Below are 248,313 nucleotides of genomic sequence, written 5' to 3' on the forward strand. Positions count from 1 at the left end.
AACTCTATAAATGTGAGCAATACTAACTACTATTTCCCACTAGACACAACTTGTTCTGTGTAACCCTTTATGACTGGGCCAGACCTGCGTTTGTGTCTTTACACTTACTTCCTTAAATACTGTTATTTCAAATTTACCTATATAGCAACAAATGTATACGATTTCACACAGATCTATAATGACTGCAATAAACTTTAATTTAAATGATATGATTCAGATTGGATAGCTATCTTGCAGAACATACACTGGATCACAAGCAAACTCTGGCCAGATGGATTAGAATGGTGATTGCACATGCTTATGTGAAGGCTGGTCTCTCTGCTCCTGATCACATTAAGGCCCATTCTACTCGGTCTGTTGGACCTTGTTGGGCGGCCCAACGTGGTGTGACCCTTGAACAATTGTGCAAGGCGGCTACGTGGTCCTCTGTGAACACGTTCATAAGGTTCTATTCCTTCGATACTGCCGCTTCCCAGGATGCTTCCTTTGGACACAGGGTTCTTGTGCCCGCTACAGTGCGTCCCCTCCCATAAGGAACTGCTTTAGGACATCCCCTATGTCTATCCTTTTGGAGCCCAGTGTACCCCGCAGCAGAAAACAAGTTTTATGGTAAGAACTTACCTTTGTTAAAACTCTTTCTGCGAGGTACACTGGGCTCCACAAGGCGCCCACCCTGACGCACTTAGCTTCTTTGGGTTGGTATGGCATTTGCCGCTGACACTTCTCCTGTCGGGAGAGTGTGGTGTTTGTGGCAACTGGCAGTTGTCGTCTCTTTTACTTGCTACTGCATTGTGCTGGTTAACAAAATTGAGCTCCTGTGCACGGAGGCGGGGTGATATAGGAAGCGGCGCTATGCATCTTGGGAAGAAGGTCAAAGCTTTTGAGCCTGTTGGTGCTTCGGATCAAGATCCTACTCTACACCCCTATGTCTATCCTTGTGGAGCCCAGTGTACCCCGCAGCAGAATAGAAAAGAAACAAAAAAACAAAAACAAAACTCTTTCTTTCCTTTTTCCACCTGTGTGCAACCCCCCACTTGATGTAAGGTAATTACGCACAGACAAGACGGAAAAAAAAACACTTATCTCACCATTTACTCTCACTAGGCACAATTGAAACTATTTGTAATTGACTATGGCATGGGTTAAATAAATTCATTGGTAACTCATAAATGGTGCTATGATTGTGACAAAGGAAACTGATTGTTCTGAGCAGACTGAAAATCATCTTTTTTAGAAAGTGACCTTCCTAAAATGGCCACTGCTCCTCCCCCTTCCACATCCATGAGGTTTACACAAGATGGTGGACATGCCATGTGGTTTGGCCAAAATGGAGGACAAACCATGCGGCTCCTTTGTCACAATGAAATCACAAATTATACAAGCACCAGAAGTTACTTTAGGCCTGAGTTTAAAAAAAAACTATATCAAGGCTATGCAGCAACTCTTAAATGTACTTTTAAATCTACTTAACAGATAAACAATCCAATCTGAATTAAACACAATATGACTTATTTGAACTTTGTTTTGCAACAATAAAAATACATTTTAGCATTTTAAATATTATGAGAAACACATTGTCCCTTGAATTTCATATCAGTGGCTCACTGATAACACAGTACCTATGTACAGCGCAATTTTATCATATATGATAATAAGATGCGCCTGGCGTTTGCAGTATATATTAGAGCGGGCATTTTAAATATTTGTTAGAAAGCAATTTGGTATTTACAGATGAGGGCAGCGTCCGGGATATCACGGTCTTAATGATGCACTGTACATTACAAACGCGACGCTGTGGTCGATCAGTGTATGGTGGACGCATCGTGACGCTGAGAAATCATATCCGTGATTAACTGACGACGAATATTACGCTCATGTTGATTTATTAGGCGATGGAGAATTTTATGCTTTTATATGTGTGTGTATGCAAAAAAAAAAATTAGTATGCGCAAGATAATTTGTTGTTACCAGCATATTGGAGGGGTTTTAGTGTTTTTATCTTAGTGTTAGAATACATTTGTAGCAAATGACAAGTAGATACCAACTCAAGGTTCCAGAGACTTCCACTTTCATGTGTAATAAGTTTTTGATTAGAAAATAAAGCAAACTTACCTCTTTCCAGCATGACACCATTTTCTACCAGGCCGGAATGGAGATTGCGGCTTTGCAGGCACGCATCGCTTCTCTCAGAGGTACAGCAATGCTTCTGCTTACGGATCTGTTAAGAAGAAACGTAAATATGTCAGTCAATGCAATCAATTTACAATGAATACACAATCAGAATGTATTTGAAATAGAACTAGCCAAACATGCACTTACTATGGTTTGGGGTTTCATAATAGAAATTAGATATGCGACTTACCTTTATTGGAAGGTAATATTTGTTAGCTTCTTTCTTCCATTTCTGTGGCTCTGCAAAAGGTCCACATGATCCGTGATGTTTCATCTCGTAATATATATTACTAAGATTGATCAATGATTTTGTTAGCAGTAAAAAATTGCAATCTCAATGAATAAGATCCTGGACGGTCTCTGTCATGATGATTGCAAACTCTACATTTAAAGGACTAGAATAGAGGAGGGGTATATGCAATCTCTGGCCTTGCTATTGAACACTTACCCCTGCAACAGTTCATAATGTATGTCTTCATCTCCATAAAACCTGGGCCCTTCTGCAGACTGGTATCATAAACCTTCATCCTGAAATATGGCTACAATCATGTTACTTTAAATATCAATACAGCAAGATGAATACAGTTTCAAATATTTCAATTTAGTAAATACTGCGGTATATGTAAACTTACAATGGCTTGACGTTTTCAACAATCTAGATCAACGTTGGCTTTTCTGTTCACTGTGCTATGTATCTTGTTGTTTGTGACAGAAACGGTTTCTGCTCTTGCAAAAACTTCCAAAATCTCTTCTGGTTGTTGTATTTTGCAGGCATTTTGGAGCAGTCGTGGAGTGAGCACTACACTAGTTTTCATAGTGTAAGTTGCCGGACTTCACTTTGTGCATGGCCAGAAAAGTGGGCACATACAGTTCTCTTCTTTGACCTTCTTGTATCGGGATGATAGGACGAAGGGTGTTTTAAGGCTGGCTGACTACTGTATGGGCGTGTTTGCACTTTTGTAAATATGCGCTGACTGGGACACAAAGTAATACTCATCTGGGAAATAAGGTATTACTTTGTGGCTGGTCAAGGCCAAGTTGAAGTATCAGAAAAAGAAGACTATAGGCTTCTCCACCAGTGATACGTTTGTGATTAACTGACGACGAATATTACGCGCATGTTGATTTATTAGTCGATGGAGAATTTTATGCTTTTATATGTGTGTGAATGCAAAAAAAAAAAAATTAGTATGCCCAAGATAATTTGTTGTTACCGGCATATTGGAGGGGTTTTAGTGTTTTTATCTTAGTGTCAGAATACATTTATAGCAAATGACAAGTAGATACCAACTGTATAACCCTCAAGGTTTAAGAGACATCCACTTTCATGTGTAATAAGTTTTTGATTAGAAAATAAAGCAAACTTACCTCTTTCCAGCATGACACCATTTTCTACCAGGCCGGAATGGAGATTGCGGCTTTGCAGGCACGTATCTCTTCTCTCAGAGGTACAGCAATGCTTCTGCTTACGGATCTGTTAAGAAGAAACGTAAATATGTCAGTCAATGCAATCAATTTACAATGAATACACAATCAGAATGCATTTGAAATAGAACTAGCCAAACATGCACTTACTGTGGTTTGGGGTTTCATAATAGAAATTAGATATGCGACTTACCTTTATTGGAAGGTAATATTTGTTAGCTTCTTTCTTCCATTTCTGTGGCTCTGCAAAAGGTCCACATGATCCGTGATGTTTCATCTCGTAATATATATTACTAAGATTGATCAATGATTTTGTTAGCAGTAAAAAATTGCAATCTCAATGAATAAGATCCTGGACGGTCTCTGTCATGATGATTGCAAACTCTACATTTAAAGGACTAGAATAGAGGAGGGGTATATGCAATCTCTGGCCTTGCTATTGAACACTTACCCCTGCAACAGTTCATAATGTATGTCTTCATCTCCATAAAACCTGGGCCCTTCTGCAGACTGGTATCATAAACCTTCATCCTGAAATATGGCTACAATCATGTTACTTTAAATATCAATACAGCAAGATGAATACAGTTTCAAATATTTCAATTTAGTAAATACTGCGGTATATGTAAACTTACAATGGCTTGACGTTTTCAACAATCTAGATCAACGTTGGCTTTTCTGTTCACTGTGCTATGTATCTTGTTGTTTGTGACAGAAACGGTTTCTGCTCTTGCAAAAACTTCCAAAATCTCTTCTGGTTGTTGTATTTTGCCGGCATTTTGGAGCAGTCGTGGAGTGAGCACTACACTAGTTTTCATAGTGTAAGTTGCCGGACTTCACTTTGTGCATGGCCAGAAAAGTGGGCACATACAGTTCTCTTCTTTGACCTTCTTGTATCGGGATGATAGGACGAAGGGTGTTTTAAGGCTGGCTGACTACTGTATGGGCGTGTTTGCACTTTTGTAAATATGCGCTGACTGGGACACAAAGTAATACTCATCTGGGAAATAAGGTATTACTTTGTGGCTGGTCAAGGCCAAGTTGAAGTATCAGAAAAAGAAGACTATAGGCTTCTCCACCAGTGATACGTTTGTGATTAACTGACGACGAATATTACGCGGATGTTGATTTATTAGTCGATGGAGAATTTTATGCTTTTATATGTGTGTGAATGCAAAAAAAAAAATTAGTATGCCCAAGATAATTTGTTGTTACCGGCATATTGGAGGGGTTTTAGTGTTTTTATCTTAGTGTTAGAATACATTTATAGCAAATGACAAGTAGATACCAACTGTATAACCCTCAAGGTTCAAGAGACATCCACTTTCATGTGTAATAAGTTTTTGATTAGAAAATAAAGCAAACTTACCTCTTTCCAGCATGACACCATTTTCTACCAGGCCGGAATGGAGATTGCGGCTTTGCAGGCACGTATCTCTTCTCTCAGAGGTACAGCAATGCTTCTGCTTACGGATCTGTTAAGAAGAAACATAAATATGTCAGTCAATGCAATCAATTTACAATGAATACACAATCAGAATGCATTTGAAATAGAACTAGCCAAACATGCACTTACTGTTGTTTGGGGTTTCATAATAGAAATTAGATATGCGACTTACCTTTATTGGAAGGTAATATTTGTTAGCTTCTTTCTTCCATTTCTGTGGCTCTGCAAAAGGTCCACATGATCCGTGATGTTTCATCTGGTAATATATATTACTAAGATTGATCAAAGATTTTGTTAGTAGTAAAAGATTGCAATCTCAAAGAATAAGATCCTGGACGGTCTCTGTCATGATGATTGCAAACTCTCTACATTTAAAGGACTAGAATAGAGGAGGGGTATATGCAATCTCTGGCCTTGCTATTGAACACTTACCCCTGCAACAGTTCATAATGTATGTCTTCATCTCCATAAAACCTGGGCCCTTCTGCAAACTGGTACCATAAACCTTCATCCTGAAATATGGCTACAATCATGTTACTTCAAATATCAATACAGCAACATGAATACAGTTTCAAATATCTAAATTTAGTAAATACTGCGGTATATGTAAACTTAAAATGGCTTGACGTTTTCAACAATCTAGATCAACGTTGGCTTTTCTATTCACTGGGCTGTGTATCTTGTTGTTTGTGACAGAAACGGTTTCTGCTCTTGCAAAAAATTCTAAAAGCTCTTCTGGTTGTTGTAATTTGCAGGCATTTTGGAGCAGTCGTAGACTGAGCACTATACTAGTTTTCATAGTGTAAGTTGCCGGACTTCACTTTGTGCATGGCCAGAAAAGTGGGCACATACAGTTCTCTTCTTTGACCTTCTTGTATCGGGATGATAGGACGAAGGGTGTTTTAAGGCAGGCTGACTACTGTACGGGCGTGTTTGCACTTTTGTAAATATGCGCTGACTGGGACACAAAGTAATACTCATCTGGGAAATAAGGTATTACTTTGTGGCTGGTCAAGGCCAAGTTGAAGTATCAGAAAAAGATGACTATAGGCTTCTCCACCAGCGATCCGTTTGTGATTATCTGATGACGAATATTATGCGGATGTTGGTTTATTAGTCGATGGGCAAATTTTATGCTTTTACTGTATATGTGTGAATATGCAAAAAAAATAAATTAGTATGCGCAAGATAATTTGTTGTTACCGGCATAATGGAGGGGTTTTAGTGTTTTTATCTTAGCGTTAGAATACATTTGTAGCAAATGACAAGTAGATACCAACTGTATAACCCTCAAGGTTCCAGAGACATCCACTTTCATGTGTAATAAGTTCTTGATTAAAAAGTAAAGCAAACATACCTCTTTCCAGCATGACACCATTTTCTACCAGGCCGGAATGGAGATCCCTGCTTCACAGGTACAAAACTTTCATGCAGAAGAAATCGAAATTGGATAAATAGTTTGGTAGTATTCATTTTAAGATATTACTCCCAATTATTTTATTTTAGACTTTTGTGTACAGTAGTGTATATGTCATGATTTAGGTGTTACCTATCTGTAGACGCTGTCCCTCAAAAGCATATTAAGTGTTAAATGGGTTCTGCATATAAAAGGTCCAGGCATGGAGGCTGAAGCCAATGCTGCATTATATCAGGGGAGTTAAGCTGAGTGTAATGCCTTGTGGGCAGTTTGGTTGAAGTAAGTTAATGTTTACCTAGGGGTATTTGTATTTTAGTTAAAGTTAGTTATATTTTTTTTAAAGATAATTGGGTTAGTTATAGGGGAGTGAAAGGGTTAATGCTTTTTGTGCTGTTTATGAGTGATGGAATAAGGGGTTAATGAATTTAAATATATTAGATGGTTTTGTAAGTATTATTAATAATGTGGATAATGGAGTTCATTACATTGATTGTTGTTGCTGTAATGAAACTGCAAAAGTAAAAAATTATTAATTAAGGCGTTAACTATTTATGAGGGGATGATATTGCAATGAGTTTGGTGCTTATTTTGCGTGTCTGGGGATGAGATGGTACTTTCTAAATTGCATCATCAAGCCTCCAGACTGCCCACATCTTTAGGTAATTCCTGGGGACTGGTCTATTGTCTTGGGCAGTTTGGTTGAGCTTCCCAAAATTTGTGTCTCCCAAAATTTCCAGGGGAGTAGGATTATTGCGTTATGCAAACACAAGATATCTCTCTGCTGAGCTACTTCTATTTGTATATCAATCCCTTTCTTGACAAAATAATAGCAAATGTATCCAACTGTAATACTCTTTAAAGCCCCTTTCGCATCTCCAATGCCGGATCCCACACGGGAATTGGAAACGGGTCCTTCCCAGGTGGGATCCGGCATTGGAGCCTAAGCTCTGGTTTCCCGATCCGGCGATATGCCGTCACGGTTGCCATAGCGCTGGGGGACAGAGTGGCAGCGGGGGCGGATCCGGTAGCGAGAGATGAAATCATCTCCGCGCAGCCTCTGCCTATGTGGTGAACGGGTCCCGGGCCTCATCAACTGCCACTGACCCGGTATTCATAAGCCTTCTTATAACCCGGGTTGAATTACTGTGTCAGACGACCTGAGACTTCTCCATGGCCCCTTTCACATCGCACAGTGACCCGTGTCAACCCGGCAATATGCCGGGTCGATACCGGGTTATTTTTGCGATGTGAAAGGGGTTTAAGAGTCTGTGTAAGTCAAAGTTTTGTACCAATTTTTTTTTTAAATTCAATATTTTTTATTGATTGATTTTTATTTATTGTATTCATATTACATCAAAAGACAAAACAAAAAAAACAGTTAATTCATGTATAGTTAATTCATGTTACATATATATATATATATATATATATATATATACACACAGTGGGGCAAAAAAGTATTTGGACAGCCACCGATTGTGCAAGTTGACCCACTTAAAAAGATGAGAGAGGTCTGTAATTTCCATCATAGGTACACTTCAACTGTGAGAGACTGAATCTGTAAAGAAAAATCAGGAAATCATATTGTATGATTTTTAAAGAATTTATTTGTATATTCCTGTGGAAAATAAATATTTGGACACCTACCAAGCAGCAAGATTTCTGGCTCTCACAGACCTGTTACTTCTTTAAGAAGCTCTTCCATCCTCCACTCGTTACCTGTATTAATGGCACCTGTTTGAACTGGTTATCTGTATAAAAGACACCTGTCCACACCCTCAAACAGTCTGACTGCTACCTCTTCACCATGGTCAAGACCAGAGAACTGTCTAAGGACAACACCAGGGACAAAATTGTAGAGCTGCACAAGGCTGGGATGAGCTACTTGACAATAGGCAAGCAGCTTGGTGAGAAGAGATCAACTGTTGGCGCAATTATTAAAAAATGGAAGAAATACAAGATCACTGACAATCTCCCTTGACCTGGGGCTCCATGCAAGATTTCACCTCATGAGGTATCAATGATCTTGAGAATGGTGAGGAATCAGCCCAGAACTACAGTCAATGGTCAATGACCTCAAGAGAGCTGGGACCACAGTCACAAAGGTTACCATTCATAACACACTATGTCGTCGTGGATTGAAATCTTACAGCGCCCGAAAGGTCCCCCTGCTTAAGCCAGCACATATCCAGGCCAGTCTAAAGTTTGACAGTGACCATCTGGATGATCCAGTGGAGGATTGGGAGAATGTAATGTGGTCAGATGAGAGCAAAATCAAACTTTTTGGTATAAACTCCACTCGCCGTGTTTGGAGGGAGAAGAATGATGAATGGCATCCCAAGAACACCATACCCACTATGAAGCAGGGGGGTGGAAACATCATGCTTTGGGGCTACTTTTCTGCAAAGGGGACAGGACGACTGAACCGTATTAAGGAGAGGATGAATGAGGCAAGATTTTGGGCAAAAACCTCCTTCCCTCAGTAAGAGCATTGAAGATGGAACATGGCTGGGTCTTCAAGCATGACAATGACCCCCAAACACCCCGCCCGGGCAACTAAGGAGTAGCTCCGTAAGAAGCATTTCAAGGTCCTGGAGTGGCCTAGCCAGTCTCCAGACCTCAACCCAATAGAAAATCTGTGGAGGGAGTTGAAAGTCCTTGTTGCCCGGTGACAGCCCCAAAACATGACAGATCTAGAGAAGATCTGCATGGAAGAGTGGGCCAAAATACCTGCTACAGTGTATGCAAATCTGGTCAAGAACTACAGGAAACGTTTGACCTCTGTAATGGCCAACCGAGGTTATATTGCAAAGTATTCAGTTAAACTTTTTGATTGTCCAAATATTTATTTTCCGCAAGAATATACAAATAAATTGTTTAAAAATCATACACTGTGATTTCCTAGTTTGTTTTTTTCAGATTGTGTCTCTCACAGTTGAAGTGTACCTATGATGGAAATTACATACCTCTCTCATCTTTTTAAGTGGGTCAACTTGCACAATCGGTGGCTGTCCAAATACTTTTTTGCCCCACTGTATATATATACCCAAGCATGGCCCTATATTGAGCTTACGCAACTTACAGGCATCGTAAAATATTGTAATGAATAATATCTCATAACAATATCAAAAGTTCATGAAATTTGTTATTGAGCGTATTCATAATAGTCATAGTGCAGATTTTCTATAACTCATATTCCCTTTCAGGAAACAGAGTAATACAGGTTGAGTATCCCATATCCAAATATTCCGAAATACGGAATATTCCGAAATACGGACTTTTTTGAGTGAGAGTGAGATAGTGAAACCTTTGTTTTCTGATGGCTCAATGTACACAAACTTTGTTTAATACACAAAGTTATTAAAAATATTGTATTAAATGACCTTCAGGCTGTGTGTATAAGGTGTATATGAAACATAAATGAATTGTGTGACTGTAGACACACTTTGTTTAATGCACAAAGTTATAAAAAATATTGGCTAAAATGACCTTCAGGCTGTGTGTATAAGGTGTATATGTAACATAAATGCATTCTGTGCTTAGACTTAGGTCCCATCACCATGATATCTCATTATGGTATGCAATTATTCCGAAATACGGAAAAATCCGTTATCCAAAATACCTCTGGTCCCAAGCATTTTGGATAAGGGATACTCAACCTGTATATAGCTTATCACAAAGACTGATAAGACTGCTAATATCTAGTGCTGATGTCATCATACAATATAACAACTGCTATTCCCTTGGTATGTATAAATCACACCTGTTTCTTGAGATTATACATTTATCCTATAATAAATTGAACTTCTTGACATTTCTAGCTACAGTATGTATGCAAATTTTTATATGCTTTGGTCTCATTTACCAATTTTAATCATGGCTTAAAAACTGGGATATCAGCAGCTAGGATCATGCTATGGGGTATATGCAATTGCGGTTGAATTCCGGATGGAATTCGACCGTTTTTAAATTCGACAGTCAGACACCCTCCCGCCGGGACCTGAATTCGACATATTTAATAAAAAACGGATTCGACAGTCCCGCTGTCGAAAAACGGACCAATTGACGATAGTGTGCATCCTGGATTCGACTTCATGGACGGCACAAAAGTGTGGAAAAAAATCCTGAAAAAAATGCTTTGCGGTCAGCGGTTGACCGCGAGTAACCTCACCGCTGACCGCAAAGTTCCCACCATTGAATATAATGGAGCGACATAGTGCTATACGCCGTTTGACAGCTCAGACGCGCACAGCCAATCAGGAGAGTGCCACGACGTGGCGCTCCCTGATTGGCTGAAGGGACCCTCTGTGACAGGAGTCACGCGGGGTCCCGGCATTCGGGGAAAGGGGTCCCATGTGTAAACATGGGACCCCTTTCAGTGCGTGGTCCGAGATTTTCGTTTTGTTTTTTTGCCAAGTACGTGGATTACAAGTAGAAGAGAACAGATCTACACTGGATTTTGGTGAGTATAATTTTATTTTCAGGTACACCGTGGATTCTACTTGGAGAAGGGGACCGAGTCGGCGTGTCAACATAGGTAAGTATGTGTGTGTCGGCGTGCATGTATGTAATAAAGTTTTACTATCACGGTGTCTGTGTACTGTTTTTATTTGTTTTTTTTGCAGTAGAACTACAGGTACCAGCGGGCCCGTTTTCCCCCGCATGCTGATACTTGTGGTTCTCCAAGTACCAGCTTGCTGGGACTTGTAGTTCTGCTACAAAACACAATATTCTTTATTTTGTCACTTGGCTATCAGCCTCCCATCCGCAGCCCTTGGATGGGGGGGGGGCAGCCTCGGGCTTCACCCCTGGCCCTTGGGTGGCTGGAGGGGGGGATCCCTTGATTTAAGGGGTCCCCACTCCTCCAGGGTACCCCGGCGAGTGGTGACTAGTTGGGGATTTAATGCCACGGCCGCAGGGACCGATATAAAAGTGTCCCCCGGCTGTGGCATTATCTCTCCAGCTAGTGGAGCCCGGTGCTGGTGTGAAAAATACGGGGGACCCCGACATTTTTTGTCCCCCGTATTTTGGGCACCAGGACCGGACGCAGAGCCCGGTGCTGGTTGTGAAAATACGGGGGATCCCCTGTCATTTTTTTCCCGTATTTTTACAACCAGGACTGGCTCAAAGAGCCCGAGGCTGGTTATGCTTAGGGGTGTAGTACTGGTGACCGGCGGTCTCCTTACCGCCAGTCAGCTTACCGACGCCGGGATCCCGGCAGCATACCGACGCCGGGATCCCGGCGGGGAGGGGCGAGTGCAGCAAGCCCCTTGCGGGCTCGCTGCGCTCGCCACGCTGCGGGCTCGGTGGCGACCTGCGGTCGCCACGGGTTCTATTCCCACTCTATGGGTGTCGTGGACACCCACGAGTGAAATAGTCCCTGTTGGTCGGCATGCCGACCATCGGGATAGTGAGCCGTCGGGCTCGTGGAGGAGGTCATGTGACTGTCGGTCAGCTGACCGGCGGTCACATGAATATCACCCATGCTTAGGAGGGGGTCCCCACGCATTTTTTTTCAGGATTTTTAACCCATTCCCACCCCTTACCACTGAAAAACATGCTCTGATTATTTGTCAGTAAAAAAAAAAATATATTCTTTTAAAAAATATATTAAATAATACTTGTGGCTCCTAATACACAAACCCAAGTAGATAATCCCTTCTAATATAAATAGATATGCTATTAGCAATCAAAAAACACAAAAAAACATGTTTTTAAAAAATGTTATTAGATCCCGCCAGCAAAATGAGGCGGACTGAAATTGATGAAATTACTGTCGAAAAGCACTGTTGTCAAATCGTCATTCTACAGTTGAATATACTTTTGTCGAAAAGCCGCATTTTTACCATTGCAGACATGTCGAATTTGACAACTGTCGAATTGCAAAAAGTCGAATTTGAAACGGCCGTTTTTTTGTTGAAAAGTACTGTATTGCATTGTCGAATCATTTTTTTGTGTCGAAAATGCCCCGTTTTTCGACATTTGCAGCAATTCGACCGCAATTGCATATGGCCCTATACATACTTTATCTAATGCACAAAGGTTGACAACATATTGTCGACGGTCAGCGCTAATATATCCAGTGAAATCCCACTAAAATCAACATAATAGTTTTGTACCTTTTTAACATGAAGCAGAATCCGATTATCATCTTTCCAGTAGGCTTTCCTGTAACTCTTTTTTCCATTCATAAAATTGCTCTGTGGAAGGGACAGCTGTATGTTTGGCAGGCAATATGAAAAGAAAAACATGTCTGCTAAAAAAAATAAAAACATAAAACCTTTGGTTCTGCTACTTCCCAGGAGAGTGTAACTGACAGTTTGCACCTGACAGTTACACGGCAGCTCAGTTGGCCGTTATGGCATAGGGGGCGGGGCCATGTATGAGGGGGCGGGGCTGTGTGTTCAAATGGCTTATGACTGCGGTTGCCATGGTAATCATATTGTAGGAAACAACAATGTGTTCCCTAATGCACACTGAGTGAAAAATATTACAACATAATAGTCAGATAATACGGAGATCTTAGTTGCGTATATCTGCAGATATAGGGTTCAGCCCCCAGGCCGATCGACAAGGCTTCTCCGTCACTGGGGGTCCCTAATACTAGGTATGGGTCCGGGGTGCAGGACCCCATAACGTCGGCACAGGTCGGCTACCCCAGGTCAGCACACAGGTGAGAATTAATAAGGGTTAATAAGAGGCACAGAAGTGCTATGTAAGTGGTGTGATTAAAATAATACAAAAATATATATAAAGTGATAGGGAAAATCATAAGTGTTAATAAAGTGTTAGGGTGTGCCGACCTGAAGCAGCCCAGCCATACCGACACAGGGGCCACCGCACCCCCCACCCACCCCATAAATAATTACAAATATGTCTGGGTTAAATTCCCAGTGTAAGGCCACATGGTAATGGCTCCTACAGCATCTGAGAGCCAGCTTACCTGGAGATACCCCTAGCTTCTCCTATGGCACTCTGGAGTCAGCAATCCCTCCTAATGCTGACCCATCCATGCCTCTCTAAATACAATGCACAAAATGGTAAGCTGCTCAATCAGATTGTAATGTCACTCAGGTGCTAAAAGGGAGGGGTAATTCTGTGTAGGAAAAAACAATGTGTTCCCTAATGCACACCGAGTGAAAAATATTACAACATAATAGTCAGATAATACGGAGATCTTAGTTGCGTATATCTGCAGATATAGGGTTAAGCCCCCAGGCCGATCGACAAGGCTTCTCCGTCACTGGGGGTCCCTAATACTAGGTATGGGTCCGGGGTGCAGGACCCCATAACGTCGGCACAGGTCGGCTACCCCAGGTCAGCACACAGGTGAGAATTAATAAGGGTTAATAAGAAGCACAGAAGTGCTATGTAAGTGGTGTGATTAAAATAATACAAAAATATATATAAAGTGATAGGGAAAATCATAAGTGTTAATAAAGTGTTAGGGTGTGCCGACCTGAAGCAGCCCAGCCATACCGACACAGGGGCCACCGCACCCCACACCCAGAATTTTCCTACACAGAATTACCCCTCCCTTTTAGCACCTGAGTGACATTACAATCTGATTGAGCAGCTTACCATTTTGTGCATTGTATTTAGAGAGGCATGGATGGGTCAGCATTAGGAGGGATTGCTGACTCCAGAGTGCCATAGGAGAAGCTAGGGGTATCTCCAGGTAAGCTGGCTCTCAGATGCTGTATAATCTGATTGGCAGCTTACCATTTTGTGCATGGTAATCATATTGTAAGCAAACTAAATTATGAATGAGAGACAAAATTGAACAGCTCCATGTTGGAAATGTATTAGTGTATTTGTAAAACCATCAGATTTGTGGGTCAGGTTTAGTGTTCCTTCTAAGATGTGGACAGGGCGCTGAGGTGAAGGCGCAGTATCGCCACACACACCGAAGACGTGCATCCAGGGAGGGGTGTGTGACCTCGCCAGCATCACTATTGGTGCAGGGCGGCCCCATTTAGGTCACATGTTGGGGGCGTGCACAGCACTTCCATAAGTCTTTGGCTTCTCCAAGCTCTCCTCTTAATGTGAATAGATGCCGTGCACCTACATTGCTTTCATAAATATTTATATAATAACAGGTATACAAACTGCATTACGAATCTGTAGTTTGCAAAAAAAATAATGTGAACAAAATATCTTTTGCCTCTCTGAAGGTGCGATATATCGGCCATTTGCGGGTCCATCGGCAAGTGTGTACGAGCGATAGGCCTGTGAACTCCATTGTTCAGACCTATCACGTTAGATATACTGGGCGGGATGTACTAATGTACGTCGCCGCCCATCGCCTCCCTGAGCCACGATGCTGATCGCATATGTACTAACATATGCGATCAGCATTGCGGAGGACAGCTATTCCGATAAGAGCTGTCCACCGCGATGCGCAGCGGCAGCCTGACTTCCGGGATTCGGCCCCAGAAGTCAGTCTGCGCATGCGCGGAGTGACAGGGGCGGCCGCAGGGCATGCTGGGAGGGATCCGATCGGATCCCTCACACAGCGCCGCGGAGAGAAGCCCATAGGCTTCTATGGACGTACGCCAGCTAAAGCTGGCGTACCCCGACGCGGCGCTGTCCTGCCGGCCGGGGGTTAGTACATCAGGAAAATGCGGTAAACAGGGAGTTTACCGCATTTTCCACTTAGTACATCCCGCCTACTGGCAGGTTGGTGTGTGTCTGTACGGATGGTCAGCCGCCCGCCCGTACACAGGAAGCAGCAGCCGGCGGTGACTGACAGCTGAACTGGGCAGTCGTGTGTAAATGCCCGCCCAGTTCCTGACATCAGTCCCCTGCGGATCGGGCAGTGTGTATGCACAGCACACTGCCCAATCCGGCTTTAGATATATCTGCAGATCAATTGATCTGCAGCTATATCTGCAGGTGTGTACCCAGCATTACAGTCAGTACTGTTCAGCATTGGATGTAGAGGATGCTGAGCAAACAGTCACCTAGAGATTAGGGATGAGCGGGTTCGGTTCCTCGGAATCCGAACCCGCCCGAACTTCATGTTTTTTTACACGGGGCCGAGCGACTCGGATATTCCCGCCTTGCTCGGTTAACCCGAGCGCGCCCGAACGTCATCATCCCGCTGTCGGATTCTCGCGAGGCTCGGATTCTATTGCGAGACTCGGATTCTATATAAGGAGCCGCGCGTCGCCGCCATTTTCACACGTGCATTGAGATTCATAGGGAGAGGACGTGGCTGGCGTCCTCTCCGTTTATAGAGAAGAGAGTGAGACAGTAGAGAGAGACACAGTAGTAATTTTGGGGAGCATTAGGAGGAGTACTAGTTACTTGCTGAAGTGATAGATAGTGTGACTGTATATTATCTGACTTGTGGGGGAGACACTGACAGTGGGGAGCAGTTAGAGTCTGAGAGCAGGACTCAGGAGTACATATAACGTACAGTGCACACTTTTGCTGCCAGAGTGCCACACTGCCATTGTGACCACACTGACCACCAGTATAATATATATTGTGATTGTCTGCTTAGGAGTACTACTTGCAAGTTGCTGATAGTGTGACCAGTGACCTGACCACCAGTCACCACCAGTTTAATATATATATATATATTACATACTACTATAGTAGCTTACTGTAGCAGTCTGCGGTGCTGCTGAGCTGACTGTGTCCAGCAGGTCCGTCATCAGTCATTACATAATAAATATATATACCTGTCCCGGCTGCAGTACTAGTGATATTATATATATTGATTTCATCTCATTATCATCCAGTCTATATTAGCAGCAGACACAGTACGGTAGTCCACGGCTGTAGCTACCTCTGTGTCGGCAGTCGCTCGTCCATCCATAATTGTATACCACCTACCCGTGGTTTTTTTTTTTTTTTCTTCTTTATACATACTACTATAGTAGCTTACTGTAGCAGTCTGCGGTGCTGCTGAGCTGACAGTGTCCAGCAGGTCCGTCATCAGTCATTACATAATAAATATATCTACCTGTCCGGCTGCAGTACTAGTGTGATATAATATATATTGATTTCATCTCATTATCATCCAGTCTATATTAGCAGCAGACACAGTACGGTAGTCCACGGCTGTAGCTACCTCTGTGTCGGCAGTCGCTCGTCCATCCATAATTGTATACCACCTACCCGTGGTTTTTTTTTTCTTTCTTCTTTATACATACTACTATAGTAGCTTACTGTAGCAGTCTGCGGTGCTGCTGAGCTGACAGTGTCCAGCAGGTCCGTCATCAGTCATTACATAATAAATATATATACCTGTCCCGGCTGCAGTACTAGTGATATTATATATATATATATATTGATTTCATTTCATTATTATCCAGTCTATATTAGCAGCAGACACAGTACGGTAGTCCACGGCTGTAGCTACCTCTGTGTCGGCAGTCGCTCGTCCATCCATAATTGTATACCACCTACCCGTGGTTTTTTTTTTTCTTTCTTCTTTATACATACTACTATAGTAGCTTACTGTAGCAGTCTGCGGTGCTGCTGAGCTGACAGTGTCCAGCAGGTCCGTCATCAGTCATTACATAATAAATATATATACCTGTCCCGGCTGCAGTACTAGTGATATTATATATATATATATATTGATTTCATTTCATTATTATCCAGTCTATATTAGCAGCAGACACAGTACGGTAGTCCACGGCTGTAGCTACCTCTGTGTCGGCAGTCGCTCGTCCATCCATAATTGTATACCACCTACCCGTGGTTTTTTTTTTTCTTTCTTCTTTATACATACTACTATAGTAGCTTACTGTAGCAGTCTGCGGTGCTGCTGAGCTGACAGTGTCCAGCAGGTCCGTCATCAGTCATTACATAATAAATATATATACCTATCCGGCTGCAGTACTAGTGATATTATATATATATATATATATTAATTTCATCTCCTTATCATCCAGTCTATATTAGCAGCAGACACAGTACGGTAGTCCACGGCTGTAGCTACCTCTGTGTCGGCAGTCGCTCGTCCATCCATAAGTATACTAGTATCCATCCATCGCCATTGTTTACCTGAGGTGCCTTTTAGTTGTGCCTATTAAAATATGGAGAACAAAAATGTTGAGGTTCCAAAATTAGGGAAAGATCAAGATCCACTTCCACCTCGTGCTGAAGCTGCTGCCACTAGTCATGGCCGAGACGATGAAATGCCAGCAACGTCGTCTGCCAAGGCCGATGCCCAATGTCATAGTACAGAGCATGTAAAATCCAAAACACCAAATATCAGTAAAAAAAGGACTCCAAAATCTAAAATAAAATTGTCGGAGGAGAAGCGTAAACTTGCCAATATGCCATTTACCACACGGAGTGGCAAGGAACGGCTGAGGCCCTGGCCTATGTTCATGGCTAGTGGTTCAGCTTCACATGAGGATGGAAGCACTCAGCCTCTCGCTAGAAAACTGAAAAGACTCAAGCTGGCAAAAGCACCGCAAAGAACTGTGCGTTCTTCGAAATCCCAAATCCACAAGGAGAGTCCAATTGTGTCGGTTGCGATGCCTGACCTTCCCAACACTGGACGTGAAGAGCATGCGCCTTCCACCATTTGCACGCCCCCTGCAAGTGCTGGAAGGAGCACCCGCAGTCCAGTTCCTGATAGTCAGATTGAAGATGTCAGTGTTGAAGTACACCAGGATGAGGAGGATATGGGTGTTGCTGGCGCTGGGGAGGAAATTGACAAGGAGGATTCTGATGGTGAGGTGGTTTGTTTAAGTCAGGCACCCGGGGAGACACCTGTTGTCCGTGGGAGGAATAGGGCCGTTGACATGCCTGGTGAAAATACCAAAAAAATCAGCTCTTCGGTGTGGAAGTATTTCACCAGAAATGCGGACAACATTTGTCAAGCCGTGTGTTGCCTTTGTCAAGCTGTAATAAGTAGGGGTAAGGACGTTAACCACCTCGGAACATCCTCCCTTATACGTCACCTGCAGCGCATTCATAATAAGTCAGTGACAAGTTCAAAAACTTTGGGCGACAGCGGAAGCAGTCCACTGACCAGTAAATCCCTTCCTCTTGTAACCAAGCTCACGCAAACCACCCCACCAACTCCCTCAGTGTCAATTTCCTCCTTCCCCAGGAATGCCAATAGTCCTGCATGCCATGTCACTGGCAATTCTGACGAGTCCTCTCCTGCCTGGGATTCCTCCGATGCATCCTTGCGTGTAACGCCTACTGCTGCTGGCGCTGCTGTTGTTGCTGCTGGGAGTCGATGGTCATCCCAGAGGGGAAGTCGTAAGCCCACTTTTACTACTTCCACCAAGCAATTGACTGTCCAACAGTCCTTTGCGAGGAAGATGAAATATCACAGCAGTCATCCTGTTGCAAAGCGGATAACTGAGGCCTTGACAACTATGTTGGTGTTAGACGTGCGTCCGGTATCCGCCGTTAGTTCACAGGGAACTAGACAATTTCTTGAGGCAGTGTGCCCCCGTTACCAAATACCATCTAGGTTCCACTTCTCTAGGCAGGCGATACCGAGAATGTACACGGACGTCAGAAAAAGACTCACCAGTGTCCTAAAAAATGCAGTTGTACCCAATGTCCACTTAACCACGGACATGTGGACAAGTGGAGCAGGGCAGGGTCAGGACTATATGACTGTGACAGCCCACTGGGTAGATGTATGGACTCCCGCCGCAAGAACAGCAGCGGCGGCACCAGTAGCAGCATCTCGCAAACGCCAACTCTTTCCTAGGCAGGCTACGCTTTGTATCACCGGTTTCCAGAATACGCACACAGCTGAAAACCTCTTACGGCAACTGAGGAAGATCATCGCGGAATGGCTTACCCCAATTGGACTCTCCTGTGGATTTGTGGCATCGGACAACGCCAGCAATATTGTGTGTGCATTAAATATGGGCAAATTCCAGCACGTCCCATGTTTTGCACATACCTTGAATTTGGTGGTGCAGAATTTTTTTAAAAACGACAGGGGCGTGCAAGAGATGCTGTCGGTGGCCAGAAGAATTGCGGGACACTTTCGGCGTACAGGCACCACGTACAGAAGACTGGAGCACCACCAAAAACGCCTGAACCTGCCCTGCCATCATCTGAAGCAAGAAGTGGTAACGAGGTAGAATTCAACCCTCTATATGCTTCAGAGGTTGGAGGAGCAGCAAAAGGCCATTCAAGCCTATACATCTGCCCACGATATAGGCAAAGGAGGGGGAATGCACCTGACTCAAGCGCAGTGGAGAATGATTTCAACGTTGTGCAAGGTTCTGCAACCCTTTGAACTTGCCACACGTGAAGTCAGTTCAGACACTGCCAGCCTGAGTCAGGTCATTCCCCTCATCAGGCTTTTGCAGAAGAAGCTGGAGGCATTGAAGGAGGAGCTAAAAGGGAGCGATTCCGCTAGGCATGTGGGACTTGTGGATGGAGCCCTTAATTCGCTTAACAAGGATTCACGGGTGGTCAATCTGTTGAAATCAGAGCACTACATTTTGGCCACCGTGCTCGATCCTAGATTTAAAACCTACCTTGGATCTCTCTTTCCGGCAGACACAAGTCTGCTGGGGTTCAAAGACCTGCTGGTGACAAAATTGTCAAGTCAAGCGGAACGCGACCTGTCAACATCTCCTCCTTCACATTCTCCCGCAACTGGGGGTGCGAGGAAAAGGCTCAGAATTCCGAGCCCACCCGCTGGCGGTGATGCAGGGCAGTCTGGAGCGACTGCTGATGCTGACATCTGGTCCGGACTGAAGGACCTGACAACGATTACGGACATGTCGTCTACTGTCACTGCATATGATTCTCTCACCATTGAAAGAATGGTGGAGGATTATATGAGTGACCGCATCCAAGTAGGCACGTCAGACAGTCCGTACTTATACTGGCAGGAAAAAGAGGCAATTTGGAGGCCCTTGCACAAACTGGCTTTATTCTACCTAAGTTGCCCTCCCACAAGTGTGTACTCCGAAAGAGTGTTTAGTGCCGCCGCTCACCTTGTCAGCAATCTGCGTACGAGGTTACTTCCAGAAAATGTGGAGAAGATGATGTTCATTAAAATGAATTATAATCAATTCCTCCGTGGAGACATTGACCAGCAGCAATTGCCTCCACAAAGTACACAGGGAGCTGAGATGGTGGATTCCAGTGGGGACGAATTGATAATCTGTGAGGAGCGGGATGTACACGGTGATATATCGGAGGATGATGATGAGGTGGACATCTTGCCTCTGTAGAGCCAGTTTGTGCAAGGAGAGATTAATTGCTTCTTTTTCGGTGGGGGTCCAAACCAACCCGTCATTTCAGTCACAGTCGTGTGGCAGACCCTGTCACTGAAATGATGGGTTGGTTAAAGTGTGCATGTCCTGTTTATACAACATAAGGGTGGGTGGGAGGGCCCAAGGACAATTCCATCTTGCACCTCTTTTTTCTTTCATTTTTCTTTGCGTCATGTGCTGTTTGGGGAGTGTTTTTTGGAAGGGCCATCCTGCGTGACACTGCAGTGCCACTCCTAGATGGGCCAGGTGTTTGTGTCGGCCACTAGGGTCGCTTATCTTACTCACACAGCTACCTCATTGCGCCTCTTTTTTTCTTCTTTGCGTCATGTGCTGTTTGGGGAGTGTTTTTTGGAAGGGCCATCCTGCGTGACACTGCAGTGCCACTCCTAGATTGGCCAGGTGTTTGTGTCGGCCACTAGGGTCGCTTATCTTACTCACACAGCTACCTCATTGCGCCTCTTTTTTTCTTCTTTGCGTCATGTGCTGTTTGGGGAGTGTTTTTTGGAAGGGCCATCCTGCGTGACACTGCAGTGCCACTCCTAGATGGGCCAGGTGTTTGTGTCGGCCACTAGGGTCGCTTAGCTTAGTCATCCAGCGACCTCGGTGCAAATTTTAGGACTAAAAATAATATTGTGAGGTGTGAGGTATTCAGAATAGACTGAAAATGAGTGGAAATTTTGGTTTTTGAGGTTAATAATACTTTGGGATCAAAATGACCCCCAAATTCTATGATTTAAGCTGTTTTTTAGGGTTTTTTGAAAAAAACACCCGAATCCAAAACACACCCGAATCCGACAAAAAAAATTCGGTGAGGTTTTGCCAAAACGCGGTCGAACCCAAAACACGGCCGCGGAACCGAACCCAAAACCAAAACACAAAACCCGAAAAATTTCTAGTGCACATCCCTACTAGAGATGCCCAGTTCAGCATATCTGCTAAGTAGCCCTGGCCACCTCCTGATTATGTTGCCAATCAGAGGTGCCCCACATGAATAGAAGATAGTTTCTGATTGCCTGTCAGACTGATAATTAGATGGGTTACCACAGGACAACACGAGACATCGGGAGCAGCTCATGAGCAGTGCATCAAATACAGAAGTTACTTGTTAGTTTTTTGTATGGAGTACGTTGGATTAAGAAAAGAGGATAATCTTGGGTAAGTACATATTAGGGACACTGCACAACATACAGTATCATGGGGGAAATAACATGACAAATAATAATGAAAATAAAAACCGTATTCTCATTCTAAGGGCCCAGATTTATTTATGGTAATAAGGGGGCACTATAATTTATTATACAGTGGGCCCACAATGATTTACTTATATTAAGGGAGTACTATTACTTATTTCTTATGCAAAAGGGGCAGTACTACTTATTTTTTATACTTTTGGCCCACATTCGTTTATTTATTATATTAAGGAAATACTTTATTTTATTTTTTTTATCCTGTAGGTCACAATTTTTTATTTATTATAAGGTGTTACTATTAATTATTTGTTATACTAAGAGCCAACACTTATGAGGCACACATTTGGCACTACAAGCATCCATGATCACGCTGTACATGCTGGTGCTTGTAGCTCTACAACTGCTAGCATGCAATAACAGTCAAGGGCTTTCAGTACACGAGCTTCACCTTATGCAGACCAGCCAGGGATATTAGGAAGGGCCAAGTGCTGGTTATAGCTAGGTGCAAGGACATGAACACTTGTTCAAACTACCCCCCCCCCCCCCACACACACACACACACACGCACACACACACACATACACGACAGTCCGATTGCTGAACCGTGATGTGTTGATGGCTAAATTAAACTGAAACCGCTTCCAGCTTTTCAAGTAGATTATCCCAAATCACGGGGCTTTTAGGCGTTTTAAAACCACCAAATATCTCCGGAAGTTTGTGTTTTCACCCACTAATTTCTAGTAAATTGTATAGTTTGGGACTGAAGCCTATTGCTGGTGTGTTCTGCCCCTTCCTCCCTCCTGTCTTCTTAGATTTATGTTACAGAAAACTCTGATTTTCATAGAGTATTGTACCATTATGGACTCTGTCATGGAGTGCTACATCAACTTCTTTACTTTTCTTCAAGATCAACAAGTAATTAACTGTCTCTTACGTCAGAAATATATTAGAGTATAATGGGGAATACATTAGCAACTCTAGGTGAAATTAAATTAAAATATGTATGATCCTTCTGTTTTAAGTGTAACTTTAGAATTAACACAATATTGAGATTGCTGTTTTATGAGAGCGATTTAATGTCTCTTCAGACAAAAATGATCACAAAATAAAGGACTTTCCCTACATTATTTTGTTTAGCAAACAAATAGATTTTATCTATGTTTCAATCAATGGGGCAAAACCCTCAAAGTGTACAGTGGTTGGCAACTTTATTATAGTCACATCATTTCTTCTCCTTTTCAGTAATTGTGTGGCTCACAAGCTGACGTCACCTAATAGTATTCTCTCATTGTTGGCATGGGGAGAGGTGCTAATCTGTAACTGGACTTCTGACTAAGGTAAGGCAGTTTTTCAGTAAGCAGAAACCACAAAACTAGGCACAATGGCTACATTTCTGTAATGCAGAATGGCCAAGACGCAGCACAAAATCCTGTTTGTCAGTGTTGTATCCAAAGGTACCTAGACGTCTGGGGAGGTTTATAGGCTTGTGTTGGCGTTTACACTAGGGAATTCAGTTTTGGCCTTGTGTCGGGGCCCAGCATGAGCATACATTGCACAGAACAATTGTCATACTTCTATAGAGCAATTCTGATTTACACTGATATTTACACTTTGCACATTGCCATATTCAAATATACCCACCTCTGCACACACCTAGTTCCACTTCTAGTTTGTGGAGTGGCCAGCTGGTGCTCTTATGTGCACTGGGCACAGCTCTATGCAAACAGGTGCCAAACAAAGACATTAACCGCTATCCTTTTACATGCGATAATTTACCGCTTAGTAAAAACTGCCATTTAGGGAAATAACAGGAGGAAATCACGAGACCGCCTGTCGAGATCCTGGCGGCCACAATGCCAATGCTGGAATCCCGACAGACGGTGAAATGCTGACGCCAGAATACCGGCACCACAGGCTTTTCTCCCTCTGTGGGTGGAGACAGGCGGCACTCAGAGACTCATTATATGTGAATAAACCAATTGTGGTCAAAGGTTTAGGGATACTCTGCCCGAAATGTTGACCACAATTAAAAGCAACAGAGTAAAAGGTACAATCTCACTTGCGCTTCAAATTGTCCATCTGTGATGATCCTCTGTGTAGTAATTACACAATGGAGTCAAATAGTGTGTTGACCGATACATATCATCGGTCATTATAGGTTTGGTGACCTATTGTGTATTATCTTGTGCTGCTTCATTGTGCAGCGGCATAGGAGGAATTGTTTTTTTCTGTTGTTCTATATAATCAAAAGCACCCTTTTGGGGTTCATTCACGTATAATGAGTCTCTGAGTGCCGCCTGTTACCCGGAACCCCTGAGGGTTCTGGAGTGCCGGGGAGATGTGCCGGACTTATATATATATGTTCCTGCAAGAATGGGACTTTTTTTTTTCTCTGACCACTGTGTGTTGGGCAGGATTCAATTCTATGCCCGATACATAGATGAATTTATTATGATTTGGACAGGTGTTAAAGATGACTTAGTTTCTTTTCTTGAAGCTCATAATGCCTCCACTAGCCATTTAAAATGATCTTATGTAATCAATCCACAGGCTGTCAATTTTTTGGATGTTCAGATCTCATTGCATAATGGCGTTATTAGCACCTCATTATATCAAAAGGCTTCTGATAGGAATTCTGTACCTTATTACATGCGGGAAGCTTTCATCCCATATCTTTGAAATACAGATGACCAAATTCACAGTTAATCCGCGGCCACTACACTTGCAGTGTTCTCCTTGATGCTGTTGTACATATCAATAAGATGATATCACATTTTTTGGAACATGGGTATGATTAGATACATCTATTACTTGTCAAGGACAGGGCTCTGAAACAACCTAGAAAGGGACTTTTATGTTCAAAAGTGAAATCTAAGGTAGCACTAAGATGCCGTGGGTTAACCATTACAATGTAGCAAGCGGTGTGATTAAGGAGATCTGTAATTGGCCTATTGTAAAATCTGACAGTGATGTAAATTTGAAGAATACTGATGTGACGCCTAGCTATACGAAGAGGACGCAATCTACGGGACTTGGTGATGGGAACAGGTGACACCCGTCGGTCCACCAGTGCCTCAGTCCTTACCTTGTAAAAATGGTAGCTTCAGATGTTTAAATTGCACTGTTTGCTGGAAATTAGTGATTGGTGCCAGTTTCTGCCATCCTTGTAGTGGAAAGATATTACATTAGACATCGAGTCACATGTACTACACGCTATGTTGTGCATTTACCTGTACATGTTGCCTCAGCTATGCAGAAAAAAACTGATTGAAATCTGAGGAAGTAGATGGCTACTCATAGCTATGCTGTTCACCATACCATTGCTGCAGGAAATATCAATCAACCGGTGGCACAGCACTTTGCCGTGGCCGGAAATAGTATTGCTATGTTTAGGTATATTATAATTGATCATATTCCAGTTTCTATCAGGGGTGAAGATCGATCTTTAAAATTGATGAAATGTGAGTCTAAATGGATTCATCGGCTCGTAAGGGAGGTGTACCTGTGTTTATTTGATCTGCTTTGGTTATACGATTATACACGGTTTCTTTGCATATATATTGATATTTTTTTTATTACAGGTGAAATAATTGTTTCTGTTTATTGATATTCAACTTCAGTGTATTGCTTTACATTGTGACACTCTGGTAGCCTGTACTTGGAGCCTAATTCAGACCTGATCGCAGCAGCAAATTTGTTCTCTAATGGGCAAAACCATGAGGGTCATTCCGACCTTTTCGCACGCTGCCATTTTTCACAGCACAGCGATCAGGTCACTACTGCGCATGCGTATGCACCGCAATGCGCAGGCGTGTTGTACGGGTACAAAGCGCATCATTGCTGAGCGATGGATTTAACGAAGAATCCATTCGCACAGCCGATCGCAAGGAGATTGACAGGAAAAAGGCATTTATGGGTAACTGACCGTTTTCTGGGAGTGTTTTGGAAAACGCAGGCGTGCCCAAGCGTTTGCAGGGCGGGTGTCTGACGACCAGACAGGCTGAAGTGATCGCAAGGGCTGAGTAAGTTCAGACCTAAACAGAAACTGCACAAAATGTTTTTGCAGAGCTCGGCTGTACAGGCGTTCGCACACTTGTAAAGCAAAATACACTCCCCTATAGGCGGCGACTATATGATCGCAGGGCTGCAAAAAGTAGCTAGCGAGCGATCAACTCGGAATGACCCCCCATGTGCACTGCAGAGGGGCGCAGATATAACATGGGCAGAGTGAGTTGGATTTGGATGGGTTATTTTGTTTCTGTGCAGGGTAAATACTGGCTGCTTTATTGTTACACTGCAATTTAGATTTTAGTTTGAACACACCTCACCCAAATCTAACTCTCTCTGCACATGTTACATCTGCCCTCCCCCCTGCAGTGCACATGGGGGGGTCGTTCCGAGTTGATCACACACTGCAACTTTTGCAGCCTATGCGATCAACTAGATGCCGCCTATGGGGGGAGTGTATTTTTGCATAGCAAGGCTGCGATCGCTTGTGCAGCCCTGCTATGCAAAAAAAGTTTTGTGTAGAACAAGACCAAGGTAACAGTTACTTACCCAGTGCAATCAATCCAGTGTTGCAGGTCCCGGAACTGACGTCAGACATCCGCCCTCCAAATGCCTCAACATGCCTGCGTTTGGATCTCCACGCCCAGAAAACAGTGAGTTGACGCCTGGTTCCGCCTTCCTCCTGTCAATCTTCTTGTGGTCGCCGCTGCGACCGCTTTGTTAGTGGTCGCCGCGCATGCGCAGTTCTGACCCGATCGCACGGCTGCGAAGAAATGTAGCGTGTGATCGGGTCGGAATGACCCTCATGGTTTTGCCAATTAGAGATCAAATTTGCTGCTGCGATCAGGTCTGAACTAGGCCCTTGGTTTTAATGGGTGTTTATTGATTTTAATACTGTGGGCGTTTTGGCTACGAGCAGAATCGGATGATGCCATGTGTGTGCATTATTCTCCCACTTCCAGATGCTGTCGCCTGCACATCGGTGATTTGGATATAAGGTGAGCTGTGTTTTATTGTATGTTATATGCCTGATGGCGATGTATTAATCATTAGCAGTGGTTGACTCATTGATTTTTAAATATTTAGAGAAAACAGATTGAGGGCGTACGCAATGAGTAATTGATGAGCAACATTTTTACGAAAAAATTATATGCTCACACACATCGAAATAAACTTCAAACGGCCTCACAGTCCAGCTCCCGTGCCTTCGGATGGTATAGGTTTAATTTGCCGGCTGTCGGGATCCCGATGGTCAGGATACTGATGCCGGAATATCGGCGTAACAGGACTATTCCCACTCGTGGGTGTCCACAACACCCATAGAGTGGGAATAGAACCTGTGGCGAGCCTCCCAGCCTGCAAGGGGACTCTTTGTGCTCACCCCGCTGCCGGCATACTGGCTTCTGGAATTCCGCTGTCGGTATATTGATGGTCAGCATTCCGGTCACTGGTAACTCATACTGAATCCCTTCAGATAGCAGCAAGTCCCTTACCACAACAGAAGCAAATAGTGTGTACAGGCTCGAATCTTCCACACTCTGGAACACGGGTGACTTCACCACGTCCACCATCTGCCAAACCACGACCAATGCGTTCCATTGTGTTTGCTGGCAAAACGCGTTGGATGTGGTTTGGCAGATGCTGGACGCAGTGACATCAACATCCGGGTTCCAGAGTGAGGGAGATTTGAGCCTTTACACACTATTTTCGGCCGTGGTGGTCCAGAGCTTGGTGCTATCCGGAGGCACGGGAGCCAGACTGTGAGGCCGTTTGAAGTTTATTTTGATGTATGTGAGCATATATTGTTTAGTAAAATTGCTGCTTATCAATTACTGACTGTGTGCACCCTCCATCTGTTTTCTTTGTATGTTGGAGCATTGAGCCCATGGTTTTGGCTTATTGGAGGCTGCTGCATACACATCTATTGTGCTGGAAATCAGATTCAATAGGGACAATAAGGGACTCTTTGCACAATTCATTTGCCCCAAACATACAGCCAATGTCATTAAGAACTATCTTCATTCCTGGAAGTGATGATATGGCCCCTAGAGCCCTGATCTCAACATCTTCGAGTTTGTATGGGTTTACATGAAGAGAGCAAAGGATTTGAGCAAGCCTTCATCCACAGAAGGTGTTAGTTCTCCAAATGTTTGGAACAACCTCCCTGCCAAGTTCCTTCAAAAACTGTGTGAAAGTATACCTAGAAGAATTGATGCTGTTTTCAAGGCAAAGGGTGGTTACACCAAATATTGATTTGATTTAGATTTCTCGTCTCTTCATTCACAGTGCCTTTTTTGGGGTTATTCAGGTTTGTAAGCATACCAAAAAAGTTAGCAATTGGGCAAAACCATGTTGCACTGCAGGTGTGGCAAATATAACATGTGCAGAGAGATTTAGATTTGGGTGGGTTATATTGTTTCTGTGCATAATAAATACTGGCTGCTTTATTTCTATACTACAATTTAGATTTCAGTTTGAACACACCCCACCCAAATCTAAATATCTCTGCACATTTTACATCTGCCCCACCTGCATTGCAGCATGGTTTTGGCCAATTGCCAACTTTTATGGTTTGCTAAAAAACCTGAATAACCCCCACAGTATTTGTTTCCAGATTGTAAATCATATGTGTACCAAGTTTGGTGTAAATTGCTCTAGGCATTCCAGAGTTATGCTGGAATATATACACACACATTCGTCCATTTTTAGATAGATAGATAGATAGATAGATAGATAGATAGATAGATAGATAGATAGATAGATAGATTGATTGATTGATTGTAGATAGATAGATTGAATGTAGATAGATAGAATGTAGATTGTAGATAGATAGATAGATAGATAGATAGATAGATAGATAGATAGATAGATAGATAGATAGATAGATTGTAGATAGATAGATAGATAGATAGATAGATTGTAGATAGATAGATAGATAGATAGATAGATAGATTGTAGATAGACAGATAGATAGATTGTAGATAGATATATTGTAGATAGATATATAGATATTTATTTTTCACAGCACTCTGCTTTGGGGAGGGGGGCGTGGCATGGTGACTTCTCTTTGGGTGAATTTGCAGATCCAGTATTAAATTTTCTGCAGCAGGGTACATTGTATTCCGCAGGGAAACATCGGGGTGTAGAGGGGATCTTGATCCAGAGGCAGCAACAGGCTAAACCTTTAGGCTGTCCCAGAATGCATTGGGGCCTCCTCTATAAACCCCGCCTCCAGGCACTGGATCTCAGTTTCGAGTTGGTGCCTGCAGCAGCAGGTCACTAAACAGGGGGGCTGCACTGGGCAGCCCTGAAAAGCTTTCTAAGAAGACTTCAAGGGCCACAGCACTGATATGTCAGTGTGACATTCTGTGCTGCGGCTCCATCACCTCCCAAGTGGCGTTGCATACTCCGGCGGCCTGTTCCCGAGTACTTGCGGCGGAGACACTCCAGCTTTAGGCACACGGTCGCAGACGCTTTCATGATTCACGTGGCTGCTACGGGGAGGAGGTAAGAGGGTCCCCCAGGCGGGACGCGACATTAAATCATGTTCCTGTTGCGGTCTAGGGAGACTGACTGCAACGCTGGCGTGGACACTGTCACCAAGCAGGGACCCCACTAGACCGCCAGGGCATAACAGTACAGGTCTGGTGTACTAACGCCCATTTTAATAAGACTCCGTAGTACCGACGGTGAAGACCAGCATAGGGGAGCCGGCGCTTGACCTGTAGCCCCTGCCTCGGCCCAGGGCGCCATCTACTGCAGATTTTCCCACCCTGGAGCTGCCTCACACTCTCCCTCACTCCCTGACTGAGACACTGGGTGCTATCTTCTAAGCATAGCTGCGGCTGGTCTCCGGGACTGCAGGGCAAGGTCTCCCTTGTAAAGCGACCTGTATACAGCGGGGAACTCTTCCTTCTTTATTATGTGGTGCCATGAGACAATTATAGCCTCAATTAATTCTCTTTTATTGGATGGACGCCTCAGATGAACCAGTTTTTTCAAACGAAACCACAAATGTTCTGTGGGGTTCAGGTCTGGGCTGTTTCCTGGCCATCCCAGCACCTGTATGTCATTCTCCGTGAATTATTATTATAATTATGCTTATTATGTATTATGTTGTTATATTGTACAGTTATGTTTTATCTCTTATATTAGGAATATGCAGTTTATTTGGTTACCCTGTGTTCAATGTATGTGATTGTATGCCAGAGTGTTAGTAATACCCCTTTTCCACTAGCTTTAAAACACGGGTAAATGTGCGGGGCGTGCATTTACCCATGTTTTTTTCTAGTGGAAACGGTCCCCCCTGCAAATTCCCGGATCAAGTGATCCTGGAATCTTACGCGGGTAGCTTGCCGGGTTGATCACGTGTTCAACCCGGTAAGCTGTGTAGTGTGAACGGAAGCTGTGTCAATGCAACACGGCTTCTGTTCACAGTGTATGGAAGGGCGGCACTGGGAGATCATGTGATCTCCCAGTGCCACCCCTGCCGCGTCAGCAGCAGCGTCACCAACCCCACAATATGCCAGGTTGGTGGAGCTGGTGTATAAGGGGGTCGCAGCTGTGTCAGGTTCCCGTCTGCGACCCGTGCTACAAGTGGAAAAGGGGTATAACATAGTTAAATCAGTTCATTGTAATGTAAGTCCCCTAGCTGTACAATCAGATGTGATTAGAATGAGTAGGTTCAGTAGTAAACAGGTTATGTATGGAGCTGCAGGTAATCTGATCCCATACACCCCATTGTGTACAGGAGCCCAGACACCTCGTCTCCACTCCTCTGTGACCTCCTCACTGACCAGCTTGTGTGATGAATAGACAGGGGAGGGTATAACAAGAGAAGTGAGCTCTACTGGTGAGGGAGAGATCTGCACAGAAGGGCAGGGAGTGGATACACCTCTGAAGTGCAGACACTGACTAGGCATTGCGGTGCCGTCAGTGGCGAGAATCCATGGCGCAGGACGCTGTGTGAGCTGGTATCCTAGACCAGGGGACACAGAACCAAGGCCAGTGTGTAACAGCAGGAGATCGCAGGCATCTGTAATCCTATACTACTGTGGGGACTTATACCCCTTTTCCACTAGCTCAAAAACATGCTTAAATGCATGGGGGCGCGCATTTACCCGTGTTTTTTGCTAGTGGAAAAGGGTCCCCCAGCAAAAACCCGGATCAAGTGACCCGTGAATCCTACCCAGGTAACTACCTGGGTAGGACACGGGAATGATCCGGGTAGAGTTGTAGTGTAAACGGAAGCGGCTCCCGTTTACACTGTATGGAAGGGCGGCACTGGGAGATCATGTGATCTCCCAGCGCCGCCCCTGCCGCGTCACTAGCAGCGTCACCAACTCGGCAATATGCCAAGTTGGTGAGCGCAGTGGGAAAGGGGGCTGAGCACGGGCCGCAGCCGGGTAGCACCCGTGCCAGGCTCCCAGCTGCGACCCGTGCTCAGTAGTGGAAAAGGGGTATTAGTAAGTAAGATACCATCCTGGCTTGCAATTGTTAATGTTATTGTGTACTGTGTGTGTATATTTACAATAAAGTACATTTGCCACTTTACTAAACTGTTTACCTGAGTGATCAGAGAACCCGTATCTTCACAAATGGCCCCCAGCATGCAATCGCAGCCATTTGCAGTTTTGCTAAATTGGCAAAACTGAAGCTGAATAAGGTCCTGAGATCAATCCCTGTTAATAGACAGAAATTGGCATCCTCTGTATTTAACACAAGGGAGAATGAAGTGCTAGCTCCACAGGTTGTATATGAAATCCCGGCGGACGGGATGCCGGGTGTCCATATCCCAACAGTGGCAGAATGCCGGCAGCAGGGCGAGCGCTAAGAGTCACCTTGCGGGCTCTCCGCACTGCAGGCACGGTGGCTCGCTGCGCTCACTACAGGTTTTATTCCCACTCTATGGGTGTCGTGGACACCCAGAAGTGGGAATAGCCCTGGCCATGCTGTCGGCATTCTCAGCTGTGGGGATTCCGATGTCGGTATCCTGAACGCCAGGATCCCGACAGCCGGGATATTAACTATATCCCATCTCCACCACTGGTGTACTGTTTGGCTGCTGACGCCTTGTCATTTATTGAAGATACATTGCTGCTTTGGACATTTGGCTTTATTCCCATTCAAGCATGAAATTATTCAAGAGCCTAAACTTTGCTATTTTTTCCAATAAGATACTTGCCTTGTAAGAAGGCTGCATAAGAATTTAATATTAGTAATTGCCACTATGACTGAACTAATCTTGCAAAGAAAACTTTCACTTCCATAAGGAATACAAAGATAAGGATATGCTTCTGATAGAAGACAGAGATCATTTTTTCAGATCTACAGTAATTATACATTTCTCAAACGTCCTAGTGGATACTGGGGAATGTACTTGAGTACCGTGGGGTATAGATCGGGTCCATTGGAGCCTGGTACTTTAAGAATTAATTAGTGTGGGCTGGCTCCTCCCCTCTATGCCCCTCCTAGCAGACTCAGTTTAGAAAAATGTGCCCAAGGAGCCGGGTGCATTCTCTGGAGCTCCAGAGAGTTTTTCTTCAGACTTTGGGGGGTAATCAATTGTTTGAAAAGTCAGTTGGGAGTCTGTTTTTTTCTATCTAATAGACAGGGGAAAAAAGACACCCAACCGACTTTTCAAACAATTAAATTCCACCCTCTATGTTAGTTTGTTTTTTTCAGGCAGCACTGGTTGGCAACCAGTCTGCCTGCATCGTGGGACTTAGGGAGCGGACCGAACCAACTTAATATAGACTTAATGGTTCGTATCCCCAGCTACAATCTTCTTCCCTGACATGCGGGGGGATGCCCAACATAGGGCTAGCCCGCCCTGCATGTCAGTCCGCCCCCCCTCACAGAAGTGCAAAGGCATTGCACAGCGGCGATGCCTTTGCACTTCAACAGAAGCTCCCGGCCAGCGCAGCTTTAGCGTGCTGGCCGGGAGCTACTCATCGCGGCCCGCAGCTGCTATGTGTGATGTCACGCAGCCGCTGCGGCCCGCCCCCCGTTTGATCCGGTCACGCCTGCGTTGGCCGGACCAAACCTACGAAACGGCGGCCAAACACTGCCATTCTGCCCCCTCCCGCCCAGCAATCGCCTCTGCCTGTCAATCGGCGCCAGCGCATGCGCAGTAGGGACCCGCTCGCTCTGCTGTGTTAAAATGCAGCGAGCGTACGGGTCAGAATGAACCCCTAAGCTCCTGAGGTGCCGTTTCTCACACTCCCAGAATGTGAACCCACGCCGGCAGCATGCCGCCACCCCTAACAGATGCTAAAGATAGACGCGGTGCGGTGAGTTACACCAGGGTCCCGGTTAGTGGGTCCCCGGTGACTGACGGTGTAAGGGCACGGCGGTCACAGGCCTCGGGCTGCGGTACCTGCCGCGAACCCACACTGGTTCATGACAAACGGGGATTATTATTCTCTGTTTTACACATTTTGCACAGTAGAAGCCAGTATAATCTTATAGTGACCATGTGCCATTGAGGAGGCAGGGTTTCCTGGAGAGCGGGACCAGAGGCTGGAAGGCGCCATTTCCTGCTGCTGCTGCTGACTACAGGCTTCACGCTGACATTGCTCCTCCAGAGGCCACTGAACCACACTGTACTGGTACCAGGGGGTCTGATAGGAAGGGAGGGGGACGTTTATTCAGCGGTTACACCACTATGCACATTGTAATCAGATAAATATACCCAGCGGAGCTTTACTTTGAGCTGTGGCATTAGGTGCTGTCCCAATCCTCTCTGTGTCACTCCATACAGGACTGTCTGGGGTTGCTGTCTATCTACACTAACTGTGTTGTTATTACACTGTGTTGCTTATTAAATCTGTGTTTTCTGCTGTAAGAATATCTGGAAAAAAATCTGTGTGTCCCTCATGTAACTCTAAGTTTACACCTTCCTCACAGGGATCTTTACTGTGTGTACCCAGTGTTCTCCGCCTTCACAAGGCAGTGCTATGCAGGAACCTGGATGGTTAGAATCATTCAAACCAACGATTACCAATATTAATCCTGAGTTAGCTACAGCTAAGCATGAAAGGCAGACCCTAAAACAGTGTATAGACGATTTCCTAGTTAAGGCTGCTGACCACAGACAGGCTCCTCAGCCCCCTCTGGTGGTTTCTCATAAACGCACGCTTCCTCAGGAACTCCAGTCTGACTCTGAGACTGACCTGCTGGAGTTGGATGAGGCAGAGCTGGAGATGGATGAGGATAATTCTCTGTTCCCTGGAGTTGAGGCCCTAATTTATGCCATTAGGGAGGTCCTCAATATACAAGATAAGGAGGCAGAGCCAGAAGAGGAATTGTATTTTAATGTAAAGCCAAAATCCTCTGTCATCTTTCCTGTTTCAAAGGAGCTAAATTCCCTGTCTGAGGAGGCGTGGGTAAACCCTGACAAGAAATTCATTACTCCTAAACGGTTACTGAATTCCTTTCCCTCTGCTGTAGAGGACAGAAAAGTTTTGGAAAATCCCCCATCAGTGGATACTTCAGTGTCCAGGCTGTCACGTAAGATTGTACTGCCTGTACCTGGGCCTATCTCCCTCAAAGACCCAGCTGACCGTAAAATTGAGACTACACTCAAATCAATTTATACTACAATGGGCGTAGCTCAACGGCCCACTATTGCTTGCGGCGGGATTTCTAGAGCCATGGTAAAATGGTCTGAAAATATAGCGAGTGGGTTTGACTCCCTGCCCCAGATGGAGATCATTACCCTACTGCACCATATCCAGGATGCGGCTAACTTTATGAGTGAAGCCGTTAAGGAATTATGTCTCATCAATGTCCGTACTACGGCTATGGCGATCTCGGCCTGCAGTGCTCTTTGGCTGCGTTAATGGTCAGCGGATGCTGATTCCAAAAAAGATGTAGAAAACCTTCCTTTTACAGGAGATGGTGCCCTGTTTGGGGAGGAGCTGAACAAGTGGATCTCTCAGACAACGGCGGGTAAGTCTACCTATCTGCCGTCTGCGGCACCTCCTGCTAGATGTCCCTACCCTCGGCTCTCTTTGCAGTCCTTTTGTGCGGCAAGATTCAGAGGCAGAGCCACAGGTGCCTCCAATGCTGTAGAGGAACTCGCGGTAAGAGATCCAGCGGCCGCTGGATCTCTGGATCTGTCCTCCGGATCCTCATCCACAAAGCCCTCCACGTGACGGTTGACCCCAGCAGCAAGGCGAGTTCCAGGTAGGTACTCGACTTCAGCATTTTGCCCAGGTCTGGGCACTGTCCTGCCGGGATCCTTGGGTGAGGGACCTCATATCCCAAGGATACTGGTTGGAGTTTCAAGCACTACCTCTTCTCAGATTCTTCAAGTCAAGCTTGCCAGCTTCACCCGTAAGTGGGATTGTATCTGCACACACACAATTGCATTATATCAAATTTGGAACTGTATACAGCTCCAAAATAACCCCTATTATATTCAAGTAATCACAATTGTTTGTGGGGGTGCTATCGACTACAGCTAAGGTTAGTCAGCAGAAGAAAAAGAAAAAAGGACTGTATTTGTCGATGCACAAGGAGAAGGGTGACCTGATTGTCACAACTTTCTGAAAAATTGCTAAGATTTAACTTTTATTTGTGTCAAATTAAAATAGTGTGACAATAACTAACACACAAACTACGAGTATAGACGAAACATAGAGGTTAAAATCAAGACATATACAACATATACCACAAGTGCAATGAAATAATAAATGTGATTAAAGATTAAAATAAGAATTTACTTACCGATAATTCTATTTCTCGTAGTCCGTAGTGGATGCTGGGGACTCCGTAAGGACCATGGGGAATAGCGGCTCCGCAGGAGACTGGGCACATCCAAAGAAAGCTTTAGGACTATCTGGTGTGCACTGGCTCCTCCCCCCATGACCCTCCTCCAAGCCTCAGTTAGGATACTGTGCCCGGACGAGCGTACACAATAAGGAAGGATTTTGAATCCCGGGTAAGACTCATACCAGCCACACCAATCACACCGTACAACTTGTGATCTGAACCCAGTTAACAGCATGATAACAGAGGAGCCTCTAGAAAAGATGGCTCACTACAGCAATAACCCGATTTTTTGGTAACAATAACTATGTACCAGTATTGCAGACAATCCGCACTTGGGATGGGCGCCCAGCATCCACTACGGACTACGAGAAATAGAATTATCGGTAAGTAAATTCTTATTTTCTCTAACGTCCTAAGTGGATGCTGGGGACTCCGTAAGGACCATGGGGATTATACCAAAGCTCCCAAACGGGCGGGAGAGTGCGGATGACTCTGCAGCACCAATTGAGAGAACTCCAGGTCCTCCTCAGCCAGGGTATCAATTTTGTAGAATTTTACAAACGTATCTGCTCCTGACCAAGTAGCTGCTCGGCAAAGTTGTAAAGCCAAGACCCCTCGGGCAGCCGCCCAAGATGAGCCCACCTTCCTTGTGGAGTGGGCATTTACAGATTTTTGGCTGTGGCAGGCCTGCCACAGAATGTGCAAGCTGAATTGTACTACAAATCCAACGAGCAATAGTCTGCTTAGAAGCAGGAGCACCCAGCTTGTTGGGTGCATACAGGATAAACAGCGAGTCAGATTTTCTGACTCCAGCCGTCCTGGAAACATATATTTTCAGGGCCCTGACAACGTCTAGCAACTTGGAGTCCTCCAAGTCCCTAGTAGCCGCAGGCACCACAATAGGTTGGTTCAGGTGAAACGCTGAAACCACCTTAGGGAGAAACTGAGGACGAGTCCTCAATTCCGCCCTGTCCGAATGGAAAATCAGATAAGGGCTTTTACAGGATAAAGCCGCCAATTCTGACACGCGCTTGGCCCAGGCCAGGGCCAACAGCGTGACCACTTTCCATGTGAGATATTTTAACTCCACAGATTTAAGTGGTTCAAACCAATGTGACTTTTGGAACCCAAAAAACTACATTGAGATCCCAAAGTGCCACTGGAGGCACAAAAGGAGGCTGTATATGCAGTACCCCTTTTACAAACGTCTGAACTTCAGGGACTGAAGCTAGTTCTTTTAGGAAGAAAATTGACAGGGCCGAAATTTGAACCTTAATGGACCCCAATTTCAGGCCCATAGACACTCCTGTTTGCAGGAAATGTAGGAATCGACCCAGTTGAATTTCCTCCGTCGGGCCTTACTGGCCTCGCACCACGCAACATATTTTCGCCGAATGCGGTGATAATGTTTTGCGGTTACATCCTTCCTGGCTTTGATCAGGATAGGGATGACTTCATCCGGAATGCCTTTTTTCCTTCAGGATCCGGCGTTCAACCGCCATGCCGTCAAACGCAGCCGCGGTAAGTCTTGGAACAGACAGGGTCCTTGTTGGAGCAGGTCCCTTCTTAGAGGTAGAGGCCACGGATACTCCGTGAGCATCTCTTGAAGTTCCGGTTACCAAGTCCTTCTTGGCCAATCCGGAGCCACGAATATAGTGCTTATTCCTCTCCATCTTATCAATCTCAGTACCTTGGGTATGAGAGGCAGAGGAGGGAACACATACACTGACTGGTACACCCACGGTGTTACCAGAGCGTCTACAGCTATTGCCTGAGGGTCCCTTGACCTGGCGCAATACCTGTCGAGTTTTTCCCAACTGTTTATAATCATGTGGAAGACTTCTGGGTGAAGTCCCCACTCTCCCGGGTGGAGGTCGTGCTGAGGAAGTCTGCTTCCCGGTTGTCCACTCCCGGAATGAATACTGCTGACAGTGCTATCACATGATTTTCCGCCCAGCGAAGAATCCTTGCAGCTTCTGCCATTGCCCTCCTGCTTCTTGTGCCACCCTGTCTGTTTACGTGGGTGACTGCCGTGATGTTGTCCGACTGGATCAACACCGGCTGACCTTGAAGCAGAGGTCTTGCTAAGCTTAGAGCATTGTAAATGGCCCTTAGCTTCAGGATATTTATGTGAAGTGATGTCTCCAGGCTTGACCATAAGCCCTGGATATTCCTTCCCTGTGTGACTGCTCCCCAGCCTCGCAGGCTGGCATCCGTGGTCACCAGGACCCAGTCCTGAATGCCGAATCTGCGGCCCTCTAGAAGATGAGCACTCTGCAACCCCCACAGGAGGGACACCCTTGTCCTTGGTGACAGGGTTATCCGCTGATGCATCTGAAGATGCGACCCGGACCATTTGTCCAGCAGGTCCCACTGGAAAGTTCTTGCGTGGAATCTGCCGAATGGGATTGCTTCGTAGGAAGCCACCATTTTACCCAGAACCCTTGTGCATTGATGCACTGAGACTTGGCTCGGTTTTAGGAGGTTCCTGACTAGCTCGGATAACTCCCTGGCTTTCCCCTCCGGGAGAAACACCTTTTTCTGGACTGTGTCCAGGATCATCCCTAGGAACAGAAGACAAGTCGTCGGAACCAGCTGCAATTTTGGAATATTGAGAATCCAATCGTGCTGCCGCAACACTACCTGAGATAGTGCTACACCGACCTCCAACTGTTCCCTGGATCTTACCCTTATCAGGGAATCGTCCAAGTAAGGGATAACTAAAATTCCCTTCCTTCGAAGGAATATCATCATTTCGGCCATTACCTTGGTAAAGACCCGGGGTGCCGTGTACCATCCATACGGCAGCGTCTGAACTGATAGTGACAGTTCTGTACCATAAACCTGAGGTACCCTTGGTGAGAAGGGTAAATTTTGACATGAAGGTAAGCATCCTTGATGTCCCGAGACATCATGTAGTCCCCTTCTTCCAGGTTCGCAATCACTGCTCTGAGTGACTCAATCTTGAATTTGAACCTCTGTATGTAAGTGTTCAAAGATTTTAGATTTAGAATCTGTCTCACCGAGCCGTCCGGCTTCGGTACCACAACAGTGTGGAATAATACCCCGTTCCCTGTTGCAGGAGGGGTACCTTGATTATCACCTGCTGGGAATACAGCTTGTGAATGGCTTCCAAAACTGTCTCCCTGTCAGAAGGAGACATCGGTAAAGCCGACTTTAGGAAAACGGCGAGGGGGAGACGTCTCGAATTCTAATTTGTACCCCTGAGATATCACCTGAAGGATCCAGGGGTCTACTTGCGAGTGAGCCCACTGCGCGCTGAAATTCATTGAGACGGGCCCCCCACTGTGCCTGATTCTGCTTGTAAAGCCCCAGCATCATACTGAGGGCTTGGCAGAGGCGGGAGAGGGTTTCTGTTCCTGGGAACTGGCTGATTTCTGCAGCCTTTTTCCTCTCCCTCTGTCACGGGGCAGAAATGAGGAACATTTTGCCCGCTTGTCACGAAAAGACTGCGCCTGATAATACGGCGTCTTCTCATGTTGAGAGGCGACCTGGGGTACAAACGTGGATTTCCCAGCTGTTGTCGTGGCCACCAGGTCTGAAAGACGACCCCAAATAACTCCTCCCCTTATTAAGGCAATACTTCCAAATGCCGTTTGGAATACGCATCACCTGACCACTGACGTGTCCATAACCCTCTACTGGTAGAAATGGACAACGCACTTAGACTTGATGCCAGTCGGCATATATTCCGCTGTGCATCACGCATATATAGAAATGCATCTTTTAAATGCTCTATAGGCAAAAATATACTGTCCCTATCTAGGGTATCAATATTTTCAGTCAGGGAATCCGACCACGCCAACCCAGCACTGCACATCCAGGCTGAGGCGATTGCTGGTCGCAGTATAACACCAGTATGTGTGTAAATACATTTTAGGATACCCTCCTGCTTTCTATCAGCAGGATCCTTAAGGGCGGCCATCTCAGGAGAGGGTAGAGCCCTTACAAGCGTGTGAGCGCTTTATCCACCCTAGGGGGTGTTTCCCAACGCACCCTAACCTCTGGCGGGAAAGGATATAATGCCAATAACATTTTAGAAATTATCAGTTGTTATCGGGGGAAAACCACGCATCATCACACACCTCATTTAATTTCTCAGATTCAGGAAAACTACAGGTAGTTTTTCCTCACCGAACATAATACCCCTTTTTGGTGGTGCTCGTATTATCAGAAATGTGTAAAACATTTTTCATTGCCTCCATCATGTAACGTGTGGCCCTACTGGAAGTCACATTTGTCTCTTCACCGTCGACACTGGAGTCAGTATCCGTGTCGGCGTCTATATCTGCCATCTGAGGTAACGGGCGCTTTAGAGCCCCTGACGGCCTATGAGACGTCTGGACAGGCACAAGCTGAGTAGCCGGCTGTCTCATGTCAACCACTGTCTTTTATACAGAGCTGACACTGTCACGTAATTCCTTCCAACAGTTCATCCACTCAGGTGTCGACCCCCTAGGGGGTGACATCACTATTACAGGCAATCTGCTCCGTCTCCACATCATTTTTCTCCTCATACATGTCGACACAAACGTACCGACATATAGCACACACACAGGGAATGCTCTGATAGAGGACAGGACCCCACTAGCCCTTTGGGGAGACAGAGGGAGAGTTTGCCAGCACACACCAAAGCGCTATATATATATACAGGGATAACCTTATATAAGTGTTTTTCCCCTTATAGCTGCAGTACTGTTAATACTGCGCCTAATTAGTGCCCCCCTCTCTTTTTTAACCCTTTCTGTAGTGTAGTGACTGCAGGGGAGAGCCAGGGGAGCTTCCCTCCAACGGAGCTGTGAGGGAAAATGGCGCCAGTGTGCTGAGGAGATAGGCTCCGCCCCTTTTTCGCGGACTTTTCTCCTGCTTTTTTATGGATTCTGGCAGGGGTTAAAATTCATCCATATAGCCCTGGGGGCTATATGTGATGTATTTTCGCCAGCCAAGGTGTTTTTATTGCTGCTCAGGGCGCCCCCCCCCCCTAGCGCCCTGCACCCTCAGTGACCGAAGTGTGAAGTGTGCTGAGGAGCAATGGCGCACAGCTGCAGTGCTTTGCGCTACCTTGGTGAAGACAGGATGTCTTCTGCCGCCGATTTTCCGGACCTCTTCTGTCTTCTGGCTCTGTAAGGGGGCCGGCGGCGCGGCTCTGGGACCCATCCATGGCTGGGCCTGTGATCGTCCCTCTGGAGCTAATGTCCAGTAGCCTAAGAAGCCCAATCCACTCAGCACGCAGTTGAGTTCGCTTCTTCTCCCCTTAGTCCCTCGATGCAGTGAGCCTGTTGCCAGCAGGTCTCACTGAAAATAAAAAACCTAAACTAAAACTTTCACTAAGAAGCTCAGGAGAGCCCCTAGTGTGCACCCTTCTCGTTCGGGCACAAAGATCTAACTGAGGCTTGGAGGAGGGTCATGGGGGGAGGAGCCAGTGCACACCAGATAGTCCTAAAGCTTTCTTTAGATGTGCCCAGTCTCCTGCGGAGCCGCTATTCCCCATGGTCCTTACGGAGTCCCCAGCATCCACTTAGGACGTTAGAGAAAATATGTATCCGCGTGTCTGTTATTCTATCCAGTTATGTGATATTGCTCACAATTTTTACTCAGTCTGATGATCGTTGTCAGCAATTGGTCTTCATATATTCATATGACTATTTATCAGTATTTATAATGTCTGGAGTGTCCCACTCCTATGTTTATAATTGTAGCTGACACTATGATTCCAATGGTGTCTATAATATTCACACTGTGTACATCTTATATTCTAGGCTTGATGGTCTATCTTATTCCCCACTTCCAATAAAGTGCTTTTAATCACACTTAAGTGGGTCACACTCAGTCTGTATACTTTTATATACTGATATGCAGCTTTGTCAGGATGGACTATCATTTATCATTTATGTATATATCATTTATTCAATATTAAATGCATCTTTCCTGAGCCTTCTCAAGGGCATTCATTAAGAATACAGGTTGACTTCTTCTGCTTAAGAGTTGACACATTCAATATATTAGTTGGTACTTGTGTGTAAATTATTATTATAGGCAGTACAAATAGGTTACAATGTACCAATATCTCTATGTAGTTATGTTACGTGCACCCTTAATTTAAGTAAGACTCTCTGTAGTTATGTAGGATAATTATATCAGGAGACATGCCATTCCTATAGTGAGAGTGAATATTTACCTCACACTTCAATATCGATATTATGAATGTGCAGCAGTATACCGTGCTACAATACCCCTCTTAAAGGTGACACCTCCTATATTAACAGACTAAATATATCTGATTTGGATAGGGCTAGTTGTGTGCCCTGTCAGTTATAGAGGGCCAGCTGGTTATTGATAGTAAGTTATATAATGGTGGTTTATATTCCCACCACACAAGATGTATCAATGTTGAATTAGATAGGTTAATTGTTAAATAAACAGTGCGGGCTCTGAGGTATTTGTTATAGTATCAATATACCTACTACATAAATTGATATTGCTGCACTTTATTCATTGGCATTGATTAAATTGTATCGTATGTGTTTCCACATGCCTTTTAAATTATAGATGACCAAACAGTTATAATTGGAACCTTGCTGGCTTAATTATTCCTTCTAAAGACAAAAATATGCTGTATTGTATGTGCTGATAATTTTCAAACAGCACAGATTTGGGGGATGTTTCTTATAATGTTTCTGTATCTGCTGCACAGATTGAAACTGTAGTGTTTATTCTATTGGCATTGGTTAGATTGTATCATACATATCTCCTCCTGACTAACAGTTTCTATATCTGCTGCACAGATTGAAACTGTAACGTTTGTACTATTGGCATTGGTTAAATTGTATCATGCATGTCTCCTCCTGACTCACAGGTGGCTTAAAGAGTCAGCTGTGAAACACTGTAGCCTTTCTATCTGTATAAGCCACAACACTGTCAATTACTGCTTTCTCACTGACATCGATAGACTGACTGTGTCTGCTAGCTTAGCACCATTTATCCATCTGCCTGCTATTCAATGCTGTGGATACCATTGGAATCTAACTAATCACATAATCAGAACTGGTTATACATTGAATTGATTTATGAGCAAGGACATAAACTGACACGCGGACACACGCTGCCCACACGCGTGTTCCGCCGTTACTCTGACTCTGGTCAGAGTAACGGCGGAACACGCGTGTGGGCAGCGTGTGTCCGCGTGTCAGTTTATGTCCTTGCTCATAAATCAATTCAATGTATAACCAGTTCTGATTATGTGCTTAGTTAGATTCCAATGGTATCCACAGCATTGAATAGCAGGCAGATGGATAAATGGTGCTAAGCTAGCAGACACAGTCAGTCTATCGATGTCAGTGAGAAAGCAGTAATTGACAGTGTTGTGGCTTATACAGATAGAAAGGCTACAGTGTTTCACAGCTGACTCTTTAAGCCACCTGTGAGTCAGGAGGAGACATGCATGATACAATTTAACCAATGCCAATAGTACAAACGTTACAGTTTCAATCTGTGCAGCAGATATAGAAACTGTTAGTCAGGAGGAGATATGTATGATACAATCTAACCAATGCCAATAGAATAAACACTACAGTTTCAATCTGTGCAGCAGATACAGAAACATTATAAGAAACATCCCCCAAATCTGTGCTGTTTGAAAATTATCAGCACATACAATACAGCATATTTTTGTCTTTAGAAGGAATAATTAAGCCAGCAAGGTTCCAATTATAACTGTTTGGTCATCTATAATTTAAAAGGCATGTGGAAACACATACGATACAATTTAATCAATGCCAATTAATAAAGTGCAGCAATATCAATTTATGTAGTAGGTATATTGATACTATAACAAATACCTCAGAGCCTGCACTGTTTATTTAACAATTAACCTATCTAATTCAACATTGATACATCTTGTGTGGTGGGAATATAAACCACCATTATATAACTTACTATCAATAACCAGCTGGCCCTCTATAACTGACAGGGGACACAACTAGCCCTATCCAAATCAGATATATTTAGTCTGTTAATATAGGAGGTGTCACCTTTAAGAGGGGTATTGTAGCACGGTATACTGCTGCACATTCATAATATCGATATTGAAGTGTGAGGTAAATATTCACTCTCACTATAGGAATGGCATGTCTCCTGATATAATTATCCTACATGACTACAGAGAGTCTTACTTAAATTAAGGGTGCACGTAACATAACTACATAGAGATATTGGTACATTGTAACCTATTTGTACTGCCTATAATAATAATTTACACACAAGTACCAACTAATATATTGAATGTGTCAACTCTTAAGCAGAAGAAGTCAACCTGTATTCTTAATGAATGCCCTTGAGAAGGCTCAGGAAAGATGCATTTAATATTGAATAAATGATATATACATAAATGATAAATGATAGTCCATCCTGACAAAGCTGCATATCAGTATATAAAAGTATACAGACTGAGTGTGACCCACTTAAGTGTGATTAAAAGCACTTTATTGGAAGTGGGGAATAAGATAGACCATCAAGCCTAGAATATAAGATGTACACAGTGTGAATATTATAGACACCATTGGAATCATAGTGTCAGCTACAATTATAAACATAGGAGTGGGACACTCCAGACATTATAAATACTGATAAATAGTCATATGAATATATGAAGACCAATTGCTGACAACGATCATCAGACTGAGTAAAAATTGTGAGCAATATCACATAACTGGATAGAATAACAGACACGCGGATACATATTTTAATCTTTAATCACATTTATTATTTCATTGCACTTGTGGTATATGTTGTATATGTCTTGATTTTAACCTCTATGTTTCGTCTATACTCGTAGTTTGTGTGTTAGTTATTGTCACACTATTTTAATTTGACACAAATAAAAGTTAAATCTTAGCAATTTTTCAGAAAGTTGTGACAATCAGGTCACCCTTCTCCTTGTGCATCGACAAATACAGTCCTTTTTTCTTTTTCTTCTGCAGCTTCACCCGTAGCAAGGGTTACCTTGCAAGACGCCATTCAAAAACTACTACAAACAGGTTGTTGTCCCAATACCTGCTCCATTACACAAACAGGGGTTTTACTCCAGTCTGTTTGTTGTTCCGAAACCGGACGGTTTGGTTCAGCCCATCTTGAACCTCAAATATCTGAACCCATACCTACGTGTGTTGAAATTCAAAATGGAATCACTGCATGCAGTAGTTCACAGTTTGGAGGAAGGGGAATTCCTAGTGTGCTTACCTGCATATTCCCATATGGCCTTCCCATCAGGCTTACATTCGGTTTGCTCTCCTGGACTTCCAGTTTCAGGAATTACCATTCGGTCTCTCCACAGCTCCAAGGGTATTCACGAAAGTCATGGCGGAGATGATGCTGCAATTGCGCAGAATGGGAGTCAACGTAGTCCCCTACTTGGACGATCTCCTGATAAAGGCGATGTCCAGGGAATGTCTGCTTCACAGTATCGACCTGACGACTTGCCTGCTTACGGACCATGGGTGGATCCTACATTTCCAGAAATCTCACCTGGAACCATCACAAAGGCTTCAGTTCCTGGGAATGATGCTGGACACAGTGTCTCAGAAGGTGTTTCTTCAATTAGACAAGGCTTTGACTATACAGGCTATGGTCTGCTCAGTGCTCAGGCCCCGCAAGATTTCGATTCATCTTTGCATTCGCTTACTGGGCAAAATGGTGGTCTTATACAAGGCCATCCAGTACGGCAGGTTTCATGCCTGTCTGTTCCAGCTGGATCTGCTGAACAAATGGTCAGGGTCTTACCTACACCTGCACCAGATGGTAACTCTGTCGCCAAAAGCACGGATGTCCCTGTTATGTTGGCTGCACATCCCTCACCTTGTGGAGGGTCGGAGTTTCGGTATCCAGTCATGGATACTACTGACAACGGGTGCCAGCCTCCGAGGATGGGGGGCTGTGACACAAGGGGCCCAATTCCAAGGGAAGTGGTCGAGTCACGAATCTGCACTCCCGATAAATGTATTGGAACTCAGGGCAGTTTACAATGCTTTCCTGCAGGCCTCCTCTCTTCTCCTAAATCAAGCCATTCAGGTGCAGTAGTACAACGCCACGGTGGTGGCGTACATAAATCAACACGGAGGAACAAGAAGCAGGGCCGCAATGCGAGAGGTGTCCAGGATACTCCTCTGGGCAGAGACCCATGCAAAGGCCATCTCAGCCATCTTCATTCCAGGCGTGGACAATTGGGAAGCGACTTCCTCAGCAGGCACAACCTCCATTCAGGAGAATGGGGCCTTCACCCTCAGGTGTTTCAACAAATGATTCAGCGATGCGGCTGTCCACAGATAGACCTGATGGCTTCTCGTCTCAACAAAAAGCTCCGTTGTTACTGTCCCAGGACAAGGAATCCGCAGGCCGCGGCAGTCGACAATCTGACAGCACCGTGCACTTACCAGTTTGTATACCTGTTTCCACCAATCCCTCTCATTCCCAGAGTTCTAAATTGACTAAAAAGGGAAAGAGTTCAGGCAATTCTGATTGCCCCGGATTGGCCCATATGGGCCTGGTATGCAGACCTCCTGACAATGTCTCTGGAGGACCTGTGGCCCCTGCCGCTTCTCAAGGACCTCCTTCGGCAAGGACCGTTCATCTATCCAGACTTACAGTGGCTATGTTTGACGGCTTGGAGGTTGAGAGGGAAATTCTAGCCAGAAAAGGTCTCCCCTCCAAGGTTATTTCTACTATGGTCCAGGCCAGGAAGGTGGTTACGTCAAAACATTACCACCATATATGGAAAAGATATGTTTCTTGGTGTGAGAGTAGAAAATATTCTCCTGTGGAGTTTCGACTGGGTTGTTTCCTACTCTTCCTGCAAGCAGGTGTGGGCATGGGCCTACGATTGGGCTCTCTCCAAGTCCAGATTTTGTCTCTCTCATCTTCTTCCAGAACAGCTTGCGGTTATGCCAGAAGTGCAGACATTCCTGAAGGGGGTTCTTCACATTCAACCACCCTTTGTCCCTCCCTCGGCTCCGTGGGATGTCAATGTGGTCTAGACCTTTTTCCAGTCAGACTGGTTTGAACCCTTGCAAAGGGTGAAATTTAAATATCTCACTTGGAAGACTGTCATGTTGCTGGCATTAGCTGCATGTCAGGGGGCCTTATCCTGTAAGAGCCTGTATTTTATATTTCACAAGGATAGGGCTGAGCTCAGGACTCGCCCGCAGTTTTTGCCGAAAGTGGTGTCTGCCTTTTACGTGAATCAACCTATAGTGGTTCCAGTACTGGCTGACACATCCATTGCTCCATAGTCCTTGGACGTGGTGAGTGTTTTGAAACTTTATGTGAAGAGGACAGCTCGTCACAGGAAATCTGACAAGCCTTTTGTCCTTTATGATGCTACCAAGATTGATCGTCCTGCTTCTAAGCAATCAGTTGCTTGTTGGCTCAGGTTGACCATTCAACAAGTCTATTCTTTGGCAGCATTGCCGCTGCCGAGTTCTATCCAGGCCCACTCCACTAGGTCTGTGGGTTCTTCCTGGGTGGCTGCCCAGGGTGTCTCGGCATTACAGTTGTGCCGTGCAGCTACTTGGTCTGGTTCGAACATGTTTGTGAAGTTCTACAGGTTCAACACCTTGGCCTCAGATGACCTTCAGTTTGGTCAGGTGGTTTTGCAGGGGTCTCAGCACTCTCCCACCAGTTCTGGGAGCTTTGGGACTTCCCCACGGTACTCAAGTACATTCCCCAGTATCCACTAGGATGTTAGTGAAAATAGGAATTTAATACCTACTGGTAACTCCTTTTCTGTAGTCCGTAGTGGATACTGGGCGCCTACCTCAGTGCTTCGAATTCCAGCTTACAGGGTTGTAAGTGTTCTTGATTGGGTCTGCTGTTGCTGTCCCTGTTCCATGTTGGGTTAGCGTTGCTATCCTTTGTTGTTGGTAGCGTTGCTATCCTCTGTTCTGGTTAGCTCTGCTGTCCGTTACTGTTGTGTGTTGGTTCGTTACCTCACCGCTATGTTATGTATATATCCATCTCCTCGGGCACAGTTTCCTAGTCTGCTAGGAGGGGCATAGAGGGGAGGAGCCAGCACACACTAATTCATTCTTAAAGTGCCACGCTCCAATGGACTCAATCTATACCCCACGGTACTCAAGTCATACTTGCCTACCTGACCCTCTCCATGAGGGAGAAAATGCTCTGTTCCTGGACTTTCCTGGTAATGTATGATTGCCATCACCTGTGGTGAAACGCCTTTCTTATCAATTAACTAGCTCACCACAGGTGATGGCAATTATACATTACCAGGAAAGTCCAGGAACAGAGCATTTTCTCCCTCATGGAGAGGGTCAGGTAGGCAAGTATGACTCAAGTACATTCCCCAGTATCCACTACGGACTACGAGAAAAGGAATTACCGGTAGGTATTAAATTCCTATTATTTATGTTACAGGTAGATATTGTCTTAATTTTTGTATACCGGCATTGGGTGTTTTTACACTAAAATATTGTCATATGTTGTATAATGAATTTATTAAATAACATTGTAGATCTTAATAGATTATTGCCTATATCCTTTATGTATCTATATTGCTCTCTGTGTAATTGTCTTGCACTAGGTGCTTTGACTTATTTTCTACCCCCTCATAAAGTAATATAGCCCCCTACAAATGCATTTGCCCTTGGCTGTGTCTCTCTCACACTTACGGACTGAGTAGAACATGTCCATGAGTTACAAAGTTGGATTTGTTAAATGGACAGGAAGCATAATTAACTCCTGCTGTACTGTGTGTAACAATTATATTTTAAGGGCTGTGAAAACCTAGGTAAAAATTGATTGTAAAGGGCTGTGTGAGCTCAGGTAAAGGATGTATTGTATACCTACTGAAATTATAGAGAACATCTTCCTTATAGTGTGTGTATTCTTGAAACATTTAACTCATACTTGCCTAGCTGACCCTCTCCATGAGGGAGAAAATGCTCTGTTCCTGGACTTTCCTGGTAATGTATGATTGCCATCACCTTTTGCGAAACACCTTTCTTATCAATTAACTAGCTCACCACAGGTGATGGCAATCATACATTACCAGGAAAGTCCAGGAACAGAGCCTTTTCTCCCTCATGAAGAGGGTCAGGAAGACAAGAGGACAGGAATGCACAGAGCATGAGGAGAGAGGGCGGCACAAAATCATCACTAGAGCAACCTTTAAGTCATGTCACAAGTTGTTTTTTTTACATTTCTTTGTGTGTACAGATTAACGTTTCTCTGCAATGCCATCCCATCAGATGTACTGTAGTAGCTGTGACCTGATTATTATTAACACTTTAGGGCTGGTGTTAAAATCTGGCATTTCCTCTGTGAATTTATTTTCAAATGGTAAAATATCCAAAGCTCACTAGTCTCCACCACTTTTACTCTATAATAATAATAATAATAATAATAATTTTATTTATATAGCGCTCTTTCTCCAACAGGACTCAAGGCGCTTTACCGATATCAAAAACAATGCACATGATACAGAGGATTTGAGTAATACAACAATAGATAAGCCACACAGACATAAAAGAAAACCTTAAGCACACAGAAAGCATAATGCAGGATTGGTGTAGGCATTTTGGGTAATAACTTCCAAGGGTTGTGTATTCCACCCTCACAAGGTACCAGGTGTGGCAGCCATCTTGGGCGCTCAGCGTAGGATTACCCAGGGTGGAATAGTCCACCCCTAGAAGAGATGACACAAAATGGGGGTGATTTCAGAGTCCTACAGTTCAGAGTAGGGTTCCATCAAAACCATCAGGCCTATGTATTTTTCATCCCATCCACAAGTGTACCATATGGGGCAGCCATGTTGGGCGCACTTTGAAGGTTACACTGTGGGAGGTGAGCCATACAAAGGCCAAGTTCATATATGGGAAAACTGATGCTTATGTAGTAGTATGATGTACCCTGCATGTAGGGCACAATGGAAAGGTGTGCAATCAGTGGAGGTAAACATTACAGGAAAAATACATGGTGGGGTGGAAGCGAGCAATGGAAAAAAAAAAAACACAATAGCAGGCAACTAGTGGCAGAAGTAGGATTGGGATAACATTTTGATCAGATCATTCTTAAAACAATATAAAACAAACTGCTGTTTGTACAGTATTATGTAGAAACACCCACTTTACTGCTATTCTAAAGTCTACTTTGCACACCCTGGTATGCCCATAACCTGGACAATCTGCCCATCATAAGAAACACAAATGTGCTGCTTCAGCAATCAAAGACCACTTTCTGTGCTAAACTATTACGTCTGGTTTAAGCAAATCCCTACACATGCCCCTTATGTGCCGTTTGATTCCTCCATATGCCACTTAAATGCCCCCCAGACCTACCCATGTACAAATTTTATTCATACATGCCCCTCAGATCTCAACATGTGCCATTTCATTGCCATCAGACCTCTACATGGCGCTTACGTCAGTGGGGCTCTCTCTCTCACCCTGTTATATGTGTGACATAATACACTTACTGTAGTACACTTCATTACACATACTTTTTCCAGGCAACCAGTGCTTCATAGACAGAGTAAACAGTCATACTTATTTTCACATAGAAAGTCAAATTACCAGGTGAATAAGTTCTACCCGGTAATTTGACGATCAATACGGGTACTTATTCTGTGTGAAAGGGTCAACCCGGGTTGAAATTGACATCCTGGGTCAGAGACCTGGGAATATCGACCTGGGTTGACCCCTTCACACATACGAAATACCCGTGTTGAGCCGCAAATTACCGGGCAGAAATTATTGACCCAGTAATTTACTTGTCTGTGTGAAAGGGGGTCAGGCAGGGACCGGCAAAACGACCTGGCACTCGAAGGCCGAGATTTTCGGACATTTCTGTCTGAAAAGGGGTGTCAGCAGAGGAGAAATGGGGAGGGTATTTGGGGGGAGAAACAAATTACTGCAGCTGCTGCCTGATTAGCATATTAGTTGCTTAGGCGCTGTTTGCGGCCACAGTACACAACCTGTGCGGCGTCAATACTATTACTACTTATCCAGCAAATATGAGGTAGTTATCTCATCTTAGCCATTAAACTATTAAAATAAAAAACTAATTATGGAGCTGGGGCCATAGACACCAGCCTTAGCAGATTGTCAGCTGGAGGGAACAGTCGATTCCCCTGGCTACGCCACTGGATAGCAGGCCTGCTTCCACCTACTGGGGTGAATCTTTTGAGAGAGTTAAGCAGCTACATCTGTGGGTATATTAATTTAAGGCATGTTGGCGCTGATTTTGATCTGTTGTGCACAGCAGTAAGATTTCCCATATTGCCACTCTAGGGGCCAGATTCAGAAATGCATGTAAAGCTTTCCATGTTCAGAAATAAATGCAGATTTCCGCCTGTATGCTGAGATGGCTGCATCTCAGCGATCGCCCAGCCCCGAACCATCCACTGGTGAAAGTAGTCTTCATCACTGCATTACACTCTCCCCTGAATAACATGCCACGGCAAACTTATCCTACATGTGCTGCCAAATAGAGATACTCAACACCCAGAATGGCTCCTAGATGCCTATGCAGACCCCAGTGTGTGTGAGATCCATATGCAGGAAGAATTATATGCAACACTCTAAATATTTATACTTTTATTGTTTACATACCGGGAACGTTAAGAATTTACTATGTACGCCATTTATTTTTACCACGCCAGATATCAGGTATGCGTTATTCACCGCACGTTGTGCAATCATCATGGTTGCCTTCATTTTAAAATATTTCACAGGGACAGTTTGCTAACAAAAATGGTGCACACAAGCATGGCAGCAGCGATAGCATCCTGGTGGGCCCTGCAGGACTACAATCCCCATCATGTCATGTGTGCTCTATTTCACTTTAACATCATATTAGCAGGTGATTGGAATCAACTTACTACAGTGTATTAGTGAGTAGTGGGCCTGGTTCAGAGATAGACACTATTACGCATCTGCTGTGACGTTGTATGCACCGCTATGCAATAATATGCTAATGCTGCAGGAGGCGTCTTGTGGAAATAGACACCTGCTGGCTTCTCTGATCTGCTGCTGCATCTGAAGACGCAGTATTGGGTCATCTGCCTGAACTCTGGCCTTCAGGTTACTGAGGATGGTGGTGTTTTCACTCTGCAGGGGCCAGTGAAACTGTGTCCAAGGATGCAGCCACTGGCCTCAGCATGGCCAGAAAATGCAGCTGACATGCACCTGTTTTCTGTAACATGGCCATCACCACCCCTTCCCTACTCCAAATGGCTACAGCATGATAATCATGCTGCGTATAGTGGGCACTGTGACTGTTGTTGCAGAGGGTCGCCTACCATTAGAGATGTACATAACTGATTTAGGTCCAGGGACCCCATGATTCTGCCTAACTTTCCCACCGTGGTGGGTCATATGTGTCCACAGATAGCCATACCAGGGCTCTGAGGGATAGCTGGGAAGGGGTAGGGTACGGGTGACCGGCAGTCAGCATACCGACGCTGGGATCCCTGTCGCTAGAATGCCGACGGACCGAGCGCAACAAAGCCACTTGCGGACTCACTGCGCTCGCCACAAGTTCTATTCCCACTCTAGGGGTGTCATGGACACCCACAAGGGGGAATAGTCCTGGGTCCCCTGCCTGTATTCTGGAGGCCGGGATCCCAGCTTAGGTATGCTGACCGCCAGGATCCTGACTACATACCCAGGGAAGTATGTGTAATAAGAGGCATCACAGAGGAATTTTATTGTGTAGTCAATATTGAAAATTAGGGACAAGTTTCTCTTGAAAACAGTAATTATTGTTAAAGTAAAATGTTGCTGTATTCTATCACTGGTAAGGGGGTTACACACGGAGAGATCCGTTCTTAAAATCTAAGCAATCTGACTAGATTGCTTAGATTTTAAGCATGGATCTCATGCGTGTATGCCCCCCAGCGATCGCTAACGCTGGTGCTAGATTGGCCTGCATGCGGGCACAATCTAGTACATCGCTCACTTCAGATATGTGCTGAGCGGGGAGAGAGATTGTGCTGAGCGGGGGGTGAGATGTGTGCTGAGCGGGGATAGAGATATGTGTGCTGAGCGGGGAGAGAGATGTGTGCTGAGCGGGGGGAGAGATGTGTGCTGAGCGGGGAGAGAGATGTGTGCTGAGCGGGGAGAGAGATGTGTGCTGAGCGGGGGGAGAGATGTGTGCTGAGCGGGGGGAGAGATGTGTGCTGAGCGGGGGCGTGCATTTACCCGTGTTTTTACCTAGTGGAAAAGGGTCCCCTGCAAATTCCCGGATCAAGTGATTCGGGAAACCTAGCCGGGTTGCTAGCTGTCTAATGTGAACGACAGTGTATGGGAGGGCGATCTCCCAGCGCAGCGTCACTAGCAGCGTCACCAACTCGGCAATATGCAGATACCACGGACCTACAGTTACTCACTGTACATTGTAGACCTATCTACCATCAGCCAATCAGCGGTGTCTCTGCGCCAGCCTCTTACATACACAAGCCCACTCCGGGATGGTACCTCTGTAGGGTGACCTTAATATCCCTTTAATCTGGGACACGTATGATTTACACAGGTTCTGTGGCTGGCTAAACTCTAGCCTGAATTTCTTCTGGTTTTAGCCAGCCACAGAACCTGTGTAAATCATATGTGTGACTGTCCCAGATTAAAGGGATATTATGGTCACCCTAACCTCTGTAACCGGCTTAGTACGTGTGTGGGAGCACAGGAAACACATGACAGTGGGCAGTGTAAATGACGGTGTTATGCCAGAGAACTAGTAAAACGCAGTCTGTCAGACCCAAACTAATAGCGCAAGATAATTAACTCTACGCGCAGCAAAAGGGGTAATTTTATCGACCAATCAGCAGCCGCCTAGCTGGCGCTATAGCCAATAGCGAAGCAGGATGATGAGAAGTTGAGAGGTCAGTGTGTAGGAAGCCGGTCGGGTTGGATCAACCTGGCTGCTGCTAGTGAGGCTGTGAGACATGCTGAGAGTAGGCAGAGCGGGGCTCCTGCTGAGCCGGTGAGATACGGCGGGGCAGCGCTGTGTATGTGACTATAGCATGTGCTGTGTGTGACTGTGTGCTGTGGTGTGTATGACTATAGCATGTGCTGTCTGTGTGTGAGGAAAAGGTCCCTTAGCCCACTTGATTCTAGCATCTACCGTGTGACTATGGGCTGTTAGCGTGCCATGATGTGTATGTTCCCATTGCTTTCATCACAGTTTTGGTGACGTCATTTGTCAGCTGTTGTGGAACTAAAAGTCCCAGCATGTGCTGCTGCTCTTTGATGGGGATTATACAGTGTGCTGCTGTAGATGGCAGAGCCATTTGTTATTTATTTATTGCTGTTGTGATTCCTTTTAATATTACTGCGCAGTGTAATATGTCATTGTGTTTATTTTAAAAAAAAGGGAAAGAAAGTGTAATGATTAATGTGACTACTAGGGCATGATTATTTCTATGTGTATGTATTGTCCAGTTGTAAAGTGCTATGAGCTATGCTGGCACTATATAAATGGTAATAACAGATTCAGAGTCTATAGGTGCCGGATTATTTGTGTGTTTATATCATTGGTATTCCTTTTGAAAGTCACATTTATCTTATGTAAATGTTTACAATGAAGATGCAGTGGGGAGGAGGGGGAATGCTTTATCCTTACACCATTTGTATATTGTTGGCACACTTCTGTACAAGGTCAGCATGAGAAGGCATATATTTCCCCCATCTTATCTGAAGTCTTTGGTGCATCTGTCATTTGGATAGGTGCTAATCTTCTGGACATACTGTTACTGTTTCTTCTGTCTTCATATTAATAATGTTATTTTGTATAACATATTTATTGTACAGGATAGATGGAAATGAAAGTTAAAGTATGTACTTGTTGGGTTATTTTTATTGGATAGTCTCTAATGTCATTTTGAAGCTCAGTCGCACATCATAACCCTATCATGGACATCATATACTGTACAAAGCAGCACTAAAAGTGCCAAACACCTAAAACTTTGCGTTTAATATTAATGTTGTTTTATGTTTTGTGGTCAAAACCACTAAGAAAGTCTGCCACTTATTAAATATAACCCCTTGTCATCTGTGACTGTAAGGTTCTAACCCCACTTCACCTTTATGACCATAGCACAGGTCAATATATTTCACTTTTATTATTTGATGAACAGATAATCTGTCCTGTGGCTGCATGCTTACTGATTCCCAGCAATCTCATCTTCTCCCCTGCTGTGGGCTGTCCCATCGGGTCCCATCTCGCTAGTAGGGGGATCGTTGAAGGTGCACTGCTCATGCATGTGGGTGACAAGACAGACCATAGCTGTTTACATAGATCTGATACCTTTTATAGGGTTCTTTGATAACCCCCCCCCCCAAAAAAAAAAACGAAAAAAAAACCCAGCATTTTAGTTTTAAACAACAAAACAAATATAAAATATATCCTTGACAAATCCCAGGTCTCCAATACCCCTTTCACACAGAAAATTTAATTCCCAAGTGAAGAAGTTCTACCCGGTAACTTGTTGAAAAACGGGTGCTTTTTCTCTAACGTCCTAGTGGATGCTGGGGACTCCGTCAGGACCATGGGGATTAGCGGCTCCGCAGGAGACAGGGCACAAAAATAAAGCTTTAGGATCAGGTGGTGTGCACTGGCTCCTCCCCCTATGACCCTCCTCCAAGCCTCAGTTAGGTTTTTGTGCCCGTCCGAGCAGGGTGCAATCTAGGTGGCTCTCCTAAAGAGCTGCTTAGAAAAAGTTTTTAGGTTTTTTATTTTCAGTGAGTCCTGCTGGCAACAGGCTCACTGCAACGAGGGACTTAGGGGAGAAGAAGTGAACTCACCTGCGTGCAGGATGGATTGGCTTCTTAGGCTACTGGACACCATTAGCTCCAGAGGGATCGAACACAGGCCCAGCCATGGAGTCCGGTCCCGGAGCCGCGCCGCCGACCCCCTTACAGATGCCGAAAAGCGAAGAGGTCCAGAAACCGGCGGCAGAAGACTTTTCAGTCTTCATGAGGTAGCGCACAGCACTGCAGCTGTGCGCCATTGTTGTCACACACTTCACACCAGCGGTCACGGAGGGTGCAGGGCGCTGCAGGGGGCGCCCTGGGCAGCAATGAGAATACCTTGTTCTGGCTAAAAAATACATCACATATAGCCCTTGGGGCTATATGGATGTATTTAACCCCTGCCAGGTCTCACAAACTCCGGAGAAGAGCCCGCCGAAATAGGGGGCGGGGCCTATCTCCTCAGCACACAGCGCCATTTTCCTGCTCAGCTCCGCTGCGAGGAAGGCTCCCAGGACTCTCCCCTGCACTGCACTACAGAAACAGGGTAAAAAAGAGAGGGGGGGGGGCACTTTTTTTTGGCGTTTTTGATATATATTAAGCTGCTATAAGGGAGACAACACTTCTATAGGGTTGTTCCTATATATTTATAGCGCTTCGGTGTGTGCTGGCAAACTCTCCCTCTGTCTCCCCAAAGGGCTAGTGGGGTCCTGTCTTCGATAAGAGCATTCCCTGTGTGTGTGCTGTGTGTCGGTACGTGTGTGTCGACATGTATGAGGACGATGTTGGTGTGGAGGCGGAACAATTGCCGGTAATGGTGATGTCACCCCCTAGGGAGTCGACACCGGAATGGATGGCTTTATTTATGGAATTACGTGATAATGTCAGCACATTACAAAAATCAGTTGACGACATGAGACGGCCGGAAAACCAGTTAGTACCTGTACAGGCGTCTCAGACACCGTCAGGGGCTGTAAAACGCCCTTTACCTCAGTCGGTCGACACAGACCCAGACACCGAATCTAGTGTCGACGGTGAAGAAACAAACGTATTTTCCAGTAGGGCCACACGTTATATGATCACGGCAATGAAGGAGGCTTTACATATCTCTGATACTGCATGTACCACAAAAAGGGGTATTATGTGGGGTCTGAAAAAACTACCTGTAGTTTTTCCTGAATCAGACGAATCGAATGAAGTGTGTGATGAAGCGTGGGTTAACCCCGATAGAAAACTGCTAATTTCAAAGAAGTTATTGGCATTATATCCTTTCCCGCCAGAGGTTAGGGCGCGCTGGGAAACACCCCCTAGGGTGGATAAGGCGCTCACACGCTTATCAAAACAAGTGGCGTTACCGTCTCCTGAAACGGCCGCCCTCAAGGATCCAGCAGATAGGAGGCTGGAAACTACCCTGAAAAGTATATACACTCATACTGGTGTTATACTGCGACCAGCCATCGCCTCTGCATGGATGTGCAGTGCTGTGGTGGTTTGGTCGGATTCCCTGACTGAAAATATTGATACCCTGGATAGGGACAGTATTTTACTGACTATAGAGCATTTAAAGGATGCATTTCTATATATGCGAGATGCACAGAGGGATATTTGCACTCTGGCATCGAGAGTAAGTGCGATGTCCATATCTGCCAGAAGAAGTTTATGGACGCGACAAGGGTCAGGTGATGCGGATTCCAAACGGCATATGGAAGTATTGCTGTATAAGGGGGAGGAATTATTTGGGGTCGGTCTATCGGATTTGGTGGCCACGGCAACAGCCGGGAAATCCACCTTTTTACCTCAGGTCCCCTCCCAACAGAAAAAGACACCGTCTTTTCAGCCGCAGTCCTTTCGTTCCTATAGGAACAAGCGGGCGAAAGGACAGTCATATTTGCCCCGAGGCAAAGGAAAGGGTAAGAGAGTGCACCAAGCAGCTTCTTCCCAGGAGCAGAAGCCCCCCCGGCTTCTGCAAAGCCCTCAGCATGACGTTGGGGCTTTACAAGCGGACTCAGGGGCGGTGGGGGGTCGACTCAAGAATTTCAGCGCACAGTGGGCTCACTCACAGGTGGACCCCTGGATCCTGCAGATAATATCTCAGGGTTACAGGTTGGAATTCGAGAAGTCTCCCCCTCGCCGGTTCCTAAAGTCTGCTCTGCCAACGTCTCCCTCAGACAGGGCGACGGTATTGGAAGCCATTCACAAGCTGTATTCTCAGCAGGTGATAGTCAAGGTACCCCTCCTACAACAGGGAAAGGGGTATTATTCCACACTATTTGTGGTACCGAAGCCGGACGGCTCGGTAAGACCTATTCTAAATCTGAAATCTTTGAACCTGTACATACAAAAATTCAAGTTCAAGATGGAGTCACTCAGAGCAGTGATAGCGAATCTGGAAGAAGGGGACTTTATGGTGTCCCTGGACATCAAGGATGCTTACCTGCATGTCCCAATTTGCCCTTCACATCAAGGGTACCTCAGGTTCGTGGTGCAAAACTGTCATTATCAGTTTCAGACGCTGCCGTTTGGATTGTCCACGGCACCTCGGGTCTTTACCAAGGTAATGGCCGAAATGATGTTTCTTCTACGAAAAAAAGGCGTATTAATTATCCCTTACTTGGACGATCTCCTGATAAGGGCAAGGTCCAGGGAACAGCTGGGGGACGTAGTAGCACTAACCCAAATAGTGCTGCAACAGCACGGGTGGATTCTGGATTTTCCAAAATCTCAATTGACCCCGACGACACGTCTGCTGTTCCTGGGAATGATTCTGGACACGGTTCAGAAAAAGGTGTTTCTTCCGGAGGAGAAAGCCAAGGAGTTATCCGAACTTGTCAGGAACCTCCTAAAACCAGGGAAAGTGTCTGTGCATCAATGCACAAGAGTCCTGGGAAAGATGGTGGCTTCTTACGAAGCGATTCCATTCGGCAGAATCCACGCACGAACTTTTCAGTGGGATCTGCTGGACAAATGGTCCGGATCGCATCTGCAGATGCATCAGCGGATAACCTTGTCGCCACGGACAAGGGTGTCTCTTCTGTGGTGGTTGCAGAGTGCTCATCTGTTAGAGGGCCGCAGATTCGGCATACAGGACTGGGTCCTGGTGACCACGGATGCCAGTCTGAGAGGCTGGGGAGCGGTCACACAGGGAAGAAACTTCCAGGGAGTATGGTCAAACCTGGAGATGTCTCTTCACATAAATATACTGGAGCTAAGAGCGATTTACAATGCTCTAAGCCTGGCAAAACCCCTGCTTCAGGGTCAGCCGGTGTTGATCCAGTCGGACAACATCACGGCAGTCGTCCACGTAAACAGACAGGGCGGCACAAGAAGCAGGAGAGCAATGGCAGAAGCTGCAAGGATTCTTCGCTGGGCGGAAGATCATGTGATAGCACTGTCAGCAGTGTTCATTCCGGGAGTGGACAACTGGGAAGCAGACTTCCTCAGCAGACACGATCTACACCCGGGAGAGTGGGGACTTCATCCAGAAGTCTTCCGCATGATTGTGAACCGTTGGGAAAAACCAAAGGTGGACATGATGGCGTCTCGCCTCAACAAAAAACTGGACAGGTATTGCGCCAGGTCAAGAGACCCTCAGGCAATAGCTGTGGACGCTCTGGTAACGCCGTGGGTGTTCCAGTCAGTGTATGTGTTTCCTCCTCTGCCTCTCATACCAAAAGTACTGAGAATTATACGGCAAAGGGGAGTAAGAACGATACTCGTGGCTCCGGATTGGCCAAGAAGAACTTGGTACCCGGAACTTCAGGAGATGCTCACGGAAGATCCGTGGCCTCTACCTCTAAGACGGGACCTGCTTCAGCAGGGACCGTGTCTATTCCAAGACTTACCGCGGCTGCGTTTGACGGCATGGCGGTTGAACGCCGAATTCTAAGGGAAAAAGGCATTCCGGAAGAGGTCATTCCTACACTGGTAAAAGCCAGGAAGGAGGTGACTGCACAACATTATCACCGCATTTGGAGAAAATATGTTGCGTGGTGTGAGGCCAGGAAGGCCCCCACGGAGGAATTTCAATTGGGTCGATTCCTACATTTCCTGCAAACAGGATTGTCTATGGGCCTGAAGTTGGGGTCCATTAAGGTTCAAATTTCGGCCCTGTCGATTTTCTTCCAGAAAGAATTGGCTTCAGTTCCTGAAGTCCAGACTTTTGTAAAAGGAGTACTACATATACAGCCCCCGGTTGTGCCCCCAGTGGCTCCGTGGGACCTTAATGTAGTTTTGGATTTTCTCAAATCCCATTGGTTTGAGCCACTCAAATCGGCGGATTTGAAATATCTTACATGGAAAGTAACCATGCTACTGGCCCTGGCTTCAGCCAGGAGAGAGTCAGAATTGGCGGCTTTATCGTATAAAAGCCCATATCTGATTTTCCATTCGGACAGGGCAGAACTGCGGACGCGTCCTCATTTTCTGCCTAAGGTGGTGTCATCGTTCACCTGAACCAGCCTATTGTGGTGCCTGCGGCTACTAGCGATTTGGAGGATTCCAAGTTGCTGGACGTTGTCAGGGCATTGAAAATATATATTTCAAGGACGGCTGGAGTCAGAAAATCTGACTCGCTGTTTATACTGTATGCACCCAACAAGCTGGGTGCTCCTGCTTCTAAGCAGACGATTGCTCGTTGGATTTGTAGTACAATTCAACTTGCACATTCTGTGGCAGGCCTGCCACAGCCTAAATCTGTCAAGGCCCATTCCACAAGGAAGGTGGGCTCATCCTGGGCGGCTGCCCGAGGGGTCTCGGCATTACAACTCTGCCGAGCAGCTACGTGGTCGGGGGAGAACACGTTTGTAAAATTCTACAAATTTGATACCCTGGCTAAAGAGGACCTGGAGTTCTCTCATTCGGTGCTGCAGAGTCATCCGCACTCTCCCGCCCGTTTGGGAGCTTTGGTATAATCCCCATGGTCCTGACGGAGTCCCCAGCATCCACTAGGACGTTAGAGAAAATAAGATTTTACTTACCGATAAATCTATTTCTCGTAGTCCGTAGTGGATGCTGGGCGCCCATCCCAAGTGCGGATTGTCTGCAATACTTGTACATAGTTATTGTTACAAAGAAATCGGGTTGTTATTGTTGTGAGCCGTCTGTTCAGAGGCTCCTACGTTGTCATACTGTTAACTGGGTTCAGATCACAAGTTGTACGGTGTGATTGGTGTGGCTGGTATGAGTCTTACCCGGGATTCAAAATCCTTCCTTATTGTGTACGCTCGTCCGGGCACAGTATCCTAACTGAGGCTTGGAGGAGGGTCATAGGGGGAGGAGCCAGTGCACACCACCTGATCCTAAAGCTTTATTTTTGTGCCCTGTCTCCTGCGGAGCCGCTAATCCCCATGGTCCTGACGGAGTCCCCAGCATCCACTACGGACTACGAGAAATAGATTTATCGGTAAGTAAAATCTTATTTTCTGTGTGATAATGTCAACTGAGACCCAGGAATTTCGACCCAGGTTGACCCCTTCGCACAGACGAAATACCCGTTTTGATCCGCAAATTACCGGGTAGAAATTGTTGACCTGGTAATTTGCTTTTCTGTATAAAAAGCAGGCTAAATGACCTGGCACTGAAATGCCTGGATTTCTGTCTGAAAAGGGTACAAGGCACCTAAAAGTTCAGTTTACTGTAATTTCTAGTATTGTACAGGTATTATTGTCCATCCCTATAAGCAAGAGCAATCCTGAAAAGAGCGATTTTCTTTTACAGAACATTTGGCATTCAGTCAGCCACTCTCACCAGCTTTTTATCCTGTATGCTGGAGTGTTTGTTTTTATCTGATATGGCTACAGTCCCTTTTAATATATGGTATTAATAACATGCACATTAATACCAATTGACAGAATTTGTAAATGTCTATTTTTAATATAAATAACTACAGATATATATATATACACACACACACACACACACACACACACACACACACACACACACACACACACACACACACACACACACACACACACGTACACGTGTGCGGCACTCCAGACGACTAAATGACGAGACTCAGGCAGGTAGATGAAAGCAATGTTTAACACATCGTCTTCAGGCTTAACAAACACATATACAACGACACTCACCTAAATAGTGATCTCACCCCTGTGACTGGCGCCAATGATCCGGAAACGGGATTGCAGTCCGCTCAGGTGCGCTAACGCAAGCGTCACTGACATCATCATAGTGCTCCCATCACCAAGGCAACATAACAACAAGCATAAGCTACATAGAAAAGCATGTATCGTAACTGGAGCCTACCTACAATTGGCAATTTACACAAGTACAGGCCTATCATGTCTAATCATCATACTAATGGCCCAAATCCTAAATTCATATATTAAAACCTATCTAGGTACATATAATACATATCTATAACTTCATTATGCATAATGCTAAATGACAGACTCGTACTAAATACCCCCGGGGCCTAGACCAAGCAGCTCAAACCCAGATGTTCATTTAAACCACGAGGTGCCATAGTATCTAACCGCTGGATCCATTGGACCTCTAATTGCAATAATTTCTCTATCGTCCTAGTGGATGCTGGGGTTCCTGAAAGGACCATGGGGAATAGCGGCTCCGCAGGAGACAGGGCACAAAAGGAAAGCTTTCCGATCAGGTGGTGTGCACTGGCTCCTCCCCCTATGACCCTCCTCCAGACTCCAGTTAGATTTTTGTGCCCGGCCGAGAAGGGTGCAATCTAGGTGGCTCTCCTAAAGAGCTGCTTAGAAAAAGTTTAGCTTAGGTTTTTTATTTTACAGTGAGTCCTGCTGGCAACATGATCACTGCAACGAGGGACTGAGGGGAGAAGAAGTGAACTCACCTGCGTGCAGGATGGATTGGCTTCTTGGCTACTGGACATCAGCTCCAGAGGGACGATCACAGGTACAGCCTGGATGGTCACCGGAGCCGCGCCGCCGGCCCCCTTGCAGATGCTGAAGTAAGAAGAGGTCCAGAATCGGCGGCAGAAGACTCTTGCAGTATTCTAAAGGTAGCGCACAGCACTGCAGCTGTGCGCCATTTTCCTCTCAGCACACTTCACACGCAGTCACTGAGGGTGCAGGGCGCTGGGGGGGGGCGCCCTGGGAGGCAAATGAAAACCTATATATTGGCTAAAAATACCTCACATATAGCCCCCAGAGGCTATATGGAGATATTTAACCCCTGCCATAATCCGTTGAAGAGCGGGAGACGAGCCCGCCGGAAAAGGGGCGGGGCCTATCTCCTCAGCACACAGCGCCATTTTCTCTCACAGAAAGGCTGGAGAGAAGGCTCCCAGGCTCTCCCCTGCACTGCACTACAGAAACAGGGTTAAAACAGAGAGGGGGGGCATAAATTGGCGATATTAATATATATATAAAGATGCTATAAGGGAGAAACACTTATATAAGGTTGTCCCTATATATATTATAGCGTTTTTGGTGTGTGCTGGCAAACTCTCCCTCTGTCTCTCCAAAGGGCTAGTGGGTCCTGTCCTCTGTCAGAGCATTCCCGGTGTGTGTGCTGTGTGTCGGTACGTGTGTGTCGACATGTATGAGGACGATGTTGGTGAGGAGGCGGAGCAATTGCCTGTAATGGGGATGTCACTCTCTAGGGAGTCGACACCGAAATGGGTGGCTTATTGAGAGAATTACGTGAGAAGGTCAACACGCTGCAAGGTCGGTTGACGACATGAGACGGCCGACAAACAATTAGTACCGGTCCAGGCGTCTCAGAAACACCGTCGGGGGCTTTAAAAACGCCCATTTACCTCAGTCGGTCGACACAGACACGGACACTGAATCCAGTGTCGACGGTGAATAAACAAACGTATTTCTCATTAGGGCCACACGTTAAGGGCAATGAAGGAGGTGTTACATATTTCTGATACTACAAGTACCACAAAAAAGGGTATTATGTGGGAGTGAAAAAACTACCTGTAGTTTTTCCTGAATCAGATAAAATAAAATGAAGTGTGTGATGAAGCGTGGGGTTACCCCGATAGCAAATATTGGCGTTATACCCTTTCCCGCCAGAAGTTAGGGCGCGTTGGGAAACACCCCTTAGGGTGGATAAGGCGCTCACACGCTTATCAAGTGGCGTTACCGTCTCCAGATACGGCCGCCCTCAAGGAGCCAGCTGATAGGAAGCTGGAAAAATATCCTAAAAAGTATATACACACATACGGTGGTTATACTGCGACCAGCGATCGCCATCAGCCTGGAGATGCAGTGCTGGGTTGGCTTGGTCGGATTCCCTGACTGAAAATATATTATTGATATAGAGCATTTAATAGGATGCATTCTATATATATGTACGCGAGATGCACAGAGGGATATTTGCACTCTGGCATCAAGATAAGTGCGTTGTCCATATCTCCCAGAAGATGTCATGGACACGACAGTGGTCAGGTGATACAGATCCCATACGGCACATGGAAGTATTGCCGTATAAAGGGAAGGAGTTAGTTGGGGTCGGTCCATCGGACCTGGGGACCACGGCAACAGCTGGGAAATCCAACCTTTTTACCCCAAGTTACATCTCAGCAGAAAAAGACACCGTCTTTTCAGCCTCAATCCTTCCGTTTCCATGAGGCAAACGGGCAAAAGGCCAGTCATATCTGCCCAGACATAGAGGTAAGGGAAGTAGACTGCAGCGGGCAGCCCCTTCCCAGGAAAGGAAGCCCTCCACCACGTCTGCCAAGTCCTCAGCATGACGCTGGGGCCGTGCAAGCGGACTCAGGTGAGGTGGGGGGGGTAGTCTCAAGAGTCTCAGCGCGCAGTGGGATCACTCGAAAGTTGACCCCTAGATCGTACAAGTATTATCCCAGGGGTACAGATTGGAGAGTCGAGACATCTTTTCCTCGCAGGTTCCTGAAGTCTGCTTTACCAACGGCTTCCTCCGACAGGGAGGCAGTATTGGAAAAGATTCACAAGCTGTATTTCCAGCAGGTGATAATCAAAGTACCCCTCCTACAACAAGGAAAAGGGTATTAGTCTTCCACACTATATTGTGGTACTGAAGCCAGACGGCTTGGTGAGACGTAGTCTAAATCTGAAATCTTTGAACACTTACATAAAAAGGTTCAAATCAAGATGGAGTCACTCAGAGCAGTGATAGCGAACCAAAAAGGGGACTATATGGTGTCCCTGGACATCAAGGATTACCTCCATGTCCAGATTTGTCCTTCTCAACAAGGATACCTCTGGTTCGTGGTACAGAACTGTCAATATCAGTTTCAGGCGCTGCCGTTGAAGTATCCACGGCACCCCGGGCCTTTACCAGGGTAATGGCCGAAAAGATGATTCTTCAAAGAAAAAAGGCATCTTAATTTTCTCTATCGTCCTTGTGGATGCTGGGGTTCCTGAAAGGACCATGGGGAATAGCGGCTCCGCAGGAGACAGGGCACAAAAAGTAAAGCTTTCCGATCAGGTGGTGTGCACTGGCTCCTCCCCCTATGACCCTCCTCCAGACTCCAGTTAGATTTTTGTGCCCGGACGAGAAGGGTGCAATCTAGGTGGCTCTCCTAAAGAGCTGCTTAGAGAAAGTTTAGCTTAGGTTTTTTATTTTACAGTGAGTCCTGCTGGCAACAGGATCACTGCAACGAGGGACTTAGGGGAGAAGGAGTGAACTCACCTGCGTGCAGGATGGATTGGCTTCTTGGCTACTGGACATCAGCTCCAGAGGGACGATCACAGGTACAGCCTGGATGGTCACCGGAGCCGCGCCGCCGGCCCCCTTGCAGATGCTGAAGTAAGAAGAGGTCCAGAATCGGCGGCTGAAGACTCCTGCAGTCTTCTAAAGGTAGCGCACAGCACTGCAGCTGTGCGCCATTTTCCTCTCAGCACACTTCACACGGCAGTCACTGAGGGTGCAGGGCGCTGGGAGGGGGGCGCCCTGGGAGGCAAATGAAAACCTTTTTTGGCGAAAAATACCTCACATATAGCCCCCAGAGGCTATATGGAGATATTTAACCCCTGCCAAGATTCACTAAATAGCGGGAGACGAGCCCGCCGAAAAAGGGGCGGGGCCTATCTCCTCAGCACACAGCGCCATTTTCTCTCACAGAAAGCCTGGAGAGAAGGCTCCCAGGCTCTCCCCTGCACTGCACTACAGAAACAGGGTTAAAACAGAGAGGGGGGGGCACTGATTTTGGCGATATTGAGATATATATAAAGATGCTATAAGGGAAAACACTTATATAAGGTTGTCCCTATATAATTATAGCGTTTTGGTGTGTGCTGGCAAACTCTCCCTCTGTCTCCCCAAAGGGCTAGTGTGGGTCCTGTCCTCTGTCAGAGCATTCCCGGTGTGTGTGCTGTGTGTCGGTACGTGTGTGTCGACATGTATGAGGACGATGTTGGTGAGGAGGCGGAGAAATTGCCTGTAATGGTGATGTCACTCTCTAGGGAGTCGACACCGGAATGGATGGCTTATTTAGGGAATTACGTGAGAATGTCAACACGCTGCAAGGTCGGTTGACGACGTGAGACGGCCGACAAACTATTAGTACCGGTCCAGGCGTCTCAGAAACACCGTCAGGGGCGTTAAAAACGCCCATTTACCTCAGTCGGTCGACACAGACACAGACACGGACACTGAATCCAGTGTCGACGGTGAATAAACAAACGTATTTCTCATTAGGGCCACACGTTAAGGGCAATGAAGGAGGTGTTGCATATTTCTGATACTACAAGTACCACAAAAAAGGGTATTATGTGGGAGTGAAAAAACTACCTGTAGTTTTTCCTGAATCAGATAAAATAAAATGAAGTGTGTGATGATGCGTGGGGTTACCCCGATAGCAAATATTGGCGTTATACCCTTTCCCGCCAGAAATTAGGGCGCGTTGGGAAACACCCCTTAGGGTGATAAGGCGCTCACACACTTATCAAGTGGCGTTACCGTCTCCAGATACGGCCGCCCTCAAGGAGCCAGCTGATAGGAAGCTGGAAAGATATCCTAAAAAGTATATACACACATACGGTGGTTATACTGCGACCAGCGATCGCCATCAGCCTGGAGATGCAGTGCTGGGTTGGCTTGGTCGGATTCCCTGACTGAAAATATTTTATTCATATAGAGCATTTAATAGGATGCATTCTATATATATGTACGTGAGATGCACAGAGGGATATTTGCTCTCTGGCATCAAGATAAGTACGTTGTCCATATCACCCAGAAGATGTCATGGACACGACAGTGGTCAGGTGATACAGATCCCATACGGCACATGGAAGTATTGCCGTATAAAGGGAAGGAGTTAGTTGGGGTCGGTCCATCGGACCTGGGGACCACGGCAACAGCTGGGAAATCCAACCTTTTTACACCAAGTTACATCTCAGCTGAAAAAGACACCGTCTTTTCAGCCTCAATCCTTCCTTTCCCATGAGGGCATGCAGGCAAAAGGCCAGTCATATCTGCCCAGACATAGAGGTAAGGGAAGTAGACTGCAGCAGGCAGCCCCTTCCCAGGAAAAGAAGCCCTCCACCGCGTCTGCCAAGTCCTCAGCATGACGCTGGGGCCATGCAAGCGGACTCAAGGTGGGGGGGTAGTCTCAAGAGTCTCAGCGCGCAGTGGGATCACTCGCAGGTTGACCCCTAGATAGTACAAGTATTATCCCAGGGGTACAGATTGGAGAGTCGAGACATCTTCTCCTCGCAGGTTTCTGAAGTCTGCTTTACCAACGGCTCCCTCCGACAGGGAGGCAGCATTGGAAACAATTCACAAGCTGTATATCCAGCAGGTGATAATCAAAGTACCCCTCCTACAACAAGGAAAAGGGTATTATTTTTCCACACTATATTGTGGTACTGAAGCCAGACGGCTTGGTGAGACATAGTCTAAACTGAAATCTTTGAACACTTACATAAAAGGTTCAAATCGAGATGGAGTCACTCAGAGCAGTGATAGCGAACCGGAAAAAAGGGGACTATATGGTGTCCCTGGACATCAAGGATTACCTCCAGTTTCAAATTTGCCCTTCTCAACAAGGGTACCTCTGGTTCGTGGTACAGAACTGTCAATATCAGTTTCAGACGATGCCGTTTGAATTATCCACGGCACCCCGGGCCTTTTACCAAGGTAATGGCCGAAAAGATGTTTCTTCAAAGAAAAAAGGCATCTAAATTATCCCTTACTTGGACGATATCCTGAAAAGGGCAAGTTCCAGAGAACAGTTGGAGGTCGGAAGAGCACTATCTAAAGTAGTTCTACGACAGCACGACTGGATTCTAAATATTCCAAGAATCGCAGCTGTTTTCCGACGATACGTCTGCTGTTCCTAGGAATGATTCTGGGCATAGTCCAGAAAAAGGTGTTCCTCCGGGAGGAAAAAGCCAAGGAGTTATTCGACCTAGTCAGAAACCTCCTAAAACCAGGCCAAGTATCAGTGCATCAATGCACAGGAGTCCTGGGAAAAATGGTGGCTTCTTACGAAGCGATTCCATTCGGCAGATCTCAGGGGATTTGCTGGACGAATGGTCCGGATCGCATTTTCAGATGCATCAGCGGATAATCCTGTCTCCAAGGACAAGGGTGTCTCTTCTGTGGGGGCTGCAGAGTGCTCATCTTTTAGAGGGCAGCACACTCAGCATTCAGGACTGTGTTCTGGGGACCACGGATACCAGCCTAAGAGGCTGGGGAGTAGTCACACAGGGAAAAAATTTCCAAGGAAGTGTGGTCAAGTCTGGAGACTTCTCTCCACATGAATATACTGGAGCTAAGGGCAATTTACAATGCTCTGAGCCTAGGAAGACTCCTGCTTCAAAGTCAACCGGTGCTGATCCAGTAGGACATCATCATGGCGGTCGCCCACGTTATCAGACGGGGCGACACAAGAAGCAGGAGGGCAATGACAGCAAGGATTCTTCGCTGGGCGGAAAATCATGTGATAACACTGTCAGCAGTGTTCATTCCGGGAGTGGGCAACTGGGAAGATTTCCTCAGCATAAATGAATTCCACCCGGAAAAGTGGAAACTTAATCTGGAAGTTTCCACATGATTGTAAACCGTTGGGAAAGACCAAAGGTGGTTATGATGGCGTCCCACCTGAAGCGCCAGGTCAAGAGACACTCAGGCAATAGCTGGGACGCTCTGGTAACACCGTCGGTGTACCAGTCGGTGTATGTGTTCCATCCTCTGCTTTTCATACCCAATGTATTGAAAATGATAGGAAGGAGAGGAGTAAGAACTATACTCGTGGCTCCGGTTTGGCCAAGAAGGACTTGGTTCCCGGAACTTCAAGAGATACTAAGAAGGGTCTTGATTCGGCAAGAACCGTGTCTGTTCCGGGACTTACCGCAGCTGCGTTGACGCCAAGGCGGGTGAACGCCGGATCCTAAGGGAAAGAGGCATTCCGGAAGAGGTCATCCCTACCCTGGTCAGAGCCAGGAAGGAGGTGACCGCACAACATTATCACCACTTAGGTGAAAATATGTGCCAGGGTGTGAGTCCAGGAAGGCTCCACGGAAGAATTTCAACTAGGTTAATTTCTACATTTCCTGCAAACAGGAGTGTCTATGGGTCTCAAATTGGGTCCATTAAGGTTCAAATTTCGGCCTGTTGATTTTCTTCCAGAAAGAAATTGGCTTCAGTTCCTGAAGTCCAGAAGTTGTTAAGGGAGTACTGCATATACAGCCCCTTTGATGTCTCCAGTGGCACTGGGCGATCTCAACGTAGTTTTGGGATTCCTAAAAAATCACATTGGTTTAAACAACTCAAATCTGTGGATTTGATATATCTCACATGGAAAATGACCATGCTGTTGGTCCTGGCCTCGGCCAGGCGAGTGTCAGAATTGGCGGCTTTATCTCACAAAGCCATATCTGATTGTCCATTCGGACAGAGCAAAGCTGCGGACTCGTCCCCAGTTTCTCCTTAAGGTGGTGTCAGCGTTTCACCTGAACCAGCTTATTGTGGTACCTGCGGCTACTAGGGACTTGGAGGACTCCAAGTTGCTGGATGTTATCAGGGCCCTGAAAATATAGTTTCCAGGTTGGCTGGAGTCAGGAAATCTGACTTGCTGTTTATCCTGTATGCACCCAACAATGCTGGGTGCTTCTGCTTCTAAGCAGTCGATTGCTCGTGGGATTGGTAGCACAATTCAACTTGCACATTCTGTGGCAGGCCTGCCACAGTCTAAATCTGTTAAGGCCCATTCCACAAGGAAGGTGGGCTCATCTTGGGCGGCTGCCCGAGGGGTCTCGGCATTACAACTTTGCCGAGCAGCTACGTGGTCGGGGAAGAAAACGTTTGTAAAATTCTACAAATTTGATACCCTGGCAAAAGAGGACCTGGAGTTCTCTCATTCGGTGCTGCAGAGTCATCCGCACTCTCCCGCCCGTTTGGGAGCTTTGGTATAATCCCCATGGTCCTTTCAGGAACCCCAGCATCCACAAGGACGATAGAGAAAATAAGAATTTACTTACCGATAATTCTATTTCTCGGAGTCCGTAGTGGATGCTGGGCGCCCATCCCAAGTGCGGATTATCTGCAATACTTGTACATAGTTATTGCTAACTAAATCGGGTTATTGTTGTTGTGAGCCATCTTTTCAGAGGCTCCGCTGTTATCATACTGTTAACTGGGTTCAGATCACAGGTTGTACAGTGTGATTGGTGTGGCTGGTATGAGTCTTACCCGGGATTCAAAATTCCTCCCTTATTGTGTACGCTCGTCCGGGCACAGTACCTAACTGGAGTCTGGAGGAGGGTCATAGGGGGAGGAGCCAGTGCACACCACCTGATCGGAAAGCTTTACTTTTTGTGCCCTGTCTCCTGCGGAGCCGCTATTCCCCATGGTCCTTTCAGGAACCCCAGCATCCACTACGGACTCCGAGAAATAGAATTATCGGTAAGTAAATTCTTATTATCCCTTACTTGGACGATATCCTCAAAAGGGCAAGTTCAAGAGAACAGTTGGACGTCGGAAGAGCACTATCTAAAGTAGTTCTACGACAGCACGAGTGGATTTTAAATATTCCAAATATCGCAGCCGTTTTCCGACGATACGTCTGCTGTTCCTAGGAATAATTCTGGGCATAGTCCAGAAAAAGGTTTTCTCCTGGAGGAGAAAGCCAGGGAGTTATCCGAACTAGTCAGAAACCTCCTAAAACCAGACCAGGTATCAGTGCATCAATGCACAGGAGTCCTGGGAAAAATGGTGGCTTCTTACGAAGCGATTCCATTCGGCAGATCTCACGCAAAAAATTTTTTCAGGGGGATTTGCGGGACGAATGGTCCAGGATCGCATCTTCAGATGCATCAGCGGATAATCCTGTCTCCAAGGACAAGGGTGTCTCTTCGGTGGGGGCTGCAGAGTGCTCATCTTCTAGAGGGCAGCACGTTCAGCATTCAGGACTGTGTTCTGGTGACCACGGATGCCAGCCTGAGAGGCTGGGGAGCAGTCACACAGGGAAGAAATTTCCAAGGAAGTGTGGTAAAGTCTGGAGATTTCTCTCCACATGAATATACTGGAGCGAAGGGCAATTTACAATGCTCTGAGCCTAGGAAGACCTCTGCTTCAAAGTCAACCGGTGCTGATCCAGTAGGACATCATCATACCAGTCGCCCACGTTAACAGACGGGGCGACACAAGAAGCAGGAGGGCAATGATAGCAGGAATTTTTCGCTGGGCGAAAAATCATGTGATAACACTGTCAGCAGTGTTCATTCCGGGAGTGGACAACTGGGAAGATTTCCTCAGCATGTATGAATTCCACCCGGAAAAGTGGGAACTTAATCTGGAAGTTTCCACATGATTGTAAACCGTTGGGAAAGACCAAAGGTGGTCATGATGGCGTCCCACATGAAGCGCCAGGTCAAGAGACACTCAGGCAATAGCTGGGACGCTCTGGTAACACCGTGGGTGTACCAGTCGGTGTATGTGTTCCATCCTCTGCCTTTCATACCCAGTGTATTGAGAATGATAGGAAGGAGAGGAGTAAGAACTATACTCGTGGCTCCGGTTTGGCCAAGAAGGACTTGGTACCCGGAACTTCAAGAGATACTAAGAAGGGTCTTGATTCAGCAAGAATCATGTCTGTTCCAAGATTTACTGCAGCTGCGTTGACGCCAGGGCGGGTGAACGCCGGATCCTAAGGGAAAAAGGCATTCCGGAAGAGGTCATCCCTACCCTGGTCAGAGCCAGGAAGGAGGTGACCGCACAACATTATCACCGCTTAGGTGAAAATATGTTCCATGGTGTGAGGCCAGGAAGGCTCCACGGAAGAATTTCAACTAGGTTAATTCCTACATTTCCTGCAAACAGGAGTGTCTATGGGTCTCAAATTGGGGTCCATTAAGGTTCAAATTTCGACTTGTCGATTTTCTTCCAGAAAAGAAATTGGCTTCAGTTCCTGAAGTCCAGAAGTTTGTTAAGGGAGTACTGCATATACAACCCCCTTTTGATGTCTCCAGTGGCACTGGGAGATCTCAACGTAGTTTTGGGATTCCTAAAGTCACATTGGTTTAAAACAACTCAAATCTGTGGATTTGATATATCTCACATGGAAAGTGGCCATGCTGTTGGTCCTGGCCGCGGCCAGGCGAGTGTCAGATTTGACGGCTTTGACTCACATAGCCATATCTGATTGTCCATTCGGACAGAGCAAAGCTGCGGACTCGTCCCCAGTTTCTCCTTAAGGTGGTGTCAGCGTTTCACCTGAACCAGCTTATTGTGGTACCTGCGGCTACTAGGGACTTGGAGGACTCCAAGTTGCTGGATGTTGTCAGGGCCCTGAAAATATAGTTTCCAGGTCGGCTGGAGTCAGGAAATCTGACTTGCTGTTTATCCTGTATGCACCCAACAAGCTGGGTGCTCCTGCTTTTAAGCAGTCGATTGCTCGTTGGATTGGTAGCACAATTCAACTTGCACATTCTGTGGCAGGCCTGCCACAGCCTAAATCTGTTAAAGCCCATTCCACAAGGACGGTGGGCTCATCTTGGGCGGCTGCCCGAGGGGTCTCGGCATTACAACTCTGCCGAGCAGCTACGTGGTCGGGGGAGAACACATTTGTAAAATTCTACAAATTTGATACCCTGGCAAAAGAGGACCTGGAGTTCTCTCATTCGGTGCTGCAGAGTCATCCGCACTCTCCCGCCCGTTTGGGAGCTTTGGTATAATCCCCATGGTCCTTTCAGGAACCCCAGCATCCACTAGGACGATAGAGAAAATAAGAATTTACTTACCGATAATTCTATTTCTCGGAGTCCGTAGTGGATGCTGGGCGCCCATCCCAAGTGCGGATTATCTGCAATACTTGTACATAGTTATTGCTAACTAAATCGGGTTATTGTTATTGTGGGCCATCTTTTCAGAGGCTCCCCTGTTATCATACTGTTAACTGGGTTCAGATCACAGGTTGTACAGTGTGATTGGTGTGGCTGGTATGAGTCTTACCCGGGATTCAAAATTCCTCCCTTATTGTGTACGCTCGTCCGGGCACAGTATCTAACTGGAGTCTGGAGGAGGGTCATAGGGGGAGGAGCCAGTGCACACCACCTGATCGGAAAGCTTTACTTTTGTGCCCTGTCTCCTGCGGAGCCGCTATTCCCCATGGTCCTTTCAGGAACCCCAGCATCCACTACGGACTCCGAGAAATAGAATTATCGGTAAGTAAATTCTTATTTTTAGCCCCCTATTCCCCCCTCGGAGAGAGGGCTGAACCTGATCAATCAACCTATATTTCAGGGAGGTCAATGTATGTCGGGCTTTGGCAAAATGCCGAGCCACAGGCTGATCGCTTTTGCCAGATGAAATGGCAGCTTTAATGGCTGACCTGTGGGCTGTCATACGCTCCTTGAATGCCCTCTCGGTTTTGCCTATATATGACAGGCCACAGGGGCACAAAAGTTGATAAACGACAAATCTGGAGCTACATGTCAAACGGTATCTGATCTGGTACGTCTTACCAGTATGCGGATGCTGGAAGGTACTACCAGAAATCAGATACTGGCAAGTGGTACAGGTACACTTATAACCAGGGGTGTATCTAGGGGTCCAAGCGCCCCTGGCAAAGTAAGGGTCTGGCGCCCCCCACCCCCATATTCTACCTTGCCTGTTTTTTCCCGTTAACACGCATAAAAACACAAAAAACTTACGAGATTAATTTAATATATATATTTTTTTAAAGTATTTTATGATGGATATATTATAATGATATAAACACTAACCCTTTCCTGCTTCTCCCGTTTGGATTCCCCAGGGGCTTTCTTTCAATTCTAAGTTTCTTCTGCTGCTGTCGCCCCTCAGACTCCTCTTCTCTCTAGATTCCAGGTCATCTCCACTATGATAGGGCGGTGCAGCCTGTGCCACAGCACAGAGCACAAGATGCTCTAGGGCGGAACTGGGTGCAGCTGCAAACTCCGTTTGCCAGGCACACACTGCCATGTATGTCACTTGCGGTGTGCCCGGCTCCTTCTATTCAGTTGCTATTCATAAGCCCTGACAGTCAGGTCCCTGGGCCTATGGCATCTAGACCTTCATGGTGGCTAGTCAGTTCCGTATAAAAAAAATGATCTATAGAAAAGTGACCGAGAGGGCTTCAGAGCCTTCCTGGTCACTGTATCTCTACTCTTTCTTGCTTTCTGCTGGCACCATCTGGATTCCGGAGCCCTCTACGCAGCGGCTTCACTCTGCCCAATGCTCTCCTGCAGCTCATACCTGATGAGTCAGTGATGTCTTACAGCTCCCTCTGTCCTGATCTATGGCTGCACCATCACTTGACCCCTGGTCAGGGCCATATTAAGGCTAGAGGGGGCCCCCACCAATAAAATTGAGTATTCCCTCACCACCGCCACTGTCACTACTATGCCCCTTATAGGAGCAGGAGAGAGTGAGGGGAATGAGAGTGAGACAAATAAGGTGTCAGGGAGAGAGAGAGGGAAAGAAAAGGAAAGAATGAGAGGATATCAGGGAGAAAGAGAGGAGCGAGAGAAAATGGTGTCAGGGTGAGAGAGAGAGAGAGAATGAGAGAATATCAGGGAGAAAGAAGAGCAAGAGAAAAGGATGTCGGGGTGCGAAAGAGAAAGGAGTAAAAAAAAAGAGAGTGAGGGAGACAGATGGGTCAGGGAGAGAGAGAGAGAGAGAGGGTTTAATGGAAAGAGGGAATGAGAGAAAGAGAGAGGGACAGAGATGATCGGGAAAGAGGGTGTCAGGGAGAAAGAGAGAAACAAATGAGAGAGGGCAGCAGGAAGAAAGAAAGAAAGTGGGTGTCAGAGGGAGGGAGAGCGAGTGGGAGGGAGAGAGAGAGAGAAAGTGTCAGGGAAGGAGAGTGAGAGAGAGACACTGTCACAGAGAGAGATAGAGTGTCAGGTAGAGAAAGGGAGAGAAAGACAGTGTCGGAGAGGGAGATATAGTGTCAGGGAGATGGACATTGTCAGGGAGAGAGAGAGAGGGAGGGAAAGAGCGACTGTGTCAGGGAGAGAGAGGGGGAGAGAGGGGGATAGAGACAGTGACAGGGAGGTAGAGAAAGTCAGGGAGATAGGAAGAGAGAGACACAGTGTCAGGAAGAAAGAGAGGGGGAGAGAGATAGTTAAGGAGATAGAGAGGGAGAGAGATACAGTAGACAGTGTCAGCTAGAGATTTCAGGGAGAGAGAGCGAGACCATGTCAGGGAGAGAGGGAGAGAGTGTAATGGATAAAGACAGAGTCAGTTTGGACCTGATCACACCGCTGCAAAATACCTGCAGCGTGCGATCGGACCGGAATGACCCCCAGTGTCGGAGAGAGATAGTGAGAGTGTGAGGGAGAGACAGAGAAAGTGTCAAGGAGAGGGAGAGGGCCAGGCAGAGAGAAAGAGATGGGGGAGAGACACTACCTGACTACACACAGAGCTCTGTGATGGGGGCGGGCACTCGCGGATTTAGGCCCCGCCCCCTAAACACCTGCGATTTGCGGCTCTGTGCTACCAGTAGGCTTGGCTGGATAGGTAGGGACAGAGTGGGCCAGTCTGGGGAAATCATGTTGATGCAGTTTGAGGGTCCCTGGCGCCGCCCTGCCTCTGGCCCTCCAGGTACTCACCAGTCACCACGGCAGACGCTGACCTGCCCCTGTCCAGCTTGCTAGCTCCTCCTCATCAGCCACAGCAGCTCCGGAAACAACAGGGGATGAACTGATGGGTCCTCTTGTTGTGCACACTGTCTGCACCTGCCGCTGAAATGACGGGTGCACTACACCACTGTGCAGGCGCCTATTCTCCTGACTTCTGCTGCTCTGTGAGGCAGCCAGGCACTACTATAAATCTACCCCTTGGCCGTGGGAGGCACCTCCAGGCAGCGCCCCCCCATTGGCCAGCGCCCCTGGCGAGTGCCATCCTGGCCAATGGGTAGATACGCCCCTGCTTATAACAACCTTTTCTACCCGCAAATGCCATGGTCTGTTGTACAGGGTCATAAATATCTGATTTTACTAATATATCCCGTAGGTTTCTAGGTCGTTGATAACATGGCATAAGTCTAGTATGTGCAAGCGGCAAATCTGGATCTGATTGGATCAAGTGCCAATGTTTTTTAGCTGACCTCTTAATGGAATTGCTGACTGAATGAAAACCATTAACCCAGGGTAAAATGCTGTCATTATCCTTATCTTTATGATGGTTTAATAGCTGTTGGCGATCTAATGCCATAACTTTGGTTTTAGCCTGATTTAACAACAGGGGGTCATATCCTCGCTCCAGAAATTTTTGGAACATAATGTCAATGTGATGTACAGCTAATTCAGGATCAGAAGTGATCCGTTTAGCCCGCAAAAATTGGGAATAGGGTAGCCCCCTTTTTAGAGGTAATGGATGGCTACTTGAAAAGTGAAGGTAATTATTACGGTCAGTGGGCTTAGAATACAATGATGTAATAATTTTGCCTTTATCTATAGTCAACTGGACATCCAAATATTGAATGGTTTTAAAATCAATAGAATATGTAAATTTAATGGGGTGCTCTTTAGAGTTTTGGTCATCTATAATGGCAATCAAAGATTCTTTAGAGCCCTGCCAGATGACCAACAGGTCATCTATATACCTGCAAAAAAATAGGATCTTATTGGATATTTCTCTGACGTCCTAGTGGATGCTGGGAACTCCGTAAGGACCATGGGGAACAGCGGCTCCGCAGGAGACAGGGCACATCTAAAGAAAGCTTTAGGATCACCTGGTGTGCACTGGCTCCTCCCCCCATGACCCCCCTCCAAGCCTCAGTTAGATTTTCTGTGCCCGACGAGAAGGGTGCACACTAGGGGCTCTCCTGAGCTCTTTGTGAAAGTTTTAGTTTAGGTTTATTATTTTCAGTGAGACCTGCTGGCAACAGGCTCACTGCATCGAGGGACTAAGGGGAGAAGAAGCGAACTCACCTGCGTGCAGAGTGGATTGGGCTTCTTAGGCTACTGGACATTAGCTCCAGAGGGACGATCACAGGTTCAGCCTGGATGGGTCACCGGAGCCGCGCCGCCGGCCCCCTTACAGAGCCAGAAGAGCGAAGAGGTCCGGAAAAATCGGCGGCAGAAGACTTTCCTGTCTTCAGATAAAGGTAGGCGCACAGCACCGCAGCTGTGCGCCATTGCTCTCAGCACACTTCACACTCCGGTCACTGAGGGTGCAGGGCGCTGGGGGGGCAGCGCCCTGAGACGCAATAAATCGATAGAAAACCTTTTATGGCTAAAATAAATGCATCACATATAACTCCTGGGCTATATGGATGCATTTAACCCCTGCCAAAACATACAAGAAAACGGATGATAAGGACGCCGAGAAAGGGGCGGAGCCTATCTCCTCAGCACACTGGCGCCATTTTCCCTCACAGCTCAGTTGGAGGGAAGCTCCCTGGCTCTCCCCTGCAGTCACTACACTACAGAAAGGGGTTAAAAAAGAGAGGGGGGCACAAATTAGGCGCAGTATAAACAATACAGCAGCTATAAAGGGAAAAACACTTATATAAGGTTATCCCTGTATATATATAGCGCTCTGGTGTGTGCTGGCAAACTCCCCCTCTGTCTCCCCAAAGGGCTAGTGGGGTCCTGTCCTCTATCAGAGCATTCCCTGTGTGTGTGCTGTGTGTCGGTACGTTTGTGTCGACATGTATGAGGAGAAAAATGATGAGGAGACGGAGTAGAGTGTCTGTAATAGTGTTGTCACCCCCTGGGGGGTCGACACCTGAGTGGATGTACTGTTGAAATTGCGTGACAGTGTCAGCTTTGTATAAAAGACAGTGGTTGACATGAGACAGCCGGCTACTCAGCTTGTGCATGTCCAGACGTCTCATACAGGGGCTCTAAAGCGCCCGTTACCTCAGATACAGACGCCGACACGGATACTGACTCCTGTGTCGACGGTGAAGAGACAACCGTGATTTCCAATAGGGCCACACATTGCATGATTGAGGCAATGGAAAAAGTTTACACTCTTCTGATAATATAAATACCACCAAAAAAAGGGGTATTATGTTTGGTGAGGAAAAACTTCCTGTAGTTTTCCTGAATCTGAGAAATAAAATGAAGTGTGTGATGATGCGTGGGTTTCCCCCCGATAACAATTGATAATTTCTAAAAAGTTATTGGCAGTATACCTTTTCCCGCCAGAGGTTAGGGTGCGTTGGGAAACACCCCCTAGGGGGGATAAGGCGCTCACACGCTTGTAAGAACAAGGGCTCTACCCTCTCTGGAGATGGCCGCCCTTAGGGATCCTGCTGATAGAAAGCAGGAGGGTATCCTAAAATGTATTTACACACATACTGGTGTTATACTGCGACCAGCAATCGCCTCAGCCTGGATGTGCAGTGCTGGGTTGGCGTTAGGGAGGCCAATCCCGGGATCGGCGGGATCCCGGGATTTGGGCCCAAAAATGCCGGGATTTGAATCCCGGGATTGGAGCATCCAATCCCGGGATTCACAGGATTATACTGCGCATGCGCGGCGGCGGGAGGGTGGGTGTGTAAGTAATAGTACTTACTCATTTAGGCGGGCAGCAGCCATGAACAAGTTGAACGCGCGCGGCACTTCACATGTAGCGCCGGCCGCCAGCCAATCAGAGCTGGCGGACCGGCAGCCAATCAGGGAAGCTGCAGCGGCAGCCAATCAGGAGCGACTGCTGTGGCCGCTTCCCTGATTGGCTGCCGGTCCGCCAGCTCTGGTTGGCTGGCGGCCGGCGCTTCATTTGAAATGCCGCCGTGTTCAGTGTGTTAATGGTTGCAGCCCGTCTAATAGTAAGTACTAGTACTTACACACATGATCCTCTCTCCCTCTCCTTCCTCCCTCCCTGCCGCGACCTACACCCTCTGTCCTGAGTCCCGCACCGCTACCTACACCCTCCCTACCTCCCGCACCACTACCTACACACTCCCAACCTCCCGCACCGCTACCTACACCCTCCCTCCAGCGCTGCTCCCTACAATTTTCTCTAATCCCTACTGCAATCCCGGGATCCCGGGAATCCCGGGATTGACCGTTTTTCAATCCCGAATCCCGGGATTGAAAAAACGGCCCGGGATTGGCCTCCCTAGTTGGCGTGGTCGGATTCCCTGACTGGAAATTTGATATCCTAGATAAGGACAGTATATTATTGCCTATAGAGCAATTAAAAGATGCATTTCTATATATGCATGATGCACAGCGGAATATTTGCCGACTGGCATCAAGTATAAGTGCGTTGTCCAATTATACCAGTAAAGTGGTCAGGTGATGCGGATTCCAAACGGCATTTGGAAGTATTGCCTTAACAAAAAAGGGGATGTACCCCAGGTCGCCTCTCAAAATAAGACGCCGTATTATCAGGCGCAGTCCTGGTTGGCAAGCGGACAAAAGGGTTCCTCTTTTCTGCTCGTGACAGAGGGAGAGGAAAATGGCTGCAGAGATCAGCCAGTTCCAAGGAACAGAAACTCTTTTCCGCCTCTGCCAAGCCCTCAGTATGACGCTAGGGCTTTACAAGTTCAGGCACGGTGGGGTCCCGTTCTCAATGAATTTCAGTGCGCAGTGGGCTCACTCGCAAGTAGACCCCTGGATCCTTCAGGTAATATTTCAGGGGTACAAATTGGAATTCGAGACGTATCCCCCTCGCCGTTTCCAAAGGTCTGTTTTACCGACGTCTCCCGCTGACAGGGAGGCAGTTTTGGAAACCATTCACAAGCTGTATTCCCAGCAGGTGATAATCAAGATACCCCTCCTGCAACAGGGAACGGGGTATTATTCCACACTATTGTGGTACCGAAGCCAGACGGCTCGGTGAGACCGATTTTTAAAATCTAAAATCTAAAATCTTTGAACACTTGCATACAGAGGTTCAAATTCAAAATTGAGTCACTCAGAGCAGTGATTGCAAACCTGGAAGAAGGGGACTACATGATGTCTCGGGACATCAAGGATGCTTACCTTCATGTCAAAATTTACCCTTCTCACCAAGGGTATTTCAGGTTATGGTACAGAACTGTCACTATCAGTTCGGACGCTGCCGTAGGGATGGTCCACGGCACCCCGGGTCTTTACCAAGGTAATGGCCGAAATGATATCCCTTCGAAGGAAGGAAATTTTAGTTATCCCTTACTTGGACGATTCCCTGATAAGGGTAAGATCCAGGGAACACTTGGAAGTCGGTGTAGCACTATCTCAGGTAGTGTTGCGGCAGCACGATTGGATTCTCAATATTCCAAAATCGCAGCTGGTTCCGACGACTTGTCTTCTGTTCCTAGGGATGATCCTGGACACAGTCCAGAAAGAAGGTGTTTCTCCCGGAGGAGAAAGCCAGGGAGTTATCCGAGCTAGTCAGGAACCTCCTAAAACCGAACCAAGTCTCAGTGCATCAATGCTCAAGGGTTCTGGGTAAAAATGGTGGCTTCCTACGAAGCAATCCCATTCGGCAGATTCCACGCAAGACTTTCCAGTGGAACCTACTGGACAAATGGTCCGGGTCGCATCTTCAGATGCTTCAGCGGATAACCCTGTCACCGGGGACAAGGGTATCCCTCCTGTGGTGGTTGCAGAGTGCTCATCTTCTAGAGGGCCGCAGATTCGGCATTCGGGACTGGGTCCTGGTGGCCACGGATGCCAGCCTGCGAGGCTGGGGAGCAGTCACACAGGGAAGGAATTTCCAGGGCTTATGGTCAAGCCTGGAGACATCTCTTCATATAAACATTCTGGAACTAAGGGCCATTTACAATGCCCTAAGTCAAGCGAAACCCCTGCTTCAGGGTCAGGCGGTATTGATCCAATCGGACAACATCACGTCAGTCGCCCACGTAAACAGACAGGGCGGCACGGGAAGCAGGGGGGCAATGGCAGAAGCTGCAAGGATTCTTCGCTGGGCGGAAGATCATGTGATAGCACTGTCAGCAGTGTTCATTCCGGGAGTGGACAACTGGGAAGCAGACTTCCTCAGCAGACACGATCTACACCCGGGAGAGTGGGGACTTCATCCAGAAGTCTTCCACATGATTGTGAACCGTTGGGAAAAACCAAAGGTGGATATGATTGCGTCCCGCCTCAACAAAAAACTGGACAGGTATTGCGCCAGATCAAGAGACCCTCAGGCAATAGCTGTGGACGCTCTGGTAACACCGTGGGTGTTCCAGTCAGTGTATGTGTTCCCTCCTCTGCCTCTCATACCAAAAGTACTGAGAATTATACGGCAAAGGGGAGTAAGAACGATACTCGTGGCTCCGGATTGGCCAAGAAGAACTTGGTATCCGGAACTTCAAGAGATGCTCACGGACGAACCGTGGCTTCTACCTCTAAGAAAGGACCTGCTCCAGCAGGGGCCTTGTTTGTTCCAAGACTTACCGCGGCTGCGTTTGACGGCTTGGTGGTTGAACGCCGGATCCTGAAGGAAAAAGGCATTCCAGATGAAGTCATCCCTACCCTGGTCAAGGCCAGGAAGGACGTAACCGCAAAACATTATCACCGCATTTGGCGAAAATATGTTGCGTGGTGGGAGGCCAAGAAGGCCCCTACAGAGGAATTTCAACTGGGTCGTTTCCTCCATTTCCTGCAAACAGGACTGTCTATGGGCCTAAAATTGGGGTCCATTAAGGTTCAATTTTCGGCCCTGTCGATTTTCTTCCAAAAGGAACTGGCTTCAGTGCCTGAAGTTCAGACATTTGTAAAAGGGGTACTGCATATACAGCCTCCTTTTGTGCCTCCAGTGGCACCTTGGGATCTCAATGTTGTGTTGAGTTTCCTAAAGTCACATTGGTTTGAACCACTCACCACTGTGGACTTAAAATATCTCACATGGAAGGTGACGATGCTGTTAGCCCTGGCTTCAGCCAGGCGTGTGTCAGAATTGGCGGCTTTATCATATAAAAGCCTTTATTTAATATTTCATTCTGACAGGGCAGAATTGAGGACTTGTCCTCAATTTCTACCTAAGGTGGTTTCTGCATTTCACATGAAGCAACCTATTGTGGTACCTGCGGCTACTAAGGACTTGGAGGATTCCAAGTTGCTTGACGTGGTCAGGGCCCTGTAAATATATGTTTCCAGGACGGCTGGAGTCAGAAAATCTGACTCGCTGTTTATCCTGTATGCACCCAACAAACTGGGTGCTCCTGCTTCTAAGCAGACGATTGCTCGTTGGATTTGTAGTTCAATTCAGCTTGCACATTCTGTGGCAGGCCTGCCACAGCCAAAAATCTTAAAATGCCCACTCCACAAGGAAGGTGGGCTCATCTTGGGCAGCTGCCCGAGGGGTCTCGGCTTTACAACTTTGCCGAGCAGTTACTTGGTCAGGAGCAAATACGTTTGTAAAATTCTAGAAATTTGATACCCTGGCTGAGGAGGACCTGGAGTTCTCTCATTCGGTGCTGCAGAGTCATCCGCACTCTCCCGCCCGTTTGGGAGCTTTGGTATAATCCCCATGGTCCTTACGGAGTTCCCAGCATCCACTAGGACGTCAGAGAAAATAAGAATTTACTTACCGATAATTCTATTTCTCGTAGTCCGTAGTGGATGCTGGGCGCCCATCCCAAGTGCGGATTGTCTGCAATACTGGTACATAATTATTGTTACCAAAAAATTTGGGTTATTGTTGTAGTGAGCCATCTTTTATAGAGGCTTCTCTATTATCATGCTGTTAACTGGGTTCAGATCACAAGTTGTACAGTGTGATTGGTGTGGCTGGTATGAGTCTTACCCGGGATTCAAAATCCTTCCTTATTGTGTACGCTCGTCCGGGCACAGTATCCTGACTGAGGCTTGGAGGGGGGTCATAGGGGGAGGAGCCAGTGCACACCAGGTGATCCTAAAGCTTTCTTTAGATGTGCCCTGTCTCCTGCGGAGCCGCTGTTCCCCATGGTCCTTACGGAGTTCCCAGCATCCACTACGGACTACGAGAAATAGAATTATCGGTAAGTAAATTCTTATTTTCTTCATTAATAAAAAATATTTCCTCCTCAATTCCAAACATATAAATATTGGAGTACGACGGGGCCACGCTGGACCCCATCGCACACCCACAACGCTGCAGGTAATATTTACTATCATATAGAAAATAATTTTTCAATAAAGTCATCTCCAATAGACTAAGACACAGGGAGATGTCTGGCCCCTCATAATCTGATTGAGAATGCAAAAATGCATCAACTGCTGCTAAACCCCCTTCATGAGGGATGACTGTATACAGGCTCTGCACATCAATAGTGCAGAGCACTGTATCCATGGGTAACAATGGTAGAGCCTCAAGACGTCTCAATAGCGTACTCGTGTCCAATAAATACCTAGGCATCTTTTGAATATATGGCTGGAAGATTTCATCTAAGAAAATTGACACCGGTTGAAATAACGACCCCCTAGCCGAGATAATTGGTCGGCCTGGGGGTTTATCCAACCGTTTGTGTATTTTGGGCGTGGTATACAATAATGACACCACAGGGTGCTGGGGAATAAGAGCATCTTTTACATCCGAAGAAATCTGACCAGCCATAACAGCAGAATTGAGACATTCAGTAAGATCTTTAGAAAATTGTCCCGTAGGGTCACCCGTTAGTCGACAATAGATATCACTGTCACTGAGCTGAGATGAAATCTCTTCTTTGTAATCCTTAATATTTTGGATAACTAAAGCGCCCCCCTTGTCCGCAGATCTAAATATAAGGTCTTTATTTGCTGACAGCTTTGCCAATGCTTCTCTCTGGCCTCTAGTAAGATTGTCCCGAATAAGGGGGGGGCTTATGAACCAATGGGTCACATTCCTGCTCCACCAACCTCATATACGTACGAATAGAGGCATTTGTTGATTGTGGGTCAAATGTAGATTTTGGTAACAGTTTTTTCAATTTATTTGGTATCAATACTGCCGACTCTTGTGTAACAGGTGCAGGTGCAGCAGATTGCTTAGCAAAAAACTCTTTCAACTTCAAAGATCTATTCAATCTGTATTTCTCTAACGTCCTAAGTGGATGCTGGGGACTCCGTAAGGACCATGGGGGATAGCGGCTCCGCAGGAGACTGGGCACAAAAGTAAAGCTTTAGAACTACCTGGTGTGCACTGGCTCCTCCCCCTATGACCCTCCTCCAAGCCTCAGTTAAGATTTTGTGCCCGAACGAGAAGGGTGCACACTAGGTGGCTCTCCTGAGCTGCTTAGTGAAAAGTTTAGTTTTAGGTTTTTTATTTTCAGTGAGACCTGCTGGCAACAGGCTCACTGCATCGAGGGACTAAGGGGAGAAGAAGCGAACTCACCTGCGTGCAGAGTGGATTGGGCTTCTTAGGCTACTGGACATTAGCTCCAGAGGGACGATCACAGGCCCAGCCATGGATGGGTCCCAGAGCCGCGCCGCCGGCCCCCTTACAGAGCCAGAAGACAGAAGAGGTCCGGAAAATCGGCGGCAGAAGACGTCCTGTCTTCAACAAGGTAGCGCACAGCACTGCAGCTGTGCGCCATTGCTCTCAGCACACTTCACACTCCGGTCACTGAGGGTGCAGGGCGCTGGGGGGGGGCGCCCTGAGACGCAATAAAAACACCTTGGATGGCAAAAAATGCATCACATATAGCTCCTGGGCTATATGGATGTATTTAACCCCTGCCAGAATACATAGAAAAACGGGAGATAAGGCCGCCGATAAGGGGGCGGAGCCTATCTCCTCAGCACACTGGCGCCATTTTCCCTCACAGCTCCGTTGGAGGGAAGCTCCCTGGCTCTCCCCTGCAGTCACTACATTACAGAAAGGGTTAAAAAGAGAGGGGGGGCACTAATTACGCGCAGTATTAAAGATACAGCAGCTATAAGGGGAAAAACACTTTTATATAAGGTTATCCCTGTATATATATAGCGCTCTGGTGTGTGCTGGCAAACTCTCCCTCTGTCTCCCCAAAGGGCTAGTGGGGTCCTGTCCTCTATCAGAGCATTCCCTGTTTGTGTCGACATGTATGAGGAGAAAAATGATGTGGAGACGGAGCAGATTGCCTGTAATAGTGATGTCACCCCCTAGGGGGTCGACACCTGAGTGGATGAACTGTTGGAAGGAATTACGTGACAGTGTCAGCTCTGTATAAAAGACAGTGGTTGACATGAGACAGCCGGCTACTCAGCTTGTGCCTGTCCAGACGTCTCATAGGCCGTCAGGGGCTCTAAAGCGCCCGTTACCTCAGATGGCAGATATAGACGCCGACACGGATACTGACTCCAGTGTCGACGGTGAAGAGACAAATGTGACTTCCAGTAGGGCCACACGTTACATGATGGAGGCAATGAAAAATGTTTTACACATTTCTGATAATACGAGTACCACCAAAAAGGGGTATTATGTTCGGTGAGGAAAAACTACCTGTAGTTTTCCTGAATCTGAGAAATTAAATGAGGTGTGTGATGATGATGCGTGGGTTTCCCCCGATAACAACTGATAATTTCTAAAATGTTATTGGCATTATATCCTTTCCCGCCAGAGGTTAGGGTGCGTTGGGAAACACCCCCTAGGGTGGATAAAGCGCTCACACGCTTGTAAGGGCTCTACCCTCTCCTGAGATGGCCGCCCTTAAGGATCCTGCTGATAGAAAGCAGGAGGGTATCCTAAAATGTATTTACACACATACTGGTGTTATACTGCGACCAGCAATCGCCTCAGCCTGGATGTGCAGTGCTGGGTTGGCGTGGTCGGATTCCCTGACTGAAAATATTGATACCCTAGATAGGGACAGTATATTTTTGCCTATAGAGCATTTAAAAGATGCATTTCTATATATGCGTGATGCACAGCGGAATATTTGCCGACTGGCATCAAGTCTAAGTGCATTGTCCATTTCTACCAGTAGAGGGTTATGGACACGACAGTGGTCAGGTGATGCGGATTTCAAACGGCATTTGGAACATGAGAAGATGCCGTATTATCAGGCGCAGTCTTTTCGTGGACAAGCGGGCAAAAGGTTCCTCATTTCTGCCCCGTGACAGAGGGAGAGGAAAAAGGCTGCAGAAATCAGCCAGTTCCCAGGAACAGAAACCCTTTCCCGCCTCTGCCAAGCCCTCAGTATGACGCTGGGGCTTTACAAGCAGAATCAGGCACGGTGGGGGGCCCGTCTCAATGAATTTCAGCGCGCAGTGGGCTCACTCGCAAGTAGACCCCTGGATCCTTCAGGTGATATCTCAGGGGTACAAATTGGAATTCGAGACGTCTCCCCCTCGCCGTTTCCTAAAGTCGGCTTTACCGATGTCTCCTTCTGACAGGGAGACAGTTTTGGAAGCCATTCACAAGCTGTATTCCCAGCAGGTGATAATCAAGGTACCCCTCCTGCAACAGGGAACGGGGTATTATTCCACACTGTTGTGGTACCGAAGCCGGACGGCTCGGTGAGACCGATTCTAAATCTAAAATCTTTGAACACTTACATACAGAGGTTCAAATTCAAGATTGAGTCACTCAGAGCAGTGATTGCGAACCTGGAAGAAGGGGACTACATGATGTCTCGGGACATCGAGGATGCTTACCTTCATGTCCAAATTTACCCTTCTCACCAAGGGTACCTCAGGTTTATGGTACAGAACTGTCACTATCAGTTCAGACGCTGCCGTATGGATGGTCCACGGCACCCCGGGTCTTTACCAAGGTAATGGCCGAAATGATGATATTCCTTCGAAGGAAGGGAATTTTAGTTATCCCTTACTTGGACGATTCCCTGATAAGGGTAAGATCCAGGGAACAGTTGGAGGTCGGTGTAGCACTATCTCGGGTAGTGTTGCGGCAGCACGATTGGATTCTCAATATTCCAAAATCGCAGCTGGTTCCGACGACTCGTCTTCTGTTCCTAGGGATGATCCTGGACACAGTCCAGAAAAAGGTGTTTCTCCCGGAGGAGAAAGCCAGCGAGTTATCCGAGCTAGTCAGGAACCTCCTAAAACCGAGCCAGGTCTCAGTGCATCAATGCACAAGGGTTCTGGGTAAAATGGTGGCTTCCTACGAAGCAATCCCATTCGGCAGATTCCATGCAAGAACTTTCCAGTGGGACCTGCTGGACAAATGGTCCGGGTCGCATCTTCAGATGCATCAGCGGATAACCCTGTCACCAAGAACAAGGGTGTCCCTCCTGTGTTGGTTGCAGAGTGCTCATCTTCTAGAGGGCCGCAGATTCGGCATTCAGGACTGGGTCCAGGTGACCACGGATGCCAGCCTGCGAGGCTGGGGAGCAGTCACACAGGGAAGGAATTTCCAGGGCTTATGGTCAAGCCTGGAGACATCACTTCACATAAATATCCTGAAGCTAAGGGCCATTTACAATGCTCTAAGCTTAGCAAGACCTCTGCTTCAAGGTCAGCCGGTGTTGATCCAGTCGGACAACATCACGGCAGTCACCCACGTAAACAGACAGGGTGGCACAAGAAGCAGGAGGGCAATGGCAGAAGCTGCAAGGATTCTTCGCTGGGCGGAAAATCATGTGATAGCACTGTCAGCAATTCCGGGAGTGGACAACTGGGAAGCAGACTTCCTCAGCAGACACGACCTCCACCCGGGAGAGTGGGGACTTCACCGAGAAGTCTTCCACATGATTATAAACCGTTGGGAAAAACTCGACAGGTATTGCGCCAGGTCAAGGGACCCTCAGGCAATAGCTGTAGACGCTCTGGTAACACCGTGGGTGTACCAGTCAGTGTATGTGTTCCCTCATCTGCCTCTCATACCCAAGGTACTGAGATTGATAAGATGGAGAGGAGTAAGCACTATATTCGTGGCTCCGGATTGGCCAAGAAGGACTTGGTAACCGGAACTTCAAGAGATGCTCACGGAGGATCCGTGGCCTCTACCTCTAAGAAGGGACCTGCTCCAGCAAGGACCCTGTCTGTTCCAAGACTTACCGCGGCTGCGTTTGACGGCATGGCGGTTGAACGCCGGATCCGGAAGGAAAAAAGGCATTCCGGAGGAAGTCATCCCTATCCTGTTCAAAGCCAGGAAGGATGTAACCGCAAAACATTATCACCGCATTTGGCGAAAATATGTTGCGTGGTGGGAGGCCAGTAAGGCCCGACGGAGGAAATTCAACTGGGTCGATTCCTACATTTCCTGCAAACAGGAGTGTCTATGGGCCTGAAATTGGGGTCCATTAAGGTTCAAATTTCGGCCCTGTCAATTTTCTTCCAAAAAGAACTAGCTTCAGTCCCTGAAGTTCAGACGTTGTAAAAGGGGTACTGCATATACAGCCTCCTTTTGTGCCTCCAGTGGCACCTTGAGATCTCAATGTAGTTTTTGGGTTCCAAAAGTCACATTGGTTTGAACCACTTAAATCTGTGGAGTTAAAATATCTCACATGGAAAGTGGTCATGCTGTTGGCCCTGGCCTGGGCCAGGCGCGTGTCAGAATTGGCGGCTTTATCCTGTAAAAGCCCTTATCTGATTTTCCATTCGGACAGGGCGGAATTGAGGACTCGTCCTCAGTTTCTCCCTAAGGTGGTTTCAGCGTTTCACCTGAACCAACCTATTGTGGTTACTAGGGACTTGGAGGACTCCAAGTTGCTAGACGTTGTCAGGGCCCTGAAAATATATGTTTCCAGGACGGCTGGAGTCAGAAAATCTGACTCGCTGTTTATCCTGTATGCACCCAACAAGCTGGGTGCTCCTGCTTCTAAGCAGACTATTGCTCGTTGGATTTGTAGTACAATTCAGCTTGCACATTCTGTGGCAGGCCTGCCACAGCCAAAAATCTGTAAATGCCCACTCCACAAGGAAGATGGGCTCATCTTGGGCGGCTGCCCGAGGGGTCTCGGCTTTACAACTTTGCCGAGCAGCTACTTGGTCAGGAGCAAATACGTTTGTAAAATTCTACAAAATTGATACCCTGGCTGAGGAGGACCTGGAGTTCTCTCATTTGGTGCTGCAGGGTCATCCGCACTTTCCCGCCCGTTTGGGAGCTTTGGTATAATCCCCATGGTCCTTACGGAGTCCCCAGCATCCACTTAGGACGTTAGAGAAAATAAGAATTTACTTACCGATAATTCTATTTCTCGTAGTCCGTAGTGGATGCTGGGCGCCCATCCCAAGTGCGGATTGTCTGCAGTACTGGTACATAGTTATTGTTACCAAAAAATCGGGTTATTGCTGTAGTGAGCCATCTTTTCTAGAGGCTCCTCTGTTATCATGCTGTTAACTGGGTTTAGATCACAAGTTGTACGGTGTGATTGGTGTGGCTGGTATGAGTCTTACCCGGGATTCAAAATCCTTCCTTATTGTGTACGCTCGTCCGGGCACAGTATCCTAACTGAGGCTTGGAGGAGGGTCATAGGGGGAGGAGCCAGTGCACACCAGGTAGTTCTAAAGCTTTACTTTTGTGCCCAGTCTCCTGCGGAGCCGCTATCCCCCATGGTCCTTACGGAGTCCCCAGCATCCACTACGGACTACGAGAAATAGAATTATCGGTAAGTAAATTCTTATTTTTTCAACCTTCCACTGTAATGGTTGAGGTTTAGACACAGGGGCAAAGGACAAAGCTTTGTTCAAAACTTGTTTCTCTATGTCATTAAGTACATAATCCGAAAGATTAATTATCGCGCTGTTCTCCCCTTCGGGGGTTTGTTGCCCCTGCCTCTGCCTTTTCCATTGTCTCCCGCGTCTGGTGTACGTACGCCATCTGGATCTCCGTTCTCTTTGGCCCTGGTAGTCACCCCTAAAGGGCCCCTTGCTTGGGATGACTGGGCTTGGGAGTCCGATTCACTGGCGGTAGACGTATAATCATTAGATGACTCCTGGAATTGTCGGTTATCTCGACGACGGCGGAAAAAAGGTTTGCGGTTTACATTGGTACGCTGGTTATCATTCCAACGGTAAACATTGTTGTTGTCATAGTCCAAGTCTACCTTAGCTTTCTTTTCGGCTTTAAATTTAATCAGATCTCTCTTATACACTTGTAGCTGGTTATTTAATTTTTCGTACCAATTATTAGCAGTGTCTGTTTCTAGAGCTACCTTATGCATGGCCTCAAAAGCCGTGATTTTCTCTTTAAGAAGATTCATCTCTTTAGTGCTCTGTTCTATAATCGGGAGCATGAGATCCATGGAGCATCTATTCATGATTCCGACCCATTTTCTACAAAAGGTTGGGTCATGCCTCCCTATAGTGGGGGAATTGGTCATCCTCAGGCCACGTGGAATCTTTTTGGATCTATAGTACTCACTTAGCGACAGGCAATGGTAGAGGTAGTCCGTCTCTTTCCGTTTGTATTTGAGTAAATTTCGGTACACACTCTCCAATGAGCATGCCTCCGCTTGATCTTCTAGTACTGCTTTGTACAAGATTTCCTCAGCCTCTGATTCAGAGTACATGTGCAGGACCCCCAACGGGCTCACTCGAGGCATAAAGCCACTGGTGGTCTCCTCGGTGATATTAGCAGCTGTCATTTTAATAAGTGGCTGTTACTTAGCAAGTCCAATTTGCATATGGCTGTAGCTTGGCAATGTATATTCAAGAAAGTGCAAGTGCAAACATAAACACCTTAAGCTGTAACACACGGCTTTTGGCTCCAATAAGACACCTGAGAGCGGTATCCACTAAATGATGAATGCCTGGAAAATTACTATAGCAAAAGAGCTGGGGAGCCTTGTAAATTAGTCCCTCCAGCTGCCTCTGGCGAGACTGAACAATAAAGGCAGAAAGTACCGGCTCTCCCATCAGCTGTACTCCCGCGCCGGGTGCCCGCAAGAAAAAGTTCAATGTACACAAATGGGTGTGCGGCACTCCAGACGACTAAATGACGAGACTCAGGCAGGTAGATGAAAGCAACGTTTCAATGTTTAACATATCGTCTTCAGGCTTAACAAACACATATACAACGACACTCACCTAAATAGTGATCTCACCCCTGTGACTGGCGCCAATGATCCGGAAACGGGATTGCAGTCCGCTCAGGTGCGCTAACGCAAGCGTCACTGACATCATCATAGTGCTCCCATCACCAAGGCAACATAACAACAAGCATAAGCTACATAGAAAAGCATGTATCGTAACTGGAGCCTACCTACAATTGGCAATTTACACAAGTACAGGCCTATCATGTCTAATCATCATACTAATGGCCCAAATCCTAAATTCATATATTAAAACCTATCTAGGTACATATAATACATATCTATAACTTCATTATGCATAATGCTAAATGACAGACAAACTTTTTCTTGCGGGCACCCGCGCGGGAGTACAGCTGATGGGAGAGCCGGTACTTTCTGCCTATATATATATATATCTCTATATATATATATATATATATATATATATATATATATCTCTATATATATATATCTCTATATATATCTCTCTCTATATATATATATATATATATATATATATATATATATATATCTCTCTCTCTATATATATATATATATATATATATATATATATATATATATATATATATATATATATATGCTCTAGTCAATGATTGTAATACAGCATACAATTATTTATATAGCACTTTTCTTTCATAGGTCTCAGAGCATTTTTATTTATTTTATTTAACCCCTCACCTGGCATGTTAATATGGGATGCGACCAAAGCCAGCTGAACTCTTGCTGACAGGATTGTGCCATCCTGCTATATCCCCTGGCTTTGATTTCAGAAATCCATTCTGCTGCTTCGACCCCCAGCAGTGAAAAAGCTGCCGACATCACTCCTGGGGGAGGGGATTGTACTGGGGTGGCGGGTGTAAAGCCATTGGAAATCTGTTGCTGCGGGGTGGTGGGAAGTAATTTTACAGTGGGGGCCTATGTACCGACCTTTGGAATGTTTTGTAAAATAAATTATTTTAAAATGTTCTCAACTTAATTGGGCATACCACTGTCATGTATGGGACATTTACACAAGTGTGGATGTAATATCAATGTGCTTAACTAATTTTATTTTGTAAGAAAAAAAAAAAAACACATTCTAACCATATGTTCACGTATGGGACAGGTCAGGTACCCCCCTGTTTTGTAAATGAAACTTCTATAGATTGTAAGCTTGCGAGCAGGGCCTTCCTACCTCTATGTCTGTCTGTTTTTACCCAGTTTTGTTCTGTTACTGTTCTATTTGTGAAGCGCAACGGAATATGCTGTGCTATATAAGAAACTGTTAATAAATAAATAAATATTTGAGATTTTTAGCCTGTGTTTATTTATGAAAACCTACAAGAAAGATCTTTTATTGAACTTGTCAATCTATGTTAAAAACCCAAAAGATACACAGCTACAGATTTTTGTTTTTATTTATGGGACCCTTTTACTCATTTTCATGGAATGGCCCAATTACATTTTTAAAAAATTACTTATTTAAGAGTGGTTTAAAAAAATAAATAAATAGCCAGCTAAGTGGTTAACTCATTGAGCAAAGTGATACCGCACTCTAAAACGCATCTTTCAATAGTTCACTGTGTCTGATGCTAAATATCATGGATATTTTATCTTGGCTGCTGATATTGCAGAGTAGAGCAGGGGTATTCAACTTGCGACACTCCAGCTGTTGTGGAACTACACGTCCCAGCATGTCCTGCCACAGTTGCTATCGGGGCATGCTGGTCGGTGTAGTTTTACTGCAACTGGAAAGCTGCATATTGAATAGCCCTGTAGTAGAGCTTCCACCAATCTGCTCGGTAACATAATGAACTCTCTGTTCATTTAAACTACAAATATTCTGGAGTTTGGAGTAGCAATGTTTAAGCTGAGTCTTATTTTAGCAGCTACATTGGCCAAAGTGCTCTTTTTCTAGATATGCTGAAGCAGGACTGTGATCTTTTAATACATTTTTCTATTCTTTGAAATAGTGCTCTTTTTAAGAATTCATGGAGATGGCAAGCAAGTTCAGCATGTGAAAGAGCCTTGCAGTATAAACCAGGCGAAACTATTCATGGATTTAAAGTGAATGAGGTATTACAATAAGAAAAGTGTGTTGGTAGTTTTGTAGTGTTTTATTGTTAGATATTTAACTTCAGTTTCCCTCAGAATGAACAAGCTTCACACATTTAAATAATTAAAAGTACTAAAATATTCTAGCTGATGCTTGTTCATTCTGAGTAGAATACAGTAGGTAGAATATTTTATTACTTTTAATTATTAAAATCTGCCAAAAACTGCTTATTTTGTCTAAGTTTGTAAAATGGGCCACTTGGAAATGTGAGCTTAGTATACACTATCTGCTGTCTGTCATTGCCTGGGGTATTTTTGGTTTATTAAATTTTTCCCCATCTCTTTCACTTTTCCTCTTCCTCTCCCTGGGTCTCCCTGTCCTCTGGGGCCTTCCCTCTCTTACCCCCCACCCCAGACCTACCTACCTTCAGCCTGGGATGGTTCAGCCGCAAATAGATCCAAGATGGGATCTGACGTTGGGTGGACAGGGAAGTTAGACCAGTCATGTGGCTCCTTCTCATGCATGGCACATGTGCTTTCTGTATGTTAGCTGCATATATACTCTTTACTGCAGTGCTGTTTTACATTCTCCATTGAAAATAAAATACGTCCTAATATACTGTGCATGCAAACTAATTTTATCATCTAAATGTAATAGGGTCCGAGTTTGCCAGATCTGCAGGATTTCAGCGGAGAATGCACGTCTTTTTAAAGCGATAGTCTTTAACAAAGCAAAACCTGGTTTGGTAATGATTGCCACTGTAAAAAGTGCATTCTCGGATTAAATCCTGCACCACCAGCCAACATGGACCCTGCATTTAGCCACATATGTCCTGTTTTACAAGAAAACTCCTTACATGCGTGTTCTCATGGGATGCAGTCTATTTACCGACAATCAAAATCCCAACGTCAAAATACCGACGGCAATTGACCGACGGTCAAAATCCCAACATGGTCAAATACCAACATTTAAAATACCGTCGTAAAATGTCGACATGAGTTTTTCATTGGAACTGACTTGTTCATACTTTACCATCCCAGTGGACATGGAGGAGGAATATAATAGTGTGCTGAGTGCAGTGAAGCACCGTGCCAGAAGCGCGCTCGCCATGCGAGGGGACACGGTACACTTATATGGTGTCCATGTCAACATACACACACACACACACACAAAAAACAATGAAAAACTCATGTCAGCATTTTGACCAGTCAACATTTTACATGTTGGTATTTTAAATGTCGGTATTTTGTCCATGTCGGGATTTTGACCGTCTGTCAATTGCTGTCGGGATTTCGACCGTCGGGATTTTGATGGTAGGTAGTTCATACCGATTCCGTTCTCATTGCTGATAAAACTTTAGGGTGACACATTTGTTTTATCATTATGTAGAGTCTCTCTCTCTGTCTCTCACCCATGTCTTAATATGCCCAGACACCAGACCAGTGACCTTTTTATCAGCACTGAGCAATGTAACATAGATACCAGCAGGAGGCTCATCTTACCCATGAGGCATATTCTTGCCCAAAACCAATGGTAATATCCTAGTTTTACGTTTTTTTTCTCTTACAGATTACCCCTGTTCCTGAATTGTTTTTAACAGCAGTAAAGCTCAGCCATGAAAGCACAGGAGCAAAATATTTACATGTGGCAAGAGAAGACTCCAATAATTTATTCAGGTACAACAGCTCCAGTTATTTTTCTAATGCTTTAACAATCTGCAGTAACATCCTACAAAGGAACCATAACTTCTTTAATGAGCTACTCACCGTTTCACTGTACCGGCCGTGTGTATTTACAGGTGCACTGCCTATTCTCTGATAAAAGCATATGCCTTCTGGCAGGATTAACCAGATTGCTCTCGGGAGGGGTTATTAATATAAGAACATGTGTATATATAAAATTAAAACCACTGGCTGTTGAATTGAGTAACAAGGATTATCTTGTTACTATGACACCTGTCAAGGAGTGGGATATATTAAGCAGGAAGTGAACACTCAGTTCTTGCAGTTGATTTGTTGGAAGTAGGAAAAATAGTCTGAACATCTCCACAACGGCAGGCTTGTTATGCAGTGGTTAGTGCTTACCAAAACAGGTCCAAGGAAGGACAAATGGTGAACCGGTGGCACCCAAGGCTCATGGATGCACGTGGGATGTGAAGGCTAGCCTGTTTTGTCTGATCCCACAGAAAATTTTCTGTAGCACAAGTTGCTGGCTAAGTTAATGTTGTCTGTGATGGAAAGATGTCAGAATGTACATCTTTACACTTCAGTGACCTTGGTGACTCATGTTCATTGCCGAAAGCACTAACAGTGGGCACATGAGTGTCAGAATTGGACCATGGGGCAATTGAAGAAGGCGACCTGGTATGATGAATTAAATTTCTCTTACATCCTAGAGGATACTGGGAATCCATTTAGTACCATGGGTTTAGACGGGTCCACTAGGAGCCTTGAGCACTTTAAGAATTTGATAGTGTGCGCTGTCTCTTCCCTCTATGCCCCTCCTACGAGACTCAGTTTAGATAAATGTGCCCGGAGGAGCCGGTCAGTTTGCTGGAAGCTCCTGAAGAGTTTTCTGCATTCATGTTTTTTTTCAGGCAGGTCTGGATGGCACCAGCCTGCCTGCTTCGTGGAACTTAGGTGGGGGAACGGCCCAACCTCTTGAAGGGTTAATGGTCCCGTTCCCCGCTGACAGGACACTAGCTCTTGAGGGAACTATTCGCAAGCCCCACCATGGTGAGCGTACATTGCCGCAGCACGCCGCCACCCCTAACAGAGCCAGAAGATAGAAGAGTGGTGAGTACTAAGCCGGTTACCGGGTCGCCGGCCATTATGTCGGCGTGAGGGTACAGAGACGCACTGCTTCTACAGGGGGCGGATGAATCTCCAGACTAAGTACACAGTGCAGACGTACCACTTCTGAGGGAGCAAACTGGCATTACAGACTTAAAAGGGGGCTGACTCCATTTTAGGCACTAAAATTACCTCAGCCTGTATGAAAAAACGGGAAGACCGCGCACCATTGAAGGGGCGGGGCTTCATTATGAGCGGATCCAGCAGCTCACCAGCGCGATTTTCCCTCTGCCGTGGACACAGACGCTGACTGACAGGGACGCGCAGCTCCTCCGGAGAGACTCCAGATTACCTCAGCAGTACCAGGGGGTCATAGCAGGGGGGTAGCGCTTACTAGTGTAGTAAGTCCTCAATCTGGGTACTTAGTCTGCGACCCGGCTAAGCTTGGCATTAGCAGTATGTGCACTCTTGAAGGGCTCTTTGTGGGTTAATTGTGCATTTAACCTGTTCCTGTGTGTGTGTGTGTGTGCTGTCAGTGTCACAGTATGTTAGATGAAGAGTGTTTCATGTAAGGCACAGTGTTCCTCTTTTCCAGGGGGTTCACTGCAGTGTACTCCGTGCAGAGCACCATCCCAGGCTAGCGGGACAGAGTCAGCTTGGCTGGATTCCATTAGGGGAAAGATTTCCAATATTTCTACTAAATTGTCCCGCAATACTTAAGACAATCGATGACTGAGTTTATGAACAGAGACTCGGTACCCAAACCAGCGTCTCAGTCCCCTGCCATTTGTCCTCAAAAACGTCCTTTGGCCCATATCCTGCAGTCTGACTGATGATCAGGGGTCAGACATGGAGGAGGGCGAGGTGGACTCGGAGGTAGGGGAGGCTACTCTGTCACAGGGAATAGAGGCTCTCATTGAAGCTGTCAGAGAAGTTCTGCATATCCCTGATTATGTTACAGAGGAGACTGAGAAATCTTATTTTAATATAAAAAAAGAAATCCTCAGCCACTTTTCCTGTGTCAACGTAACAAAATACCCCATTTTGAGGAACCTCGGGTTAATGCTGATAGGAAATTCCAAATCCATAAAAGGTTGATATCATCTTTTCCCTTTCCTCTTGAGGATAGGAAAAAATTGTAATATCCACCGATGGTGGATGCATCAGTATCCAGGCTGTCACGGAAAATTGTATTGCCTGTCCTGGGTGCAGCCTCCCTATAAGACACGGCTGATCGTAGAATTGAGAATACACTCAAATCTTTGTATACAGCTGCTGGGGTGGCCCAGAGACCCACTATAGCATGCTGATGGATTGCTAAGGCCATCGAAAAAATGTTTGGTAACCTAATTGAGGGGTTAGGTACCTTGTCTCAGGAAGAGATAATTTTACTCCTGCAACATATACAGGACTCTGCAAATTTTATGGTGGAAGCCGTAAAAGAAATAGGCTTGCTTAATGCACGCACCACTGCTATGGCAGTGTCAGCACGCAGAGGCTTATGGCTACGCCAGTGGACTGCTGACGCGGACTCCAGAAAACGCGTGGATGGCCTACCTTTCACAGGAGAGGGTTTATTTGGAGATGAACTAGACAAATGGATCTCTAAAGCTACTGCGTGTAAGTCCACGTATCTTCCTTCTGCAGCTCCCCCAGCCAGGCAGGACCTACTCAGGACCTAATCTACAGTTCTTTTGGACTGCCAAGTTTAAGGGCAAACTCGGAGGTTCTTCTACAGCCACCAGAGGCGCTAGAGGTAAACCGCGAAAACCAGCAACTGCTGGTTCACAGGAACAGAGCTCAAGCTCTGCTTCCTCAAAGCATTCAGCATGACGGTGGACCGCGATGCCTGGAAGACTGGCAGGTGGGAGCTCGACTAAGATTTTTCAGTTACATCTGGACAACATCATGCCAGGATCCCTGGGTCCTAGATCTTATTTCCCAGGGTTACAGATTGGAGTTCCAGGAGCTCCCACCTCACAGATTCTTCAAATTAGGCTTACCAGTTTCACAGCAAGCAAGTATAACCTTACAGGGTGCCACTCAAAAACTGGTACAGACTCAGGTCATTGTTGCAGTTCCACCTCATCTGCAAAACAAGGGATATTATTCCAACTTGTTTGTAGTACCGGAAGGTTCGGTAAAACCGATTTTGAACCTCAAGTCGTTGAACCCGTACTTACGAGTATTCAAATTCAAGATGGAGTCTCTGAGAGTGGTGATCTCGGGTCTGGAGGAGGGGGAATTCTTATTGTCTCAGGATATCAAGGATGCATACCTTCACATTCCAATCTGGCCGCCTCATCAGGCTTATCTACGCTATGCATTGCATGACTCTCCACGGCACCGAGAGTGTTCACCAAGGTGATGGCAGAGAGTGAACATAATTCCGTACATGCACGATCTTCTGATAAAGGCACCGTTCAGGGAGCGCTTGTTGGACAGCATTGGCCTCTCAAGCAAACTACTCATTGATCACGGGTGGATTCTGACCTTAACAAAATCTCACCTGGAACGGACGCAGAGGCTTTCCTTCCTGGGAATGTTACTGGACACGGAGTCTCAGAGAGTGTTCCTTCCCTTGGAGAAGGCTATGGAAATTCAGTCGATGGTTTGGGTTGTCCTGAAGCCAACCCGGATCTCTGTGCATCTGCTTATTCGCCTTCTGGGGAAAATGGTGGCCTCTTTCGAGGCACTTCAGTATGGAAGGTTTCATGCGAGGCCCTTCCAGCTGGATCTGTTGGACAAATGGTCCAGATCGCATCTTCACATGTACCAGAGGATCTGTCTGTCGCCAAGAGCTAGAATCTCCCTTCTGTGGTGGCTACAGACTTCTGACCTCGTTGAGGGTCGAAGGTTCGGGATTCAGAATTGGATTCTGTTAACCACAGATGCAAGCCTCAGAGGTTGGGGAGCAGTCACCCAGGGGGTGCAGTTTCAAGGTAGATGGTCAAGTCGGGAAGCCGTCTTTCCAAAAAACATCTTGGAACTCAGGGCAATCTACAACGCCCTTCTGCAGGTCTCATCTCTACTTTGGAATCAGGCTATTCAAGTCCAGTCGGATAATGTAACGGCGGTAGCGTACATAAACCGACTGCGCGGAACGAAAAGCAGAGCAACAATGTCGGAAGTGTCAATAATTCTACTCCGTGGTTTTGTCGGCGGTCTTCATTCCGGGAGTAGACAACTGGGAAGCAGACTTCCTCAGCAGACACGACCTGCACCCAGAGGAGTGGAGCCTTCACCCGGAAGTGTTTAGGTGCTTGGGATATCCACAAATCGACATGATGGTCAAGCGGTATTGTTCCAGGTCGAAAGACCCACAGGCAGTGGCGGTAGATGCTCTGACGACTCAATGGGTCTGCCAGATGGTGTACGTGTTTCCTCCACTTCCTCCACTTCCTCTGATTCCAAGAATTCTAAATATAATAAGGGAAAAGGTTCAAGCAATAATCATTGCTCCAGACTGGCCAATAAGGGCCTGGCACGCTGACCTTCTGGAGATGCTCCTCGAAGATCCGGGGCCTCTACCTCTGCTCAAGGATCTTCTGCAACAGGGCCCGTTAGTCTATCAAAACTTACTGCGGCTACGTTTAACGGCATGGAGAGGGATTCCTGACGAGGTCATCCCAACTATGATCCAAGCCAGGAAAGGGGTAACATCTAAACATTACCACCGTATATGGAAGAAGTATGTCTCTTGGTGTGAGAGCAGACCATATTCCGTGGTGGAATTTCATCTGGGACGTCTCCTGTTTTTTTCTGCAGTCAGGAGTGGATGTAGGCCTACGCCTAGGCTCCATTAAAGTCCAGATTTCAGCTTTGTCTATTTTCTTTCAGGAACAATTGGCTTCTCTCCCTGAGGGCCAGACGTTCTTGAAAGGGGTTCTGCACATCCAGCCTCCCTTTGTACCTCCCACGGCACCTTGGGATCTCAATTTGGTGCTGCAGTTCCTCCATTCGGACTGGTTTGAACCATTACAGAAGGTTGAAGTAACATACCTTACGTGAAAGACCGTCACACTGTCGGCCTTGGCCTCAGCAAGACTTGTGTCAGAGCTAGGGGCGTTGTCTCACAAGAGTCCCTACTTAATTTTGCATGAGGACACAGAGCTGAACTCAGAACTCGTCAGCAATTTCTTCCTAAGGTGGTCGCTTTTCACATCAACCAACCTATTGTGGTTCCGGCTGTGATGGACACCTCTGCTACTTCAAAGTCTTTGGATGTTGGGAGGGCTTTGAAGGTGTATGTAAAGCTCGTCACAGAAAATCCAGCTCGCTGTTTCTTCTCTATGATCCCAATAAAATTGGGTGTCCTGCTACAAAGCAGTCTATCGCACGATGGATCAGGCTCACTATCCAGCATGCTTATTCCACGGCAGGGTTGCCAGTTCCAAATCAATTATAAGGTGTCTAAAGTTAGACATATTATGTTTGCATTCAGCGAAGTGTCTTGCTAATGGTTGGTTGGATTTCTTACCATTTATGGCTGCTGTTATTGCCGTTGTATGCAAGGCCATGCGCTCTTTAAAAGTACGCGTAGTCTTGCCCACATAACATAGACCGCAAGGACACTTCACCAAATACACTAAAATGAGCTACAACATGTGAGCACATGTCTAATTTTATAGCGCTTTCCTGTATGTGGATGGAAGAAAAACGTACTCGCTATCATGGGCTGACAAGTAGTGCACCCAGTGCATTTATAACAACCTGGGCTGTTTACTCCTGTTCTACTATTCATCCTCCTATGTCCTGTTTTATATCGGTCTGCACCGTCCAGTCTCTAATGTTTTTACCTCTTTTAAAACAGGTCATAATTTCCATATGTCTCATACTTTTTAACTCCTTATCGTTCTTGACCACTGGACATAAATCCTGAGTATATTGTTGAATCTGTTTCTCGACTCTCTGTTACACTTATTGTACAGAGGAGATCTGACAGCGCTCACTGCAGAGGGACTTTTTGAACACTCTGCTTATATATCCATCTTTGGATGTGCAGTAATGCTGTAATATACGCACACATTGGTGCGCTCAACCACCCAAGGCATGTATCTATCAGAGCACAACCGCACACCCAAGAGTGTTATCAGTTTTGTAAAGTGGCCTCTGTTATGACTAAAAAGATTAGAACAGATTTAAATTTGCATACAGATGAAACCTTGCTCATCTTGCTGCGATGCTGCATTACAGCATACTGCATGGTGAGCTGGCCTGTGACTAATAGCAGCCGGTGATTGCTCCATTAATTTCATTAGAAATTAATAGCGTGATCGCCGGCTGTGAATAGTCGCAGCCCAGCATGCCGCATCGTAGCAAAGATGAGCATGGCTACATCTGTATGTAGGTAACAAAGTATTTTATTATACAGGATTTTGCCATAAAATCTTACTTGTATATTGAGAATGTTTGTTAAAATGTCATATTTTCAGCTGCAATGGTATCTGCTGGCTAGTCTCTCTAAGGTGAATTTGGAGTCATTGCTTATTGTGTGTGATTTCTCATTTGGTTTGGAGCTGGATAAGATCATGTAAATTATCCAAAAGGATGGTTTCTGGTTCTGTTGCACTGCCTGTAAGGGTGAGATGTCAAAAAGCAGTTCTGTGCCCCTAGTGGAGGTCAGCAGTGAGGAGAATTAGCTTGGTCTTCCTAGACTACAATAACCAAGCTGTCTTAGAAACATGCTGGTGTGCATGAGGGGCAATCTGCGCATTGGCGGGGACAAACCTGGGATTGGGGTTTTCCTGTTGCCTAGCAGCCTCCCCTGTGGTTGAAGCAGCATCTCCTGAAGACAGCAGCACCATGGTCCATTTGCTACCTATAACAGATGTCGCCGCAGGCCACATAGCTTTAGTAATGCAGGCTCCAGCACTGACCGGTGAATGCACTTTCTCTGACGTCCTAGTGGATGCTGGGAACTCCGTAAGGACCATGGGGAATAGCGGCTCCGCAGGAGTCTGGGCACAAAAGTAAAGCTTTAGGACTACCTGGTGTGCACTGGCTCCTCCCCCTATGACCCTCCTCCAAGCCTCAGTTAGATTTTTGTGCCCGACCGAGCAGGGTGCAATCTAGGGGGCTCTCCTGAGCTTCTTAGAAAAAGTTAGTTTTAGGTTTCTTATTTTCAGTGAGACCTGCTGGCAACAGGCTCACTGCATCGAGGGACTAAGGGGGGAAGAAGCGAACCTGCCTGCTTGCAGCCAGCTTGGGCTTCTTAGGCTACTGGACACCATTAGCTCCAGAGGGACCGAACACAGGCCCAGCCTCGGAGTCCGGTCCCAGAGCCGCGCCGCCGGCCCCCTTACAGAGCCAGAAGCAAGAAGAGGTCCGGAAAATCGGCGGCAGAAGACATCCGTCTTCAACAAGGTAGCGCACAGCACTGCAGCTGTGCGCCATTGCTCCTCAGGCACACTTCACACTCCGGTCACTGAGGGTGCAGGGCGCTAGGGGGGGGCGCCCTGAGCAGCAATAAAAACACCTTGGCTGGCGAAAATACACCACATATAACCCCCAGGGCTATATGGATGTATTTTAACCCCTGCCAGAATACAGCAAAACGCGGGAGAAAAGTCAGCCGAGAAGGGGGCGGAGCCTATCTCCTCAGCACACTGGCGCCATTTTCCCTCACAGCTCCGCTGGAAGGACGTCTCCCTGACTCTCCCCTGCAGTCCTGCACTACAGAAAAGGGTAAAACAAGAGGGGGGGGGGGGGGCACTAATTTGGCGCAGTAATCATAAAAACAGCAGCTATAAGGGAAAAACACTCTTTATAGGGTTATCCTAGTATATATATATATAGCGCTCTGGTGTGTGCTGGCATACTCTCCCTCTGTCTCCCCAAAGGGCTAGTGGGGTCCTGTCCTCTATCAGAGCATTCCCTGTGTGTGTGCAGTGTGTCGGTACGATTGTGTCGACATGTATGAGGAGGAAAATGATGTGGAGGCGGAGCAATTGCCTGTATTAGAGATGTCACCCCCTAGGGAGTCGACACCTGAGTGGATGGGCTTATGGAAGGAATTACGTGACAGTGTCAGCTCTTTACAAAAGACGGTTGATGACATGAGACAGCCGGCTACTCAGCTTGTGCCTGTCCAGGCGTCTCAAAGGCCATCAGGGGCTCTAAAACGCCCGTTACCTCAGATGGCAGATACAGACGCCGACACGGATACTGACTCCAGTGTCGACGATGAAGAGACGAATGTGACTTCCAGTAGGGCCACACGTTACATGATTGAGGCAATGAAAAATGTTTTACATATTTCTGATAATACAAGTACCACTAAAAAGGGTATTATGTTTGGTGAGAAAAAACTGCCTGTAGTTTTTCCTGCATCTGAGGAATTAAATGAAGTGTGTGATGAAGCGTGGGTTTCCCCCGATTAAAAAACTGATCATTCCTAAAAGGTTATTGGCATCATACCCCGTCCCGCCAGAGGATAGGGCACGTTGGGAAATACCCCCTAAGGTGGATAAAGCGCTCACACGCTTGTCAAAACAGGTTGCACTACCGTCTCCCGATACGGCCGCCCTTAAGGAACCTGCTGACAGAAAGCAGGAGAATATCCTAAAATGTATATACACTCACACGGGTGTTATACTGCGACCAGCAATCGCCTCAGCCTGGATGTGCAGTGCTGGGGTGGCTTGGTCGGATTGGGCTCACTCACAGGTGGACCCTTGGATCCTTCAGGTGGTATCTCAGGGGTACAAATTGGAATTCGAGACGTTTCCCCCTCGCCGTTTCCTAAAGTCTGCTTTACCGACGTCTCCCTCCGACAGGGAGGCGGTATTGGAAGCCATTCACAAGCTGTATTCCCAGCAGGTGATAATCAAGGTACCCCTCCTGCAACAGGGAAAGGGGTATTATTCCACGCTGTTTGTGGTACCGAAGCCGGACGGCTCGGTGAGACCTATTTTAAATCTGAAAGCCTTGAACACTTACATACAGAGGTTCAGATTCAAGATGGAGTCACTCAGAGCAGTGATTGCGAACCTGGAAGAAGGGGATTATATGGTGTCTCTGGACATCAAGGATGCTTACCTCCATGTCCCAATTTACCCTTCTCACCAAGGGTACCTCAGGTTTGTGGTACAGAACTGTCACTATCAGTTTCAGACGCTGCCGTTTGGATTGTCCACGGCACCCCGGGTCTTTACCAAAGTAATGGCCGAAATGATGATACTCCTCCGAAGGAAGGGAGTTTTAATTATCCCTTACTTGGACGATCTCCTGATAAGGGCAAGATCCAGGGAACAGTTGGTAGTCGGTGTAGCACTATCTCAAGTAGTGTTGCGGCAGCACGGTTGGATTCTCAATATTCCAAAATCGCAGCTGATCCCGACGACACGTCTTCTATTCCTAGGGATGATCCTGGACACAGTCCAGAAAAAGGTGTTTCTCCGGGAGGAGAAAGCCAGGGAGTTATCCGAGCTAGTCAGAAACCTCCTAAAACCAGGCCAAGTGTCAGTGCATCAATGCACAAGGGTCCTGGAAAAAATGGTGGCTTCCTACGAAGCAATCCCATTCGGCAGATTCCACGCAAGAACTTTCCAGTGGGACCTGCTGGACAAATGGTCCGGATCGCATCTTCAGATGCATCAGCGGATAACCCTGTCACCAAAGACAAGGGTGTCTCTCCTGTGGTGGTTGCAGAGTGCTCATCTTCTAGAGGGCCGCAGATTCGGCATTCAGGACTGGGTCCTGGTGACCACAGATGCCAGCCTGCGAGGCTGGGGAGCAGTCACACAGGGAAGAAATTTCCAGGGCTTGTGGTCAAGCCTGGAGACATCACTTCACATAAATATCCTGGAGTTAAGGGCCATTTACAATGCTCTAAGCCAAGCAAGACCTCTGCTTCAGGGTCAGCCGGTGCTGATTCAGTCGGACAACATCACGGCAGTCGCCCACGTAAACAGACAGGGCGGCACAAGAAGCAGGAGGGCAATGGCAGAAGCTGCAAGGATTCTTCGCTGGGCGGAAAATCATGTGATAGCACTGTCAGCAGTATTCATTCCGGGAGTGGACAACTGGGAATCAGACTTCCTCAGCAGGCACGACCTCCACCCGGGAGAGTGGGGACTTCACCCAGAAGTCTTCCACATGATTGTAAACCGTTGGGAAAAACCAAAGGTGGACATGATGGCGTCCCGCCTCAACAAAAAACTGGACAGGTATTGCGCCAGGTCAAGGGACCCTCAGGCAATAGCTGTGGACGCTCTGGTAACACCGTGGGTGTACCAGTCAGTGTATGTGTTCCCTCCTCTGCCTCTCATACCCAAGGTACTGAGAATTATAAGACTGAGAGGAGTAAGAACTATACTCGTGGCTCCGGATTGGCCAAGAAGGACTTGGTACCCGGAACTTCAAGAGATGCTCACAGAGGACCCGTGGCCTCTACCTCTAAGAAGGGACCTGCTCCAGCAAGGACCCTGTCTGTTCCAAGACTTACCGCGGCTGCGTTTGACGGCATGGCGGTTGAACGCCGGATCCTGAAGGAAAAAGGCATTCCGGAGGAAGTCATCCCTACCCTGATCAAGGCCAGGAAGGATGTGACCGCAAAACATTATCACCGCATTTGGCGAAAATATGTTGCGTGGTGCGAGGCCAGGAAGGCCCCAACGGAGGAATTTCAACTGGGGCGATTCCTGCATTTCCTGCAAACAGGAGTGTCTATGGGCCTAAAATTGGGGTCCATTAAGGTTCAAATTTCGGCCCTGTCGATTTTCTTCCAGAAAGAACTGGCTTCAGTTCCGGAAGTTCAGACGTTTGTCAAGGGGGTGCCGCATATACAGCCTCCTTTTGTGCCTCCAGTGGCACCTTGGGATCTCAATGTAGTTTTGGGATTCCTCAAATCACATTGGTTTGAACCACTTAAATCTGTGGATTTAAAATATCTCACGTGGAAAGTGGTCATGCTGTTGGCACTGGCTTCGGCCAGGCGCGTGTCAGAATTGGCGGCTTTATCCTGTAAAAGCCCTTATCTGATTTTCCATTCGGACAGGGCGGAATTGAGGACTCGTCCTCAGTTTCTCCCTAAGGTGGTGTCAGCGTTTCACCTGAACCAGCCTATTGTGGTGCCTGCGGCTACTAGGGACTTGGAGGACTCCAAGTTGCTGGACGTTGTCAGGGCCCTGAAAATATGTTTCCAGGACGGCTGGAGTCAGAAAATCTGACTCCCTGTTTATCCTGTATGCACCCAACAAGCTGGGTGCTCCTGCTTCTAAGCAGACCATTGCTCGTTGGATTTGTAGTACAATTCAGCTTGCACATTCTGTGGCAGGCCTGCCACAGCCAAAATCTGTAAAAGCCCATTCCACAAGGAAGGTGGGCTCATCTTGGGCGGCTGCCCGAGGGGTCTCGGCTTTACAACTTTGCCGAGCAGCTACTTGGTCAGGGGCAAACACGTTTGCTAAATTCTACAAATTTGATACCCTGGCTGAGGAGGACCTGGAGTTCTCTCATTCGGTGCTGCAGAGTCATCCGCACTCTCCCGCCCGTTTGGGAGCTTTTGGTATAATCCCCATGGTCCTTACGGAGTTCCCAGCATCCACTAGGACGTCAGAGAAAATAAGAATTTACTTACCGATAATTCTATTTCTCGTAGTCCGTAGTGGATGCTGGGCGCCCATCCCAAGTGCGGATTGTCTGCAATACTTGTACGTAGTTATTGTTAACTAAATCGGGTTATTGTTGTTGTGAGCCATCTTTCCAGAGGCTCCTCTGTTATCATGCTGTTAACTGGGTTCAGATCACAAGTTGTACGGTGTGATTGGTGTGGCTGGTATGAGTCTTACCCTGGATTCAAAATCCTTCCTTATTGTGTACGCTCGTCCGGGCACAGTATCCTAACTGAGGCTTGGAGGAGGGTCATAGGGGGAGGAGCCAGTGCACACCAGGTAGTCCTAAAGCTTTACTTTTGTGCCCAGACTCCTGCGGAGCCGCTAATCCCCCATGGTCCTTACGGAGTTCCCAGCATCCACTACGGACTACGAGAAATAGAATTATCGGTAAGTAAATTCTTATTTTTACTATAGTGCATATTTTCTTTGTGTGGCTTTTTATGCCTTTCATTTAATTGCGTTTTCTGTCTTATTTCTTCAACTATCCAGTCTGTGGGACACTGCATACTGTAAGTAAGAGGGGCTGGCACAGAGGTAGACACTAAAAGCTTAACTAATATGACTGCGCCCCTTCCCCCTTTAACCCATCCTACTTCTACTGGGCCTCAATTCTTTATTTTGCTGCCTTAAAGTAAGGCATGTTTTTCTAGGTAGTTTTTCCCCCCCCTTTTTCTTGTTTAAGTATCAGAATAGTTTATTTATATGGTTCCACAAGGTTTCTGCGGTGCCTTTATAAAGTACGTAAACATATAAAGCAAAACAATAAAACAGTGACTTACAGTACACTACCTTGCAGGACAAGTAGATGATAGTAGAAGTAAGGGAAGGAAACGGACATGAGGGAAGAGGGCCCTGCTCGTGAGAGCTTACATTCTAAAGGGAAGGGCAGACAGGGGTGACACAAATTTGGTAGAAGGTGAGCATGGGCTGGATGGCTTCGATGAATAAGTAGTTCTTGAGAACCCATGAAAAGCTTTGTAAAAAGAGTCTGATAAGGAGATGGAGATTCCAGAGATAGGGAGATGCACGTGCAAAATCTTGGAAGTGGGAGGAAGTAATCAGTTGGCAGGCGAGGTAGCATTTAGTTGTGGAGCGAAGAGGGCAGGTGGGAGTTTGAAGGGAGATAAGGTTAGTATTGGGAGATGATTGGATGAGAGATATGTCAGTGACTGTGAGAAGCTTGAACTGGGTTCTGAAGGGAAAGGGGAGGCAGATGTAGTACGTTTGGAGAATAAGATGAGCCGGCCGGAGAACCTTGGGGGGACACCAACTGTAAAATGGAAGTGGGGGGGGGGGGGGGGGGGGGGGGGGGGGGGGGGGGGGGGGGGGGGGGGGGGGGAGTCATGAGAGCAGACATAGAAGGAATGGTCAGAGAGGTAAGAGGACCGCTAGGAGAGAGCAGGTATCGTGTAGACAAGGGAGTGAAGTAATTGCAGGAGGAGAGGGTGGTCCACCGTTCAAGGCAGAATGAGCAGTGTAGTGGCTTTGAATTTGGCAGCAAGGACTTTTGTGAGGGCAGTTTCAGTGGAGTGGAGAGGACGGAAGCCAGACTGGAATGGGTCAAGCAGTGAGTGTAATGAAAGGTAGGCAGTAAGGTGGTTGTAGACAATATGCTCAAGGAGTTTGTAGGCAAAAGGGATGGGTTGTTAGTTGGAGAAGTGTTAAGATCAGGGGTATGTTTTTTAATATTGGTGGAGACCAGGGCATGCTTGAATGCAGAGAAGATCGTGCTTAATAAGAGTCAGAGATTGAAGAGGTGGCAGGCAGAAGGAGAGAGGTAGCGGAGGAGGTGGGAGGGGATTGACTTAATCTGCAGATACAGGGGAAAAAAGTCAGAGTTGGTAAGATGGATGGGGAGGGGTAGGGTGCTGAGGGCTTGGTGGAATGTGATGTCCTGACGTATCGAGTCAACTTTAGATGTGAAGTGGGTGGCAAAGTCAAGTGGCAGAGAGTGAGGAGGGAGGCTAGGTGGGGGGGCAGTGGAGAAAGTTGAAAGTGGTGAAGATACAACAGGGGTTGGAAGACTGGTAGGAGACGAGAGTCTCGAAAAATGACCAGGGAGAAGACAGCCCTGGAAGATGAGATCGTACGTTTGAGATGGAAGAAGTGTTCTCTAGAGCATGATTTCCTCTACTGTTGCATTTGGAAAGCCAGTGTTGAGGTGTGGATCTGCAAGAGTGGGTACTGATCGTTGGAACTACAGACTCAAGGCCAGAAGTAAAGTAGGCATTGTATAAGGAAGTGGCTTGTTCAGGGCAGGAGAGAGAGAATAGACAGAAGTGAGTAGAGCAGGAAGGATAAGGATATGGTGTTACACTTAGTAATTGTAGCCTTTTAGGATTCAGAGGTGGAGAGGGAAAGAGGGATAAGTTAAAAGAGAGAAGGTAATGCCCACACCAGCAGCTAGCCGCCACCCTCTGACAGATGCCGAAGTACAAGGTGCGGTGAGTGTTACACTGCGGTCCTGCAGAGACCCACGCTGCTACAGGACTCTGTGCTGGTACCAGGGGGTCATAGAAAGGGAGGAGCACGCCAGCGGTAGCACTTCTGCACTACTGTCGGGTCATACACTTAGTTGCACATTGTACTGCTGTGTTTCTGTGTGCTGGTGTCCGCTCCTCAGTGTCACTCCAGGTGCTCTCTAGGGACTGTGTGGAGGTGTTGGTCAGTGGGATGTGCTGTTTTTACAGTTGTGTAAGATGTCTGTGGACATGGTAATGTGTGCTGCTTGTAACTCAACCCCGTCTTCAGCAGGGTCATTCATGTGTAAACAATGTTTCTTATCTCCACAAGGTCACAGTTCACAGGCACCCGACTGGGATACTTTTCGTTTTAGTGAGAGTTTTAAAAGCATGATTCAGAATGTTAATTCAGAATAAGCTGCACCTAGAAAAGAGACAGGTGTTAAAACACCCTTTTGATTGTGTGGCCAATGCAGCAGATACCAAGAAGGCTTCTCTGCCCCCTCTAGTGGTTTCACATAAACGCTCACTGCCACAGGTGCTCCAGTCTGATCAGCCTGATGTAGATGGTGATGATATGGATGAGGACAGCTTTCTGTCTTTGCTGTGAGAGAGTCAGAGCCAGATGAGGAATTGTATTTCTCTAACGTCCTAGTGGATGCTGGGGACTCCGTCAGGACCATGGGGAATAGCGGGCTCCGCAGGAGACAGGGCACATCTAAAAAAGCTTTTAGGTCACATGGTGTGTACTGGCTCCTCCCCCTATGACCCTCCTCCAAGCCTCAGTTAGGTTTTTGTGCCCGTCCGAGAAGGGTGCAATCTAGGTGGCTCTCTTAAAGAGCTGTTTAGAAAAGTTTTTTTTTTTAGGTTTCATTCAGTGATTCCTGCTGGCAACAGGATCACTGCAACGAGGGACTTAGGGGAGAGATCTCCAACTCACCTGCGTGCAGGATGGATTGGGATCTTAGGCTACTGGACACTGAGCTCCAGAGGGAGTCGGAACACAGGTCAGCCTGGGGTTCGTCCCGGAGCCGCGCCGCCGATCCCCCTTACAGACGCTGAAGAAGACGGCAGAACGGAGGTCCGGAAACAGGCGGCAGAAGACTTCACAGTCTTCATGAAGGTAGCGCACAGCACTGCAGCTGTGCGCCATTGTTGTCACACGGCTCACTGACCTAGTCACGGAGGGTGCAGGGCGCTGCTGGGGGCGCCCTGGGCAGCAATATAAGTACCTTATTGGCAAAATAAATACATCACATATAGCCATTAAGGCTATATGTATGTATTTTAACCCAGGCCAGTTCTTAAAAACCGGGAGAAAAAGCCCGCCGAAAAGGGGGCGGAGCTTATTCTCCTCAGCACACAGCGCCATTTTCCCTCACAGAAAGGCTGAGGGGAAGGCTCCCATGCTCTCCCCTGCACTGCACTACAGAAACAGGGTTAAAACAGAGAGGGGGGGCACTGATTTGGCGATATAAATATATATTAAATGCTATAAGGGAGGAACACTTTTATAAAGGTTGTCCCTGTTTAATTATAGCATTTTGGTGTGTGCTGGCAAACTCTCCCTCTGTCTCCCCAAAGGGCTAGTGGGTCCTGTCCTCTATCAGAGCATTCCCTGTGTGGGTGCTGTATGTCGGTACGTGTGTGTCGACATGTATGAGGAAAATGTTGGTGAGGAGGCGGAGCAAATTGCCTGTAATGGTGATGTCACTCTCTAGGGAGTCGACACCGGAATGGATGGCTTACTTGTGGAAGTACGTGATCATGTCAACACGCTGCGAGCCGGTTGACGACATGAGACGACCGGCAAACAAATTAGTACCTGTCCAGGCGTCTCAGACACCGTCAGGGGCTTGTAAAAACGCCCATTTACCTCACGGACACTGACTCCAGTGTCGACGGTGAAGAAACAAACGTATTTTCCTTTAGGGCCACACGTTACATGTTAAGGGCATGAAGGAGGTGTTACATATTTCTGATACTACAAGTAAACTACTTGTAGTTTTGCCTGAATCAGATAAATTAAATGAAGTGTGTGATGATACGTGGGTTTCCTCCGATAGAAAGTTATGGGCGGTATACCCTTTCCCGCCAGAAGTAAGGGCGAGTTGGGAAACACACCTTAGGGTGGATAAGGCGCTCACACGCTTATAAAAACAAGTGGCGTTACCGTCTCCAGATACGGCCGCCCTCAAGGAGCCAGCTGATAGGAAGCTGAAAAATAGCCTAAGAAGTATATACACACATACTGGTGTTATACTACGACCAGCAATCGCCTCAGACTGGATGTGCAGCGCTGAGGGGGCTTGGTCGGATTTCCTGACTGAAAATTTTGATACCCTTGACAGGGACAAGATTTTATTGTCTATAGAGCATTTTAAGGATGCATTTCTATATATGCGTGATGCGCAGAGGGATATTTGCATTCTGGCATCAAGAGTAAATGTGATGTCCATATCTGCCAGACGAAGACACGACAGTGGTCAGGTGAGGCAGATTCCAGACGGCACATGGAAGTATTGCCGTATAAAGGGGCGGTCCATCGGACCTGGTGGCCATGGCAACAGCTGAAAAATCCACCTTTTGTTCCCCGAGTCACATCTCAGCAGAAAAGGACACAGTCTTTTCAGTCTCAGTCCTTTCGTCCCCATACGGGCAGGCGGGCAAAGGCCAGTCATATCTGCCCAGGGGTAGAGGAACGGGAAGAAGACTGCAGCAAGCAGCCCATTCCCAGGAACAGAAGCCCTTCACAGCTTCTGCCAAGTCCGCAGCATGACGCTGGGGCAGTACAAGCGGACTCAGGTGCGGTAGGGGGTCATCTCAAGAGTTTCAGCACGCAGTGGGCTCACTCGCAAGGGGACTCCTGGATCCTACATGTAGTATCCCAGGTGTACATTGGAAATTCGAGACGTCTCCTCCTCACAAGTTCCGGAAGTCTGTTTTACCAACGTCTACCTCCGACAGGGAGGCAGTATTGGAAACAATTCACAGGCTGTATTCCCAGCAGGTGATAATCAAAGTACCCCTCCTACAACAAGGGAGGGGGTATTATTCCACACTATATTGTGGTACTGAAGCCAAACGGCTCGGTGAGATCTGAAATATTTGAACACTTACATACAAGCGTTCAAATCAAGATGGAGTCACTCAGAGCAGTGATAGCGAACCAGGAAGAAGGGGACGAGATGGTGTCACTGGATATCAGGGACATTTACCTACATGTCCAAATTTGCCCTTCTCACCAAGGGTACTTCAGGTTCGTGGTACAGAACTGTCACTATCAGTTCAGACGCTGCCGTTTGGATTGTCCACGGCGCCCCGGGTCTTTACCAAGGTAATGGCCGAAATGATGATTCTTCTTAAAAGAAACTTGGACGCTTTCCTGATAAGGGCAAGGTCCAGAGAACAGTTGGAGGTCGGAGTAGCACTATCTTTAATAGTTCTACGACAGCACGAGTGGATTCTAAATATTCCAAAATCGTAGCTTTTCCGAGGACACGTCTACTGTTCCTAGGGATGATTCTGGACACAGTCCAGAAAAAGGTGTTTCTCCCAGAGGAGAAAGCCAGGGAGTTATCCGAGCTAATCGGGATCCTCCTAAAACCAGGAAAAGTGTCAGTGCATCATTGCACAAGAGTCCTGGTAAAAATGGTGGCTTATGACGAAGCAATTCCATTCGGCAGATTTCACGCAAGAACTCTTCAGTGGGATCTGCTGGACAAATGGTCCGGATCGCATCTTCAGATGCATCAGCGGATAACCCTATATCCAAGGACAAGGGTGTCTCTCCTGTGGTGATTACAGAGTGCTCATCTTCTAGAGGGCCACAGATTCAGCATTCAGGATTGGATGCTGGTGACCACGGAGGCCAGCCTGAGAGGCTGGGGAGCAGTCACACAGGGAAAAAATTTCCAGGAAAGTGTGATCAAGTCTGGAGAATTCTCTCCACATAGATGGAGCTAAGAGCAAAATTATAAGGCTCTAAACCTAGCAAGACCTCTGCTTCAAGGTCAGCCGGTATTGATCCAGTGGGATAACATCACGGCAGTCGCCCACGTAAACAGAAAGGGCGACACAAGAAGCTGGAGGGCAGTGAAAAAACTGCAAGGATTTTTCGCTAGGCGGAAAATCATGTGATAGCACTGTCAGCAGTGTTCTCTCCGGGAGTGGACGACTGGGAAGCAGACTTCCTCAGCAGGCATGACCTCCACCTGGGAGAGTGGGAACTTCATAGGGAAGTTTTTCCGCATGATTGTGAGCCATTGGCAAAGACCAAAGGTGGAAATGATGGCGTCCCGCCCGAACAAAAAACGGGACAGGTATTGCGCCAGGTCATGAGACCTTCAGGCGATAGCTGTGGATGTCCTAGTAACACCGTGGGTGTAACAGACGGTGTATGTGTTCCCTCCTCTGCTTCTCATAACCAAGGTATTGAGAATTATAAGACATAGAGGAGTATGAACTATACTCGTGACTCCGGATTGGCCAAGAGGGACTTGGTACCCGGAACTTCAAGAGATGCTCACAGAGGACTAAGGGCCTGGGGAGCTAAGAAGGGACTTGCTTCAGCAGGTACCATGTCTATTCCAAGACTTACCGCGGCTGCGTTTGACGGCATGGCGGTTGAATGCCGGATCCTGAAGGAAAAAGGCATTCCATAAGAGGTCATACCTACCCTGGTCAAAGCCAGGAAGGAGGTGACCGCACAACGTCATCACCACATGTGGTGAAAATATGTTGCGTGGGTGAGGCCAGGAAGGCCCCACGAAGAAAATTCAACTAGGTCGAATTCTACACTTCCTGAAAACAGGAGTGTTTTGAGCCTAAAATTGGGGTTCTTTAAGGTTTTAAGTTTCGGCCCTGTAGAATTTCTTCCGAAAAGAATTGACTTCAGTTCCTGAAGTCCAGATTGTCAAGGGAGTATTGCATATACACCCCTTTTTGTGCCTCTAGTGGCACCGTGGGATCTCAACATAGTGTTGGGATTCCTTAAAATCATATTGGTTTGAACCGCTCAAATCTGTGGATTTGAAATATATCACATGGAAAGTGAACATGCTGTTGACCAATATCTCACATGGACAGTGACCATGCTGTTGGTCCTGGCCTCGGCCAGGTGATTGTCAGAATGGGCGGCTTTGTCTTACAAAAGCCCATATTTAAATTTCCATTCGGACAGGGCAGAACTGGGACTCGTCTCCAGTTTTCTTCCTAAGGGGGTGTCAGGTTTTTCACCTGAAACAACCTATTATGGTGCCTGCGGCTTCTAGGGACTTGGAGGACTCCAGGTTAATAGACGTTGTCAGGACCCTAAAATATATATATATATATATATATATATATATATATATATATATATATATATATATATATATATATATATATATATATATATATATATATATATATATATATATATATATATATATATATATATAGTTTAGGACGGCTGGAGTCAGAAAGTCTGACTTGCTGTTTATATTGTATGCACCCAACAAGATGGGTGCTCCTGCGTCTAAACAGTCGATTGCACGTTGGATCTGTAGCACAATCCAACTTGCACATTCTGTGGCAGGCGTGCCACAGCCTAAATCTGTAAAGGCCCACTCCACTAGGAAAGTGGGCGCATCTTGGGCGGCTGCCCGAGGGGTCTCGGCATTACAACTTTGCCGAGCAGCTACGTGGTCAGGGGAGAACACGTTTGTAAAATTTTACAAATTTGATACTCTGGCTAAGGAGGACCTGGAGTTCTCTCATTCGGTGCTGCAGAGTCATCCGCACTCTCCCGCCCGTTTGGGAGCTTTGGTATAATCCCCATGGTCCTGACGGAGTCCCCAGCATCCACTAGGACGTTAGAGAAAATAAGAATTTACTTACCGATAATTCTATTTCTCGTAGTCCGTAGTGGATGCTGGGCGCCCATCCCAAGTGCGGATTGTCTGCAATGCTTGTACATAGTTATTGTTACAAAAATCGGGTTATTCTTGTTGTGAGCCATCTTTTCAGAGGCTACTTCGTTTTGTTATCATACTGTTAACTGGGTTCAGATCACAAGTGGTACGGTGTGATTGGTGTGGCTGGTATGAGTCTTACCCGGGATTCAAGATCCTTCCTTATTGTGTACGCTCGTCCGGGCACAGTACCTAACTGAGGCTTGGAGGAGGGTCATAGGGGGAGGAGCCAGTACACACCATGTGACCTAAAAGCTTTTTTAGATGTGCCCTGTCTCCTGCGGAGCCCGCTATTCCCCATGGTCCTGACGGAGTCCCCAGCATCCACTACGGACTACGAGAAATAGAATTATTGGTAAGTAAATTCTTATTTTTAATGTTAGGCCAAAGACCTCAGCAACTTTTTCTGTGTCTAAAGAGTTAAACTCCCTGGCCAAGGAAGCATGGTTAAACCCTGATAAAAAAAAAATGTAAAATTCCTCAGAGGTTTTTAAGTAATTCTCCCCTCCCAGCTGAGGACAGGAAGGTATGGGAAACCTCCCCCCCCCATGTCAGTCGATATGTCTGTATACAGGCCGTCTAAAAAAAGACTCTCTGCCTCGGGATGAGGTCATTACTCTGATGCAACATATACAGGATGCTGCAAATTTTATGAGTGAGGTCATTAAAGAGTTGTGTAAGATTAATGACCGCACTAATGCTAGGGCTGTTTCGACGCGCAGAGCTCTCTGGTTAAGTCAGTAGTCGGCAGATGCTGATTCCAAAAAGGGTGTAGAAAATATTCCCTTTACATGTGATGCCTTGTTTGGAGACAAATTAAATAAATGGATCTCCCAGCGGGTAAGTCTACCTATCTGCCGTCGGCTGCACCACCTGGTAGACGTTCTTACACCGGACCCTCCTTGCAGTCCTTTCGTGTGGCAAGGTTCAGAGGCAGGGGCTACCACTCCCAGAGGATCTCGTGGTAAGTCCTGTAAACCTGCAAATGCTGTCTTCCTGGACCAGACCACCGGATCCCCTGCCACTAAGCCTTCCGCGTGACTGTTGGGCCCCAGCAGCTATGTGACTTTCAGGTAGGTTCTCGCCTACCTGTGGGTGGAATCCTGCTGGGATCCTTGGGTGAGGGACCTCATTTCCCAAGGATACCAGCAGGAATTTCAAACACTCCCTCCTCACAGATTTTACAAGTCGGGCTTACCAGCTTTACCCGCAGCAAAAGTTACCTTACGAGAGGCTATTCAAAAACTCTTGCAGACAGGGGTGGTGGTTCCAGTACCTCCTCCGTTACGCAACAGGGTTTTATTCCAGTCTTTTTGTCGTTACCATCCAGATGGTTCGGTGCGCCCCATCTTGAACCTGAAGTCTCTAAACCCATATCTGCGGGTGTTCAAATTCAAGATGGAATCCCTGCGGGTGGTGGTGCCCACTTTGGAGGAGGGGGAATTCTTGGTGTCTCTGTATGTCAAGGATGCTTACCTACATGTTCCATGTGGCCCCCTCATCAGGCTTACCTCAGGTTCGCCATATTGGATGACCATTTCCAGTTTCAAGCCTTACCATTTGGATTATCCACAGCTCCGAGGGTCTTCACCAAAGTCATGGCGGAGATGATGCTGCAACTACGCATGATGGGAGTAAACATAGTCCCCTACTTGGACAATTTCCTCATAAAGGCTGTGTCCAAGGAGTGCCTGCTGCACAGCATCGATCTGACGACTCGCCTACTTACGGATCATGGGTGGAACCTAAGTTTTCAGAAATCTCACCTGGAACCGACCCAACGTCCAGGCTATGGTTCTCTCGGTGCTCAGTCCTCGCAAGGTATCCATACATCTTTGCATTCGATTACTGGGCAAGATGGTGGCTGCTTACGCGGCAATCCAATACGGCAGATTCCATGCCCGTCCATTTCAGCTGGATCTACTGGACAAATGGTCAGGATCAGGAAGTGACCTTCTCTCCGAAAGCCCAGGTTTCTCTAATATTGTGGCTACAGGTTCCTCACCTGGTGGAGGGCAGGAGTTTCAATATCCACTCATGGACTCTGACAATGGATGCCAGCTTTCAGGGTTGGGGGTCTGTGACCCAAGGGGCCCAGTACCAGGCGATATGGTCGAGATAGGAGTTCTGCCGATAAACATCCTGGAACTCAGGGCAATGTACAATGCTCTTCTGCAGGCGTCTTATCTCCTGAAGGATCAGGTGATTCGGGCTCAGTCGGACAATGCCACAGCTGTGGCGTACATAAACCGACAAGGGGGAACAAGAAGCAGAGTGGCGATGCGAGAGGTATCAAAAATCCTTCTCTGGGTGGAGAACAACGCAAGGGCCATCTCAGCCATGTTCATTCCAGGAGGGGACAACTGGGAAGCAGACTTTCTGAGTCATCATGACCTCCACCCGGGAGAGTGGGGTCTCCACCAACAGGTGTTTCAGCAGATCATCGACCTGTGGGGCTGCCCACAGATAGACATGATGGCTTCTTGACTCAACAAGAAGCTTCGCTGGTATTGCTCAAGAACCAGGGACCCTCAGGCGAGGGCAGTAGATGCACTAACGTCGCCTTGGCTTTACCGGCTGGTCTACCTGCTTCCTTCGATTCCATTGCTCCCAAGGGTGCTAAAGCCAATCGGCAATCAGAGTCCAGGCAATTCTGATTGCCCCGGAGTGACCTCGGAGGGCGTGGTACGCGGATCTTCTGGACTTGTCCATCACACACCCTTGGTCTCAGCCAATGAGAAGAGATCTTCTTCAACAAGGACCGCTCGTCTACCCGGACTTACGGTGACTTCGTTTGACGGCATGCAGGTTGAGCGGAACATCCTAGCTCACAAAGGCCTTTCTAAAAAAGTTATTGCTACAATGGTTCAGGCCAGGAAGCCTGTGACGTCAAAGCACTATCGTCCTATCTGGAGAAGATATGTCTCTTAGTGCAAGGAACGTACTTATCCAGCTGCAGAGTTTCACTTGGGACGTTTCTTACCTTTCCTGCAGGCTGGTGTGGATGAAGGGCTTACGTCTGGGTTCCATTAAGGTCCAGATTTCAGCTATCTCCATTTTCTTTCAGACGAAGTTGACGACAGTGTTGCCATAGGTTCAGACCTTCTTGCAAGGGGTTTGAACCTCTGACGACGGTAGAAGACAAGTACGTCCCGTGGAAGACTGTGATGTTACTGGCCCTGGCTTCTGCTAGGTATGTTTCAGAATTGGGAGCCTTATCATGTAAAAGTCCCTACTTGGTCTTTTACGAGGACAGAGCGGAGCCCAGGACTAGACAGCAGTTCCTTCCGAAGGTTGTCTATGCGTTCCACCTGAATCAACCAATTGTTCTCCCGTCAGGTTCTGGCACTTCTGCTCCTCCGGAGTCGTCTGATGCTGTGCGAGCCTTGAAGATTTATATCAAAAGGACGGCTCGTATAAGAAAGACTGTTTCCTCGTTCGTGCTCTATGATGCACAGAAAAAAGGGTTGCCCTGATTCTAAGCAGTCCCTTGCTTGTTGGCTTCAGTTGACTATCCAACAGGCCTATGTGTCGGCAGCCTTACCTGTTCTACAGTCTCTGAAGGCCCACTCTACAAGTGGGATCTTCATGGGCGTCTTCCCATGGAGTCTCTGCCTTGCAACTTTATTGAACTGCTACCTGGTCGTGGAAGAACACCTTTGTGAATTTCTACAAGTTTGATACCCTGGCCAAAGAATATACCCAGGTTGGGCAGGCGGTGCTGCAGACGTCTCCGCACTTTCCCGCCCGTGCTGGAAGCTTTGGGACATCTCCATCACATTAAGTGAACCCCAGTATCCCTTATAGATGTTAGAGAAAATGGGATTTTAATACCTACCGGTAAATGCTTTTCTCATAGTCCATAAGGGATACAGGGCGCCCGCCACAGTGCGTTGACTTGTCTGCAGGTTTTTCTTTTAAAAAGTTTACCTGTTCAGCTGTTGATGTTTTGTTACCAGCCGTTGCTAGTTGTTTTATGTTATTGGTGTGCTGATGTGTGAATCTCACCACTCATTGTTGTGTTCCTTCTCTCAAGTATGTCCATTCTCCTTTGGGCACAGTTCTACCTAAACTGTCTGTAGCAGGGGGCATAGACGGACGAGCCAGCACACCCAGTTGAAGAAATTTCAAGTGTACTGGCTCCTTTGGACCCAATCTATACCCCATCATATTAAGTGAACCTCAGTATCCCTTATGGACTAAGAGAAAACGATTGACCGGTAGGTATTAAAATCCCATTTTTTTATTTTTTTTAAGGTATGGTGGCTTTTCTCTCTGGGAAATGTTTCAAGGCTTGGAGAGAGATAAAGTACAAACTACTCAGCTTCTGTTATTATACAGACTGTGCTAGACAAATGTCAGAAGCTGATATGTACTTTATCTCTTTGAAAGACTTGATGTATACCCCCCACCACCTCACTTGGATTCGTTTCTCTCTTTCTGCCCTGAGGTGCTTGGTTAGCAAAATAACAAGTGTTCCCTTCTGGAATATACTGTAGAGTATTTTATTGTGCCAAAGTCTTCAAGAAGGTACTGAACTGCATGTTCCAGTGTTCTCTCAAGGATTTAGCGAAAAGGATTCAACCGAAGTATGAAAATGCCATTGTCTATTAGACCTGATGATTTTCTGTGTATCAGTACTGTTTGTGATACTAACTAGTTAAAACGAATAATATCACTAGCTGTTTTTTTTTTTTTTTTTTTTTTACAAACTTTGTCTCTTTCCCCCAAATAATACTTGTCTCTTCTGCAGTGTACAGTTTCGGACAACCCCTCTGGACAGCACAGGTGTCCCACACATACTGGAACACACCGTTTTGTGTGGCTCCCACAAATATCCATGTAGAGACCCTTTCTTCAAAATGTTAAATCGATCATTATCCACGTTTATGAATGCTTTTACAGGTAAATTAGTTCGTACTATACTGCAGTGCTTTTTGTAATAAATCATTTTAAATTGTATGTGATTCTAATATAAAATAACTATAGCGGAGATACTTGCAAAATACATTTCCATTGTAAGAAGGAATACAGATATGTTTATTTTTTTATAAAACTTAGGAAATCAACGCATCCGTTAATTCACCACACTTTAATGTGTAAACCTTTCTATGAGCTAAAGTAATAAATTAGGTTAATCTTGATAGAAATGGACAATGCAAATATATTTATTATTTTCTCTAATGTCCTAGGGGATACTGGGATGTTAATAGTTACCATAGGGCTCCATTGGAGCCTGGCACTTTAACATTCCTCAGTGTGCTGGCTCCTCCCCGCTATGCCCCACCTGCAGACTCCGTTTAGAAAAATGTGCCCAAGAAGCCGAAAGCATTCTCTGGAGCATCAGAGAGTTTTCTTCAAAACATTTGTTTTAGTTTGTTATTTTCAGGCAGAACTGGCTGGCACCAGTCTGCATGTGTCGTGGGACTTGGGAAGGGGGTGGGACCGAACCATCCTCTTTAAGGGTTAATGGTCCGGATCCCTGCTGACAGGACATAGCTCCTAAGGCGTTGTTTCCCATTTACCCCCAGGGTGTGCGCGCACTCCAACAGCATGCTGCCACCCCTAAGAGAGCTAAAGATGCTGTAGTGGTGAGTACAGAAACCGGGGTCCCGGTTAGCGGGTCCCCAGTTACATGGTGTATACCCACACTGGCGCCGACTCACAAAAGGGGTTTTCACCCCATTCTCTCTAAAATTGGAGTAAGTGCCAGTATAATCTATGCAGGGACTGCACGCCATTAAGGGGGGCGGGGCTTCCCAGAGAGCGGGACCAGGAGCTCAGAGGCATTATTTCCTGCTGTACCAGGCTGCATGCAGGGTTGCGCTGCTCCTCCAAGGACCCTCAGAAAACACCTTGTACTGGTACCAGGGGGTTTCATAGAAGGGAGGGAGCCATTTCTCTGACGTCCTAGTGGATGCTGGGAACTCCGTAAGGACCATGGGGAATAGACGGGCTCCGCAGGAGACTGGGCACTCTACAGAAAAGATTAGGTACTATCTGGTGTGCACTGGCTCCTCCCTCTATGCCCCTCCTCCAGACCTCTGTTAGAATCTGTGCCCGGCCAGAGCTGGGTGCTCCTAGTGGGCTCTCCTGAGCTTACTAGTAAAGAAAGTATTTATTAGGTTTTTTATTTTCAGAGAGCTTCTGCTGGCAACAGACTCACTGCTACGTCTGACTAAGGGGAGAGAAGCAAACCTACCTGCTTGCAGCTAGCTTGTGCTTCTTAGGCTACTGGACACCATTAGCTCCAGAGGGTTCGAACACAGGCACCTGTCCTCGATCATCCGTTCCCGGAGCCGCGCCGCCGTCCCCCTCGCAGAGCCAGAAGAACAGAAGCTTGAAGACGACGAAATCGGCGGCTGAAGACTCCTGTCTTCATTAAGGTAGCGCACAGCACCGCAGCTGTGCGCCATTGCTCCCAGCACACTTACACACTCCGGTCACTGTAGGGTGCAGGGCGCTGGGGAAGGGGGGGGGTGCGCCCTGGGCTGCAATTGAAGTACCTTTTGGCATAAAAATACATTTCTCTATCGTCCTAAGTGGATGCTGGGGTTCCTGAAAGGACCATGGGGAATAGCGGCTCCGCAGGAGACAGGGCACAAAAGTAAAGCTTTTACAGGTCAGGTGGTGTGTACTGGCTCCTCCCCCTATGACCCTCCTCCAGACTCCAGTTAGATTTTTGTGCCCGGCCGAGAAGGGTGCAATTCTAGGTGGCTCTCATAAAGAGCTGCTTAGAGAGTTTAGCTTAGGTTTTTTATTTTACAGTGATTCCTGCTGGCAACAGGATCACTGCAACGAGGGACAGAGGGGAGAAGAAGTGAACTCACCTGCGTGCAGGATGGATTGGCTTCTTGGCTACTGGACATGAAGCTCCAGAGGGACGATCACAGGTACAGCCTGGATGGTCACCGGAGCCACGCCGCCGGCCCCCTCACAGATGCTGAAGCAAGAAGAGGTCCAGAATCGGCGGCTGAAGACTCCTGCAGTCTTCTTAAGGTAGCGCACAGCACTGCAGCTGTGCGCCATTTTCCTCTCAGCACACTTGACACGGCAGTCACTGAGGGTGCAGGGCGCTGGGGGGGGGCGCCCTGGGAGGCAAATGAAAACCTTTAAAAAGGCTAAAAATACCTCACATATAGCCCCAGAGGCTATATGGAGATATTTACCCCTGCCTAAATGTACTAAATAGCGGGAGACGAGCCCGCCGAAAAAGGGGCGGGGCCTATCTCCTCGGCACACGGCGCCATTTTCTGTCACAGCTCCGCTGGTCAGGAAGGCTCCCAGGTCTCTCCCCTGCACTGCACTACAGAAACAGGGTATAACAGAGAGGGGGGGCAAAATAAATGGCAATATATTAATATAAAAGCAGCTATAAGGGAGCACTTAATCATAAGGCTATCCCTGTCATATATAGCGCTTTTTGGTGTGTGCTGGCAGACTCTCCCTCTGTCTCCCCAAAGGGCTAGTGGGTCCTGTCTTCGTATAGAGCATTCCCTGTGTGTCTGCTGTGTGTCGGTACGTGTGTGTCGACATGTATGAGGACGTTATTGGTGTGGAGGCGGAGCAATTGCCAAATATGAGGATGTCACCTCCTAGGGGGTCGACACCAGAATGGATGCCTTTATTTGTGGAATTACGGGATAGCGTCAACTCGCTTAAGCAGTCGTTTGCCGACATGAGGCGGCCGGACACTCAATTAGTGCCTGTCCAGGCGCCTCAAATACCGTCAGGGGCTGTAAAACGCCCCTTGCCTCAGTCGGTCGACACAGACCCAGACACAGGCACTGATTCCGGTGGTGAAGGTGACGAATTAACCGTATTTTCCAGTAGGGCCACACGTTATATGATTTTGGCAATAAAGGAGATGTTACATTTAGCTGATACTACAGGTACCACTAAACAGGGTATTATGTGGGGTGTGAAAAAACTACCAGTAGTTTTTACCGAATCAGAAGAATTAAATGACGTGTGTGATGAAGCGTGGGGTGCCCCGATAAAAAAACTGCTAATTTCAAAGAAGTTATTGGCTTTATACCCTTTCCCGCCAGAGGTTAGGGAGCGCTGGGAAACACCTCCTAGGGTGGACAAAGCGCTAACACGCTTATCAAAACAAGTGGCGTTACCCTCTCCTGAGAAGGCCGCACTTAAAGATCCATCAGATATGAGGATGGAAAATATCCAAAAAGGTATATACACACATGCAGGTGTTATACTACGACCAGATATTGCGACTGCCTGGATGTGCAGTGCTGGGGTAGTTTGGTCAGAGTCCCTGATCGAAAATATTGATACCCTGGACAGGGACAATATTTTACTGTCGTTAGAACAAATAAAGGATGCATTTCTTTATATGCGTGATGCACAGAGAGATATCTGCACACTGGCATCACGGGTAAGTGCTATGTCCATTTCGGCCAGAAGAGCTTTATGGACACGACAGTGGACAGGCGATGCGTAGAGGAGTTATTTGGGGTCGGTCTATCGGATTTGGTGGCCACGGCTACGGCCGGGAAATCCACCTTTCTACCTCAAGTCACTCCCCAACAGAAAAAGGCACCGACCTTTCAACCGCAGCCCTTTCGTTCCTTTAAAAATAAGAGAGCAAAGGGCTATTCATATCTGCCACGAGGCAGAGGACGAGGGAAGAGACAGCAACAGGCAGCTCCTTCCCAGGAACAGAAGCCCTCCCCGGCTTCTACAAAAGCCTCAGCATGACGCTGGGGCTTCGCAAGCGGACTCGGGGGCGGTAGGCGGTCGTCTCAAGAATTACAGCGCGCAGTGGGCTCACTCGCAGGTAAATCCCTGGATCCTGCAGATAATATCTCAGGGGTACAGGTTGAAATTAGAGACAGAGCCACCTCGCCGTTTCCTGAAGTCTGCTTTACCAACGTCCCCCTCAGAAAGGGAGACGGTTTTGGAAGCCATTCACAAGCTGTATTCTCAGCAGGTGATAGTCAAGGTACCTCTTCTACAACAAGGGAAGGGGTATTATTCCACTCTTTTTGTGGTACCGAAGCCGGATGGCTCGGTAAGGCCTATTCTAAATCTGAAGTCCTTGAACCTGTACATAAAGAAGTTCAAGTTCAAGATGGAGTCACTCAGAGCAGTGATAGCGAACCTGGAAGAAGGGGACTTTATGGTATCCTTGGACATCAAGGATGCGTATCTCCACGTTCCAATTACCCCTCACACCAGGGGTACCTCAGGTTCGTTGTACAAAACTGTCACTATCAGTTTCAGACGCTGCCGTTTGGTTTGTCCACGGCATCTCGGGTCTTTACAAAGGTAATGGCCGAGATAATATTTCTTCTTCGAAGAAAAGGCGTATTAATTATCCCATACTTGGACGATCTCCTAATAAGGGCAAGGTCCAGAGAACAGCTAGAGATGGGTTTAGCACTATCTCAAGAGGTGCTAAAGCAGCACGGATGGATTCTGAATATTCCAAAATCCCAATTAATGCCGACAACTCGTCTGCTGTTCCTGGGGATGATTCTGGACACAGTTCAGAAAAAGGTTTTTCTTCCCGAAGAAAAAGCCAAGGAGTTATCTGACCTGGTCAGGAACCTCCTAAAACCAGGAAAGGTGTCTGTACATCAATGCACAAGAGTCCTGGGAAAAAATGGTAGCTTCTTACGAAGCAATCCCTTTCGGCAGATTCCATGCAAAGGGATCTGTTGGACAAATGGTCAGGGTCGCATCTTCAGATGCACCTGCGGATAACCCTGTCGCCGAGGACAAGGGTATCCCTTCTGTGGTGGTTGCAGGAGGCTCATCTATTGGAGGGCCGCAGATTCGGCATGCAGGATTGGATCCTGGTGACCACGGATGCCAGCCTGAGAGGCTGGGGAGCAGTCACACAGGGAAGAAATTTCCAGGGAGTGTGGTCGAGCCTGAAAAAGTCTCTTCACATAAGCATTCTGGAACTAAGAGCAATCTACAATGCTCTAAGCCAGGCGAAACCTCTGCTTCAAGGAAGACCGGTGTTGATCCAGTCGGACAACATCACGGCAGTCGCCCATGTAAACAGACAGGGCGGCACAAGAAGCAGGAGGGCAATGGCAGAAGCTGCCAGGATCCTTCGCTGGGCGGAGAATCACGTGATAGCACTGTCAGCAGTATTCATCCCGGGCGTGGACAACTGGGAAGCAGACTTCCTCAGCAGACACGACCTTCAACCGGGAGAGTGGGGACTTCATCCAGAAGTTTTCCACATGCTATTAAACCGTTGGGTAAAACCAATGGTGGACATGATGGCGTCTCGCCTCAACAAGACACTGGACAGGTATTGCGCCAGGTCAAGAGATCCGCAGGCAATAGCTGTGGACGCGCTGGTAACACATTGGGTGTACCAGTCGGTATAGGTGTTTCCTCCTCTGCCTCTCATACCAAAGGTTTTGAGGATTATACGGCAAAGAGGAGTAAGACTAGTGGCTCCGGATTGGCCAAGAAGGACTTGGTACCCGGAACTTCAAGAGATGGTCACGGACGATCCGTGGCCTCTACTTCTGAGAAGGGACCTGCTTCAGCAGGGTCCTTGTCTTTTTCAAGACTTACCGCGGCTGCGTTTGACGGCATGGCGTTTGAATGCCAGATCCTAAAAGGAAAAGGCATTCCAGAAGAAGTCATTCCTACCTTGATAAAGGCAAGGAAGGAAGTCACCGCGAAGCATTATCGCCGTATTTGGCGAAAATATGTTGCGTGGTGCGAGCAGCGGAGTGCTCCGATGGAGGAATTTCAACTGGGTCGTTTTCCTACATTTCCTGCAATCAGGATTGTCTATGGGTCTCAAATTGGGATCTATTAAGGTTCAAATTTCGGCCCTATCAATATTCTTCCAAAAAGAATTGGCCTCAGTCCCTGAGGTCCAGATTTTTATCAAAGGAGTACTGCATATACAGCCTCCTGTGGTGCCTAAGGTGGCACCGTGGGATCTAAATGTAGTTTTAGATTTCCTCAAATCCAATTGGTTTGAACCACTAAAGAATGTGGATTTGAAATATCTCACATGGAAAGTGACTATGTTACTGGCCCTGGCTTCGGCCGGGAGAGTATCTGAACTGGCGGCTTTGTCTTATAAAAGCCCTTATTTAATTTTCCATTCGACATAGGGCAGAGCTGCGGACGCGTCCGCATTTTCTCCCTAAGGTGGTATCAACGTTTCACCTGAACCAGCCTCTTGTAGTGCCTGCGGCTACAGACGACTTGAAGGACTCCAAGTTGTTGGACGTTGTCAGAGCCTTAAAAATATACATTTAAAGGACGGCTGGAGTCAGAAAATCTGACTCGCTGTTTATACTGTATGCACCCAACAAGTTGGGTGCACCTGCTTCTAAGCAGTCGATTGCTCGTTGTATTTGTAACAAAATTCAACTTGTACATTCTGTGGCAGGCCTGCCACAGCCTAAATCTGTTAAGGCCCATTCCGCAAGGAAGGTGGGCTCATCTTGGGCGGCTGCCCGAGGGGTCTCGGCATTACAACTCTGCCGAGCAGCTACGTGGTCAGGGGAGAACACGTTTGTAAATTTTTACAAATTTGATACCCTGGCAAAGGAGGACCTGGAGTTCTCTCATTCGGTGCTGCAGAGTCATCCGCACTCTCCCGCCCGTTTGGGAGCTTTGGTATAATCCCCATGGTCCTTTCAGGAACCCCAGCATCCACTTAGGACGATAGAGAAAATAAGAATTTACTTACCGATAATTCTATTTCTCGGAGTCCGTAGTGGATGCTGGGCGCCCATCCCAAGTGCGGATTATCTGCAATACTTGTACATAGTTATTGTTAACTAATTCGGGTTATTGTTTAGGAAGCCATCTTTCAGAGGCTCCTCTGTTATCATACTGTTAACTGGGTTTAGATCACAAGTTGTACGGTGTGATTGGTGTGGCTAGTATGAGTCTTACCCGGGATTCAAAATCCTCCCTTATTGTGTACGCTCGTCCGGGCACAGTACCTAACTGGAGTCTGGAGGAGGGTCATAGGGGGAGGAGCCAGTACACACCACCTGACCTGTAAAAGCTTTACTTTTGTGCCCTGTCTCCTGCGGAGCCGCTATTCCCCATGGTCCTTTCAGGAACCCCAGCATCCACTACGGACTCCGAGAAATAGAATTATCGGTAAGTAAATTCTTATTATATACAGTCTGGCACTGTATATATGTAAAACCCCCCGCCATTTTTTCACACAGAAAGTGGGACAGAAGCCCGCCGCTGAGGGGGCGGGGCCTTCTTCCTCAGCACACCAGCGCCATTTTCTCTAAACGGCTCCGCTGGAAGCAGCTCACCAGGCTCTCCCCTGCAGTATCCAGGTACAAGACGGGTTAAAAAGAGAGGGGGGGGGCACATAAATTTAGGCGCAAATAAGACATATAAAGCAGCTTTTGGGTAAATCACTTATAATCAGTGAGAATCCCTGTGTTATATAGCGCTGTGGTGTGTGCTGGCATACTCTCTCTCTGTCTCCCCAAAGGACTTTGTGGGGTCCTGTCCTCAGTCTGAGCATTCCCTGTGTGTGTGCGGTGTGTCGATACGGCTGTGTCGACATGTTTGATGAGGAAGGTTACGTGGAGGCGGAGCAAGGGCAGATAAGTGTGGTGTCGCCCCCGTCGGGGCCGACACCTGATTGGATGTGTATGTGGAAGGTCTTAAATGACAATGTAAACTCCTTACATAAAAGGTTTGATGACGCTGCAGCCTTGGGACAGCCGGGGTCTCAGCCCACGCCTGCCCAGGCGACTCAGAAACCGTCAGGGGCTCATAAACGCCCTCTATCTCAGATGGTTGACACAGATGTCGACACGGAGTCCGACTCCAGTGTCGACGATGATGAGGCACATTTACAGTCTAAAATGACCAAGGCCATCCGATACATGATTATTGCAATGAAAGATGTATTACACATTTCTCTGACGTCCTAGTGGATGCTGGGAACTCCGTAAGGACCATGGGGAATAGCGGCTCCGCAGGAGTCTGGGCACAAAAGTAAAGCTTTAGGACTACCTGGTGTGCACTGGCTCCTCCCCCTATGACCCTCCTCCAAGCCTCAGTTAGATTTTTGTGCCCGACCGAGCAGGGTGCAATCTAGGGGGCTCTCCTGAGCTTCTTAGAAAAAGTTAGTTTTAGGTTTCTTATTTTCAGTGAGACCTGCTGGCAACAGGCTCACTGCATCGAGGGACTAAGGGGAGAAGAAGCGAACCTGCCTGCTTGCAGCCAGCTTGGGCTTCTTAGGCTACTGGACACCATTAGCTCCAGAGGGACCGAACACAGGCCCAGCCTCGGAGTCCGGTCCCAGAGCCGCGCCGCCGGCCCCCTTACAGAGCCAGAAGCAAGAAGAGGTCCGGAAAATCGGCGGCAGAAGACATCAGTCTTCAACAAGGTAGCGCACAGCACTGCAGCTGTGCGCCATTGCTCCTCAGGCACACTTCACACTCCGGTCACTGAGGGTGCAGGGCGCTAGGGGGGGGCGCCCTGAGCAGCAATAAAAACACCTTGGCTGGCGAAAATACACCACATATAACCCCCAGGGCTATATGGATGTATTTTAACCCCTGCCAGAATACAGCAAAACGCGGGAGAAAAGTCAGCCGAGAAGGGGGCGGAGCCTATCTCCTCAGCACACTGGCGCCATTTTCCCTCACAGCTCCGCTGGAAGGACGTCTCCCTGACTCTCCCCTGCAGTCCTGCACTACAGAAAAGGGTAAAACAAGAGGGGGGGGGGCACTAATTTGGCGCAGTAATCATAAAAACAGCAGCTATAAGGGAAAAACACTCTTTATAGGGTTATCCCAGTATATATATAGCGCTCTGGTGTGTGCTGGCATACTCTCCCTCTGTCTCCCCAAAGGGCTAGTGGGGTCCTGTCCTCTATCAGAGCATTCCCTGTGTGTGTGCAGTGTGTCGGTACGATTGTGTCGACATGTATGAGGAGGAAAATGATGTGGAGGCGGAGCAATTGCCTGTATTAGAGATGTCACCCCCTAGGGAGTCGACACCTGAGTGGATGGGCTTATGGAAGGAATTACGTGACAGTGTCAGCTCTTTACAAAAGACGGTTGATGACATGAGACAGCTGGCTACTCAGCTTGTGCCTGTCCAGGCGTCTCAAAGGCCATCAGGGGCTCTAAAACGCCCGTTACCTCAGATGGCAGATACAGACGCCGACACGGATACTGACTCCAGTGTCGACGATGAAGAGACGAATGTGACTTCCAGTAGGGCCACACGTTACATGATTGAGGCAATGAAAAATGTTTTACATATTTCTGATAATACAAGTACCACTAAAAAGGGTATTATGTTTGGTGAGAAAAAACTGCCTGTAGTTTTTCCTGCATCTGAGGAATTAAATGAAGTGTGTGATGAAGCGTGGGTTTCCCCCGATAAAAAACTGAATTCCTAAAAGGTTATTGGCATCATACCCCTTCCCACCAGAGGATAGGGCACGTTGGGAAACACCCCCTAAGGTGGATAAAGCGCTCACACGCTTGTCAAAACAGGTGGCACTACCGTCTCCTGATACGGCCGCCCTTAAGGAACCTGCTGACAGAAAGCAGGAGAATATCCTAAAATGTATATACACTCACACGGGTGTTATACTGCGACCAGCAATCGCCTCAGCCTGGATGTGCAGTGCTGGGGTGGCTTGGTCGGATTCCCTGACTGAGAATATTGATACCCTAGATAGGGACAGTATATTACTGACTATAGAGCATTTAAAAGATGCATTTTTATATATGCGTGATGCACAGAGGGATATTTGCCGACTGGCATCAAGAGTAAGTGCGCTGTCCATCTCTGCCAGAAGAGGGTTATGGACGCGGCAGTGGTCAGGTGATGCGGATTCCAAAAGGCATATGGAAGTATTGCCTTATAAAGGGGAGGAGTTATTTGGGGTAGGTCTATCAGACCTAGTAACCACGGCAACTGCTGGGAAATCCACATTTTTACCCCAGGTAGCCTCTCAACATAAGAAGACGCCGTATTATCAGGCGCAGTCCTTTCGGCCCCAGAAGGGAAAGCGGGCAAAAGGCTCCTCATTTCTGCCCCGTGGCAGAGGGAGAGGAAAAAGGCTGCAGCAAACAGCCAGTTCCCAGGAAAAGAAGCCCTCTCCCGCTTCTGCCAAGTCCTCAGCATGACGCTGGGGCTTTACAAGCGGACTCAGGCACGGTGGGGGCCCGTCTCAAGAATTTCAGCGCACAGTGGGCTCACTCACAAGTGGACCCCTGGATCCTTCAGGTGGTATCTCAGGGGTACAAATTGGAATTCGAGACGTTTCCCCCTCGCCGTTTCCTAAAGTCTGCTTTACCGACGTCTCCCTCCGACAGGGAGGCGGTATTGGAAGCCATTCACAAGCTGTATTCCCAGCAGGTGATAATCAAGGTACCCCTCCTGCAACAGGGAAAGGGGTATTATTCCACGCTGTTTGTGGTACCGAAGCCGGACGGCTCGGTGAGACCTATTTTAAATCTGAAATCCTTGAACACTTACATACAGAGGTTCAGATTCAAGATGGAGTCACTCAGAGCGGTGATTGCGAACCTGGAAGAAGGGGATTATATGGTGTCTCTGGACATCAAGGATGCTTACCTCCATGTCCCAATTTACCCTTCTCACCAAGGGTACCTCAGGTTTGTGGTACAGAACTGTCACTATCAGTTTCAGACGCTGCCGTTTGGATTGTCCACGGCACCCCGGGTCTTTACCAAAGTAATGGCCGAAATGATGATACTCCTTCGAAGGAAGGGAGTTTTAATTATCCCTTACTTGGACGATCTCCTGATAAGGGCAAGATCCAGGGAACAGTTGGTAGTCGGGGTAGCACTATCTCAAGTAGTGTTGCGGCAGCTCGGTTGGATTCTCAATATTCCAAAATCGCAGCTGATCCCGACGACACGTCTTCTATTCCTAGGGATGATCCTGGACACAGTCCAGAAAAAGGTGTTTCTCCGGGAGGAGAAAGCCAGGGAGTTATCCGAGCTAGTCAGAAACCTCCTAAAACCAGGCCAAGTGTCAGTGCATCAATGCACAAGGGTCCTGGGAAAAATGGTGGCTTCCTACGAAGCAATCCCATTCGGCAGATTCCACGCAAGAACTTTCCAGTGGGACCTGCTGGACAAATGGTCTGGATCGCATCTTCAGATGCATCAGCGGATAACCCTGTCACCAAAGACAAGGGTGTCTCTCCTGTGGTGGTTGCAGAGTGCTCATCTTCTAGAGGGCCGCAGATTCGGCATTCAGGACTGGGTCCTGGTGACCACAGATGCCAGCCTGCGAGGCTGGGGAGCAGTCACACAGGGAAGAAATTTCCAGGGCTTGTGGTCAAGCCTGGAGACATCACTTCACATAAATATCCTGGAGTTAAGGGCCATTTACAATGCTCTAAGCCAAGCAAGAACTCTGCTTCAGGGTCAGCTGGTGCTGATTCAGTCGGACAACATCACGGCAGTCGCCCACGTAAACAGACAGGGCGGCACAAGAAGCAGGAGGGCAATGGCAGAAGCTGCAAGGATTCTACGCTGTGCGGAAAATCATGTGATAGCACTGTCAGCAGTGTTCATTGCGGGAGTGGACAACTGGGAAGCAGACTTCCTCAGCAGGCACGACCTCCACCCGGGAGAGTGGGGACTTCACCCAGAAGTCTTCCACATGATTGTAAACCGTTGGGAAAAACCAAAGGTGGACATGATGGCGTCCCGCCTCAACAAAAAACTGGACAGGTATTGCGCCAGGTCAAGGGACCCTCAGGCAATAGCTGTGGACACTCTGGTAACACCGTGGGTGTACCAGTCAGTGTATGTGTTCCCTCCTCTGCCTCTCATACCCAAGGTACTGAGAATTATAAGACTGAGAGGAGTAAGAACTATACTCGTGGCTCCGGATTGGCCAAGAAGGACTTGGTACCCGGAACTTCAAGAGATGCTCACAGAGGACCCGTGGCCTCTACCTCTAAGAAGGGACCTGCTCCAGCAAGGACCCTGTCTGTTCCACGACTTACCGCGGCTGCGTTTGACGGCATGGCGGTTGAACGCCGGATCCTGAAGGAAAAAGGCATTCCGGAGGAAGTCATCCCTACCCTGATCAAGGCCAGGAAGGATGTGACCGCAAAACATTATCACCGCATTTGGCGAAAATATGTTGCGTGGTGCGAGGCCAGGAAGGCCCCAATGGAGGAATTTCAACTGGGGCATTCCTGCATTTCCTGCAAACAGGAGTGTCTATGGGCCTAAAATTGGGGTCCATTAAGGTTCAAATTTCGGCCCTGTCGATTTTCTTCCAGAAAGAACTGGCTTCAGTTCCGGAAGTTCAGACGTTTGTCAAGGGGGGTGCTGCATATACAGCCTCCTTTTGTGCCTCCAGTGGCACCTTGGGATCTCAATGTAGTTTTGGGATTCCTCAAATCACATTGGTTTGAACCACTTAAATCTGTGGATTTAAAATATCTCACATGGAAAGTGGTCATGCTGTTGGCCCTGGCTTCGGCCAGGCGCGTGTCAGAATTGGCGGCTTTATCCTGTAAAAGCCCTTATCTGATTTTCCATTCGGACAGGGCGGAATTGAGGACTCGTCCTCAGTTTCTCCCTAAGGTGGTGTCAGCGTTTCACCTGAACCAGCCTATTGTGGTGCCTGCGGCTACTAGGGACTTGGAGGACTCCAAGTTGCTGGACGTTGTCAGGGCCCTGAAAATATATGTTTCCAGGACGGCTGGAGTCAGAAAAATCTGACTCCCTGTTTATCCTGTATGCACCCAACAAGCTGGGTGCTCCTGCTTCTAAGCAGACCATTGCTCGTTGGATTTGTAGTACAATTCAGCTTGCACATTCTGTGGCAGGCCTGCCACAGCCAAAATCTGTAAAGGCCCATTCCACAAGGAAGGTGGGCTCATCTTGGGCGGCTGCCCGAGGGGTCTCGGCTTTACAACTTTGCCGAGCAGCTACTTGGTCAGGGGCAAACACGTTTGCTAAATTCTACAAATTTGATACCCTGGCTGAGGAGGACCTGGAGTTCTCTCATTCGGTGCTGCAGAGTCATCCGCACTCTCCCGCCCGTTTGGGAGCTTTGGTATAATCCCCATGGTCCTTACGGAGTTCCCAGCATCCACTAGGATGTCAGAGAAAATAAGAATTTACTTACCGATAATTCTATTTCTCGTAGTCCGTAGTGGATGCTGGGCGCCCATCCCAAGTGCGGATTGTCTGCAATACTTGTACATAGTTATTGTTAACTAAATCGGGTTATTGTTGTTGTGAGCCATCTTTCCAGAGGCTCCTCTGTTATCATGCTGTTAACTGGGTTCAGATCACAAGTTGTACGGTGTGATTGGTGTGGCTGGTATGAGTCTTACCCGGGATTCAAAATCCTTCCTTATTGTGTACGCTCGTCCGGGCACAGTATCCTAACTGAGGCTTGGAGGAGGGTCATAGGGGGAGGAGCCAGTGCACACCAGGTAGTCCTAAAGCTTTACTTTTGTGCCCAGACTCCTGCGGAGCCGCTATTCCCCATGGTCCTAACGGAGTTCCCAGCATCCACTACGGACTACGAGAAATAGAATTATCGGTAAGTAAATTCTTATTTTCTGAGATTAACCCTGTTAATACCAAGAGGGTTTATATGTTTGGGGAGAAAAAGCAGCCAGTGACTTTTCCCCCATCTGATGAATTAAATGAATTGTGTGAAGAAGCGTGGAGTTCCCCTGATAAGAAATTAGTGATTTCTAAGAGGTTACTGATGGCGTACCCTTTCCCGCCAATGGACAGGTTACGTTGGGAAACATCCCCTAGGGTGGACAAGGCACTGACACGCTTATCTAAAAAGGTGGCTCTGCCGTCTCAGGATACGGCCGCCCTAAAGGAGCCTGCGGATAGAAAGCAGGAAGCTATCCTGAAGTCAGTGTATACACACTCTGGTACTCTACTGAGACCTGCTATTGCTTCAGCCTGGATGTGTAGTGCTGTAGCAGCGTGGACAGATACTCTGTTAGACGACATAGATTCCCTCGACAGAGATACTGTTTTGCTAACCCTGGGCCATATCAAAGACGTCGTCTTATATATGCGGGATGCTCAGAGGGACATTTGCCTGCTGGGCTCTAGAATTAATGCTATGTCCATTTCTGCCAGGAGGGTCTTATGGACTCTGCAATGGACAGGAGATGCTGATTCTAAAAAACACATGGAGGTTTTGCCTTATAAGGGTGAGGAATTGTTTGGGGACGGTCTGTCGGACATCGTGTCTACAGCGACCGCTGGAAAGTCGACTTTCTTGCCTCAGGTTTCCTCACAGCCTAAGAAAGCACTGTATTATCAAATGCAGTCCTTTCGTTCCCAAAAAGGCAAGAGGGTCAGGGGCCCATCCTTTCTTGCCAGAGGCAGGGGTAGAGGTAAGAAGCTGCACCATGTAGCCAGTTCCCAGGAACAAAAGTCCTCCCCTGCTTCCACTAAGTCCACCGCATGACGTTGGGGCTCCACAGGCGGAGCCAGGTGCGGTGGGTTCGCGTCTCCGAAACTTCAGCAACCAGTGGGTTCGCTCACAGGTGGATCTCTGGGCTATACAAATTGTATCTCAGGGATACAAGCTGGAATTCGAAGCGACTCCCCCCCGCCGTTACCTCAAATCAGCCTTGCCAGCTCCCCATGGAAAGGGAGGTAGTACTGGCGGCAATTCACAAGGTGTACCTCCAGCAAGTGATTGTCAGGGTCCCCCTCCTTCAACAGGGAAGGGGTTACTATTCCACAATGTTTGTGGTACCGAAACCGGACTGTTCGGTGAGACCCATTCTGAATTTAAAATCCTTGAACACTTATATAAAGAAATTCAAGTTCAAAATGGAATCGCTCAGAGCGGTTATTGCAAGCCTGGAAGAGGGGGATTTTATGGTGTCGCTGGACATCAAAGATGCTTACTTGCATGTCCCCATTTACCCACCTCACCAGGAGTACCTCAGGTTTGTGGTACAGGACTGTCATTACCAGTTCCAGACGTTGCCGTTTGGCCTGTCCACGGCACCGAGAATATTTACCAAGGTAATGGCCGAAATGATGATACTCCTTCGGCAGAAGGGAGTTATAATTATCCCGTACTTGGACGATCTCCTCATAAAGGCGAGGTCCAGGGAGCAGTTGTTGATCAGCGTAGCACTCTCTCAGGAAGTGTTGCAACAGCACGGCTGGATTCTGAATGTTCCAAAGTCGCAGCTGATTCCTACGACGCGTCTGCTTTTCCTGGGCATGATTCTGGACACAGAACAGAAGAAGGTGTTTCTCCCGGTGGAGAAGGCCCAGGAATTAGCATCTCTGGTCAGGGACCTCCTGAAACCAAAACAGGTATCGGTGCATCACTGCACGCGAGTCCTGGGAAAGATGGTGGCTTCATACGAAGCCATTCCCTTCGGCAGGTTCCATGCGAGGATCTTTCAGTGGGATCTGTTGGACAAGTGGTCCGGATCGCATCTTCAGATGCATCGGCTGATCACCCTGTCCCCAAGGGCCAGGGTGTCTCTTCTGTGGTGGCTGCAGAGTGCTCACCTTCTCGAGGGCTGCAGGTTCGGCATACAGGACTGGGTCCTGGTGACCACGGATGCAAGCCTCCGAGGATGGGGGGCAGTCACTCAGGGAAGAAACTTCCAAGGGCTGTGGTCAAGTCTGGAGACTTCTCTACACATAAATATACTGGAACTAAGGGCCATTTACAACGCCCTGAGTCAAGCAGAGCCCCTGCTTCGAAACCGGCCAGTACTGATTCAGTCAGACAACATCACGGCGGTCGCCCATGTAAACCGCCAGGGCGGCACAAGAAGCAGGATGGCAATGGCGGAAGCCACAAAGATTCTTCGGTGGGCGGAGAATCACGTGCAAGCACTGTCAGCAGTGTTCATTCCGGGAGTGGACAACTGGGAAGCAGACTTCCTCAGCAGACACGACCTCCACCCGGGAGAGTGGGGACTTCATCAAGAAGTCTTCACACAGATCGCAAAGCGATGGGAACTGCCACAGGTGGACATGATGGCGTCCCGCCTCAACAAAAAGCTAAAAAGATATTGCGCCAGGTCAAGGGACCCTCAGGCGATAGCTGTGGACGCCCTAGTGACACCGTGGGTGTACCAGTCGGTATATGTGTTTCCTCCTCTTCCTCTCATACCCAAGGTACTGAGAATAGTAAGAAAGAGAGGAATAAGAACAATACTCATTGTTCCGGATTGGCCAAGAAGGACTTGGTACCCGGAACTGCAAGAAATGCGCACAGAGGACCCATGGCCTCTGCCTCTCAGACAGGACCTGCTGCAACAAGTGCCCTGTCTGTTCCAAGACCTACCGCGGCTGCGTTTGACGGCATGGCGGTTGAGCGCCGGATCCTAGCTGAAAAAGGCATTCCGGATGAAGTTATTCCTACGCTGATAAAGGCTAGGAAAGACGTGACAGCAAAGCATTATCACCGTATATGGCGAAAATATGTTGCTTGGTGTGAGGCCAGTAAGGCCCCTACAGAGGAATTCCAGCTGGGTCGTTTCCTGCACTTCCTACAGTCAGGGGTGACTATAGGCCTAAAATTGGGGTCCATAAAGGTCCAGATTTCGGCCCTATCCATTTGCTTTCAAAAAGAACTGGCTTCACTGCCTGAGGTTGACGTTTGTTAAGGGAGTGCTGCATATTCAGCCCCCTTTTGTGCCACCAGTGGCACCCTGGGATCTTAACGTTGTGTTGGATTTCCTGAAATCCCACTGGTTTGAGCCACTTAGGACCATGGAACTAAAGTATCTCACGTGGAAAGTGGTCATGCTGTTGGCCTTGGCATCGGCTAGGCGTGTGTCGGAATTGGCGGCTTTGTCATGTAAAAGCCCATATCTGATCTTCCATATGGACAGGGCAGAATTGAGGAGTCGTCCCCAATTTCTCCCAAAGGTGGTATCATCGTTTCATTTGAACCAACCTATTGTGGTGCCTGCGGCTACTCTGGACTTGGAGGACTCCAAGTTACTGGACGTAGTCAGGGCTTTGAAAATATGTTTCCAGAACGGCTGGAGTCAGGAAGACTGACTCGCTGTTTATCCTGCATGCACCCAACAAGCTGGGTGCTCCTGCTTCAAAGCAAACTCTTTCGCGCTGGATCTGTAGCACGATTCAGCTAGCTCATTCTGCGGCTGGATTGCCGCATCCAAAATCAGTAAAAGCCCATTCCACAAGGAAGGTGGGCTCTTCTTGGGCGGCTGCCCGAGGGGTCTCGGCTTTACAGCTTTGCCGAGCGGCTACTTGGTCGGGTTCAAACACATTTGCAAAGTTCTACAAGTTTGATACCCTGGCTGAGGAGGACCTTGTGTTTGCTCATTCGGTGCTGCAGAGTCATCCGCACTCTCCCGCCCGTTTGGGAGCTTTGGTATAATCCCCATGGTCCTTACGGAGTTCCCAGCATCCACTAGGACGTCAGAGAAAATAAGAATTTACTCACCGGTAATTCTATTTCTCGTAGTCCGTTGTGGATGCTGGGCGCCCGTCCCAAGTGCGGACTTTCTGCAATACGTGTATATAGTTATTGCTTAAATAAGGGTTATTGTTATGAGCCATCCGTTGAGTGAGGCTCAGTTGTTCATACTGTTAACTGGGTAAGGTTATCACAAGTTGTACGGTGTGATTGGTGTGGCTGGTATGAGTCTTACCCTGGATTCAAATTTCCTTTCCTTGTAATGTCAGCTCGTCCGGGCACAGTTTCCCTAACTGAGGTCTGGAGGAGAGGCATAGAGGGAGGAGCCAGTGCACACCAGATAGTACCTAATCTTTTCTTTAGAGTGCCCAGTCTCCTGCGGAGCCCGTCTATTCCCCATGGTCCTTACGGAGTTCCCAGCATCCACTACGGACTACGAGAAATAGAATTACCGGTGAGTAAATTCTTATTTTCAGACAGAAACTGAAATTACCGGCTGAAGCAGTTTCACACTGTAATTTCATGAAACACACAGGTCATTTTTCTGTGTGATGGGGTCGACCCCGGTTGCAATTCCCGTAACTTCGACCCTGGATTTTACCAGGGTTGGAGACATGGGAATTACTACACGGGTTGACCCTTTCACACAGACAAAATACCCGTGTTGATCAGCAAATTACTGGGTCGAAATTCTCGACCCGGTAATTTGCTGGTCTGTGTGAAAGGGGGGGGGGGGGGGGGAGGGGTCAGGCAGGTCAGGGGGGTCAGGCAGGTCCCAGCAAAACGACCCGGCATTGAAATTCCGGGTAATTGCTGGGACTTTCAGACTTTTCTGTCTGAAAGTGGTATTATAAAGGAGGCTTATTCCTGAATCTGTCACCAGCCAAGGATGATTAAAATGGGCTTATTTGAGTTATTGTGTTGCATAAATGTGGTCACTACAAGGATTCAGTTTGTGTGTTACCTGGTCACTGGTTTATTTTTAGTTTTGCTTGATGGTTGTAAGAATAAATCAATAAGTAGTACCTACTGGAGAAGTTTAAAAAATTTTTTTTCTTTACATAGCCCTAATACTGCAGCTGGTCTTACCATGAACAAGATTCCAGTTTTAGCAACTTGTATAAAGCTTATGTAAGACTCTGCCTCTGACATGAAGCTTGCCAAGTCTCAGTCAGCGTGGTTTTCTTTTTGTTTTTGCAGCGAGTGATTATACCATGTACCCATTTTCAACTCAGAATGCCAAGGACTTCCAGAATCTCTTGTCTGTGTACTTAGATGCTGTGTTTTACCCATGCCTGAGAGAACTGGATTTTTGGTAACATTCACTTTCACATAAATCTAATCTTTGGTGATAAACCTGTTATCAGTCTATAACTATGAGCAATGTGGGGTTAATTTCCCTTTTCATTTTTTAGGCAAGAAGGATGGAGATTAGAACATGAAAACCCAACTGATTCTGCATCACCGTTAATATTCAAAGGAATTGTATTTAATGAAATGAAGGGGGCATTTGTAAGTTGTGTTTTTGTTTTTTATCTTTGTACTGATTGATCAGTGAAATCTGAATGTACTGTTCTAGCAGAATCATTACAGAGTCCCAAACATGTAAAATAGATGAGACTAGAAGGTGGATTTACTAAACCCTTTAAAACAAAAGCTGGTAACGTTGTCCATAGCTATCAGTCAGATTCTGTCTGTCATGTCATGTCATGTCATGTCATGCATCCTAGAAAATGATAGACAAAATCTGGTTGCTGTAGGCAACACTACCACCACTTTTCATTTTAAGAATCCTTAGTAAACCTACTCCTAATAATGATGTAATATTAACTGATGTGAATTAGTTTTCACAGGCCAGACAGGTGCCACTATCTGAACAACTGGACCTATACCGTTCTAGTTTATCATCTATAAATTGAAGTTAAGCTGTCTGTTATTTCTCTTTCATTGCTGTGGGATAGTGCAACATGGGGATGCCGCTGGGTGAGCAGGTGCAGGCACTTTACACCGTAACTTTAAAAACATTTGCTTCTCCCCCTGCAACTCCCAGAAGGCCAGTGATTGTTAACTGCCCATAAGAGTGAGTCACGTTTTTCATAAAAACATTTTTTTTTCTTTACATTTTGTTTGTAACAGTTTAATTTTATTTAGGGTTTGGGCGCTGCCTCTGCCAGTTCATAGCTTGAGTGCTGCAGGTTGCTTCCGGGAACTGAAATTGGCTTGCTGCAGGGCAGCTGTGGCTGGGTGGAGATGACTAGCGCATCCACTACCCTCTGTGCACTCACGTCTCTTCAATAGACTGACGGAGACTGAGTGTGCCCTCGCCCTTTTAGAGGGTGGTGGGCGTTGCTGAAGTCATGGATGGCACCACCATCTTGCCTGGTCCCTGCAGCAGCTACCTGACCAAAGTGCGCATCTGCCAGGCGACCCGCTGTTGGGGTAGTCGCAGGGTGTTCCTCACTGAAGAGGAGGTACTGTACCCTGGGCTTCGCAGAGTGAAGATTCTTGAGCAGGGGCCTGGAGATTATCAGTGCTGGCTCCTCCCTGCTGCGAGGACACGCCGTTGCATTGGCAACTTCATCTCCTCTCCTCTGCAACCCTGTGCTTTCGGTAGAAGTGTCGGATTCAGACGAGGAAGAGGGTGACATTGTGGTGGGGACGTGTCTCCTTGAGGGTGAGGTCGTAGACTCTTCCTCATGGCAGGGTGTTGAGAACTTCACTGGTTCGTTAGTCCTAGGATCTGAGTGCACCGTCGGAGGCATTAGGGGGGCTTCCATTGAGTAAGTCTGCCGGTCTGTGACTTGGTCCTCTCCTCCACATTTTTGATCGTTTTTACAGTTTCCAGGTTTTTGCCACCGACGCTGCCCACTTTGGGAGTGCAGTTCTCCGGTTAGGCAGCTGAGCGGTCGTTCCCCTGGGGGTGACTTGAATGTCCCATGGTCCAGTATCCCCCAGCAGCGATGAAAGAGAAAAGGGGATTTTTGGTTGCCTACCGTTGAATCCTTTTTCTCTGTGTCATGCTAGAAGGACACTGCCATTCCTTTCGTCATACGCAGTCTGTGGTTTCTCCGGCAGGGTCCACAGGTTATCCATAGGATAACAATGGGGATATGATGAAGCGACAGCGGATATGCACCAATCGGTCAAAGCTTTTCCAGCCTCCCAGCATGCAACGGGAGGCTGGAAAAACTTTGACCTCCTTGCTCAAGCAAATCACTTTTTTGTTCGGTGCAGCAGGAGCCGGACCATGGTCAGAGGGCTGCTGGTTTTTAGCAGCCCTAAAGTTTTCTTATTTTTATAGTCTTACTATTTCTCTAACGTCCTAAGTGGATGCTGGGGACTCCGTAAGGACCATGGGGATAGCGGCTCCGCAGGAGACTGGGCACATCCAAAGAAAGCTTTAGGACTATCTGGTGTGCACTGGCTCCTCCCCCCACGACCCCCCTCCAAGCCCCAGTTAGATCTTTGTGCCCGAACGAGAAGGGTGCACACTAGGGGCTCTCCTGAGCTTCTTAGTGAAAGTTTTAGTTTAGGTTTTTTATTTTCAGTGAGACCTGCTGGCAACAGGCTCACTGCATCGAGGGACTAAGGGGAGAAGAAGCGAACTCACCTGCGTGCAGAGTGGATTGGGCTTCTTAGGCTACTGGACATTAGCTCCAGAGGGACGATCACAGGCCCAGCCTGGATGGGTCCCAGAGCCGCGCCGCCGGCCCCCTTACAGAGCCAGAAGGCAGAAGAGGTCCGGAAATTCGGCGGCAGAAGACGTCCTGTCTTCAACAAGGTAGCGCACAGCACTGCAGCTGTGCGCCATTGCTCTCAGCACACTTCACACTCCGGTCACTGAGGGTGCAGGGCGCTGGGGGGGGCGCCCTGAGACGCAATAAAAAACACCTTGGATGGCAAAAAATGCATCACATATAGCTCCTGGGCTATATGGATGCATTTAACCCCTGCCAGAATACATAGAAAAACGGGAGATAAGGCCGCCGATAAGGGGGCGGAGCCTATCTCCTCAGCACACTGGCGCCATTTTCCCTCACAGCTCCGTTGGAGGGAAGCTCCCTGTCTCTCCCCTGCAGTCATTACACTACAGAAAGGGTTAAAAAAGAGAGGGGGGGCACTAATTACGCGCAGTATTAAAGATACAGCAGCTATATGGGGAAAAACACTTATATAAGGTTATCCCTGTGTATATATATAGCGCTCTGGTGTGTGCTGGCAAACTCTCCCTCTGTCTCCCCAAAGGGCTAGTGGGATCCTGTCCTCTATCAGAGCATTCCCTGTGTGTGTGCTATATGTCGGTACGTTTGTGTCGACATGTATGAGGAGAAAAATGATGTGGAGACGGAGCAGATTGCCTGTAATAGTGATGTCACCCCCTAGGGGGTCGACACCTGAGTGGATGAACTGTTGGAAGGAATTACGTGACAGTGTCAGCTCTGTATAAAAGACAGTGGTTGACATGAGACAGCCGGCTACTCAGCTTGTGCCTGTCCAGACGTCTCATAGGCCGTCAGGGGCTCTAAAGCGCCCGTTACCTCAGATGGCAGATATAGACGCCGACACGGATACTGACTCCAGTGTTGACGGTGAAGAGACAAATGTGACTTCCAGTAGGGCCACACGTTACATGATTGAGGCAATGAAAAACCACCAAAAAGGGGTATTATGTTCGGTGAGGAAAAACTACCTGTAGTTTTCCTGAATCTGAGAAATTAAATGAGGTGTGTGATGATGCGTGGTTTTCCCCCGATAACAACTGATCATTTCTAAAATGTTATTGGCATTATATCCTTTCCCGCCAGAGGTTAGGGTGCGTTGGGAAACACCCCCTAGGGTGGATAAAGCGCTCACATGCTTGTAAGGGCTCTACCCTCTCCTGAGATGGCCGCCCTTAAGGATCCTGCTGATAGAAAGCAGGAGGGTATCCTAAAATGTATTTACACACATACTGGTGTTATACTGCGACCAGCAATCGCCTCAGCCTGGATGTGCAGTGCTGGGTTGGCGTGGTCGGATTCCCTGACTAAAAATATTGATACCCTAGATAGGGACAGTATATTTTTGCCTATAGAGCATTTAAAAGATGCATTTCTATATATGCGTGATGCACAGCGGAATATTTGCCGACTGGCATCAAGTCTAAGTGCGTTGTCCATTTCTACCAGTAGAAGGTTATGGACACGTCAGTGGTCAGGTGATGCGTATTCCAAACGGCATTTGGAAGTATTGCCTTATTAAAGGGAGGAGTTATTTGTGGTCGGTCTTTCAGACCTGGTGGCCACGGCAACAGCTGGGAAATCCACGTTTGTACCCCAGGTCGCCTCTCAACATGAGAAGACGCCGTATTATCAGGCGCAGTCTTTTCGTGGACAAGCGGGCAAAAGGTTCCTCATTTCTGCCCCGTGACAGTGGGAGAGGAAAAAGGCTGCAGAAATCAGCCAGTTCCCAGGAACAGAAACCCTCTCCCGCCTCTGCCAAGCCCTCAGTATGACGCTGGGGCTTTACAAGCAGAATCAGGCACGGTGGGGGTCCCTTCTCAATGAATTTCAGCGCACAGTGGGCTCACTCGCAAGTAGACCCCTGGATCCTTCAGGTGATATCTCAGGGGTACAAATTAGAATTCGAGACGTCTCCCCCTCGCCGTTTCCTAAAGTCGGCTTTACCGATGTCTCCTTCTGACAGGGAGACAGTTTTGGAAGCCATTCACAAGCTGTATTCCCAGCAGGTGATAATCAAGGTACCCCTCCTGCAACAGGGAACGGGGTATTATTCCACACTGTTGTGGTACCGAAGCCGGACGGCTCGGTGAGACCGATTCTAAATCTAACATTTTTGAACACTTACATACAGAGGTTCAAATTCAAGATTGAGTCACTCAGAGCAGTGATTGCGAACCTGGAAGAAGGGGACTACATGATGTCTCGGGACATCAAGGATGCTTACCTTCATGTCAAAATTTACCCTTCTCATCAAGGGTACCTCAGGTTTATGGTACAGAACTGTCACTATCAGTTCAGACGCTGCCGTATGGATGGTCCACGGCACACCGGGTCTTTACCAAGGTAATGGCCGAAATGATGATATTCCTTCGAAGGAAGGGAATTTTAGTTATCCCTTACTTGGACGATTCCCTGATAAGGGTAAGATCCAGGGAACAGTTGGAGGTCGGTGTAGCACTATCTCAGGTAGTGTTGCGGTAGCACGATTGGATTCTCAATATTCCAAAATCGCAGCTGGTTCCGACGACTTGTCTTCTGTTCCTAGGGATGATCCTGGACACAGTCCAGAAAAAGGTCTTTCTCCTGGAGGAGAAAGCCAGGGAGTTATCCGAGCTAGTCAGGAACCTCCTAAAACCGAGCCAAGTCTCAGTGCATCAATGCACAAGGGTTCTGGGTAAAATGGTGGCTTCCTACGAAGCAATCCCATTCGGCAGATTCCACGCAAGAACTTTCCAGTGGGACCTGCTGGACAAATGGTCCGGGTCGCATCTTCAGATGCATCAGCGGATAACCCTGTCACCAAGGACAAGGGTGTCCCTCCTGTGGTGGTTGCAGAGTGCTCATCTTCTAGAGGGCCGCAGATTCGGCTTTCAGGACTGGGTCCTGGTGACCACGGATGCCAGCCTGCGAGGCTGGGGAGCAGTCACACAGGGAAGGAATATCCAGGGCTTATGGTCAAGCCTGGAGACATCACTTCACATAAATATCCTGAAGCTAAGGGCCATTTACAATGCTCTAAGCTTAGCAAGACCTCTGCTTCAAGGTCAGCCGGTGTTGATCCAGTCGGACAACATCACGGCAGTCACCCACGTAAACAGACAGGGTGGCACAAGAAGCAGGAGGGCAATGGCAGAAGCTGCAAGGGTTCTTCGCTGGGCGGAAAATCATGTGATAGCACTGTCAGCAGTATTCATTCCGGGAGTGGACAACTGGGAAGCAGACTTCCTCAGCACGACCTCCACCCGGGAGAGTGGGGACTTCACCCAGAAGTCTTCCACATGATTATAAACCGTTGGGAAAAACTCGACAGGTATTGCGCCAGGTCAAGGGACCCTCAGGCAATAGCTGTAGACGCTCTGGTAACACCGTGGGTGTACCAGTCAGTGTATGTGTTCCCTCCTCTGCCTCTCATACCCAAGGTACTGAGATTGATAAGATGGAGAGGAGTAAGCACTATATTCGTGGCTCCGGATTGGCCAAGAAGGACTTGGTAACCGGAACTTCAAGAGATGCTCACGGAGGATCCGTGGCCTCTACCTCTAAGAAGGGACCTGCTCCAGCAAGGACCCTGTCTGTTCCAAGACTTACCGCGGCTGCGTTTGACGGCATGGCGGTTGAACGCCGGATCCTGAAGGAAAAAAGGCATTCCGGATGAAGTCATCCCTATCCTGATCAAAGCCAGGAAGGATGTAACCGCAAAACATTATCACCGCATTTGGCGAAAATGTTGCGTGGTGCGAGGCCAGTAAGGCCCGACGGAGGAAATTCAACTGGGTCGATTCCTACATTTCCTGCAAACAGGAGTGTCTATGGGCCTGAAATTGGGGTCCATTAAGGTTCAAATTTCGGCCCTGTCAATTTTCTTCCAAAAAGAACTAGCTTCAGTCCCTGAAGTTCAGACGTTTGTAAAAGGGGTACTGCATATACAGCCTCCTTTTGTGCCTCCAGTGGCACTTTGGGATCTCAATGTAGTTTTTGGGTTCCAAAAGTCACATTGGTTTGAACCACTTAAATCTGTGGAGTTAAAATATCTCACATGGAAAGTGGTCATGCTGTTGGCCCTGGCCTGGGCCAGGCGCGTGTCAGAATTGGCGGCTTTATCCTGTAAAAGCCCTTATCTGATTTTCCATTCGGACAGGGCGGAATTGAGGACTCGTCCTCAGTTTCTCCCTAAGGTGGTTTCAGCGTTTCACCTGAACCAACCTATTGTGGTGCCTGCGGCTACTAGGGACGTGGAGGACTCCAAGTTGCTAGACGTTGTCAGGGCCCTGAAAATATATGTTTCCAGGACGGCTGGAGTCAGGAAAACTGACTCGCTGTTTATCCTGTATGCACCCAACAAGCTGGGTGCTCCTGCTTCTAAGCAGACTATTGCTCGTTGGATTTGTAGTACAATTCAGCTTGCACATTCTGTGGCAGGCCTGCCACAGCCAAAAATCTGTAAATGCCCACTCCACAAGGAAGGTGGGCTCATCTTGGGCGGCTGCCCGAGGGGTCTCGGCTTTACAACTTTGCAGAGCAGCTACTTGGTCAGGAGCAAATACGTTTGTAAAATTCTACAAAATTGATACCCTGGCTGAGGAGGACCTGGAGTTCTCTCATTTGGTGCTGCAGAGTCATCCGCACTCTCCCGCCCGTTTGGGAGCTTTGGTATAATCCCCATGGTCCTTACGGAGTCCCCAGCATCCACTTAGGACGTTAGAGAAAATAAGAATTTACTTACCGATAATTCTATTTCTCGTAGTCCGTAGTGGATGCTGGGCGCCCATCCCAAGTGCGGATTGTCTGCAATACTGGTACATAGTTATTGTTACCAAAAAATCGGGTTATTGCTGTAGTGAGCCATCTTTTCTAGAGGCTCCTCTGTTATCATGCTGTTAACTGGGTTCAGATCACAAGTTGTACGGTGTGATTGGTGTGGCTGGTATGAGTCTTACCCGGGATTCAAGATCCTTCCTTATTGTGTACGCTCGTCCGGGCACAGTATCCTGGCTGAGGCTTGGAGGGGGGTCGTGTGGGGAGGAGCCAGTGCACACCAGATAGTCCTAAAGCTTTCTTTGGATGTGCCCAGTCTCCTGCGGAGCTGCTATCCCCATGGTCCTTACGGAGTCCCCAGCATCCACTACGGACTACGAGAAATAGAATTATCGGTAAGTAAATTCTTATTTTTTCTGAGTGATCTTTCTAAACAGCGTCTTATACGTACCTTAGAAACTGTCGCTCCAACAACTTTCCGCCAGGTCGCGACAACGCTTACCCACGAGTACAGTGCTGTTTCAGCGGGCATCTATGTTGGATATACTAGCAGGTCCAGCAGACGTTACCACGCTGTGGCCGGGGCACGGGGAGAAGGTAAGGCATTGGTTCCGCTTAGAAGGGGAATACGGACACAACCGCACTGTTTTGGGAGGAGACTACCAAACAGTCGCTGACGCAGCTGCCCCCCCGGGTGCGCCAGCACTAGGCCTTAGGGATCAGAGGCTCCAGGAATAGTATGAGGCCACGATCCCTAGGGTTGATGTCGGTAGTGGGGAGTCAGACACTCTCCTGGTCGCAGCTCCCCCCGGTTCATGACCAGTTTCCTCTGAGTCTCCCGCCATGAACTGTTTCCCACTTCCGTCTCAGACGCTGTACAGACCCAGTCGCAGCATAGGTGGCTGTGTGACTGGTGCGTCCGTGTTCACTGAGCGTCTGTGTTCACTATAGGTTCATGGAGCGGCAGTGTACACTAGTAGCATCTGGATCCTCTCAGCGTTCGCTAACGTATTGATCGGTCCTGGAAGCGAGATGAGTCTACCTGTATCCCACTCTACTGAGTACGGGTTATACAGCACTAAGTCTCTATCTACCTTTTCAGTACGAATAGTTAGATAAGTGCTTATTGCATATGAGTGTATACAATTACTGTTTCATTCGCATTGCGTCTGAATACGTTAGATCTATTTAAAAATGATGCAGTAATATGTTCTACATACTTAAAATGTAGTTGATGATGTGCTGATATTGCTTATTATACTAATGTGTAACATGTGACTGGCTGCTAGCGTGATTGCTGACTTTACTATATTTGTCAGTTTGTTTTATTCCGATCCTCAATGCTGGTGCATAGGTAGGGTCGGATTGTATGTCACTTTAAGAAGTTTAAAGTGATTACAGTCACAAATTGTGTAGTACACTGTGGAAGTGTTGATTATTTATCATGTCTAAGAGCGGCAAAGGTGAGGAAGCAACACCATGTTTGTCTTGCAAAGATGTGTTATCCTCTCAGGATCTGTATCAGGATGGTTTGTGTGCAAGCTTTCACTAGTGGTTAATGAAAAATACAAGGCAGATTCAGGTGCAGATGGATCCTCCTTGGGCTATGTTTGCAGAGTCTTTATCCAGTATAGCTGAGTGGATAATTTTCCAACTCCGGTACCTGGGATAGGTTACACTATTAACACTTACATGCAGATCCCCACCTATGGTGTATCCCTTCCAGCAGCAGCTTCTCAAAAGAAACAAGCTGATAAGCCGGTGGTAAGTAAATCTTCACCCTCTCAACCTACACATGATTCAGATGAGGATTCATCGGAAGATGAAAGCTCAATTAATTCTACTTTGGCATACGAAGAGGAGGAAGGAGGTCTCAGCTCAGTGGATATAGCTGAGTTAATTAAAGCAATGAAAGCCAATCTATCCTTAGAGGATTCAGCAGAGCCTGTGTTAAAAACCAAGGCACCTGTGTTGAAATGTCCCAAAACAGTTAAGACAGAGTTTCCAGGGTCAGATCAGCTGAGGGAAATTATGGAAGAGGCTTGGGCTACGCCCAATAAGAAGTTTAGAATTCCTAAGAAATTGAATTCCAATTATCCTCTTCCAGCTGGGGATTGTTTAAAAAGGGAGGTGGCTCCTAAAGTAGATACGCATGTAATTCGTTTAGTGCGAAAATCTACATTACCTTTGCTTTCAACATCGTTTAATGTCACGGATAGGAGAGTGGATGGTTTTCTAAAAAACATTTTTTCCCTGTCTGGGGCAGTCATAAGGCCAGCCATGGCTACAGCTTGGATGGTAAAGGCAGTGGCTGTGTGGGCTGATGCATTGGACTGGGATTTTTCTATAGCTTATAGAGAGCAAAAATCCCATATAGCACATATAAAACAGGCTGCAATGTTCTTGGAAGAAGCAGCATTGGATATGGGTACTATTGCCTCCAGAGCATCAGCTTCAACAATAGCTGCTCGCAGAGCAGTTTTGCTACGTACGTGGAAAGCTGATTCAGAATCTAAGAAGGTTTTGGAATCTTTGGCCTTTGCGGGAGATATTCTTTTTGGTAAAGAATTGACAGGTATTCTGGAGTCAGAAGCAGACTCCAAGATGGTCAAGTTTCCTTCCACATACAATTTCAAACGTAAAGTTTGGCTTTTCGGCCCTTTCGGTCTCAAGGAAAAGCTAAAGAAAAAAGTGATGGCAAGCAGCCCCAACACAACAAGTCTGGTAAGTCTAAAAAGCAATGGGCTTCCAGAGGACCGGTTGGGAAAACAGAAAATAAGCCAACAGCCTGATGGTGCAGGTCTACACCTGGGGGACTCCAGGGTAGGCGGCTGACTTCTTCAGTTTGCACAGATCTGGCAGCAGTCTACGACAGATGCCTGGGTGCAGGAAGCGATATCTCTAGGTTATGCTTTTGCTTTCCAGAAGCACCCTCCTCGAAGGTTTTTTTTTGTACCATCCCGTCTCGGGTAGAGACGAAGGTAAGGGCTTTGTTAGAGGCAGTTCAGAAATTGCTTCAGTCAGGAGTAGTCATTCCAGTTCCTCCTGCACAATGAGGACAGGGTTTTTACTCCAACCTGTTTTTAGTTCAGAAGCCAGATGGGTCATTTCGGTCCATTCTCAATCTAAAAGTACTGAACAAATACACTTGGGTACCTCGGTTTCACATGGAAACGTTACGTTCCATCATTTTGGCCATGGAGCCAGGAGATTATATGGTATCCCTGGATATACAGGATGCTTACCTACATGTTCCTATAGCACTGTCCCATCAGTGCTATCTCAGGTTCGCTATCCTCCAACAGCATTTTTCAGTTCCAGGCCCTACCGTTTGTGTTAGCCACAGCTCCCAGAGTATTTACCAAGATTATGGTGGTAATGGCAGTTTATCTCCGCCAGCTGGGGATAAGAATATTTCCATACCTCGACGATCTTTTAATCCTGGCACAGACGCAGGAATTGCTCTTATGTCATCTGCAACAGACAATAACGTGTCTACAGAACCACGGGGGGCTTATAAATTGGGCAAAATCGTCTCTGGTTCCGTCACAACAGATGACTCACTTAAGAGCTGTACTGGATTCAAGTCTTCAGAGTAATTTACCTCTGAACAAGATGTCCAAGGTTCAGTCAAGGATTCAGGACTTGTTACACAGTCAAAAGGTATCCATTCACCCAGCAATGCGCGTGGTTTGATCGTGTCAACATTTGACATGGTGGAGTATGCACAATTCCACTCGAGGCCTCTGCAGAATCTGATTCTTGCCAAATGGAATGGGTTGCATCAGACGATAAAAACACAGACTATGGGGCAGATGTATTAACCTGGAGAAGGCATAAGGAAGTGATAAACCAGTGATATGTGCAAGGTGATAAATGCACCAGCCAATCAGCTCCTAACTGTTAATTTACATATTGGAGCTGATTGGCAGGTTCGTTTATCACCTTGCACATATCACTGGTTTATCACTTCCTTATGCCATCTCCAGGTTAATACATCTGACCCTTTGTTTCTTGCGATAAAAGTAAGAAAGTCATTAGCCTGGTGGCTACAAGACATCCCATCTGGTCAAGGGGAGACCCTTTTGGATTTCAGGTTGTGGAATTCTGACGACAGACGCCAGTCTCCAGGGATGGGGAGCAGTGTCAGGAAGTTTGTGTTTTCAGGGGCAATGGACCAAGGAAGAAAGTTGCCTGCCAATAAATATACTGTATTGGAACTTCGGGCCATATACATGGCACTGATTCAGGCAAAGGACACTCTTCGAGGAAAACCAGTCCAGATCCGCTCGGACAATGCGACGATAGTAGCGTACCTCAACCATCGAGGACTGACTCTCAGCCGAAAAGCGATGAAGGAGGTAAGTCACATACTAAAGTGGGCAGAACTTCATCATCCAGCCTTGTCCGCAGTGTTCGTTCCGGGAGTCCTAAACTGGGAAGCGGACTTTCTCAGTCGACATGCCATTCAGGCAAGCGAATGTGCTCTACACCCAGAGGTCTTCCAGACTCTAGTAGACAAGTGGGGGTTGCCAGAGATAGATCTCATGGCGTCCCTTCTGAACAACAAAGTGCTCGCATGCGGGTCAAGAACAAAGGATCCCAGAGCGATCTTTGTGGATGCCCTGTCTGTGAGATGGGATTTTCATCTGGCTTATGTGTTCCTCCAATCACCCTATTACCCAGAGTTGTGAGAAAGATAAAGCAAGGAAAAGGTGCCGTGATACTAACAGCTCCGGCTTGGCCCAGAAGACATTGGTACACAGATCTGCAGAGGATGTCGCTGGATGTTCCACTTCTGCCCCCTCAACGTCCAGATCTACTGATGCAGGGTCTTTGTTTTCACATCTTGATCGACTGTCTTTGACGGCGTGGCTCTTGAAACCTCTATCCTGAAGTGAAGAGTATTCTCACAACAGGTAATTCAAACTATGCTTAGAGCAAGGAAACCTTTCTCGGTTCGCATTTATCACCGAATATGGCAAACCTATGTTCATTGGTGCAGTGAATGGAAAATGGACCCGAAGTCTTTCAGAGTTTCCAGGGAAATGGATAAAGGTTTGAAGATGGCTTCCTTGAGAGTGCAAGTATCAGCATTGACTGTATGGTTCCAAAAGAAAATTGCCAATTTACAGGATTTGCGTACTTTATTCCACGGAATGCTGCGCATTCAACCTCCCTTTTGTTCCTCCTACAGTGCCTTGGGACTTAAGTCTAGTCCTGAAAGCCCTTCAGGTTGCCCCATTTGAACCACTTAATAAAGTGGATCTTAAATGGTTGACAGCTAAAGTTCTCTTTCTACTGGCTATGGCGCCAGCTAGAAAAGTATCAGATTTAGGGGCAGTATCAGGTCATTCCCCATTTCTGATTTTTATTTTTATTTTTCTATCCAGATAAAGCAGTTCTCAGAACTAGATCTGGATATCTTCCGGAGGTAGTGTCTATGTTCCACCTTAATTAAGAAATTGTAGTCCCGGCTTTCCAGGTACCGGGCCTTTCTGAGGGAGACACATCGCTGGACGTGGTCCGTGCATTAAGGATCTACTTGGATCATACCAGTGCCATCAGACAGATTCTCTCTTCATTCTCTATGGATTTCACAAGAGAGGATGGCTTGCTGATAAGTAGACACAGGCAAGATGCTTCGGATGACTATTTCAGAAGCATATTCTCAGGCTGATCTCCCTGTTCCGGCTAATGTCACTGCTCACTCTACTCGTAAGGTAGGTCCATCATGGGCAGTAGAACAGTTATGTAAGGCAGCCACATGGTCTTCTATTAACACATTCATTAGACATTATTCCTTGGATACCTTTTGCCTCTCATGGAGCTGAATTTGGGCGGAGGATTCTCCTGTCCAATCAGGAGCTTCCCCACCACTAAATTGCTTTGGCAAATCCCATTGTTATCCTGTGGATAACCTGTGGACCCTGTCTGAGAAATATACGTTATGGTAAGAACTTACTATTGATAACGGTATTTCTCCTAAGTCCACAGGGATCCCACCCTGACGCACCTGATTTGAAGATCCTTTTACTCACTAACGTCTTCCTTCTTGTACGGAAGGGTGTGCATGTGTGTTTCTTATCGCCTGAAAGGTTATCTATGATGCTCCTGCCTTGAGCTTTGGAATACAACTGATTTGCCTGAGCAAGGAGGCGGGGATATATGAACGGGCCCGTTGTATGCTGGGAGGCCGGAAAAGCTTTGACTGACTGGTGCAAATCCGCTGTCGCTTCGTCATATCCCATTGTTATCCTGTGGACTTAGCAGAAATACTGTTATCAACGGTAAGTTCTTACCATAACGTATATTTTTGTATTTACAGTCGTGTACCTATTGTGCTGGTAGTTCCAACCGTGTTGGCTTACTGCTTCTCCTTGCTGGGCTCTTTGAAAGTTGTGCTGGCCTTCTAGGGGTTGCAGGGGAGTAGCTAATTATTTTAACGTTACAGCGTTAAGTGTCCCCCAGCAGCGTCAAAAGAGAATTATTTAACAGTAAGCAACCAAAAATCCAATTTTTTTTTTTTCATTTAAGTGTTAGATCATTACTTTATAGAATAAATTGCGGTCTTTTATTCTTAGGAATTGTACAGCTCTAAATATAGGTGTTAATGACACTAGAACCAATAAAGAAACCTAAATTAATAAATGAAATTGTTCTGCAGCTAATTGCGAATTCTACTAATTGACAGCAAATGAAATAGAAAATGGAGAGATGTACTGTAGATAGTGAGCAATTAAAATAACACCTACAAATGTGTCCTCATACATCTTTTCTGCAGTCTCGACAAACAGCCCCTCATAGCATGCCATGTCCCATGAGACACTGCTAGCTTTGAGCACATTTTTTTGTCTTTTTATTTTTTTGGCCAATAATGCGTCTACGTCGCAACAGGACTAGGACGCACCAGGAGATTGGACTGATTCATTTGATATGAAACTTGCATATCTGTGTGCAACGGAGTCTCTGAATCTGATATAAAGTGCTATAATGCAGCGGCTGAAGCTTTTCTCTATGCCAAGTTCCGTTGTGCTTCATATACAGACTCAGTCGCACACATATATACAAGTATTAAATATCAAATTAATCGGCACAGTCTTCTGGTGTGTCCATAGTTTTCATTTAAAAAAAAACTGATGCTAGTGGAGTTACATAGGACCTGTTGACTCAATCATGCCAGGCACCTCCCACTGTGCGGCATATTGAGGCTAGATGTATCAGGACACGTGTAAGTAGAACATCAGTTTGTGAAGCTGTAACTGTGGGAGTATTTGTTTAAACTGCTGGACATTTGAAATACATTGTATAGAAGGCATGCTGTAACATATAGTGACTTGCTGTTGCATAATGTTGTTTAGTTTTCAGTCTGCTGCTTGTTGAGATGTCCTAAAATATCATAAACAGGTCATAAAAAAACATGCAAACAGTAGCATTAGCTTTTAGCTCCACTTTGCATGTGGAATTGGTGTCTTAATGCCTGTGAAACTGTGATTCTGTGTAGTGTTTGTACTCCTTTACATGTATAAAACATTGTTCTATCTTTTTTAGTCCCTCTGTGTATTTTTGAAAGCCAATGTTCTACATGTGGAACGTTTGTCTATCTTCTATTTCTTTTTCATCCACTAGGGGTCACTGGAGTACTCTTGGGATATGGACGGGCTTCCGTAGGAACAGCACTGAATATTTAAATTTAGTAACACTCCACCCCTCCATATCCCCGAGCACATCTCAGTGTTTTTTCTGTGCTGAACGTGGCAACACCTGAATAACTGAAGTCACGGTTTTTTGAAGAAACTTTTATTTTTTCTTTTTATTTTTATTTTTTCTACTATTTGGACACATCCCTTTCCCCCTTCCAAAAGGCAGGGTCAGGGATAGTGCAGCTGCTGATAGCAGCACGGGCGTGTCGGGCCTCTCTGAAAGAGCTCCCTCACAGCCCACACATCCTCCTGCACAGGCTGGCCGGCGCTTGTTTAAGAAGCCCCGTCGGAGCCTCCGCACGTCTGCAGGAGTAAGGTATGTGAAACGGGGCGGTCAGCTCCCGCTGCCGCCCCGACGTGGGGGTACATAGTGCTTGGTGACGCCGCTGATCTCCCCTCTCAGGCGCCGCACGTTCGGCCACAGACCTCCGTGCAGGCACCGCGGCTCTCCCCTCTCAGGCGCCCGCACGTTCGGCCACAGACCTCCGTGCAGGCACCGCGGCTCTCCCCGCTCAGGCGCCCGCACGTTCGGCCACAGACCTCCGTGCAGGCACCTCTGATCGACTCTCACAGGCCGCCGGCCGCCGCAGCGCTAGCTTGATTAGCTGACGCTATTATACAGGAGCCCACCGCTGGGAAACACGAGGCACATAGCGCTCTACGATACCCGCTGGGGGCCCACACGCTGCGCTGCCGCTGTACTAAGTTAAAAGAGCAGGCAGCCATTACAGGGGGGACAAATAATAATGAAGCAGAGAAATACTGCAGCAGCAGATAAGAGGCTGCAGGGATTGTTACAGTATAATCAGTGAATGTAACCAGCACTAGGATTATATGTATAAGTTAGCAGGGCAGCCATTTTTAACCATGCTTCCTGTGTCTTCCTGCTGTGATTTCAGAACGTTCCAGTACTACATCTCTACTCCACCGGAGGCGCAGGGGTGTTAGTGGGAATTTGGGATCACATTTCATAGTACTGGCCACGTGTACTGCACTGGGCCAGATATATATACAGAGACACCTTATTGCTATTTTACGGAGTCGTGCAGGTGTCTGTTTTTTGTGTATTGTATTGTCTGTCGCCATAATGAGTAAGGCACCAGCAAAAACTAAAAAGCATATTTGCAAAGTATGCATCTACCACATGTAAAGTATGTTTTGTGGATTCCGTTCAGAATACCATTTCTGCTCCGGTTTTACAACCAATTTCCTCACCGGACCCTCCGTGGGGTATGTTAGTAAATGTACTGGAGAGATTTCAGACAGAAATGACCGCGGCTCGTCTGGAGCGAGAAACGTTAAGATCTGAGTCTAGGGTGAGACCGCCAGATCTACCGGAGGCGTCTCAGCCTTGCGTAAGGTCCAAATCCATTTTGGGCAAACGGGATAATTTTCATATGTCTTATGATTTTCCAGTGTCTGCTATGTTGCATTCTGACGATTCCATGCCAGACCTCACGGAACACGATGAGGGTGAGGAAGGCGAAGTGGAGTCAGATAACGAGGATGTTAACAGTTCCGGCATTGATGATCTCATCAGAGCGGTACGGCAGTCTCTAAGGTTTCCTGAAGCTGAGCAGCCTCTCACCAATGATCAGGTCGTATTTACTAAACGACGGAAGACGCCAGTAAGTTTTCCTGTGTCGGATTCTCTAAATCAGATGTTAGTAGAAACACGACAGAATCCAGATAAACGGTTTTCTATACCTCGCAGATTTAAGTCTAGTTATCCGTTTCCAGACTCGGTAACGTGTACATGGGAGAATCCACCAATAGTTGATTCTTCAGTGTCAAAGCTTACCAAGAAATTAACCATACCAGTGCCAGCAGCTACTACGCTTAAAGATCCTTCAGATCGCAAGATAGAAACTATGCTAAAAACCATGTATGTAGCAGCAGGTGTGATGCTAAGACCTGGATTGGTTGGCATTTGGGTAACTAAGGCGCTCATAATATGGCTTACAGAACTCAAATCTGCTTTACAGGACGAAAACCTGATAGTTCTGGTAAATCAAATGATTGAGGCTGTAGAGTATCTCTGTACAGCGTCTACTGACGTCTGTCAGCTCACTTCTCGTATTTCATCTTCGCTAGTTACGGCACGAAGAGCACTCTACCTGCGTACTTATCAAGCGGAGGCAGAGGTCAAACGAAGTATAGAGGCATTGCCTTACGATGGCAAGAAGTTGTTTGGTCCAGAATTGGACGCATGGATTAAGGAGGCTACGGGAGGTAAGTCTGTTTTCTTACCATTGCCTCCACCTGCGCCAAGAAGAAGGTACGCTGGACCTTCGTTCAAATCCTTTAGACCTCAGCCCTTTCGAGGACGTGGCAGAGGATCAGCCACGCCTGCTAGACGTGGTCGAGGACGTGGTTTCCATCAAACCAACACAACTCGCCAAGACGCTAAGGTTACCGACAAGCCAGTGGCATGATGGGTTACCAGCCCATCTCGGTTCTCCAATTGTGGGAGCACGCCTTCAGACGTTCCATGGGGCGTGGTTCCACACATCCGCGGAGGGCTGGATTCGCAATTTAGTGTTAAAAGGTTACAAAATAGAGTTCGACTGTCTGCCGCCTCTGCGGTTTTTCAAGACAGGATTGCCTCTGTTGGACGACAAGAGGAGAGTTTTGCAAATTGCCATTCAGTCCTTACTGGATTCGGCAGTGTTGATTCCGGTCCCTGTACACCAACAGGGTCAGGGTTATTATTCAAGCCTGTTTGTGGTCCCGAAGCCGGATGGCTCAGTCAGACCAATATTGAACTTAAAGGGCCTCAATCAGTACGTAACTTACTACAGATTCAAAATGGAGTCTCTACGTTCGGTGATTGCGGGGTTAGAGACCAAGGAGTTTATGATTGCCTTAGACCTCAAGGATGCGTACTTACACATTCCAATTTGGCAGCCTCATCAGAAATTCTTACGGTTTGCAATACGCCAGAACCATTACCAGTTTCAGGCTCTGCCGTTTGGCCTGTCATCAGCGCCTCGGGTATTCACCAAAGTAATGTCTGTGATGATAGCTCACCTCAGATCCCTGGGAGTGACAATAGTTCCGTATTTAGACGATCTGCTCATCAAAGCTCCGTCTCAACAGATACTTACCCAACATGCGCTGCTAACATACAATGTACTGGTTCACCACGGTTGGATTGTAAATTTCAAGAAATCACATCTAATTCCGTCTCAACGCCTTCAGTTCCTAGGTATGATTCTCGATACGGTCAATCAAAGGATTTACCTACCACAACAGAAAGTACAAATGCTACGCCATCTAGTACAATTAGTGCTCAAGCCACGCACAGTGTCGGTACACTTGTGCATTCGCCTGTTAGGCACAATGGTGGCAGCGTTCGAGGCGCTTCAGTTCGGAAGATTTCACTCTCGTCCATTTCAGCTGAACGTGCTTGCCCAGTGGTCGGGCTCGCATCTGCAGATTCACCACAGGGTGAGGTTGTCACCAATAGCAAGAGTATCTCTGCTATGGTGGCTCAAGGAACACAATTTAACCGCAGGAAGACGGTTCGGAGTTTGCAATTGGATAATTCTAACTACGGACGCCAGTCTCAGAGGTTGGGGAGCGGTAATTCAAAATTGTCAGCTCCAGGGTCTCTGGGCGGATCACGAGAAATTGCTGTCTATAAATGTTCTAGAACTCCGCGCAATTTTCAATGCGCTACGACAAGCAGTGCACATGATTCGCTCTCAGCCTGTCCAAGTGCAGTCGGACAATGCGACAGCGGTCGCATACATCAACAAACAAGGAGGAACGAGAAGCCGCATGGCAATGCGGGAAGTAGCTCGAATCCTCAATTGGGCGGAATGCCACCAGGTGATATTGTCGGCCGTGTTCATTCCGGGAGTGGACAACTGGGAAGCGGATTATCTCAGTCGTCGGGATTTTCACCCAGGCGAATGGTCATTAAATCCAGAAGTGTTTCACATGTTGGTTCAGCGATGGGGTTATCCTCAGGTGGACCTGATGGCATCTCGACACAATCATCAAACGCCCCAGTATGTGTCCAGAACAAGAGATCCAAAGGCAGTCGCGGTGGATGCTCTCACTGTCGCGTGGCCGTACAGTCTTGTGTATCTGTTTCCACCGTTTCCGCTGCTCCCTCTGGTGCTAAAACGGATCAAAAGAGAGTCGCTCACAGTCATACTAGTGGCGCCTCATTGGCCTCGGAGAGCTTGGTTCTCGGATCTTCGAGGATTACTCGCAGACGATCCGTGGCCGCTCCCAATACGTCCAGACCTGTTACAACAGGGTCCGTTTCTTTACCCCGATTTAGCGCGGCTGCGTTTGACGGGGTGGCTGTTGAGACCGCCCTCTTAAGAAGAGAGGGCATTCCAGATTCAGTTATACCAACCATGTTACGAGCTAGGAAGCCGGTTACGGCAGCTCATTATTACAGAATATGGCGTGCATATATAGGTTGGTGTGAAGCTCGGCAGTTTCCGACATCAGCTTTCAAAGTATGCCGCCTGTTGTTGTTTCTACAAACAGGGTTAGATGGAGGATTGCGTTTATCTACACTAAAGGTGCAGGTATCTGCTTTGTCAATTTACTTTCAAAGACGATTGGCTCTATTGCCGTCTATACGCACTTTTCTCCAAGGTGTACTCAGGGTACAGCCTCCATTCATTCCACCTACAGCGCCATGGGACTTGAATCTGGTTTTGGAGTTCTTACAGTCTTCATATTTTGAACCCTTACAACAAGTGGATATAAAGTTTCTCACTTGGAAAACAATTTTTCTCTTAGCCTTAGCTTCGGCAAGGCGTGTTTCGGATTTGGGTGCCTTGTCATGCAAGCCACCGTATTTGGTGTTTCATGATGACAGAGCGGAACTTCGGACGAATCCCGCCTTCTTACCAAAGGTAGTGTCATCTTTTCACATCAATCAACCAATAGTAGTTCCTGTGTTGACAGCACATTCTGGAACTCTGGATGTGGTTCGCGCATTACGCGTTTATGTATCCCGAACGTCTTCAGTTCGTAAGACGGATACGTTATTTGTTCTTTATGATGCTGCCAAGATTGGTTGGCCAGCATCTAAACAAACTTTATCCAGATGGATAAAACTGACCATACGTCAGGCTTACCTTCATGCTAGGTTACAACCGCCTACGTCAGTAACCGCTCATTCCACACGTTCTGTGGGAACTTCATGGGCAGCTGGTCGTGGGGCTTCTGCGACGCAGCTTTGCCGGGCGGCTACATGGTCTTCAGTGCACACGTTTGTGCGCTTTTACAAGTTTGATACTTTTGCGGCATCAGCATCTAGCTTTGGCCGCCTAGTGTTACAAGTGCCAAACAGCTCTCCCGCCCACGGGGGAAGCTTTGGTACGTCCCAAGAGTACTCCAGTGACCCCTAGTGGATGAAAAAGAAAATAGGATTTTGGTACTTACCAGGTAAATCCTTTTCTTTGAATCCATAGGGGGCACTGGACGCCCACCCAGAGCAGTTTTACCTACTTGTGGTTAGTTCTGAGGATCTTATGGTAACACACTTTCACCGACTGGTTCAAGTTACAAGTGCTGGTTAGGGTGTCAACTGTTTAGTTGTCAGTAACGTTATGTGTTAACAACGTTAGTGTCAGTTATGTTATATGTAATACTCCATTATCAACCTCTCAATTCCTGTTCGGCTCAGTAAAAAACACTGAGATGTGCTCGGGGATATGGAGGGGTGGAGTGTTACTAAATTTAAATATTCAGTGCTGTTCCTACGGAAGCCCGTCCATATCCCAAGAGTACTCCAGTGCCCCCTATGGATTCAAAGAAAAGGATTTACCTGGTAAGTACCAAAATCCTATTTTTACTGTACATACCAGGCCAGATGTTGCATTTAACTGTAGAATCAATCTAAATTCACCATATTAAACTGTCAAAGCAATCTGACAAGTGGTCCATGGTGTGGCAGGTACAAGATTAATAGCCTAAATCGTTAAATAAATAAAACAAAACAGACAAAGTAAATATGATAGACACAATGAAGCAGTGGCCTGTGGTGATGTCAGTGGCTGGGGAGGCACTGGCAGCTACATATCCCCCTTCCCATACAATGGGGGGGGGGCGGCGGCGGCGAGTGTACGTTGCCAAAACCAGAACCAGCCAGGGGGGATAAGTATTATTATTAACAGTTTCTTATATAGCGCAGCAAATTCCGTTGCGCTTTACAATTTGAAATAACAATAACAAACTGGGTGATAACAAACAGTCATAGAGGTAGGAAGGCTAATGCCATAGCAGGGGAGATGCTCTGTATGGGGTCCCCCTGCCATAACATTAATCTGCCCCACCAAACTAGTCAGCCCAGGGCTGGAATTCCTCAGAAGTGGGGACCCCAAAAAATAAAAATGCCCCCCCCCCCTCCTGAGCAATAACCAGCACTGGGCTGATAGCCCAGTGCTATGCCCTGCACCACTGGTGGCGGTGGCTGCGGGGTTCATTGTTAATATTGTTCTTTACAGGTGGCCAACAGGTCCCAGCAAGCCTGCCCCAGCATGCTGGCACTTGAAGAACCACAAGTGCCAGCATGCCTGGACATAATGGGCCCGCTGGCACCTGTAGTCCACCTGTAAAGAAAATATTCAAATAAAAACACCACACTAGCTTTAAAAAAAAAAAGTTTGTCAGGGTCTTCATCTGGGGGGGGGGGGGGGGGCGGCGGCCTTTAAGCTCTTTTGCATGGCCACCGCCTCCCCAGGGCTTCCGGCGTCTTCACCTGGGGGCGGTGGCCTTTAAGCTCTTTTGCATGGCCGCCGCCTTCCCCAGGGCTTCCGGCGTCTTCACCTGGGAGGGCGGCGGCCTTTAAGCTCTTTTACATGGCCGCCGCCTTCCCCATGGCTTCCGGCATCTTCACCTGGGAGGGCGGCGGCCTTTAAGCTTTTACATGGCCGCCGCCTTCCCCAGGGTTTCCAGCGTCTTCACCTGGTGGACGGCGGCTGTTAAGCTCGTTTACATAGCCGCCGCCCATCCAGGACTTCCTGCGTCTTCTATCTTCAGGAGCTCTTCTCTGCTCCTCCGCCGTCGGACTGACACGCCACTGCCTCGCGCTGACTTATATAAGGGGCGATGACTCAACGAGCCGTGATTGGCTCACGGCGGCCATCTTGAATTCGAAAAATGACGCTGAGGCGCCATTTTTCAAATTGGTACCACTCCGCTGCCAAACTCTGTAGAATGGTAGGCAGGGATCTCGGATCCGTTCCTGCCGCTAATACGCTTACCGCCGCCCTCACTTCCGCTGCCCGCACCTCTGCCGCCACCGACAACCGCACCTCCACCGCGCCCACGCAGTGATTGACAGTGGATCCAGTAACTGATCCGCTGGCCAATCACTGTGGCCTCACTGACAGCGGCATGAATGTATGAAAGCGGCACTTCTAATGGTGCCGCTTTCCCATGTATTTTCAATGGGCTTTTAATGCCCATTGCTAGACCCCGCCTGCACCCGCCCCCCGCTCCCATACCTTTCCCCATTCACTATGGGAGGCACCACGATCAGTGCCTCCCAAACACATTTAGACAGGGATAATGATTAGATTAATATAAAGCAGATACTTATGACACAATGTGTGCCATAAGTATCTTCTTTCTATTATTTTAATCATTAATGACAGGGGAGGCACTGCCTCCCCTGACTGCACGCCCCTGCAATGAATTACTCAATAAAAATACACTAATGTAATGTAACTTAAACTCCTCTATTGGGCTGACAACTGGTCTAAAAGAGCAAGTACAGGGGAAACTGAGATATGATAAATGAGCAGGCAGTTAGTTGTTAGTAGTGGCGCATAGATTTAAGCGGTATAGTGAATCCAAGCAGTAAGCTGTCTGATGTAAATCATGACCCCAGCAGTGAGTCGAAGTACATTGATTAGAACAGCACTCTGTGTCCATGCTGTACATTGGCCCTCATTCCGAGTTGATCGGTCGCAAGGCGAATTTAGCAGAGTTACACACGCTAAGCCTACGCCTACTGGGAGTGAATCTTAGCTTCTTAAAATTGCGACGGATGTATTCGCAATATTGCGATTACTAACTACTTAGCAGTTTCAGAGTAGCTCCAGACTTACTCTGCCTGTGCGATCATTTCAGTGCTTGTCGTTCCTGGTTGACGTCACAAACACACCCAGCGTTCGCCCAGGCACTCCCACCGTTTCTCCGGCCACTCCTGCGTTTTTTCCGGAAACGGTAGCGTTTTCAGCCACACGCCCCTGAAACGCCGTGTTTCCGCCCAGTAACACCCATTTCCTGTCAATCACATTACGATCGCCGGAGCGAAGAAAAAGCCGTGAGTAAAAATACTTTCTTCATAGTAAAGTTACTTGGCGCAGTCGCAGTGCGAACATTGCGCATGCGTACTAAGCGGATTTTCACTGCGATGCGATGAAAAAAACCGAGCGACCAACTCGGAATGAGGGCCATTGTCCGTCATGTATAGTTGGTGAAGTGAAGTCTTCCATTAAATCCCTAGAGAGTCGGTCAAAAAGTGTTGTGGTTCTAAAACGCCTGTTTGTTTGGTCTGTGGAATCTTACCTCTTTAAGCAAATAAGTTATGTCTGATCGCATTAGATACTGTATTTTCAGGTGTCAGCTGTTTGTCATGAGAACTTGTGGGGAGTTTTTATGTTTTGTTTTTTTAGAGGCCCCCAAATTATTATATTTTTTTTTGCCACACAATGTCTAAGCGTTTTTTTTTTATAATTTGATTTCTCTTTTGTTTGCTTCCCGACAGACGGATAACGAGAGAGTTTTTGCAGAGCAACTGCAGAACAAGCTTCTTCCTGACCACACATACGCTGTTGTGTCTGGAGGCGAGCCATTACACATTCCAGACCTCACATGGGAGCAGCTGAGGCACTTCCACGCCACTCACTATCACCCGAGTAATGCCAGGTATAGTGCTGGAGCGTTAACTTCACACTGTTGGGTAGATTTACTAAGCATGGTGACCAGCCAGTCAGCTCCTAACTGTCATTTCTCTATCGTCCTAAGTGGATGCTGGGGTTCCTGAAAGGACCATGGGGAATAGCGGCTCCGCAGGAGACAGGGCACAAAAGTAAAGCTTTTACAGGTCAGGTGGTGTGTACTGGCTCCTCCCCCTATGACCCTCCTCCAGACTCCAGTTAGATTTTTGTGCCCGGCCGAGAAGGGTGCAATTCTAGGTGGCTCTCATAAAGAGCTGCTTAGAGAGTTTAGCTTAGGTTTTTTATTTTACAGTGATTCCTGCTGGCAACAGGATCACTGCAACGAGGGACAGAGGGGAGAAGAAGTGAACTCACCTGCGTGCAGGATGGATTGGCTTCTTGGCTACTGGACATGAAGCTCCAGAGGGACGATCACAGGTACAGCCTGGATGGTCACCGGAGCCACGCCGCCGGCCCCCTCACAGATGCTGAAGCAAGAAGAGGTCCAGAATCGGCGGCTGAAGACTCCTGCAGTCTTCTTAAGGTAGCGCACAGCACTGCAGCTGTGCGCCATTTTCCTCTCAGCACACTTCACACGGCAGTCACTGAGGGTGCAGGGCGCTGGGGGGGGGGCGCCCTGGGAGGCAAATGAAAACCTTTAAAAAGGCTAAAAATACCTCACATATAGCCCCAGAGGCTATATGGAGATATTTACCCCTGCCTAAATGTACTAAATAGCGGGAGACGAGCCCGCCGGAAAAGGGGCGGGGCCTATCTCCTCAGCACACGGCGCCATTTTCTGTCACAGCTCCGCTGGTCAGGAAGGCTCCCAGGTCTCTCCCCTGCACTGCACTACAGAAACAGGGTATAACAGAGAGGGGGGGCAAAATAAATGGCAATATATTAATATAAAAGCAGCTATAAGGGAGCACTTAATCATAAGGCTATCCCTGTCATATATAGCGTTTTTTGGTGTGTGCTGGCAGACTCTCCCTCTGTCTCCCCAAAGGGCTAGTGGGTCCTGTCTTCGTATAGAGCATTCCCTGTGTGTCTGCTGTGTGTCGGTACGTGTGTGTCGACATGTATGAGGACGTTATTGGTGTGGAGGCGGAGCAATTGCCAAATATGAGGATGTCACCTTCTAGGGGGTCGACACCAGAATGGATGCCTTTATTTGTGGAATTACGGGATAGCGTCAACTCGCTTAAGCAGTCGTTTGCCGACATGAGGCGGCCGGACACTCAATTAGTGCCTGTCCAGGCGCCTCAAACACCGTCAGGGGCTGTAAAACGCCCCTTGCCTCAGTCGGTCGACACAGACCCAGACACAGGCACTGATTCCGGTGGTGAAGGTGACGAATCAACCGTATTTTCCAGTAGGGCCACACGTTATATGATTTTGGCAATAAAGGAGATGTTACATTTAGCTGATACTACAGGTACCACTAAACAGGGTATTATGTGGGGTGTGAAAAAACTACCAGTAGTTTTTACCGAATCAGAAGAATTAAATGACGTGTGTGATGAAGCGTGGGGTGCCCCGATAAAAAACTGCTAATTTCAAAGAAGTTATTGGCTTTATACCCTTTCCCGCCAGAGGTTAGGGAGCGCTGGGAAACACCTCCTAGGGTGGACAAAGCGCTAACACGCTCATCAAAACAAGTGGCGTTACCCTCTCCTGAGACGGCCGCACTTAAAGATCCATCAGATAGGAGGATGGAAAATATCCAAAAAGGTATATACACACATGCACGTGTTATACTACGACCAGCTATTGCGACTGCCTGGATGTGCAGTGCTGGGGTAGTTTGGTCAGAGTCCCTGATCGAAAATATTGATACCCTGGACAGGGACAATATTTTACTGTCGTTAGAACAAATAAAGGATGCATTTCTTTATATGCGTGATGCACAGAGAGATATCTGCACACTGGCATCACGGGTAAGTGCTATGTCCATTTCGGCCAGAAGAGCTTTATGGACACGACAGTGGACAGGCGATGCGTAGAGGAGTTATTTGGGGTCGGTCTATCGGATTTGGTGGCCACGGCTACGGCCGGGAAATCCACCTTTCTACCTCAAGTCACTCCCCAACTGAAAAAGGCACCGACCTTTCAACGCAGCCCTTTCGTTCCTTTAAAAATAAGAGAGCAAAGGGCTATTCATATCTGCCACGAGGCAGAGGACGAGGGAAGAGACAGCAACAGGCAGCTCCTTCCCAGGAACAGAAGCCCTCCCCGGCTTCTACAAAAGCCTCAGCATGACGCTGGGGCTTCGCAAGCGGACTCGGGGGCGGTAGGCGGTCGTCTCAAGAATTACAGCGCGCAGTGGGCTCACTCGCAGGTAAATCCCTGGATCCTGCAGATAATATCTCAGGGGTGCAGGTTGAAATTAGAGACAGAGCCACCTCGCCGTTTCCTGAAGTCTGCTTTACCAACGTCCCCCTCAGAAAGGGAGACGGTTTTGGAAGCCATTCACAAGCTGTATTCTCAGCAGGTGATAGTCAAGGTACCTCTTCTACAACAAGGGAAGGGGTATTATTCCACTCTTTTTGTGGTACCGAAGCCGGATGGCTCGGTAAGGCCTATTCTAAATCTGAAGTCCTTGAACCTGTACATAAAGAAGTCCAAGTTCAAGATGGAGTCACTCAGAGCAGTGATAGCGAACCTGGAAGAAGGGGACTTTATGGTATCCTTGGACATCAAGGATGCGTATCTCCACGTTCCAATTACCCCTCACACCAGGGGTACCTCAGGTTCGTTGTACAAAACTGTCACTATCAGTTTCAGACGCTGCCGTTTGGTTTGTCCACGGCACCTCGGGTCTTTACAAAGGTAATGGCCGAGATAATATTTCTTCTTCGAAGAAAAGGCGTATTAATTATCCCATACTTGGACGATCTCCTAATAAGGGCAAGGTCCAGAGAACAGCTAGAGATGGGTTTAGCACTATCTCAAGAGGTGCTAAAGCAGCACGGATGGATTCTGAATATTCCAAAATCCCAATTAATGCCGACAACTCGTCTGCTGTTCCTGGGGATGATTCTGGACACAGTTCAGAAAAAGGTTTTTCTTCCCGAAGAAAAAGCCAAGGAGTTATCTGACCTGGTCAGGAACCTCCTAAAACCAGGAAAGGTGTCTGTACATCAATGCACAAGAGTCCTGGGAAAAAATGGTAGCTTCTTACGAAGCAATCCCTTTCGGCAGATTCCATGCAAAGGGATCTGTTGGACAAATGGTCAGGGTCGCATCTTCAGATGCACCTGCGGATAACCCTGTCGCCGAGGACAAGGGTATCCCTTCTGTGGTGGTTGCAGGAGGCTCATCTATTGGAGGGCCGCAGATTCGGCATGCAGGATTGGATCCTGGTGACCACGGAGGCCAGCCTGAGAGGCTGGGGAGCAGTCACACAGTGAAGAAATTTCCAGGGAGTGTGGTCGAGCCTGAAAAAGTCTCTTCACATAAGCATTCTGGAACTAAGAGCAATCTACAATGCTCTAAGCCAGGCGGAACCTCTGCTTCAAGGAAGACCGGTGTTGATCCAGTCGGACAACATCACGGCAGTCGCCCATGTAAACAGACAGGGCGGCACAAGAAGCAGGAGGGCAATGGCAGAAGCTGCCAGGATCCTTCGCTGGGCGGAGAATCACGTGATAGCACTGTCAGCAGTATTCATCCCGGGCGTGGACAACTGGGAAGCAGACTTCCTCAGCAGACACGACCTTCACCCGGGAGAGTGGGGACTTCATCCAGAAGTTTTCCACATGCTATTAAACCGTTGGGTAAAACCAATGGTGGACATGATGGCGTCTCGCCTCAACAAAACACTGGACAGGTATTGCGCCAGGTCAAGAGATCCGCAGGCAATAGCTGTGGACGCGCTGGTAACACCTTGGGTGTACCAGTCGGTATATGTGTTTCCTCCTCTGCCTCTCATACCAAAGGTATTGAGGATTATACGGCAAAGAGGAGTAAGACTAGTGGCTCCGGATTGGCCAAGAAGGACTTGGTACCCGGAACTTCAAGAGATGGTCACGGACGATCCGTGGCCTCTACTTCTGAGAAGGGACCTGCTTCAGCAGGGTACTTGTCTTTTTCAAGAATTACCGCGGCTGCGTTTGACGGCATGGCGTTTGAATGCCAGATCCTAAAAGGAAAAGGCATTCCAGAAGAAGTCATTCCTACCTTGATAAAGGCAAGGAAGGAAGTCACCGCGAAGCATTATCGCCGTATTTGGCGAAAATATGTTGCGTGGTGCGAGCAGCGGAGTGCTCCGATGGAGGAATTTCAACTGGGTCGTTTTCCTACATTTCCTGCAATCAGGATTGTCTATGGGTCTCAAATTGGGATCTATTAAGGTTCAAATTTCGGCCCTATCAATATTCTTCCAAAAAGAATTGGCCTCAGTCCCTGAGGTCCAGATTTTTATCAAAGGAGTACTGCATATACAGCCTCCTGTGGTGCCTAAGGTGGCACCGTGGGATCTAAATGTAGTTTTAGATTTCCTCAAATCCAATTGGTTTGAACCACTAAAGAATGTGGATTTGAAATATCTCACATGGAAAGTGACTATGTTACTGGCCCTGGCTTCGGCCGGGAGAGTATCTGAACTGGCGGCTTTGTTTTATAAAAGCCCTTATTTAATTTTCCATTCGACATAGGGCAGAGCTGCGGACGCGTCCGCATTTTCTCCCTAAGGTGGTATCAGCGTTTCACCTGAACCAGCCTATTGTAGTGCCTGCGGCTACAGACGACTTGAAGGACTCCAAGTTGTTGGACGTTGTCAGAGCCTTAAAAATATACATTTAAAGGACGGCTGGAGTCAGAAAATCTGACTCGCTGTTTATACTGTATGCACCCAACAAGTTGGGTGCACCTGCTTCTAAGCAGTCGATTGCTCGTTGTATTTGTAACAAAATTCAACTTGTACATTCTGTGGCAGGCCTGCCACAGCCTAAATCTGTTAAGGCCCATTCCGCAAGGAAGGTGGGCTCATCTTGGGCGGCTGCCCGAGGGGTCTCGGCATTACAACTCTGCCGAGCAGCTACGTGGTCAGGGGAGAACACGTTTGTAAATTTTTACAAATTTGATACCCTGGCAAAGGAGGACCTGGAGTTCTCTCATTCGGTGCTGCAGAGTCATCCGCACTCTCCCGCCCGTTTGGGAGCTTTGGTATAATCCCCATGGTCCTTTCAGGAACCCCAGCATCCACTTAGGACGATAGAGAAAATAAGAATTTACTTACCGATAATTCTATTTCTCGGAGTCCGTAGTGGATGCTGGGCGCCCATCCCAAGTGCGGATTATCTGCAATACTTGTACATAGTTATTGTTAACTAATTCGGGTTATTGTTTAGGAAGCCATCTTTCAGAGGCTCCTCTGTTATCATACTGTTAACTGGGTTTAGATCACAAGTTGTACGGTGTGATTGGTGTGGCTGGTATGAGTCTTACCCGGGATTCAAAATCCTCCCTTATTGTGTACGCTCGTCCGGGCACAGTACCTAACTGGAGTCTGGAGGAGGGTCATAGGGGGAGGAGCCAGTACACACCACCTGACCTGTAAAAGCTTTACTTTTGTGCCCTGTCTCCTGCGGAGCCGCTATTCCCCATGGTCCTTTCAGGAACCCCAGCATCCACTACGGACTCCGAGAAATAGAATTATCGGTAAGTAAATTCTTATTTTTTCAAACCCAGCCTGTAACATAGAAGTTAGGAGCTGATTGACTAGTGCGTTATCACCTTCCACTTGATCTGAATAAATCTGCCCCTGTTTCCCAGTCCAGCACCTTCATGATGCAGCGATCACAAACATTATAGTAAGTTTATTTTATTTACCTGCCAAATTGAAAAGCATTTGTCTTGGCAGCCATATTTATGTTTCTTCATCACTTTCATGTTTATTAGGACAGCTAAGCACATATGCGTAGGTAATGCTATGTGAATAACAAATTCTGCTTTTGTTTTTCTCTTTCATCCATCTGGGGGACGCTGCGCCATTACTTGTGGGTTAGAGGTGTGTGGTTGTGGAGTTTGGCACAGAACTATTAAAACCTGACTCCTCCCCCCTCTAACCCCTCCCATCTCCTTCCTGCCTAGCCAGCACCTCAGTTTTAGTTTTGTGCCTGTGGAGTACAGACACAGTTTTTATTTCTCCTAATTTTTCTTTATTTTTTTCTTTATTTTTCTTTATTTTTCTATACCTAGTCCCTGTTTACAGGTGACAGGTATAAATGGAACAAGGATGCTGTCAGAAAGGGCCACCATACCTTGGTCACTGGGGCCTTTTGATTCACACGACAGATCAAAGAGGTACTGGACAGCCACAATCTGTCACTGGCAGTATTGGGCTGTCCCTAACGGTTTTTATTATTTATTATTTATTAATATTTATTTATTTTACTAATTTTAGTATTATTTTTACTTTATCTCCCTCCCCCCCCCCCCCGGCGCAAGCCCGCCAGCGGGAGCTGTGCCGGAGACCTGTACCCATACAGCCGCAGTACTGTCTGAAGGGCTGTGGGGACGGGACGGGGATCCCGGAGAAGCCGCCGCAACAGTCGCTATACTTAGCAACGCGCGGCGGCCCGAACTTCCGGTTGGTCGCGAGAGGAGAGCAGGGACGGCTTCCCGCTCTGTTCTGCCCGCGCGCGCGTCATGATGCCATCTACAGTGACAGGGGGACGCTGTGCTCGCTACCTGAACAGAACAACTTGGGGTGGCGGCACACGAGAGCCGCAGACTTTCGGCTGCAGCGCGCCTACTGAAGCTGACAGGCGCTTCATTGTTCAAGAAGGGACGGACTCCCGCCCTCCACTACCACGCGCGCACTCTCGTCCAGGTATGCAGGGCTCCGGCCGCCATCTTCTCCAGAGGCAGTACGGGGGACACTGTGCAGCGCTCACAACAAAGGCTGATCACCTAACAGCAAGTATATTTTGGGACACAGTATAAATTCACTGTAGATTTACATTGTGTCATGCTTTACTTTTAGGGGAGGTAATTTTTGCAATATATAATATGCATTGAACACAGTATGATTCATAGTATATTACAATATACAACAATATGTCAAAGTATTGGAAAAGAGAATAAATGAATTAATTACTTATGAAATCTACAAAGGGTAAGACCGCCTCGGTGGTTTATTTTTTCCTGCTCACTATGGGGATCATAGCTAGCAAAGGGAAGCCCGGACGCAGGTACTCTGTGTTTCATGCTCTGGGGCATCTGTGGCGGACCAGCAGGAAAGTTCCGCGGATCAGTCTATGCCTCTATGGCTACAGTGGAAGCTCTATGGGCTCGAAATATGGGCTCAGTCTCTAAACAAATTTGTTAACTCTGCCGGCAGTTCTTCTGCTACAAAACGGCCGCAGCCGTTGCCCGCTATAACTTTTCCGGAGGAGTAGTTGGAAACATTCCCACTGGAGGATGGGGAAGTAGACCCAGAGTGGGATAATAGGATGAGGAGTTTTTCTACTAGCTCAGGTGTTAGATTCTGATATAAGCCATCCGTCAAACTCTTAATATTCAGAGTTCGGAGGTGGCGGGTTCTTCCTCTGCCTTTTTCAAAACACAAAAAAAAAAAAAAAAAAGTTACTGTCTTTCCCCCTTATTCACACTTTGCGGATATTTGAAAGAGCCCTGACTTAAGTCGGATTCTCCTGTCCCAGCCCCAAAATAAATTTTAATTTATATAAGGGGGATACAAGATGTTGAGAAACAGACCCAAAAGGTAGACGCTCCTATTCACATTTAACAAAAGCTACGGTTATTCTTTTTGTACATGGGCAGTGCTGCTGGTGTGATGCTTGGCATTGCTGCCTTAGGGCGCTGAGGTCGTGGGTTCAATTCCCACCATGGCCCAAACTGTGAGGTTTGTACGTTTTAGTTGAAAGATCCTACAGATAGGAAGATTGAAACAATGATTAAATCTATGTTATCTTTATCAGGAATTTTCTACTCCCAATTCTAGCTAGCACTTGGGTCTTCATGGCCGCGGATGACTGGCTGGCACAGGTTGTATCTTGAATGCAGTCCCACGATCCATCGGAAGTCATTCAATTAGAAAAATGAGACCTTGTTAGAGTCTACTGCGCTACAATCCTGTATTTCTGCCTTGACCGTGACAGCAAGACGGTCTCTTTGATTTCGGGTTTGGGAATGCCGTTTCTGACTCGGAACAGAGCTTGACGGCGATACCCTTTGAAGGTGAGTTCTTTTTGGGTCGGAATTACAGAAGAGACTACAGGGGGCAAGAGCCCTTTTCTTCCATTTGCTCCTCAGAGACCGAAGACCACGAGGTTTCGGTCCTTTCGTACACAGGACAGAGGTAGTTTCCATCCCTTTCGTTCTTTCTCCAGGTTCCCACGAAGAGAGGCATTCAGAGGTAGAGGAACACAGGCGGCTCTTAGACCAGCCAGTAAACCTGCCGACATACCTACTGCATGACGGTTAACGATCTCTGGAGGGATCAATGACGATTCGGGCTCGGTTACGGCAGTTCAAGGAAGTGTGGCTCCTGTCAAAACCAGATCTGTGGGTGACGGAGGTCATATCCAGAGATTATATGTTACATCTCGAGGAACCAATCCCATATCGTGTGTTCGTCACTCCTCTCCAAAAACGCTCCCTCCAGACGTTGAGCTCTTCTTTATGCAACAGCCACTCTCTTACTAAATGGAGTGATTCTTCTAGTTCCCTCTCAGCAGAGAGGTCGGGATTTTACTCAGGTCTTTTTCTTGTGGACAAACCGTTTCGGCCAAAAGGGTTTGAATCCATATCTCTCAACCCAAAAGTTCAGAATGGAATCCATCCATTCGATTATCGCTACATAAAACCAGGGGAATATTTGGCTTCAGTGGACGTAGAGGACGTCTACCTGCATGTTCCTATTTGGACAGGTCGTCAATCTTGTCTGAGATACGCAGTCGGTCCTTGCCATTTTCAGTTTCTCTTCCCTTTGGTCTATCCACGGCTCCTCAGGTATTCACAAAGGTCATGGGCCGTGTGGTGACAATTCTGCGTAGCCAGGGTGTCAGCATTACTCCGTATTTAGATGATCTTTTCATCAGGACTGTCAGAGTGAATCCTTCACCAGAACTTGCGTCTCACGATAGAGACTCTATAGTCATTCAGATGGATAATAACTTTTCCACAGTCATCTTTACTTCCTTCCCAGAAAATGATATTTCTGGGATTCTTATTCGACGCTACCAACCAGAAAGCGTTTCTTCCTCACGGACAGGACCTCATCTCGAATTACAGCTAATCCGCTTGTCTGTAAAGACTCGTCGGTCGCTTCGCTGGTGGCTTCACAGCCCAATTTGACCAAAAAGGGTACCGTTCACGATTTGCTCTTGAGGGATGGTCACCACAGACGCAAGCCTCAGAGGTTGAGGGGCGGTGTTTCAGACTCCTTACTTTCAGACGTTCTGAAACAGTCGAGTCTAAGTTACAGATCAACATCTTGGAGTTGAGGGCAGTCCGGTAGGCACTCCTTCGGATTCAAACCATGGTAAAGGGTAATCCAGTACGGGTTCAGCCCGACAACGCCACGGCAGTTACTTAAATAAAGGAACTCGAAACTGGACCGCCAGGAAGGCAGTCGCTCAGATTCTCACTTAGGCAAAACATTGGGTTCAGATTATACCCGTGATTCACATTCCAAAGCGGTTTTCTTAAGCCGTCACACGGTGCATAAGGGAGAGAGGGGGCTTCACCAGGAGGTGTTTCTGACTCTAGTAGCCCGGTGGGGGATGCCCGATGTAGATCTGACGGCGTCTTGTCTCAACAATAAACCTCCTCTCTAAGGGTCGCGTACTCAGGACCCTTAAGCAATTCTAATCAATGCACTGACGGCGCTGTGGCACTTTCAACTGGGATATGTGTTTCCACCATTTCCACTGATTCCACGTCGGCTTCAACGCGTTCAGAGAGAAGGTCTTCCAATCATTCTGGTGGACCCAGATTGGCCACGATGACAGTGGTACACTCTTCTGCACAATAGGGTCGTCGAGGAACCATCCCAACCCCCTCTGCTCTAGATCTTATGATTCAAGGACCATGTCACCACACAGGTTTGGTCGGCTGACTTTGACGGCTTGGTTCTTGAATCCAATATTTTAAGGGGAAAAAGGTTTTTCTCGTCCTGTTGAGTAAAGATAACCGGTGGCTTCTGGAATTTACATTGCTTGGTGTGAAAAGCGTGGTTTAACACCGGATGTGTTTAGAGTTTCCTCGTCTGTTATCCTGCATTCAGGAGGATCTCAATGAGGATCTCAGACTTCTTCACTAATGGGGTCAAGTTTCTACTTGGTCGACTCTTCTTCATAGGAGACTGGCTACCACTCCAGAAGTTCAGACGTTCCTTCAGGGAGTTCTTCGGATTCAGTCACCTTTTTTTGTTCCTCCCTGGGACTTTAACTTAGTCCTTACGGTTTTTTTTTAGAAACCTCCATTTCAACCTTTGGAATCTGTACAATTGCGGTATATAACGTTCAATGTCTTCCGATTGACAATTTACTCCAAAAGATGAGCATCTAAATTGGCAGCTCTTTCTTGCAGACCACCCTTGTTGGATTTTCATGATGATCGGGTGGTTCTGCGAACAAAACCTTCCTTCCTCCGAAGGTTGTGTCAGCGTTTCATCTAAATTAGGACATTGTCCTTCCAGCGTTTACTCCTCCTCCTTCCGGGGAGGATTCCCATTGGCTCTCTTAGATGTGCTTAGGGCCTTACGGATTTATTTATCTCGTACGAATTCTATCCGTCGTACGAATGCATTGTTGGTTTTTAATGGCTGCGTCCAAATGAGATTGGCCGGATTCCAAGTACACAGTGACTCGTTGGGTAACTACGACCATCACAGAGTCTTCTAATGTTTCAGTTCCTGACTCGATTCAAGCTCCTTCGACTCCAGCTATTGGAGCTTCTTGAGATGTTCGCGGGGCTGCGTCTATTGAGCAGTCGTGTAGGGCGGCGACCTGGTCGTCTGTGCATACGTTTTAAAAAGGTTTTACCGTTCTCACACTTTCGGTTTGGAGACTGCCCCTGTTGGGCGTCAAATTTGGCGGACGGCTATGCCGTCTATGTCTCCCTCCTCTCATTTGCTTGCTTTGGGAAATCCCACAAGTAATGGCGCAGCGTCCCCCAGATGGATGAAAGAGAAATAGGGATTTTTGTTTACTTACCGTAAAATCTCTTTCTCTGATTCCATCTGGGGGACGCTGCGATCCCTCCCATATGTTGTCTGGTTTAACCAGTTAATTGTTTTCGGTCTATCTCCTTTGGCTTGGCTAAACGTTAACTGAGGTGCTGGCTAGGCAGGAAGGAGATGGGAGGGGTTAGAGGGGGGAGGAGTCAGGTTTTAATAGTTCTGTGCCAAACTCCACAACCACACACCTCTAACCCACAAGTAATGGCGCAGCGTCCCCCAGATGGAATCGGAGAAAGAGATTTTACGGTAAGTAAACAAAAATCCCTATATTATTCAGTGCAGTGTAATAACAAAACGAGAGATGAAGAAAAATGAGTGATGTGAATGGAGGAAGGTATTAATTGGAGTTGGTTTAGGAGTGGCAGTTCTATGGTGTAGGTCACTAGGTCCGAGCAAGGAAGTGCTACTGCTGGCTTGGTTGCTTCTGTTTTTACTACAAGAGAAATTGACACACAAATATCTTCTGAGGTCAGCATGGAATTGTTTGCCTGAAGCTCCTAGGTTTCATGGGTCCTCATGGGCTTTTAAAAGTACTGTAATTATGGCCTACTTAGCAAGGTTGCTACATGTAACAAGCAATAATGTCACATGTGATGCAGATACATATTTGTTATACTTCCAGGTTCTTTACGTATGGTAATCTTCCATTGGAGCTGCATTTGAAACAGATACATGAAGATGCCTTGAGCAAGTTTGACTGCACAAACCCACAGACAGCAGTTCCTGCACAACAGCACTGGGAGACACCGGTAGGTTTACTGTTGTGTGAATATTTTTCTTCATCACGCCTTCGTAGCAGCCGTTAATATGGGTTAGTAAATGCTGCCATAGAGTGTTTTGAAGAAACAGAATTGTCTGAGTATAATCCACTGCTATTTACTATCTTATTTTATTGTTAGGGGAGCACTGTATCGGTGTATCATCCTGTCATATACTGGGCTCACCCTACTATACCTTTAAACTGGGACACGCCTACATTGCACAGGTTCTTTGACTGCATAAATTCATAGTTCAAAGGGATAGTATGGTAAGCCTACTTTTATACCTATCAGTCGTGGTTTCTCTATATGCATTTCTACTGTTCAGCCTTTTTTGTAGGGCAGTTTTCTGTAGTATCTATTTTTTTTTCAAATTCTGTGTTTGAGTCTATTGTACATTGTACAAGTGCTCCAAACTATGACTAGATTTCAACTATGGTGGTGATTCAATTAGCCAGTTATGTTTCAAACTGATATTTTGAATACTGAACTTTGCTCATGTTTGTTTCCACTTTTTCCATGATTTCATTACCTCATTGCCATAACTGCCATTTAGCGAATATAAACATAGGACACAGGGCTACTATGGAACGTTGCATGTCATTTTATCATCCCACTTCAGTTACATCTGTTCCCGCTGTTTTTGCAGCAAATTATTACACACTGCATATATTTTAATTCAAAATCCCAAGGGCTGCCATAAACTTCTGTGTGTAACATCCCTTTGATCTGTGACTTACAAGAGGTGTATGAACAAATCTGCAATCTGTCACCTTTTCTTCCTGACTGTGCAGTGCCTCCGCCTCAGTCTTCTTCCTGGAATCCAGTGGTAGAGATTAGTGGAGGGAGCGCCCCTCTCTCTCTATAGTGACTCTGTAGACCCGCTGGACTCCCAATCCTATTTACAGTAGTCAGTGTACACACAACAGATTGCTGCAGATGCCACACTGCCACATATATTTGTAACAATAAAACATGGAAGGATAGATAGGGTGGTGCAATTGGTATATCAATACAACTAAAATTATTAGGTCACTTTATATTAGACACAAGAGGAAAGTAACATTGGTGTAGAATTTATAGTTGGTCAGTTGATAACATGAAATATTCTTCTATACAGTAGCAAGTAACAGGGGTCTATGCTTTTAAACTAGGCCCGATACGATGCCTCTGCTGACAGCGGACAATACATTTATTAACTTCAAATCAATTGCAGTGTGTGTCTTACAGTGTCACTCCATGTGTGCAATAAAGTTAATAAAAGCACCAGTCTCTGCATTATTATTTGCACGCTTGTTGTAAGGGCCTGGCCTCCTGATGCAAATAGTAATGATGTAGCTCAAATGACAAGATGTGCTGTGGTGCTTCTGTACACATGCATGTCAATGTGTAATATCTTACAGTGGAGTGACTAACAAATGGGACTTTCCATGAATTGCAGTTTCTCACAGTCCTGCACTTTTAATCAGACCCTCTTCTTGCTGGACATCATTCTGCTGCTCACTAGCGTTAACTGACTTCCAAAGCCTCCCTCTCGGGTAAGGGACTCTTGGTACCATCACACTCTCCCAGAGGATGGCTGGGCCTGACGTAAAACTCACCCCTTCTGACGGGGAACAGCGTAAACCTCGGCCAGGTGAGCAGGACCTTGTAGTCCCACAGCGCCTGTGCTTACCAACAGTAGCATTCTGGGCTTCTTTCCTCCACTCAACATCTGTGGATACTCCACTATTACTTTCACCATTGAAATAAGGGACAGGGACTCTCCTCCAATTAGCAGGCACGTAGCACCCCCCACTATGCCATTAATTACAGCCATAACATTGTCTGGTCAAACGCTGCTCTGGTAGCTACAACTTCTGTCACTGGCTGCTTCACGCAGCTCCTGGCTTTGCTCTGCTGTCCATAGTCGCGCCGAGCAGGAGAATGTTCCACTACTGCCTTGGCTTCCCACGTCACACTGGTGTGCTCCCTTAGCGCATGCTCCATTACCGCTCCAGATGGACACGCAGATGGACGTTTATAAGTTGTTGTTTTTTGGGTTTGTTTTTTTATAACTTTGCACCTGTAGGATTCATTAGGTTTTGCCAAAATTACTTTATATTTTCTAATTTAAATGCAATTTTTTTACTGATTGCAATAGGTGAATGAGTGGTCTCTAGTCTGACAAATATGGTAACATATCACTTAACATTATTATATACCTGTTTATACTGTATAATTTCAGATAAATACACATAGGTGAGAAATATGTACTATTAACTCTTTGCAGAACTACATGTATATATAGCATGTTGCATTTTAGGTCAAACCTAATGTTTTTGATTTGCAGAGAGAATATCACATAACATGTGGTGTGGACACATTTGCATCTGATCCAGCTAAACAGACAATGGTCTGCATTAGCTTCCTGCTGTCAGAGTAAGTATTCAAATCATACTGACACTGAATGGTAAGAGATATGTACAGACACAGCTGAGCAGCATGTTTTCACACAACTGAAATCCTATTTGAAGTGAGGTTAATATTTAGATATTACTATACCAGTGGTAAGTGTGGGTGAGAACTTGCGTTGCGTTACTCCTTCTAAGTGCTGTAGATTATAGATATAGGCATATACCACACAATTAGGTAGATGTGTGGAGACATCAGTGCAGTTGTGTGCTGATGACGCTCCCCCCTCCCCCATGTAGCAGTGTGTGTACAATTCCCCCCCTCTGTCTCAAACAATTAAAATGAACAGTGCAATCAAAAACAACTTGGGTTCTTTGTCTAAGCATACAGTAAATACAGTGGGTAATTGGCTGATATGTAAGTTGAGTATAATGTTAAAACAGTATACACAGGGATGAATATGGTGAATATTGAATTATATTAAAAAACATCAAAATTTATTCTCCACAAAAGATTGTAAAATGGTCAAAAACGTAACTGATAAGATACCCCCCCCCCACACACACACACACACACACACACACACACACACACACACACACACACACACACACACACATATAAAGGAGATTGACTCACTGAAATCTGTTAAGCCACAGGGCCTACAATCTTGAAACTTGGCAGGTAGCTTCTCCTTAGGTCCCAGGTGCTTGCTAAGAACCGGTTTTACAAATGTCACAGCCCATCCACGGAAACCACCAAAAATGGATGTATGTACAGGTTGAGTATCCCTTATCCAAAATGCTTGGGACCAGAAGTATTTTGGATATCGGATTTTACCGTATTTTGGAATAATTGCATACCATAATGAGATATCCTGGCGATGGGACCTAAATCTAGGCACGTAATGCATTTATATTTCATATACACCTTATACACACAGCCTGAAGGTAATTTTAGCCAATATTTTTTTTTATAACTTTGTGTATTAAACAAAGTGTGTGTACATTCACACAATTCATTTCTGTTTCATATACACCTTATACACACAGCCTGAAGGTCATTTAATACAATATTTTTAATAACTTTGTGTCTTAAACAAAGTTTGTGTACATTGAGCCATCAGAAAACAAAGGTTTCACTATCTCACTCTCACTTGAAAAAGTCCGTATTTCGGAATATTCCGTATTTCGGAATATTTGGATATGGGATACTCAACCTGTATATGTATGTTCCAACATAACTCCGGAATGCCTGCAGCAATTTACACCAAACATGGTACACATATGACTTACAATCTGGGAACAAACACTGGGGGGGAACACATCCCTGGCACCTCTAGGGGTGGGGCAGCAGCACAGACTATATCAGGACATGCATGATATGTCAGTGACGACAGGGCTTCATGTGGCAGTGACATGATGTGAGGAGGGGAATGGAGGTAGCAGGAAGCCACACGCTGACAGTCATATATTGGAAGTAGCAGGGTCCCCCAGCAGCAGAGAGTATATCAGGAGATGCATAATGTGCTGCGCTATATCAGAAACTGTAACTCAATCGATCATTTCACAGGGGCACTGACATGATGTGAGGAGGGGAATGGAAGCAGGAAGAAGCCACAGACTGAGAGTTGTATAGTGGGAAGAGCAGAGTCCCCTTGGGGACCAAAAAGGGGTTCTGCCACTACACAGAGTGGGTCAGGGAAGCAAGATATGCCTATTTACTAGATCTCCAACGTCAATTAACGCACAACTATAATTCTAATTTACCATCCTCATCCCGTAACGAAGCACGGGTATTCAGCTAGTATGTTCGTATAAGTCAGTAGTCCCAAAAACAAGGGTTCCTGAGATATGCCTGTTCACGTGGATGCTTCTGGTTCCAATGGAGCTTAATTATGAAACATTCAGCAATGTGGTGGGGCTTTATTTAGATCAGATCACATTGTGTGTTGTACTTACTCTGGTACTGTGTTACTGTGAAATGTTTGCTGTGTTTACCATGTACAGCGCTGCGTACACTTTGCAGCATGTCATACCCAATTTGTTAATATAAATATTGTGCTGGCTACAGCTATATCAATCGGTTGGTGTCCTTTTTATTACCAATCAAAGAAAGACTCTGCTTTTGAAAACTTTTTTTTTTTACCCTAGAATCACAGATTCATTTGAATCCTTTACATTAAGCCTTTTGTCATCTTTACTTGTCGATGGACCAAATTCTTCTTTCTATAAAGCCTTAATAGAATCCAAGCTTGGTACAGATTTCTCTCCTGATTCAGGGTAAGCCACAACCTTTGTTTACAGTCTTTTTATTTTTTAAATCTCTCTTGCGCTCTTTCTATTTGTCTGTCCTTGTTTCTTTCTCAAGACTTCTGCTTGTCCTTTGATCTTGATCCTGTATTGTCTGTACTGCACCTGCAATGTTCCTGGCAATTCTTCTGTCTCCGCGCCTGAATTCAGATATATTTCTGTTTCCTTGTTTCTATTTACATCCGTTGCTTCTAGCTGTATTTCAGTGTTCATACCCACATAACAGTGGTGTGATTTCCCTACCATAGTGTTACGTGTATGTGGGATTTTTATGCAGAAGCTTTTGTCATAGGTCTTTCTTCTCGTTCTGTTTTATATTGAACCTTGCTATTGGAACTTTGTTTTTGTTTCCGTGTCAGACCTGAATTGTGTTCCCTATATCCTTTTATAATCACTCTACCCTAGGGGTGGGCAATTATTTCTTCTGGGGTACTACTTTAAGTTTTAGTAAATGGTAAAGGGCTGCGCCCTTCAATTTTATGCCATCAGAGAGCTCTGCATGTGTGTTTTTTTTTTTTTTATATACTATCCCTTTTACAACATGCCTTTATCTGGAATATCCCCTTTGGATGGCCATTGTAATAGAAATTTGACCGTCACAATCCCCAATTCTCCCCCATGCAGAGGGGGAAGGGGGGGGGGGGGTGCAGAGAGGTTTAATTGTGGGATAATGGGTGGTCTTCCTCCAGCCCTCAAGGAAAGCAGTGTTCCCTGCTGGCACTGCTTAACTGTGACCTCTGTTTTATAGAGGAGGTTTGCGCAGGTTTCCCGTCTCTAGTTGCCACTGCTGTGAGATTGCTTCCTATTGTACAGTAGCTCCCTGCAATGCCCCGTAAAGGTGCAGATCTGCCATATGATATGACACACAGAGCAGATGGGAGTGGATCCACCTGTATGCCGTGTAGGAAGGAAGAAGATGCACTGGATTAAATTTCCTGATTGCCCACCCCATTTCTAACCCTTATCCCTATCACCCGAATGCCAGTTCTAGGTGCATCCAAGTACCAGTAAGCATACAATGGTGCATGGAAGTTTGTGAACCCTTCAGAATTTTTTATGTTTCTGCTGAAATTTGGCCTAAAACGACCTCAAAATTTCACACAAGTCATAAAAGTAGATAGAGAACCAAATCAAACAAATAGGACAAAAAAATTAGACGTGCTCATTTTTTTAATTGAGAATTATCCTGTATCACATATCTGTGAGTGGCAAAAGTATGTGAACCTTTAGACTTAGCAGATATTTTAAAGGTAGAATTAGAATCGGGTATTTTCGATCTATGGGATGACAATCAGGTGTGAGAAAGCAACCTGTCTTTAAAATAACAGGGATCTATGAAAGGCTGATGTTCGCAGCATGTTTGTGGAGATTTCTGAGGACCTCAGAAGAAGAGCTGTTGATGCTCATCAGGGTGGAAAAGGTTCCAAAACTATCTCTAAAGAGTTTGGACTCCACAAACAGTCAGACAGATTGTGTAGAAATCGAGGAAATTCCAGACCATTATTACCCTCCCCAAGAGTGGTCGACCAACAAAGATCATGCCAAGAGCACGGCTTCTAATAGTTTGCAAGGTCATAAAGAAACTCAAAGTATCCTCTAAGTAACTGAAGAACTTTCTCACATTAGCTAATGTTAATGTTCATGAGTCCACTATCAGGAGGACACTGAACAACAGTGGTGTGCATGGCAGAATTGCAATGACAGGCGAGTCCAAAATAGAGCATTTTGGATTAAATGAGAAGCGTTCTGTTTGGAGAAAGGAGAACACTGCATTCCAGCATAAGAACCTCATACTATCTGTGAACATGGTGGTATCGTGGTTTGGGCCTGTGTTTGCTGCATCTGGCCCAGGACGACTTGCCATAATTGATGGAGCAATGAATCCTGAATTGTACCAGAAAATTTTAAAGGAAAATGTCAGGACATCTGTATATGAGCTGCATCTCGGAGAACGTGGGTCATGCAGCAAGACAATGACCCTAAGCACACAAGTCATTCGACCAAAGAAATGGTTAAAGATGAATACATTTTAAAGTTTTGGAATGACCAAATCTTGACCTTAGTCCAATCTAAACTGGATTAAGGTCCTTTCATCTTGGCTATAGTGTGCACTGAGAAATGTGTTGCTAAACCTGTGCTCTGTTTTAGTTTTTCTGTTACTGTAATGTTAAGCTCTGTGTACTTTGTATTGTTCTAATGTCTGCTGTATGTACGGTGCTGTGAAACACTCATGGCGCCCTATAAATAAAATGTAATAATAAATGTTGTGGAATGTCCTGAAGTAAGCTGTCCATGGGAGGAAACCCACCAACATAACAGAGTTTAAGGTGTTTTATATGGAATTATAGGGTAAAATTCTTCCAGCCGATGTTCAGGACTAATCAACAATTACCGGAAAGGTTTACATGCAGTTATTGCTGCACAAGGGGTTCATACCAGATACAGAAAGCAAAGGTTCACATACTTTTCAGATATGATATTGAATAACGTCTAATTTTTGTGTCTTGTTTGTTTGATTTGGTTCTCTTTATCTGCTTTTATGTCTTGTATGAAAATCTGAGGTAGTTGTAAGCCAAATTTCAGCAGAAATATAGAAAATTCTGTAGCGTTCAGAAACTTTCAAGCACCACTGTATCTAGCGTTAATTGAAAAGGTGGCTGTTATGGATGAATCAATTGATTCTAGTTCTAGAGGCTTATCGCAGTGTTACCAGTGTAACTCAACAAATTGTAAAACATTCTGGTTTAGTGTTTTTTTGGTTTATCTTTGTCGTTAAATCCAGGTTTAATAATAATACCAGAGATACATACTTCAGCATTGGATTGCAAGGAATATCTAAAGATGATGTTCACAATGTGAAAGAAATAGTAGCTAAAACGATCGATGAGGTCATTGCGTAAGTATAATGCTTCACTAATGGTGTTACATTGATCAAAGTGGTCTATGCTGTTCCACCTAATTAAATAACATAACAGGCAGGCATTTAGTCGAACAAACAATTATTCAAGAGAACCTATCCAACGTAATCACACACCTTAGTCTTATATGGAATGGAAACATTTCCATTCAGTATTTTAGTAGCGTAAAAAGAAATTCTAAAATTAAAGTAATAAGATTGGAAAATGACAGTATTTCCCGATATAATTGTTTGTATTTACATTGTATGCTTCTAGACCTATTGAATGTTTAAGACCCATGCTTTTATGTTAGAACTTATTCAGAATGTACAGTCTGTGTTCTTTCACTGTATATGTAACTGGAACTATGGAATGTTATGCAGCATAGGCTTTTGGGGTTTATGGGATGGGGGACTAAGGTGCTAGCTTATACACTGCCATTTATATACTTTTGTACTACATTTGTACTTTGAATTTCTGCCTATACTATAGGAAAGGATTTGAGCCTGAAAGAATTGAAGCTCTTCTGCACAAACTTGAAATCCAGATGAAACACCAGTCTACAGCTTTCGGGCTCTCTCTAGCTTCAGTACGTTTGTATATATTTTAGTTTTTGTCTCTATAGCATGTACCGTTCTAATACAGAGTGTATGTGCAAAACACCCAGTTTCAGTTTGCAAACATACAATTTGTCATAGTCTTTATTTTCCTTTTCTTCAAGTACATTGCATCCTGCTGGAATCATGATGGAGACCCTGCTGATATGTTGAAAATTGGAGACAAAATAACTAGATTTAGACAGTGCCTAAAAGACAACCCCACATTCCTTCAAGAAAAAGTCAAGCAGTATTTTAAGGTAACTCAACTTCCAGTTAAAGGAAATTGTTGTGATTTATTGTTTGGTGATTACTATACAACAGTAAGCTGCGCTGCAGAAATTCTAGCAGGTCTGACAAAAATGTGTATGATTTCCCCCATCCTGACACCTTACACACTTGAGGGCGTCTTTGAAAGGGGAGACTCCCTGACAATGTGACTTTTTTTAGTCGATATTTTCTGATGATCACTAGAAAATAACGCCCTATGTTATAGAAAGCATTATGAAGTACAGAGATGTGGGACTTCTAATACCAGATCTACTGCATCTTGTCTGTACGTTCTCTAGTTTTAAAAATGTAATGCTTTGTTGGGCTATCATCTTGCTCACACACTTTATAGATTTCAGTCAAACCAGTAAAAAAAAAAAAAAAAACTGCATCAGAATTTTCAAGTGCAGATTTCATTATGAAAATGTGTGTAGTATTCCGTCTTTTTACTGTTTTGGAAAAGGTGAATTAATGCCGAATCAAGAACCACAAACTCTCTCTTGGTGATGGGTAGAAGAAAAAATATACACACATTTGCTTTTAGTTCACTTTCTTGTTACTGTTTCCATAATAAAAGAACTTTTTTTTTTTCTTTTGTTATTCCTGGTAAATGTATCTTTGCCTTGTGAGTAGACATCAGCTAACATTCTGTTTTCCAGAAATTCTTCTGGGATAAAAAAGGGTAAAAAAATATTATTTGGTCATATCTTTGGCATCCTGTTTTACAGGATAATCTGCACAGGGTGACCCTGACTATGAGTCCTGATGAAGAATATTATGAGAAGCAAGCTCGACTGGAAAATGAAAAACTGATCCAGAAGGTCAAAGCGTTGTCTGAAGAAGAACGAAAACAAGTATATGAGAAAGGTTACCTAGTTATTATTATTTATTATTATTATTATTATTTATTTTTCTGTCAGCCACTAGGGGACACTGGCACAACTTCAAGACTGTGGGGTGATGATGGTGGCTTACAGGTAGCTGGCACTTTAAATAATCTAAGAAGTGAAACAGGCTCCTCTCCCTCTATCCCCCATCATCCCTCAGTTTTGACTTTGTGCCGAGGGAGCCGGTCACTGCTGACTGAGCTCCTGCTCAGTTATATTACTTAACTTTATTTCAATTTATTTTATTTTTTCTCTCCTTTCTTGAGACTTCGTTCCCTTAGCCTCAGGAACCCATGGCCACTTATCTAGAGAAGTGGGGCCTGGGTCACACACCAGCAGCAAGCTGCACAGGAGAACAGCGCTTAACCAGAGAAGCACTGTTCCTCCCAACACAGCCGCATCCTGAGGCTCCGGTTTGGTGAGCGAGCCTCCTTGTAGGCACAGCGGCTGGCCCTCCATACCCTCCTATGCCCGGTCACACTGGCCACGATAGCAGTGGGACTCCCACTGCACAGCTGCGCGGCAGTGTGGGGAAATAGTGCGCGCCTGATCCCAGCTATCTCTCCAGCGACAGCGTTGAGGTCTTTCTGCACTGACAGTACACAGTGCAGCAGTGTGGGGGAAGAGTGCGGCGCCCGCTTCCAGTTTGTCCTCCTCTCCCCGCTGTCTGGTCTGCGACACGGCGCAGCAGCGTGGGGAGAATGAGTGGTTCCTCTGTACATTGTGGAGCAGCGGTGGTATCATGTATGTAGTAGCCATCTCCCTGCACTGCCGTGCTGACATTACACAGCATGGCAGTGTTTATTAGCATTAAACACAAACTTAATCTGGAACTGGAGAGATAGTCCAGCACTCCAGTGCAGTAAAGCTAAAGTCTAATTTATAGAGGTGGAGGAGGACATGAACTTTTTGTTTAATTGAGGCACCCACTCAAAATGGCGGGGACCTGGTTAAATGGGTGCCTCTGCATAGGGGATGGAGGCAGAGTTTGCAAGTTTTCATCCCGTCAGTCAAACTCCTTCCTTAAGGCCCGTACACACTGGTCGATATATCGGCCGTTCTCTTGAACGGCCGATATATCGCGGGGCCGTCGGCCAGTGTGTACGGCCGATACGTCTGTGAACTCCGTCGTTCACAGGCGTATCGCATCGGCCACGCAGCACAGCCAACGGCCAATATATCTAACGATATATTGGCGCGTCGCTGTGTGTGTACGGCCGCCCGCCCGTACACATGCTGCGGCGGCCAGCGGTGATTGACAGCTGAACTGGGCGGGCGTGTTCAGGACGTCGGTCCCCGACGGATCGGGCAGTGTGTATGCTCAACACACTGCCCGATCCGTCCATAGATATATCTGCAAATCAATTGATCTGCAGATATATCTATTAGTGTGTACCCACCTTTAGCTAGGCAGCTCATTAATGGCAACAACTTTCTTTCTCCTCAAGAATCTGCACTGTAGAGCAGAGACAGGTGCACATTGCTACAGACTGCCAGAAACTTAAAAGCCTGCACAAACTACAGGCTGGTGGCTGAGGGGATTTAGAATAGGGGAGTCCGTAAAATACCTCCCTCTATCCTTCTGACTTTCCTCTCTCTTTCTCTATATTATTGAGAGTGCTGGTGGAAAATTGTATGTGTCTCTGCAATGACAGGCAAGGGACCAGCGAATAAGGCGTCATAACAATTGTTCGTCTGTGTGAAGTGTAACAAAAAAGCTCACATGGACTACTCCTCCCTGTGTGAGGCATGTGGTTTGGAGGTTACGTTAGTTAACCCTACCAGTCGCTGCTCGTCGTCAGGACCTAAAGCCTACAGAAAAGACCATGGCATGACTGTCTCCCTTCCCACCGGGTGCCCAAGTACGGTGGGAGCACGGCGTCAAAATTTTCAGGATGCTTGGTTCAAAATATCCGACAATGCGTGGATTTGCAACATCATCTCCCAAGGATACAAGTTAGATTTCAAAGTTTTACCGCCAAAGAAATATTTTATGACAAGTCTTCCCATCCTTCTGGACAAATGTTTAGCCCTTCAAGGTGCAATACGGACCTTAGTAGAATCAGCTGTACTAATGCCGGTACCACTAAGTCAACGGAAAAAGGGTTACTATTCCAATCTTTTCGTAGTACCAAAACCAAACTGTACGGTAATCATTAAATCAGTTTCTGTCTTATTACCGGTTCAAGATGGAGTCGCTCAGCTTAGTGATTTTGAGCCTGGGACCCAAGGTCATGTCGGTGATGATTGCTCACCTCAGATCATTGGAAATCACAATAATACCATACCTAGACAACCACCTCCTCAAGGCTCCATCCGATCTCATTCTCCAGGAGCATACTTTATTAACATACAATGTGTTGGTAGAACATGGATGGATAATCAATTTTCGAAAATCCAACCTTCAGCCATCACAGCGTCTCCAGTTTCTCGGTGTGATCCTGGACACCAATGTGCAGAGTTTTTCTGCCACAAGACAAAGCTCTGAGTATACAGAAACTGGTCCGGGCTGTTCTCAAGCAACAACGGGTATCCGTCTATTTATGCTTTCTCTGCTTGGGAAGATGGTAGCTGCTTTTGAAACTCTGGAGTTCGGACGTTTTCATTCACGTCCTTTCCAGCTGGACCTGTTACATCAATGGTCGGGGTCGCATCTACACGTTCAACAGTTAGTTTGTCTAACTCCGGAGACATGACTTTCGCTTCTCTGGTGGCTCCAGCTGCACAATCTCACTGCGGGTAGGCGGTTCGGTGTGTGGGATGGGGCGTGGTTTTGTTGGAATCCCATTTTCAGGGCCACTGGTCTCCACAAGAATTGCTGTTGCCATGAAATGTGTTGGAATTGAGAGCGATCTACAATGCGCTGGTACAAGCCGCCCACATTCTTCAATCCAAGGTGGTAAAAGTTCAATCGGACAACGCGACTGCTGTAGCGTACATAAACAAACAAGGCGGAACTCAGTCTCCAGGCAATGGGAGAGGTGTCAAGTATTCTCCAATGGGCAGAACGCAACACAGTAATTCTTTCGGCGGTATTCATTCCAGGAGTGGATAATTGGGAAGCAGACTACCTCAGTCGTCAGGATCTACATCCGGGAGAATGGGCACTTCACCCGGAGGTGTTCAACGATCAGATACAACGGTGGGGGTGTTCAGAAGTGGATCTCATGGCATCCTGTCTCAATCATCAGCTTCCAAGATACATCTCCAGATCCCGGGATCCTCAAGCGGAAGCTGTGGACGCTCTGGCCGTGCCTTGACCGTACGACCTAGTGTACGTGTTTCCTCCGTTCCCTCTATTGTCTCGAATTCTCAAGAAAATCAAACTGGAGTCAATCACGGTGATCCTGGTGGCACCAGATTGGCCTTGGAGGGCTTGGTATTCAGAACTGCGCCTTCTTCTAGCGGACGATCCTTGACCTCTTCCTCTGCGTCCAGATCTACTCCAACAAGGGCCTTTTGTGCATCTAGATTTACCACAGCTACGTTTAACAGGATAGCTATTGAGGCAGACATCCTGAAAAAAGGAATTCCGGAATGTGTGATCCCCTCAATGTTGCGGACACGAAAACCAGTTACAGCATCCCATTACCATCACATCTTTCGATCCTATATAGCTTGGTGTGATTGAAGAGGATTTCCATCGGATTCTTTTCGTCTCTCGCGGTTCTTAGTGTTTCTCAAACAGGATTGGATTCCAGACTTCGTCTAGGATCCCTGAAGGTTCAGGTACTGCTATATCAAATGTTTTTTTGTTTTTTTCAGAAACACCTAGCACTCCTGGTGGATGTGCAAACCTTTCTACAAGGGGTTCTACGGGTACAACCTCCATTTGTTCCACCTACAGTAACTTGGGATTTAAATCTGGTGCTGGAATTTCTACAGTCAACTTGTTTTGAACCTTTGGAAGAAGCAGACCTTCGATATCTTACTTGGAAGACTGATTTTCTACTAGCCATAGCTTCAGCCGAGAGGGTTTCTGAATTAAGTGCCTTATCTTGCAGACCCCCCTCTTTGATTTTTCATCCTGATCAGGCGGAGTTGAGAACACGTGCTTCTTTCCTTCCCAAGGTCGTGTCTGCTTTTCACATCAATCAGCTTATTGTGGTTCCATCTTTGCAGGACTATTCTGGGACACCTTTTTTTCTGGATGTAGTGAGAACCTTGAAGATTTACGTAGAGCGGACTACGCCTTTCAGGAAGTCTGATGCTGTATTTGTGCTTTATGATGTCCCTCGTCACGGGTGGCCTGCTACTAAGCAGACCTTGGCCTACTCGATTAAGTTGACTGTTCGTCCGTTCTATCTTCACCAGTCTAGGTGACCGCCCGTATCCATTGCTGCCCACTCTACGCGTTTAGTTGGGTCTTCGTGGGCCGCTAGTAGGGGTGCTACCACGTCCCAACTCTGTTGTGCAGCCACTTGGTCCAGTATTCATACATTTGCTAAATTCCACAAGTTTGTTACTTTTGCGGCTTCATATTCGCAGTTTGTCCGTCTTGTTTCTTTTTCATCCACTAGGGGTCACTGGAGTACTCTTGGGATATGGATGGCTTTAGCAGAACAAGGCACTGAATATTTAAATTTAGTAACACTCCTCCCCTCCATATTCCCAGAGTACCTCAGTGTTTTTTCTGTGCTCACAGCAGTGACAAGCACGAGTGCTAGCTCTGCAGCACATATACTTATTTTATTTTTTCTATACTTTATTTACACATCTCTTCCCACCTTACCAAAAGGCGTGTGTTCGGGATAGTGGAAGCTGCTACAAGCAGCTGCTGGCGTTTCGGTCCTCACTAAAAGAGCACCCTCACAGCCAAGAGCAGATCGACCTGCAGGAAGGCTGGACGGAGCTTACAGAAGAAGCCCCGTCATAGCCCCTCACCACAGGAGTTCAGGTATGCTGGGGGACGGGGTGGTCAGCTCACGCTGCCGCCCCGCTGTGTGCGGAACATTGTTTATGTGCGCGCCAGTGCTCCCTGCTAGCTGCCGCCCGCCGCAGCTATTTTGTGTAAGCACAGCGGCCCGCCAGAGCCGCAGCTATACACAGCCCCACACGCCGCTCACAGCGCCGGCACCCGCTCCCCGATGGAAGACCACAGCCGCCGCGTCCCGCTGCTATACAGCGCACTCCCCGGCTCCCTGCACCAGATCTCCGGTTCACTGCAAGACGGTACACGGAGCACAGGGGGGGAGGGGGGGACGAGTCTCCTCACAGCAGCGCTGCTGCAAAGGGGGGGGGAGAGGTGTTTGTATTACCATAGGAAAGGCTGCTGGGTTGTGGTATAATTACATAGGCTGTTAAGCCTATGGTAACAGGGTTTTTTTTTTGACGTGTTGGTTACAGGTTATAGACTTGTAACGTGTTTTAACCTGAACTGTGATTATTAGTGTAAGCATGGCATGGGGGCCATTTTAACCATGATTCCTGTTCAATCCTGTTTCTCTTTCAGTTTTGAAGTTCCTGTCCTACAACACTACTCCACCAGATGGCGCAGGGGTGTTAGTGGGAATTTTGGATCAGGTTTCATATAGTACTGGCCACGTGCACTGCACTTCGGCTATATATATATAGACGCACCTTAGTAACAATTTTACTGAGTCGTGCAAGTTGTCTGTCTTTGTATAATAGAGGCGTTACCTTACGGTGGCGAGAAGTTGTTTGGTCCTGAATTGGACAAATGGATTTCTGAGGCCACGGGAGGGAAGTCTGTTTTCCTACCATTTCCTCCAACGGTACCTAGACGGAAATACTCTGGGCCGGCGTTCAAATCCTTTTAGACCTCAGCCCTTTCGAGGCCGTGGTAGAGGAACAGCCACGCCTGGTAGACTAGGTCGAGGACGTGGTTTTCAACAAACCACCACCAGTCGTCAGGATGCTAAGGTCACCGACAAGCCAGTGGCATGACGGGCTCCCAGCCCATGTCGGATCTCCAGTTGTGGAGGCATGCCTTCAGACGTTCCATTTGGCGTGGTTCCAGACATCCACAGATGGGTGGATCCGCAATTTAGTGTTAAAAGGTTACAAGATAGAGTTCGACTGTCTCCCGCCACTGCGGTTTTTCAAGACAGGACTGCCTGTGTCGGACGATAAGAGAGCGGTTCTGCAAATTGCCATTCAGTCTCTGCTGGATTCGGCAGTTTTGATTCCGGTCCCTGTACACCAACAAGGTCAGGGTTATTATTCCAGTCTGTTTGTGGTACCAAAGCCGGATGGCTCGGTCAGGCCAATATTGAACTTAAAGGGCCTCAATCAATACGTCACTTACTACAGATTCAAGATGGAGTCTCTGCGGTCAGTAATTGCAGGTTTAGAGCCACAGGAATTCATGATTGTGCTGGATCTCAAGGATGCGTACTTACACATTCCGATTTGGCCACCTCATCAGAGGTTCTTGCGTTTTGCGCCTCGGGTATTCACCAAAGTGATGTCTGTGATGATAGCTCATCTCAGATCCCTTGGAGTGATAATAGTTCCGTACTTGGACGATCTGCTCATCAAAGCTCCGTCTCAACAGATGCTCCTACAACATGCGTTGCTGACGTACATTGTACTAGTTCAGCACGGTTGGCTTGTCAACTTCAAGAAATCACATCTGATTCCGTCTCAACGACTTCAATTCCTAGGAATGATTCTCGATACGGTAGATCAAAGAATTTACCTACCAGAACAGAAAGTACGGAGTATTCGTCATCTGGTACAATTAGTGCTCAAGCCACGCACAGTCCCGGTACATTTGTGCATTCGCCTGTTGGGCACAATGGTGGCGGCTTTTGAAGCGCTTCAGTTCGGAAGATTTCACTCGCGTCCTTTTTCAACTGGATGTGCTCGCACAGTGGTCGGGCTCGCATCTGCAGATTCACCAGAGGGTGAGGTTGTCTCCACGGGCCAGAGTATCTCTCCTCTGGTGGCTCAAAGTACACAATCTAACCGCAGGAAAACGGTTCGGCGCCTGTAATTGGATAATTCTAACGACTGACGCGAGTCTCAGAGGTTGGGGAACTGTTGTCCAAAATTGTCAGCTCCAGGGTCTCTGGGCGGATCACGAAAGATTGCCGTCTATAAATGTCCTGGAACTCCGGGCAATTTACAATGCGCTACGACAAGCAGTGCACATGCTTCGGTCCCAGACTGTCCAGGTGCAGTCAAGCAACGCGACGGCGGTCGCGTACATCAACAAACAAGGAGGAACGAGAAGCCGCATGGCCATGCGGGAAGTAGCTCGAGTCCTCAATTGGGCCGAGCATCACCAAGTGATATTGTCGGCAGTGTTCATTCCGGGAGTGGACAACTGGGAGGCAGATTATCTCAGCCGCCGGGATTTTCATCCAGGAGAATGGGCATTAAATCCAGAAGTGTTTCACATGTTGGTCCAGAGGTGGGGTTACCCACAAGTGGATCTGATGGCATCGCGCCACAATCACCAAACGCCCCAGTATGTCCAGAACGCGAGATCCAAAGGCAGTGGCGGTGTATGCTCTCACAATCGCTTGGCCGTACAGCCTCGTGTATCTGTTTCCACCGTTTCCGCTGCTCCCTCTGTTGCTAAAACGGATCAAACGAGAGTCCGCCACAGTCATACTAGTGGCGCCTCATTGGCCTCGGAGAGCTTGGTTCTCGGATCTCCGCAGACTACTCGCAGACGATCCTTGGCCGCTCCCGCTACGTCCGGACCTGTTACAACAGGGTCCGTTCCTTTACCCCGATTTTAGCGCGGCTGCGTTTGACGGGTGGCTGCTGATACCGCCCTCTTAAGAAGAGAGGGCATTCCAGAATCGGTTATACCAACCATGTTACATGCTAGGAAGCCAGTTACGGCAGCTCATTATTACAGAATTTGGCGTGCCTATATAGGTTGGTGTGAAGCTCAGAAGTTTCCGACATCATCTTTCAAGTTATCCCGTCTTCTGTTATTTCTACAGACGGGGTTTGATGGAGGACTGCGTTTATCTACACTAAAGGTGCAGGGTCTGCTTTGTCAATTTACTTTCAAAGACTGTTGGCTCTATTGCCGTCTGTACACACCTTTCTGCAATGTGTCCTCAGAGTACAACCTCCATTCATTCCACCTACAGCGCCATGGGACTTGAATCTGGTTTTAGATTTCTTACAGTCTTCATATTTTGAACCCTTACAACAAGTGGATGTTAAGTTTCTCACTTGGGAAAACAATTTTTCTCCTAGCCTTAGCTTCGGCACGGCGTGTTTCAGATTTGGGTGCCTTGTCATGCAAGCCACCGTATTTGGTGTTTCATGATGACAGAGTGGAACTTCGGACGAATCCCGCTTTCTTACCAAAGGTTGTGTCATCTTTTCACATCAATCAACCAATAGTAATTCCTGTGTTAACAGGAGATTCTGGAACTTTGGATGTGGTACGCGCACTGCGCGTTTATGTATCCCGAACGTCTACAGTTCGTAAGATGGATATGTTGTTTGTTCTCTATGATGCTGCCAAGATGGGTTGGCCAGCTTCTAAGCAGACCTTGTCCAGATGGATTAAATTGACCATACGTCAGGCTTACCTTCATGCTAGGTTACAGCCGCCTACATCAGTAACAGCTCATTCCACACCGTTCTGTGGGAACTTCATGGGCAACTGGTCGTGGGGCTTCTACGACACAGCTTTGCTGTGCGGCTACATGGTCATCGGTACACACATTTGTGCGCTTTTACAAGTTTGATACGTTTGCGGCATCAGCATCTAGCATTGGCCGCCTAGTGTTACAGGTGCCAAACAGCTCTCCCGCCCACGGGGGAAGCTTTGGTGCGTCCCAAGAGTACTCCAGTGACCCCTAGTGGATGAAAAAGAAACTAGGATTTTGGTACTTACCAGGTAAATCCTTTTCTTTGAATCCATAGGGGGCACTGGACGCCCACCCAGAGCAGTTTTACCTGGTTTGTGGTAAGTTCAGTGGATCTTCTGGTAACACATTCTCACCGATTTGTTCAAATTTTACAGTTCTATCGGTTATGGTGTCAACTGTTTAATTGTCAGTTACGTTATGTGTCAACTTTATTGTTGTCCGTTATGTTATAATGTTATATGTAATTCTCCATTGTCGTCCTCTCTATCGCTCCTTTTCGGCTCAGTAAAAAACACTGAGGTACTCTGGGAATATGGAGGGGAGGAGAGTTACTAAATTTAAATATTCAGTGCCTTGTTCTGCTAAAGCCATCCATATCCCAAGAGTACTCCAATGCCCCCTATGGATTCAAAGAAAAGGATTTACCTGGTAAGTACCAAAATCCTATTTTTGCAAGGTCCTCACGATCTACTGCTCAGGGGGGAAACTTTGGGACATCCCCACAATTTTGAAGTTGTGCCAGTGTTCCCTAGTGGCTGACAGAAAAAGGAGGATTTTGGTACTTACAGATTAAATCCCTTTCTTGGAAGCCATAGGGGACACTGGCTGCCCGCTCATCACTGTTCTCTTGCCTTCCTTGTTGTTCTGTTGTGTTTAATTGTTATATGCTCTCTTCCCTCGTATAGTTTCTGTTCTTTTGTTCCCGTCTCCTCATGGTTAATTCATAACTGAGGGATGATGGTGGATAGAGGGGGAGGAGCCTGTTTCACTTCTTAGATTATTTAAAGTGCCAGCTCCCTGTAAGCCACCATCGTCACCCCACAGTCTTGAAGTTGTGCCAGTGTCCCCTATGGCTTCCGAAAAAGGTATTTATCGGTAAGTACCAAAATCCTCCTTTATATTGCGTCACAAGGGATCTGCAGCGCCCAATTACAGAGTACGTAAATGAAAAATGGGACAATAGTGACTTACAGCTGAAGACCATATAGGACAAGTGCAGGGTAAATAAACACCTACATAACTATCGGGGTAGCAGAAAACCCATGGGATTTGGTACCGTCGAGGATGGTTTAAGTAAGAGAAGGATAAACACGAGGGTTGAGGGCCCTGCTTGTGAGAGCTATGCTTATTATCTCTAATACACTTATACACCCAGAGTCCTGTATATAAGAACTGCACTATAACGGATTATTTAATGATTCCTATAGTACTTTATTTACCAAAATAAATCTCTATGCCGCATTTCCTACTTTTCTACATGAAAGTGACTCTGTCTGCTACATTGCTTGTGACCCCCAGCAATTAATGTTGTGTGTTAGTAGATATTTTCTCAAGAAGCCTTTGTAATACTTAAGTTGGGCAAATGAATGAATTAAATTGTGTGACTTACTTGTGCAGTTGCCTGTTAATTCCCTTAACCAGCAAGTCATACTTTTACAAGTGGAGCGGACTGTGACAAAATGTAACAATTCTGACTTCATAATTAAATATAATTATGCAATTTCCGATTGTAAATATACTGTATTTTGAAGGGGATATTGCTTAGTATATCAATATGGAAGTAACATGGCAAATTAGATAACACGAAGTGTTAAGGACGTAAGTGTCTTTTTTCTTTTCTTTTTTTTTTTTAAATGATACTTGCACAATGGTAATATGTCTAACGCTAGTATAACTGTCCAGTTACTTCATTTTTAGTCTGTGATCCAAACCAATCGGCTCATTTTCATTGATAGGTTATATGCAGGTATCTGGTTGTTGATATCCTATAGCCATTTGTGTGCAATGGCCAACCAAATTCATATCCCATCATGTGCTCTGACCTCGGTATGACTGTGTTGGAGATTGCACCATGTACAGGTTAATATTGCTCAAAGTAAAAGGCGTACTTTGATTTTTATATACACTTTGTCTGGGTTGGTCTCCATGTAGAGTGTTATTGAAAACTTGTTTCCAGTTATTTATACACAGGCAGTGCATGGCTGCAGCATATAGATTAGGCTTATTGATCCGTATGATGAGCTACCTGCTAGTGTAGTGTGAATGCAAGGTGAAGGCTGAGTGTATGGAAATAGACCATGCTCTGTATTTGTAGCCACGCAGCGACCAGAATCCAGTATTTGTCGTCATTACTATTGGCACGATGTGACTGATCTGGCTTCCTGTTAATATAATGAGGGTTATTAGTCCTGTCAGTTCTTGTGTCACACAGTCTTGACCTGAAAAATTGATACTGCAAAGCAATGTGCCATCTGAGATTAAGGGATCATCTGAACGGAGTGCCATAAAAACGCTAAGAGTGCAATGGAATAAATATCAGGGAAATTATCAAAATCATTTGCCCCTTTGTTTAATTGATGTAATATGTATTTTATTTTGTATCTTAAATTAATTATGACAGGATTTTGTTTTCTTATTTATTGAAGTTGTAATAATTAATAAATGTTCCTATGTTCCTAATGTAGGTTTAGAATTACTAGAACTACAGAGTAAAGCACAGGACGCTTCGTGTCTTCCTGCACTCAAGGTGTCTGACATTGAGGCATCCATCCCACATACAGATCTGGAATTGGCACATGCAGGTTATTAATTAGTACAGAAAAAAATAGTCTTGCAATAATAATGTGCAACATGACTCGCCTGGGCATTCACTTCCATGTGTGCTCGGAGTCTCTTGCCACTGACCAGTATTGATATTGTTACAGAAATGTATTCTATATACAGATGCGTCCTCATCGCGCCAAATGGCCCTTCTTGGTGTGACATGCCCCGTACGGCTCGGCTTGTCCTGTGCATCTTTTTGCTCAATATGGTCTCTTAATTGCAATGCGATGCAACAAAACCTCTTCACAAGACTGCACTAATTAATATGATGTGCAACATTTGCATATCTGTGTGTGGCTAAGTCTGATTCTTTATACGACATGCTACTATGGAGCAGCTGTGTCTTTGGTTCATGACAAGTTCAATTCTGCTTCGTATACAGACTCGGTCACACACAGATATGCAAGAGTCGCACATCATATTAATCTGTGCAGTCTTGTGAAGTGGTTTTATCCCATCTGATTGCAACTAAGTGTATTAGGACACATCTGTAGGTGTGAAAGTAAATGCAATCATTCCATTCCTCCTTGTTGCCATACATTAAAGCTGATTTAGACCTACTCTTTTATATTATTCTTTTGCCTTCTTATTGTCTTATGAATTATCTCAACCTTTTTTATTTCTCAGAGCAACAGTAGTAATGCAGTGTTTATGATTAACAGGCTTTATTTATTAAGTTATACACATACACACACACACACACACACACACACACACACACACACACACACACACACTAGGGGTTATGTTTATGCGGAGCCAATTAATATACTGATTGTGGGAGTAAACGGGAGGTCCTGGAGGAAACCCACGCAGTCGCGGGGAGAACATACAAACGCCACACATTTAGGGCCTAGGTGATAACCAAACCCAAGACCTTTGTGCAGGCAGTTATGCCAATCACTACACCATCCTTACACATAGTAAATATTTTGTACAGCAGTACAAGCCATTAAATGTGTTGAATGGAAATGTTACATACTGTACTTATTGTCATTTATTATGGAAGACCTGCTTTCTTTGTATTTATTGTTCCATTTTCTTTCTTTCTTTGTAAACTGACTAAATGTATTAAACATTGTATACTATAGGTGAGGTTCCTGTGCAGTACTGTGCACAGCCAACAAATGGCATGGTGTATTTCCGAGCAGTCTCCAGCCTAAACACACTTCCTGAAGAGCTGAAGCCGTATGTGCCCCTTTTCTGCAGTGTTGTCACCAAGTAAGTGCTTTGTTGCTTAAGGTGCTCTACTCTGGAAGGTTGTTCTCTATTTATATGACCAGATTTTTTTAAGCACCAATTTCTTCTTCCATAACAATTTTGAAGTCACTTAGCCTCTCACCTATGTACATGTCCTTAAAATAATATGATCATTTTGAAACGTCATCCGTTATTACATATATAATTTTCTTTATATACAATATTTCTTCAAGCACAGCTTTTTATTTTTTCCTCTGTTGCAGAGCAATGTGGTCACTTTCGAGAACCATCCAATAAAGTTTTCCTGTGTCGCCCAAGATTATTGTAATAGTGCTCTTTTTTTGGCGAGGGCATTGATTACTGTGAAAAGTGACACACTGCTATTCCTGGCAGGCTTAGGGACTACGTCTATCCCTGTGTTTGCTGTCACTCTCCTCTGTTCAGCAGAGAAGCGCATTTCTAGGCTTACTCCAGGCAGTGTTTAATATAGTGGTAACAACCAGATCCTGTTGTGGTTACGGGCGCCAAATGGAATGAAGCCATTGATGCCGGCCCATTGTGTATCCAGTCATGTGACTGGTCTCTGGGGATTTTTTTCCTGTTCTGAAAAACATTCCTATTGAAAAGTTTTATTCTTTGCTGATTAACAAAGTTTTCTTTTTTTGTTTCTCTGCAGGATGGGTTGTGGTGTTTATAATTACCGAGAGCAATCGCAACAGATGGAACTGACAACTGGAGGGATGTCTGTCTGTCCGCACATCGTACCTGATGACTCCAATTTGGACACTTACGAACAGGTGAAAAGTTCTCACTGCAAATAAACTATAGGGACATCACTTATTTTGTTCAAATGACATCAACCTGTAAGTCCCCAACTGCAGTATCCTGGTGGAATAGTGAATCTCTTAATTGTATTTTTCCGAGTAAGAGTGCTTAACATTCTGTGATTGGAAAAAATTATACAGATGTGTCCTTATTTAGCGTTGCCATGATGCGTATGCATGCGCACACGCATTGCAGCAACGCTAATCCCCACTATGCAGCGCGCGCTCACGCCAGCATCTTTGCCACACAATGCGTACATACTGTATACCGCCGGAAAGTCGCGAGACGCCTGCCGTGATGCATATACCTCGTGGCAAGGCTGAATAGGGACACATCTTGTAATTCACCTTTCAGTATGTGTAACTTATTTATTTCCCCCTCACTTTTTTCCCACTAGGGTGTGCTCTTTTCATCACTGTGCCTAGACAGAAATATGCCTGACATGATGAATCTGTGGAGTGAAATATTTAACAGGTATATACATCATTAAAGGGTTTTTTTTTTTTGTTTTTTTTTTGTTTCAAAATAAATTCCCTTATAGGTTTTCGTGCACTAGTTTGCTCAATAGCCTCACATTACTTCATTCTGTTAGTGACCCTGCACCTTCCACTACCCAACTCTCTGTGACTATCCACTTTCCGTCATTTCCATTCTCATGTGCATTACTTGCTCATCTGCTGCTGCTGCTGCTGAATGGAGTTCAATAATCTGGTCACAGGATGTACTATCCGAAGCTACCTCCTAAGCAGAGAACACCCAAGACAAGCAGGAGATATATTTATTTTTTTAATTTATTTTCTGTTCGAGTGTGTACCCAGCATTACAGTCTGTGTCCTGTTAAAAACTAAGCAGGCTGGTTACTATGCTGGTTGCTATACACAAAATAAAAAAAACAAAAAACAACTGTATTGAAAATCTCTATTATACTTTAGTCAACGGACAGTATGACAAATATTTAATCAGGTACAAAAATATAGCGATGAATTAAAGGAAACTCTCTACAGAAAATAAGAAATGTGGGGACCTTCTATATTAGTCTGTATATATATGGATGTGTACACCAGGTCTATGAACGATTTTGTTCAGACATATCAAGTCAGCCCTGCAGCACCTGACTGTGTGCGTCCGACTGTCCTATACTGTATGCCAGCCGCGGGAATGGTAAACGATTTCACAGCTGGGCTGGCAAATTCAAATGCAAGCCCAGTCCCAGTTGGGATGTCTGGCCAGATATATTGAGTGGGTGATTGGTATATGTGTGTGCTTACCAAAACAGTCCCTCTGTATCGCTGGATACGTCGCTGAGTGTGCACCTAGCCTAAGCTTCCCCCAAAATGTAAGAACTTTGATAAAAGCAACCCCCCTTGCCTATAGCTTAATCTCTCGTACTGCTGGGCTTTTGGAACAGGAGCTTGAGCTCCTGACTGCCTGTGCTCTCCTTGTCTGAAACCACAGTACCCCCATGAAGGAGACAGGCAGTCTCTTCTTACATGTGAGTGGCCATAATCTGCGCCCTTCACTAGTAACTAAGGGGGGAGATGTAGGAAGAGTTGATAAGTGTCAGAAGCGCTATAACCAGCACTATTTGACACTTACACAAACATTGGTATGCATGAAAGCAAATAACGTATGGAAAAATCACTTCTATAAATTGTCTGCAAACATCTAATAATTATGCTGTTGTGTGACACCGGAAAATCATTCAGTTGTTGTTAAAAACATTAAGCGCACTTTTGTGGAAACTTTTACTGGAAATCCTGCTTAACTCATGAAGGTTTATGCACATCCATATCTGGTGCTCTGCCATAACGGATACAAAGACTCTTGTTCACAGCCATCTCTGGTGCCAAATATCCTTCTTCACTACCCTCACCCTTTCTCCATCTTTATGTTGTTCTTACATCTGCTATCTGGTCCGGCTCGCAACTAAAACTCTTCTATGACATCTAGCACTTATGGGGGAGATCCATCAGCCTATCATAGATGCAAGAGGAGGTGGGAACTGTGTCCCAATTAGCATATGCTGACTTAACTATTGCCAGCAATCCCATATTTCATGTTTCTTTTCCTGTATTGAATCTGTTATAACCAATTTACTGTATTCTGTTGCACTTCTGGATGTGATAAACCTAGTAAGGCAGTATAGCAAGTAATTGAATATTTTATTACTTTTTCGGCAGTCCTCATTTTGACGATGAGGAACGGTTACAGGTGTTAGTGCGAATGATTGCACAAGAGATGTCTAATGGGATACCGAGTTCTGGACACCTGTACGCCTCAGTACGTGCAAGTAGAACACTGACCCCCGCAGGAGAAGTTCATGAGCTATTCCATGGAATGGATCAGGTAATCTGGTTACACATTAGTAATGCAATTCCCTGCATTGGGGTTATTTATGGCTGGCTGGCAGAGCTGCTGAGGCATTGGGAAATACTCTTGAGTGATACCACACCCCAATTTGCTCGGGTGCCTTTAGTTGCCCTTCAGTGTTTTGGCAGCAAGATGGTGTTGCTTGCAATAGAGACAACGTATTCACCTACTGATGACAGAAAGATACATACTCCCACCAACCAACTTCTATGTGAAGGGTAGGCATAGCGTTATGGACAATAGTACATATTAGTGGCTTCCCTTGCTCGTTTTAATCCCCAAGTAAACACTAGCCCATAGTGTATGTTGCACTTAAGCGGAAAAACATATTTTTAGTCACACTTTGCCTACTAAAAAACAAAGCACATAAATGTACCACATGTAGTAAAGGCAGATTGTAATGAATACTTGAAGCCTTAAATAAAGATAACTGGCGCATTACTTTAGGAGAATGAGTTGGTAAGAGGTTAGTGCTTTATGTGACATTTGCACAGTGTGCATCTTCCTGCCTCGCCTATATAGAACATAGAGTCCATGTCACCTTCGAATGCACTTGGCGGACAGTATCCCAAAGTGGTTTGTGCTGTATAGTGTAAATGAGGTCCCTTGCTTGCATGTGTGAGATCATGTTAATGTCTATAGAGTATCTGTAGCTGTTTTGTTGCAGCTTGAACATTCACTTATTTTTTGCCATGCTGACTACTTCTATTGAATGGTGTTCTCTGACATTTAGGTCAGAATGATGAAAAGGATTGCAGAGATGTCTGATTTGAGTCCATTATTACGAAAGTTATCACGTATTCGGAAGTTCCTACTACTGAGCGACAGCATGAGGTAAAAGCCCAATATTTATGTGTACTGATTAATCTGGTGGAATGGTGAAGCCAGGTCATTATAGGAGGTTTCCGTGCCAGACACTGAACAGTGTAGGGTAACTGAGGTCGGTCATCGCATATGTTGAGCACAACAGTATGGGTGTATCTATAATGGGTGCTGGGTGTGAGGTGCACACAGGGTCCTAGCCCCAGGTGTGCCCACGCAGCACATCCTGCACTTATAGACTATACTTACGTTCACACTGAGCACTGCAGAACTCTCTGGCAAGATGATGTTGGTGTCATTTTCCCTGTGAGTTTCCTATCTACATATGACTCCGGAACAATGGCATAGTCTACTCTGCAGTTGCAAGAAGGTGGCTGCAAGAAGGCAACACTAGGGCTCCTCACTCTCTCTTGAATTGTCCCTGAATAACAGTCAGTCCCTGGATATCTGTGATTGTTGCTGTTTGCTGCATGTGCTACTTGTTCATATACATTTGGAGATTTTTATGCAGAACAGGATGTTGCGATGTTGAGATGCAGTAAAAATACCCGTGGTCAGGAACCCGACTCAAGAATTCAGACAGCCGGCATTTTGCCGGCGCCCGCCATCCCAACACCCTCCACTAATTCCCACTCGGTTGGTGGGGCTACACCACCAACCAAGTGGGAATAAAACCTTCGCTTGCCACCGGTCCTGCAGCACGGAGAGCGCAGTGAGCCTGCAAGGGAACTCGCTGCTGTTAGACAGGATGCCACTGTTTGTATACTGACAACTGGCGTCCCATCTGCCGCCATATCATACCAGACCCGCATTGTCTTACTGTGAGTACAGTGACTGCTCAATATGAAAGTGCTTTAAAATAATTGTGCATCCTAATACATTATTTCAAAGTTTCATGTGTACAAATATTTAAACCAGGATAAAGGGGGGGTGGGGGGGGGTGCACTGTGAGAGATTGAAAAGGTGGTTGAAAAAGGTAGAACACATGGAACATAAATCCATGTGTGATGACATTACTGCACTTTTGCTGCCAAGATGGATGATTCTGGAGTTTCAGTTCTTGTATTGTGTGGAGGGTTTCTGTGGTGTAACAGTGCAGATTCCGGTATTTGTTTGATGTGGGTCCTATGTGATCAAGTGGTTAGAGCGATCTTACCTTAGTGGTGCAATGTCTTATATGGAGCGGTGTTCTTGTGGAGCCCTTATCTATTGTGTTGAGCATCCTGGACAATGTGCCCTTGTGCTTTTCATGCACTTTAAATGTTGTTTTCTTGTAATTAATGGTTGGCTACTGCATCAAAGTGGACTTGCCTACACCGTTGAAATAAAGTGTCCTACATTTTACAGATATTAAATAATACTGGAAAAGCACATAAAATATCGTAGATGTAAATACACTTTGAAAATGCTCACATAGCCTATATATGGGCGAGACAATTCTATCCTCAATCACGATAATGGAGCCAGTGATATTACATTGTATAGAGAACGTATTTTGTGAGAGATTTGAAGTTTGGAGCATTTTAGAGACATTTGATACATATGATGGGAAGGGAGGCATTGTTTTATGATTTGCACTTTAGTTGCAAATGGTTAAGATGATTTCTCAAGCAAGTTTAGAAAGCTGTATGGGGAAACGGTACCTAAAAACTCAGCAAGTTAATACAGTATATATGAAATACTTGCACAAGTTACACTTAATTCTTGTTTACAGGTGTTCAGTAAACGCCACACCCCAGCAGATGACTGCAGCTTCAAAAGAAGTTGAACTTTTTGTAGCAGGAATCCATCGTAGTAAAAAGGAACGCAAAGCGATACGACCTCATATTATCGAGGTACAGAACAATTAATTTATCCTTACCCTTGTTGGCACCAGCTTGTAACTATTCTTTTCACTATATTCCAGAGTACTTCATTGTTAAAACCATACCATTAAATATAAAAGCTATTTTTCATTGTTATTCTACAGATATCATGTGATGCAATTTTGACGGGTTCAGTATGATTTACCGACGGTTATAATCCCGACATCCATTGACCAACGGTCAAAATACGACATTCAAAATGCCGTCATGTTCAAAATACCGACATAAGTTTTTCTCTGTGTTTTTTTTTTTTGCCAATGTCGACATAGATACCGTGTAAGTGTACCGCATGGCGAGCGCCTTCGGGCACTATTATTTCTTTATCATCCACTAGGGGTCACTGGAGTACTCTTGGGATATGGACGGGCGTAGCCGAACAAAGGCACTGAATATTTAAATTTAGGACTCTCCCCCTCCTCCATATCCCCGAGTACCTCAGTGTACTCTCTCAGTGTTTTTTCGGTGCTCACAGCACGAACATCGGCTTGTGGTATAACCACACTTGGATTTTTATTTTTAATTTTTATTTTTAATTTTTATTTTTACACTTAGCACATCCCTTCCCAGTTTCTGGAAAAACATGGGTCCGGGATAGTGCCGCTGCACGGGCAGCGAATGGCGTGTCGGTCCTCACAAAGAGCACCCTCACAGCCACAGACAGCATGGCGTGTCGGTCCTCACAAAGAGCACCCTCACAGCCACAGACAGCTCACTGCTTCTAAAAGAGCAGCCAGGACTAGAGAGCTGGACGGGCTTGCACAGAAGAAGCCCGTCGAAGCCATAGATCACTGGGACGCTGACTGGAGCTGGACGGAGCTTACACATAGAAGCCCCGTCACAGCCAGGACTACAAAGCTGAACGGAGCTTACACAAAGAAGCTCCGTTGCAGCCAGGACTACAGAATGACTCACACTGAAACAGCCATGAGTCACATCAATGAAGACTGGACGGAGCTTACACAGAAGAAGCCCCGTCACAGCCATGACTCACTTCACTGAAACTGGACGGAGCTTACACACAAGAAGCCCCGTCACAGCCAGGAGTTACAGCGTCGCAAGGAAGGTAGGCTGGGGAACGGGGCGGTCAGCGCAGGCTGCCGCCCCGCTATGTAGGGGTTAACATGCCTCGCGCTCATACTGAGCTCCGTCCGGCAGCACAGCAGGGGGAGCTCAGACGCGCTATGCCCAGCCGCTACGCACAAGGTGAGCGCTCCGTTCGGCCGCAGCTTCGCCCGGCCGCACAGCACGCGGCTGCTCTCCCCACTCAGACACAGCAGAGCAGGGGGAAAACCATACTTATCAGCCGCTCCGCACAAGGTCTGACAGAGACGGTGAGTGCTCCGTTCGGCCGCAGCTTCGTCCGGCCGCACAGCACGTGGCTGCTCTCCCCACTCAGACACAGCAGAGCAGGGGGAAAACCATATTTATCAGCCGCTCCGTCCGGCGTCCGTGTTTCCCAGCGGTGGAAAGCGCTCCAGGCACGCCGCTGCTCTCCCCACTCAGGCGCCCTCACAACGGCTACAGCAGACCTCCGTGCAGGTGATGACAAAGGCTGTCGGCCGCCGCAGCTCTCTCAGTCTCAGTACAGAGACGGTGGGGGGAAGAGACCCGGTGGAAGCTGCCAGGTTAAATATATGTATAAGATATTTATAAGGATGTCCTGACAGTAATGGGCTATTAAATCTATATTACTGTCTGTGATGTAGCAGTATAATAGGCTTTTGAGCCTATATATTAATGGCTGTTATTAACATTGTAAAAAGGCTATTGAGCCTATATTGATGCTGTATAAATATATTAATGTCTGGAATATATATATATATTTATTCATAGCATGGCAAAGGGGCCATTTTAACCATGCTTCCTGTTGTTTTCCAGTTTGTAATTCTGGAACATTCCTGCCCTACATCTCTAAGCCACCAGAGGCGCAGGGGTGTTAGTGGGAATTTTTGGTCAGCATAAGTTAGCCATGTAAACTGTATTTCTACATAATTCTAGAACATTCCTGCCCTACATCTCTAAGCCACCAGAGGCGCAGGGGTGTTAGTAGGAATTTGGTTCGGGTTTCATATGCCCATGTGAACTGCTTTTCACATAAAGATTACTCTGGTTTCTCTTCACAGCGAATAAATCTTTCGTTTTTTACTAAAGATTTCCGTAGAGAGAAACAACCATGAGTTTAATATTAATATGCTGTTCAGCAATAAAATATATATATGACATGATAACGTCATAAGGCGTGCAATGGCTGTCCGTTACCTATTGTGGTGTCTGTCTGCATAGCGAGTAAGGCTCTAGCGCAGACTAAAAATAATTTTCAAGTCCTATTTTAATGGCAATTCAAATAAACATCGGAGTCTCGGAAGTTATTCCGCCAGCTCTAACAAAAGACAGTCTTTCCACAGGGCCAATTTCCCTTTGGGTACCATAGTGTTTATTTAACTGGTCTTATAATTTAATGCACGATTCTATGTCAAATCTCACACCGATAACTACGAGTGAGAAGGGTACATTAGACCAGCACTCAGATAGTGCAGGGTTGTTGCCAACATACATTGCTAAATTACAGTGAGTCAATGTCTCCATTGTTACACTTAGTAGACTTTGACCACTATTTAATCGTTTCCAAGATGACGCCATCCGCCATTGGTAAATGCGTCTGTGTCAAACATTATAAAGACCAAAGAAACATTTGGGTCACTAGACTATGTATGGAAACAATGACATTACTGTTTAAAGAAGCTGCAGAGTATATCTGTAAAGCTTCTTCTAACGACGGTACTTCGATTATCACTTTTCATCGTCGCTAGTTCAGCACGACAAGGCCACAGCTTGTTGGTCCTAAATTTGATATTCAGCCATTACCGCATCCAGTATCAAAACGGAATACTTGTGCCGGCGTTTAATCCCTTTAGACTTCAGTTTTTCAAGGCGGTGGTACAAAACACTCACGCCTTGTAACGACAGGACGCTACGGTCAGCAAGCCAGTAGTTTGATGACCTCTTTTCCAATTGTGGAAGCGCGTCTTTACATGTTACTTTTGCGGGGTTTCCAGACTTCAACTCATGGAGGTCTCAGCTAGTTACAGATTAAAGGACATGACTGCCTCAGTCGAACGGTTTGGCAGGTAGCCATTTAGTCTCTGCTGGGTTTCAGCTGTCTTTATAATACAGGCAGTAGTACAACAACAGAGTTAGGGTTGCTTATTCCCCTCTGTTTGGGGTAACAAAACCATACAGCTCCGTCGCAGTTTCAATCAGCAAGTCACTTACTGCAGTTTGAAAATGGATTTGCTGCGGTTAGTATTGGCAGATTGGAGCCACAAAATTGCACTTGATCTTCACAATGCAGATATACCCATTCCGGTTTGTTCATCACAGGTTTTAGCGTTTGCAAATCGCCACAACCATTAACCATTTCAGGTCTACCGTTTCTTATACTCTGGTATTTACCAAAGTGATGTTGGAAGATGATAGTTCATCTCACATAAGAACTCTGTCGCAACAGAGTTTCTCTATCTTAGATGATCTGCTCATAAGAACTCTGTCTCAACAAAGTTCCTCTAACTTGCGCTACTAATGTATACTGCGGTGGCAGATCACGTTCAAAATACAATTCCGTCTAAACGATGTCAATTCCTAGGTAAGATTATAAATACGGTAAATCAAAGCATTTACCTACTACACCAGCAAGAACAAATGTACATCTAGTAATTAGTGCAAATCACGCACACCAACGGTACATTGGTGTATTCACCTAGTTAAGATAATAATGCGTTTTAAAGCGATTTAGTTCGCCGCCCTTCACTCGCGGTTCCCACAGAGGGGCGAGGGTGTATAATACTCTGGACGAGAGTCGCAGAGGTTCAGGAGTTGTAGTTTACAAAAGATCAGCGACAGAGGTTCTAAAACACGATAGATTGCTGTCGATAAATGTCCTGGAACTACGTGAATTTTACAATGCACTACATGCTTCGCTTTCAGTCTGACCACGGGCAGTCAGACAACGCAATGGCAGTTGCATACAGAGAACAAAAAAGCCGCATGGCAATGCGGCAGGTAACTCCAATCCTCAATGGCTCAGAACACCATTATGTGAAAATGTCAAGAGATTATTCCGTGAGTGGACATCTGTTAGACAGATGATCTCACCCGTCAGAATTTGGATCCTGAAAACTGGACATTAAATCCAGAGGTGTTTCATATGTGAGTCCACAGAAGGGGGTTACCCTCAGGTATACATGATGGCATCTCGCCACAATTACAAAAGCTCAGTATGTGTACAAAACAACAGATCACAAGGGCAGTGGCGGTGGAGTCTCTCACATTCATGTGGTCATTCAGCATCGTGTATCTGGCTCCACCATTTTCCGCTGCTCTCTCTCCGTTGTCAAAACGGATCATAAGACAGTTCGTCACAGTCATACTGATGGTATCTCATGTGTGTCGGAGAAGTTGCTTCTCGAATTTCCAAGGAATACTTGCACACGATCTTGGGCCGCTCATAATACGTCCAACCTGTTACATCAGGGAACGTTCTTTTACCCATAGTTACCTATGTACCTATGTACCGCAGCTGCGGTTGATGGGGTGAGGGTTCACACCGCCCTCTTAAGAAATAGAGCATTACAGTGTCGGTTATACCAACCAGGTTACGAGCTAGTAGACCGCTTAAGGCAGCTCATTATTACAAAATTTCGTGTGCTTACATAAGTCGTAAACCTCGGAAGTTTCCGACATCATCCTTCAAGTTATCCGTATTCTGTTAAACGGGGTGGTATGGAAAACTGCGTTTACTTGCACGGAGGGTGCAGGTATCTGTGTAGTAAACTTATCTTCAAAGACGTTTGTCTTTATTGCGTCTGTACACACCGTTATACAAGGTGTCACCAAAGTTCAGACTCTATTTATCTCACCTACAGCGCCAGGTGGCTTGAGGTTGGGTTCAGATTTCTTACAGTTTTCATATTTTGAACCCTTACAACAAATGGGGATTAAGTTTCTCACTTTGGAAAACATTTTTATTCTAGCCTTGGCTTCGGCAAGGGTTTTGTTTTCATATTTGGGTGCCTTGTATTCCAAGCCACCGTATTTGAGTTTTCTCATGACAAAGCAGATCTTCGGACGAATTCCGCTTTCGTATCCTTCACATCTATATACCAATAGTGGTTCCTGTGTGGACAGCACATTCTAGAATTCTGAATGTGGTACACGCTTTACGCGTTTATATATGTCCCGAACGTCTACAGTACGTGATATGAATACGTTGTTTGTTCTCTATGATACTGCCAACTGGGGTTAGCCAGTTTCTCAGCAGACATTATCCAGTTGAATAATAATAATGACTACAAGTCAGGCTTACTTTAAGGCTAAGTTACAATCGCCTAAGTCAGTAATAGCTCATCCCACAGGTTCTGTGGGAATGTCAGACCCAGCGGGTCGGGGAGCGTCTACGACGCGGCTACATAGCCTTCAGTGCACCACGTTTGTGCACGTTTACACGTTATAATGGTGGCGCCATCAGCATCTAGCTTTGGCCTGCCTACTGTTACAAGTATCAAACAGCTCTCCCGCCCACGAGGGAAGCTTTGGTACGTCCCAAGAGTACTCCAGTGACCCCTAGTGGATGATAAAGAAAATAGGATTTTGGTACTTACCAGGTAAATCCTTTTCTTTGAATCCATAGGGGGCACTGGACGCCCACCCAGAGCAGTTTTACCTGGGTTGTTTTAAGCTCAAGGGAGCTTAGGGTAACAAGTTTTACTTGATTGATATTAAGCTCAGAGGAGCTTATGTTAACACATTTTCACCGATTGGTTCAAATTATAAAGTTCTATCGGTTATGGTGTCAACTGTTTAGTTGACAGTAAGGTTATGGGTCAACATTGTTGTTGTCCGTTATGTTATAGGTATTCTCCATTGTCAACCTCTCTATATCGTTCCTGTTCGCTCAGTAAAAAACACTGAGAGAGTACACTGAGGTACTCGGGGATATGGAGGAGGGGGAGAGTCCTAAATTTAAATATTCAGTGCCTTTGTTCGGCTACGCCCGTCCATATCCCAAGAGTACTCCAGTGCCCCCTATGGATTCAAAGAAAAGGATTTACCTGGTAAGTACCAAAATCCTATTTTTCTCTGGCAGGGTCCACAGGTTATCCACAGGATAACAATGGGATATGATGGAGCGACAGCGGATTGGCATCAAACGATCACAAGCTTTCAGTCCTCCCAGGATGTAATGGGCCCGTCCATATATCCCCGCCCACTAGCTCAGGCAAATCCGTTTTTTTTTGTTTGGTGCGGCAGAAGCCGGACCATGGTCAGAGGGTTGCTGTTCTTGGCAGCCCTAAACGTTCTTATTTTATTTTTAGTGTCTTAGTTTGTTTTTGAGCGATCTTTCTGAACAGCGTCTTATACGCATATTGGAAAGAGTCGCTCCAACAACTCTCCGCCGGGTCGCAACAACACTTACCCATGTGTACAGTGCTGTCTCGACGGGCATCTGTGTCGGATATACTAGCAGGTCCAGCAGACATTACCAGGCTGTGGCCAGAGCACGGGAAGAAGGTAAGGCATCGGTTCCACGTAGTCTGGGAATACGGACAAAGCCGCACTGTATTGGGAGGAGAGTACCAAACAGTAGCTGACGCGCCGCCACCACGGGTGTTCCAGCGCTAGGCTTTAGGGATCATAAGTCACCAGGCTTAGTATGAGGCTGCGATCCCTAGGGTTGACGTCAGCGGTGGGGAGTTAGACACTCTCCTGGTCACCCCTCCCCTCAGTTCATGACCAGTTTCCGCGAGTCTCCCGCCATGAACTGTTGCCTCACTTCTGTCTCAGACGCTACCATGAGGGGTCTCAGTCGCAGCATAGGCCGCTGCGTCTGTGTTCACTAAGCGCTCCCGCGAGGAGACCCGGTCGCAGTACAGGCGTCTGTATGACCGGTGCGTCTGTATGCACAGTGCGTCTGTGTTAACTTAAAGTTCCCGGAGCGGCAGTGTACACTAGTAGCGCCTGGATCCACTCGGCTTTTGCTAATGTATTGATCGATCTTGGAAGTGAGGTGAGTCTCCCTGTAGTCCACTCTGAGTACGGGTTATACAGCACTAAATTTCTATCTACGTTTGCAGTATGAATAGTTAAATTTAAGTGCCTATTGCATACGAGTCTGTGTACATTACTGGTTTTCTTCGCATTGCGTCTGAATACTTTAAGATCTGTATAAAACAGTAATTTGTACTCCTACAAAGTTTGAAATGTGTTTGTAGTCGATTATGTGCTCATATGACTAATACTGTATATAACACGTGACTGACTGCTAGTGTGATTGCTGACTTTAATATAGATTTGTCAGTTGTTTCTTCTGGTCCTCAATGATGGTGCATGGGTAGGGACAGATTGATATCACTTTAGAAGGTTAAAGTGATTACAGTCACAAATTGTGTAGTACACTTTTAAAGTGCTGACGATTTATCATGTCTAAGAGCGGCAAAGGTGACGAGGGTACACTCACAGTAACACCAACACTCATATCATGTTTGTCTTGCAAAACTGTATTATCCTCTCAGGATCTGGTACAGGAGGGTTTATGTGCAAATTGTTTTGTGTTTTAGCAGATTACAAGGCAGATCCCTGTTCAGCGTCAGGTACAGATAGATCCACCTTGGGCGATGTTTGCACAGACCTTGTCCAGTATAGCTGAACAAGTAATTCCTACAGCTTCGCTACCAAGAATGGGGTACACTAATAACCCATACATGCAGCTCCCTACCTAGGGTATATCATTTCCCTCACCAGCTTCTCCAAAAAGACAAGCTGAAATAACAAGTGTAAGTAAACCATCAACTTCACAGGCTATACAGGATGATTCATCAGACAATGAAAGCTCTATATACTCTAGCTGAGTTTATTAGAGCAATAAAGGCCATTCCATCCTTAGAGGATTCAGCGGAGCCTGTGTTAAAAGCCAAGGTACCTGTGTTTAAAGCAGGTAAGACTGAGTTTCCAGGGTCAGACCAGCTAACGGAAATCATGGAAGAGGCTTGGGCTGCACCCAGTAAAAAAAATATAGAATTCCCAAAAAATGGGATTTCAATTCATCCTTTTCCAGCTGGGGACTGTTTAAAATGGAAAATGGCTCCCAAGGTAGATACGCATGTCATTCGATTAGTGCGAAAATCTATATTGCCTTTGCCATCAGTGTCATTGGATGATGTAACGGATAGGAGAGTGGATGATTTTCTGAAAACCATATTTTCTCTGTCTGGGGCAGTCATAAGGCCAGCCATGGCTTCAGCTTGGATGGCAAAAGCAGTTGATGCCTGGATAGAGGTACTGGAAGATGGACTTTCAGCACCTTCAAGGGAGCAAGAATCATATATTGCTCATATAAAACAGGCTGCAATGTTCTTGGAAGAAGCAGCATTAAATATGGGCACTATCGCCTCCAGGGCATCATCTTCAACAATAGCTGCTCGCAGAGCAATTTGGTTACGTACATGGAAAGCTGATTCAGAATCTAAGAAGGTTCTGGAATCTTTGCCTTTTACTGGTAGTATTCTGTTTGGTAAGGAATTGACAGACATTCTGGAGTCAGAAGCAGACTCCAAAAAGGTAAAATTTCCTTCAACTTATAACCCCAAACACAGGGGTCCCGCTTTTCGGCCCTTTGGGTCATAAGGAAAAGCAGAAGGAAAAAGTGATTGTAGGCAGCCCCAATATAATAAAATTGGAAAGATGAAAAAGCAATGGGCTACCAGAACGCCAGCTTCCAAACCAGAGAATAAACCATCAGCCTGATGGTGCAGGCCTCCTCCTGGGGGACCCTATATGCCTGGGTGCAAGAGGTGGTATCTCTAGGTTATGTTTTTCTCTTCAAGAAGCATCCTCCTCGAAGGTTCTTCTGCACCAGCCCGTCTCGGGTAGAGACGAAGGCCAGGGCTTTACAAGAAGCAGTTCAGAAATTGCTTCAGTCAGGCGTAGTCAGTTCAGTACCCCCTGCACAACGGGAACAGGGGTTTTACTCCAACTTGTTTTTGGTTCAGAAGCCAAATGGGTAATTCCGGCCAATTCTCAATCTCAAAATGCTGAACAAATACATTTGGGTCCCACGATTTCACATGGAGACATTACGCTCCATAGTTTTGGCCATGGAACCAGGGGATTATATGGTATCCCTGGATATTACCTACATGTTCCTATAGCACTGTCCCATCAGTGCTATCTCAGGTTCGCTATCCTCCAGCAGCATTTTCAGTTCCAGTCATTACCGTTTGGGTTAGCCACAGCACCCAGAGTATTTACCAAGATCATGGTGGTTATGGCAGCTTATCTTCGCAAGCAGGGGATAAGAATTTTTCCATACCTCGATGACCTGTTAATCCTAGCACAATCACAGGAATTGCTCCTGGATCATCTCAAACAGACAATAACATGTCTGCAGTGGCACGGATGGCTCATAAATTGGGCAAAATCGTCTCTAGTTCCGTTACAACGCATGACTCACTTGGGAGCTGTACTGGATTCAAGTCTGCAGAAAGTATTTTTACCTCGGGACAAGATAGCTAAGGTACAATCAAGGACTCAGTAGTTGTTACACAGTCAAACAATATCAATCCACACAGCTATGCGACTGTTGGGTTTGATTGTGTCAACATTCGACATGGTGGAGTATGCACAATTCCACTCCAGACCTCTGCAGCGTCTGATTCTAGCCAGATGGAATGGAATACATCAGACAATAAAGAAAGACTATGGTACTTTCACACAAGGTAAGAAAGTCATTAGCATGGTGGCTACAAACCTCCCATCTAGACAAAGGGGAGACCCTTTTGGATATCAGATTGGGAGATCCTGACAACAGATGCCAGTCTTCAGGGCTGGGGAGCAGTGTCTGGAAAATTATGGTTCCAGGGACAATGGACCACAGAAAAAAGTTGCCTGCCAGTCCAGAGCCGCTCGGACAATGTAACATCTGTAGCGTACCTCAACCATCAGGAACAAACGCGCAGTCAAACAACAATGAAGGAGGTAAGTTGCATACTAAAATGGGCAGAACTCCATCTTCCAGCATTGTCTGCCGTATTTGTTCCGGGAGTCCTAAACTGGGAAGCGGACTTTCTCAGTAGACACGCCATTCAAGCAAGCGAATGGGCTCTACACCCGGAAGTCTTTCAGACTCTGGTAGACAAATGGGGTTTGCCAGAGATAGTTCTCATGGCATCCCGTCTGAACAACAAAGTGCCCGCATACAGGTCAAGAACAAAGGATCCCGGAGTGATCTTTGTGGACGCCCTGTCAGTAAAATGGGACTTTCATCTGGCGTATCTGTTCCCTCCGAACATCCTGCTACCCAGGGTAGTGAGGAAAATATAAGAAGCAAAGGGTGCCGTGATTCTAATAGCTCCGGCTTGGCCCAGAAGCATTGGTACACAGATCTGCAGAGAATGTCGATGGATGCTCCACTTCTGCTCCCTCAACGTCCAGTTCTACTAATGCAGGGTCCTTGTTATCACAGGCATCTGGATCTACTATCGTTGATGGGGGTGGCTCTTGAAACCTCTATCGTGAAGTCAAGAGGATTCTCACAACAGGTAATTCAAACAATGGCCCTCATTCCGAGTTGTTCGCTCGGTATTTTTCATCGCATCGCAATGAAAATCCGCTTAGTACGCATGCGCAATGTTCGCACTGCGACTGCGCCAAGTAACTTTGCTATGTAGAAAGTATTTTTACTCACGGCTTTTTCATCGCTCCGGCGAACGTAATGTGATTGACAGGAAATGGGTGTTACTGGGCGGAAACACGGCGTTTCAGGGGCGTGTGGCAGAAAACGCTACCGTTTCCGGAAAAAACGCAGGAGTGGCCGGAGAAACGGTGGGAGTGCCTGGGCGAACGCTGGGTGTGTTTGTGACGTCAACCAGGAACGACGAGCACTAAAATGATCGCACAGGCAGAGTAAGTCTGGAGCTACTCTGAAACTGCTAAGTAGTTAGTAATCGCAATATTGCGAATACATCGGTCGCAATTTTAAGAAGCTAAGATTCACTCCCAGTAGGCGGCGGCTTAGCGTGTGTAACTCTGCTAAATTCGCCTTGCGACCGATCAACTCGGAATGAGGGCCAATGCTCGGAGCAAGGAAACCCTCCTCAGCTCGCATTTATCACCGAATATGGCAAGCCTATATCCATTGGTGCAGTGAAAGAAATATGGACCCGAAATCTTTCCAAATTTCTAGGGTCTTAGATTTCCTTCAGGCGGGATTGGATAAAGGTTTGAAGGTGGCTTCCTTAAGAGTACAAGTATCAGCATTGACTGCATGGTTCCAAAAGAAAATTGCACATTTACAGGATGTGCGTACTTTTTTCCAGGGAATGCTACGCATTCAACCTCCTTTTGTTCCTCCTACAGTCCCTTGGGACTTAAGTGTAGTCCCGAAAGCTCTTCCATTTGAACCACTTAATAAAGTTGATCTTAAATGGTTGACAGCTAAAGTTCTCTTTTTACTGACTATGGCATCAGCTAGAAGAGTGTCAGATTTAGGAGCGCTGTCATGTAAATCTCCTTTTCTGATTTTTCTTATCCAGATAAAGTAGTTCTCAGAACTAGGTCTGGGTATCTTACTAAGGTGGTGTCTAAATTCCACCTTAATGAAGAAATTGTAGTCCCGGCTTTTCAGGTATCGGGACTTTCTGCGGGAGATGCATCGCTGGACGTAGTCCGGGCATTAAGGATCTACATGGATCGTACCAGTGCCATCAGAAAGACAGATTCTCTCGTCATTCTCTACGGATTTCATAAGGGAGGATGGCCTGCTACTAAACAGATGCTGGCAAGATGGCATTGAATGACGATTTCAGAAGCATATTCTCGAGCTGATCTCCCTGTTCCGGCTAATGTCTCTGCTCACTCTGCTCGTAAGGTAGGTCCTTCATGGGCAGCACAACATGGTGCCTTCAGCAGAACAGATATGTAAGGCAGCCACTTGGTCTTCCATTAACACATTCATTAGACATTATGCCTTGGATACTTTTGCCTCTCATGACGCTGAATTCGGGCGAAAGGTTCTCCTGTCCAATCAGGAGCGTCCCCACCACTAAATTGCTTTGGGAATTCCCATTGTTATACTGTGGATAACCTGTGGACCCTGCCGGATAAATATACACTATGGTAAGAACTTACCGTTGATAACGGTATTTCTCCTAAGTCCACAGGTTCCACAGGGATCCCACCCTGACGCACCTGATTTGAGGATCTTTCTACTCACTAAACCGCTTCCTTCTTGTACGGAAGGATGTGCATGTGTGTTCTTCTCGCATGGTTAGGGCTCTGCATGATGCTCCTGCCTAAATGCTTTGGAATACAACTGATTTGCCTGAGACAGTAGGCGGGGATATATGGACGGGCCCGTTGCATCCTGGGAGGACTGAAACCTTGTGATCGTTTGGTGCCAATCCGCTGTCGCTCCATCATATCCCATTGTTATCCTGTGGACTTAGGAGAAATACCGTTATCAACGGTAAGTTCTTACCATAACGTATATTTCTCTTTCATCCACTAGGGGACACTGGAGTCCTAAACAGTAGGGGTGTGAAGCTTGCAACCGGAGGTGTGGCACAATCTAAAATTAGCATTGTCTGCACAGCCGGTTCCTCCCCCTTCACATCCCTCCTCCCTCAGTTTAGAAAATTGTGCCTAGGAGGTAACAGGCACTGAAGGGAGCTCCTGCTCCTTGAAGTTTTATTTATTTATTTATTATTATTATTTTTAGTCATTCATGACTGGCCCAATCCCTCCTAACTAAAAGGAGGGTGCAGGTTTTAAAATACAAAACGGTAAATGCCCAATCCCACCTAAAGGAAAGGGGGTGCAGGCTTTACCCGAAGAAAAAGCTGCGTCCCCCTAATAAAAGGAGGACAAGGTTCAAGATTGAGAGACAAGGATTCCTACTAAAGGGGTCTGCATCTCTCAAGGCACAACTGAGAGTACTGGTTGTTTTAAGAAGCAGCATTAGGTTTTTATTATTTTCCTATGGGGCTTAGTGTGTGCGGACCTTGCTACTGTCCGCAGCGTGTAAGCTGTATGCAGTCCATGTAAGGAGTCCCGCTGTTCCCTTCCCGCAGAAACGCTTTGCTAAGCATAGAGGCCGCTATATGTGATCAGTAATCAGATCCCCACAGCAGTGCGCCAGAGGTCCCGGCGCACGGAGGCAGAGCAGTGAGATAGTGCCGCGCGGCTGAGGTGATCCTTCAGCCGCGTGTGGGGGCGGCCAGCGGGGATCAGGAGCGCACAGTACAGAGCGGGCTGTGTTTTCCCTGTCAGCAGAGAGGCGCCGCTACGGGACCTGTGAGAGCGGTCCCGGCGCGCACCAGCCAGCGGCAGATAGTATTACCGTGCGGCTGAGCAGATACCCTCAGCCGCCGGAGGCGGGGAGCGGGAGGAGAGACGCTGCAGTGAGCACACGGCTGAGAATAATTCCTCAGCCGCAGGAAAGTTCTACAAATATACAGGGCGGCCAGTAACAGCAAGTTAGGCTCCCTTCAGCAGAACAGCCATACAGCCAAAAATTTGAATTGGCAGCCATCTTAAAATTCATGCAGGCGCCAAAAAAATGAGAAGCATGGAGTGCACTATTATAGATTAGTAGCACCTTGTTAAATGGTGAAATGTTATAATGCCTAAAGAATATAATTTGATTATGATTTATTTTCAAAGGAACTCTATTACAAAGAGCCTACAGAAAATACGAGGAAGCAAGTAAAGCTGACTCTAACACCGTAGCTGACTAACAGTTGGGTGAGAGACGTTTGCAAGTCGGCTGGCTGTAAAGACAGAAGAAATTATTTTATTTTGTTTTATTTTTTTTCTTCTGTACAATGTAGAGATATTTCCAGCCCGGCAAATCAAAATACCTTTTGCTTCCATCATCTATCGCAGTCTTTCTCTTCCTAGTTTAAAGGGTGAAAGCGCTGCGACAGTCTGGTAAGGGGTTTAGTCAACATGTCTAAAACACTGACCAAGACCTCCAAGACCTATTATGTTGCATGTAACGGGAGGAGCACGCGGATGGCAGCTCCGAGGTGTGCGATTCCTGCTTAGACAAGGACGTTCCACCTGGGAGCAGTGCTCCGTTTAGGTCATGGAAGAATTAGATAGAATCTCCAATGTGATGGCGGAATCCCGCACGCAACAATCAGGGCTGCGGGATTCTCAGACGATGGAAGACGTTCTCATCAGGTTAACGCCGCCCACACAAGCAGTAACGACTGTGTGCAAGGCAGTTAAAAGGCCTCGTCCTCTTGTACCGGAAGCAGAGGAGGAAAGGGGTCTTCTCATTTTGATACATCATTGATTCTAACCTAGACGCCGATTTCCCAGAAGAGGACACGGCATTCTCGGTCTTGATTCTTTAAGCGAAGCGGTGAAGGAGATCCTAAACTTTAAGGTAGCAGAAGTAAAGGAGCCAAAAGAATTCGAATTGTTCGAATCCCAAAAGCCGCGTTCAGCAGCGTTTCCCATTCCTAAATCCCTCCAATCTCAAATGGTGGACGCTAGGAAACAGCCTGACAAACGTTTTAACTTTTTGAACAGGGTTTCAAGTAACTTACCCCCTACCTACGGGTGTAATGGATAAGTGGGAGACTCCACCAGTAGTGGATGGTTCCCTAGGAAGGTTGTCAAAGACGACAATCTTACCATTACCTAATGTAACGACTTTACGAGGTTTACACAGCCTTAAAGTAAATTTTTGGAGCAGAAACAGAGGCCTACGGTTGTCTACGCTTGAGTTAACAAGGCCAGGGGAACATGCTCTGGACGTATTGTACAGGCTATTGAGGGGGAAAATGGATTGGAAGAAATTACCCAACTGGCGGAACACATTCGAGAATCCGCTTCATACTTGCGTCAAGCCTCTAAGGATATTCGCAGGCTAACATCACGGCCATACCCTTTGGGGGTGAGAGGTCTTTTGGTCCACAGTTGGACAAGTGGATTTCGCAAGCTACAGCAGGGAAGTCCTCTTTTCTACCTACTCCTTATACAAGAGCCACTCCACAGGTTAGGAGAGGTTATTCAGAACCAGCGTTTCATTCATTTAGATCGCCGTCCCTGCTAGCCCGAGGACGCGGTTTCGTTACACAAGTATGTGGGGACAGAGGTAGAGGCCGCTCACAGGTAGCAGCCAGAAAGCGGGATAAACCGGCTGACAAGACCGTGGCAGGACGGTCTCCCGGCGCACCTGGGATCTCCCTTGGTGGAGCACGTCTGGAAGGTTTTCGGGTTATCTGGGCCAACACCGCACCAGAACCTTGGATAAACGACCTAATCTCCCAGGGGTACAAACTGGATTTTCCACAGAGGCCTCACAGTCAGTGTTTTTACAATGGAATTTCCTCGGTGCCCTCAGAGAGCAAGAGCATTACTGCCAGCAATTCAAGAATTGCTACGGTCAGAGGTCATTATTCCGGTTTCCGCCTCTCAGAGAGGAACGGGTCTCTATTCCAATCTTTTTGTCGTGCCAGAGCCAGACGGGATGGTCAGGCCGATACTCTATTTAAAGGTTTGAAACCGGTTTCTAAGGGTCTCCAGATTCAAGATGGACCCAATTCAGTCGGTCATTGCAGACTTAGAACAAGGCAAGTTCAGGGTATCCATGGATGCATATCTGCTATCCCAATCTGGGCCCCTCGCCAGGCTTGCATAAGGTTCGAACTGGTGACGGATCACTACCAATTCAGGGCCTTGCCGTTCAGTCTATCTTCGGCCCCAAGAATTTTTACAAAGATCATGGCACTCATGGTTGCAGAATCTAGATTATTGAGGGTCAAGATTAGACCTTATCTAGACGATATACTAATAAAGGCATCCTCTCGGGAACAGTTGATCAAGGATGTTCAGACATCTCATCAATTTCTCATTCAACATGGCTGGATTGTGAATTTCCAGAAATCCGATCTCATGCCTACTCAACGGATTCAATTCCTCGGTCTCATCTTGGACACGGTACAATTGAGCGTATTCCTACCAAAGAACAAGGTCCAGGACCTACAGAGGTTAGTGGCTCAGGTACTGAGGTCACAAGTGGTTTCTCTACACCTCTGTGTGCAACTTCTCGGGATCATGGTGACGTCTGTTGAAGCTCTCCAGTTCGGCAGACTTCATTCCCGACCATTACATATGAACCTCATTGCTCAGGGAGCAGGGTCACACTGGCTTCTACATCGAAGAATACAACTTCCACCGTGCATACGAACCTCCTTACCTTGGTGTTCGTTGCACAGGAATCTCGCACAAGAGATTCGGCATTTGGGATTGGAGGATCCTGACAACAGACGCCAGTCTCAGAGGTTGGGGTGCCGTCTTAGAGAACGCTACTGGAGAGCGGCCTACCATGAACATTCTCGAACTAAGAGCAGTTTACAATGCACTTTTCTTAGCCGAAGACCTACTCATGGATTGACAGGTGTTACAGGAACATAAAGATGCAGTCTGACAATGTCACGATGACGGCGTACATAAACTGTCAAGGAGGAACAAGGTGCAGGGTGGCGTTAAAGGAAGCCACACAGATCTTGTTGTGGGCTGAAAGGCGAAACATCATCCTCTCGCCAGTGTTCATTCCAAGTGTGGAGAACTAGGAAGCAGATTATCTCCGTCACCAGGACATGCATCCGGGAGAGTGGTGCCTACATTCACGGATTTTTTACATGGTGGTGAGGAGATGGGGTCTACCTCAAGTCGACCTAATGGCGTCTCAGCAATACAATCAGCTGCCCAGATATGTGTCCAGGACAAGATATCCAGCAGCAGATGGCGTAGATGCATGAACGCTTCCTGGTGTTACAGGAAGGTTTTACATTAAATTTCCACCTTTCCAACTCATATCCAGGTTTCTAAAAAAAGGTTAAAACAAGAGCGAGTGTAGGCGGTTCTAACCGCACCAGATGGCCCCGCAGGAGTTGGTACACAGACCTGCGAAGGTTATTAGCGGAAGATCCTTGATGGTTACGTCGGAGAGAGGACCTGCGATCTCAGGGATCGTTCCAACAGCCCTGAACAGGCTGCGTTTAACGGCGTGGCTATGGAAACCATGGACTGGTGTCAGGAACGTTGGTGGAATTCGACGGACTTCCACTTCTCCAGACTTCTACTTTTCCTTTCGGCAGGTTTGGAGGTAGGACTGAGGCTGGGCTCTCTGAAGGCTCAAGTTTCGGTTCTCTCCATCCAATTTCAAAGGCGGTTAGCATCCTTGCCAGAGGTTCAATCCTTTTTACAGGGTGTTCAGAGGACCAAACCCCTTTTTCGTCCTTCCACTGCGCCTTGGGACGTGTATTTGAGGTTGGAATTTTTGTGATCCCAACTTTTGGACCGTTAGTAAGAACATACCTGAAATATCTCTCTTGGACGGTCACATTACTGCTTGCCTTGGCTTCGGCCGGTCGGGTTACTGGGTTGGGAGCCTTATCGTGTAAGAGTCCCTTTTTAATTTTTCATGAGAATAGGGCGGAACTCCGTACAAGAGCAGATTTCCTTCCAAATGTTTCGGGGTTTCACGGAAACCAGACAATTGTGGTACCATCTTTTCAGGATCTCGCAGATGGGGACGTGTACTTGGATGTTGTCCGAGCTTTACGGGTAGACGTACAGGTTACGTCGTCTTTCAGAAGGTCTGACCTTTTGTTTGTCTTAAGGATGGGCCAATGACGGGTTGGCCTGCATCTAAGCAGTCTTCGTCTAGATGGATTAGACTTGCCATTCGGCAAGCTTATATTTCCTGTGGAAAACAGGTTTCGGTTCAGATGGGTGCTCATACCACCCGATCAGTGGGTGCTTCAGGTGCGGCTGCCAGAGGTGCTTCCATTACTCAACTTTGCAGAGCGGCGACGTGGTCCTCAGCCCACAAGTTCGCGAAATTTTACAAGTTTGATACCTTTGCGTCCGGAGACTCTTAAGTTCGGACGTTTAGTTTTGCAGGTCACCGACAGCACTCCCTCCCTGGGGGATAACTTTGGGACGTCCCCTACTGTATAGGACTCCAGTGTCCCCTAGTGGATGAAAGAGAAAAGAGGATTTTGGTACTTACCGATAAATCCATTTCTCTGAATCCTCTAGGGGACACTGGACGCCCGCCTCGGTGCTGTCAACCTGCTGCGTTCAATCTTCCTGTTCAAAAGAAAGAAAGAAAAAAAAAAAGAGAAAAGAGTTTGTACAAACAGCGTTAGTTTTTCAGTTAAGAGTTTCTTGGATGCTGTTTGATATGTTGTACGGTTCGGTTCCTCGCTATATGCTATAGTGTCATGTCCTATTCTCTCTGTCAAATTTTCTAAACTGAGGGAGGAGGGATGTGAAGGGGGAGGAACCGGCTGTGCAGACAATGCTAATTTTAGATTGTGCCACACCTCCGGTTGCAAGCTTCACACCCTTACTGTATAGGACTCCAGTGTCCCCTAGAGGATTCAGAGAAATGGATTTATCGGTAAGTACCAAAATCCTCTTTTCACCCACAAGGTCCACTGGGATGGTAAAGTATGAACAAGTCGGTTTTTGGGCAAAAATTCCTTCAAATCGCACGTTGGTACTTTGACATGTCGGCACATCAAATGTCGGTATTCTGACTATGCATTTTGAACGTGTCTGTATAATGAATGTCTGTATTTTGACTCTGTCAATGGCTGTCGGGGTTATGACCGTCGGTATTGTGTCCATCTGTAAATCAACTGCTACCCATTTTGACATCCCCAAGGGCTGGCTGCAGTAGGGGCTGGGCATATTGGGATGGGTGGGCCATAACTTATGTTTCCAGTACACCTTCCTATTGCAAGAGGTCTAGCACCGCAGGGTATAGAGGGAAATGATTTATGTGGATTTAGCTTGGAAAATATATATGTAATGTACACTTGTTAATTTTTTTTTATAGAAATCTTTAAATCCTACTTCAGTTGGGAGTGAACTTGCACAGAAAGGCTCCAGAAAGTTGGTTCATGTAAGTAATTTGATGACACATGAACTGCAATTTGTATTTATCTTGATATCTGAATCATGGTGAGTTACAGTTAACAAAGTGCAGGTGTGCATACAGCTGCTTCAACCAATCAGCAATAGGTTATTTCAGAGAATGTATGTCTTCGATAGGCCTACCTGGGAACATGAAGTTTCTTGCATTTACATAATCACCAATTTTCTATGCAATAGATAGCACCTATCCTTGTGTATCCATGCCTATTTTCCTATAGATTGTAAGCTTGCGAGCAGGGCCTTCCTACCTCTATGACTGTTTGTTATTACCCAGTTTTGTTATAGCATTGTTTTGTTATATCATTGTTATTTCCATTTGTAAAGCGCAACAGAATTTGCTGCACTATATAAGAAACTGTTAATAAATAAAAGAGCCGGCTGACCGTAAAATTGAGACCACGCTCAAGGCAATATATACGGCAGTAGGCGCAGTACAGCGCCCCACAATTGTTTGTGGGTGGATTTTCAGGGCGGTAGTCAAGTGGTCCGATAATATTATTAATGGATTAGACTCTCTGTCCCAGGATGAGGTCATTTCTCTACTGCACACATACAGGATGCTGCACATTTTATGAGCGAGGCTATTAAAGAGTTGTGTAAGATAAATGGCTGCACTACTACTATGGCTGTTTTGGCACGCAGAGCTCTGTGGTTACGTCAGTGGTCAGCGGATTCCAAAAAGGGTGTTGAAAATTTTCCCTTTACAGGTGATGCTTGTTTGGAGACAAATTACATAAATGGATCTCCAAGGCAATGGCGGGTAAGTCTGCTGTCTGCTGCGCCACCTGCTAGTTGTTCTTACACAGGACCCTCCTTGCAGTCCTTTCATGTGGCAAAGTTTAGAGGCAGGGGCTGGGGGGTCTCCACCACTCCCAGAGGATCTCGTGGTAAGTCCCGTAAATCTGCAACTGCTGTCTCCCTGGACCAGACCACCGGATCCCCTGCCGCTAAGCCTTCCGCGTGATGGTTGGCCCCAGCAACAAGGCGAATTTCAAGTAGGTGCTCCACTTCGCCCACGTGTGGGCTAAGTCCTGCCGGCATCCTTGGGTAAGGGATCTCATTTCCAAGGGATACTGGCTGGAATTTCAAGCACTTCCTTCTCACAGATTTTTCAAATCAGGCTTACCAGTTTTGCCCACAACAAAAGTTAACTTGCAAGAAGCCATTCAAAAACTTTTGCTGACAGGGGTGGTGGTTCCGGTACCTCCTCCTTTACACAACAGGGGTTTTTACTCCAGTATTTTTGTCATTCCAAAACCAGATGGTTCAGTGCGACCCATCTTAAACCTGAAGTCTCTGAACCCGTATCTGCAAGTATTCAAATTCAAGATGGAATCCATAAGGGCAGTGGTGTCCGTTCTGGAGGAGGGGAATTCCTGGTATCCATAGATGTCAAGGTATTGCACAGCATCGATCTGACGACTCGCCTGCTTACGGATCATGGATGGATCCTAAATTTCCAGAAATCTCACCTAGAAACCAAAGTCTTCAGTTCCTGGGAATGATATTGGATATGGTGTTTCAGAAGGTGTTTCTTCCGATGGACAAGGCCTTGGCTATCCAAACTATGGTCTGCTCCGTGCTCCGTCCTCGCAAGGTATCAATACATCTCTGCATACGCTTGTTGAGCAGTACAGTAGCTGCTTACGAGGCACTCCAACACGGCAGATTTCATGCCCGGCCATTTCAGCTGGATCTGCTGGACAAATGGTGAGGGTCACATGCATCAGGAAGTGACTTTCTCTATTATAGTGGCTACAAGTTTCTCACCTGGTAGAAGTCAGAAATTTCAATATCCACTCGTGGATTCTACTCACAACAGATGCCAGCCTCCGGGGTTGGGGGGCTGTGACCCAAGGGGCCCAGTTCCAGGGGATAAGGTCAGTTCAGGAATCTGCTCTGCCGATAAACATCCTGGAACTCAGGGCGATTTACAATGCTCTTCTGCAAGCTTCCCACCTCCTGAAGGATCAGGCGATCCAGGTTCAATCGGACAAAGCCACAGCTGTGGCGTAAATAAACCAGCAAAGGGGAACAAGAAGCAGAGCGGCGATGCGAGAAGTGTCAAGAATACTCGTCTGGGTGGAGGCCAACGCAAGGGCCATCTCAGCCATATTCATTCCAGGAGTGGACAACTGGGAAGCAGACTTCCTCAGCAGGCACAACCTCCATCCGGGGCAATGGGGCCTACATCCCCAGGTGCTTCAACAGTTAATTCACCGGTGGGGCTGTCCGCAGATAGATCTTATGGCTTCTCGTCTCAACAAGAAGCTATGCCGTTACTGTTCCAGGACGAGGGATCCACAGGCTGTAGCAGTGGACGCACTGATGATACCGTGGATGCACTAGTTTGTGTACCTGTTTCCTCCTCTACCGCTAATCCCAAGGGTTCTAAAAAGACTAAGAAGGGAAAGTGTTCAAGCAATTCTAATTGCCCCGGATTGGCCTCAACGGGCTTGCTATTCGGACTTCCTTACCATGGCTCTGCAGGATCCTTGGCCTCTGCCGCTTCAAATGGTTCTTCTTCAGCAAGGTCCGTTTGTCTATCCAGACTCACAGCGGTTACGTTTGACGTCTTGGAAGTTGAGAGGGAGATTCTAGCAAGGAAAGGTCTTCCATCCAGGGTTGTCTCCACTATGGTCCAGACCAGGAAGATGCGTCAAAACACTATCATCGTAACTGGAAGAAGTATGTTTCCTGGTGTGAAATTAGAAAGGTTTCTCCCGTGTAATTAGAATTGGTAATTTTCTACTTTTCCTGCAAACGGGAGTGGATTTGGGCCTACTATTGCGCTCCATCAAAGTCCAGATTTCAGCGCTTTCTATTTTCTTCCAGAAACAGCTTGCAGTGTTGCCGGAAGTACAGACTTTCCTTAAAGGAGTTCTTCATATGCAACCGCCCTTTGTTCTTATGGCTCCGTGGGATCTCTCAATGTGGTTCTGTCCTTTTTCAGTCAGACTGGTTTGAACCCTTACATAGGGTGGAGTTAAAATTCCTCACCTGGAAGACGGTGATGTTGTTAGCATTGGCATCTGCCAGACGTGTATCTGAATTGGTGGGCCTTATCCTGTAAGAGCCCTTATTTGATTTTTCATGCTGACAGGACCCGCCCTCAGTTTTCGCCAAAAGTGGATTCAGCGTTCCATGTCAATCAGCCCATTGTAGTTCCGGTGTTGTCTGACGCTTCAATTAGACCAGAGTTCTTGGATGTGGTAAGGGCTCTGAAGATTTATGTCAAGAGGACCGCTCCTCATCGAAAATCTGATTCGCTATTTGTCCTTTATGATGCCACCAAGATTGGTCGTCCGGCTTCAAAGCAATCAATTGCTCGTTGGCTCAGGTTGACCATTCATCAGGCCTATGCATCGGTAGCCATGCCTTTGCCAACGTCTATTCAGGCTCACTCGACGAGGTCTGTGGGCTCTTCCTGGGAGGCTGCCCGGGTGTCTCGGCTTTACAGTTTGCAGAGTTGCTACTTGGTCTGGTTCGAACACCTTTGTGAAATTCTGTTGGTTCGACACCTTGGCCAAAGATGACCTTCAGTTTGGTCAGGCGGTTTTACAGGGGCCTCAGCACTCTCCCACCCGTTTGGGAGCTTTGGAACTTCCCCATGGTACTAAAGTACAGAACCCCAGTATCCACTAGGACATAAGAGAAAATAGAAATTTGTTACTTACCGATAATTTATTTTCTCCTAGTCCGTAGTGGACACTGGGCGCCCGCCTCAGTGCTTCAATCCTGATTATCTGGGTAAGTTTTGGTTGGCACGCCGTTGCGGTCCCAGTATGTTGGGATAGCTAGCTATTCTGGTTTGGTTGGTGTTGCTCTCCTTTGTTCTGGTTAGCACCCTCCTTTCGTTTATGGTTGTGTGTTGGCTTGTTGCCTCACCGCTGTTGTGTTGTTTCTTCTCTCGTGGTATGTCCATCTCCTCGGGCACAGTTTTCCTAGACTGAGTCTGGTAGGAGGGGCATAGAGGGGAGGAGCCAGCACACACATACTCACACTAAAGGTTTTTAAAGTGCCAGGGTCCAGTGGACCTGATCTATACCCCCATAGTACTAAAGTACAGAACCCCAGTATCCACTACGGACTAGGAGAAAAGGAATTACTGGTAGGTATCAAATTCCTATTTTTACTGTTTCCTAATTACAAAAAATATTTTATGGATAGTAAACAAAAATGCCACAACTTGCTATGAGATGCGTTGTGATTGTTTGTTGTCGTAACCTTTTTGTTGTGTACTTTTGGTTATTTTTGGGCTGTAACACTTCTCCTTGAGTTTGGGGTTTAATTAAATGTATGATCTCCTCAGTTGCTTGTAATATAATGTACACTGCTCAAAAAAATAAAGGGAAAACTTAAGCAACACAATGTAACTCCAAGTCAATCACACTTCTGTGAAATCAAAACTGTCCACTTCGGAAGCAACACTGATTGACAATCAATTTCACATGCTGTTGTGCAAATGGAATAGACAACAGGTGGAAATTATAGGCAATTAGCAAGACACCCCCAATAAAGGAGGAGTTCTGCAGGTGGTGACCACAGACCACTTCTCAGCTCCTATGCTTTCTGGCTGATGTTTTGGTCACTTTTGAAAGATGGCGGTGCTTTCACTCTAGTGGTAGCATGAGACAGAGTCTACAACCCACACAAGTGGCTCAGGTAGTGCAGCTCATCCAGGATGGCACATCAATGCGAGCTGTGGCAAGAAGGTTTGCTGTGTCGGTCAGCGTAGTGTCCAGAGCATGGAGGCGCTACCAGGAGACAGGCCAGTACATCAGGAGACGTGGAGGAGGCCGTAGGAGGGCAACAACCCAGCAGCAGGACCGCTAGCTCCGCCTTTGTGCAAGGAGGAACAGGAGGAGCACTGCCAGAGCCCTGCAAAATGACCTCCAGCAAGCCACAAATGTGCATGTGTCTACTCAAACGATTAGAAACAGACTCCATGAGGGTGGTATGAGGGCCCGACGTCCACAGGTGGGGGTTGTGCTTACAGCCCAACACCGTGCAGGACGTTTGGCATTTGCCAGAGAACACCAAGACTGGAAAATTCGCCACTGGCGCCCTGTGCTCTTCACAGATGAAAGCAGGTTCTCACTGAGCACATGTGACAGACGTGACAGTCTGGAGACACCAAGGAGACTGTTCTGCTGCCTGCAACATCCTCCAGCATGACCGGTTTGGCAGTGGGTCAGTAATGGTGTGGGGTGGCATTTCTTTGGGGGGTCGCACAGCCCTCAATGTGCTCGCCAGAGGTAGCCTGACTGCCATTAGGTACCGAGATGAGATCCTCAGACCCCTTGTGAGACCATATGCTGGTGCGGTTTGCCCTGGGTTCCTCCTAATGCAAGACAATGCTAGACCTCGTGTGGCTGGAGTGTGTTAGCAGTTCCTGCAAGACAAAGGCATTGATGCTATGGACTGGCCCGCCCGTTCCCCAGACCTGAATCCAATTGAGCACATCATGTCTCGCTCCATCCACCAACGCCACGTTGCACCACAGACTGTCCAGGAGTTGGCGGATGATTTAGTCCAGGTCTAGGAGGAGATCCCTCAGAAGACCATCCACCACTTCATCAGGAGCATGCCCAGGCGTTGTAGGGAGGCCACACAGGCATGTGGAGGCCACACAGTCACGTGGAGGCCACACACACTACTGAGCCTCATTTTGACTTGTTTTAAGGACATTACATCAAAGTTGGATCAGCCTGTAGTGTGTCCAGACCTCCATGGGTTAATAAATTTGATTTGCATTGATAATTTTTGTGTGGTTTTGTTGTCCGCACATTCAACTATGTAAAGAACAAAGTATTTAATAAGAATATTTTATTCGATCAGATCTAGGATGTGTTATTTTAGTGTTCCCTTTATTTTTTTGAGCAGTGTATATTTGCCAGTAGGTGGTACAGTGCTCCATATAGGTTTACACCTACTGCGTAATGAGTCTCCTTTTTTTTTTTTCAGGACCCAACCTTCAAGCCCTGTCAGATGAAGACGCACTTTTCCTTACCATTTCCAGTAAACTATATTGGGGAATGTGTAAGAACTGTCCCTTACATGCATGAAGACTATGCCAGGTAGATTTTATGCAGTTTGTGGGCAATATTTTATTATGTGTGATATGTGCTGCTTTATGTGTATTATGTATGTACTTACACTTGTTTATTGCACGTGTTATTTGTTTCTGAACACAATCGTAGCAGACTGTACAGAAAAAATATTGATCTCAGGGGCAACAAAACCAAAGATGACTCAAGGATTGAATCAACCGTTACATATGCTCAGTCATCCTATTTACAAATCTATATAACACAGAACTTGGGGGGGGGGGGGGGGGTGTCGGAGGGAGGTTTTTGTTTTCTCTAAATCATTCATTGTGTTCCATTTGATATTTTCTTTCTTTGAGATGAACCTAACCGTGAGGGAATTATCACTTTTATTTAGGCTACGCATACTTGCACGGGTAATGACCGCTAAGTTCCTTCATGGAGAAATTCGGGAAAAAGGAGGAGCTTATGGGGGAGGTGCTAAATTGAGCTTTGACGGAGTGTTCACCTTCTACTCGTATCGGTAAGAATATGAAATCTTTTCTGTAAACTGCGGAGCTCTTACTGAACAATGTAATTAAAGGGTGTACATTTACCATTTTCACTTTTTTCTCAGTGATCCAAATTCATTGTCAACATTCTCCACATTTGAAAAGGCGATTGATTGGGCTAAATTTGGAAAATTTACCTTAGAAGATATAGATGAGGCAAAGTTGTCTGTCTTTTCAGCAGTGGATTCTCCTGTTGCCCCTTCTGACAAAGGTACATGTTGGGTACAGAGCATTACATAGCACCTGAACCAATTCATGAGTCCACACTCCAATCTTATCATATTTTGCAGGTAGAATTCACATTTATGAGAAGTAGCCTCTTAATGCAGTAGACCTTTAATTTCTTGTTCTGTCATTTACTTCCACGTGAGTTGTCTGTAGTTTTAAAAAGAGGCAACATAAACTAAGATTTACCAAAGTTTTTAAAACAGACAAGTGGAGGTGTTGTCCATAGTAACCAATCAGATTCTATCATTTCCTAGAATGCAATAGAGAAATGGTAGGTAGAATCTGATTGGTTGGTATGGGCAGCGCATTCACTTTAAATTTTTAGAAACTTTTAAGTAAATCTACCCCTAACATATAATGGGATTCCAGCCCATGCTTGGACAGTTGTTTTCGTTGAAGTGTCTCGTGAATAGGCATTAGTATAGATTCAACCCACAAAGTGGAAACCTAAACATGTTGCTGAGGAATGCTCTGTAAAATGCACGGCTAGTAACAAAAATGTGAAATTAGAAAACCGCATTCTTTGAAGAATAGTGGTGCAACCAATTAAAGAATTGATAATACACAAAACAATATATTCTCTTACGTTCTAGAGGATGCTGGAGTCCACATTAGTACCATGGGGTATAGACGGGTCCACTAGGAGCCATTGGCACTTTAAGAGTTTGAGAGTGTGGGCTGGCTCCTCCCTCTATGCCCCTCCTACCAGTCTCCGTTTAGAGAATGTGCCCGGAGGAGCCGGTCACAGCTAGGGTAGCTCCTATAGCTTCTTTAGTTTTATTTTTTTCTAAGAGTAGTTTAGGCACAGGGAGGCTGCTGGCAACTGCCTCCCTGCTTCGTGGGACTTAGGGTGGGGGGGAGTAGTGTCCGCCCTGCGGGGTTCGAGCCACTATCACAGCTGACAGGACACTGAGCTCCTGAGGGTTATGATCGTTAGTCGCCCCAAGCGACCGCTTACTCCCGCAGCACTGCCGCCAACCCCTAACAGAGCCAGATGATTCCGGTGGCGAGTGAGTCACCGGCCCCCATAGCAAGCGGAGAGCCGGTGTGAAGATGGCGGCAACAGGGTGGGAGTATTAACTGCGCTCCGGAGGCTCAGCGGTACATAGTGCGGCGCTGTGAGGGGCGCCCTGAGCCAGCGCCTATACCCTACACTTGGCACCATGGCTGTCAGGGACCTAGGTAACGTTGCCAGCACAAATTCCTCAGGCCAGTATAAAGAACTGGAGAGTGGGAAGCAGCGCCATGTTCAGGGGACGGAGCTTCTCCTCAGAGCGGACCCAGCAGTGTTAAGCACCATTTTCCTGCCTGCAGATCCTGTACAGAGACTCTGAAAGGGAGAGCTGTCCCTCCAAGCAACTCCAGCTATCCTGTGCGGCACCAGGGGGTTGTAGAAGGGGGGGGGGCTGTGTAAATACTGTGTAGTCTATTAAGGTACACAGTAAGCGCAAGGTAGTTGTGTTACTGTATATCTACCTGGGGAAGCACTGTGTATGGGTTGGCTCCAATCTCTGTGTTTCTCTGTGGCATACTTGTGGGGAAACTGTGTCTGACATTTCCCTGTGTGTGTGTGTGGTGTTGTCTCATACATAGCTATGTCTAGGGACTCTGTCTTATGCTGCAGAGGACATTTCCTCTCAGGATGAATCCGTTCCATGTACACAGGAATGTAGTGTCTTGTCTCGGATACCTATTAATGATCCTGAGTGGTTAACCTCTACTAAGGGTATGATCTCTCCAATCTCTACTAGGGTAGCTCATACTGAGACTGAAACTCAGGTTTTAAAGAAGTCTATGGCAGTTTGGTCAGGTTCTGTTCCTATTCCTTCAAAAACCCCTAGTATATATCCACAGAAACGTGCACTTGCCCAGATTATGCAAGATGACGCCGATACCGGTTCTGACACGGCAGACGGTGATGGGGATGTGCTGAGGGGGGCAGCTTCCTTTGCAAAAGGGGTGCAGCTAATGATTGAGGCCATTAGAGATGTGTTAAATATTACTGACACAACACCTGAGCAGGTTGAGGAGGCTTACTTCGCAGACAATAAGAAAGCCTCGCTAACCTTCCCTGCGTCTAAAGAATTAAACGCTTTATTGAAAAATCCTGGGAAAACCCGAAGAAAAAAATCCAGATTCCAAAAGGATTCTGTTTGCTTTTCCCTTCCCTAAGAAAGATAGAAAAAAATGGGAAAACCCACCCATAGTTGACGCATCTGTCCAGACCAGAGGTTCTCAAACTCGGTCCTCGGGAGCCCACACAGTGCATGTTTTGCAGGTAACCCAGCAGGTGCACAGGTGTATTAATTACTCACTGATACATTTTAAAAGGTCCACAGGTGTAGCTAATTATTTCACTTTCGATTCTGTGAGGAGACCTGCAAAACATGCACTGTGTGGGCACCCGAGGACCGAGTTTGAGAACCTCTGGTCCAGACTGTCAAAAAAGGTGTTTTTACCTGTCCCTGGATCTACCGCGTTAAAAGAACCGGCTGTTCATAAGATTGACACTACGCTCAAATCCATATACACTGCTTCAGGAGTGGCGCTTAGGCCTACTATTGCCTGCGCATGGACCTCTAAGGCTATAGTAAAATGGTCCGGCACGTTACTAGAGGATTTGGATTCAATGGATAGAAGTGACATTGAATTATTTTTACGTAACATACAGGATTCTGCGGGGTTCATGGTGGAATCCATGAAGGACCTGGGTACGCTGACTGCAAGGATATCTTCCATGTCTGTCTCAGCTCGCAGGGGACTCTGGCTACGCCAATGGTCTGCAGACGCAGAATCCAGGAGAAGTTTGGAGAACCTACCCTACACAGGTCAGGCTCTATTTGGGGAAGCATTGGATGCATGGATATCCACAGCACCCGCTGGTAAGTCACCTTTTCTTCCCCCAGCTACGCCTTCTACGAAGAAACCCTTTTCTTCATCTGCATCACAGTCCTTTTGGACCGATAAGACGAAAAGTCCAAGCCTCCTACCACCTTCTTTAGAGGTGGTCGGGCAAAATCCAAGAAGCCTGCTCCTGCAGGCTACCAGGACCAGAAACCTGCTTCTGGTACCTCAAAATCCTCAACATGACGGTGGACCAAACAGCCTGGAGGACGGGCTGGTGGGGGCAAGACTCAGAAGTTTCAGCCACGTCTGGGTGCCGTCCGGCCTGGATCCCTGGGTACTGGATATTGTGTCGCATGGGTATAGACTGGAGTTTCAAGAAACCCCACCTCAACGATTCTTCAAATCAGGCTTGACAGCTTTACTGACAGAAAGAAATGTCCTACAGGAAGCTATCCGGAAATTGGAAAGTCGAAGGTCATTGTTCCAGTTCCACCTCATATACACAACGTGGGTTACTATTCAAACCTTTTTGTGGTACCGAAACCGGATGGTTCGGCCAGACCAATTTTGAACTTGAAATCGTTAAACCCTTATCTAAGGGAGTTCAAATTCAAAATGGAGTCTCTGAGAGCGGTGATCTCAGGTCTGGAGGAGGGGGAGTTTCTGGTATCCCTAGATATCAAGGATGCATATCTCCACATTTCGATTTGGCCTGCGAACCAGGCTTATCTCAGATTTCCACTGTCAGACAGTCACTATCAGTTTCAGACACTGCCATTCGGTCTCTCCACTGCACCGAGGGTGTTCACCAAGGTGATGGCAGAGATGATGGTTTTCAGCAGACAGGGAGTGAACATAATTCCATACCTGGATGATCTCATAATAAAGGCGTCGTCCAGGGAGAAGCTGTTGCAGTTCATTGTTCTCACGACTCATCTGTTTAGGGTCCATGGTTGGATCCTGAACCTTCCAAAGTCACATTTGGAGCCAACAAGGAGATTGAGTGATTTTGGCCAGTGTGCAGGGCCTAAAAGACAAAGATATGAACGATCTCGTTCATTAATGAACGAGATACCGTTCATATCTTTGAGTGTGGAGGCACCAGCGATGAACGATGCGCGGCCCCACGCTCGTTCATCGCTGGTGCCCCGTCGGCTGTGCATGCAGGCCAATATGGAAGATCTCGTCCATATTTGCCTGCACTGCTACGGAGCCGGTTGACGCGGGGAGTGAAGAAACTTCACACCCCCCGTCACTGCTCGGCCAATGTGTAGGGCCCTTTTCCTGGGGATGATCCTTGACACGGAAGTGCAGAGGGTGTTTCTACTGGAGGAGAAAGCGTTGGTGATACAAACAATGGTCCGGGATGTCCTGAAGCCAGCCCGGGTTTCAGTTCATCAGTGCATTCGCCTTCTGGGGAAGATGGTTGCTTCCTATGAGCCTCTACAATACGGAATTTTTCATGCTCGATCCTTCCAATTGGATCTCCTAGACAAGTGGTCGGGTTCTTAACTACATATGCACCTGAGAATACGTCTGTCGCCAAAAGCAAGGATTTCACTCCTCTGGTGGCTACAAATGCCGCACCTTTAGTAGGGCCGCAGGTTTGGGATTCAGGACTGGATCCTTCTAACCACGGATGCAAGTCTCTGAGGCTGGGGTGCAGTCACTCAAGGGGAAACCTTCCAAGGAAGGTGGTCAAGTTTGGAATCCAGTCTTTCAATAAACATTCTGGAACTAAGAGCTGTATACAGCGGTCTTCTCCAAGCGACTCACCTTCTGCGAGATCGACCCATTCAAGTGCAGTCGGACAATGTAACGACAGTGGCCTACATAAACCGACAAGGCGGAACAAAGAGTAGAGCTGCAATGTCAGAGGTGACAAGAATCATCCTCTGGGCAGAAAAGCATGCATTAGCACTGTCAGCAATTTTTATTCCGGGAGTGGACAACTGGGAAGCGGACTTCCTCAGCAGACACGATCTCCATCCAGGAGAGTGGGGCCTCCATCCAGAGGTGTTCACGGAGGTGACAAATCTTTGGGGGGTTCCTCAAATAGACATGATGGCCTCCCGCCTCAACAAAAAACTTCAGAGGTATTGCTCAAGGTCAAGAGACCCACAAGCAGTGGCGGTGGACACCCTGGTAAACTCCGTGGGTGTTCCAGTTGGTGTACGTGTTTCCTCCACTTCCACTAATTCTAAGGATTCTAAAGCTCATAAGGAGAACAACAGTTCAGGCAATCCTCATTGCTCCGCACTGGCCAAGAAGGGCTTAGTATGTGGATCTACTGCTGGAAGAGCCGAGGCCTCTTCCTTTTCGGGAGGACCTGCTGCAGCAGGGGCCGTTCGCTTATCAAGACTGACCGCGGCTACGTGTGACGGCATGGAGGTTGAACGCCAGATCTTAGCTCGGAAAGGCATTCCGAACAAGGTTATTCCTACCCTGATACAGGCTAGGAAAGGAGCAACGTCTAAACATTACCATCGCATTTGAAAAAAGTATGTATCTTGGTGTGAGTACAAGAAGTTTCCTACGGTGGAGTTTCAACTGGGATTTCTCCGCTTCCTGCAAGCATGTGTGGATATATGCTTGCGGTTGGGATCCGTAAAGGTCCAGATTTCGGCCCTATACATTTTCTTTCAGAAAAATTCCCTCCCTGAGGTTCAGACTTTTTTGGAAGGGGTTCTGCACATCCAGCCTCCATTTGTGCCACCTACGGCGCCCTGGGATCTTAACGTGGTGTTGCAGTTCCTCCAATCGGATTGGTTCGAACCTCTCCTGGAGGTTGAGGTCAAGTTTCTCACGTGGAAGGCTGTCACTTTGTTGGCCTTAGCTTCTGCTAGACGGGTGTCGGAGTTGGGGGGCTTTGTCTTGTAAGAGTCCCTACTTGATCTTTCGTGAAGATTGAGCTGAGCTCCGGACACGTCAGCAGTTCCTTCCGAAGGTTGTGTCTGCATTTCATATCAACCAACCTATTGTGGTTCCAGTTGCTACTGACTCCTCAATTTCATCAAAGTCCTTGGATGTTGTAAGGGCTCTGAAAATCTACGTGAAGAGGACTGCTTATCACAGAAAATCGGACTCTGTCCTGTATGATCCCAAGAAACTTGGGTGTCCTACTTCTAAGCAGACTATCTCTCGCTGGATCAGGTTCACTATCCAGAATGCGTATTCTACAGCAGGATTGCAGTGTCCTACATCTGTTAGAGCCCACTCTACTCGTAAGGTGGGTTCTTCCTGGGCAGCTGCCCGGGGTGTCTCTTCTTTACAGCTTTGCCGAGCGACTACTTGGTCTGGGTCGAACACGTTTGCAAAGTTCTACATGTTCGATACTTTGGCCTCTGAGAACCTTAAGTTTGGTCAATCAGTTCTGCAGGAGCCTTCATGCTCTCCCTCCTGTTCTGGGAGCTTTGATATATCCCCATGGTATTAATGTGGACCCCAGCATCCTCTAGGACACAAGAGAAAAAAGGATTTTAATTACCTACCGGTAAATCCTTTTCTCGTAGTCCGTAGAGGATGCTGGGCGCCCGCCCAGCGCTTCGTGATACTGCAGTGGTTACTTAGTTCTGTACTGCTTAGTTCTTGGTTAAGTACTGTTTTGTTACTTGGTTAAGTAATCTTGTTTAGCCGTTGCTGAATTTTCAAGCTGGTTAGCTTTGTTTGCCTTGTATGTGTGAGCTGGTGTGAATCTCGCCACTATCTGTGTAATATCCTTCTCTCGAAGTTGTCCGTGCCCTCGGGCACAGTTCCTATATTGAGTCTGTTAGGAGAGGTATAGAGGGAGGAGCCAGCCCCCAATCTCAAACTCTTAAAGTGCCAATGGCTCCCAGTGGACCCGTCTATACCCCATGGTACTAATGTGGACCCCAGCATCCTCTACGGACTACGAGAAAAGGATTTACCGGTAGGTAATTAAAATCCAATTTCTCTGACGTCCTAGTGGATGCTGGGAACTCCGTAAGGACCATGGGGAATAGACAGGCTCCGCAGGAGACTGGGCACTCTAAAAGAAAGATTAGGTACTATCTGGTGTGCACTGGCTCCTCCCTCTATGCCCCTCCTCCAGACCTCTGTTAGATTTCTGTGCCCGGCCGAGCTGGATGCACACTAGGGGCTCTCCTGAGCTCCTAGAAAGAAAGTATATTTTAGGTTTTTTATTTTACAGTGAGACCTGCTGGCAACAGGCTCACTGCAACGAGGGACTAAGGGGAGAAGAAGCGAACCTACCTGCTTGCAGCTAGCTTCGGCTTCTTAGGCTACGGGACACCATTAGCTCCAGAGATATCGACCGCAGGACCCGTCCTTGGTGTTCGTTCCCGGAGCCGCGCCGCCGTCCCCCTTACAGAGCCAGAAGCATGAAGATGGTCCGGAAAATCGGCGGCAGAAGACTTCAGTCTTCACCAAGGTAGCGCACAGCACTGCAGCTGTGCACCATTGCTCCTCATACACACTTCACACTCCGGTCACTGAGGGTGCAGGGCGCTGGGGGGGGGCGCCCTGAGCAGCAATAAAAACACCTTGGCTGGCAAAATAATCACAATATATAGCCCCAGAGGCTATATATGTGATAATTACCCCTGCCAGAATCCATAAAAAAGCGGGAGAAAAGTCCGCCGAAAAAGGGGCGGGGCTATCTCCCTCAGCACACTGGCGCCATTTCTCCCTCACAGTTCCGCTGGAAGGAAGCTCCCTGGCTCTCCCCTGCAGTCTGCACTACAGAAAGGGTAAAAAAGAGAGGGGGGGCACTAAATTTAGGCGCAGTATAACTTATAGCAGCTATAAGGGGACATAATTCAGTTAGTCCCTGCATTATACAGCGCTCTGGTGTGTGCTGGCATACTCTCTCTCTGTCTCCCCAAAGGGCTTTTGTGGGGTCCTGTCTCCTGTTAAGAGCATTCCCTGTGTGTGTGCGGGGTGTCGGTACGACTGTGTCGACATGTTTGATGAGGAGGCTTATGTGGAGGCAGAGCAGATGCCTATAAATGTGATGTCACCCCCTGCGGGGCAGACACCTGAGTGGATGGACTTATGGAAGGAATTACGTGCAAGTGTCGACTCCTTACATAAAAAATTTGACGACATGCCAAATGCGGGACAGCCGGCTTCTCAGCTCGTGCCTGCCCAGACGACTCAAAGGCCATCAGGGGCTCTAAAGCGCCCACTACCTCAGATGGCAGACACAGATGTCGACACGGATACTGATACCAGTGTCGACGACGAAGAGTCAAATTTAATGTCCACTAGGGCCATTCGTTGCATGATTGAGGCAATGAAAGAGGTATTACACATTTCTGATATAAACCCGGGTACCTCAAAAAAGGGTATTATGTTTGGGGAGAAAAAACTACCAATAGTTTTTCCCCCATCTGAAGAATTAAATGAATTGTGTAAAGAAGCGTGGGCTTTCCCCGATAAAAAATTGGTAATTTCTAAAAAGTTACTAATGGCGTTCCCTTTCTCGCCAGAGGATAGGTCACGTTGGGAAACTCCCCCTAGGGTGGATAAAGCGCTCACACGTTTGTCAAAAAAGGTGGCACTGCCGTCTCCGGATACGGCCGCCCTAAAGGAACCTGCTGATAGAAAGCAGGAGGCTATCCTGAAGTCTATATATACACACACAGGTGTTATACTGAGACCAGCTATTGCTTCAGCATGGATGTGCAGTGCTGCTGCTGCATGGTCAGATTCCCTGTCGGAAAATATTGACACCCTAGACAGGGACACTATATTGCTAACCGTAGAGCATATAAAAGACTCAGTCTTATACATGAGAGATGCACAGAGGGAGATCTGCCGGCTGGCATCTAGAATAAGTGCATTGTCCATTTCTGCTAGGAGAGGCTTATGGACTCGGCAGTGGACAGGGGATGCAGATTCAAAAAGGCACATGGAAGTTTTGCCTTATAAGGGTGAGGAGTTATTCGGGGATGGTCTCTCAGACCTAGTTTCCACAGCAACAGCTGGGAAGTCAGCATTTTTGCCCCATGTCCCCTCACAGCCTAAGAAAGCGCCGTATTATCAGGTACAGTCCTTTCGACCCCAGAAAAACAGGCGGGGAAAAGGCGGGTCCTTTCTGTCTAGAGGCAGAGGTAGAGGGAAAAAGCTGCAACAAACAGCAGGTTCCCAGGAACAAAAGTCCTCCCCCGCTTCTTCCAAGTCCGCCGCATGACGGTGGAGCTCCACAGGCGGAGCCAGGTACGGTGGGGGGCCGCCTCAAAAATTTCAGCGATCAGTGGGTTCGCTCACAGGTGGATCCCTGGATCCTTCAAGTAGTATCTCAGGGCTACAAGCTGGAATTCGAGGCGTCTCCCCCCTGCCGTTTCCTCAAATCTGCCTTGCCGACAACTCCCTCGGGCAGGGAGGCTGTGCTAGAGGCAATTCACAAGCTGTATTCCCAGCAGGTGATAGTCAAGGTGCCCCTACTTCAACAAGGACGGGGTTACTATTCCACACTGTTTGTGGTACCGAAACCGGACGGTTCGGTGAGACCCATTTTAAATTTGAAATCCTTGAACACATACATAAAAAGATTCAAGTTCAAGATGGAATCGCTCAGGGCGGTTATTGCAAGCCTGGACGAGGGGGATTACATGGTATCCCTGGACATGAAGGATGCTTACCTGCATGTCCCCATTTACCTTCCTCACCAGGAGTACCTCAGATTGTGGTACAGGATTGCCATTACCAATTCCAGACACTGCCGTTTGGACTGTCCACGGCACCGAGGGTGTTTACCAAGGTAATGGCAGAAATGATGATACTCCTTCGAAAAAAGGGAGTTTTAATTATCCCGTACTTGGACGATCTCCTTATAAAGGCGAGGTCCAAGGAGCAGTTGTTGGTCGGAGTAGCACTATCTCGGGAAGTGCTACAACAGCACGGCTGGATTCTAAACATTCCAAAGTCACAGCTGGTTCCTTCCACACGCCTACTGTTCCTGGGGATGGTTCTGGACACAGAACAGAAAAAAGTGTTTCTCCCGCAGGAGAAAGCCAAGGAGCTGTCATCTCTAGTCAGAGACCTCCTGAAACCAAAACAGGTATCGGTGCATCACTGCACACGAGTCCTGGGAAAAATGGTGGCTTCATACGAAGCAATTCCATTCGGCAGGTTCCATGCAAGAACCTTCCAGTGGGACCTCTTGGACAAGTGGTCGGGATCGCATCTTCAGATGCATCGACTGATAACCCTGTCTCCAAGGACCAAGGTGTGTCTGCTGTGGTGGCTGCAGAGTGCTCATCTTCTAGAGGGCCGCAGATTCGGCATACAGGACTGGGTCCTGGTGACCACGGATGCCAGCCTTCGAGGCTGGGGGGCAGTCACACAGGGAAGAAATTTCCAAGGACTTTGGTCAAGTCAGGAGTCGTCCCTACACATAAATATTCCGGAACTAAGGGCCATTTACAATGCCCTAAGTCAGGCAAGGCCCCTGCTTCAAAACCAGCCGGTACTGATCCAATCAGACAACATCACGGCAGTCGCCCATGTAAACCGACAGGGCGGCACAAGAAGCAGGATGGCGATGGCAGAAGCCACAAGGATTCTCCGATGGGCGGAAAATCACGTCATAGCACTGTCAGCAGTGTTCATTCCGGGAGTGGACAACTGGGAAGCAGACTTCCTCAGCAGACACGACCTACACCCGGGAGAATGGGGACTTCATCCAGAAGTCTTCAAACTGTTGGTACACCGTTGGGAAAGGCCACAGGTGGACATGATGGCGTCCCGCCTCAACAAAAAACTAAAGAGATATTGCGCCAGGTCAAGGGACCCTCAGGCGATAGCTGTGGACGCTCTGGTGACACCGTGGGTGTACCAGTCGGTTTATGTGATCCCTCCACTGCCTCTCATACCAAAGGTACTGAGAATAATAAGAAGGCGAGGAGTAAGAACGATACTCGTGGTTCCGGATTGGCCAAGAAGAGCTTGGTACCCAGAACTTCAAGAAATGATATCAGAGGACCCATGGCCTCTACCGCTCAGACAGGATCTGCTACAGCAGGGGCCCTGTCTGTTCCAAGACTTACCGCGGCTGCGTTTGACGGCATGGCGGTTGAATTCGGGATCCTAAAGGAAAAGGGCATTCCGGAGGAAGTCATTCCTACGCTGATAAAAGCCAGGAAAGAAGTAACCGCAAACCATTATCACCGTATTTGGCGAAAATATGTTGCGTGGTGTGAGGCCAGGAAGGCCCCTACAGAGGAATTTCAGCTGGGTCGTTTTCTGCACTACCTACAGTCGGGAGTGACTATGGGCCTAAAATTGGGTTCCATTAAGGTCCAGATTTCGGCTCTGTCGATTTTCTTCCAGAAAGAACTGGCTTCAATGCCTGAAGTTCAGACATTTGTAAAGGGAGTGCTACATATTCAGCCCCCTTTTGTGCCTCCTGTGGCACCTTGGGATCTCAACGTGGTGTTGCGTTTCCTGAAATCACATTGGTTTGAGCCACTTAAAACTGTGGATCTGAAATATCTCACGTGGAAAGTGGTCATGTTATTGGCCTTGGCTTCGGCCAGGCGTGTGTCAGAATTGGCGGCTTTGTCATGTAAAAGCCCTTATCTGATTTTCCATATGGATAGGGCAGAATTGAGGACTCGTCCCCAGTTTCTCCCTAAGGTGGTATCAGCTTTTCACTTGAACCAACCTATTGTAGTGCCTGCGGCTACTAGGGACTTGGAAGATTCCAAGTTACTGGACGTAGTCAGGGCCTTGAAAATTTATGTTTCCAGGACGGCTGGAGTCAGGAAAACTGACTCGCTTTTTATCCTGTATGCACCTAACAAAATAGGTGCTCCTGCTTCTAAGCAGACTATTGCTCGCTGGATTTGTAGCACAATTCAGCTGGCACATTCTGCGGCTGGATTGCCGCATCCTAAATCAGTAAAAGCCCATTCCACGAGGAAAGTGGGCTCTTCTTGGGCGGCTGCCCGAGGGGTCTCGGCTTTATAACTTTGCCGAGCTGCAACTTGGTCAGGGGCAAACACGTTTGCAAAATTCTACAAAATTGATACCCTGGCTGAGGAGGACCTTGAGTTCTCTCATTTGGTGCTGCAGAGTCATCCGCACTCTCCCGCCCGTTTGGGAGCTTTGGTATAATCCCCATGGTCCTTACGGAGTTCCCAGCATCCACTAGGACGTCAGAGAAATTAAGATTTTACTCACCGGTAAATCTATTTCTCGTAGTCCGTAGTGGATGCTGAGCGCCCATCCCAAGTGCGGATTGTCTGCAATACCTGTATATAGTTATTGCCTAACTAAAGGGTTATTGTTGAGCCATCTGTTGAGAGGCTCTGTTATATTTCATACTGTTAACTGGGTATAGTATCACGAGTTATACGGTGTGATTGGTGTGGCTGGTATGAGTCTTACCCGGGATTCAAAATCCTTCCTTATTGTGTCAGCTCTTCCGGGCACAGTATCCTAACTGAGGTCTGGAGGAGGGGCATAGAGGGAGGAGCCAGTGCACACCAGATAGTACCTAATCTTTCTTTTAGAGTGCCCAGTCTCCTGCGGAGCCCGTCTATTCCCCATGGTCCTTACGGAGTTCCCAGCATCCACTACGGACTACGAGAAATAGATTTACCGGTGAGTAAAATCTTATTTTTTTCTGTTAAAAAGCACAATATTTAATCTTTTCAAAACCAGATTTTTTTTTCCCCTAGAAGCAGACTGAGGCTGTAGAGTAAGAAATTACATCTGTGTCTTTGTACAAAAAGAAAACATATACCCTTGATACTTACATTAGATGTTACCTCCTGTAACCACTAGGTGGCCACTCTGGTTGCATTATGCAGAACTGTCTTAGAGGTTTTTCAAAGCATTATTCAGTATTTAGGTTAAATAGCACCCGTCACCTTCACAGTGCAGTCAGCCATTTTGTAATTTGGGCCACTGTTCTGGAAAATGCAGTTCACATCTCCGCTGTATTTAGGAAACAGTTGTGTTTTACATCAGATAAAGAAATTAATTCAATAGCATGCAGCCACAAGCACTGTTTCATCATGTGTTGAATACATTGTTATATTGTAGGCATGAATTTCTTTATGAATGGTATTAGTGATGAGATGCGACAGAAACATCGACAGCAACTGTTTGCAGTCAGCCGATCTGATCTAATTGATGTAGCCGGCAGGTGAGTTCGTTCTTTCAAATGGATGTTGTACAGCAGCTCATAATAACTTCTCTTGAGGGTAACCTTTGGTCGTATCCATGAGGGCTAGCCACCCTGAAGCCTGGTGAGGGGATGAGTAATAATACATTCTAACTGGAGAAATTTAAGAACTGGTGGTAAGACCATGCGCCTATAGCTGCCCTTGTCCCAAAAGGTATAAAAGTGTCACCCACACTTTGAAAGAACAAGACAAAAAGATATTACCAAGAGGGTCTGGGGCGCTTGAATCGAATAGTCGTGTTCACCAGGAATATGACTATTAAACACAAATGACAAAAAATGCAAACATAGCGTAATACTGTTTAACCAAATGTGGAAATGATGGTAAGACAATGTGACTGGACTCGTACCCCAAGTTGAGTTAAATTTGCTTTGAGAAATCCAGCCACTGCTGTAATTGATCCCAGCAACCCTGCTCCTAATTCTCCCGAGGGTTCAGATTCTTTCCGATTAATTCACAAAGGGTACATATGGGAATAAAATTCCAAATAGTGTAATACTATTTATTAGATATAAAGACACAGATGTGAATATCAAATGGACTCTCACCATCAATTAGATGTTTATAAGCACAGATTAAAACCACTCCAAACGTATACACGGGTCCCTGTTGTAATTGGACTCCTTATCCTTATTCTTTACTCTCCTGAAAATCAGGATCCTCCCCAATTCGTTCACAATAGGTATATGTGAAAAGAAGGCTCCAAATCGTGTAAAACCATTTATTAAAAACTAATTAAAAACATAAACATGGGCAGAAAATGGACTCTCACCAGTTATGCTATGCATCCTGAAGACGGTGGGATAAGCACCGAAATGTTGATGTAATGCGCGATATTATTGTGTGAATAAGTCATTTATGAAAAAGCCTCTGAGTGCTGGTCCCTCCATATGTATGTATGTATGTATGTATGTATATATATATATATATATATATATATATATATATATATATATATATATATATATATATATATATATATATATATATATAGTGTGTGTGCGTTGAAATAGTGGCACTCCAGCGGACTTCTTAATAACACAATAACAGCAGCAATTGTATCAGCAGCTTTTCGGATTTTACGCCTTTGTCAGGCAACAGAAGTTTTTGTTGCCCGACAAAGGCGTACAGTCTGAAACGTTGCTGATACAACTGCTGCTGTTATTGTGTTATTAAGAAGTCCGCTGGAGTGCCACTATTTCTACATATATGCTTGTTATTGGAGATGTGCACCGAGGTTGCTGATTGCAGTATTGGGATTGCCAGCCATTATGTATGTATGTATGTGTGTGTGTGTATGTGTGTATATATATGTATGTATATATATATATATATATATATATATATATATATATATATATATATATATAATTTATAAAAATACACACACACACACATACATATATACACATACAGAAGTCCCCCTTGTCTTATTATTTTTTAATGCCTTGAGCAGCATTTTTTTTCTCTATTGGGAAAGTTGTTGAGGCTAGCAAGAGTTGTGTTTTACTATGAGAGCTATTCTGGGTATTCAGTTTCCCAGATCGTAGATTATCCGGGGAATATGTGTTAGTGCCGCACGGTTTACATATGTAATCTGGAAATGATTGACCAGCCAGCAATGGTTCATCACGGCTGCTGACCATCTCTCATTAGTCTACAGCTGTCTGTGTTTAGGTTTAAAACTATGCACCCAAAATAATGGGTTATACATATGCTTTCTCTAATAGGTATCTCTCTACTGGTCACTGCACCCATGGTGCAGCTATTTTGGGGCCTGAAAATGCAAGTATTGCAAAAGATCCATCCTGGATTATTCGATGAGATTATTCTTCACAAAGAAGATTGAATTCCTATTAAAATATTTGAAATGTATTAGTCCTTTTAAAGGATATCTATTTATAAATGTGTATCATGTCATTATAGATATATTTTTTAAACTTAACATATCTTGTAATGCCAAACAAATACATCTTTCAAAACAGTCTGCATTAATGTGTCTTCTTTTGTACATCAGATCTAAGAATTCTATACAAATAAGCAGCTGCCTCCTGAGCGGCGGTTACAATGGCACATAACCAGCTCTATATCTGTACGTTATTCAAAAACTTAGAAATATAATAGATCATTTCTAAGTGATCAGAATTGTGTAAAATGTTAAAGCACCTCCCTTTATGTCAAATTTCAATTACTGGGATATCTGTGGGGCTGCTTAAGTCTGTAGTTATCTATAAAATGCCTGTTCCACACGACCAGTTCCACAGACAAAAATTAGCATCTTGCGTCCTCTCAGGCAGCTCCTGATTGTTGTCATCTGCATCCTGTCCCATACCTCTTTGAAAAATAGAATATGCTGTTCCTTTAATTAACATAAGGAATTGGCAGTTTAATATAACTACACTAATTTGTGTGAACTGGGGCTAGGGAGCACAATATGCACTTGGGTTAGAAATTGGTTAGACAATAGGGAGCGGCGAGTTGTGGTTAATGGAACCTTTTTCAAATTGGACTGAAGTACTGAGTGGTGTTCCACATTGGACCGCTATTATTCAACATTTTCATAAATGACTTAGCAGTAAGTCTGGATAGCATGGTGTCAATTTTTGCAGACGATACCAAACTGTATAAGGTTATAAATTCGGAGGGAGATGCTGTGTTTCTTCAGAACCACTTATTTAAACTGGAAGCATGGGCAGCAAAATGGGGTATGAGGTTCAATACAGACAAGTGTGAGGTAATGCAATTTGGTAGCAAACACACAAATACCACCTACATACTAAACAGGGTAAAGTTAGGGGTTTCTGTGCTGGAAAAAAAACTAACAAACTTAGTTGCAGTACCCAAAGTAGGATTGCAGAAAAGAAGGAAAACAAGGTATTAGCATGCATAAAGCGTGGAATTGATGCAAGGGATGAAAGTGTTATACTCCCATTATATAAATCACTAGTAAGGCCACATCTTGAATACTGTACACAATTTTGGGCACCATACTACAAAAAGGATATCCTGGAACTAGGAAAGGTTCAGATGAGGGCTACCAAGCTGATTAGGAGAATGGAGGATTACGAGGAAAGGCTTGCGAGGCTAGGCATGTTTACACTGGAAAAGAGGAGATTGGTGGGGACATGATAAACATTTACAAATATATAAGGGGACAATACACAGCTTGCGGGGATTTGTTTTTGGCAAGATCAACCCAGGGGACATGTGGTCATCCGCTTAGGTTAGAAGAAAGGATATTTCGCACACAGAGGCGAAAAGGTTTTTTCACAAAAATAGTCATAAAAATAATACAGCGTAGGAGCCCCCAAATAGGTTGAACTCGATGGACAAACTGTCTTTTTTTCAACCTCAGAAACTATGTAATTATGTGTCAAACCCAATGGATTTTGTTTATAGTCACGTGTTTACGCAATGTAGCAGTCATTTCTAAAGTTAGTTACACACTGTCCCAGTTTTTTGGTTGAATAACAAACATGCCAATTTCTCTTGCGTCCTAGAGGATGCTGGGGACTCCGTAAGGACCATGGGGTATAGACGGGCTCCGCAGGAGACATGGGCACTATAAAGAACTTTAGATGGGTGTGCACTGGCTCCTCCCTCTATGCCCATCCTCCAGACCTCAGTTAGATCCTGTGCCCAGAGGAGACTGGGTGCATTACAGGGGAGCTCTCCTGAGTTTCTCTGTAAAATAATTTTGTTAGGTTTTTTATTTTCAGGGAGCACTGCTGGCAACAGGCTCCCTACATCTTGGGACTGAGGAGAGAGAAGCAGACCTACTTAAATGATAGGCTCTGCTTCTTAGGCTACTGGACACCATTAGCTCCAGAGGGTCGGAACGCAGGTCTCACCCTCGCCGTTCGTCCCGGAGCCGCGCCGCCGTCCTCACAGAGCCGGAAGATAGAAGCCAGGTGAGTATAAGAAGAAAGAATACATCAAAGGCGGCAGAAGACTTCAGATCTTCTCTGAGGTAACGCCATTGCTCCCACACGCACACACACACAGTGGGCACTGAAGGGTGCAGGGCGCAGGGGGGGCGCCCTGGGCAGCAATAAACCTCTAGGACTGGCTATTAGAGTTTTATATAGGCTGCAGAGGCAGTAGATTATACAATCCCCCGCCAGTATTAAGAAAATTGAGCGGGACCGAAGCCTGCCGCTGAGGAGGCGGAGCTTGATCCCACAGCACTAACCAGCGCCATTTTCTCCACAGCACATGCAGAGAAGCTGGCTCCCCGGACTCTCCCCTGCTGAACAGAGGGCAAAAAAGAGGGGGGGGGGGGCACTTATAATTGGCGCAGTGAGTGTATATTGAGATATATATATATATATATATATATATATATATATACATACAAACAAATCTAGAAAACCACAGCACTCGCCACCCCAGAAGCGGGGTGCAGTGTCTGCACTCACCACTCACAAGGTGGGGTGCATGCAGCCCATGGTCACCAACCCAAATACATACAGACAGAAAGTTCAGCACTCACCATAGCAAGCTCACTTATCCTCACAACATCAATAAATAAATGATGGGGGTTTAGTTAGTGAATTGGCCAGTGCACGGAAGCCTGCAAACCGCTCGCCAAGATACCCCACCTTCTTGCAGGTCCTACACTGTATGTATTTGGGTTGGTGGGCATGTGTGCAGTTATATTATGTGTGAAACAGTTGCCAGGTTTTAATTTTTGAGACTTTGTGATAGTGTAGGACCTGCAAGAAGGTGGGGTACCTTGGCGGTTTGCAGGCTTCCGTGCATTGGCCAATTCACTAACTAAACCCCCATCATTTATTTATTGATGTTGTGAGGATAAGTGAGCTTGCTATGGTGAGTGCTGAACTTTCTGTGTGTGTGTGTGTGTGTGTGTGTGTGTGTGTGTGTGTGTGTGTGTGTGTGTATATATATATATATATATATATATACACACACACACACACACACACACACACACACACACACACACACACACACACACAAAGTTTAGCACTCACCAAAGCAAGCTCACTTATTTTGCTTGCTTTGGTGAGTGCTGAACTTTCTGTTTGTATATTTTTAAGTAGGTGGCCATGGGCTACATGCACCCCACCCTATGAGTGGTGAGTGCTGTGGTTATATATTTGTTGGTGTGTGTGTGTGTGTGTATATATATATATATATATATATATATGCGCTGTTTATCTGGGAATTGATTTTTAGTGTCAGTTGGCGCTGGGTGTGTGCTGGCATATTCTGTCTCTCCAAAGGGCCTTATTGGGGAACTGTCTCCATATAAACATATCCCTGTGTGTGTGGGGGTGTCGGTACGCGTGTGTCGGCATGTCTGAAGCGGAAGGCTCATCTAAGGAGGAGGTGGAGCAGATGATTGGTGTCTCCGTCGGCAACGCCGACACCTGATTGGTTGGGCATGTGGAATGTGTTAAATGCAAATGTGACTTTGTTACATAAGAGATTAGACAAAGCAGAGTCCAGGGATACTTCAGGGAGTCAATCAATGGCTTTGACGGTGTCACGGGGCCCTTCAGGGTCTCAAAAAACGTCCCCTATCCCAAATAGCAGACACTGATACCGACACGGATTCTGACTCCAGTGTCGACTACGATGAAGCAAGGTTACACCCAAGGGTGGACAAAAGTATTCATTATATGATTATTGCAATAAAAGATGTTTTGCATATCACAGATGACCCCTCTGTCCCTGACACGAGCGTACACATGTTTAAGAAAAAGAAACCTGAGGTAACGTTTCCCCCATCTCATGAGCTTAACGCGTTATGTGAAAAGGCTTGGGAAACCCCAGACAAAAAACTACAGGTTCCCAAAAGAATTCTTATGGCGTATCCTTTCCCTGCACAGGACAGGGTACGGTGGGAATCCTCGCCCAGGGTGGACAAGGCTTTAACGCGCTTATCCAAGAAGGTGGCGCTACCGTCTCCAGACACGGCAGCCCTCAAGGATCCTGATGATCGCAGAGAGGAAACGACTCGAAAATCAATTTATACACATACGGGCTCTTTGCTCAGACCGGCAATAGCATCGGCTTGGGTTTGCAGCGCAGTAGCAGCTTGGACAGATACCTTGTCAGCTGACATTGATACCCTAGATAGGGATACCATTTTATTGACCCTAGGTCACATTAAGGATGCAGTATTATATATGAGAGACGCTCAGAGAGACGTTGGGCTGCTAGGTTCGAGGGCCAACGCCATGGCGATTTCTGCTAGACTAGCACTGTTGACCCGCCAATGGACGGGTGATGCCGACTCAAAGAGGCATATGGAAGTTTTGCCTTACAAGGGTGAGGTTTTATTTGGGGAAGGTCTCGCGGACCTGGTTTCCACAGCTACCGCGGGTAAATCTACCTTTTTGCCTTATGTTCCCCCACAGCAAAAGAAAACACCACAGTATCAAATGCAGTCCTTTCGGTCACATAAGTCCAGAAGAGGTCGGGTCTCTTCATTCCTCGCCAGAGGTAAGGGTAGAGGGAAAAGAATGCCGGCTACGGCCAGTTCCCAGGAGCAGAAGTCCTCCCCGGCTTCTAGTAAATCCACCGCATGACGCTGGGGCTCCACTGAGGGAGTCAGCACCGGTGGGAGCACGTCTTCGACTCTTCAGCCACGTCTGGGTTCAGTCGGTCGTGGATCCTTGGGCGATGGAAATTGTATCCCAAGGCTACAAGCTAGAATTCGAAGACGTGCCTCCTCGCCGATTCTTCAAATCTGCTTTACCAGCTTCAACCCCAGAGAGGGAAATAGTTTTAGCTGCAGTTCAAAAGCTGTGTCAACAGCAAGTGATTATCAAGGTTCCCCTAATACAACAGGGAAAAGGGTACTATTCAACCCTGTTTGTGGTCCCAAAACCGGATGGCTCGGTCAGACCCATTCTAAATCCAAAATCCCTGAACTTGTACTTAAAAAGGTTCAAGTTCAAGATGGAATTCGCTCCGGGCAGTTATCTCCAGCCTGGAAGGGGGGGATTTTATGGTGTCACTAGACATAAAGGATGCATACCTTCACGTCCCCATATATCCTCCTCATCAGGCATACCTGATTTCACTGTACAGGACTGTCATTACCAGTTTCAGACGTTGCCGTTTGGGCTTTCCACGGCCCCGAGGGTTTTCACCAAGGTAATGGCGGAAATGATGGTGCTCCTGCGCAGGCAAGGAGTCACAATTATCCCGTACTTGGACGATCTCCTGATAAAAGCGAGATCAAAGGAACAGTTGCAGAAAAGCGTGTCGCGCTCTCTGAGAGTGCTGCAGCAGCATGGCTGGATTCTAAATCTACCAAAGTCACAGTTGGTTCCAACGACTCGGCTATCTTTCTTAGGCATGATTCTGGACACAGAACAAAGGAGGGTTTTTCTCCCGATGGAAAAAGCCCAGGAACTCCAGAACATGGTCAGAGACCTGTTAAAACTGAAAAGAGTGTCAGTCCATCAATGCACTCGAGTACTGGGGAAAATGGTGGCGACCTACGAGGCCATCCCCTTCGGCAGGTTTCATGCGAGGACTTTTCAGTGGGACCTTCTGGGCAAGTGGTCCGGGTCTCATCTTCAAATACATCAGAAAATAACCCTGTCCTCC

The 248,313-nt window shown here is 46.5% G+C and overlaps 1 protein-coding gene and 1 non-coding gene across 2 annotated transcripts; both read left to right on the forward strand.

Annotated features, from left to right (window-relative positions):
- Positions 1 to 53,555: 53,555 nt before the first annotated feature.
- On the forward strand, positions 53,556 to 242,713 carry PITRM1 (pitrilysin metallopeptidase 1). The gene is made up of 27 exons (XM_063922149.1): positions 53,556 to 53,676; positions 92,613 to 92,715; positions 94,265 to 94,371; positions 119,276 to 119,427; positions 138,136 to 138,250; positions 138,351 to 138,447; positions 161,865 to 162,025; positions 173,874 to 174,000; positions 176,342 to 176,430; positions 178,557 to 178,685; positions 181,498 to 181,611; positions 182,105 to 182,201; positions 182,334 to 182,468; positions 183,207 to 183,345; positions 194,638 to 194,754; positions 195,868 to 195,997; positions 196,653 to 196,773; positions 197,199 to 197,275; positions 198,982 to 199,147; positions 199,905 to 200,005; positions 201,708 to 201,828; positions 220,775 to 220,840; positions 226,840 to 226,952; positions 227,320 to 227,445; positions 227,539 to 227,684; positions 240,584 to 240,686; positions 242,457 to 242,713. Exons 1-27 carry the CDS (start codon positions 53,639 to 53,641, stop codon positions 242,548 to 242,550), a joined length of 3,084 nt encoding a protein of 1,027 aa, XP_063778219.1. The 5' UTR covers positions 53,556 to 53,638; the 3' UTR covers positions 242,551 to 242,713.
- Positions 203,960 to 204,080, forward strand: LOC134931293 (U5 spliceosomal RNA). Its single transcript, XR_010179078.1, has one exon. It is a non-coding gene; the product is annotated as a U5 spliceosomal RNA (small nuclear RNA).
- Positions 242,714 to 248,313: the final 5,600 nt, after the last annotated feature.

This window comes from Pseudophryne corroboree, chromosome 5 (assembly GCF_028390025.1).
Source record: "Pseudophryne corroboree isolate aPseCor3 chromosome 5, aPseCor3.hap2, whole genome shotgun sequence".
In the NCBI taxonomy this organism is placed as follows: domain Eukaryota; kingdom Metazoa; phylum Chordata; class Amphibia; order Anura; family Myobatrachidae; genus Pseudophryne; species Pseudophryne corroboree.

Bases quoted from the DNA above. Each gene is read 5' to 3' on its own strand.
- PITRM1 (XM_063922149.1), top strand. From the start codon at position 53,639: ATGCTGAGAGTAGGCAGAGCGGGGCTCCTGCTGAGCCG. The intron at 138,448-161,864 runs GTAAGTTGTGTT...GCTTCCCGACAG, and splicing joins ATGAAATGAAGGGGGCATTT to ACGGATAACGAGAGAGTTTT. The intron at 227,685-240,583 runs GTACATGTTGGG...GTTATATTGTAG, and splicing joins TGTTGCCCCTTCTGACAAAG to GCATGAATTTCTTTATGAAT.